Source organism: Miniopterus schreibersii (genome assembly GCF_964146895.1).
Source record: "Miniopterus schreibersii genome assembly, chromosome: 12".
NCBI lineage: Eukaryota > Metazoa > Chordata > Mammalia > Chiroptera > Miniopteridae > Miniopterus > Miniopterus schreibersii.
Window position 1 is genome coordinate 6815748 of NC_138112.1, and position 287585 is coordinate 7103332.

Sequence of the window (287585 nt, forward strand, 5' to 3'; positions counted from 1 at the left end):
GAGAGAGAGAAAGAGAGAGAGGGGAACATAGATGTGAGAGAGAAACATCAATCGGTTGCCTCCCAGGGACCGAGCCCTCAGCCGAGGTATGTGCCCTGCCTGGGAACTGAGCCCACAACGCTTTGGGACACAGGACTCCTCAGCGTCGGCCACATCAGTCCCTCCTCGGGGCCACGAGCAAGATTGTACCGTGCGGTCTGAGATCCAACCAGCTGTGCCACCCGGCCAGGGCTTCAGTTTTTCTTGAAGTTCACCACAGCCTGTGATTTCCCTCCTGGGTCTCCGCAGGGCCTGCTGGCAGTCCTGCTCTTGGCCCCACCTGCCCTATTCCTTTGCTGGCTTACTCGTGGTCACCTGTTAGAGCTCACTCACCTGCTGCTCCTCCATCAGAAAGTCTTTCCCAGGCTCCTCACCCCTGGCCCAAACGGGGGTAGGTGGGTTGCACAGGAAGGAAGGAAGGAAGGAAGGAAGGAAGGAAGGAAGGAAGGAAGGAAGGAAGGAAGGAAGGGAGGGAGGGAGGGAGGGAGGGAGGGAGGGAGGGAGGGAGGGAGGGAGGGAGGGAGGGAGGGAGGGAGGGAGGGAGGGAGGGGGGAGGGAGGGAGGGAGGGGAGGGAGGGAGGGAGGGAGGGGAGGGGGGGAGGGGGGGAGGGAGGGAGGAAATGACTCCTCTACCTCTTTTAGAATTGCTTGTTACACGTATATGTGAGGTTGGCCAGGATTTACACATACAACATTGCACACGTAGCTATTTACCAAGTGCATTCATGTTATATCTCTGGGGTCTCACGAACCCCGGGGAGAGGTGTTACTATTTCCATTTCAGAGTGGGGGAAGCTGAGGCTCAGAGATGCTGGTGGCCCACCTGAAGTCACAAGAACAAGTAGGCCATAGAGCCAAGGATCAAAACCCATGTCTCCAACAGCCAAGACTGTGTTCTCGGCATTTCATGGTGGTGTCTGCGTGTCAGCAGGGGTGAAGATGGGGGGGGGGGATGAAGGAGCACAGAAGCTGTGTGGCCCCAAACTGCCTAAATAGGAGGTCATGGGGGCTCCACTCTCTTCCCTCCATGCGGCCCAAGGAGCCCGCAAAACTCAGGGTGGCACAGCTTTGTTTCCTTGCCCAACTCTCTTCCCCAATCCTGAGCCATTAGAGGAATATATTGTAAACCTCTCTGAGATAAACGTCCCTATTTACCTGGCAATCATGTATAATAAAACTCTAAAACCATTTGCTGGTAAGCATCCTAAATAAAAGCAACTAAGTAGAGAGGAAATCAAATGAGGTGTCAGGATGACAGCTGGGCCTACCCCTGCGCCCACCCGGCTCCTTCGGAGGCCACTGCATCAGTCCCTCCTCTGGGCCACGAGGAAGACCATCCCATGCTGTCTGAGTGGTTGTCCAAGCTGGTCTCAGGGGCCGGCTGAGCCTCTCCAGCTTCTCAATAGTGAAGCCGCCTCCTGCAGGAAATGTGTCCTCCAAGGGCAGTGCGGAGACCCTCCTGTCCCCTGCCCTGTAGACTCTGGTCTCAAAGCCCCAACTCAGCACCAGATGGCCCCTGGGCCAGATCACGTTCTGAAGTAGTCCGGGGGCGGGGCAGGTGGCCTTAAGGCACAGGGAGGAAGTGAGGCCATCCAGGGGCAGGGCTGCAGGTGCTGGGCCCATTCTCTCCACTGCACACTCGAGCCCCTGCAGACAGCTCCTCCTGGCACGCCTACTTCTCAGCCTACTGTCTCTGGTCACGCTCATCGAGTAAGATGCACACATGCTCCTGGCCACTTTCAGCCTTTCACACAGGCTTCCAGAATATCAAGTCGCCCGTTACATAGATGAAGAAACTGAGTCTCAGACAGAAGCATGGTAACAAAGCCAGTTGTTGACAAGGTGAAGCCTAGGACTTGCCAACCCTGTGGTCAGGATACATTCCACCTGCAGGCCCCCTTCCAACAAGTGCCCCTGCTGTTAGCCCGACTCCCTCTGCTAGGCCCACGTTGGCACAACGCAGGCCAGTGCAGTAAGACAGAGACTCTGCCTGGGGTCAGCCGAGCCAGACTGCAGAGCGAGCTCGGTGGACTTCGCTGGGGCCCTCCCGTCTCTCCATCACCTTTCGCTCCCCTGGCCATTCCACGCCACCTCCTGGTGGCCTCACATGTCCCCTTCTTACCTGTTCTAGGATGTGGGGCTCCTCATACGGAGGTATAAATAAGGGTTAGCACTTAAAGGGTTACTCTTTCCAGCTCTGTATTTTAAATAGTCATAGTCTTAAGCAAAAGAAATAGAATCTAATGTTCAACTGCAACCATCTTATTTAACTAGGAAGAGGGATCTTTGGGGATGGAAGTGAGGTGCTGGGCCTTCCTGGTGCCCTGGAATCACACAAGGTAAGTAAACTCTGTCCCACCTGCGGGCAAGGTTAGTGTTAATTCTGTTCCCTGCCTGGTGTGATCCACAGGAAGAAACTGGGGCCACCTGGTGTTTTAATTGGAACAGGGGCACCAGCCAATCAGAATGGACGCCGGCCAGGAGCACCCAGGGGCGGTGCCCGCCTGGTCTGCAGCAGCTTGGCTGGCACTGTGGCGTTCTGGGCAGGCTCTCGACAGTTTCTTTCTGGCTCCCCATTTGTCTCTAGCCATCTATTTCTGGTACCTCTTTTGGTCTTTATGGAACTCATCTCTCACTTTTTCTACTTTCTTCTTCTTGGGGGCCCCACTGACTCTCTTGCTTCTTAGTCTCCACCTGCTTTGCCGTTTCTACATGAACCTCATGGAAAATTCTCGATTCAGAGAGGTGAATGAGCTTCTGGTGTCACGGAGATCCAAGGCAAACAGCACATCCTCGGGCCATTCCCCCCAAGCCCTGGAGACCAGGCAGATGCCCCAGGCATCTTCGTCAGCCATTTCCCCAGCTTCAAGCTGTTCTTGTCCGTAGTCGGTGGCAATGATCTCGAAAGGCTTGCAGGCCGAGAGGAGCTGTTAAATGGTGGACCCAGAGCCAATGCCAATCAGTTTTCTTCCCAGTCCCCGGCTTTAGAACAGGAACATTCTACATCGTCAGTACCCAAGCACGGCTCTGAGGTCCATCCTTCCCAAGGCTCCACTGTCTCCACCCCGTTTGGAGAGGCTTCGGGGAATAGACCACTTGGGATTGTCAAGTCCAGGATTAGGAGCCTGGCCTGCACGAACAGCCTTAGACACCACTTCGCACAGTCCCCAGCACTGAGGGTGGATCGTTTGGTGGCGGGGAGAGTTAGGAGCAGGAGAGCTCTTTGGGGAGGGGGACAATTAGTAGCAAGCCGGCTTTGTCGTTTCAACTTCAAGTGCCTGTGTGGAAGAGAAATCTGGTCACGTTCCTGAGGAGACTGGATTCTCTCTTCCAAGCACTCTCCCTTGAAGTGCCCCATGGCCCTCTGCGACCACCTGTAACGCTCCAAAGATCAACCAGCAAACATGGAACGAGAACCAGCGGTACGTCAGGGAACTTGCTTGGCAGTGTGGGGACTAAAGAGGAGGTAGAGGGCCTGCTTACAGAGTGCCTGGTCTCCCCTCCTGTCTTGCCTTCTCTCCAGCCAGGGAGAAACTGGGTTGGCACAAAATATCCATAACGTTTGAACGCTGGCAAGGGGCCTCCAAGGTAAAGAGCAAGGCAGCGAGGAGAGGAAACTGGTGGACCCAGGGGTCCTGACGAGCTGCCGAACTCAGCCTGCTCCTTTGGGTCTGGGCCCTGCTGCTATATTCTGTTATTCCTTGTTTGTTCGTGTTGTCTGTAGGATCTGGGGGCGGATCAATTGAGGTTGGCATCAAAAGTTTAAGAAAAGGTGATAGCAGAACACTTTTAATTGGGAAATTCTGGCTATTGGGTTATGTTTTCTTTTCCTGTGAAAATCACGAAAACATACCTATTATTTGATTTTTATGGTCCAGCCTGCCTAGCGTAGTTTCCCTCTGAGGCAAATCTGAGAGCCACCCACCCACAATGTTCTCATGGGCCACAGGGGTAATCAGGCCAAAGAACAAAGGCCACCCTGAATTTGAACCAAGGCTTCCTACGCTTCCTGATGCCCCCGCAGCTTCTTTTGCCAGCAGCAGGGAGAAGACAGGACCACTCAGGACCATCAAAGACCACAGCTCTTAGACTTTATGGCAGGAGAAACTCTAGGCCTCAGAAACTTTGAGGGTGTCTCACCATGTCTCCTCCATCAAGTGTCTCTGAAATCTTTCTGCCAGGCAGCTCCACACCCTCGGAAGGTCCGGAGTGCCTGCCAGTCATCAGGCCACCCTCCCCCAGCCCATCCTAATCTTGCCTCAGGGTTGCAGGAGACCAGCACCTGATTTAAAATTTATAATATGCATGGTCACCCTTCCTTCCACAAGCCTCCCCAACAGCCGAAGGAGACCAGCACCTGATTTAAAAGCGACATTGTAGTATTTTAACAGGAAACGGAGGAATTCATCACCCAAGGGGTTCTGACCCAGTTTGAAATGGTCCAGGTAGGCTGTGGACCACCTGACCGAGGGCAGGCACTATGGATTCCTGAAGAGCCCAGAGAGCAGGAGGGAGCAGGCGATCGTGTTCCCCGGGCCCCTCCCGGTGGTGCTCAGGCTTCATCATGCCCCTGCCTCAAGCACTTGGATGGAGACGAGCCACGGAAAGATGCCCCCGAGCTCTCCTCCCTCTGCCATTCACCTCACCTTGGCCACACTCACCTCCTCCCACCCACCTCTCCAGTTCCTCCTCCAGCAACAGTCACCACCCTCTACCCCCACCCCAGGGGCAGGCTTCTCAGGGGCTTTGGCTTGTGTAGAAGGGCTTCTGGTTTCTTCTCTCCACTATGTTGCATCCTCTTCTACAGTGGTTTTTCAAACTATTTAAAAAGCATGCCTAATTTTTATTTTTTAAAAACATATAAGAAGCCTTTAATTTCATGACCATAAACACTGTACTCTGATTGTTCACATACAGTATAAAATATTTACTCCACTAAATAAATAAGGCATTATTGCAAATGGCATTTAAAGCCCCCTCCTTGGCCGAGGCAGGGCTGCTCCTGAGATTCTGTGTGAGTCCCCAAGCACAGATATGCCCTGGGGGTGAGACGGGTAAAGCTTAGAGGAGCCACACTGGCTGAAACAGCCCCAAAGAGAGGCTGTGAAGCCTGTGGGGAAAGGTGAGGGTGGGCAGCTCCAGTCCAGGGGGAAGCAGAGGGGAGTGGGGCGGGACAGGCGGGGCCAGGAGAGGAGGGGAGGCTGCTGAGACCTGGAGCCCAGCCCTCCCCCTCCACCCAGCCGTGGGTAAGAGGAGTTGGGGTATCAGTTGGGGTGAGCAGAGCTTCCAAGCTCCTGGGTTAGGCAGTTTTGGAACCAGACCAATCACCACAGGAAAAGGAGATTTTGGCCACACTTAGCCCCATAACCAGCCATCTCAGGGGACCCAGTCATTGTGGATGTCACCCCCTAGACACCTACCGACATGGCAGAGCTGGGAATTGATTCCCTTCTATTTAGTTAAGTAAATAATCTAAATGTTTAAAGGCCTGTGTCCCTATGATGGAGACACAGGGCCAATAAGCCATGTCCTGATAAAACAGGGCTGAGGGAACCAGTGGAAAGGCAGTGCTGTGGGGCCAGCAGCGTCCCCTCTCCCCTCAGGAATCTGCCCCCCAAGTAATTGTCATACTTCCAAATCCCGTAGGAGAGTTTTACACTAGAGCAACATTGGGGTAACCTACAGGATATGGGAGCTTGGAGAGGGGAGACCTGGTGGCTGAGTTTACTTAGCTCCCCAAATACTTTCTCTTGGTGTTCTTGATCAGGACACTAGCTGTTACCCCGGATCCTGGGTAATCCCGCTAGGGTCCTGAATTCCAGTGCACGGTGCTAATCCAATATCCTGCCCTCTCTCCCTGTATAAGTCCAGGCGTAGGCCGGTTTGGAGTCAGCCACAGCCCTGGAGATGAGAGAGGCGGGAGAAGCCCAGTGCCCCGTCTGGGCAGCTATGTACCTTACCTCCACGAGGTGGCAGCAAAGAGCCACACCACTTGGCAGCAATAGAAATGGGGAGGCCGGCCCACAGCCCAGGAGCCTGAAGAGGGGGAGCTGGGACGCAGGGAGGCAGGCCTTCCCTCAGTGGGTGGGATGTGCTCTACACTGAGTGTTTGGCCAGGTAGTTCTTGTCAAATACCACCTGTGTAGCCAAGTGGCAACCAGACCCAGGTCTGCAGCTGACACCATACAGGCGACAGACTGGCCGAGCTGGACAGTGGAGCCCATCAACAGGGACAGGGCCACCTGGGACGGCAGGAAGGCACTGTCCAGGATTGTGAGGCCCAGGCAGACCCTCACCAGGCAGGCCCGGCCTGGACAGACCCTCACCTCCCCCATGAAGACATTGCAGGCAGAGGCCCGCAGAGCGTGGGTGCAGATGGGAGCACGCCACTGTCCCCAAGCACCAATGTGTCCACTGGGAAGGGGGATCCGGCCTTGGGGCCCAGTGGGAGGCTGGTCACCAGGATGTCCTCACTGCTGCCCTCGCCAGCATCTCCCCGGCGCTTGGGAGGGAACACATGTTCTCCTGGGGGTAGAGGGAGGCTGGCCTTAGGGCAGGATCTGCAGGGTGAGGGTGGCTGAGGCGGTCACAACAGCCACGCTGTGGGACAGGCAGGTGGTGCCAGCAGCCACAGGGAAAGCCGCCGCACCGGCCCGGGGGTGGAATGGCTGCACCAGCTGGTCCCTGACCAGAGGGAAGAGCAGGGAGGCCGCACACTGCACAAACAGCCCTGGCTGCCCATCGGACGCCTTCATCGCAGTCTCCGGGCCTTGGTGCCTGGCTCAGCCCTGGGCACACCTGGTATACAGCCCCTCGCCCACCAAATCTGTATGAAACAGAGTGAGGGTCATGAATGACACCCAGCTGCACAGCTCAGCCACAGAGTCGGTGCAGGTGCGCGGCAGGTGGAAGTAGAGCTGATGCAGCCGGGAAACAGGGTGCCAGGTGCCAGAAAGCCAGGCGGGTGCGACCCGGCTGGCAGTGGGGTGATCTGGAGGGGACTGACAACCCTTCCGCTGGGCTCAGCTGGGCCCAGTGTTGCTTTCCCGGCCACAAACAGTGTGGCTGCCACACAAGTGAGGGAGATGAGAGTGAGCAGGCCAAAGAGGCACTCTTCCTGGGTGGCCAGGTAGGGGTCAGGGCATTGCAGCCAATGGCAGGCAGAAGCCCAGGCAGGCCTCAAGACTGACCATGAAAGCAGCAACAGAGAAGGCCTGGCCACAGAGGTCTGGGTCCCAGAAGAGTCAGAAAGCAGGGCCTCTGGTGGAGCAGAGCATACCTGGTCACAGAAGTCCAGCAAGCCCCACTCCCAGGGTCAGCAGGCCAGCTCCAGGGGCCTGGTGTCCGGGCACAGCAGCCCCTCCAGCCTGCTGGCTCTCAGGATGAGGAAGAGTCTCAGCAGGACACCCAGGGACAGGGCTCAAGTGAAGGACTCCAGCGACCATAGCGCCCACACCAGAGGTCGCTGGCTGAGCCTAGGAGTGGGCCTGAGACCCGGCCCAGCACTGGACCGATGCCTGCAAGAAGGGCAAGTAGGATGAGCCAGAGGCTGGGGCCCCTAAGGGGCAGGGGAAGGTGAACCAACCTCCTTGAGAAAGATGGAAATGACCGTGACACTATCCCGGGGAGGACCGATCCTGTGCTGAGTACTGTGTTGGGTACTTCAGGGACTCTAATTTACTCCTCACAGCTAGAACCACTGATGCCCATTTTCTGATGGGGAAACTGAGGCATGGAGCAACTGATAAGTCATGCTTGTGTCGAGGCATAGGGCTAGGGAGGGCGGGAGGTAGGGTTTCAACAGATGGTCTGACTCCAGAGCCTGTCATCCTAATAGAGCCCCTTCTTCCTGGGAGTCGTACGACGCTGACCACCTGCCTTCAGTGGCTTTTGCAGAATTTCTCCACGTCAGCCCAGCCCCTGACCCACCGGTAAGCAAGAGCCCTGGCGGGGAGACCCTGACCTTACTACTCAGTAGCTAGGGCACACCCTGGCTAGGTCAGCTGACTTCTTACAGACTCCATTATCTCTGTGGACTAGACAACCTCAAAGGCCTGCTGCAAGCATTAGATGAGAAAATAGATAAAATTATAAGGGCTAGCCAAAGGGAAGGGCCATTTCTACAGTGTCTCCTATGAGCCAGTCAAGATGCAGGGGTCAGGGGCATAGTGGGGACCAGGGCATGTCCCTGTACTCTTTTCTTCCTCTTGGGACCCCTTCAGCCCAGAGTCACCCCCGTCCCTAGCCACACCAACCCAGCAGACAGCCACTTCTCCTTCCAAGGGGCTCTTCGGGCAGAGGCACTGTGGTCCTGTTCCCAGGTAGGATGGATCTGGAAGAGGAGGGCAGGAGGAGGCGGTGACTCACCCGGCACCATGGTCATGAACTTCTCCCCACACTTTCAGCTGCAGGGGCGGCACATAGGTGGTTCCTGTGGCCAGACACACCTCCAGGCCGGAGGTCAGCAGGTTGGCCCGCAGGAGCTGGGCTTTCAGATGCTGTAGCAGGCGGCTCACCCTCAGCCTCTGGACCACGGTGGGCCAGGCGGGCTGGGCTCCGACCCTGTCGCTCACTGCAGAGCCGCTACAGACCGCCTGGGACTCGGCCAGGAGCCCGTTTCTGCCAGCCCTCCATGCAGGCGCAGCTCCCAGCCCAGGCTCAGTGCTGCTGCTGTGGGTGCCTGGGGGAGGACACGTCACTCAGATCCCGGCTGAGACGAGGGGCTGTCGCCAGGGCCAGCACGGTCGGGCTTGGCTTCCTCTTGCTCTCATGCACGCCAGCCGGCTCCTTTAAATCTCCGGGTCACTCCCCTAATTTTTAGACTAAATCCCCTGTGAAGGCCCAGTATGCGTGAGGCATAGTAGGGTGGAGAGGCCTCGGTGAGCTTTTTATCTTCAGTGTTTTTGAACCACACCCCCTACCCCCCACACAACACCCTAGAATCTGCCCTGAACGGGTGTTGGTAATATTTCCTAAAACAGGGAAGGCAAGAAGAGGTTTGAGTTAAGGGGTAAGGAGGGCGAGAAGACGAGAAAAGACGGGTTCAGTTTGGAGCATCAGCCTGAGGCCCAAAGGTCTAACTCCTGGCTAGAGCTGGGGTGCAAGTCCAGAAGTCCCAGAGCTCGGAGCTAGAGCTGCGGATGTTGTGCCGCGAGTGTGCAGAAAATACTTGCTCTGTGACTGGACTGAATTTCTTCACGTCCCACTCCAACGGGTGGTTGACTTCCAACCTCCATCACCCAGCCTTTCTTCACCGGGCAGGCTGGCAGGAGCAGGCTGGAGGGTGGCCTACTTGGTGCCAGACGTGGGGGCGGGCACTGTCCGTGCTGCGGGCACCCACTGAGATTACATTGTATAATCCGGTTCATTATGTAATCACTGCTTAACAGGGGTTGCAACATCCCCTTTACTCAGCCTCCAGGCCTGCATCTCTCTCTGCCCTATTTCCACCCCCACTGGGAGCGAAGGAAACCCCTGTCCTGCTGCGCAGGGTGCCCCAGGCTGGGAAACAGCCACAGTCACAGTTCTGCTCTGGCCTGCACCGAGTCAGGGGATGTCCGCGGCCTCAACACTTTCTCCCCAAAACTCAGGGAAAGGGACAGGTTTCTTTCCTTTTTTATTTTTCAGTAGTAACCACTGAAGTTTCTTGGTGGCCACAATGCTTACACTGTAAGCAGCAAACACCCTTACGAGTCTGTCAGCAACCCGATCACCAAAAAGGGGCTCACCACGCAGCTGCCAGAGGAGAAGGAAGGAGAAGTTAACAGGCTTGTTTCTGGGGGTGGAAGAGAGAAATTAAAACAAAACCTAATGCACGAGGGCCCCACGGGCAGGAGCTGAACCAGAAGCCATGTTTACCCAGCAGCAACTGTGGGAAATGTACAAGGAAAATAGCTCTCTCCATTAATTTTCCTCTGTAGGTTAATTTTTTAAAAAATGTATATGGTTTTCATTTTCTAAAAATGCACATGCCTAAGGGGGAGGGAGAATGTTAAACACTTCATGCCCGGCAGATCTTGTTACTGAGAACCCTCCACTGCAGTGAGTCCCTCCAGCCCCACACATCACGAGTGCAGCAGGGTGTAAACAGCCCCCCACACGCACCCCCCACACGCACACACACGCACCCCCCACCCACACACACACACCCACCCACCCACGCACGCACACACGCACTGCCTCAGGGCCGGGAGGAATGAAGTTACAGGCCGCACGCCGCTGGGCCTCTGGAGGACTCGTCCAAATCGCTGCACAGGAGAGCAGCTGGCTCGGTCCCTTCGCTCTGGTCTCTGCCTTTACGAGACCAGGCCCTAACGCAGAGACTCACATCCATTTCACAAGCAGGAGGCACCTGTCTGAGGATGAGGGGAAGCAAAGCCCACGACGATGCCAAGAACAGCAGACGCTTGGGCCGGAGCTGTCTGTCGCAGGGAGGGGCCAAGGGGCCAAGGGGCCAAGGGGCCTGGGTTGAAGGGGGGATGGTGATTTGAATGGCTTAGAGTTCCCAAGAACAAGGGTAATACAGGGACAGGGAGTGATAATTTGGGAGGCAAGGAAAGGGCAATAAGAAAAAATATACATTTGGAACTTTTACTTTTTTTTTGCCTGTTTACACTGTCACTAAATATATCTCTGCACAGTCGCACGGCCTCGCCCAGGAAAGCCTCAGGCCACCAGCACACATGCTGTTTTCACTCACAAACAGCCCCTCACGTCAGCAGTGCAGCTCTGGGCTCCGCAAACATTTTTCACGCACACGTTTTGTATTTATTTATTTTTATTTATTTTTATCCTCACTTGAGGATATGTTTTTATTGATATTAGAGAGGAAGGGAAGGAGAGAGAGAGAAACATCAATGTGAGAGAGAAACATCAATTGGTTGTATCCCAAACATGCCCCGACTAGAAGTGGGACCAGCGACCTGGATGCCCTGACCCAGAATCGAGCCTGCGACCTTTCGGTGCACAGGACAATGCTCCGACTAACTGAGCCACCTGGCCAGGGCACACTTTTTGTTTCTAAACTTGAGTCAAAATAAACAGTATTCAAAATGTTATAAGAAATACACTTGTTTACACAAGGCAGGTTGTGGGAGGGCACTGGGCATTCTCCCCCTTTGGGTGGCCCCAGGAGGGGGGCTGGAGTCTCGCATATTGTATCTGTCTCCCCCCACCATGCTTCCCACCCCACCCCCCAAGAACCAGCAGCCCCTACTGAGGGCGCAGGTTTCTTATGCTCACATTTACCTAAATAAGAATGGAGAAGAATGTAATTAATAATATAAACTTTATTAATTTATATATTGCACTCTGTAATCAGAAAACAAAAGTAATGGCTTTTTAAAAACTACCCATGGGATATCCAAAAATTGACTGTATAAAAAAACACAGAGAAATTATAAAACTCCCCCAAAGTAAAAATAATATCAAATAGCAAACTCTGAACAAAATGCAATAAAATAGATATTGATTACAAAACCAGAAAACAAAAGCCTCTGCTACACAGAAATTTTAAGTAACCTCTTAAATACTTTTGGATCAATGAGAAAACCAAAACAAAATTTAAAAATCTACAGAAAAAAAAATCTCACAGATAAGAATCTATAAGACACAAATGCAGCAGAGGGAGATTTGTGATCTTAAATACTTACGTTCATAAACAGAAAGAATGTATGAAGCTTCCAAATCAAGAAGTTAATAAAGAACAACAAACACGTTTAAAGAAAGCCTAGGATGAAATTAGCGAGGACAGAAGCCAGCGTCAGCGCGTGAGAGCGTCGGGAGCACCGAGGCCAGGCCGGGTGGAGCGGCTGGGGTGCGGGAGAGGAAGGGCCACGCCCGCTGCGAGAGGGAGCGACGCTGGGCAGCGGCTAAACGCGGGCGGGACGAGCCTTAGCTGGAGAAACAGTAAAGGCTTTGACAGGACAGGAGAAGGCCCTGTGCCAATGCCAGGCAAGTTTATAGGAAGGAGTAGGAAGCGGAGAGTTCACAGCCGGAAATCGTGTTTTTCTGAAAGGAACGAGTAAGGAGCTACAGGTGTTGGAGGTCTGAGGCGAGAAGCAACAGCAAAGGGAAGGCAAAGACCAGGGAAATACAGAATTGTTAGGTATTTTCAAAGGCCCTGATGACCTGGTAGGAGTTCTGCCCAGGAGTTGGCTTTTCCCCAGCATGCTTAACAGTCTGGGTGCCGAAGCGAAGAGAGTGGATTGATGTGATGCTGGGGTTTTCCCGGGTGGGTGGGACACAAGGCAAACGGGCAAGAAAGGTAGAAGAGACAGCATCTGTTCTATTATTCAACATGCGTCCATTGAGCACCTAGTAGGTAAGGTAATGGTTTCACATTTAAGAGCATAGGCTCTGCAGCCAAACTGCCTAGATTCAAAACCTAGCTCCACCATTTATAGGTACACTTTGGACGTTATTTAATATATATGTTTTTTGCCTTAGTTTTTTATCTGGAACTCATGTGGATAACTTGCCCTCACAGACTTGCTGAGGGGATTAAATGAGTTAATTCAAAACAAGACTTTAGAACAGAAATTTCACTTATGGCCATTATGGAGTGACACATACTGGGATTGCTTCTCGCCGTGAACAACTGCAAAGCCTAGCAAATACCCTTCGCAGGTGTTGGCCAGCAGGCGGCGCACTGCAGCCTGAGAGAAGGAAACACGGGAAGCGAGCCGCGCTCCCTGGCTGCCTGCCTGGGGACAGCTTCCCGACCAGAGTGCAGGCACCGAGCCCAGGGCCAGGCCAGCGGTCCCCCGAGCTGAGGGAGCGAGGAGCGGAGCCTGGAGCTGCTAAGGCAAATGGAACGCGTGGGGCTGGCTGCCAGGGAGCAGGGAGTCTCATAGAGGGGACCCCAAAAGTCTCCGTGGGCGTGTATTCATTTGCTAGGGCTGCTGTAACAAAGTGCACAGACCGGGTGGCTTAAACGACAGAAGCATATTCTGGCACAGCCCTGGAGACTGGAAGTCTGAGATCAGGGGTCGACCGGGTGGTTTCTTCTGAGGCTTCGAGGGAGAGTCCCTCCCAGGCCTCTTCCCTGGCGTCTGGTGGATCGCTGTCAATCTTTGACATTCCTTTGCTTGTAGATGCATCACCTTGATCTCTCCCTTCACCCTCACATGCTTTCTCTCTGTGTGCATGGCTTTGTGTCCGATTTCCCCTTTTTGTAAGCACTGGAGTTATGTTGGCTTAGGCCAGCCTAATGACCATTTTGTAAATGCACGCTTTTTAGTAGCTCTAGAAACATTTTTAGGAAGGAGGGAATTCCACCTCATCCCAATTATTTAAGTGTAAATGCTTTTTTTTTTTTTTTTTAAGAGGTGAAATCATTTGCTGGTTGTTTATTTTTTGGTACAACCAGAAAATTGTGGGATACTGATATGGGAGGCTGTGATTGTCCTGGGTGTCAGCTTACTATTCATTAGATGGGGGTAGTTTTTATATCCTATAATATAAAACATACTAAATGGCAATTTGGAGTCAGTCGTGCATTTAATATGTCTTGAATGTTTTAAATTCTATCCCCAAGTTTTAGGTAGAACTGTTTTCTAAAGAAAACCACTCCTTGGTCTTGGCTCTCAGAATTTCGTGCGCTCTGTAACATCTTCGATGTGGTAGTCCCGTGTTCCTAGTAACTTTGGTAATGTGCTGTGAAAGACTGAAATTTGACTGTGTATTGTATATGATATTAAATTGTGAATTAGTGGGACTCTGATGTAACAGCATATCAACACTTGAAGATATTGATACTTGCTGCTGTATTAAGGAAAATTAGCCTCCAATTTTTTAAGCTGTAAAGTCACTGGAATAACTTTAGAAAAGAATCCTAGCTACATGAATTTTTAGATTTTTGGTATGTATGTTAAGAATTGTGTACAAATTGAAATGTCTGTACTTATCTTCAAAACAACCAATAAAATCCCAATTATGAAAGAACTTCTTGAAGCGCGTGCGTGCTCGCGCGCGCGCACACACACACGCGCACACACACTCACACACACACGAAAGACTAAAGGAAGCATTTCGGGCTAAAGAAAAATGATTCCTGATAGAAACTCAGACCTACAGGAAGGTCCAAGAGTCCTGGGAGGGCAGGTTCCAGGCTTTCTTACCTCAGTTAGCCTTTTCTCTCTCTGTGGCCTTATCTCATCTGTTAAGAAATTTTGTGTCCTGAGCCCCCCAGAGACCCAAGAGGGCCACAGGAAGAACGGAAGCCATGGGCCCAACCCAACCCTGACAGCTGACGTCACTTGTTTGCCTTCTTAGCAACTAATTTGGGAAAGTTTTCCTGGTGACATCAGAGAAAAAATCCAGCCCAGGTGAATCAGACAAACCCCTCTCCCAGCAGGATTTGCGGTTTTGATAAAGAATGATGTCAGAGAAGGAAGCTTTTCATGATCTTTTCAATCTGGAGCCAGAGGAAGCCGTGGGCGAAGGAAAGCTGTCCCGAAATATCCCAGAGCAGCGAGTGGTCTGATGGGGTCCAAGAAAACCACTGGGCTGCTGGAGCAAATATTAGAATTCCTATTTTTATTTACTGTTAAATCTTTAAAAAAATTATTTTAGTGTGTTTTATACTTAATATGGTAGTACATATGTATATAATGCATAAATGAACATCAGGCTACATGTTCAATATTGTAATGAAACATATACACAGACAAAACGGTGGGAGCTGACTGACCCCAAAGGAACTGTTACTCTGCTAGAAATGGCTTTACAGTTTTATCTTAGGACTCACACCACTGGTGTCTTCTGCAAGGTTCCTGATGTAGGTCTGTGGATTAGCTGCACCCTGATCATAAGGAAAGTTGTTTAAAAATATAGATTCCCAGGTACCATGCCCACAGGTTCTGATTTGAAAGTCTGGAATAGGAAACCAGATATTCAAGTGTTTTAGATTTGTTAAGAATAGTTTACTGATTTTTTAGAGAGCGAGGAAGGGAGAAGAGAGATACGTTGATGTGAGAGCACAACACCGACCCTGGGCCTCCTGCACGCCCCTTCCTGGGGATCAAATCCACACTCAGGGCATGTGCCCTGACTGGGAATCGAACCAGCAGCCTCTCGGTGCTCGGGACAACGCCCAGCCAACTGAGCCACGCCGCCAGGGCTCGAGTGTGTTTTTAGAGAAGCAGAATGACACTCTGCGAGCTGTGGGAACCATGGTAAGCACAGTGTATGGAATCGGCCTTCTCCTAACAAGCCCCAGAGGTAGCAAGAGAAAGAGGGAGTTTTGTGCAGAAGCGGGAGGGCTGTGCAGATGTTCCGCCCAGCTGGGGGAGGCTGGGCAAGCGAGGAAAACAAAAGAAAGAGTGAGCTGACGCCAGGGTTCCTTTTAGCTGTCCTAGCACAGGCCCCCTGGGCGGGAGCAGGCTCCTCCCACTGCTCTCCTGGCTCATGGGCCCCAGAGAGTCGGTGATGTCACCACCCTACCCACCTGAAGCACGGTCGACCAGGTGACTCTGCTCCACACGCTCTTTCAGACCGTCCCTTCCTTTCATCCCTGCTGCCCAGTCCCAGGCCCTCATCATCTCCCAGCCGAATGGTTCCAAGTGATCAGCCCTTCCTCCAACAGGCCAGCCACGCGGGGCGGACCCTTAGGAGAAACAGCGCATGCAGTGCGCGGACTCGGCCTGGCTCCCGGTTCAAACAGACCAGCCGGGAAAATCGGAGTAGGGCTGTGATGACACTAAGGGGTCCTTGTTTATTCTGGAAGGTGTATGAGAGCCGCTGAGGTCACGGAAAATTCATTTAAAAGTGCACCGATCGAAGTGTGGATGACACGGTGCCTGGGATTCCTTCAAAGTGCTTCGACAGAAACAGAAAAGAGAAATGAAAGGGGGGGAAGAAAGGAAGGGTGATGGGCGGAGCAAGCCGGGCAGGATCTTGAGAATGTCGTCAGGGTGATCGATGTGTGGGAGTTTATCATATGATTCTGCTTTTGTGTGTCCTTGTAATTTTTTGTTTCTAACAAAGAACCAAAACTGTGCCAGGCACGTGGTATTGTACAAGTTCTGACACATTGTCATAATGACCATGGAGTGAGTCACTGCCACCAAGACACAGGCAAAAAAGATCACAGGGTTGCCCTCACAGAAGCCCCACGTGGGGGAACGGGACAGAGACCGTGACAAGCACAGTTAAAAAGGAGAATGTCAGACGGTGGTAAATGCTGTGAAAACTCAAACCTGAGCTGGGTGGGCCAGGGGAGACCCGCTTGGGCAACGTTTGGGTGGAGGGGGCACCCAGGCAGGGGGTTAGGGACAGAGAGCTGTTGCCAGAGGGAGCAGCACATGCAAGGCCTGTCCGGCCTGGGAGCAGGTGCAAGGCGGAGGCCGGCGCAGAGGCCGGCGCAGAGGTAGAAGGAATGTGGAAGGAGATGGCTCAGAGAAGTAGACAGTGGCCACATTATTTAGGACATTTGCTGGCAGCAAGGAGCACTTGGCTAGAAAAATGGCAGGAATAGTACATTTAGGAAAACTCCTGCTTGCAATAACTTGAAAGGAAGACCAAGTATATACTGGGCCACAGCTCTAAGATAAACTGAGGAAAGAACCAGGATGTTACTGTAGGTTGGCTGTTCTCCAGCATCTGTAGCAAGATATTATTAGTAAGAGATGGGCCCTGGCTGGGTGACTCAGCTGGTTAGAGCATTGTCCTGTACACCAAGTGATGGCGGTTCAGGTCCTGGTCAGGGCACAAACCTGGGTTTAGGGTTTGATCCCTGGCCAAGGCATATACGGGAGGCAGCCAATCAATGTGTCTCTCACATCGATATTTCTCTCTCTCTTTCCCCCTTCCACTCTTTTTGAAAAGCAATGGAAAAAATATCCTCTGGTGAGAGTTAAAGAGAGAGAGAGAGGGAGAGAGAGATGAGTTCGGGGGGAAAGGACAAGTTTCCAAGAAGAAAAGAAAGAAAACAGGGGGAATCTAGAAATTTGTGTTTCCTGGATATAGGAAAGCTGACTGCTTCTGTGTCCTAAATGACAGGAAATAAGACGGAAAAAGGCTTCGGGCAGTAATGGCTCGTTATTAAAATTCTCTTACAAAGGGACGCAGTCCTCTGCAAGCATCCAGTTAAGAGTGTTGGCTGTCCCACCCAAGCTCTCTCAGATGGCCCAAGGTACCCAGCAGGAAGGGGAAAGGAGGCTTGGATTTGGGCAAGAAAAAACTGACAACAATAACAATAATAAAAGTAAGTTTGATAAGTGTATCTAGGAAGGAGCTTAAGCTTTGGTTACGAGCATGAGGAATGGATTGGAAGCATATAGGCCCAAAGGCTGTTTCAGAAGAAATGAGATTGTCAAAATACCCATGCACCTGGCCGAATAAAGCCTTGAGTTATTGGAGCCTAAAACCACGCTCGGTACCCCAAATGTGCCCAAGTGGGAATTGGGCTGGCGGTGAGAGCTGTGCAGGCCCACGGGAGGCCCAACCCCAGGGTCCACTCAGCTGTGGCCAGGACATATGACAATCAAGAAAGGATTCCCAGAGCCCGGCCGGGCGCGGCTCAGCGGTTAAACATTGACCTATGATCCAGGAGATTGGGGTTCGATTCCCGGTCAGGGCACATGCCCGGGTTGCAGGCTTGATCCGGGTGGGGGAGGCGTGCAGGAGGCAGCCAATCAATGACTCTCTCATCATTGATGTTTCCATCTCTCTCCCTCCCCCTCTCCCTTCCTCTCTCTGAAATCAATAAAGATATATTTTTTAAAAAGGAAAAAGAAAAAAAGAAACAATTCCCAGAGACTGGAGCCAGGGATCAGAGGACAACAGGCAAGGAATTCCTCCAAGGCAAAGAGTCTAAATAAAGAACTCTGCCCTGGCAGTGCAGCGGTCCCCACAAACACCCGAGTGCCATCGCGTAGACAAGGGCTTACATGTGCCCCATTCTCCCCATGGCCAAAGGGGGTTTTTCTTTAAAGGCAGCTGCAGTGGATTGGATAGCATTTCCACAAAATTCATGTGGGCTGTAAGCTCAGAATATGACCTTACTGGAAATGCAGACGTAATTAAGGTAAAGACTGAAATGAGATCATGGATTATGGTGGGCCCTTTGTAGATGAGTGTCCTTAAAAGGGACAGAAAACAATCCCGAGACACACAGAGAAGGCCGGGTGCCGCCATGGCAGGGCATGCCAGGAGCCACCGGGAGCGGGAGGAGGCAAGAAAAAATCCTTACCCAGGGTCTCTGGAGGGCGTGTGGCCCTCCCAACACCTTGGTTTGGGATTTCTGGCTTCCACAGCTGGGAAAGGACACATTTCTGTTTTAAGCCACCGAGCAGCGGTGATCGGTTTTGGCAGCCTTAGGCAACGATGCAGGGCGTCCTGCCTCCTCCAGCCTCTCCCACCAGTGCTGCACGATTCCCGCTCACCCGTGATCGTCAGACATCAGTCACTGGCCATACTTGACTGCAAGGAAAAGAATCTTAATTCATCCCAAGGGAGGAGAGGAAACGACTGCGGAAAACGTTTTGTGAAATGTGTCGACATCGCATAGCATGGGCTGTCGTCGCTCATTTTAGCCATTTACCCAGTGGACGGGGGAGGGTGCAGGCACCTTGCTTTTAGTTCACAGAGCTGACGGTGGGCGGAGGCTGCACCTCACCCAGAAGTCCTACATTTTGAAACAGATGCAATGACAGGGTAGAATTTTAGGTTAGTTTTCTTTGGGAGTGTGTTCTGTGTGCTGGAAGAATGTAAACAGGTATTTGGGGTCTAGAAGGACGGATTGTGGTGGAAACTGCTAGCTCCTTACCAAAAATCAATCTCTCCTTCCTCTGAACAGAGCTGGAATACATTTCCCAGCCTCCCTCGCAGTTAGGTGTGGCCATGTGTCTGGGTACAGTCCAATGGAAAGGAAGCAGGAAAGATCCATGTCATGACTGGGCCTGATTTTTAAAAAGCAGTCAAGCCCCCTGAGAACCCTCTCTCCCCTTTTTCTGGGGAGATAAAGGTGATGGCAAGGCCTTCGGGGATGGCACACCCACAGGATGCAGAGAGGAGCCACCTGCCAACCACAAACCTTCACCTCGGACAGTGAAAGGAGTGAGAAATAAACTTCCATTACATTCGAGCTCCTGCGTGTTTGGGGTCTGTTTGTTATAGCAGCTGGCATCATCCCGTGCGTCCAGTGGAAGAGGAAGGCGTGGAGGTGCGTGGACTAGGCTTCTGACAAGGGCATGTTAGGTTGGAAGTGCCTGGTAGACACTGAAATGTGTTAACTAAGCACTGAGTCTGAACTCGGGGGAAACTCAAGGCTGGAGTAAAAAATCGTGAGTCATCAGCTCATAGTAAAAGTGACAGAAGTAGATGAGACGCCAAAGGAGGAAGTCGGTAGGTGAGGTAAGAGGGTCACAGAAACATCCAGGGACAGTCTAAATAACACCCAAAACGCCAGCAGAGGACGATGAAGGAGCAGCCAGGGAGACGGAGCCGCAGTCAGTGCGCTCGACGCCGCCAGGAAGGGATTCCCAAAGGGGCCCGTTTCGCAGAAAGCTGCGGAGGGCTCAAGTGGGGTGAGGACAGCGAAGCCGCCGCTGCGTTTTGAGGACCCGGCCACTGCTGAGCTGGACAGGCCGGTTCCAATGGGCTAAGAGAGAGAAAGCTCAGGTCGGAAACTGCTGTAAGAGAAGTGGAGAGACGGGGTCTATACACAGCTCTTTCTAGAAGTTTGCTGTTCAAAGGAGGCTTTGGAAGGTAATTAAAGGGGGACGTGGGGCCAGGGAAAGTTTTGTTAAAACTGTTCGTACGCTGGCGGGAATAATGGGGCTGAGAGGGAGAAACACGCAGCAGAGGAGAGAAAAGCGGAGGAGCAAAGAGCTTGGAAAGACTTAGAGGATGAGACCCGGAGCCCAAGAGGAGTGGCGACCTTGATGGGACGGCGCACACGCAATTCATCAGACGCCTCTCGTGCCTGGGCCTCTTGGCGCCGGGATGGAGAAGGCCCGTGTCCTGAGGCAGGCGGACGCCGCGCGCTTCCTGCCGCTTCCTGCCCTTTGCTGTGCTCGAGGCCAGGGAGGGAATGCCGGCGTCCAGCCTGCTCTCAGCTGTGCCCTGGGCATACGGGAAAGGCCCAGTGCCCGTGCTTGGGTGGGACGCTAAGGAGGAAAGCTACTTGGAAGAGCTTTCTGAGAATAAGGTAACTATCAGTCAAGTCAAACTTCTGGGGTCCAGCCCCTCCCACCGCTCACCCCGCTCCTGCCATTTTGTGGCCTCCCTTCCCAAATGGGGTCTTACCACGGAAAGCCTTTCCCGGGCTCATCACATCTACCATCTGCATGCATTTCCCCTTTCTCACCGCCTGGAGCCCCCAGAAGCTCACTCTGAGCAGAAGACCATCCTGATCTAGGCAGAGGGGAAACCGGTGAAAAGCTGTTTTTTAAAGAAGTGCTAACAGGTGATACGGAGCCAGAGGTGTCCTTTGCTCTGAGGATCTTTAGAGTTGGTGAGAGTCAGAATCTTAGAAGCTCAGTGTTGAGAAGGTTCTTCCAAACCATTTAGTTGCATCCATTTGAGATGGCTGGAGGTGCCAAGAGGCAACGAGAGACGAAATGATCCATCCTAAGATCACTTCCAATCAAGCATTCCTTAGACCCAAATGCCCAAAGGACTGGATAGTCCACCGTCTCCCGGAGAACTCAGGTGTTAACCCTGAGACCAGGGCTGCAGCGGGTTGGGGACAGGCACTGGGCTCACTCACTGCACTAGAAGGGCAGTTCTATTTAGAGGCAGGAGCTGGTTTTAGCAACCTTCCACTGTGGCTTCTCTAGGCTCTCGGAAGGTTCCCAGGAGGTAAGAGTTGTGCTATGGCCTCGGGCCCCTGGGGTCACCTCTCAGGCCCTCAGTGAGCCAGGCTGGCACTTTGTGCAGCCCTTCCTCGGTGGGCCTGCTTCTCTCCCAGGGTAACACTTTGAAGAGCTGGGTTCCATCTGAGGCTGGTCTTCCCTCAGTAAGATCAGGAGGCCCCATGGATCCCTGGGTTGGGCCTGGCGGACGGCAGCTTCCAACCCAGGCTTTGGGGATGGGGGGAGTTGGATTTGACCAGTTAGTCAGTGGGGGGAAAGGTGGGAGAAAAGGGCCAGGATAGAAATATGGACCCAGGAGAATTTTTGGGAAGTCCAAATGAACTTTCTCCCACGTAGTTTAAGGCATTTCTTCTCTGGCATAAGTCTGGACCACATTCTCCCCTAACCCAGCCCCACCTGGTGTAGCAGGAACCAAAAGCAAGGACACACTTTCCCACTTTCCAGACCCAGCTGAGTGGCAGGAGCACCTGCAGCCAGAGCCCACTAGGTGACGACAGAGTCCCTGCGATGCCAGCAGAGGACCGGTCCACTCCAGACCCCCAGGTTCCTGGGTCCTGGCTATGGGGGCTCTTGCCCTGGAAATAAAGGTCTAGGCCACCAGCTCCCCTCCCAAGCCATCCCTGGGCCTGCCCTTCCATTTATAACCCATTTTTATAGCACCGTGGTGTTTAGCAAGCTGATTCTTGTGCCTTATATTTCAGTTGATTGTCCTGAGGGTAGAAGAGGCGGGCAGTGCTGTATCCCACTTTACAGTTGAGGAAATGGAACCTTAGATTCTGAGATGTAGTCAAGGTCACACAGTAAACGGCAGAGCTGACCTCAGACCAAGGTCATCTTGACTCTGAACCCCAGGTTCTTTCTGCCAGACCCCAACTGCGCCCCTTCCTTAGGGGTCGCCCAGCACAGCGGCCACCATGTAATTTCAAATCAAGGTAAAGCCTGGATGCTCGATCCCAGGGGTCCATACGCTGCACCCGTGATGGTGCCAATCTGGTCTTCAGAATGCTGCCACGGCTTCATGCAGGGCCCAGCTCTGCCAAGGGATGTGAGGGCACCAAGAGAAAGAGGCAGTGCCTGGTGTGGGCACAAGTGCGTCCCAGAATAAGAGAACAGGCAGGACACTATTGCCAGGAAGGGGAGGTGGGGGTGTGGCTAAGGCTTGACAGGTCTGCCCTGGGAAAGGCTCTGGCATCTGAATTTCCAGAAAATTCTGGGCAAGCAAGTGAACGAGGCAGACAAAGCTGGGACAGACAGGGCTTTCTCATGGCACAGAAGGGAAGCTATGAGAACATACAACTAAAAGGAGGCTGGCAGACCTGGGTGGGTGGGGGCCAGGAGAGGGGAGGGCATCTCCTTAGCAGGCAGCATGTGGAGCCGAAAGAAGAGCTGTTGGAATTAAAGGTCTCTTCTTCAAGTCTCACCTACAGCTCTAGAGTCCCAGCCTCAGTTTCCCCATCTGTGCAATGTGGCTGGTGCTTGCACCTCACAGGAGCTATGGGAGCTGCAGGGCAGCTACTGAGTGTGCACAGCTGGGTGCTCCTGGTGGTCGAGCTGTGCTGTGTGTCCCCTCTACTGAAGAGGCAGGAGCAGAGAAGGGGTCCCTCCCTTGAGTCTGGAGTATGTGTGGACAAAGGCAATGATTTTCTCATTTTTGTCTGGCCCCAGGACTCGGTGAGGGTGGCAGATTTGGGGGCTCTATGCCAGGCTGTGTCTCTGCACCCCAACTCCATGGGGAGATGCAGAGGAACGGGGTGCAGCCAGCCGGCACACAGTTGGGAGCAGCTGAAAGCAGCGGCTTTGCTATTAATGTAGTCGGTAAATAAATAAAGGAGGGCTTAAGCTTAGTGTACAGCAATCAGTTTAGAACTACAGGGTAATTAGCACGGCAGGGGGCTGCAGGGCTGCAGTCAGGTTGAAATGAGTGAGTTCACTTTCACTGAGGCACCCTGGAGAGCAGAAAACACAGCCCAGAGAGCAGCCCCCCTGCCAGCCCACGGGGGCCAAGGCCTAGGAGTGGGGATGGTGGGCCAAGAACTGCAGAGTGCCCTGGGGAACCACTGGGCATCTTGGCGGTGGACCAAGTGTCTACACACACACACACACACACACACACACACACACAAACCCCAGGCAGCGTCCTGTGCCGGCTGCTCCTCCCTTTGCACATGGCAAACACCTTCTAGGTGTCTCTATGAGCTGATGTGACATGTGGGGGAAGCAGAAGTGCCTCCGCTGTGGTCTCTGTACAGCTGAGGACATGCATGCATGGGTCTTGGGCGGCCACGTTTTACGCACAGGATTGTCCCGTTTCACCCATCCATGGCAACTGCGACCTCAGCCCAGGATGCTAATTGCCTCTCTCCTTCCCTCCTCCATCTCTTTCATTAATTTATTCATCAAAGATTTATTGGGTGTATGCCACATGCCAGATGGCATTAGGATCTGGAAACAGGAAGACATTCAAAATACAATTCTTGCCCACAAGAGGCTTAAAGTTGGGGTAAGGTAACAGCTAAGAAAGCAGATGATTGTGTGCACTACAGCAAATGGTACCACCGGGCTCTTGGAAGCCTCATGAAGGAGTTCGGATTTCATCCTGAGTAATGAGGAGCCACCAGGCCTTCAGTCAAAGGATTGACACGATGCTGTTTGCATTTTGGAAGATCCTTCTGGCTGCACAGAAGAAGCAAAGGCTGAAACGGGCTTGCAGAGCAGCTGGGGAGCCTGGTGGGGAGCCTGGCAATGTTGAGCTGGATGGGGAAGGCAGTGGCCTTGGACTTAGCGCCACATGCCCCTCTCCTCGCATCTTGCTCAGGCCTTCGGCAAGTCTCTGCTGGCTCCCAGCTTTTGGCAGAGGGGAGCCCATCAAAGTGGCTAGGAGAACTGTTAAGGCTGATGTGATGTGACCCAAGTGTCCACCTGAACCCAAGCAGCCTCGGCCAGAGGGACATTGTGCGTGGGGGTGGCTCCCACCTAATATCCTTGGAGACATGTTCAGGAGGAATGTGGCCCATCCCCCTGCTGCCTGACCCCTCGTCTGACCCCCGCAGCGTGCCCCTCTGGCAAGCCCTGTCCTGGAGGAGTTTGCCCGCTGCTGCGGGGCTGGGGCAGAGGGCAGCTGGGCCTGGGCTCCGGGGGAGGGAGGACCGAGGGGCCAGCAGCGTTCCCAGCCTGGCCCGGCCAGGGCCCCTTTCTCTCCATGAGATCATATCTGGGTCAAAGAGCATGTAAAGCAGGCGGACCCTGGCGGCCACACAAAGCCCATTCAGCCGGCCCCTATTCACGCACCTCCTCTCCCCCAGAGCCTGCACCGCAGCGACCCCAGCAGCGCCTAAGCCCCAGCTTTGATGTCCAAGAACAGAAAACGGCGATTAAATGTTGTTTTAAAGAGGGAGTGCTCACTGCCCTCCCATCTGTCAAGAGAAAGCTGAGGCCTGAGCTGGGAGGGGTGTGGGGGAGGGGAAAGGGACCGAGGAGGGGTGAGGCCTGGGGAAGCGCAGGCCAGAAGAAAGGGCTGGATGGACGGGTTGGAGGAACGGAGACAGAGGCCCAATGTGAAACCAAATATATTTTTGGCAAATGATTGCTACCAAAATAAGAAATATGGGGAGAGACAAAAGAAGGTGGGAGAGAGACACAAAAGCAAAAACACAACAAAACTCACAAGAGAAATAATGAGAAAGGAGTGCAGTGAGAGGAGAACGATTAGGTGAAACGAAAAGAGATGAAGGGAAGGGAAAGTGAGAGAGGCGCAGAGACAAGGAGAGAAGCACAGACAGAAAGGCCATTGGCTTGGCGGCTGGGAGAGCGCCCCGTGCTGTGTTCTTCCTGTGAGGGCATCCGGGGTGGCAAGGGTAGCTCCAGGCAGTTCTCACCTCAGGAGCCCCAAGGTCTCCCCCCCCCCCCCAAGACCCTGGTCCTCAGTCCCTGAAGGGCGAAGGGGCTGAAAGGCCACTCTTCCCGTCCGTGCCCAGAGCAGGCAGGTGAGGCAAAGAACCGGGTCTTCCTCCCAGGCCGCGGGGCCAGACGGTGCAGGGCGATGGCTCCCAGAGACCCCCAGGAATGCGGGCCAGGTGGGCCCCTGAGCCTGCACTGGTTTCCCACCCAAAGGGCCCTAGAGCCACCACCAGGCCAGGTGGGCCTGAGCACTGGTCTCCCACCCGAAGGGCCCTGCGCCATCACCGCTGTGTCTGGGTCTGAGTGAAGAGATGGGTTATTTTGGTCAGAGCAGGGCAGGGGCACTGAGCCAGCACATCTAGGACTGGGTGGAATTGGTCTCCCAGCTCCAGACCACCAGGGCAAAGCTCCCATCCCCAGTGAGGGGAAAGAGGCCTAGAAAGGAAACCTTGGCCCAGAGATGGAGAGGAGGAGGGAAGGAGTGGCACCCATGGAGGGGTGTGGGGATGCCCTACTTATTCCAATGGTAGTGATGCTGGGCTGGCACCCTCACCTCCCACCTGATCCTTTCCCCCTGGTCCAATCTCCTTTCTCCATGGGGCTTGGCTGCCACAGACCCAGGAGCCTTAAATTGGGTGGCAGCTTCTCGTGGAAAACTTTCTGAAGCCTGCTTAAGCTGAGAAGTAAAAAATGTCTCTATTAATAACGACCAGACAGAAGAGATCCTTGCCTCCAGAGTCCTGGGAAACCGAACCTAATTTGGTCTCAGGGGGATTGGATGCAAATTTTGACTCCTCTACTCACCAGCTGTGTGGTCCTGAGCCAGTAATTCACAAGCAAAGGGACTAACCGGAGTGTCAGCTCCCTGAGGGCAGGTGACCTGCTCTGCCCCAGCTGTGTTCCCAAGGCCTCCAGCAGAGCCTGGGCTAGGTGCCTGGCTGAAGGGAGATATGAGCCTGTGCCTACCTCATACATTGTACCAAGGATCCAATGACAGTACCGGAGTTAACACTATTTTTTAAAGCATTAGAAAGAGATGTCATGGAGTGAGCATGTACCTGGAAATAGGACACAAAAGTGGCGCATGAATAGGGTTGAACGTGTGGGGTCCAGAGGGCTCTCTTCCCCTCAGCAGACAGAAGCCTCAGCTCCTCTGTGCTCCCCACCCAGGAAAGGCAGAGAAGACAAACCAGTTTTTACAAACGTGGACACTTCAAGCCAGAGACAACTGAATTAACTTTATTCTCTTCTAACTGCAGATTCAAGGTATACAACTGAACATTGCTATTTTTCTTATGAGACTTATAAATAAAAATACAAAAAATGTTCACTACAAAAAAATCTACTGTTAGTAGGATGTAAAAAATATTCTCTTTGCTATAGAAGGCACAAACTTCACTTAGTGACACATGGAGAGAAAAAAACCTGCAGCAGTAAATTCATTTTTCTTTTTTTTTTTTCTTTTTAAATGTTGTCAGAACACTGAAATTACAAAGAAACGCATCAATCTACACGAAACGAAGGCAGAAGCAGAGCGCTCAACCAGGACCACAACCTTGAGGGGACGAGGGGACAAGGGACCGGCTTCAGGACGGGACAGATAGGACTGCAAGCACAACCTGGGGTCACCGGGCTGGGGCTGGGGCAGGGGCAGGAGGGGGCAACAGGGAGAGAAAAAGAGACAGAAAGCGGAAGAGATGAAATGCGAGGGGAGAGGAGGGACGAGAGGCAGAGAGAGAAGGAAGGAAAGGGGGGAGAGGGGAAGAGAGAGAGATTTGTACAAAAAAGTAACCAGTAAAATTGAAGAAACAAAATTGGGCAACCTCCTAAAATTAGGCTAAGAGGAGGTGCTGAGGTAGACATGAACTAGAACATCAATTAATTAAAAACACTATCTGTAACACAGAGCAATCGGACTGGCCACTTGTGCTGTCACGACAGGAGACGAGCCACAAAAACAAACAAACAACGAAACGGAACAAAATACCCAAACCAAAAGGCTTAGTTTTGCTTGGTCCAGCAGGGCTGCAGGGCCCTCAGTGCTATAATTTACATACATATATATATATCTTTATCTTTATATATAGGGGCCGGATGTCATGGTGCTCCACCACGGCGTCTTCACCTCACAGAGATCATGCATAACACTACGTGAACAAATGCTAGGACACACACCGGGAGGCAGGTACCCTGTCTGCAAAGCCGATGCCAAGGGCTCAGGGGGCGGGGCTGCTGGCTAACAGGCCTGTGGGGCCTGCACCCCCCTCACCACCCTCCTCCCGCCCCAACCTCCCTGGCCTGTCTCCCACCCCTCTCCTGGCCCCTCTGCCTTTTCCCTGCACCCATCAGTTTCACAGGGAAGGGCTAGTCTTGGTTTTGTTTTTTTTACCTCCTACTGAAATACCCAGGTAAGTGCCAGCCGCGAAGCTTCCAGAAGGAGGAAACAAGATGGGAGCAGAGAAAAAATGTAACAGGCCTAGGGAAAATGAACAAATGGTATCATCTTTTTCTGCTTCTCTGTCTTACATCCGGTGCCCCCAGCTTTCACTCTTGTAGGGCTGGCAGGGAACTGGCCACAGACCTGCCCCCTGCCACCCACTCCCCTGCAAGGAGGGAACCCAAAGGCCCTCTCCCTCCAGGACTCAACACCGGCAGCCGCTGCACCAACAGCATCCTGGAGGGTACCATACGCTTGTGAAAAATTGCAGCAGGTTTTTTTTTTCCTTTTTTTTTCTAAACATGGAAAACTGTTCAGGCACAAAGATTAAACAAGCCCACATTGCATCCCTGGATTGTACTGAATCACGGGGTCCCCCAGCCTCCCTGCCCACCCTGCACCCCAGGTCTACTTTCCTCACATCCGTGGCCTCCTCCAAAGCAGCCCAAAGCAGCAATGGTATTTACTATTTATATCTCTCTCTTGCTATATATATCTCTCTATATATATCTGTCTATCCTATATACACATAGGATTTTAATGCTTTGAATGAGTGAAGGAATGAATAGGGAAAGAGCATGAGTGAGGGGTCAATGTCACCAAAAGCATCAGGGACACACCTGCAGGAGCGAACACAGCTCCAGGGCAGGGACTAGGAGCAGCGTGGCCTCTGCAGACTGGAGACTCCGACTGCTGGATAAGGCCGCCGAGCGGGGGTCAGCAGCAGCACAGCTCAGGGCAGCAGGTGGCCCAGGCCCGGAGGCCGAGAGCAGAGGGAGAAAAGCCGCTCAGATCTCACTTGGGGGGAGAGCGGCTCCCAGCCCCCTGTATCCAGACACATCAAAGCCTCCAGGTCATTTCTGACCCTCGCCTTGGCAGGGTCGGGGCTCTCTGGTCTTGGTGAGTAGGAAGCTGAACGGAGGCGCGCTGGACTCCGTCCTGGTGTCCGAGGCTTCGGGGGGCAGGGGGGGAAGAAAGCGAGCACAGGTATAGAAGCCTCTGCCCAGCCTCCTTCAGAAACAGCGGCCGGGCCTCCCTCCCTGCCCCCTGCCTCCCTGCCGGACTCCCTGGGGACGGAGGGGGCAGACGGGTGCCGACTCGGTACCCTCCAGTGCTGCACCAGCAGACAACAATACTGCCCGACTTAACACACAACCGCACACAAACAGCACACGCGCGGACACACACACAGAGGGACATCTTGGTGGTGGTGGTAGTAGGCTTTTTTTTTTTTGTCTTTTTTTTTTTCCTATTCACATTACAAAAGGAAAGGGCAAGTTCTGTAGAACCGATGAAAGAACTAACAAACATTACAAAAATATTACAACTTGTAAAGATTAGCTCAACCCTCAGCTTTTATGAACAGGGAGGAGACCCAGGCTGCAGGGGAAGGCGGGAGAGCGAGAGGTGTCAGCTAGGTCTACGGAATAGTTTGATTTTTTTTTCCCTTCCCCACCAAAGCTGAATGACATCTTGCTGTTAAAATACTGTCTTCTGGGATTTACAGATCCCCTGAGGGCTGCCAGTCCCCCTTTCTTCCCAGACTGGGGGAGGGAGCCATAGTGCACAACGATTTCTTACAGACTGCTCCTCCCCCCAAAGATTCTACTCTTATTATAAACACCACAACTGCTCTAGTCACATACTTCAAGTTTAACTTTTTTTTCCTTTCCAAAGCACTAAGTCATTATTATAATTGCAAAATAGCATCCTCCCTATTTACCGTCCCCAATCAACAGTCCAGCGGCACAGTCCCCCCAGTTACTATACTCCCAACACACAACGTTTAAGGCCTTCAGATTTGGTGGGCAAGATTGCGGGGGAGGCAGGAGGCTGGGGCCGAGGGACAGGGGGGTGGTCACAGCAGCACCCATCCCTCCGACTTTCCTATACTCCTCACAACCCTTCTCCCCAGAACCGCTTCCCTAAACCACTTTTTTAAAACCTAAGATAAAAACGCAGCCACAACTTTCTCAGAAAGAGAAAGGAAAGAAAAAAAAAAAAACTTTTACAAATAAAGCATGAGATGAAACGGAGGGCCCATCCCACAGTGAACACAAACACTGCAAATGTGCTTTCCAAACTCCAGGGTGGGGAGGCTGGGAGGGGGCAGGGGGGAGCAGAGCAGCAGAGTGAGAGGCAGGAGGGGACAAAGGAACTGCACGAACATAAGAGGTAGCTTTCAGAAAAACAACGCCCCCACCCCGACACAACACAACCAAGACCGGCTCATCCCTCACCAGCCAGGAAAACAGACCCATTTTGGCAACGATAACGCACAGAGGTGGGGTCGCGCAGTCGGAAGGATCTGAGTAACACAGGCCCCCACGCTCAAAGGACCCAGAGAATTTTAAGAAAGGGGAGATCTTGTCTAGAGTGTTTTAGGCTGAACCGATGCTGGCTTGACCAGTTCATGCCCTGGGCAGAGCCAACAGTGACTCCAAGGACCCCAGTACCCACCCCATCCCCTCCACCCACCTTCTGCAGCCCCCAGCCCCCACAGTCAGACCCTGAGCACTCGATCCTTCTGTGCAGCTCCTTCCCGCTGGGAGGCTGGTCACTCAGGGATGGAGGGGCCTTGGCCAGCTGACGGGTATTAAACCAACTATTAATTTACACGAGAAACAGAAAAGAACTTCCTCCCCATTCTTCCAACCCCCAACCAAAAAAGCCATACAGGGGTTACAAAAGCTCATGAGGTCACAAAAACTGAGGTAATTCAAGTACAATGTGCTAACGGGAACCGGGGACACAGAAAAGAAGTAACACAAGGCCAAAGCGCTTTCAGCAAGTCCCCTCGGCCTGCTCCCTGGGGGTGGGGGGAGGTGGGCGGCTGCGAGCCAGGAATTCTGTGCCACTCTCTGGACCTGGGTTTTCCACTGAGCTCACCAGCTCTGGGGTGTTCAAGAGGTCAGCACCCTCCCCTGGCCAGCATCCTAACTCTGGGGCAGGTGTCCCCTTCCCCAGGGGGAGGGCACATCTGGGGGAGGACACCCACATCTTCCCCTTGGCCAGCAGCCCGCTCACGATTCCTTGTCCTAGGGACTGAACAAGGGGTGGTAGGGAATCATGTCTGTTTGCTTGGTGGGACCGTATGTATTTAGTTGTTTTTCCATCTGGGAAGCAAAAGCAGCTCAGCAGGAAATCTTGCTCAGGACAGGGCTTTCCAAGGGTGGGGTATTACACTTGTTTTGTGTTCTCAGAAACTAAGGGTGGGAGTGGGGATTGGGGTCAGACACAGCTTCCCCACTAGGGAGCTGGGGGTGGAGGGCTGGACACTCCCTGGACCTGGAGGACAGGAGTCAAGGGAAGGCAGGGACCAGAAGCTGGGGGAGGAGGGCTGGACACTCCCTGGACCTGGAGGACAGGAGTCAAGGGAAGGCAGGGACCAGGAGCTGGGGGAGGAGGGGTGGACACTCCCTGGACCTGGAGGACAGGAGTCAAGGGAAGGCAGGGACCAGGAGCTGGGGGAGGGGCAAGAGCCACGAGGCACCTGGAGACCACGAGGGGACACCCAGGTTGGCAGAGCAGAGGGAAGCACAGGTGAACCGAGTGATGGGAGGGGAGGAAGAGCCCTTCCCACCCCAATCTTCCCCCAGCAAACTAGAGCCAGTGACCCAGTCCCGCCCCACCACCCCCCGGTCGCCCCGCCTCCATCTTCTGAGGAGTCCTTGTGGATGGCAGGCAGAGACTGCTTGGCCCTGACCAGAAAACCCCTCACCTTCTTCCCAGCCTCCATTTCTGGACATAAAAAGGGTCTGAGCAGAACAAACCCCTCTCTACCCCCACCCAAGAAATCAGGCTAACCTCCAGCCAGGAGAGGAGGGATGGTGGCCCCAGGAAGGGGCAGTGGCCAGGCATCCCGGTCGCCTGGCGCCCCAGAGAAAATCCAACGCCAGACAGCTACCAGGGTTCCTTTTCTCCCTTTTTCCTTAGAGAGATGCATATATTTGCACAGTCCTTCCTCCACTTCACCCTGCTCTGACTCGCCTCTCGCTCCGCTCCCCCGCCCCTCCTGGCCCGGCTTCACACGTAGCACAGGTACAGGTACGTCTTCTCTATCCTCCAGTCGGGCGGGATCTCCTCGGGCTTGTGGCCCTTCATGTGCTTCTGCATGGAGGAGAGGCTGGGGCAGTACTCGGTGCAGATGGTGCACTGGTAGGGCGAGGCTCCGTTGTGCGTCCGAAGGTGCTTGATCATGGCCGAGTAGTCCCGGGAGCGCTGGTGGCACAGCTTGCACTCAAAGGGCTTCTCACCTGTGGAAGGACAGAGGGAGGGGCGGTGAGGGCCTCCAGTGGGACACGCTGGGCCCTCAGTCCACCCTGGGCTCTCTGGAGAATGTCCCTCCAGTTCACACTTTGCACCACAGTGGATACATCACCCGGTACAGCAGCCACCAGTCACACTCGGCGGCTGAGCGCCAGACACGTGCCAGTGCAACTGGGAACTACAGTCTTCATCGTATTTTGTGTAGCTAACTTAAACACCATGTGCACCTAGTGGCTGCGGTGCTGCAGCACAGCTCCAGGCCCTGGCCGTCCTCTGCTTCACTCTCCCAATGGCACAGACCCGACCCTTCCTGAGGAGGGACGTGGGCGTCTGGGGAAGGGGCAGGGAGGCCCGGAACTTCCTTGGGGATGGCCCTTCAGCAGTTCTTCCCAGGGGAGCAGGGCTATAGATGGCAGCGAGTAGGGGTGCGGTGAGATTGGGGGAACCTGTCCTTCAAACTTGATGCATCTGGGCTTGTTCCTCAGCATAGGCTCTCAGAAATTGCACTGGACCCTGCCTTCCCTCTGGGGCTGCAATGGGGGTTAGGGGGATAGAAAACCTGGCAGTGCACGGCCCCATGCTAGCTGGTACCTGAAGAGCCCCCTGGAGCTGGGCAGAGGGCGTGAGGGAACCTGTTTCGATACAGTAATTAACTGGCCAGCCATCTCGCTATCGATACTCCTCCATGCAGAGGCCCCAGCAAATAATGAAGTAATGAACAGCCAAAGTGATCTAACTATCGACCTGCTATTTACAATAGTCACTGCCAATGCATCTAATGATCCACCTGCCAGGTCACATCCCCGACAAGGGCTAAGGAAGCCCCAGGGCTCTGAGGAGTCCTGTGGGTCACTCTAGTTGTCAGGAACAAGCACCCCATCCTCTCCTTGTCGCTGATGCAAGAAAGCAGAGCTACGACAACACATATCCTCTGCTTACTGTTCCCTCTGCCCACCCCTCCCCGCCCACAGACGTCGCCTCCCCCCACCTCTGCAGAGACAGCTGTCTCCCCTTATCAGGGGAGGCTTCCCAGTTTGCCAGGCCACTACCTTCCACTGCGCTTATCCTCAGAGGAAGTCCTTCTGAGTATCTGCGTTCCCCCAGACAGTGGTGTACCGGTGATCAAATGTGTAACAACTGTTCCCCCCAAGCCTGGATCGGTAGCATTTGTTCATAGCCACCCTGTGACTAGTACCACCCTGGCCAATGCTAAGCAACCAAGGTGATGCCACTGAACTTGCAGCTGGGCAGAGATGTGCACAAGCAGGTGCAGTGCGGCCCCAACACTCCACTGCCCCCAGCTGGCAGTTCTGGGCATCAGGACCACTTCGGGTTTGCTCTGTCCTCAGACCCACGGTAAAACTATAGCTCACGTTTCTTTAACGTGAAGTCCCTTTGAAATGGTAAGACATTATACACAGAGGGGTTTATGAAATATATCTGCTCCTCTGATCTCAGAACCTAATTCTAACTTATGACTTCCCACCTCTCATCATAACCTAACTCAATGCTCTCTAATAATTCTTACTCTCCCTGTCAAGGAACATACTATCCTAACCTTCACTTTCAGCTAATTGGGGAAAGCTAATTCAGGATTAACAAACAGACATCACAAATAGCGTGACCTGGGAACTGCCGGTGTGGCTGCCTGGAGGGCTAGCCCGGGCTCATGGGGAGTGTGCTGCGGTTGATCAGCAGGGCTGCCTCGGCCTTGCAAGGAGGCAGAGGCACGCAGGTCAGCACACGGACCCTCAGCAGAACCTCTTCTACTCTTCGGTTCGGAGCTGGGCCCCTCGGGAGAGCCCTCCGTGCCCGCCCGCACCCAGCCTCCAGAGGCAGCCCGGGCGCTCTGCCCTCAGTACCTGTGTGCACCCTGTAGTGCGTCTCCAGCTGGTGCTTGAGGCTGAACTTCTTGCCGCACCCATTGCACTCGTAGGGCTTCTCACCCGTGTGGATGCGTTTGTGGCTCTTGAGTGTGCTCTCATCCCGGAAGCAGCTGCCACAGAACTCGCACTCGTAGGGGTGGTCGCCTGTGGGGACAGGGGCTGGTTCAGGCCTTGCCTACCCCTGCCCCCGTTTTAGGGGACAGCAGGGCACATTCAGTGCCTGCATTCACTACCGGCAAAGACGGCTGCAGGACCCCCGGCCTCTGCCGGCCCCGAGCATAAACAGGGAGCGTGTGCTCACACGTGTCCATACCTTACTGTGGCCCAGTGGTCATCCATGGGTCAAGGGCCAGTCTCAGAAAAAGAGCCCATTTGCTTCGGAGATGAACAGCCATCCCAGAAAGCAGCCCCCACAAGGGTAGAGCAGGCGCGGGTGGGGGCCTTGAGACCTTGCCCCTCAGCTTCTCATGCTACTCTCTTCCTTTCCACTAGGTCAGGGGCAAAAGCCACTCCAGCCTGACAACCCTGCCCTTAAAACAGCCCTCCAATTTTGGGGACAATGAGAACATTATTGCCAAAATGCCTTCTGCACTTTCCCTCCCCCACAGTTTCACATAGCTGTTCTCTCTGCCTGATTTCATCTCTCCCTGGTGAACTCCTAGTCATCCTTCAAGGCCCACTGCAAAAATCACCATTCGGAAGCTTCTCTTTAGTCCCCCAGGCAAAATGAGTTACATTTTCTTCTCTGAAAAAAAGTTCCATATTTTGTTCTTTTAGCAGCAGTAGTATAATTTTTATGACACCTTCTAATTAAAATGGCCCATTTTTGTTGAGTGCTCACTACTACACTAAGAACTTCACACGATCATATCACTGCAACAGATTACTATTATTCTCATTTTACAGATGAGAAAACTGAGATGCTTAGAGATGCTTAAACACGGTCCCCAAGGTCAAATAGCTAGTCAGTAGCTGAGTCGGGAGCCAGACTCCAGTCTGGTTCCAGAGCCTGGACACGGGCACTGTCCCAGATTGCTGACTGACATGCTTACTGTGGCCACTGGCATGCCCGCCATGCCTCTAAGGGGAAGCAAGTCAAGGTAAAAGGGAGCTCCATTCCTCCCTGCAGCCTCGGTATGTAACACGAGGACAATCCAGAGCAGGCACTCAGGAAAGGGGTGTATGAAACTCGGGGAGAGCCATGCCCGCCAGCCTCCTTTCTGCATATTCCAGTGTCCCCCGGAAGATGTGAGGTCGGGCTGGGGTGTGGGGGTTAACCAGTTTTCGTCTTGTACCCAAAGCGTGGGCTTTGGGGATGAAAGGTGAAGACTTGAGCTACTTATTTATTACAGGAGTGAAGGCACAGACAATAAAGATAGATTGATCACCCCAGACTTTGTTCATGAATATTTAAATATCGCTGATTCGTCTTGTCACTGTAATTACAATTTCTCTGGGCTGCGTCTCCCACAACCACAGTTTATGGTAAAGAATGGCCACTGTATTTCACTCGTCCCCCTGCAGATGTGCGGGCTGCCAACCGTGTAATGTCCCCTGCATTTCATACATTCTCTTCAGCTGCTGGAGGTTTAAGTCATCCACAATGACCTACGTTTCTTCATTATCCCCATGTCAAACTGCGCTCGTGCCTGGGCATAAATTGTCCTTCTCGTTATAGACTCGCATGCCTGTGCCTTCACTTCCTCTTTAAAATGATATTTTACTCTCTTCCCTCCCTCCCCTCCTCAGGCCGCTACCCCAGGCCCCCCCTCCTACAGGCAGGCCCCTGTACCCACATAAATTCTCATCTGTCCTGATGGCTCTGGAGGGTTTTTACGGCTCCGTGGGAGTGGGTGCTGGGGTCTGCCCACTGGCGGGCTCTCTCACAGGTGAAAGATTTTCGAGAAGCACAGGGGGGGGGTGGGAGCAATTCCACCGAACAGACCGATAGGGAAAGCTCAGGGAGCAGAGCTCCTCTCGAGACCAGTTCTCGCCAGTCTGTGGGGCACCGCCCCGGCTGAGCCTCATCCACGCAGATCTGGGGACGAACGGAGCCCTGGGTGAGCACCCGCCCGTCCTCTCACTGCCAGGGCCGTGCAGACGCCTGTCCCCAGCTGCCAGCCCCATCCAGCCCGAGGGGAGGGGAGGCCCATGTAGACCCCGGTCCTAATTAGCTGCGAGGTCAGTGTGTGCGCCTGTGCCCGAGTGCCACTCTCTATGTACGCAGCTGCACACACCCCGCCTGACATCCAACTGCCCCTCCTTACTGAATCAGCAATGATTACGACTTTAATCAAGGATTCAGAATCCTCATTAAGATATAAATAAATAAATAAAGCCAGGGCCACGTGAGACTTCAGCCAGAGCCGGTAATTAAAACGTACATCAGCAGCCCCCCGGCTGGGGGAACCGGTGGCTGCGCCTCTCCCCTCCAGAGGGGGCCCTAAGAGTTTAAAGACCAAAGGGTGGAGACAGAGAGGTTTGTTTGATCAGATTTTTATGAATTTAATTATGCAGCGGATCACGTGTTAAATGAGTTTAAATAGGAAATCTCCATAGTCAGCCAGGGAAAAGAGTAGAAAAACTTGGAACAAACACATACACACATACACACCCATGCGCGCACACACACTCACACACACGCACACACAAGGCTCTGGAAACATGGCAAGCACCTGGTCCAAAATCCTCACCCTGAGAGTTAATTGTGTCAGTGTTGCCATAATGTACACAAAACTGGCTGCAGAACTCAAAATCCAATTTGTGGTATGTTGATTAACTCTGTAGCCTCTTTAATGAGCTTGACATTAAGTGCAGGACAAACGAGACTAATTAGGGCCCCTCGGGCCTGCCCAGTGCACCTGTGACCCCAGTGGTCTGTCCTTACCTGCAGTTCCCCTGGCACTGGCCAGGCCTGGTGTCACCCTCACCACCCCAGCCCCATCTCATCGGCTCTTCAGGCCCCTCCATGCAGCACAGCTGAGACTTTATTCTATGACGAGCCGTGTGAATCAGGGATCCATCAATGCCAAGAGCGCGGCTGGACTAACTTACCAAACACAGCTGCCGATGCTAAACACCAGGCCCCAGAAGCAAATGGGCCAAGAACAACGGAATATTAATGAGGTATTGTGTGGGGTGTGCTCGGCCTGTATATGGCTGTGTGTACAGGGCCTCGCTGGCGTGGCAATCGATGGGCGTGTGTGTTGTGTGCACAGGCGGTGCTCATGTTCCATGTTTCCGAGATTAAATGCTTCCCTCAAACTATGTCTCCCTCCCCACAGATCTGGGCAAAGAATGACACAGAAGCATGTGACATTTGGACAGCTGAGCTCTTTGAAAGTGGCCCCAGCAGAGTAGGGCATATCCTGGGGAGACTTAGCAGGGCTGGATCATTCTAGTCACATGAAGCCAAGAGATTTGACCCACAGCATCCTCAGCAGTGGCTGAAGGTGACTGGCTTTCTTTGATAAGGCTGAATTTGGGGACTCAGTGCAGGAGGTGTTGACAGGAAGGTGCATACACCTGCAAAGGATGCTTACAAGGCACTACAGAGAAAGTCCCTGTCAGCATTCCTTCCTCCTTAGCCCTTCTTGACAGGCCCCACTCTTTGGGGACTCCCTGTCCTGTGCCAGCCATTCTAAAGAGTTCTCAGCAAAACTGGTGATGCTGAGGCCACGAGCTCCCCTGAACAGAGTGGCATCCAGAAGCGAGAGCCCAGGCAGGCTCCTTGGTGAGCATGCCCACTGTTGGCAGGACAGGCCACTCAGTCCATCATAAAGAAAGCCCCTCCCTTATTCAGCAGAGCCTGTCACCCACAAAAAGGCCTGACCTGCATACTTAATCCTGGAGCTGTGACAATACTCAAGAGTGAGGAGAGAAAGTGCCCAACCACCCCTGTCTGCCCACACAGTTTTTTTGTGTCGTCTCCAACAGACGCGAATGTACGCCCTGTCACAAACTAGATATAGAGTCTGCCTGCCTGTCTCGCTGGCCCTGACTCATCACTACCTCTCCCCCGAAACCCAGGACAAAACACACACAGCAGAGACACGTGCAGACTCAGGAAGGGGTCCTTTACCCATGTGTGGTCAGCAAGCATCCAATTTTGTCTTGGAGAAAGAAAAGAATTTAAGTCGCCCATCCCTTACGAGGGGATTGGGGGCAGCTGCAAGGAAGCAGATGCCTCTTGGCCCTCAGGGACCAAGTGTCCCTACCCCAAACCTAGAGGGTGGGGCCAGACCACCTGGTCTAGCCTCCCTGACTCACAACCCCTCTCCTCCCCCATCGTCTGGAACTGGCTAAGCCGAGACATTTCATGGCTGATCATTTACTCCCCTAAACAAGGTTAAGGCCCCAGTACAGAAAACGTGCTTCCATTATTGTGGAGCAATCAGAACCACCTCTGCAACATTCCCCTAAGAGCCCAAGGCTCCCTTCGGGAATGTGTGTCCACAGGGTGGGGGCCAGGGAGAATGAAGGGGTGTGTGGCAAAGAAAATTAGAGACCAAGCAGGTAGGTTTTCCTCAAAATGAGTTTTGGGCCCACCTGCCTCAGAATCCCTTGGGAATACTTATGAACAATGTTGAGTCTTGCATCCCACCCCATACGTACAAATCAAAGCTTCTGAGGGTGGGACCCAAGACTGGATCTCTAATGAGTACCCTCTGTTGAGCAGAGATGGAGACCTCAAGTTCCACAAGGTGGGGTGGGGAGAACTATCAGCATTTACCTGCCCCTGACCCAATCCTTGGGCAAAGAAGGGCTGAGGGCTAATGTAGCCCAGCACTTCCACCTTACGTTTTTGGAGGCAAATCCAGACATTGGTTCCCAGAGACCCTGATCCACCCATCACCTGGCTGGCCTACCTGTATGTGAGCGCAGGTGGCGCTTGAGGGCGGTGTGGCTGGGGAAGGTGCGGTTGCACTCGCTGCAGATGTAGCTGCGCACGCCCGCGTGGACCTCCATGTGCTGCTGGAGCGCACTCTGCGCCTGGAATCGCTTCCCGCACAGCAGACAGAAGACAGCCATGTCTGTGCCTGTGGGAGACAGAGCGGGAGAGCCTCAGGAGGCTGGAGCACAAGGCCATCTTCACTCACCAGGCAAGAGCAGAGCCGGCGTCAGGGCCGTGCCCCAAGCCCCACGCTCGGGCAAACCCAGAGGCGGCCCAGGATGTGCAATGGTGATGGAGCGCCCAGTATATGACCCAGTGGTGGGCAAAATCAACCCCCTTCCTGCCCCATGGAACCCACAGGCTGGTGGGAGAAAGAGAGGCATTCATGGAACACGTCGCAGCAGCAATGGGAGCCGGCGATCCTATGGAGTGCTAAAACGGCACCTGTCAGAGGGACTTTTCGGAGTCTGGGGCAGGCTGTGGGAAGTCAGGGTGGCCCCTGTGAGGTCAAGGGAGATGACATCTGCCAGCATTGTTCGAATGTCACTAATTTAAAATCACATCTCCAATACATAGGCTCTACACCCACCCCCTTCAGATAAGGAGCAAGGCGCAGAGAGATTGAGTAACTCGTCCAAAGTCCTGAAGACGGGCAGAGCCAGGGGGTATCCCGAGACCCGGAGGGCGTCCTCTCCTGGCGCTAGTTACATCAGTCTCGCTTCTTTCAACCACTGCTCCACTCATTGAAGCACGTGCCTTAAGGGTCCATTCATTCAACAAATATTATTTCAGTACCTTCTACAAGTAGGAGCCTCTTTTTGGCACTGGGGCTGTAACCATGGGAAACTATACAAAGTCCCTACTCTCCTCACAGATGTTCCCCAGCACACAAGTGGGGGGGGGAGCATTCCTGGAAGACAAAATAGTGGCTATGAACACTCCAGGCTGGAGAGATACATGTAGGTCAGAGGACCGGACAGAAGAACAGCACAGCTGGGAGGCAGGGAGAGGGCGGGGGGGGGGGGGGAGGGGGCAAAGCAGCAGGCAGGGCCAGGTCGTGGGGGGTCTTGAAAACCATATTAAGAGCTTTAGAGGTTTCATCCCAAGACCAAAGGGCAATTTTCAAAGGATTTTAAGCTAATGAGTAACATGAGATTTTCATTTAATTCAGTCCAGTCATTCTTGGACAGGCAGGTAGGTACCCATGGTACCCTCCAAAGACAGGCTGCCATTTCCTGTTGGTTCTGAGCCCCTGTCCAATGCTGCCCTGGGGCCACAGCCTCTCTGGGTGCAGCACCGCCCAAGGAAGCACCTAACCCCCATCTAGGTCCTAACTGGGTTAGTGCCCACTATTTTGGATTCTGTCTCCATTAGCATGTCAGCTCCCCTAGCAGGCCCAGCCACTGCTCACCTCCCTTTGCTGGCATCTGGGCAGTATTACCTGTGCTCAGGCCCATGGGAGGGTCAGAGCAGGAGAGGTAGGCATGCCTGGTATCTGTCACCCAGCTCAGAGGGGAGGAAGAGGCAGAGCTTTGGCTGCAGGGGTCGTAGTCTGCTCAGTGTGGAATTAGGGGCTCCTGGTGGAAAGTGGGGTGCAGAGAAGGATGGCATGAAGAGCCTGGCTGCCCTCTGGTCCACCAGTGGAGACAGCAAGTGGGAGGCCTGTTCTCCCGCCTCAGTCCCATTCATGGCTGGTCTGGGGATGGATTTGTGGGAAAGCAAGACCTCTCACTCCCCCTATTCCTCCACCCCTCACAGCCACCCGTGTAGACACTGAGAGATGAGGCGCCTGCAGCCATGTGCAATTCACGCTGCCAGCACCCAGGACCAGGCCAGGCCGAGCAGGGGGACAACAGGAGCGCAGGGCATTCTGCTCCTGGCCTCAGAGAAGAAGGGAAGGGAACTGATATAGGCACTGTCCTAGGTGCTTTATCTATGCTGTCATCTCATTTAAAACTTGCTATACTCTCCAAGGCAAGCATTCTCATCCCCCTTTTTACAAGTGGGAAAACAGAGAGATTAAGTAACTTGTCTAAGGTCACACAGTGAGAAAGAGGCAGAGTTGAGATTTTAAAATGCCTAGGTCAGTCTGGTGTCAGAAACCACAGGGCTGGGCCCATGCCTACCTCTGGATCTGCCATCTATCCGCCTGGGCTTCTCCCAGAAAAGCAAAGTAACACCCCAGCAAGCCAGGTCCAGCCAGCTGGTTCAGGAGCTCGCATGCACCCAGGGCTCACTCAGCAATACTCAGAGAACCTGTACTAGAGGAGCGGACTGGGGGCAGAGTCACAGGCATGGCTTGGCTCTCTGAAGGCTTCCAAACCCCTGGCAGTCAGCAAACTCTCTGGGAGATAGGGGCCACACAGCCCCACCTGATCGAGGGGCTGTCCACACCAAAGGGAGTGGGCTGTCCAGGCAGAAGCAGGCCAACACTGACGGTGAGTCCCCAGAGTCCAGTCCATCCTGGCCAACACATCCAGGGGTGGAGTCCATCTGCCACGTGCTCTCTGACAAACAGCCCTCGCTATTCCATCCAAGGGCCCTTAGCACCATCCCCCTCTCTGTCCCTAAGGTCACCCCACAGAGAACCTGGATTAAGCACAGCTTCAAATCAGTAGATGGAATGGGCTTCCTGGGTAAGCCATGCTCAGGCTTTTCCTCACGTATCACCTGAAATCTCTAGAATGGAAGGAGCCTGGGTCATAGGGAACATGAATGGCATTCTGGGTGGAACACCCTGAGCCTAAAAAGCCAGGCCCAGAGGAGCTCTGAGGGCTGGCACCACCTTGCAGGACAGACTAAGGCTCCTACAGCACTCTGTCCCCTTGGACTTCCCACTGTGCCTCCCTCCTTTTCAGGATGGCCTGAACCCACTCTGTGTCCAGTAAGCTGACTCAGTGAATATGACCAAGTGTAACACTGTGACCAGGGAGGTGCTGAGATCAACCAGAGAACTAGGGTCCCAGACCACTGGGGGACACCAATCCAACAACCAACCAGAGGACAGACAGGGTGACTTCAGGAGGCTTTGGAGAAGATTCCGAGAGGCTTTTCTCAATGGTTTTGGAAAATGAAGAGTCCCCACCAGGACTAGGAGGTGGGGAACCAGAGTCAGGTCAAGGAAACACCACAAGCAAATTTTGGAGCAGGAGGGGACCGAGAACAGGCCCTGAGGAGAGAGATATAAGTGGGGAAGGTTACTGGGGTTGGATCACAGAGGGCACTAGTCTGCCAGGTGGGACAGACTAGATTTCATTCTACAGGCAGTGCTGTGCCACGAAGGATGCGGGTGCTGGCATGGTCCTCCTGGTATGTGAGGGGCAGCCTGGGGACCAACAGCAGAGGCAGGTGGCTGGAAGCAGGGAGAGAGCTGATGGCTTTTGCGCCACCACTTAAGGAGGGTGGGAACCAGCAAGGACAGGAGTGAAAGAATGAAACCCGAGGAGGCAGCAGGGCAGGACCTGGGGCCCAGGCTCAAGTAGGTGGCACAGTGCACCTGAGGTCCCAGACGCCAGCTCTGTACCTTGGTGACAGGTTTTATGTTTATACAGCCACCAACTAGAAAGAAGGGCAGCCAAGTCCCTCCCATGGTCTCTCTCCCCTTCCTGGGACATCCAGCAAGGCTCAGGGCTCTCCTTGGCCACGATACACTGACACAGGCTCAGAGATGAAGACAAGGGGCCCCGAGGTCCGCATCCATTCTCCCCAGTCTTGTGCCTGGACACAAACAGCTGAAAGAATGGAAAACTATTTTTAAAGAAAAAAGGAAAGGGCAGGGGAGACGTGGACAAGGCCCAAGAAAAGCTATCAGTGCGTGCATGTTAAAAATCTCGAGGCTAGCTCCGAGTTATTAACCAATTTGCCTTCGTTTCTGCCTAGCTGATTGTCCGCATGTAAGATGACTCAGGGCAGATTCTATTACACTGGGAGATTAAGCAAATAAATGCTAGCTTTTGGAAACACATTAAAATGTGGGACTATGAAAATAAAATTATCTAGAAAATTGTATTAGCAATTCATTAGCTGCAATGAGATGTGCGGCAGGCAAGGGGATCCGGCAGCGTCAGAACACTGCTCCCGTCCACGCCGGATAACATGACACATGGGAGACAAAAGCAGCACAGGTATTCCGGCTCCGTCACACACTCCTCTCGTTCCCTCAGCAAGTCACTGCACTCCTCTGGGCCAGGGTATGCTCACCCCTGGACATACTGCCTGTGGCTGGTGAGAGCCCCAAATGAGATACCCATGTGAAAAGCTTTATCGCTATAAAGTGGTAGTGGAGCCAATGCCAGCCCAGAAGACACTTTGTCTGAATTAGAAAATCATGCCTCTTGCTCTGGGCAGACACAGATCCTCGCCGGGGTGCACAGCTCCGGCGAGGAAGCGGCCGGATTCCAGCTCCATTCCCTCAGCCGAGCATCCTCGTGCAGTGGACAACCTGGCTGTGGCTCACGGCAGCCTGTACAATACACAGCCTAAGTCGTTTTATCGACTCTGGGCTGCTTCTTCCAGGAGGCTGACCCTAGAGAAGGCATCTTGGCTGAGCTGCACCATTTAGTACTCAGTGCCAAGAACACCCTCCCGAGCCCTCACGATCACAGCATGTACGGCCTGCGTTGCATTTATTTTTGACATGAGGCTCTGCCTGCTAGGTTGCAAGCCCTAAAGCAGGAACTATTCTCTCTATCTTTAGAGAGCACAGGGCCTGGCAGAGAGTGGGCACTCAATGCCCGCCAGGTGCATTAAAGAGTAAGGAGCTGTGAGGTGATCACAAAGGGCAGAGGAGGGACCCGGGCAGGGAAGCACATACAGAAAGACAGACGGCTAGAGCTGAGAAAGCGCAGACCAAACGCAGCCATTACTGAGAGCTTCCAGCAAGACTCTCCTTGGAATAAGTAATGAAAGTGACCCACAGGCAGTGATCTTTGTGGGGTCCCTCATGTCTGTGTGGTAGGCTGGATAGGACTCCCCAGTTCTGGCTCCAAGTCTGAGCTCTGCTGCTCACAAGTGAAGACCCAGACCGTAGAGGGATCAGTTTTACCACCTCACACAGTGAAGCAGTTAGAAGACCCTGGTTCCGGCCCAGAGGGGCGTCCCCCTGGCTTCCTGACCCGGGGCCAGGCAGCTGCTGCCCTTGGCCTCCTTTCCTCATCTAGGAAACAATGCTCGTAACGACCCTGCCCTTTCCAACCCCAACTACACAGAGCTGTTATGAGGCAACCGACAAACGTTTTTGAGTCTGTAAATCCTATAAGTACGTTGTTTTCTATCAGTCTGTAAACTTCAATGTAATCGGATGCATAATTTAGCCTTGGCCCAAGGAACTATTTACCGGGTCAAAGAATAGGACTTCCTCTGCTCTTCTGAAGAAACAATGGGGCTTGGACTTAGGCTGGACTCCAAGGCGTCTGCCTGAAGGGCATGAGGAACCGGTGGCAGGTTGGATGGAGTGGTTCTAGGTCACGTGGGCAGGGTCCGTGCAGATACCTGGGGCCCTGTGTGCATCAATTCTATCTCTGGAGTTGGAGACCACCCCACCCTCCACTCCCATGGGCAGCACAGCCAGTGTTGGCTGCACGGCATGTGCGGCTCACACACTCCCAATTTACCATGAGTTTAATTTTAGCGAAAAGAGGGAAGAAAGCCAAGGCCAGGGTGGAACAGGAGGCAGGAGGGGTGACACAGACCCAGGGTATTTATTTCATCCAGGTGATGACTGGGTCTGAAATTAGGAGACACAAAACTCCTCATGTTTACACCTGTACCATTTCCATACCAATTAGCTCTTTAATAGAAAGGAAGGAGCAGGATCAGAGGGGCACACAGCTGGAGAAGATGCTCAGGTGCTACACCTTCTTGCAGCAAGGCTCTTATTATCTCCATCGATAAGCAGTTTCTTAATCAAAAGAATAGAGCAATCTAAATATACTCCGGCTTTTTTTGGTAAGCCGGCAGTGACAGCTACGTGTGCGTATGTCAGTGCATGTGCATGTGTCAGTGCATGTGCGTGTCCGTGCACGTGGGCCACGGATGGGCTTCTCACATCCGATTCCTCCCAACAAAGGAAGAGCTGCTTCCTCTGCCACCCAAGGAGCTTCTCCCCAGAGGAAGAAAATATCAAATTTAGGGGTGTGTAAAAACCTTGATTCACACTAGAACCATCTCCCACCCTCCCCTCCACCCCACCCCCAAGTCTTCCTCTGACTCCCAGATCACTCTTTTCTAGGGCACCATCTCCAGCCCTGGGCAGCCCCTGTAACCACACACCAAAACCGTCACTGAAACTGCCACCCCAACCTCCCATCATTGTTAAAGACCAGGTCGAGATGCATCATCCACTGTGCGGGAGAAAAGACAGACACAGACACAGACAAGCAGCCTGGGGCTGACTCACGCCGAAGGCAGGGAGGCTCTGGCTGCATCTCAAGAGGATGGGGAAGGCTAGAGGTGTGTGTGTGGGGGTGGGGGGGGCAGGAAGCAGACAAAAAGGAACCAACACCCAGCCCATGACACTGGCAGAGGTGCCTGCCCCCTCTGAACTCCCCCTGTGCCATCACCAAGAGCTCTCCCTCTGGTTTTCCTCTTGGGCATACGTTGCAGAACCATCTGGGACAAGCTCCTGAACTTCCTCAGAAAGCTAGCTACATGCACAGTAAGGGCCCAGCCTGCCCAGCCCAGGAAAGTGTCAGCCCGCTGGTCCCTGGAGTGACAGCTGCTAGAGTGCGAGACAAGTCCTGCTGTTTCCTTTACTGTCCCCTGCGCCTTTCCCAGGAGGGTAGAGAAGGCTGAGAAAACACCTTGGGAGGCCTGCCTCAACCAAATTAGCTGTAAACCTGTGCATGGATGCTTGTCTCCTGCATACAGTCACTTAGTCACTTACTGCTGGGCACTGCCGGGCACTTTTTAAAAAAATCCTCACCTGAGGATATGTTTTAGAGAGAAAGGGAGAGGGAGAGATAAACACCGACCAGTTGCCTCTCATACACACCCTGACCAGGGATCAAACCCACAACCTGGGTATGCGTCCTGACTGGGAATCGAACCCACGACCTTTACGGTGTACGGACAATGTTCCAACCAACTGAGCCACACCGGGCAGGGCTGCTGGGCACCTTTGTTGTTGTTGTTAATCCTTACTCTCACCCGAGGATAGTTCTTCCATTCATTTTTAGAGAGAGTAGAAAGGAGGTGGGGAGGAGGGAGAGAGCCATAGATTGGTTGCCTCCCACACACACCCAGACAGAGCTGGAGATTAAACCTGCAACCCAGGTACATGCCCTTGACTGCGAATCTAGCCCTCGACCCTTCTGTGCTGGAGCCGATGCGCTAACCACTGGACCACATGGGCCAGGGCCTGCTGGGCACTTTTAATCATGTGCTCAGTTACTATTTCCAAACCAAGCCAGGAGCTGAAAACTGAAACATTTAGCCTTCTTGTTGATTCTGGTTTCCTTACCCAACCCTCCCCTTACCCGTCTTTTCTTTCTTTCTTTCTTACCTGCTTAGAATCTTAGAAGGCACCTATACGTGTTTATATAAGCTTCCATTTCACAAGGGAGAGGGGGTGGGAATGTTAGTTTTCTATCCTCGGTCCAGGAAGCAGAGAATTCTTAATGAATAGCCAAAAAGGGGAGGAGCTGGAGCAGCTGATTCAAATTTGTTTTAAAACTAAGCCATGGATGGGTGTGTGATTACATGTCTCAAAGCACACACATGTAGGCACGTGTGTACACCCCCCCCCCCAGTCTCGTGGGGAATGTGAGCTCATCCTCGGGCAGCAGCTAGCAACGCTGGCTCCCAGAAAACTGTGTATTTGTTTAGCAGTGAGCTGCAGACACAAGTGCATTTCATTACTCGGCACCTCCAGCTACAGTAAACAAATTTGTCAGCTCACTAGCTCATTAAGGTGCACCCCGGACACGGGGGATTTATTGAGACCTGCACAATAAAAGTAACATGAATGGATTTGCTAATTTTGTCAATCACTCCAACAAACGAGCCAGGAGGGGAAGAAACTGGGGGAGGTGGACAAGAAAAGGGGTGGAAAATAAAGGGAAGGAGGTAAAAAGGGGAAGTTGAGTTTAGTTTGCGAGACAGTAAACGGTAAAGATGGAACCAGGTCTATGCTTTGCTCCCCAGTTCCATCTACTTCCAGCCAGGTCACCTTTTCTAGGGTGCATGATCCCCTGGAGGAAGGTTGCCAAGTGCAAACTCAACTACAAGATGCCAAACCTGGCTCCCTGGCAGGCCCACATGGATGGGACATGCTCCTGGACTCCTCCAGCTCTGCATGGGCGGTGGACTAAGGAATCGAGGATGGAAAGCCACACTAGAGAGCGGCAGGCTCCTCCGCACCAGGGGACACTAGCTGCCCCTCCTGAGACCTCCCATCCCTCAGACCCTCCCAGTCCAGCTCCTGGGCCCTCCCAGACACTCCAGAATGAATCCAAACTTCTACCACAAGAGCAAGGAGAGGAAAAGGGGAAGGAAAGGGAGCCTGTGTGCGTGCGTGTGCTGGAGGGGCTGGGGTGGGAAGTAAATCCCGGGAAGTATGCAGCCCTCTGGTCTGTAACTTTCAAAATGACAGCAGGACTGGGGCAAAGGTCACGGGGTCCAAGGCCTGAAGCACCTCCGCCAGCTGTGGCGGTGCAGCCTGGAGCCGCAGGACGCCCGCCGTGTAAATCAGCGGTAAGCAGCACCCGCTGAGGGCGAGGACAATGGGCCCGCGCGGGGCTGGGAGGCAGCACAATGGGGCCCGGCCAGTGCGCAGGCCCGGAACAAATGTGCCCTGGCACCACGGGGGGCCCCCATTTGTGAAACTAATTGGCCCACGATTGAAAAATTGGACCAACTTCAACAGGCCTGAGAGGCGAGGGGTGCCCTCAGCCACCCAACCTGGCCCAGTCCCAGGGGATCTGCAACAGCAGCTTCTCTCAGGTAGTGCCCTGGTGGCGGAGGAGCGGTGCCTTCGAGGTGAGGCCAGTCCGGGAGAAGGTGGCTGGGGTGGGGCTGGTGGGCACCCTGCCGTCTTGGGGGACCCACTTCTCCTCCCAAGATGGAGAAAAGAACTACCTTCCTCAGTTTCTCTACACTGCTTGTTCTGCAGGAGTGAAGTTCAAAGGAGACAGATAGTCACCTGTCTACCCTCTGGGTTCCCAAAGCCAAAGGGCTCTGCTTCCCTCATTTGGGGGAGGTGGGTTCCTTTCTCAGTCCTTCCCCCCCTGGCATGTGCTCAGCTCTGCCCACAGCTCTGGTGGGAGGCCTGCAGCTCTCTGCAAGGCTACGTGACAGCCGGACTTAAGGAATTAGGGTCCCTTGGTCTCTGACTCTTCTGGTCCTGGAGGCTTCTGGGCAAAGGACCCCTGAAGTGTGTGGTGGGCAGTCAGGATGGCGTGTGAAAGGCCAGGCCAGGATAACCATCCTGCTGCTGTCCTCTTCCCTGTCCTCTCCTGTGACCTTTCACTACAGGCCCCCAACTAAAGATGGAGCTAAGAGTGGAAAGCACTAGAGTCTTCAGCTGGAGACCTGTCTTAAGTCCTGGCTCAGTGATTAACTTGCTGTGCACTCTTGGGTAGGTTACTAAACCTCTCTGAGTCTGAGTTTCCTCACTGAAAAAATAAAGGTGGAAGTAAATAGTTCTTTTTTTTTTTAATATATTTTATTGATTTCAGAGAGAGGAAAGGAGAGAAGGAGATAGAAACACCAATGATGAGAGTCATTGATCGGCTGCCTCCTGCACGCCCCCTGCTGGGGATCCAGCCTGAAATCCAGCCATGTGCCCTAGACAGGGAATCGAACTCTAGTCGCCTGGATCCTAGGTCCACACTCAACCGCTGAGCCACGCCCGGCCGGGCGAAGTAAGTGGTTCTTAAAGGGTTTCCCAGACTCCAGCAATCAATGGTTCTCAGCCTACTGAAGAGAGGGCTGGAAGACTGAAAGGTCCTTTCTCCCATTGAGAAGTCTGCCTCAACAGCCTTCCTTTAGTTAAAGAGACTCGAGGCTTTAGTGAGAACCAGTGTCTTAGGCTCACAGAGGAACAGTTATAGGCAAGGCAAAGAAAAGATTGAACCTTGGCTGAGCATTTGCTAGGGGCCAGTCGGGTCTATCACTCTGAACCCTTCTCGGCAGCCCTGTGAGACAGAGGTTTTTAGGAAGATGAAGAAAGCAAGACTTGAGAGAACCTGCCATGCCCTTTCTCTCAAGGGACCAGAAGCTACCTGCCAGTGCCTCCAAAAACTGGCCATACACCCAGAAGGGCAATCCTTGAGTTTCTGGGTACCTGTTAACCTCTCTATGCTGGGGCAGGGCCTGGCTGGTGGGGATGGAGAGCAGTGTCTTTCTCTCCCATGTCCCCAACACTGGGGTGGCAGAAAAGACAACCAATGACCTGGCACAGAGGGTGAGCAGAGAATCAGACCCTCTGAATCCAGTGGTCTCAGGTCCTTAGCACAGTGCCTGGCGCATAGTAGGCACCTGCATTCTGAGCTGTGGGAGGGCACAGAGGGCCCCCCTGAAGATGAGACCCAACTTCCTTATGTGCACACTAAGTTGCCAGCAGGTCTCTTTCATCTCTGTACTGTGCACAGGCACTTTCTACAGACTCAAAGTCTCCAGTCCCAGGCACCCACAAAATCATCCCGAGGCCCCTAGGGAGGAACTAGGGCCCAGAAGAGGGGTCTTTTAGTGAAAACAATGAAACTGGGGTCTTATTTAAAATTTCCTGTAACCCTCAATGTGTTCCAGAGACTGTGAGGTGAAGGCAGAGGAGGCCACATAGAAGAGAAAGGACAGATAAGGAGAGACAGACAGAGGCAAGACAAAGACCTGGAGAGACAGGATGGGGTGGGGAGGGGGGCAGGATTGGGGGAGACAGAAATTCAAAATAAAATGAAATACTGATTGTTTCAGAGCCATTTAAATACCTGACAAACATTGGGCAATGAAAAGAAAAACTACCCCCTATAAATATAACAAAACCAAACCAAAAAAAGAGAGAAGGGCGTATTCATTTTACTGACATTTTAATGGTTCCTCTCCTTCCCCCCCAGAAGATGATTACGAATTAAGCAGCATTTAAATGCTTTTTACTGTCAACAATTAAAAGCAGGGCTGTGAGCCTGGGAGTGTGGTGGCCATTCATTCCCACGGTAACCAGGCTATCAGAGGCACCGCCAGGCCTTCCTACTGTACCGAGCAATGGCCAGACGGGGAAGAGTGTGTACACCCGTTAATTCTGCAGGATATTCAGAGCAAATTAAAATATAAAAAGCTCTCGCACAAAGGTTGATACCAAGAGTGAGAGCGGGTCAAGCTCCTGGAGTTAATGTCTTAGCAACAGCAGGGTTTAAGCAAAACCTGATCACACCTGTTTATGGGGAGAGAGCGAGACCGGGGAGGGCAGGAAGGGGGAGGTGGCTTTCCTGAGGACGGATGAAAGAAGAGTTAGAGTCCAAGAGCTCTAGGGTAGACCCCAGACCTCGAAACTGGCCAGGGAGGAAGGAGACACACCAGCTGCGCGCAATCCCGGGCTTCAACTGTGGGCACTAGTCCACCCACATCCACCCGTGTCCACCCCGCCCGTACCTACTCCACGGCCTTCCCTGTTGGACCACAGGCAGTAACCAGGCGACCTTAATGTCACTCTGCTCAGAGGAGAGGATTTCATTGTAGGGTGCACCAAAGGGACAAATTTCATTTTTCAGAAATCCAGTGTCTTTTTTCACTGTCCACACTCACGACCAGCTCAGGCCCAACCCCTGCCCACTCAGCCTGATACCACCAACCCGCACGTCTTTCTCGAAGGCTAACACCCAGCCTGCGCTTCGTCCCGGTAAATTTTATTGCTAGGACTTTCTTTTAGCCAACTTAATATGGATGCTAAGAACCCAAATCATCACAGGTACCTTTTAGAACAATGGAATAACGAAATCTCACCCCCAGGATAAAGGGGAGCAAAGAGAGGGACTCAAAAGGAAATGGAGTGGAGGGGGGTGCATATGGGATGTATGTAGCCACCAATTTCCTTCCCAGTTCTTCAGGGGGGAAGGTGGAAAGCAACAGAAGCTCGATGGCAGCCAGGTGGAGAGGGAGAGGCTGGGTTTAGAAGCAGCGGGTACATTTCTGTACCGTAAAGTTTAATATGCAGGAGGGACGACAGAGAAATAAAAGAGACACGTCCCCTTTAAAAGGAAATATAATTTACAGTGTGCAGCCAGGCGGCCCATAGTTTCAATCTCGTTTACTATAGAGAAAACTCTGCTAGCTGTTCTCTATCCCACAAATCCGATTTAATCAGACAAGCCAGCCAGCGTGGCTTGGAGTAAAAACGGATAATTAGTAAACAGAGAGCTACTCCAGTGCTTCATTGGCATTCGAGTTGGGCTACTGTGTCGCATTTAAAATGCAGTCTGATGAAGTTTACAAAATCAAACCATTTGTTACTCCTATTGAAGAGGCTTCAGGCCACTTGCAATTAAATTGGAATTAGTGCTCAGAATGAGACACAGCAAATTCATACTAAAAAGGGATCTGACTTTGAGACATTCGACTTCACTTCAACAGTTTTCTGTGCGAGCGTGTGGGTGGGTGTTACTCAAAGACTCCTCGCTCACCCCGACTCTGCAGGGCTCCCCGACTTGGTGAGCTTGGCCCCCGCAACCCTCCACTCTGGCTGTGGGGGATGAGGCAGCGGGGGAGGGGAGGGACAGCTGACGGGAGCCGGGCCCTGCATTCACACCAGGAAGACACTGTACTGGGGAGAATGTGTCCACAAAGGACCATATGGCTCCCTTCTGCATTGAGCCTTTGGACAAGGGGGTGGAAGAGGGGCGGAGAAGCTGCCAGAAGGCACACTTCCAGGGGGCACCGGCCCCGCCCACCTCAGACAGCAGGCTGGCGGCCAGGGGAGAATGGGAGCATCGTCCGCTGGCTGGGTCCCGGTGATGCTCCTGCCTTCCCTCCCTCAAGGCCTGGGACAGGGAGGGGCTCTGTCCCACGTCCTACCCCTCAGCACACTCCTGGCCCTGCGCACTGCCCGCCTAGCAGCAAAGGTGGCAGGCTCTGCCTTGCAGGACTGATTAACCTAGAGTCCACAAAACCTCCAACCTGTTCGGGGTTAGAATTCACAATGCTGGTGAACTTGAAGGGGAAAAATTACAGCTTTATTTTCACCGACCTCTGTCTAAGATTTAGCAGTTTCTTCAACAGGGAATGAAAGCAACCTGTACCGTGACCTGGTCATCGATATTTTCATACTGCATTGGAAATGTTGCAATTATCTCGAAATATTTATGCAAACCATAGATATTCGAGGAGCTTGTTAACAGGATAACAGAGAACCATATACATACTTATTATAGATAGTTTGTTTTTTTTAACCCTCACCCGAGGATATTTTTTCCACTGATTTTCAGAGGGAGGGGAGGGAGAAGAGAGAAACATTAATGTGGTTGCCTCCCGCACGTGCCCCAACCAGGGCCGGGGTCAAACCTGTTACCCAGGTACCGTGCCCTTGAGGGGGAATCAAACCTGAAACCCTTTGGTGCGCAGGCCTACGCTCTAACCACTGAGCCATGCCAGCCAGGGCTATTACAAATCATTTTAAAAAAAATATTTTGGTATCTGTATTTAAACTCTCTATTTATAATCACATGTACTTTATATATTCAGAGAAATTACTCTGAGGAGGAGCTCATAGGTTCCACCAGACTTCTCCAGGGGCCTCATGACACAACATGTTATAAATCCCTGGTCTAGGGGGCTGAGGAGAGAGAGAAGGGGGAGCTACTGTTTAATGGGTACAAAGTTAGGGAAGATAAAATTGTTCTGTGAATAGGTGGTGGTGACAATGATGTGACTGTACTTAATGCCACAGAACTATACTCTTAAAAATGGTTAAAATGGTAAATTCTACGTTATATATATTTTACCAAATTAGAAAGAAAAATCCCTTTGTCTGGACTGGTCAAAAGTTACTTGTACATCTCCAACCCCTCTACTGCCCAAAAGTATGTAGACTAAAATCTCATTTTATTCCTTCTCAACTTTTCCACCTACGGTGGAGCAGAACTGAAGGCTCAGGCTCCTAGGAAGCAGGGCTCTCCTTCGTGGGTCCTGGGAAGGACGCTGCAGGAGGTCCAGGCTCGTCTCAGGCCTGACACTGACTACCTTGAGCTAGTCACTTGGAGTTCAGCGGTTGTGGTCTCCTCCCCGTCAGAATGGAAGCCGCCCGAGAGCAGGGGCCTCATTTCTCTTACACACCTCTGTATCTCGTGGACCTGAAAGGTGTTTGATGAATACTTACTGGGTGGAGGGAAGCTTAAACAAGCACATGAAGGACTAAACAAAGGAACTTTCTCTCTCTAGACCTCAGTCTCGCCTGTGACATGAAGAGGCGAGTCTCTGTGATCCTTTAAAGCTCCCACAGCCGTCAGAAGGAGACAGTGGGTGGGTGTACACATAGGCAGGGGACAGGCCGCCTGAGAAATACTAAGGGTGGCGGGCCACAGTCCTCGGGCCCCAGGACTTTGCTGTGGACCTCAGGAGTGACCCTGCACTGGCTCACCAGGCCTCCTGCCCCGCCACCCGGAGGGGATATGCTGGCGGTGATGGTGGTAAGGGGGACGGCAGTGAATGCAGACCTGCTGAACAGCAGCAAGGAGAGGCAGCCACGGAGACCTGAGGAGGTTTCTACTAGGGGCAGGCGGCAAGCAGTGACTTCTAACACCTGGAAGGAGGAAACCTGCTACTCGAGGAGGGTGCAAGAGGGAGGAATTGGATGAAGGAAAAATAAAACCAGCACTTTGTCTACCAGCCTTTCCCACCTCCCCCAAATCTGAAACGACCCTCCTTGCAAGCGGGCTGCATTCCGGGCTCACCGACTCTGTGCCAGGGGAAGGCGGTGGCGCATCCGACAGGTGTGTGCCTGGGCCGAAAGGCCGCGTCAGGCGGGCGCGTGCCCCTCCCCTCCCACCCCCTCACACACACACACACACACGTGCACATGCACACACAGGTGCGCACACCCTTTACACTGAAAGAAACTCCGGGGAGAAACCCCAACCTCAGGCTCTGAAGAGGAAATGCAAAGCTAAATGTCACTTGGTGGTTTGGGTTCTTCTTTCCTCCCATGTGGGTTTGGTTTCCTAGGTACCTCCCCTTTCAGTTCCTCCTCTGAAGTTTCTGGGCCACTTCCTGACGGGACTGGAGCCAAGGCTGGTCCCAGAGCAGATAGGAAACCTTACGGCTCACCCTCTCGTGCCACATCCAGGCGCCCAGCACCCCAGCCACAAACAGCAGCCAGAGGAGACATCTCTGTCCTCTCCACCCAAAACTAGCATCGCTCGATTGCAGAATCTTCTGGTCCTGTTCTTCCTCTTCCAGTTACCTTCATTCCTCTCTCTGGGTGGCAGTACTTTCGGTTCCCTTGGACATAGTATTGGCGTCATAGCACCACTCACTTACTCATGCACTGAGCGTTTCTTGAATTCCAATTCTGCACAGGCGTCAAATGCCAAAGTTATGATCTAAGAAGACACTTCTTTCCCCCAAGAAGCTTACAGTCTAAAAAGTACGGAGCAATATGCCAGGACTTCGAAGTCATGCAAAACCTGGGTTCAAATCCTGGCTCTGGCTCTGCCATTTATTTACTGGCTATATAACTACATGCAAATTTCCTACTATCCCTGGTTTCTTCCTTTGTATTAGACATAATATCCATGAAGCAAGGTTGCTGGGAGGACTGGAGATAATACATGAAGTGTCTACCACAGTGCCATTTGGTAGGGAATAGAGAAATGGCAGCCACTAGAACAGCCATTCCCAACCTTTGTCATCTCATGGCACATAAACTAATTACTAAAATTCTGCGGCACACCAAAAAACTTGTTATATTTTTTGCAGATCTGACAAAAAACATAGGTGTAATTCTGACTCATTCACACCCGACGGCTACTGTGGTGCTGGCTGTTGTCATTTTTTAACTTGACAGTCTAAGGGAAAAGAGGTCAGTGCCCCTGACTAAACAGTCAGGTACTGCATGTTTTCCAAGCTCTTGTGGCACAGTAGCTGAGATCGCTGATTCGGGGGACTGGGTCAGCCGCGGGGGCAGGCATGTAAATACGTGGACTGCGGTATTTTAGCTTAGGCCCCACTGCAGGCGGTGCTTACGGAGAACACTCGGGCCTTTCACCACCTGTAAGAGCAGACCTCTAAAGTGCTAAATTCACACCTGCTTCCCACCCTTCAAGCTCTCCCATCCCGTGAGTCGCATGAGAACCGTTCTTGGATTTCCAAGCATCCCCAGCGGGCCTTCCTTTCCTTCCTTCTTTCTCTGTTCAGTCCGTACTCAAGGCCCGTGTTTCAACTACTAGCTGCCTCCTGCGGGGTCCTGAACCTTCTTTCCCATTCTTCTCCCAACGCACCCGCCCTGCCGAACCGACCTTGGGTCCGTGTGACCCGTCGCCTTCGCCTGGAGCCGCCCACGCCTGCAGCCTCTGGTCCCAAGCACAGGCCCCCCCCTCCACCCGCCACGGCCTCTTTCCTGCCGCTTCGTCCCACCAAGACCACAGCTATTTGCTCCGATAACCGACGGCGCCCGTGTCACTAAATCCAATGGTCGTTTCCAGTGTTCCTCTTAGGGGACTTCGCAAACAGCACTAGACCGATGGCAGCTTTTTCCTGTCTGCAGCTTCTCCGTCCAGCTTCCGCGACCCCGCGCTCTGGTCCCCTTACTTCCTCCAGCGACTCCATCTCCCCTGCGGGCTGTGGATGATCTGGAGGGGCAGAACATGTCGGGGTTCCTCTGAACTGTTCTAAGCTCTCTTCCCCTTCTACACCCTCCTGTTTTGTAAACTTGCCCACTTTCAGGGCTTCAAGGATCATTTGTATGTTGATGACTCCAAAACACATATTCAGCAAGTCTCTCTCTTCTGAATTCCAGACATAACTGTACATCCAAATGCCTCCTGGATCCCTCCTCGGAAGCATCACACACACCTCACTAGTGTAACAGCAAAACTGCTCATTGTCTTAGCAGCAGCAATGGAAAAGCTCTGCCTTTCCCCTTGTTTCCCACTTGGAAGAGCTCCACCATCACCCAAACGCCCAAGCCAGGAAAGGGGCCATCACCCTTGTTCCTTTCTCTCTCACTTCCCACGACAGGTCAATCACCAAATTTCTTCAGCCTCATAAATACCTTGATTGCTTCCCACTCCTTGTCCATCCCCACTGCAACTGCACAGCTTCAAGCTCCCACCTTTCCCTACCTGGGCCATGGCAATACTGCCCTAACTAATCTCCCTGCCTTCCGTTTAAACCCCTCCAGTCTATTCACAACCACAGAGTCAAAGTCGTTTTTCTAAAATATAATCTGAATTCACTCCCCTAAGACTTTTTACGGCTCCTCATTGCCCTCAGGAAAAAGACAGAACTAGTTAGAGTGGTTGTCAGGGGCCTTTCTCAGTAATGCCATTTGCCTCTCCAATCCCAGGTCTTGGCCCCTCCCCCACTCCCATTTTCAGTGCCATGAACTTAGCTGATTCTTTCCTAACTCCAGATGTTTACCAATGCTCACCTCAGCCCGCATCTTCCCTTTATTCCCCATGACCCCACCTTCTTTACTTAATAACTTTTTCTCATCCTTCAGATGACAACTTAGATGACGCCACCTCCAGGAAGGCCTCCCAATTCCCCACCCAAGGTGGAGGCCTTCATGCGTTCTCTTATAACATCTCACAGCTCAAACATAACAAGATTTATCCTGCATATGACTTCTTCACTTACTCGTGTGTCTCCCTCCGGCATAAGCCCCATGAGGAGAGGGGTTCTGTTTAGCTCAGCACTGTATTCCCAGAGTCTAATGTGCTACTAGGTACATAACGGGTATTCAATAAATATTTCCTGAATGGATAAATAAATAAATACATAAAATTTAACCTATTAATACCTCTGTGGCAGGTTATACTTCTAGAGCCCAAGACACTACCAACTCCAAGTAAACATACCTCTTTGCCCTCTCCAGCCCCCCCCCCCCCGGGCCTGTATGTTCCCATATCTTTAACACCCATGACCATTAGGTATGTACTCGTATCCACGTGCTTTAGAACCAGGGCCTGACTCTCCTGAGCTCAGTTTCTCCTCCCGACCTGGAAGTACTCATTCATGTGTGTATTCATGTGTGCAGAACTACCCAGACATGTCTTGATGATGGAGAGTAACCCACATCAATGGGAGAGCTTCAGAATGCGGTCACCAAACCTTACTCCACTGCCAGGCTGTGAGCAAGCACCTACAGTCTGGGACCTGAAGTCAAACCTGGCCACTGGCAGAGCAGGGACCCAAGGCTGCAGGTGCCTCTGGGGCACACTTCCTACTATTTTCTCTTCCAAGACCGTAGCAGGCCCCCAGCATTCCTGTAGTGCCTACTTTGGGATGACCACAGGCACAGAGGCTGGCCCCAGCGCCAGAACCCTCTATTCCTGGGGAACGGGCTCTCTAAAATCACACTCTTGGTGGGTGTTCAGCCCTTTTCAGATCATGATTATGTGTAATATACTATTCTGAGATTCGATTTCTACAGCAGATAGAAAACCCCTAAAACAGAGCTGCTAATGGAAATGCCAAAAGCCGTGTCACTAACATGCACATAAATTGTGTCCTCCAATACCATCCTGCTAGGGAAATAAAGACTGATTTTTCTTAAGGAGTTGAACAGGCTTTTGTAAGATTTGGGTCTGGTGTTGTTCTCAGCCCCGGCCAAATACCCCACCCAGTTCTTGTGGCTCTAGGGATGCACTGTCAGGGATGACTACAGTGCCAAGTGTCCTTGTAGGCAAATGTGACAAGACAGGCAGCCCCAGATGCACAGCTCTCAGGCAAAGGCGCCCTGTCCCTGCCCATATCCACGTAGGGTCCCCTCCTTTGTCCACACACCACGCTCGTTCCTACTTCCCGATTCCCCACCTCCCAAGTGCAAAGATGGTGTTTATTCAACCATCTGTATATGCTTCTTCCCTAACTACTTTTTAGGGGGGGAGCCGTGATTTTTCGAGGCTAGTACAGGGGCCACCGAGAATTAGAAAACACTGGTGGTACTCCCTGTTCGTTCTGGTCGGAGCAGCTGTGGATATTTTGTAGAGTGACTGCGGGATTTTGGCAGAAGTCAAGAAAGAAGTGAGGAATCTTCAAAATGTTCCTGTTTGAGCCCAGGTGGAAGCACTGTGGAGTTTCTGAAGCCTCTGGAATCAGTGTCAAACAAAGGTAAGCCAAAAAGACCCCGTCCTTCAAAAGACGCCTCCATCAGAATGGTGGCCACCACCCCTCCCCCACCTCCGACGTTGCACCAGCATTTTCCGTAGGGGACATCCGCTGCAACCCTGCACGGACAGCTTGTGCTCACGGACACTTTTCACAAATGAGTCCACTCTTAGTACCAATTTGTTATTCCTCCCCGGCTCCTCCACCCTCCAAACACTTCCCGAGCCATACACTCAGCCCCTCGCCCTCCCTCTCTCCCTCCTGTGTCACTCACTGCAGCTATTTGTCTGACACCATGCCTGTTGAGAGAAGACTGTGGTTTCCTACTAGTAACAGCTCAGCCAGAGAATGCTGAAGGCCACCTCTTCACCTGAGGGGCCTGGAGAACAGAGCACACAAGAAACGGCCTCGGATACGCCTGGAAAGGACAATCCGCAAAGCTCCCAACTGGGACACTAGCAGCCTTTGAGCCTTGGATCTTCCGAAATGCAGTGAGGGTGCCACAGTCCTTTGTTTAGTATGCACTTAATTTTGGAGAAATCAACTTATTTACTCTCTGAACAGGCAGGATCTGGCTTGATTCCTCTAAAGAAGCCCATTCTCCAAAGTATCAAGCCCCCAAGGATGGATCTGCAGTCATATCCACAGTCATATGCAGTCTGCACAGAAAGGACAGGGTGTTCATATAAATTAACATCTTCATAGAAAGAAAACTGTCTCTAGGGAGGCTCTGTTTGCTTTCTTATTTACTCAGTGAGTCTGATGGATCCTGTGAAGGAAAAGGAAACCATGTAGCATTTGGGCAGAGACTGCTTGGCAGGAGAGAGGCCTGATTCTTCTGCCACCTGGGGCCTCTGTGCACAGAGAGCATGGTGATAACTATATACGTATATATATCCTGCGTCCTGGGTATGCCTGCAAACCCGCAACCGGGGACACTGGGCAGCACTGGCCTAGGAAATGTTTATGAGAAAGCCCTGCACCCCAAACTGTCTAAGTGAAGGTGATGGTAGATGTCCCGACCCCATCTCATTCCTTATAACTGTCCCCAGGAGGGAATCATGCGAGGAATAGCTGGATTCTTCACTGATATAGTTATGTACTAATTAATTATTAGTTTAATTAATAAATGGGTTGCCCGGCTGGGCATGGCTCAGCAGTTGAGTGTTTGATCGGGGTTTGATTCCCGGTCAGGGCACATCCCGGGTTGTGGGATCAATCCCCAGTAGTGGGGAGTGCAGGAGGCAGCTGATCAATGACTCACTCATCATTGATGTTTCCATCTCTCTCTCTCCTTCTCCTTTCCTCTCTCTGAAATCAATAAAGATATATTAATAAATAAGTAAATAAATAAATAAATGGGTAGTTACCACAAGGCAATAAAAAATTAAAATGTTGCTAGAGCTGTCCTCTCATTTTTATTTCCTAGGCACCTTTACCAGCCAGCCACTGTGCTGCATGGGGACTGGGGATACACTGATGAGTCAGAGATATAGTCCCTGACCTCAGAGCTTCCCGTCCACCGAAGGCAACAAACGACTCTTGTAAGAATCTCAAGGCTGGAAGCTAAAGCAGAAGGGATCAGGTCCCTCACAGTATGAACTTTCATATACTCTCTGGAAGAATCAGAGGCTATAAAATGACATGTTTACACACACACACACACACACACACACACACGCATGCATGCATGCACACACGCACACCGTCCGGTTCCAATACACACAGCAGAGATATGAATGGCTGCTATTCAGGGCCAGGGCCTGGGCTATGTCATCATGGAACGGCAGGAAAGCAGTTGCTCCAGCCTCCTTGGACTGGAAGTCCGCTTCTGTCCAAGCTGATTTATTCCAGGACCATCTGGGCACAGAGGACAATGCTCTCCTATCTGAATGACCGGCCGTATTAGTCACACCCTCTTAACTCGACCCCTTCGTCCCCTAATCGTCACACTTTCCTTCATTCCCTTTGACGGAGGCCATGGACTGGCTCTCTTTTCTCACCTCTCCCTAGGCTGGAGAAGTTCGCCTGGGACAAAGAGCTCTGCCCTCATGCCTGTGGTCCAGCAGTCAAACTGGGACAGGCTGCATGAAAGGGACTTGCAGCCCCCAACCCTCCCCCCCCACCACCCTCACTCTCCTGGCTCTGGCTGCCCTGGTTGCCCTGGTTGGACATGGGGATAAACTCCCCCAACAATGCTCACCCCAGGCTTCCCAGGGCTTCCAGGCCCCAAGCGAGGGACTCGAGAGTTAGCTCAAGGCAGTTCATGTCCTAAGAGCTCTCCTTGAACTGGCCACACTCTACTCTGAGAAGCCACACACTCGCTGGCACCTCTGCAAATGGCTCCACAGTACCACCGCATCCCTACTCACACCTGCCTTAAACTGTCCTCTCGCTGTTTAACACAGGGAGCCTCACATCTATGCTACCTTTGAGCTACAGTTCCTCCAGAGCAGGGAAGAAGAATTAATTTCCACTTTTATCTCCCTCCCGGCCTAGTATATACCTAGGCCCAGTGCCACAACTTGATTTTGCAGTAGGAATGATGACCCAACACAGAAATCTGGACTCTCTGGCTGAAATAAAGACTAAGATCCTGCGTCATCCCACCCCCAGCCCCCTACCCAAAGCAAAGGCTGGGCTTTCTCGGGGCTGGGAAGGAGCAGCACCCGCTCAGACCCCACGTCCAGCATCAGGCACCTGCTCAGGAAATTCCTCTGTATAATTTCACTTGGATGCTACAAGTTGCTGCTTATGTTTGTGACCTGTTTTGCTGTTGCTTTGTTTTTAGTGCTTAACTACAAAGAGTGAAGAAAAAAGAGAATTCTGATTCGTGGGGATGTACCAATCTTCAACCCTTTCTTCCCCAATGGGGCTCCCAAGAGATGCACCCCTGTTGTCTCCACCATTCAAATGAGGTGGGTCTCAGTGCATCTGCGACTCTGCCCCAACCTACTGCGGGCACCCACGCACATGCACGCACACACACACACACACACACACGCACGCGCGCGCGCACACACACACACACACACACGCATGCGCGCGGCTTTCGCTTTATGTCTCGCCTCGTGCCAAGGCAGAATTGATGGTGATGAGCGAAGGAGATGGGAAAAAACTCAAGCGGACGATTAGCTGGGTTAGGTTTATGGCAACAGGCAGCAATCTCATTCATTTCATGTTTTGCAGAATATAAAAGCGCTACAACATTTTAATTTTAAATTCTTATCACTGAATTTACTGCTTTTCTCTCGCAATGATTTGTGTTGCTTTTTAATTTTTACAGTCTCTACAGAAGCCAGATGCTACTGCCTAAGGACAAAATAATAAAAGCCTACTGCAGTCATGAGTTACAGAACAAAAAGAAACAGGCAGCTGACAGAAGTTAATATCTCAATTTAACAGTGCTGCTTTGCTAATGATCCTTTGATATGTGTTTATTTAGAAAGGTCTGATCTTGACCTTGAAGGCAAACTCAACCACAAAGTCTTTATGAGAAGAGAAAAAGACTTTATTTATAGATTGGCTTTATGTCAATCACTCTGGCAGCTGGTCCCAAAATGCCAGGCCCCTGGAGGAGGGCGCAGAGAGAGGGTGGGGTGCATGTCCCAAATGAAGCCTTCGTATAGGGATTGGTGTGCAAGAGAGAAGGTGGAAGAAGGGGTTTTAGGGAAAGTGGAGTCCAAGTGGACAGGGCCCAGAGGCCTTGTTCTCTGCTTCCTTTGAATCAGAGAACTTATACTCCCTCCAGAAAAGAGGAGAGAACCAGCGTGATTAACCTGAGGAAAGAGACACACATGCAAAGGGCTGGTGCGTGAGGCAACAGGACCAGAATGAAGTCTCACCCACGTGTGTCTTCCAGGAGGGTTCTTCTCTAAGAACTTTCCAGAACTGCATGGATGACTGACCACCTAGTCCCCCAGAAGCAGGAAGTAGACCTGTGATCCCTGAGATGCCACCAGTTCTGAGACTGTTCCTTCTGCCTGTCAGCTTCGCCTCTCCCATCCCAGGCCATGGCCCTGCTCTAAGGAGGTCCCTGGGGTTTGAGACAGCCCAGAGCTGGGCCATCAGAGCACCTCCTCGCCCACCTGTCTGTGGGCATCTCTGCAGCAGGCCACACCATCAGGTTCTTCCAGAAAGAAGCCCTCTGCACCCCCCCATCTCTGCTGAACAGGGCCTTTTGCCCCCACAGTGTCTAACCTCTATGCTCCCACCTCCATCTGTCCCAGGTGAACTCTACTCTCATGGTCTCACTTTATGTCTCGCCTCGTGCCAAGACAGAATTGATGGTGACCACTCTAAGGCTAACACCACACCTCCAACCCAGACCGCTCTTCTGAGCCCCAAACCCATAAACCCAGGTGCCCCTGGATGTTCCACAGGCACCTTAAACTCAACGTGTCCAAACCCGAAACCACATCTTCCGCTCCCAGACCTGCTCCCATTCCCAGATCTTTGTCTCAGTTATTAACATGAACATCCACTCTGTCACCCAAGCTAGGTGCCTGGTGTCATCCCAGAGGCCCCGTCTCCTCCACACACCCTAACCTGGCTAATTTTTTATTGTCTAAATACTTTCCATACTTGTCCCTTCCTCCTCATTCCAGAAAGGCACTGCCTTGTCTAGGCCACCAGCATCCCTCACTAGGGTTCCTGCGAGAGGCGCCTGCACACAGCTCACCTCCCTCCAGCACAACCACCAGAGTGGCCTGTCGGAAACTGATCTGATCTTGTAACTTCCTTCCAAAGGCTTCTTAAGACTCATCACTATGGATGAAATCTAGGGTCCTTCCCATGGCCTCATAAGACCTCTGTGGTCTGGGCCCGCCTACCCCTCCAACCTCATCTGCCACACTTGACTCAGATAGGATGCTGAAGCCATCACCTCGGTTTCAAGCACACGGTTCTGCTTCTGCGCTTAGCTCTCCCTTCATTTTGGCTAATGTCCAGTTTGTCTTGAAAACCTCATGGTGTCTTCTCCATGAGGCCTTAGCTGTTCCCTGGGTATCTGCTGTGTCTTCTCCATGAGGCCTTAACTGTTCCCTGGGTATCTGCTGTATACTCTCTTCTTCCTCTGCGTTCCCACGTACCCTGTGCACAACCTCGCCATCGCCGCACCCAGTATTGTCCATCGTAATTGCCTGCTTACGCGTCTGTCTTCCCAACTCTGAGCTCCATGAATCAAGACACCAGGATTTATTCATCTTTGTACCCCGGATGCTTAGCACACAGTAGGCATGCAATGACTGTTGAATGAGTGAATGGCCAGCTGTCTTGGTTCTTCTGAAAGTAACAGGAGCGGGGGGGGGTCATTTAGTGACACGCCAGCTAGTGAGAATCTGGATTTGGGGTGTGGGAGGGGTTGCTTCTTATTTTCCTCCATCCCAGCCTTTCATAAGCTGGGGAAATGTGTGCTGCAGGCTGCCTTCAGTGCATATGTTTTTAGGCTGATAACACCAAGTTTTGTCAGGTTCCTCTGGGGCCCAAGTAGGCTTTTCCAGGCTAGTTGGGGTGCAAACCCTGCAAAAGTTCGCATCTCCAAATATGCCAGACTGGACCAGCTGTCATTCTCCATCCTTGTCACCCAGCCTCTCTGACCAAAGGTAATGGCCAAGTCAGAGCCCCTTCTGACCAATGCCAACTCATTAACCGGTAAGGGTGGGACAAGGGAGAGAAAGGCCCACCAGCCAGTCCGGCACAAGGCCAGCTGCAACGAGACTTGCATCAGGGCAACGAAAGTCTCAGCCTCGGCCAGCTCCGCGAGGAAGTAATCAGCACCCAATCAGGGACATTCTGCACTGTCCTCAGGCACCCATCCACCAAAGCTGCAGCCTTTACAGGCGCAGGCGTGCTCGAAGGAGGAGGAGCCTTGGGGAGAAAGGGAGAGGGGCATCGGCACCTCTTCTCTTCATTGCTCTGCAGCCCACGGAAAGGTTCACTCGGGGCTGCGGGGCCTGCTCTTAGCCGAGATAAACGGGAAGGCGATGACAAGTGGAAACCACAGCCTTGGCCTCCCTTCGCGGATGCTCCTACACCCCACCCTGCTGCTCTGCTCCAGGGCTTCCCTCTGCCCAAAGCCCTTCCACTCCCAGGTGCCACCACGGGTGGGTACTGGCCTTGAGTTCAGCCTCCTGCCTCTGACTTCCCAGACGAGCAGAATGGAATTGTATTCATGGATGATGCTTACATTTTATGGCCACCTGTTACTTTTAAAATCTGTAATCACAAAATCATTCAAATTCAACTTTTAAAAAATAAATGATGACAAAAATCTGTAAAAATGAAGGGCATAAGCATGTTTACACACTCAACAGCAGCAGCTCCAGAGAGGAAAGCTGCTTGGTCTCTTAAGAGCAGCCTTTCAACTCCGGAATTCTCACCAGCGTCTAACCTGAGCTCCTCCCTCTCTCTCCCTCCCCCCCCCCCCCCCAGCTCGCTGCCTCTTGTTGCAGGATGCGGTAAAAAGAGTTCTTGCTTCCATCCCCCCTCACATCTTTCTCCAAGTTCCTCTTCTCCCCAGCCCAGCTGGCAACGTGGAGGTGGAGTCCACGTCCTCCGCCAGAGACCGAAATGCGCAGCCACAGCCGCGGAAAGAGCCAGTCTGAGAGGTGCATTCTTGGCCACCGGGGTTGGCAGGCCAGGTGACCCTCCTCCATAATCCCCCAGGGTGAGGAGAGGGGGCTTTTGTCTTGCACCAGAGGAGACAGTGCGGAGGGAAGAACTAAACCCCGGGCCCCTGGGGAGGGAACAACATGGCAACTTTAAAACAGGTCCTTTTACTGCAGGCAGCCAGCTGAGGCCCAGACTGAGTTATGAGTCCTTTGTGCTAAACAACTACTAGTTATCAGGTAAGTCATAAAGGATCATTCATAAAATTAGATTCACCACTTGTTTTTACAGCACTCATTAAGGGACACAAAAGACTATTTTCAGCATTTTGGTGCTGAACTGTAAGTTCAATTAACTGGACACAGTTAACTTCATAGATCGAGAAATCTTTCTACCAAAGAGGCAACTCCTGACCACGAGTAGTAAACAAGAGGACATTCCCCCCGCCCCCTGGCACTCCAGGTCCCCATGCCAAGTGCACTGTCTCTGCAGCCCTCACTCACTTCTGCCTTTCTCCCCTTCACTTGTGCCTTTTCCTCTGCTTTGGGAAGGAAAACGGATTTTGAAGTTGGGGAAAAATAAAAGGCGTTGAAAACTTGGGCACGATACAGGCCCCCTCTTTAGCCTCAGTTTACCCTGGGGGTAATAACAGCCATAGGACCATTGCAAGGGTTAAATGCAACCTAAATTATATGCCTAGTGAGTACCGGACACCTGGTCAGCATGACATGAAAGGGAGATAGTTTCAACAACACTTTCCTAACATTTACATTCAGTTCAACCCCACCGCCCCACTAAATCCTTCCCAGTGCTTAAGCGGCATTTATGGAACACGTGTATCTGGTCCTGGGGTGGAGAGGGGAATGAGGCCTGTGTCCTTGCTGTGGCGTCCAGATGTGAGGCTCCACGCTGTCCCGTTCACATATCCCCCCTCTAAGTTCCTCCTCATGCACCGCCTAGGCCGCCATCTGACTGCACAGTGACCTTAGCTGGTCTCTGGTTGATTTACATGTGTCTGTATGTAGACACATACAGTGTCCCCAGCACACGTATGTTAGGATAGTGGGAGGAGACCACAATGTGAGCACTGACATCACAAAGCCTTGGGTTCCAGCCCAGCTCTCAACCTAAAGAGGCAGAGTTTAATGTAGTTTAAGTGCGAACTCGAATACAGATGGGCCACTTAGTACTGCTGTGTGACCTCAGGCAAGTTACTTGACTCCTCTGTGCCCATTTCATCCTCTGTAAAAGCAGGATAATAACAATATCTGCCTCATAGGGATTTTGTGTGGATTCAAGGAGATTAACGCTACCGATCATAAGAAATGTTCGATAAATATTAACTGCAACAATTATATATACTCCAGGGAAAGCTGTGCATCGTCCTTACCTGGAAATAGTTATGTTCACCTTGAGAAGCTGAGTCAGCACTGAGACAGACAAGCTCAGTAAAGCATGGGCACAGGGCATGGCACTTGGGAAATTCTGTGAGCGCTCAGCCCATGCTGGTCTCTCCTCTCATGAGCAAGAACCAGCTCTCACGCAGTTTTAGTACCTTCCTCACAGTGGTGCCCCATCAGTCCCAATTAGCATTCACTAATTTAGTTTGAATGGGAATGGAGGGAACAGAAAAGAATTAGGATTTCTAAAGCTATTCTTCAGGAGAGCATTCTTCGTAGTGTGTTGTGTGTGTGTGTGTGTGCGCGCGCGCGCGTGTTTTAAGTGGGGAAGGCAAGGAAGCCAAAATCAGGAATATGGGGAACATGAGTTTCATGTGACTCCTACAAATAACTGCTTCTAGGCAAATTATTTCTCTGCCTGGTTTCCATCACCGTTTGATAAGCTGAGAGCCATGGGCAGAGCACCCCATCAAGGTCTCACTTCATCACTATCCTGGGGCATCACCAGGCACGGAGGGACATGGGTGAGGTTTTCCAGGGCCAGTGGAGCAGCACTGAAGAATGAAGAGTCCTGGCCTGTCCCCTACCAGTGACCAGAGAGACGGCTCCCACTCAGCCACTCCTGAGCTGCAGCAGGAGGTAACCAAGTTAACTGTTCAGAATGACATCCTGATTCTCAGAGTGACACGGGTTTGGGCACAGGGTGCTGGCATTCCCTACCAAGAGAGGACTTGAAGCCCCCCTCTCTCTGCAGGCTGTGGAAGGGGGCACAGAGCAAGTCCCCCGGGACTCGTGAGCTAGGACTGCCTGCTCAGGGGCAGGGCAAATGAGCTGGGTGGTCCCTCAGGATGGTTCCCAAGTCTCAGATATCTTGGGCCTAAAACCAACAACAGTCACAGCATGTTTATCTTCATTTGCACCCTAACCTTGGGACACAACTCAGTGCGCAAGAGGGCGCCAGAAGGGTGGTCGGGAGGACAGACCCCAACACCCAACTATGCCACCAGCTGCTGCATGGCTCTGGGACAGTCTTTTCACCTGTGGAGGCACCGTTGCTTCACCCACAATAAGAGAGAGTTGGACCAGAGGGACCGAGGCCCCTTTCTAAAGGTTTACGGCCACACCAGAGGAAGGCGCCCTCTTTCCTTCCAGCTTCCCGAGCAGGGCAGCACTCAGACACCGGGTGGAAGGGGCTCCAGGGAACTTCGAGGATGCCTGGGGAGGGAGGGACTCAACAAAAACCCTTCCACTCTTTTTTTGAAAGGCACTCCCAGTTTCTTGGGACACAAAAGTATCTGTTAAGGTAAGTTAAACCTTCTCGAGATGAATTTTCCTTATACTTTTAATTAAAAGTTCTTTAGAATTTAAAGGACACTATTCAGAAAAGGTTGAAAAAAATTTCACTGACACGCCCCCCAGCCCTCCCCCTTTTCCCAAGGCAAAGAAAAAGCTGTTTTGTGCACGGCTCACCCGGCCCGCACTGTACAAAAGGAGGTGGACTGGCGGCAAGACACATGAGATGACCCCTTGACCCCGAACCGCTGACAAGTCCTCAATGGCATAAATACCAGATAATCAATCACATGCCAGGAGGGCGCGTCCCCCTGCCCTCGCCCTGGAGCGGGTTTATGAGAGATACACTGTAAATAGACACTGGCTTCTTAAGAGAGGCCCCGGCATTCCAGGGCCACCGTAATCCCGGCCGGCAGATCCCTGGCCATCTCGGTTTACAGCTTTCATCGCGAGCTTATAAAGCAGAGGCTCCCTCCCAGGCCCCTCTGCAAGCTGGGAAATGAAGCCAAGCGTTCCCCCCCCTTCCCACATCCAAGAGAAGACTCCAAGAATGACTGCAAACAGCCAGCCGAAGGAAGGAGCAGGGAATGGGACAGGGGACCAATAAAGCCCCGTGTGGTGGGGCCTTGTCGGATGAATGCATGTGGCAGGAGCCAACCGGACATGGAGAGGAGATGAGAAATCAACAATGATGACACTGATGACCACGATAACAAGAGTGGTAATAGTAGCTGATAGTTGCTAAGTGACTAAGTGCCATGTGCCATTCGAAGCACTTCATGTGTATCCTGTTATCAATTCTGGAAAAGAACTCTAAGAGGGAGGCTCTATTATTGTTATGCCCATTTTACAGATGAGGAAGCTTAGGCTCAGGTTTCAAATAATTTGCCAAAGGCCACAATGACTGAATGACATGGAGGATGGGACCTAAACCCAGGGAAATGACTTGGGTCCAGATACTCCTCACTCTGACCCCCAAGTCTACAGACTCCTGGCTGGAAGGAGATCAGTTCTTCAGATCAAACAGTACTTTTGGGTCACATAGCAGCTGGGTGGAAGGAGGCATTAAAGAAAGTTCTGATGAATGTGGGTCTATATAGCAATACAGCATCTGAAGAGAGTCCCATTTCCAAGACAGCCAAGAAACAGGCTGAGTCAGAAGAGAATCCTGAGCCCCACTGTACGCAAGTTCTGGTCTCTGCCCTCTGGCCCTCCTTGGTCCAGAGAGTTCTGACCGCAAGCACCAGGCCCGGTATCTCTAAGGCAACACTGTTCTTCTGGACCTTGGCTCTGGCTCCACAGAAGTTAACCAAGATCCTAAACCAGCCCTGGCAAACCGGGACGTGGGGGTAGGGAGAGGAAGACAAAGTTTCTTGGTAACTAATTTTGATAATGCTTTTGTGTCAGGGTCAAAGGTTAAATATGGCCACACTAATCCGCTTCTTCCAGAATTAAAACACAAGGGAGATTTTCTGTAGCTTAACAAGAGGGCTTTTTCTCATCACTGGGGAAAGAGTATCGACCAAGCCCACTGAATGGGGACGCCTGGCTGCGGAGCCACATTCTGGCGTTCATCTGGACAGAACACCCCAGCTCCCAGCTGGCTCGAGGTGAGTTATTTATTATTAGGGCTGAGGCAAAAGGAATGCAAAGTGGCACTTAAAAAATGTAAGAGTCCCTCTGTCACCCCTCACCGTCTTCTGAATAATGCTTCCTGAAATGCATTAGAAAAAGGAAGGGAGGGGAGAACGCTTGGAAGTCCCCACTGAGAAACCGTCGCTCACACACAACGTGTCAGGACAAACAATCCCCACATGTGTGTGTCAGGCTGGACTGCAAAGTGCTGCACTCATGGAAGGTCATTTGAGCTTCACTGCAGGCCCATTAGGTGAATGGAGTTTTTAACCCCATTCTACCAATGATAAGACTGAAATCCTAAAAGGGCAAGTGACCTGCCCAAAGTCTTGCTCCTAATAAGTAAGAGCACCAGGACTGGCAATCGTCTTTGTTCCTGTGACTGCAGGAGACGAAAGACAGGCCTCCTCCATGGAGACACATGGGGCTCCCAGGAAAACATGAGACCCACAACAAGCAGCTCAGAGGAACTCCAGACCAGAAATGTGTCTCCTGAACTCCTTTTCTGAAGCTGACCCCTGGGGAGGGAGTGCCTCTGAGCTGGCAGGTGAGAGAGGAGTGAACTCTGGGGAAGCTGCCTGGAGGGCCTGAGACTGAGAAGCCCCCCCTCCTGTCATCCCACTCTGACCAAGAGCTAACTTCCCTCCTCCCTCACCACCCCCCTCCTGGTTGGGGGAACAGTCACCACCCCAAGGCAGAGAGGAGAACTCCAGAGGGAGGCAGTTGCCTTGCAAGAAATGATTGTCCAAGTGTCAACAACCTGCTGCTTCCCAGAGCCTCAGGGTCAGAGGCCAGGATAGAGCACAATGGCTTTCTCGGCCTGAAGGGTCCAGGGAGAGGGGCCTCTGGGGGGTCTCCGGAATGCAGAGGCTCTGAGGCCAAGCACCGGAGTCTCCTGTCTTGCCCTTTTATACCCTTCCTCCCTCCACAAACCCAGGCACCACTAGCCTCAGAAACAGGAGTCCAAGAAAGGAAGGGGATTAGTAGCAGCCTACAAACACACACACACACACACGCAGACACACAAAGCTTTACTCTACAAGATGTGCTGGGCAAGTCATTCACTACCCCCACAAAATAAGTGTACCCCAAAGCAGGAGAGACGAAGGTGAGAAGAAAATTCCATTTGAGCGTCCCCTATGGCCTCCAGGCCTTCGCTGCCCACTGCCCCCATCCAGGGGGGGTCCTCCCCTCGCGTGCTCCCAGGCACGCTGCTGTCTGCAAGCGCCCTCTTCCCGTCTGCAAGCTGCTGGGGGGCAGGCAAGGCCGGCTATCTTCAGATGCTGGCACCTCTGCCCTCGGTTGGTGTTCAAAGGCCAGCTGATGCATGAGGAAGGGATGACGGTTTAGGGAATCGCTTCCTTCTGAAACTCCACACTGGAGGTTATGGGTGTGGAATCTGTCTCACTGTCCGACTCAGGCCACTTTCGTCAAACATCCTAGAATACCTCTCCTCCAAACCTCTGCCCATCATGTGATAAATACTTAATTACTGAATGGACCAGCCTGCTTCCCTGTTTATTTTCTTTGTAATTTAAGATATATTATATTGTGAAACCATCAACATAATCCAGTTTCAGAACATTTCTATCACCTCAAAAAGTTCCCTCATACCCCACTAGAGTCACTCCTCACTTCTGCCTCCAGCCCTAGGCAACCCCTCATCTGCTGTCTCTATTTTGGTCTTTTCTAGAAATTTTATATAAATGGAGTTACATAAATGAAAATATATATACATATACATATTTATTATAATGCTTTCATGCGGCATTCCTTGTATCTGCAGGGGAGAACAGGGCAGGTGAAACAGAGGAAGCCAAGGGAAGGGGAAGGCCTGCGAGAGCTGGGATGGGAGGTGGTGCAGAGAGCACAGGCTGGGGGCACTGGCATAGCCCCCAAGGATATCAAGAGATGTCACAATTATAACAATACCTTAAATGTGAATTGTGCTTTATACCTTACAAAGATGCTACTTCCTTCCTAGAACATTCTGGTCCTCACATCCACCTTTGAGGTCTAGAGAGAAAGTACGATGTTCTGATTTTTCAGGTAAGGAATCTGAGACTTGCAAACGTTGAGTGACTTGTCCAAGGCCACACAGCTGGCAAGTAAAGAGTAAAAGTCTGAATTGGGACGAGAGCAGATTCTACTTTCCTGCCTCCAAGCAGGAAGCTCCCTTTACTGCTTTTGGTTAAACACACAACAGATATTTACTGAGTGACACTTATTCTAACACAGACAAGGGCTCAGTGGTTTAGACCCTAAGTTATGAGCAGAGCAAGATGGCCATGCGCTCTAAGTGGGGTATGTCCATGGTGCAGGAGACCAAAAGGCAAACTGCTTTCTTGCTGCTTAGTTGGGGGAAGGATGTGACAGGGAAGGACACTGTCTTAGTCTGCTCAGGCTGCTGTAACAAAAGATCATGACTGGGTGGTTAACCAACAGACATTTATTTCTGACAAGTCTAGAGGCTGGAAGTCAGGGTGCCAGCATGGCTGGGTTCTTGGTGAGGGCTCTATTCTTGGCTTGCAGACAACCGTGTTCCAGCTGTGTCCTCGCATGGCAGAAAGAGAGAGCTCTAGGTCTTCCTTTTCTTATAAGGACACTAATCCAACCTTGGGGGCTCCACCCTCACAACCTCCTCTCAGCCTGCCCAAAGGCCCATACCTCCAAATATCATCACACTGGAGGGTAGGGCTTCAGCATGAATCTGTGGGGGAAGGGCACAAACATTCAGTCCATCAGTGACACAACTGAGCTAAGACTATGGCAGGTGGACAAGACACATGAGAGTGTGGGGTTAGGGGAAGACACACGGAGGAGAAACAGCAGCAGGGAAGGATGGGAAATTGTCCGTGGCTCTTTGTGAACACATTGTAGGGGGCGACAAAGATAAGGCCCGCCCCTCTGATTGTGACACACTTTCTGGGCCATGCAGTGGCCTCTGATGTCATCCCATCAGGAAGTTCTCACCTGGCTAGACGCTGGGATCTCCTGGGAGCTGTGAAAACACCACATGCATCTCGGCCTCACGCTGGATTTTGATTCACCTGGTTTGGGGTGGGAGCCCTTGCTTTTTTTTTTTTTTTTTTCAGCTTCCCCAAATGATTTTAATGTGCAGGTAGCGTAAGACAATGGGGATATTTTGAAGGGTAAGCACAGGAGAGGCAACATGGGTTGTGCATATGCGATGCCAGCAACATCCTTACTCAGAACACAGGGAATGAAGCCAAGCCCTAACCCGGCTGGGCCCACCGACCTGGCACCTACCTCTCCACAGCCCCTTGGTCTGAGGGAAATGAGGCGGGGATCAGAGACAATGGGCACTGCACGCCACCTTCCTGGGGTCTTAAATGTTATATAAACCTGTCACCTGGGGTCCTTTCCAGAGCCAGCTGCATTCAGACCAACAGGCTGCAGCCATCTAATGGCAGGTGCCTGGTGATCCGGCAAAGATGTCAGGTGGGGAGATGTGGGACCAGGGGATTCTGGCAGAAGGAAGGATTTCAGGCTGACAAAGGGGTGTGTCCCACGACAAACACTGCACTAAACCCACAGCACATGTTTGGTTGCCCTGTAGCACTAATTACCTTTTGAGATAACCTGAAGGCAGGATTTGGGTCTGATTTTTCTATTTTGCAAAATTTCAGCGTGTTTAGAGCAGCATGGCTGGTATACAAACGAGGTCTGAGGCAGTTGAAAGCGTCAGCACTGGGTGTGCTCTGGGCTCAAGCCTGCAGGGGCCTTCTCAAGGTGTACCCTGACTAATGGGTCACAAAGGAGGCCAAAAGGGACAGCAACTCCTACTCTGGGGATTTTCAGGAAATAGTAGGAGGGTTACTGTCTGGAAATGACTAGATTGTGGATATCCTGGGGGACAGGCAGCTGGTCAGAGACCAGAACTCCTGGGTTCTTGCTGTGTGACCTGGACAAACCACCGGACTTCACTGAGGCTCAGGGTCACCCTCCCTTTACCCTCTGCTCCAGCAGTGAAGTCTAGGAATCAGCCAACGTCAGAAGTCTAGACCCTGAATTATCCTTTCCCATTCTGAATATGCCCCAACAACCAGGCTCTGCTTTTGGAAGATGGATGAGGCAAGTCCTCTGAGTAGCAGCCAGGCCCTCCTAGCATCCAGGAGCATGTCATAGGGAGCCCAAAAGTATTCCAGGAGCAGGGAATGCAAGCTAGCGGGCCCGTCTTCTGGACCACCTCTCTGGAGATGGATCCCAAGTCACTGCAAAATAGAAAAACACTTGGCATTCATTCATTTGTCAAAAATCTCAAGTGTGCTTCCCAGAGGAGAGAAGTCCCAGGGACTCCAGGGCCCAAGGGGCAGCTTTCAGATGCAAAGTCTCCCCCTTTTCAATTCCTGTAACTAAAATGAATATGGAAAAGATAATTACCTTTAAAACATACTTAATACTCGAACACATTACCTCTACCTGCAGAAAAAGAATGCTATCTGATGGGATCTTCCCCATAAGCTTAATCAAATTGCTATCTTAAAACTCTCTGGAGTCCTGTGAAACAGTAATAGAAAATCCAGCAGAGGCTGGAAGCATTTTATATTTGTTTGGCGGAGGGGAATGAGCATCCCTCTGACAATGGGCACTTAGCGACAAAGTCATTTCCAATCTGTAATGGATCTTCTCCTAGTGGGGGCAGGGAACATTTTGTCTGACCCAAACCTGCAGACCCTCTGTCAGGTAACTTGTCCTAACGTTCAGAGAAGGAAATGCAAAAAGAAAGCCCTTTCCTAATACTTATCTGGGGCTCTGCTCCTGAAGGAGAGCTTCCTTGGTTGGGCCTGGGGCACTTAACATATGGAGATGCTTAACTTGCTACTTAACTGTGGGTTTTAACTTAATAAATAAATAGATATGCATATTTTCCTTGGGCTGCCCAGCCCCCAGGCAGTGCCATTTGTTAAGTTAGCAGAGGAGTTAAGTTACCTGCCCCGACCCTGCTAATGGCCAGTGGCCTCTTGCAAGGCTGGAGAAAACCAAAGGGAAACAGCTTTGAAGAAGATCGAATGAGGATTGTATATGTTCCCAGCACCTCAAGCTTTCCTAGAATGGCCAGGTAAACGGCTGCTTCTAACACACCTGGCCAGCCCAGCTTATCTGTGGACAGAAGCAGTGACAGGTAAGAGGTGGGCACATGCTGTATCTGTTAGTCACTGCTCCTGCCTGTGTCCCTGGAAGGTCCTTCCAACAGGAGGCCTGGTCGCCCACCAAAGAAAGCATGGAGGGCAAGGGGCATCCCAGTGCTCAAGTAAGGCACCGAGGCTTACAGAAAAAATGAACGGGGTAGGGAGGCTACTAGGAAACCATGAAAACACATCATCAAGGTACAGGTTTGTCGGCACACAAGGAACAGATTGCAAAGTGGCCCACACAGCGCGCCAGAGCCTCGGTTTCGTTTACGCGAAAACTAAAAAAGATGGTGGGACTACAGCGCACACATTTCTTTAGTTTACATGTATTTTCTAATTTCTCCACACTACACACACATTACTTGTGTCTTTTCTTAAAACCGTTCCATACTGACCCCGTACTGTCCGGTGCCGCCTTTGGCAAGCGCAGCTAGTCCCAGGCAAGAGGAGGGCCAGCGTCTTCCCGAGACCTCGGCAGAGGCAGCTCCCGTCGCCTCCTGGCTTTCGGACACCAGGGCCACGTGCTTCTCCCGTTGAGGGTCCTGACCTGACTCTCTTCCTTCCCAGTTCCCTGCTTCCTTCCCAGATTGGGGGGCCTGAGCCACTCTACTTCTTGCTGCCTTCTAGGAGCAGAGTGATTCCAAAGGCACCAAGGCCTCCTCAGTGGCTGACGGTCACCGGTGTATAAACTGTCACCTAACCAGAGCTGAGTCTGTGAAGACCAGCAACATACCTGGAGCCTGCTTTTCATTTTAGTTGAAATATAATTCACAAATCCATAAACTCCAACTGACGGTTTTGGATGTACTCACAAAGTTAAACACGCATCAGCAACACTCTCTAACTCCAGAACATTCTCATCACCCAAAAAAGAAACTCCACACGTTAGCTCTCCATTCTCCCCTCCCCTCAACCCCAGCAACTACGAACATGGGCATTTCTACACCGTTGCCTATTCTGAACATTTCACACCCATGGAATCACAGTACGTAGCCTTCTGTGCTCCGCTTCTTTCATGTTGGTGTCAACATGCATCACGCTGCAGTATGTGTCAGTACTGAGTTCCTTTTTATGGCTGAGTAATATTCCACTGTGTGGACAGACCACATTTTGCTTATCTGTCCATCAGTTGATGGACATTTCAATAGTTTCTATTTTTTTGTCTATTATGAACAATGCTTCTATGAGCATTCATATAAAAGTTTTTATGTGGAAGTACTTTTTTTAAAGAAAACTTATTTTTATCGATTTGGGAGAGAGAGAAACATCAATCGGTTGCCTCCTACACACCCCCTACTGGGGTTTGAGCCCACAACCTGGGCAGGTGCCCTGACCAGGAATTGAACCGGTGACCTCCGGGTGCATGGGACAATGCTTAACCAACTGAGCCACACTGGCCAGGGCTGGAAGTATGTTTTCAATTCTCTTGAATTGGAAATTGCTTTATAAAAATAAAATCTTGTTACTAGGTTGTCATGTGTCTCTCACATTAAAAAAAGGGTACAGGATATTTAACAATGGTTTAAAAAACCTGAGGCTTCCAACTACTTGGGTTCCTAACAACTGATCGTTGCCTGTCTTTGTTGCACCCCAATCTCACACACATACTTTTACTGCAAAGTAGTATTTTGTTGCAAAGTGTTATATTCCTCTGCCCCTCCACTCGGGCTCCCCAGTACCCCCACCCTTACCCCACGGGCCTCGCCAGTCCTGTTGATCCTCTAAGCAAGAATCTGAGCTGCGGCATATGAAATATTTAGGCTGCTTTTCTAAATATAAGCATTATTTAGCCTACAGTCTATAAAATATTTACATTGTTTGTCCCTCACGCCGCCTAAATATCTGCATTATTTACAGCACAATCATGGCAGCATGAACCCTTGTTTTCTGACTTGTTCATTTTTCCCTATTCCTCTGTGTCACTGGGGTGCATGAGCTGTGAGAAGCAATCAGTGAGTTCTCTTGCCCCAGTCGCGGAGCAGGCCCGGGGGATGCAGGAGAGAGCATGGTGTCCAAAGCCAGCCAGCCAGACCACAGTCACACCTGTCACCCCAGGGGACCAGGGGCTGTACACCACCGAATTTCTGGGGGGAAGTTTTGGAGGTCACGCTCAGTGACATTTATTTAGCTGCTCCCAGAATCCCCCACCCTGAGGAGTGGGAGCTCATTCCCATCTACCCCAGGCCTGTCACCCTTCCAGGTGTGAGCTCAGTCCTCACTGAGGTGTAATGACAATCTCTGCTACCCACTTCCTCTGTCAGGCCCTCAGTGAACTAACTAGGACAGCTGCTGTGACCCGTGAGCGCTGGCACGGGCACTGAGTTCTCCATCTAGCACTGATCTGCCCTAGCAGTGGGAAACTGAGGCACCTGCCAGTGTAACTGAGATTTTAACGTTTGATCTCTCTCAAAACCTATTTAGTTACACTTGTGGCCTTTTCTTTGAAGAAGTCCTTCTCCATAGAAAAATGAGACTCAAAGGTGATACTTTTCTTATTTATAGTATGACATTAACTTTTTAATTTATATATGATACATGCCTGTAAAAAATAATTATTATATAAGTAAAAGTAAATATTATTCAGAAGTAGATAAAGCAGAAAGTAAAACCCCTTTTGCTCTGTAATTCCATTTTCTAACGATAATTACTGTTAACAGATATAGAGCCTTACAAAATCTTACAGGATGGCTCCCACATTTTATATTAAACGGGATCACACTATAGAACCTGTTTTTTGCTAACCAGTTTTTATCACCCAAACACCGTGGACATCTTTCCAACTCAGGTACCATAATGCACAGATTCCTTTCCTGTGGGCATGTAGGTGGTTCTCAATGCTTTGTAATTACACGTAAGGTTGCAATCAGCATCATTAGGGGAAGCTAAAGAATTGGTTTTTGGTACCTGAAGGCCAAAGCTAGGGATGAAACAACTACTGAGGGTTTCTGAGCATCTGCCGCACCGGCCCAGGGGCTGGCCGGCCCCGGTTCGGCACAACTCTGCAGCTCACACCGTAACTCAGACTCCCCGGTGCAAGGTCAAGGCTGAAATCGACCGTCATATCTCCTGGTGATTTAACTCAGGAGAGGTTCCCCTTCCCCCTCCTCCTCCCCCTCCTCCTCCTGACACCCCCATCCCACCCCTACCCCCTTTGGTACCTCTACTTACCCTGCTTCTGTTTTGAATCTCTAAAATAATGTGACAAGTTAATGATAGCACAATTATCTAAATGTTTAACAGACATGTTATCTAAGTGAGTGGGACTGAGATTCCATCCCGCCGACAATAAACATCAATGGCGGAGCAGAAAGCGATAGGCAAATTATAGCAAACCCTGCAATTTCAATGCTATTAAATTTGGAGGAATAACAGCCTTGAGGCCTGTAAACTCGGAATAAAATAGGCCCTTGTGTTTGTCCAACTATTAAATCAAAATGCTACCAACATCCTAGAAAAAACAAGGCGATTTATGGCTTTTCAAGTTTCAGTTACACATTGGTTTTTATTAACTCCTTTCTGTCATCGGCAGCGGTGGTGTCGCGAGGGAGAGGGGAGGGCAGTCAGGGGAAAGTGGGAGCTGGAAGCAGCAGAGAAGGGAGAGCTCGGGGGCCCGGGCACGTGAGCGAGGAGAGCTGAGTGGGACCAGAGTAGGGCTGAGGGTGACAGTCGGGACTCTGGCTCAAGGACAGTGCTGAAAGGGAGGAGCAGCTCTGAACAGTAAGGACGACAGGTACCCCCCAAAGTCCCATCAGACTCACCACTGGGCCCCCAAACCTGGATCCCAGTCCTTCCCCTGGACGAGACGTGTTACTTAAGCCTCTCTGAGCCCGATTCCTCGCCAGCGGCCCAGGCAGTGAACCCGCCTTGGGAGGTGCGACGTGTGGGGCGTCTCTAACAGGCAGCAGTCTAGGCACAGGCCACGCTCCGAACAACACGCTCGGGATCTACTTCTATCATTCCCCTCAAAGTTCTAGAATAGGTTTTAAAAGGCAAAAGACCTTCATCTTTAATCCCTTCTTCGGACAGTGTGCACTTACATTTTTATTGACCAAGTTTCTAAATAAAGTGAAACAAATACTTAACTACTGAGGAGGGACAGAAACTGTAGACATTAAAAACAATGACAGAGGAGCCAGCACTGAAGGCCCGTGCCCTGCCTTCCAATCACCGGGCCAAGCACTGGACATGCACTACTTAACTCAGTCCTCACGACAATCATATAGTGCTGATCGTGGTTTACGAACGTGAAAACCGAGGCTGAGAAAAATGCAGACCACTGACACAAGATCAGGATCGCAGACTATGCCTGGAACCAAAAAACCCCCAAACAGTATTTCCCCCTAATTCCTACACCCAACATTTGAGAGGCAGATAAACAAAGTAATTTGTCCCAGGTCATAAAGCAAGCCTGTGACAGAGCCAGGATAAGAACTCAGTTCTCTCCTTTCTCCTGATTCGTCATTGTTCCCAAATGCCACACTACCCCCCCACAACAACACTGAGCATCCCTTCTGCCACGGTGGGTGGGTGGTGAAGGCTGGACCCGGTCAGCCCCGCTGGCTGCTGCACCTCTGTCCCAGGGCCCAGCATACACACCCGGCACAAAGCAGGAGCTCACGATGTCTACAACCTTTCCTAACAAAGCCTGCCTGGGGTCAAACCCCAAGACAGTCAACCACCACTGGCACCCAAAGCAGCAATGCTTCACATGAAAGCTACCGGGGTGAACCAGCAGAGCATAGAGGGCTTTTAGGACAGTGAAACCATTCTGCATGACACAACTATGGTGGATACGACACTAAACCGCAATGTAAACTGTAGACTTCGGGTGGTAAGGATGTGCCACTGTGGGTCATCGGTGTAACAAATGCGCCACGCCGGGGGTGGGGTGGGGTGTTGATGGTGGGGAGGCTGGGCACAAGTCAGGGCAGGGAGCATATGAGAACCCTGTCCTTTCTACTCAGTTTTAGGTTTACATGACAGCTCTAAAAAAATTAAGTTTATTAATTAAAAAAGTGCTGCCACTCCCCCAAAGGGCCCGGGAGCCACCAGGGTGAACAGCAGAGAAGAATGGCTTGTCTGGGCCAGCAGGTGACAGCTGGACTGTCCCTCCCTACTCCACAGCAAGCAGCTCCGACGGAGCCGGGCGCCCTGTGCTGGGAAATACAACTCTATATTAGGCATTCGACATGCCTCTGAGTAGCAGCATGAAGCGAGGTCGAGCCTAGGTCTCTGCTGGTGCACCGACTGTACCCACAGCAGCACATGACTCTCCCTCCCTCCCAAAGAGCCTCTGACGTCCTGTGGCCGCTCCAGGGCTCAAGCTTTCTCATGTTCGATTTCTTGGCACACCTTGTGAAATGCTATACAAATCACCCTTGATATTTAGAAAAGTCAAATGCTATTATGTTTTCAATGAGGAGGTCAACCGACCTGCATGGAGTCCACGTGTCTGCGTATGACCTTGTCCTCTCCACTACCCTCCAGCGTGGGCAGGGGCTCAAAGCTTCCCTACCTTTTCCACGTAAAGTCTTAAGTAGATTAACTTGTTTCTCATCACCTGGCCCCTCTCCATTCCCCAGCTCCTCTGGGGCCAGGCATCGGGAGGCTGACCTTGGGAGGAGGGGCCAGAACAGTTGCTGGCTTTCCTTCTGCTGTGGGACAGGGGCCAGCCACCCTGACGTGGTCACTCGATGCCCAGTGCTGCCCCTTGTGCCAGCTCTGGGCAGGAGAGGAGCAAAGCTGGCAGCCACCCTGAGGGAAAGAATGTTGCTGCTCCCCTTTAAGTCCCCTCCTGCCTGCTCCTCCTGCTGCTGCTCCCATGCTCACCAGCCACAGAAAGTCCTCCAAACAAGGACTTCACTTTCTACCCTGAAGTTTGGAATCAGAGACTGTCCCTGAAGCTTTTCTTACCATATTAACATTTCAGGAGTGAGAGAGGGGTAAACAGGTAGCAGACAACACCAAGGTGGGGGTACAGTTCTGCACCTTCCCGGGGAGTGGTCACACAGCTGCAGAGTGTGTGTGCCCGCGCGGGCCCTCACCACCTCTTCCTTCCAATGCTGCAGCAAGGAGCCTTCTAGCCTTCCTCACGGTGGAGATGCAGGACCCCGGGCAGGGCTCCCTCCAGCGCCTGCTCCCTGCCAGAGGGGCCAGCAGATCCCACAGCACAGCCCCTGCCCTCGCCGCCAGGCCAGGTATGTTGGCTGTTTCTGGTCTGCAGGATCCCCTTGCAGCCAACACAGAGAGGATGAGAACCGGCATCTCAACATTTGCATCTGCTTGAATGCTTCCTGTGTGACACAGGAATGTGGAAACTAAGCAACTTTTTCTAGGCCAGTAAAAGAAAGTCCTTATTTTGTAGTCAGGGTGGAGAGAACCTTGGACTGGAAGTAAGAACTCGTGGGGCCTAATTCTAGCTTGGCTTGTTTGTTCTTAACTGACCCCCTTTTCAAATATGGGCTTCTGAGCCCCAATTTCCTAGGCTGCTGAAGGGCAGAGTTGACTCCCTGGGTGTGCATACTGGGTTCAATGCCCAGGCCCCCACAGGGAGGGAAAAGAAGAGCATTACGACATGGGCTCGGGGGTGCAGGAGCCCGAGGCCCACTTTCTAGTTCCACCTTGGGCTGGTTTTCCTTAACCTGTCCAGGTCTCAGTTTTTTCTAGTGAAGGAGAGGGAGGAAAAAATGTCTAGGTTTTAGGCTGTACTGAGGCTTTAATAAATCATGACTCCCAAGTATCCATTAGAGTGTAGCTACTATACTCTCTGTTCCCAAATCAAGTCTACCCTACATGCTCATTTCCCTCACAACACTGTACCTTCAAAGAGGCAGGGCCCAAGTTTTGTTCACCATTAGGTATTGGGTTTACCAACCTCCTTGCACATAACAGGAACTTTAAAATTTAGGAAATAAGTGAATGAGAAATGACAAAATGAACTGGCTGCATAGACTACTCTGATGGGCAGCAAATCCAAGTCACTCACCTGGCAGGCCTGATGGGGCAGGTTAGGGGCTAGAGGAGAGAGCTGAACTACTTTGGAACAGGTCTAGAGATCCAGTTAACATAGAGTCCTGGGCCTCTAAGGCATCCCTGAAGCCTTAGCCCCCGAACTCTTCCTAGCCTCCAAACTCTTAACCCAGGAATGACCTTAGCCATCTGTGTCTGCCTCTTTTCCTCATCTGGGCATCAGGAGGGCCCTGAATACAGGAAGGAAGGAGATCAGAATGCCCGGGCTCCTGATGGCCACAGACATGGGCAGGACACCAGTGGAGACCTCCTGAGCCTTCAAGGGCACTGACAAATGAGGCCTCCTCTGAGCTGTGTGTCTGGAGGGTGGACACCTGCGTGGTGCTGTGCTGATCCCAGCTCCGTAGCAGGCCTGGCCTAGGTCCATGTGTCATTTGTGTAGGTGTTGGTAGGGGTGGTCCCCTGAGCTTTCAGGCACTAGGGCCTTAAACAAGAACCTGCTCTATGGGGTTGTTCCACATGTTAGCCCTTCATTCTGCCCCCACCTTCCCCAACTGCACAAAGATGGCTCCAGTGGCCGTCAGTTCTGTGGGCACATGGAAACGTCCCAGTCAGAGCAAGTCAGGGACCCTGGAAGACCCCACCATTCCTGTTCCTCCACCACCATTACCACCGACCAGGCCCTCACCTCTCCCTGCCCGGGTGGGGAATGGGTGGCCCCCATGGCTGCCGACGAATCCTGGTAATACTGTGAGGATCACCACCACTACCACTCACTGAGAGCTGACTCTGCATGAGGCCTACACTGGATGCTCTACATGAACTATCAGAGTAAATCGTCCCAATACCCCTTAAAGGACAGATGCCATCAATGCCCATGTGACAAAGAGGAAAACAAGGCTTAGAGAAGTTAAAACAACCTCCCTAAGATCATAAAGTTGAAAGTGATGGGCTAGCATTTGAAACTAGACAGCGTGGCACCAGATCCAAGGTTCTGGGTGTCACTATGCACCAAAAATCCTGAACTTTATACTCTGTCTTCAGGCTCACGGGTCCCTCTTCCCTGAAGCCTGCAAGACAAACCTGCTCTACCTATTAAGGCTCAACCTCATCCAGGAAGCAGAGCCCTCTAGAGACCATCCTACCCACTCCCTGGCCTTTGGGCAGGTCCACCCTCCCCAAGGACCTGTGTGCACATCTATCTGCCCCTCCTGCTCTGTAGGCTCCAGCCGGGCCCACCAGTACTGGCCCATCTCCCCACATTCAGACCACCGGAAGGCGCTGCTCTGAGTTCCCCACATATGGATTTAAAAAGTTGAAGGTTCCAACAAGTGACCCCCAATGCCTCCTCACTGAGCCCTCCTCCCTACCCCACAGGGCTGCTAAAGACTGACCCAACGCCCCCCCCCCAACCCCCACCCCAGTTCAGCTCAGCAGCCCAGGGATCTCCCCTGCCCTCTAATTCATGCCATCAGTCCCGCCTGTTGCCCCTAGGTCTGTTCAAGTCCCAAATGGGGATGTACAGTGGCTTAGACAACGTTATGATTTGTAAAAACCACTCCTAATTAGTTTGACTTTGAATAAAGAGGGTAATTATTTTTAAATTTATTAACTGCTGCCTGGCCAGAGAAGTTTCCAGATCAAATGACATGGAGAAGCTATTTCTGTTCAGTGATGCAGCAATTTATATTACTGATCGGTCATTAAAACCTCTGGCACAAACCCACTTGTGTTTCCTGAGCCAAGATAGTGTCCATGTGTCAAATTTCAAACCCAGAATATAAATTAAGCCATTAATGGTATTTATCAGTTTATCTGCACTTAAAGAACTACTTACTAATTTAAGACCTTCTTGATATAGAACCCAAGTGGTGCACTGGGCATGTGTGCGTGTGTGTATGTGTGCGCACACGCACCAGTGCGCGCATGTATGTGTGCCTTCTCACTTTTTATTTTACTGGAAAGTGTAAAAAACCTTCTGATGTGTAAATGAAGTAAAAGCATCGCGGGAGCTGCGTAGCTGTTAATTCCTCGCTGCTCTGCAACCCAAACATTTTGGAAGCAGCAGTGTTTTGCAATATGTATTTGTCATAATATAAAAGGTGTAAAGTGATCTCTGTTTATCTCCTCAGTGTCTTCGCTGTACCAAAACAGAAGACTGAAGTGTGGCAACAGAGCCCAAGCCCAGCCCAACCACAGTGTGGCCTCCCTGAGCCCCGGCGTGAGCCCACAAATTCTTGGAGGGAGGGGACAAGGTGGAGTCCAGCACCACGATAGAAATCCAGGCTAAGTGGGGTCAAAAGGGTCAGATGTGAAGATGACAGTCTTCTGGCTAAAATGGAACTGGAAATACTTTCTACTAAATTTACTTTCCAGGGTGAAGAATACCTGTACAACCCCACTGTGACCCACGGATGCAATGCTACATGTTGGCTCTGTGAAGTCCCCATATGGCGGCCTTGGGCATGGAACTGCCAGACCAGTCTGCTTCAGGGAAACTGTATCCTCTCAGGAGGCAGACGTGGGCATCAGGGTGTTGAGGATTCTTAATCAAACGGGCCACAGGGATCCAAAAGAGCCCTGCCAAATCAGGACCATGAGCCTAGTGGTCTCTGACATGCTCTCTTTAAACAGTAAGGCAACGTGCAGGCAGTGGGGAGTTGTGGAAGGAGCACTGGAGCTGGACTTGGATCAAGTCCCAGCTCTCCACTTCCTAGTGCGTGGCTTCTAGACATCCATTTTCTCATCTGTTAAATGGGTATAACACAGGAAAGTGTTTTATAAACTAAAGTGTCAGAAATACAAGGTGGCACTACCATTCCTTTACTGTCCCAGGGTCTCCATTCCTCCTCTTTTTCAGCGCTCTCTCTGCTCTCTTGTTGGCTCTCCAACAATGCCTGGCACATGGTGACTTTTCCCAGTCCAATACATTTAGTGTAACCTTCAGCATTCCCGGTAATTAGGCCTCTCCCTTCATCAGGGGGTCCCTTTTTGAGAACAGAGATGGCAAGTACATTTCCAGTTATGTTCTCCCAGTGATTAGAGAAGTCTGAGGCTCTGTCTGGGTTCCGCCTGAAACAGCGCTGAGAGTGACACACGAGCTCTGCCACGCGTGGGAAGAGCCACCTGGCTGCCCAGCCTGCCCGAGCATGAGGCTGCGGCTGTGCCTCTGCCCAGGAGCGCCCCGCTGGCGGCGCCTTTCTCAGGGAGGCCTTTCCCAAAGCTTCGCCTCTCAGCCTCCCTGGGATTCATCTGCTCCATTCCTCTCCTCTTCCTAGAGCTCCAGCTCTCAGCCTGGAGACACAGCGAGAGTACGGCTAGGTGCTGGCCCGCCCTGCGCTGTGGGATCGGCACTGTGCTCCTTCCGCAGGGGAGGGCCTGAAGGGCAGCAAGGATGAGTGACAAGTCACGGTCACTCACCCACCAGGTGGGGGAGTAGAGGCCCCACCCCCGGCTTCTGGCTCCAAATCCAGGCTCCTTCCAGTCACATCGGAAACACCCCTTTCAGGAAAGTGCTGACCATCACATCGGAAACACCCCTTTCAGGAAAGTGCTGACCGTTTGCTTTGAACTTCTCACTGACTTAATAAGTCCTAGAAAGTCACTGGTCCGAGGACACGTCCTGACTTTCAAAGCTGAATCAACACCCAAAATCTGAAAACAGGCTTGAAAGTCATTTTACCACTGAATTGTACACTTAAAAATGGTTAGAATGACGAATTTTATGTTACATATACTTTAAAACATGTTGATTTTTAATAATATTTTTATATATTATTGATTTTTAGAGAGAGAGAGGAAGGGAGACAGATACAGAGATAGAAACACTGATACGAGAGAAACATCATCGGTCGGCTGCCTCCTGCACGCCCCCTACTAGGGAGGGAGCCCGCAACCCCAGCATGTGTCCTGACCTGGGATCAACCTGTGACCTCCTGGTGCATGGGATGACACCGAACCACTGAGCCACACCAGCCAGGCTATGTTACATACATTTTAGTACAGTTTTAAAAATTAACAGAATAGTATACCAAAAACTACTGAACTGTACACTGTAAACAGGTGAACTGTATGGTATGTGAATTATATCTCGAGAAAGCTGCTTGGGGGTAGGGGGAAGAGCAGGGAGTGTGTCTGTGTTGATCACTGCCATGTCCCTAGTGAGTGCCAGGCACAAGAAGGTGCTCAGTAAGCGTGAGGGGTCTGCTTGTGAACAAAATGCCCCCTTACCACTCCCTCAGGGATGATGCCTCTCCCCTAGCCCTGGCTGAGTGGGCAGCTTGCTCCTGCTCCTGCAAGTTTAATATGGATGGACAGAATAAGCTGCTTGTCACGGCTGGCCCACAGCAGTCTCCCCGGCCCCAGAGTGGGGTTTCCAGAGTGGGGTTCTTGGTTCCATGTGGTCTAGAGACTGGCTGGGACCTTGGGAGGCCGGGCTCCTCCCCAGCCTTCAAGATAACCAGCTTTAGAACCCTGAACATGATCACCTGGCCAAGTCACTTTCCCTGTAACGGGGCTGGCAGGCGCTGACAGGAGTTAATAGTTCACCTGGAGGGCTCTCTCCTCCCACTGCCACGGGCCAGGGCAGCACCAGTCCAAAGCCCATGACACCAGTTCTAGGAGGCTTGTTTTCCACTAGGGAGAGACAGCTTTGTGAGGCGGAAAGACAAGGGAGTACTTAGGACAATAATTATAATAGCAGCAGCTCACTGGGCTTCCTTCTTCCACCCCTATCCCCTGTGATGGCCGAGCCCTGACTCCACAGATGACTGCCATCAGTTCCTCTTTCCCTATATGCGTCATTGCTTCTCAGAAGGGGACTCTAGTCATCACCCCTGAACCTGGGGCTGATCTGTGCTGCTTTGATCAATAAAATATGGCAGAAGCGATGGTGCGTGTTCCCAGCCCAGCTTTTAAGAGGCTGGCAGTTTCTTTCCTCACTCTTGGACCTGGAGCTATCATGAAGTCCAGGCCACTCTGCTGTAGAGAGGGCACTTGGAAGAGCACTGAGAGCTCACGAGGGACTGGGGAAGCCATTCCAGACACCAGCCCGGGCGAGTCTGCAGATGACTCTGGGCCAGACACCAGATTGCAACCCCAAGCGAGACCCCAGGTGAAAACTGCCCAAGTGAGTACAGTCAACCCACAGAACTGCCTGGGATAAAAGACACTATTGCTTCAATCAACTCTTGTACAGCAACTAACAACTGAAACACTCCTGTGGTCACTTAATCAACACAGGAGCCAGGGTGATCTTTCAAACACACAAATCAAGTCATGTCATACTCCATTCAAACCCTGTAATGAGCTACTTTCCCCCTTCTCTAAAGTGTGCAGCTTTAATGAGATATAATTCATTACCATACAATGTACAATTCATGCTTTTAACATACAGATAACCTTTGACCAGTGCAGGGATTAGGGGCACTGACCTCCCATGCAACTAAAGATCTGTGTATAACTTTTGACTCCCCAAAACATAGTTGTCCCTTAGTATCCATGGGGGATTTAGTTCCATAACCCCCCACAGATACCAAAATCCATGGATCCTCAAGTCCCCTGTATAAAATGGCGTAGATCAATGCATAGAGTCAGCCCTCCAAATCCACGGACTCCCTACCACAGATCAAAAACAATACAGGTATATTTATTGAAAACAATCAGCATGTAAGTGGATATGCACAGTTCAAATCCACGTAGTTAAGAGTGACTATATATAGTTCAATAGTTTCTAATATATTCAGAGTTGTGTAACCATCACCACAACCAATTTTAAAATATTTTCATCACTCAAAAATGAACCCCTGTACCTATTAGCATCACCCCCATTTTCCCCCAAACTCCCCAGCCCCTGGCTCTTTCTATTTACTTTCTGTCTCTATGGATTTGCTTCCTCTGGATGTTTCATATAAATGAAATCATACACCATGAGGCCTTCTGTGCCTGGCTTCTTTCACAGTGCATAATGTTTTTAAGGTTCATCTGTATTGTAGAATGTGTCAGCACTTCATTCCTTTTCATAGCTGAATACTATTCCACTGTATGGAGAAACTGCCTTTTGTTCATCCATTCATCAGTGGGGAGACACTCGGTTATCCCTACCTTTGGGCTACTGTTAATAATGCTGCTATAAACATTCACGTGCAAGTCTTTGTATAGATGTATGTTTTCATTTTTCTTGGGTACATACTTAAGAGTGGCACTGCTCTGTCACATGGTAACTCTGTTTAACTTTTTGAGGAACTGCCAGACTGTTTCCCAAAGTGGCTGCACCATTTTGCATTTCCATCAGCAGCGTGCGGGGGCTTTGATTTTGCACATCCTCGCCAACACCTCTCACTGCCTGTATTTTTATTGTAGCCACATCCTAACGGGTGTGAAGTAGTGCCTCATGGTGATTTTGACTTGTATTTCCTGATGGCTCACGATGTCAAGCGTCACTCCACATGCTCACTGTTTATTTTTGGAGAAATGTCTACCCAGATCCTTTGGCCATTTTTAAATTTTGGTTATCTGCATTTTATTATTGAGTCATAAGAGTTCTTTATATTTTATAACTACAAGTCCCTGATCAGATGTATCATTTGCAAATTTTGGGGAACTTTGTACCGCTCCCTCCCTTTAGGGCTGTGCTCGGATGTCACCCTTTCAGAGGCCTTCCCTGAGCATGTGACCTGAAACCCCGCTTTTCTCCCTATCACTCTCTACCCTTACCCTGCTGTGGTTAAGCACTTACCATCACCTGGCAGTACATTATCACGCTGATTTGCCTATACTCTCTCCCTATTTGAATCAGTTCCATGAGAAATGCTGTCTCGTATGTTACTACACCTTAAATCGTGCAACGGTGCTGGAACATTAGAGAAACTCAAACACTTATTAAACTAAATATACCTACCACTACGTATTGAATGCTTACTATGGGCCAAACACTCAGCAAAGCGCTTCAAATAAAATATCTTATTCACTCTGTGCTACGAGGTAGGTACTATTATTACTCCACTTCCTAATACATGAGGAAGCCCAAATTAAATTAAGAGAGTTTTAGTAACTTAACCACAGTGCTGCAAACAGTGAGCAGCAGAGCCAGGGTTAACCCCGGGCAGGCGGCCTGAGCTGTGCCCTCCCACCTTCACCACTCACTCGGGCAAGTCACGCTGTGGTCCTCTGAGCCCGGTTCCTCGTCTCTGACATGGGAGTCGCCTGCTGCCCTACAGTTTACTGAGAGACTGGCCAGATGAGGTCAGGGAACACCGAGAACAGGGCCTGGCACTGTGAGCATCGGGTGAGTGCGAGGTACACCCACGATGGTGACGCCGCCGATCACAATGACGAGACGCTGCTGGCGCTGAGAAACCAATGCTCTGAGGACAAATGACGCGATACTGTGCTTTGTTAATACTGTTCAGACGCACCCTGTGGACACATTGCTTTCTTTTAGACCATGACTCGACCCTCGCAGAGGGACCAGCCCACTGCGGCCACAGGAGGGTTTCAGAGTTAGTCACATGGGATATAAGAGCCTCCCTGACCCTTCGGAGGGAAGGGGATGCTTAGGCGACATTACAGACTTTCTAAGAGTAGTAGAAGCCTCTGTGAAGATGGGACCTCAGTGGCCTGTTAGACAGAGATCTTGGCCTAATCCAGGGTAACTATTCTTATGGGGCAAAGTCACAGCTGCCCAGCCAGCCCCAGGTGCAAGAGTAGCCGAATCTGGCACAGCCAGCCCCACTCACGGCTCCCAGGAGATGGATGACCGGTTATCACCTTGCTGAAACGGGGTGCCGCCGAGATACCTCATATGCACGTGCTGTCACACTGTGGAGGGCCTGGGATGGGAATCAAAGTCCACTCACCAGTGTGGGTCTGCCTGTGTGTCTCCAGGGCATCCTCCTTCGAGAACTGGGCGCCGCACTGGTCACAGACAAAGGCTTTGGCACCAGCTGAAAGAAAGAGGAGCAGTCATTTATGTCCAAGAGTGACATTCCATTAGGAAGTGGGGTGCTGGGCCAACACCGTGCAGGTGGACACTGGGGGAAGGGGGTGAACACCTATGAAGGGAGTCAGAGAGAATCCCTGGCCCCAGCAGCCGACCCAGATCAGACGCTCCAAGATGTGATTCCCCACCCAAATGAGCTCCAAGTTCCCCTATCTAGGCCCTCTCAGAGAGAAGGAGGAAAAACCCAAATAACCAAGACAATCAGAGCCGGGCTCCAGCTGAGACACCCCAGGAGGAAGGGGATTTTGGGGGGCTGGCTCCAGGTGAAGGATGAAAAGGAGTGAATGATACAACGAGGGAAACATGCTGTTGCCTAGATTATACTTCACGGGAAAACAAGAATTCCTGACATCCTCTGCTTGGATAAACCCCAACTCAGTGTCCAGAATTGAACCCCCAGTCCACCCAGCCATCGCCTACAGCTGACCATTTAAAAGATCCGAACGACTCCCTAGTGCCTTCAGGGTCAAGTCCAAACTCCTAGCGATGCTCACAAAGTGCTCTTGACGTGCTGAGCTTTCCCGCCTCTCTCTGTCCTCACTCGGCTCTCTCGTCCCCAGCCCTGCTGAGCTGCTCCGGTTCCCTGGACGAGCCGGACCCTTCCTCATTCATCGCAAGGTCTCCGCACATCCCTCTGTACCTCCTGTCTCTGGCATTCTTGCCCCGCTCCCTGTCCCCACGGTACAGCCTCAACTCATCATTTCCTCAGCAGCTGCCTTACCCTGTCCCACTGCCTGGGAGAGGGAGCCCTTCTTTTTGCTCCCACAGCACCCTGTAGGGTGCAGGTCAGAGCGGCACCATGCTCTCTTACAAACGCCTGTGGCCCAGCCTCCATCTCCCACACGCTGCAGGCTCCCAAGGGAGGGAGCGTGGGGAGCATGTCATCCCGTTATCGGCCTGATGCCCAGTGAGAACCTATTCCTGATCATATTTGTGGAATAAACTAACCAATTCAGTGCAATTCAATTTGGTAAACTTTATTTGCAAGGCTCAAAACGACAGTGTCATGTCAAGATAAACAGGACTTTTTACCGCTTGCGAATAGTCTTCAAGACTCTAACATGTTATCCAGGGAGCACTTTTGTAAGCCTTGACGGTTTTCTTTCAAATGTCTTCTAGATGCATCTCTCCCACTGCATGTCAATAATCACTGTCCCTACCCAAGCCCTTGCGATTGCTACACCACCAGCTGCCCTCTGATCCAACGAACAGATGCAGGCTCCTTAGAGGCCCTGGATTCCTCACACTTCCTTGCTCAAGAAGATACAATGGCTCACAGTGTGCCTGGATTCTAAATCCCTCTTCTTGGCTTCCGGGCCTTCCATAATCTGACCCAGTTAGCAGCCCAGCTCCGTAGGGAGTTGTCCTCATTGGCCCTCTGTGGGCACCACTCGACCCTCCCTGAGTCTCTGAGCTTCAGTAATGCTTGGTCTCATTCCTCTGTCTATTCCAGTCAAATTCTGTTTCCAAAACTGGAGTATGCATGCACCAAGCACCCCAGCCCTTCACTGCTTTGCCCTCCCCAATCAGTCATTGCATTTGTTCCTTTCAACATGTCTTAGCACTCCTGTAAGTGAGCCTGTGCTTTGGTTTTGCATCAAAGTTCATAGGAGACAGAATTACTTCTTATACATGTTGTAGTAGAAACAGTCTAGTGCTGTTTTCAAAGCATCTCAGATTTATTTCCTGAGGCTTCATCACACACTGCAGGATACATTATTTCATTTGACCCTAAAAACCTTTTAAAGCACACACTATTACTCCCCCCACTTAGCATATGAGAAAACTCAAGCTCAGATAGGTGAAGCAGCTTCCCAGTGTCCCACTGTGGGTAACAGCAGAGGTGGAGTCGAAGCCAGCAGCTGACATCAGAGCCTTTGCGCCTCACCCTTGTTCCCCTCAGCTTCCTGGGTTCCATCTGCAAAGATGCTTCATAGATAAGAAGGTGAGCTCTCAGCTTCCTTCTCCCAAATCAAAGGAGTGAAAATCCAAGGTACCCCTTGTATGCATCAAGGTTCTGTGTAAAATTCTACTTGGAAAAAATGGTTCCACTGCTCTTTGAAAGTTCAAAACCTTTGCCTTGGACTATCTGAGCACCCTTTAGGACTAGAACTCAGAATGTGAATTGTACCAATACAGTCTTAAATTAACACCAATAAACAGTTCTTGCCAGTGAAGGGTATAAGAGTCTCAGAGTAGATCTAGAATGTTGGGCCCTACGAGGGCACTGACCTTACTGAGCAGGATATACCTTTAGAAGGTGCTCATAAACATTTGTTGACTGACAAAACGAATGAGTGATAAAATGCACCAAGAAAGATATGAAACCACTTTTCCTTAGATGCTTTAAAAGCAAATACTCTCATTTGTTTTAGGTGCTGGAGTTGAATTCTGCCTGGAGGCAGGGAGGACAGCAGGATCCCTCTGGGTTTCCCTTCAAGCTGCAGGGCAACCCTGGGCCCAAGGACCTATGAGGGGGCTCACAGAGCTACGAAGAGAGCCAAGAAGCCTGGTGTCCACGCAGTCACCCTGTGTCATAAAGGTGGCATACAGGTGACAGTTATACTGGAAATGCAGCCTGAGCCTCAGAGCAGATGGGCAGAGTGGGAAGACTGGGGCGGGGGCGGCCCCAGCCCTTCACAAAGAGAAATTCCCCCAGACCCAAATCATTAGCCAGCAATGATTTTCCATGGATCTGTAAGGGATCGGATTTTAATTGTATTTCTCTTTTTGGTTCTATCAGTTCTCACGGCTCCCTATAGAAAAAAGGGAAGGGAGGCCTGAGGAGGGAAGTGGGGTCTAGAAAGAGGAGGGCCCCCCGGGAACAAGCCACCTTGTGGGGACTGCGATGGGGGCTGCGATGGGGCGAGGAGGCCGAGAGCTCCGCTTCAAAGGGATGTGGTAGGAGGGTTCCTAGAAGACAGCCATGGATGTGGCTGCCTCCGCGCTGCTGTGATGACCGAGGGGCAGAGAGGAAGGAAGGAGAGGGCAGGGAGGGCACCAAGGGCCGGATGTGTACCGAGCGCAGAGGAAGATGAAACAGATCAGCGCACGCGGTCGGGGCAAGGTCGCCGGCCTGGCCCGAGCCTCGCCACATCTGGCTGTCCTCAGTCCTCCCGCGTTGCCTGCCTTGCTGAAGTCACAAAACTGAGCTGAGTGCGTGGAAGTCCCTGTCCTCAGCCGCTCCAGTCAGAACCTTCCTCACACATGCACACCATGGGCGTCAGCTCCCATCCAGGAAGCCCCAGGACACCCCTCTCCAACTCCAGCCCCCCCCAGGGCGAGCCCAACAGCTAACGGGCAGTTCCAGGGCACAGACACAGCAGAGGGAGGCAGAACCCCTCTAACGCCTCTCCCAGGGAGGCTTGCGCCTTTAAATTGTCTCAGTAATGGCTGGCTCAGAGGCAGAAATGTTTGGCATCCCTGAAATTAAAAGTGATAAATTTCCTCGCCAAGCTTTGATCGATAATAGAGGCCTCATCTGTTAATCAATAAGACAGTCTCTGCCTGTTTACTGTGCATATGTTGTTCGCTGCTGCCTTCGGTATGATGTCAGGTTTGCATTCAAAACAACTCAAGTGTGTATAAACCACATGGCTATTCCCAAAATGCATTACGGTGACATCATTCAGCCACTGGTACATTTATAAAGCAGCGCTGCGAGGGGGTGCGGGGGGAAGGGGGTGCCAGTTAAACCCAGCAGGTGCATATGGACATGTCGGCAGCAGTGAGCCCCACAGTTTCCCAAAGCTCATCCTGGAGCGGGGAGAACTCCAGGGCACAGTTCAGGGATGGCCACCCCTCAGCATGTCCTCCCTATATACAGGGCATGTTTTCTGGGTGTCCATTAAATATATGCCAAAGGGGAACTGAAGCACATGAACAAGAGACAAATCCCTGTCCACAAGGGGCGTGCATTCCAGGGAGGAAAGCATATTTTTAAAAGTTAAACATTAAAAAGGTGGTGACAGTGATAAGAAGAGAAATAAATTAAGTGAAGGGGGATCGAGAGGGCCAGGGGTGCTGTTTTACATGGGGTGGTCAGAGAAGGCCTCACGTGAGCTGACACCAAGGACAAGCGGCACCACTATGCGGGAAAGCCCATTGCATGCAACGGCAGGGCAGGGGGCCGCTGGGAATGCAGTTGACTGGCAGAGCGAGAGACAGAGACAGAGACAGAGACAGAGACAGAGACAGAGACAGAGACAGAGACAGAGACAGAGACAGAGACAGGCGGGGTGGAAGGAGGGGGTGGGGTGGAGGGAGAGAGTAAATAGCAAAGGGAGAACCACAGGATGCAGTGGGCTAGACCTGGGCTCTCCTCCTGGCAATTACAGATCTTAGTGAACTAGAGGTGGTGACGGCAAGGTCCAGGTGGGCAGAGCTTGGTCCCGGGCCTGGCTCAGCCACACGCTGCTGTGGCATCACACACTTCGACGAACCTACTTCCCAGTCTGTACAATGGGATGACCACACCTGTTTGCCCTGCTCATGGTTGTTTAAGGATGGGAGAAGGTAATGGACACTGACAAACACACAACTCTGTTATGCCCCGAGCACTCTGCAGACCTAAGGTATCACTGCTGTTATTTCTACCTCACGAAGCAGCAGAGTGTGGTTAAGAGCTCAGATTCGGGTTGGATAGATCAGAGTTCAAATCAGCCAAGCTAATGACCCTCAGCAAGTGGCCTAATCTCAATGGACCTGTTGCTTCATCTAGGAAATGGGAACAGCAGGAGTAAGTAGTCCCTTAGAGGGTTGACAAGGTGGGTAAAGTGCTCGGCCCCCGTCTGAGGGCAGATACGCAGAACCAGGAGGGAGTAGCTCTCACAGCCAGTCAGGCTTGGGTCACGATTCCTTTGAAGAACTCCTCTGTGCAAAGCATGATTGATTTTACTGAAATTCGACGTACAGTTATTTGGGGGTCATTTATCTTATGCGAAGTAAGGCTCACATTTGTAAAGACATATTTCACTATAATCTTGCACACACACCTTGTCCCTCTGATTTGAAGGTGAGTGACTGTCTTGTTGAGAGAACAGGAATATCTGTCACAGGACCAGCCTGTCAGTATTGGCAGCTAGTCAGCACCCGGCTCTTACACCAGCCCAGCGAGCCCCAGAGCCTCATCCGCAGCCCTGAGCTGCTGGGCTCTGCTCCATCGTCCCCGCAGACCGCAAGCTCCACGAGAGCGGGCAACATCTGTCTTGCTCTCTCTGTCCCTCGTGCTCTGCTCCCTGCCGGACACGCAGACTATGTTCACTAAATGCCTGATAAACAAAGGTTTCCAGGTGCAGAACTGATCTGGGAAGGGGCCGTGGGCACTCAGGGCATTGCCAGGCTGTCCCCTAGGGGGTGGCAGAGTCCTTCTACTACACACTCTACTGGGTTCTCTACTGCCCTTTTTTCACAACTCAAGGCCCACAGCCTCTGGCTGGAACCCAGGCAATTGCGGGGAGAAGAAAGGAAAGGCTAGGAAGTGGGCTGGCTACCTCCTCTGGAGCAAGATCTCCCTTCATCAGCCCTCTGCTCCCTGCCCAGCTGCCCAGGACTCACACCCCTGCAGCAAAGAACCAACCCACCCTCCATATACTCAGGAGCCACCTGCCTAAGAAGCCCTCCCACAGCAAGAGTGGACCTCAACTGGCTGGCAGAGGTCTGCCAATTGACCCCCACTCCCAGCCCGGGCACTGAGTTTATCTGAGAGTCAGTGATACAGAGACAAACAGACAGCCCTGGCCGGGTGGCTCCGTTGGTTGAAGCGTGCACCAAAAGGCTGCAGGTTCGATTCCGGTCAGGGCACATACCTAGGTTGTGGGTTTGATTCCCAATCAGGGCATATGGGAGGCAAGCGATCGATGTTTCTCTCTCCCCCTCTCTCTCTTTTTCTCTCTAAAAAAATTAAAAAACATATCCTTGGGTGAGCATTAAAAAAAGAGACAGACAGACACCTTTGCCCCTGCTGGTCTCCCAGGGGTCCTGCAGGTGAGGGCTCAAGGACGTCTTAAGGGCTACACTGGGGGGAGCAGGCATTGCCTGTTCTGAATTTCCCAGACCTCTACTTCTCCCCTTCCTCCCCGACTTCCTGATGCTCCCAGAAAGCTAGGCAAGGGCTAGAGGAGAAAGGGGGTGCAAAGCAGGTGAAGAGAAAGGAGGCAGTTGCCTCAGCCCACATGGAGGCTAGAGCTGGTCTAAGGCCTCCTTGTGTGGCAGCCTGTTCGCTCTGAGCTCAGGATCATCCGACTCGCAGGAATCAATTGAGGGACATGCCAGGAAAGTGCTTTCAAAGCCCCGAAGCTTTCTCTAAACGGCCAGCAATCCAAGGACAACAGAGCTGAAATCCAGCAGAAGCAGAAGCGCCGGGCTCCCCGCAGCTGCCCTCCCCTCACCACCCCTGGCTTCTCCTTCTTGGCAAAGCACAGGGTCCTCCTACTTGCCCTCCCCACCAGAACCGGGCGGGGGTCCCAAGCATCTAGGAGGGGAGGAGAGGCTGAACGAGAGGCTGAAAGCAAGCAGATGTGGGCTGGTGTCTCTCTAAAGTAAATAAGGCAGAAGCCAATGAGAGAAGAAAAACATTCAACGCCCCTCCCTCTCCAAAATCTCTCCCACCCCCATGCTAATAAGAGGGGGCAGGAACCACTGGAAAAACACCCAGCCTTTGCCAGCATCTGATGTTGAGTAACGTGTCCTTTTTCTTTTAATTCCTTGAGATTTTAAAATAAACATCTTGAATGTTCTGATGAGATATGCATGCCTGCTTACATAAGGAAGTACAGAGTGTACCAAAACAGCAGACCCAAAAAAAGCGTAAGCTGTCAGAACAATGAGAACAGACGCGGGCATTTTCCAGCGGACCGCGGTGTACAGTTTTATTTACAGTACCTCTTATCAGACAGGGAACAGCGCGGGCTGCCAGCTCCAGAGGCCGGCACTGCCTGTTCTCTCGCTCGAGGAGAGGTGTGCTCCCCGAGAGCAGCTGGGAGGCACGCTCTCCCCAACACTTCTCCTCTGTCAACACGACAGACACTGATACGGACCCAGAGTTTTGTAAGGTGCGCACACTCAGGGGAGCGGGAAGAGGGAAGCAGCTGGGCAGATGTGGGCTGACCGGAAAACAACCAGCCCTGTCAACGGGCCCAGGACACTGACGACAACGAAGGGGGAGAAAGGTCTGCAGTCTGGCCTCTCTGCGGGACGGGAGGGTGAATGAACGAATGGGGCAGGGCCTCAATCAAACGGAGGACTGAGAAAGCCGCCGAACAGGCTCCCAGGCTGGGCACGGAGACGGGGGAGTAGCCGGAGGCTGCAGGGTTTCAGGTCTCTAGAATCGTTTTCCCATCAGTGGCCTGGTCAGAGGCTGGATGCCTCACATGTGGCGAAATGTCCATTCTGTAGACGATAAGCCCTAGGAATGGGTCAAAAGGCAACACCGAGGCAGCTCTAGTGTGAGAAGACATTTCTCATCCCACCTAATAAACCTCACTCCATCAGAAGGTTCTGTGCTGTCCTGGTGGCGTTGGCTTTCACTGGCACCCTGTGGTCCTCTTATGTCCCACAAGAAAACAGAGGTCCACCTTGTCCCTTGTTCCTGCCACTCAATTCTCAGCCCAGAGAGCCTTGGAAACTCCTTTGTTACCACTTTTAGCACCAGCAGTAACCCAATAGCCTTAGGAACACAGCCCCTGGCCAGTACAAACACTCACTCTACAGCTACACAGGAAGCTAGGACTCCTTCACGCAATCCAACCTGGGCTCAAGCCCTGGTTCTACCACTTCTAGCTACCACCCTGAGCAAGCTAATTCTCTTCTCTGGGCTTGTTTCTTTGCCTGTAGAAGTGGGCACACAGTAGGGACTTCACAGAGTTGAGTAATGATTAATTTCAATAGCACATGTAAAGTCCCTAACACCATGCCCAGCATATGATACTGCTAAGTGCCAGCTCTCATTAAGATCATTGTTACCTTACCTTCTCCCCCAATGTCAATGTCCAAGACCCATGCAGACATCAAATGTGTGCAAGAAGCATAGCATTTAAAACATTCTTACCACTGCTGGCAAAACACAGAGAGAAAAAGGAGGGAGGAGAGCCACCCACTCTGAGCCAGTCTTCTGCAGGTTTTCCCCAGGAACTGGGAGATAAAGCCAAACGATACTAATGACTGCCACCTCCAAGGAACTGTACACAAACCAGCAATGCATAAGTAAGGATGGGCAGGTCGCCCTGCCCTGGGACGAGATCAAAGAAATGGCACCTCTCCAGCCGCTCCCAACACTCCTGGCCAAGTTTTGATGGCATTATCACCCTACGGAGGTGAGTACAAACTTACCCGAGGTGAATTATTTTAAATAAAATACAAGTAGGACAGTGAATTTGCTGCAGTGAAAACAGCCTGGCCGGTGCGGCTCAGTTGGTTAGGTGTCGTCCCATGTACCAGGAGGCTGTCACCTTGATTCCCGATCAAGGCACATGCCCTGGTTTCGGGCTCGATCCCCAGTAGGGGGCTTGCAGGAGACAGTGATCGATGTTTCTCTCTCTTGAATGTTTCTATCTCTCTTTCCCTGCCTCTCTCTGAAACCAATAAAAACAACCTACAAATCTTCCTGAAGTCCAAGTACTGATTCGGAGCATCGCCTTAGCACTGCCTTTCACCTGTTTCTCCCCAGCCGCCTCTGTGACTGGCTAATCAGGGCATGGTGGTGACCAATGTGATGGCACAAACCCTCTCTCAACGGGAATGTGAGCCTGCTGTGACGGACTAGGCTGCCTCCAGACATGCTGGGCCAACTTGGGGATCTCCCCGAGGGGAAGCCCTCAGCGGCTTTGGGCTTCCTTGGCCACAGGTGGTACACCCTGACATCCACTTTGTAGCCTCCCTTGCCTTCTTAAAATGGGGTTATTAATCCCCAGACAGCTTAGACAAGAACCTATATGAAGCTCCTGGTACATACTAGGTGTCCGAATAGGTACTATGATTGTGAAAGAATTTCACTTCAACAAGTTGATAAGCTCCAGGAGGCCACCCTCCAGCCGGAGCCTTCAAGAACTCCAGCCCATAATACTCCTGGCCCCACAGTTCGGGGGGGGGGGGGTCCACCTGCAATGGATAAGTGGCCTGGAGAGGCAAGACCGTACTCTCAGGGCTCCTGTACATGGGTATTCAGCCGTTCTGGATGACAGAGGGGTCACTGTGACAGAAGGCGGGTGGGTAACTGGCTCATGGTGGGCTCTGTGGCCCAGGAGCACCAACCTTCCTGAAGCAACAAAGAGAAATAAACTCAGCACTCCGACTGCCCCTGTCCCAGCCGTGTGGCCTTGGGTGAGTCCCTTCATCTCTCCATCTGTAAATGACACGTTTAAGTTGGGACAACTCTAAAAGAGAAGGAAAGATGAATGGTGTTGTGTGAGAAGCTGGAAGCAGATGACAAAGACAGTAAATGTGGCTGTAAAGGAGCTCAGAGGCTCACAGCTTGGTAATGGGAAGGTGCTGACTGGGCCACTGGGGCTGCGCTCCCACTTCAGCCCGGGATTCCTTCTCAGGGGGAAGAGCCTGCTCTGTGGGGCAGGCAAAGTGGAACAGTGGGTCCAGATGCTGGGGGGACTCAGCCAGACGAGACAAGCTGAGCCTGTGAGCCTGAGGCAGAACTGACCCCTGAGTTCCAGGGAGCAGTGACAATCTCGGGTTTTCATAGCTTTGTTTTGTTTAAAAGAGATAGCACCACAGTCTTGGCATTTGCAAGGAGTCAAGTTAAAAGGCCAGAAAACCCCAGGGGGATTTCTGCCATGATTTAATGGGACATCCCCTCAACCCCTGGACATCAACAATTGTCTTCTTTCTAGTGTCCACTTGGGGGTTCTCAGATGAGAGGTTCAGATATAGTAGCCTCAAAGCTATTTGTTACCTGAGCCTTGGCCTCCTCTCCTTTCAACCCCACTTCCCCTGCTCCTTTCTCCCAAAGCACATTCAGAGTCATCTGTCCCAGGCCTTCACCTGAAATCTGGGGGGGATTCTCCAACATGCATCTCCCCAGGATAGGGTTCAGCAATACGGCCTGAACTATGGAGAAAGCAAAAGCAGGCCCCTCCCGGGGGGGATGGCCAGAATCAAAACCCCACCTGCCCACAAATTTCAAGCTAATGTCTGCCACTACCTGGCCCCTAACATCCCCAGCACACCTGCCAATTAAGTCTTCACTTGAGGTGTCTTCAGAGGGAAGGGAGCCAGCCCTCCTCAGCCCCATGTGCCTTCTGGTCCTCCCGCCCTTTCTCCCAAGCAGGAGCCTTCCTCCTCATTGCTCACTGACCAAAAGGTGTGCCACCTTCTCACAACACTGGGATCTCTTAGGGATCCCTATAGACACAATTCCCTTGTTCCGTCTCTTCCCAGAATCTCCTGCTCTCTCCCTACTCTGAGAATCTCTCTCCACTTCCACTTCCAATTATGTGTGTGTGTGCTTTGTTTTTAAGTTAAATTACCATAGGTGTTTCTTTTTTTTGCTTTTAAAATTTTTATTTTTCAATTAATTCAACATAATTTTATGTTAGTTTTAGGTGTACAGCATAGTGGTTAGACATTTATATAATTTACAAAGTGATCTCCCAGTTCTAGTACCCATATCCTATTTCAACAACTGACAAGAAGCAAAGCATTTCTGGGGTCTTCAATGCTATCACTGGGGTGATAACCACTGCACCAAAAAACTGAGAGTAGGGGTCTGCATACAGCTTACTGACTGTTCCTTTGGCTGTGAGCTGTATGAACCTGGCCGACAGGAGCACCGACAGCTCCACCACGAAGCCATGCCACAGCCCTCCCAGACTTCCAGGCCAGAGCAATCAAACCTCTCCGAGCCTCAGTTTCCTCACCTGCTAAAGAGGTAATGACACATTTCTCCTATCCCACAAGCGGGACTTTGAAGTTGCACAACTCCAGGGAGCAGCACTCACTCAGAAACGAGGCCATAGGTTGTCAGGAGGTTTAAATGAGGTGATGCACATGAAGGAGCCTAACAGTGGTAACTGACACTTGGCAACTGCACCCTAACTCTTCTGGTCCCAGGGTCCTAAGGGGTCCTGCAAAGGTTGCCCTGCAATGAGGATTGACGCTGCTGCTGCATAGATAGTAATAATAAGAATATTAACAATAACATGTATAAATGTTTATTATGAAATAAGAACTGTACTACTTTACATGCTATATGCTATTTAATTCTCCCATTAGTTCTAAGATTATCCTCATTTTATAGATGTGAAAATTGATGTTTGAAAGCTTAGTTCACGTGTCCAAGGTCTCACAGCCAGTGAGTGTCAACAATAAGAAATTAACTCAAACAGGTGGTAGTGTAGAAGCCCGGGGAATTAGAAGGGCCTTTAATTACATAAAAGGTTAAAGAGTACGAAGTTCATATTAAGGGGAGCAGGGAAAGGTCCCAAAGGCAGCACGCCCAAGTCCTCTGCTACTCTCCACACTCTGGCTCACTCCAGGGAGTGAGAAGATCCCTCCCACAAGTTCTGAGGCCACCCTCTTCAGTTCATACCCTCTTCTCTGAGCACTTCACTGTTAAGGACAACTCTCACCTCTTGGTCCAGAAATGTAACACCACTGTCCATCAGGGAAAGCCCGGACTAGAAGCCAGCAACAGGGTCTAGATCTGGCTCTGCTATGGACTCTGGTGTATTCTAAAATCCTGCTTTTTTGGCCTCCATTTATCCATCTGTAAACTGGCCATCATTTTCCTGGCCCCTTCCTACCACCTAAAGCTGTCATGGAGAGGAATGAGTTCCAGAACATAAAAGGAAAGGTACAACCTATCTTCAAAACTGACTTACAACACTTTCAACAACAGATAGATCATCCAGACAAAAGAATCAATAAGGAAATAGCAGATTCGAACATTATGGATGAAATGAACTTAACAGACATATACAGAACATTCTATCCAACCACAGCAGAATATACATTCTTCTCAAGCACACATGGAATATTTTCTAAGACAGACCACATGTTAGGCCACAAAACAAGTCTCAACAAATTCAAGAAGACCGAAATCATACCAAGTATCTTTTCTGACCATAATGGCATGAAACCAGAAATCAATAATAAGAGGAAAACTGGAAAATTCATAAATACATAGAAATTAAACAATGCTCTTATGGACAACCAATGAATCAAAAAAGAAATTAAAAGGGGAAATAAAGTTTCTTGAAACAAACAAAATTGGAAATGCAACATTGCAGAAGTTATGGGATGCAGCAAAAGCAGTTCTAAGAGCAAAATTTATAGCAATAAATGTCTACATTAAGAAGCAAGAAGGGTCCCAAATAAACAACCTAACTCTATGCCTTAAGGAATTAGAAAAAGAAAAACAAACCAAGCCCAAAGTCAGCAGATGAAAGGAAATAATAAACCTAGAGCAGAAATAAATTAAATATAGAATAGAAAAGATTAACCAAACTAAGAGTTGAGTCTTTGAACATAAACAAAATTGACAAACCCTTAGCTAGACTAACCAAGGAAAAAAGGGAGACAACCAAAGTCAACAAAATTATAAGTGAAAGAGGAGACATGACAACTGATACCACAGCAATACAAATGATCATAAGGGGGTACTATAAATAACTATACACCAACAAACTGGACCACTTAGAAGAAATGAAAAAAAAATCTTGGAAACATACAACTTGCCAAGACTGAATCAGGAAGAAATAGAAACTCTGAATAGAACAATTACTGGTAAGAAGATTGAATCAATAATCAAAAATCTCCCAATGAAGAAAAATCCAGGACCAGATGGTTACACTGGTGAATTTTACCAAACATTTAAAGAAAAATTAACATCAATTCTTCTCAAATTTCCAAAAATTTGAGGCGGAGGAAACATTCCCAAACTTATTTTACAAGGACACTATTCTGATACCGAAACCAGAAAAGGGCACTACTAGGAAAGAAACTACTGGCTAATATCCCTGATGAACACAGATGTAAAAAATCTCAACAAAATACTAACAAACTGAATTCAACAGAACATCAAAAGAATAATTCACCATCATCAAGTGAGATTTATTCCTGGGATACAAGGATGATTCAACATATGCAAATCAAACATCGTGATACATCACATTAATAAAATAAAGAATCATATGATCATCTTAATAGATACAGAAAAAGCATTTGACAAAAATCCATTCATGATGAAAACTCTTAATAAATTAGGCACAGGAAGAACATATCTTAACATAATAAAGACCATATAAGACAAGCCCAAACTAGTATTATATCAACAGTGAACGGCTGAAAGCTTTCCTTGTAAGATCAGAAACGAGACAAGGGCACCCTCTCATCATTCCTATTCAACATAGTACTAGAAGTCCTAGTTAGATCAATTAGGAAAGAAAAATAAAGGGTATTAGAAATGGAAAGGAAGAAGTAAAATTGTCTCTATTTGCAGACGACATGATTTTATATATAGGAAATCCTAAAGACAGAACCAAAAAATTAGTACATCTAATCAATAAATTCAGTAAAGTTGCAGTATACAAAATTAATATACTAAGATCAGTAGTGTTTCTATATACTAACAATAAATTATCTGAAAAAGAAATAAGTCAATGCCATTTGGCACAGCATCACAAACAATAAAATACTTAGGAATAAACTTTACCAAGGAGGTGAAAGATCTCTACTCAAAAAACTGTAAGGCATTGCTGAAAGAAATTGAACACACAAATAAACGAAAAGATATCCTGTGTTCATGGACTGGAAGAATTATATTGCTAAAATGTCAATATTGCCAAAAGCCATCTAGAGATTCAATGCAATCCCTATCAAGATTCCAAAGCAATTTTTACAGAAGTAGGAAAAAACATTGCTAAAATTTATATGGACCACAAAAGACCCCAAATAGCAAAAGAAATCCTGAAAAAGAACAAAACAGGAGGCATTACACTCCAAAAACAGACAAACAGATCAATGGAACAGAACTGGGAGCCCAAAAATACACCCAAGCATATACGGTCAATGAGGATTTGACAAGGGAGCCAAGAATACTCTACGGAGAAAAGACAGTCTCTTCAATAAATGATGCTGAGATCATTGGATATTCACATGTAAAAGAATGGAACTAGACCCCTATCTTACACCAGTCACACAAATTAACTCAAAATGGATTAAAGATAAATGTCAGACCTGAAACCATGAAACTACTGAAAGAAAACAGGAATAGAGCTCCTTGACATGGGCCTTGGAAATAATTTCTGGATATGAACCTAAGGCACAGACCAAAAAAATCATAAACAAACAGGTGGGACTACATCAAAACAAAAAGCTTCTGTACAGCAAAAGAAACCAGCAACAGCCCAGCTGGTATGGCTCAGCGGCTGAGTGTCGACCTAGGATCCCGGAGATTGCGGTTCGATTCCTGGTCAGGGCACATGCCCGGGCTGCAGGCCCGATACCCAGCCGGGGGCGTGCAGGAGGCAGCCGATCCATGACTTATCACTGATGTGTCTATCTCTCCCTCTCCCTCTCCCTTCCTCTCTCTGAAATCGATAAAGATATATTGAAAGAAGAAAGAAAGAAAGAAAGGAAGAAAGGAAGAAAGGAAGAAAGGAAGAAAGGAAGAAAGGAAGAAAGGAAGAAAGGAAGAAAGGAAGAAAGGAAGAAAGGAAGAAAGGAAGAAAGGAAGAAAGGAAGAAAGAAAGAAAGAAAGAAAGAAGAAAGAAACCAGAAACAAAGTGAAAAGCAACCCACAGAATGAAAAAATATATATTTGCAAACTATGTATCTGATAAAGGATTAATAGCTAAAATATATAAAGAACTCATACAACTCAACAGCAAAAAAACAACCCAATTTAAAAATGAGCGAAGGACCTAAACAGAAGTTTTTCCAAAGAAGATATAAGACCAGACCATAGAGTCAAGGATCCTTTGATCCTTGTTTTTATTTTTATTCTTATTAAAGAAATATTTCTGAAGCAAAATATGAGCTTTTTCTGCACGCGCACGCATGCGCATGCACGCGCGCGCACACACACACACACACACAGACTGACTTACAACAAAATCCCAATTAAGTATACCTTTCATGACTGATTCTCTTCCTGAGCATTTTCGTCTTCTAAGCAAGCAGGATAGTCTATCATAAAAACAATCAATTGTATTCACTGAAAGTAGAAAAAATGGACTCTCACTTTGATGAATGACAGGAAACTACAAGGACTGAAACAGACAAGGTTCTTGGTTGACCTTCAGTTAGCCAAGAAGTCCCTCTCTTCCACTCTCCTGGAGCAGCCTAGTCAATCAAGGGTTTACAGAGCAGATGCTCACGCTTGGCTCTGGGGGTCTCTTCCCCTCCCCACCTCCCTCTGTATGTGCCCCTTATAACTGGCCTTTACTCACCACCCAGATTGGACCCCTCCCCCCAAGAACAGCAAGTAAACCCAATTACTTTGGGGCTGAATATGTAAATTTTAGGCTGAGATGTCCATCCTAGGCTCCTGCACTGTCAGTTAAATTTAATACACACACACACACACACACACACACACCCCTTCTGGAGGTTTCTTCAAACCAAGGCAAAAGCAACCAATACGTTGCTTCCACTGATCCTCTAGTCTTGATAACAGCTGGGAAAGAGGCCCGTCACCTGGCTCGCCAGCACAACATCTACCAACTACCCCGTGTCAGACCCAGGGGACTCTGACCCTCCCTCCTCTCCTCAGTAGCACCTCAAGGCTGCTGGTCTCTCCTGGCCTGCTGTGGCTTTCTGAAAACAGAGCATTTCTATTTTTAGCCCTTCTCAGCCCAATAATGCTCCCCACACCCATTCAGCTTAATCACTTTATTGGGGACAAGCAGCAGGCTCTGCAGCCTGGGTGCTTCTGATGTTAGGAAGTAGTAAAATGTTCAAACTGGTTAAAAATGACACTCGTTGGCTTGCCTTTGGTGTTTCTGAAAGCTTAATTGTGGCTCAGGCTGTGGATCTAAAGAACCTTGCAGGTTTCAGGGTCTTTCTTTCTTACCCCCTGCACCATAATTGAGGTGTTACATTACAACTATGGCACTGACATTTTCAGGCTCAAAATTCAGGGGCATTAAGACTCCACACTTTTCCAAACAGAAATATTACCTGTCACGCTTAATGTCCAGTCTTAGCATGAACCATCCTCTCCTCAGAAAACAAAACAACGGATCTTTTCTGGCTGACCTCAAGAAACAGGCCTGGGTGGGGTCACTTTCCCACGTTAAGTATCGTTAAAGTACATCTGACAACTAAAATGACATCGGATTGCTGCCTGAAACAGGAAGGCTGGTTTGGTGTAATCACGGGACCTGAGAATTCAGCGTGTGCAGATAGTAGGCTATGGGCAGGTCTGCTGCACGCACCTCTGAGTCATGACTTCCAAGCTTCCAGGGGAGCGTCTGCAAGTGTGCAGTCTGTGCCTGGACACGGGTGGAAAGAAGTGGGCTGCCTGGAAAGGAATGGAGACAGCTCGGCCTCTAGGTGAAGACCAAGGGCTTCAGAGGCAGGCAAGCCCAACTCTACCTCTTCCTCGTTGGGTGATCTTGGCCAAGTAAACTCAGTTTCCTCAACTGTCAAATGGACACAACACTAATATCAACCTCAGAGAGGTCTTGTGGGAAATCAAATAAGTCCTGGGGTAAAGTGTTGGGCACCTTGTTGGCCCTCAGAGAATGTTAGCTGCTGCTATAGCTGCTGTCTCTGGTCTCCCTCCTGCTGTGGAAACCTTCTACAATCAAGTGCTGTCTCTGTCCCTTCAGCCCTGCACGAGACAGAAGAGGAATGTGCAGCTAGAATAGTTAACCATCGCCAGCTGCGTGCAGTCTTGGGATGTCCTGGGACATGGGGAGGGAGCTCCTATGGATGCAAAGTGGTTGATGGAGGCTGTCCCAAAATAGAAGCTCTGAGGGGATGACTGCTCAGGTCTCTTCCAGCTAAGCAGGCCACAGCGGGTCCTAGGCCTGCGAACTGCCCTGCACGAAGCTCCTCCACATGCCTGGCCGCGCCCTCTGGTCCCTTTCCCCATCCTAGGCAAAGTGCTCGCAGCACCTTCATAAACTTCCTGCTCTGTGGAAGACAGGGAGGACGCCTCATTAACTTTCCTAGCTAATTTTACAATTTAACCAAACACCGCACTCCCGCCTCGATGCAGCCAGCCTCTGACTGTGACAAACTTTTATAGTTGTGAGATGGAGGTAGAAGACGGTCTAGGCCAAAGATCGAAGGCAGAGTCTTGAAAATTAAAAGGAGGTGGAGGAGATAAAAAAATAAATAAAAGGGTCACCTTTTTTAAAAATGGCTCTACGTGTGTTGCAGAGCAGGATCCTAGGCTGCACAGGGCTGAGGAGTGGGGGAAGGAAGCTATGTGGGGCATGTGGTCAGAAAGATGGAGTGCTCCCTGACAATGACTCTTCCTGTCACCCCAGGGCCAGGGGCTATATCTGGAAGCACAGTTACACGCTGTCCTCAGAGGGGCATGATTCAATGCTAATGGGCAGTAGGCCAGAGGCCAGGCAGGGCCACCCAGAGGACACGTTGCCTTGGCAAGGCCCTCGGGCCCCTGCCAGAGGGAGCTGGAGCTGAGAGGCCCTGGCCCAGCCCACTTAGCCTAGGGCCTGCGATGGCAGGTTCAGGCTCCCACCTCCTGATTATATGATGCTGGCTGGGAGTGCTAGGTGGGTGGCATGTCTTTCACCAGAAAGAATCCCCTGGGATAGAAAGGCCTTGCTCTCAGCGTGTTGGTCAATAATGATGACACCAGCCTGTGAGTCTTCCTGCCCCCGGTCAGCTGTCCCCAGGCTTTCAAAGCCTGCACCTGTCTTTCTCCATCCTATGTTCCAGAGCATCTGACTCCGGACCCTAAATCTCAATCAATGCAAAAGTGGCCCAGCAGGGTTGTCCCAGATGGACCGGGTTGTTCCTATCAGGCCCCAACATTGGGACCAAGAGATCTGAGCCATTCAGGCAGAAATCCCTGATGGACAGCAGCCTCCTGAAAGGTCTAGTCTCTGGGCCTTTGTCTGTCCTGGGCTCGTATTAATGAGACAACTGAGGAAGACTCCAGCACATCCAGAGTTTCCGGGAGTCTCTCTGTACCTGGAGTTACCTTGTTACTGCAAACGACTGTGGCCCTGCGTAATTACTCCAGCAAAATGTTCCCTCAGCCGCCAATGAGCTCCCAGTGCTCCATTAGCTTGTAATAGTTGGTGAGAGCTGTGAAGGTTTCATCCAACTACCCAGAAGACTTCTTATTCCAACTACCTAATGAAAAGTTTAGGACTTGCTTTTTTTCTTTTCCTGGCAAGTGAAAGAATCCTAATGAAAGTGGGAGTTTAGGAGGAAGGAGAAGGGAGCATGTTAACTACAGGGGAAAAGTCTAGAAGTGTCATTGTCAGGTTGAATCCTGGAGAGTCCAGGAAGAGAGCCCCTAACTACAGAAGCACCCGCTCCTCCTGGTTTCCACCTATGGGAAGGGTTCCTTCATTAAAAGGCAGGTGTAGGGGGGCTCCATTCGTGTGGCCCAATAGCGTGGGCCGGGGCCCTGGGTGTATCAGCCTAGCACAGTCCTCCCTGCCCCTCCATTGCCCTCCAGGACAGCCAAGTCTCAGTCTTCAACCTCGCCAAGGCGCTTCCCTGGGCTCTGGGGAGCCCTGGGCACTCATGACATATCGTGGGGTTCATCCAGTCATGGATGAGAAAGGCATGATACTGGGGATCTACATCCAATTTTAAACCTTGCCTTCACATCTGTTTGTTTTGTGGACACCTCCAAGTGAAGGGATCAGCCGAAGCACCCTGTTCGTTTCTAAGGCAGTGTTTCCGAACCTGCAGGCCAAGGAGGGTCGTGACATCCCTGGAGCACTGAGGATTCTCATGGACGAGGCACGGGGCTCTGAGTGGGCAGAGGAGCAGGAGGAGGAGGGAAGAGATGACTGCCTGGCTGACTCTAGCTCAAAGAAGTCCGTGCTTCCTCTTGTCCAGGAAAGCAGGTCCCTTTCCTACCACGAAGCTCCATCTGGCCATTCCAGCAGGAAAGAGCCCATCAAAATCCCACGAAGCTCCTCAGGTCCTCATCACCCCCGTCCCAGCAAGTTTCTCCCTCTCTGCTGCACTCGCTCGTCCCCTTGTGAGGATGGTGAGCTCACCCTGCCTTGCATGACACTCCTCTCACTGGGGGCTCACATCACCTGCCAGACCACAGTCCCTTGCAGGTGAGGACCCCGAATGGCTGCAGCCCCTGCCTGTCCTGCCCAGCTTTGCCTGCCACTGGCCCTCTGCTTATAACTGCTAACTGATGAGTTCATTCATGGACAGTTTTCCCCCAAGAGAGCCACACGTAGTGACCCAGAATAGTCATCGAGGTCTCTCTGCTGCCCAACCTTCATCATCTGGTTCCCATCTGGTTGATGTTTCAGTCCCCAGAGAAGGCTCCAGCATCCCCAGCACATGCCTGGGGAAGATGCAGTTGTTGGAGAACAGACATATGAGCCTCATGCCAAGTGGTCCAGCTTCACTGGACAGCATCCACAAGGTCAGAAAGGTCGCAGTCTTCCTGATGTGTCATCATACTCCGAGACACTGGAAGTCTTAGGAGCTAGTGACAATCCAAGTAGACCAGCTCTCAGATTTCTGGGATGCGGCAGCACTGATCTGTGGCCCCTTTCCCTCTTGACTCAGCCTCACAAACAGCCCCCTCCCCCCAGAGCAGAGCACCCAGCAGGAGGGACCATGAGCAGCGATCTGGTCCTGCCCCTCCTCTCTCAGTGTGGGACCGTGGTGGGGAGCTGGAGTGGGGAAATGACACAGCCAAGCTCTTGCCAGGGTGAGAGGTCCAAAAACTCACCCATACACTCTTAAGCAAAGCTCCCAGAGCCATCCTACCCCAGCCCTACAGGCAGCTCGGGGAAGTGATGACCGAGACGTGGGCTGTAAGTGAGCACGTGACTCTGGAAGAGCAGGAGGGGCTAACAGGTTACGCACCTGCTCCGGTGGCCCAGGTGCAAGGACCTGAGCATTATCCAATGACTGTGCCGCCACCCCCCACCCCCGGGGACCCCCGGCGACAGGGCCTTCTCTGTTCTCCCTCTCTCAGCTCCCCAGTCTCTGAGAAACTAGTTATTGCTGCATATAGAAAAGCAAGCGTTCGGGCCAGGTAAGGGGGAGGGGGCGCAGAGAGCCCCGGCTATGAGCTTAGGGAAGTTCCTGCAACTCTCTAAGCCTAGTGACCCACCTACAAAATGAAATCAGCATATCTACCTTCTAGGGTCAATGTAAGATTCAGTTCGTTCAGATATGCAGAGTGCCGAACACCATTCCTGGAACACAGCAGGCATCCAGTAAATATAAGGGCACGACCCTAGCCCTGTGCAACCTGAGCCATTCATTTACTGCACAGACACTCACTGAGAGCCGCTGTGCTAGGCTGTGGGGATGCAGCAGAGCACATGCCACCAGCAAGGTCTTCTCATCCAGACTGCTGACTCCAGGGCTGCGAGGAAGCGGGGGAGCTGCGGGGCTGCGCCCTCCCGGGCGCCTGTCCACATATGCGGCCACTCGCCCATTAGTTTATTCAAAAAACGACTGAGTTACAACCACCTTGCAGGTTACTCTAGTAAGGGGGACTTGGGAGTAAATCACATGTTCTGAGGAAGCTTAGACCTGGTAGGCAAAAAATGACAAGTAAATAAATAGCTATGACACAGAGAAGGTGAGAGATGCCATAAGAGCAGGTAGATAAATGGCTGTGAGCAATCCGGTGGGGGCGGCCTGTCCCTCTGCCCAGGCGGCGCATCCTACAGCTCAGCGGCTGACTTTAAAAAGCGAAGAGAGGAGGGAGCGCCCGCTGGCTGGCACCGTCCCGGGCATGGGCAACGGGCAGGTCGACTTAGACCCGCTAGAGGCCCCTTGTCTGGCAAGTCCCAAAACTCGTGCCTTCTCCAGCTGGCTGGGTGGCTGGACAGAACCAAGCCTGCCCAAGTCCTACAGATCTGATAAAAGAACCCTGCCATTCACAAGGAGGGTCCACACCGGGAGGAAGTGGGGCTGGTGGGGCAGGGGAGGAGGGGCTGCGAAAAACAGGAAACGCCCCCAAAATACAAACGGGGCAACAAGCCAAGGAAACGTATGCATCGTAGTTGCTTTACTACCTAATTAATTCAGTAATTTCAAAAACAATTTTATTTATGTTCCATTTACCACATCAAAAGTAAAAAAAAAAAAAAAAAAATCCTACTGATGCTAAAATAATACCTCAAGGCATCTATTTATAATCAGTTTTTAAAAGGGGGTGAGGGTGAAAAAAAGCAGCCCTGGTTTCTATACAGTCTCTCCTGGGCAGACCACCAACCCTCAGAGAGGGAGAGAGAGCACAGCCAAGCCTCTCCGAGAGCCTTCCTGGCTGCTGAAAACCGAGCTTGTCAAAAAAAACAAATCCATAATGGCCCGAGGCTCCTCTCCAATCTATTTTCTGCTCAGCTGGTTTTAAATGAAGTTATTATGAGTCATTAAAACACCCGCAAGCCAGTGGAAGTCAGCCAATTACAATTTTAAATTTAGCCTGTTCTCTGCCCCATTCTCTTGTTTTCTTCCTTTGCCCACAGAATGCTGCTGCTGCTATGTCTTCCCTCCCTTCCTTTACCCAAAGTGGAAGAGACAGTTATGAAAATGCAGGGTGCTGCACGGAACACAGAATCATTCATGTGGAACTCAAATCATTAAATTAAAAAATGCAAAACTGCAGCCCCTCCAAAGTGAACCCACGTCCACCTCAGAGCACTGATTCCTCGGAAACTCCAGACTCAGCCCGTGAGGTCACGGGGCTATTTTTAAAATGAAAAGCTCTTCTGTGGGGTCCTGTTGAAAACATTCCCATCCATCACACAAAAACCAACATGTTCATGGTTGAATCCAAGAAGGGGAACCGCACCTCCAATACCCGAGAATTAATAACAAACAATGAAGCTGAAATTCAAAGGTAACTCGGGTTTTGCACTCAAGCATGAATGTCGGTGGAAGTCGCTAGATATGATGAGCTCATTTAGTTTTAAATCTTCAAGGTAATGGTCTGTGTGGGGCCATTACAGCAAAGGAACAATTCTGAGTATTTCATGTAAATGCGTCTTCACAATCTTTTCCTCATGCGTGCATATACCAACACGCACAAATACCAACTATCACATATACCAACGCGCATATACCAACGCACACGCACACGCACGCACGCGGCCGTCCCTCTTTTCTAGGAACATAAATCGCAGCTTTTCTGCACCTTCCAGGGAGTAAGTAGCATCCTTCCCAAAGAACTGTCCAATCCTGCTTCCTCCACTGACCCTAATTAACGGATGAGTCTGACACTGGAAGCTCCACAGAACAGGCCCACAGACGTCTACCTACACTTCCCATCACCTTCAAGACCCCTCGCTCTCATGGCTCCTCTCCAAGACACACACACACACACACACACGTGCCCCAGGAGAAGGCCAGTGCTCTGCCCCATCAGACACAACTCTACGGCCCCAGGGAAGCAGGAGAACCAAAGCCACAAACCCAGGCAAGTGGAGCACCTGGGAGAGGGGCGGATGTTGAGTCCTTTCATTGAGTCACTGAAGGTCAGTGTCGAGGCCCGGATGCTACCGTGTGTATCTATCCACCTGGTGGCTCTGGGGCAGATGGGACTTCAGGTCTATTTGTACGAACAGGCTTTGCTGAGACGAGTGTGTAAGATACAAAGAGACTTCCAGGTCCACTGTGACCAGCGGCAGTTACCCACAGGTGGGATGGCTTGTCCTGACCCTGGTAGAATGCAGACCTGTGAAAACAGCTGCCCCACACGCCAAGGGGAGGGTCCACGGAGCTGAGCAGGTGTCCCCAGGCTGGTTCACAAAGGCCTGTTTTCCCTGAAGGTAACAAAGTTGAAGCTCCTCCCTTACACTGGCCCATTCCCTAGCAGGGGCTCTAACACTTGATATTCATAATGTTTTTCTAAGAGAAGGCATCCAAATTGTGTAAGTCTCAAAGCCTACTGAATCCTGATCCGTCCCAAGCACAAACACTTTAGTAAAAGCGTATTCACTTATTCAACACAAACTTATCAAAGAAGCTCTGTGTGCCAGGCACCGTGCCAGGCCTGGAATGTGATGGTGAAGAAACCACGCAGTGCCAGCAGGCACCACTCAGGTGCTTGGTATAGAGCAAGCGCCAGCAAGATGTGATTTTTAGTAGCAAAGGCTGATCAGGACCTTGCAAACCTGAATCCTGCTCATCCACTTGCCTACACTCAGCTCGACTTCAGGAAACTAGGGACCCAGGAAAAATAGGAGCCAAGTCAAAGAGCCCTGCTCTGGTCCCCTAGAGGCAAGGGACAGGAGCACACAGGCTGCAGGTGCTGGATGCTCTCAGGGCATTCACTCAAGAGTCCTCCCCAGGACTTTTGGACCATGGTGACATTTTGTTCCCCATCCCAATCCCCACCCAACTTCCAAGCTAAAAACCTGTGAGGGGTGAGAGAGGGCGAGAAGACCAACCATGACAAATGGGGACAAAGACAGATGAAGACCTAAGAAGGAAGATGCAAAATGCGCAGGAGCGTAAGAGAAGGCCAAGGCCACTACGGACACAAGGGCAGGGACAAAGAGCTGGAGTGAGAAGACAGGAGAGACGAGCAAAGCTGAAAAATTAGCACCTGCCACCACAGAGCTCAGAGAGAGTGCTGAGCATGACAGCCCACGGACGGGGCGGCACGTGGGTGTGGCTGGATCTGGTCTCTGGGACACAGCCGTGGGCACTGGGACCCAGGCAGAACCTGGTTAGAAGGCCAGGGTACAAGGGCTGAGGGGAGAAGGCGACAACGGAGGACCAGCTTAAGAGTCCTGGTGAGGTACGTGTTTCGGAAGCAAAAGGAAGGGGGAAAGGCCCTGGAAATAAGGAAACGACACTGCCTTTGGGTGGGTCCCACACAAACATCGCCACCTACAGCCTCAGAAATAGTAAGAGCCAGCAAAGCAGCGCAGAACTTGGGGGGTGGGGGGTGGGAAGGGCCATGGAGAGGAAAAGAGAGGGGAATCAACAGCAGACACACAGGAGGCCCTGACATCCACTTCTCTAGAGCCAATCATTTCCTGATAAGAATGTCATCATCTAGCCCCACAAAATCATATGGTGGTATGAAAGGGGGTGGGTGGGGACAAACCGCTCTATTGTGGGATAGAAAAATCAGAGGGGGAGAGAGATACACACATACACAGAGAAACAGAGAGACAGACAGACAGACAGAGAGAGAAGAGCTTATTACATAATTTCCACTTTCTTCCCTCCACCCTTAAAGTAATGTTCTATCTGACAGGCTCCTCTCTGAGGGGGGAAAATGACAAATCCAATCCAAAATTCAACAGCCTGTGTTCTGTTCAGAGAGCACACAGTGTACTGTACAGCCCATAAAACTCCAAACAGCCTCCAGACACTGCCGCAATCGTCCTCCATCAAAACACTTTGTCTTGCATACAAAAATAAGATACAGCACTGAACAGAATACAAAATCAGCCCATTACAGTACAGGGAGACTGCTACTTAGCAACGAGGGGGCTCTAAAGCCTCGATGCTCTACAGGAAGCAAAATCTGTCGAGCCTGTTGGGCAAATGATAAACATTAGCAGTATTAAAAAACACAAGAGCCATGTAAATGGATAGACATAATGTGGAAACGAATTTATAGAATAAATTGGGACGGGGGACTTGAGTGTAGGGGAAAGGCTGGGATCCAGAGGGGTAGCTACAAAGAGCTTCCCAAACCCCTGCTAAGGCACCAAATGGAGGTATAGACATGTGTATTTGGGGGGTTATGTGAACCCCCTCTTCACACAGGGGCTGTAGGTGAAGGGGTAGGAGAGAAGTGGTGAAAACACTGTTTAATACAATGACCTACAATGAACTTTCCAAACTTTCCCTGTTCAGCTGGCCTGACATGAGTGAAATCTTCAGGCTGGGGGGTCCAGCACGAACCTCCAGCAGTGAGGCAGATGGAGGTGGGGGCTCCTCCTGCCCTGGGGTGGGCATTGCACCCAGCACCAGCACAGAAACTGTCACTCGCTGTAAACAAAATCCCTGGCCAAAAAAGAAAAGTTAAAAAAAATAAAAACCCAGACAACAAAACCAGAAACACCCCATCTGGGCTGGAAAAATCAGTGTATTTCATCAGGTAAAGGGGAAAACTACTCTGGCTGTGAATCAGCAGCAGGGGTTCGGATCCCAGCCAAAACAGGAGCTAAAAAGCAAAACCATAGTCTTCTGGTCTCCGTTTAGGTTCTGGAGGCAGAAAGCACGAAGGGGTGGGGGTGGGGGCGGGGGCCGTGAGCAAGGGGGGAGAGGGGGGAAGAAATGTATTTTTCATCAGCCAGTGTATAATTTATAAACAGCATTAAACAGTTTTTGTTTTCTTTCTCCTCTCCCGCGTATGGGCTTGGACAGCAGTCAAGCCTGCATTAATTTCTGCTCTGGGTACAGTGTGTTCTTGGAGGCACATCTGCAAGCGATCATAAACTCTCTGGAATGCTGGCAGAACATCCAGACCTGCCGGCAGGCCAGTGACGACACCGCTCTGGGAAAAAGTTCGGGAAGCGGGCCAAGCTCAGAGCAGGGAGGGGGAGACGGAGAAGTGTGTTCAACAGAGAGCCCAGCAAAGTGGCTTCTCTTCACTGTGCATCCTCTCTCCGCACCCCGGCACCCACGCCGACCAAAGGGAAGGCCGTGGGCCTCCGAGCCACACACATCTGATCTTCCCCATCACCCCCAAACGCCCCATCGTGCCCACCCTGAAGGCATGCTGGAGGAGTTAAAGGCCCTGAGGAAGGTTCCTCCTGGCTACCTCCTGGCTCTGCCCTGACGGCCGGAAGCTAAGCAGAAGGGAGCAGTGACGTTCACTGGAGAGGGGGAATGAAGTGACCATGGGTTCGGACCTGCTGGACAAACCCCCATCTCTTCCTCTTAGGAGATGCCTAATCCGGGAAAGGAGAGGTGACTGAGAGAAGGAAGCTGCAAGGTCGAGGGAGACTGCAGAGCCTGAGAGCCCTCTATGAATCCTAAGGCGCTTCTCCCAGCACTGGTGTGGGGGCCAGTTCATTTCCTCGCCCCAAAGTCACAGGGAATTTCCAGCTATTTTTCTTGCCCCCTTTCTTTGTCTTTGGGAAGAACCCTGAACCCCAACGCTAAGTGTTCCAAAAACAAGGAAAGAGGGAACAAGAACAATCCACAGATCTTCAACATCTCACAATTTTCTTCCTTTCTGTCCAATCAGGGCAGGGGAGAGCAATTTGGTTTTTGGCCCCAATCCCTCCAGCCCCTTCCTGCCAGATGGATGACCCAGGCCCCAGATGATAGGCCCTGGCCGCCCCATGCTGCTGCTGGAATCAGAAAATCATCAGCCAAACACCATATTCTTTCCCAGTGGCTCTGACTGTGGGGAAGAGGGTATTGGGGGAGATTTCATAAAAGCCGTGGCTCCTTCCAGTGCCCAGAGAAGAGCGTGCAGGGGACAGGCCTCTAACAGGACTGGGTTCTCAAAGGCAGGCTGGCTGTGTGTCCCTAACCAGTGCAAGAGGCACCAGCCTTTCTACACTCCAGCCATGCCCCCAGATGGACTTCCAATCATGCCATTTCTCCAAGGAGTCTTATAAATCTTATATCCCTGTCTAGTCTACATCAAAAAGCCCACAGTCTATTCCAGGGGGGTGGGAAGTGTTAATCCCTATTTAATCTTTCAGTGGCTTTCCAGTGATGCAGGTAAAACGCAAATCATTTTGCTACTCAAGGCCTTCCAGAATCCTGCCCTATCCCTCCCTTCTCCCACCAACACACAGCCCACACACCCCAGCTACATGCACATCACTATGGGTGCCCCGGGCTTCCCCTACAGTTCCTTTCAGAATCCCCCTCTCACCATCCATTGAAGTTCTGCCATCCTCTAGAACACCCGCCCCCTTCTGAATCCCTCCTAGAACTCTTTCTTGGTGCTCTGCACACTCTACCTTCTTTCCCACTGCTTTATAATCAAACATCTTTCCTACTGGACTTAAGCTCCTCGAGGGCAGGGATGCTGTGGCATTCTCCAGTGTAAAGGACACAGAGCCTGGAGCAGACTTAGCGCTTAGTCAATGTCCGCTGGCTCCAAAAATTAATGACACTCCCAGAATCAGGGCGGCCACAGAAACACGCAGATTTCTAAATAGTACACAGCCAAGTCAAAAACAGGGGTAAGCAGTTCCGTGTGTGCTCGTTCTAGTCCACCAGGATGCTAAGCCAGGCTGTGGGAAATACTACCCAGTAGGAAACCATACGCTGCTAGCAAATCACAGAACCAACTCGTGCCACCGCCCAAGGCTGTGGTTTCTGCATGGACTCCCCAGAGCTAGGAATCACCTAAGTGAGAGCAAGGAACGCCAGAGACAGCAGCCCACCCCTAAGGCTTCCACAAGCAGGGGGCAGCAGGGGCGGAGAAGGAGACTGCAGAGTGATCCTGGGACCCTGAGGGGCTGGGACTCCTTCCTGCTCACGGCCACAATCCCATACCCAAGGTTCATGCTGCAGAAGGGGCAGCTTTGCAAGGTATAGGGGGTGGTCACTCTTCTGGCCCCAGCCCCACTCCCAGTCCTCAGTGCCCCCTGGAGCCCCCAAGCTGCCTCTGAGAATGCGGGGCCTGGCCAGATCACTCTCATTAGGTAACGAGTTAGGTTAAAGTTGGTTAATTTAAACTTATTATTATCATCAGGTATATCTTATAAACACTTGATCAATTAACACACTCAAATAGAAACCAAAATTTCAATTAAACTGAACATTCACTACTACCATTTAGGGTCTCAGAAAAGAAAACAAGGAAGTTAGAGGAAGCAAAAGAAAAACTTGTCTCTAGGCAGAGCCTCCTACAGGGCAAACTTCTAATTAAACAAATTGTCAATTTCAACACAATGAAAACTGATTTAGGGATGTAAATTTAGTAGTTTAGTCACTGACAGACTCGTACAGGCCGATTTCTAGGATAAGGGAATGGAGAGAAGTGGAGAGAGAGGCGGAAAGGCTGGGAGGGATAACCAAGGGAGAGCGGTGTATCCTTCGTAAATAACAGCCCCGCAGAATTCAACGAGGCTGTTCTCAAGCATGGGAGAAACTCTCTCCTTGCCTCCTCCTTCACCCCACCCTTACCAGATTAGAAAAAAATTAATCGTGTATGATGACAAACTTGGCTCAGCACTCACTGTACACACTGTACCCACAAGGCTGGCTCCCAGCCAGGCCTGGCCCAGGGCCAGAGCTACAATAACAAACACAGGCCACGCTGGCCAAGGCGGGGTGGGGGCTGCGAGCACGCACAGCGAGGGAGGCGGCGAGGGAGCCAGCGCTGTTCGGCTCCGCTGAGCAGGAGACAACAACAGGAATGTGCCTGTGCAAGGGACAGCAACAACATTTAGGGGAGCCAGGAGCACCATGACCCCAACCCAGGTCCCAGATTCATTCCTCTGCGCCGGCCCCTTTTTAAAAACCAGTCCCCAGGGTTCCGGAGCAACTACTGTTCTTTTAGGCTCTTCTCTGCTGCCCCAACCCTTGAGAGATCGTCTGCAGAATGGGTCAGCACTACACACCCTTAGGGGACGTCCTTGCTGTCAGGTTCCTGCATGGAGCCTTCAACAAAGAGCAGTGAGAACATCTCCTCTAAAACATCACACAGTTCTGTTATCCAGCAGCTGGGGCAGGAGCCAGAAGATGTAAAACCCAGCTAGTGCTACCAGGATATGAGAGAAGACCTGGCACCACCACCAGCCCAGCCTCCAACCAACTGCCCACAATGCCAGGTCTCTCCAGGCCCAGGCCTTCCCTGTTTAATGGGGGGGAGGGGGGATAATTTAGGAAGTGGTCTAGCCTCACTAAGCCCTTGTTGCTATTTTATTTTCAAGACATCCTAGCACAGGGGGAAGAGGTCTGTGGGACAACAGAAAGAAGAAGCGGAAAATAGAAGTATCAGTGTAAGCAGGCTACGAGCTATCTGCAAGGGTGGATTAAGGCTCTCTTATGACCCATTACACTGTCCCCATCACTAAACCCTCCTTCACAAGAGCAGTGGCAAGTGTACTTCAGAGGGACAGGTCATTTGCACAATCAGACTTCGGGCAGGTGAGGAAAGGAACACCTAGGAAACAGGACCCAGCTCCCAGAGCTGCCAGGGCATCCCTGTGAGACCGTGAGGCCTTGCAGCAGACCTCAGTCAGGGGGTGCTGCAGTCACTCATCTTGTCTGAAGGGGGGTCTGGGCCCACCTGGAAGTATGTGAGCAGCTCGCCCCTTCTCTGCCGCTCCCTCGGCCCCACCAGCACTGCTGGAGTATGCTTCTCAGCGGAGACAACAGCTCACTCACACTCAGCCAGCGAGAGCCAGTGGCTGCCCCCCAGAGGACCCCTGGGAGGGAGACTAGAGATTCCCTGAGTTTGCCCATAGGTGTTCCAGGCTGCACTCGTTCATTCAACAGACATCTATAGACTCTACCAATGTACCAGGCAATGTGCTGCACGTAGTGAGGACAGACCTGTCTCCAAGCAGCTTGCAGCCTGTTAGAGGAGCAGAGGGAAGGCAGGTTTCCTATGCTGAGCACCTGTCATGCATCAGGGGCAGTGCCAAGTGTCTGCTGTGAGCCAGGTGAATACCCATCTTACAGATGGGGGCACGGAGGCTCACAGAGCAAGGTCACATGGTCAGGAGGTAGGTGCCCAAATTCCAACCCTGACTCCCATGAAAAAGAGATAAGGCAAGTCCACAAACAGCCATGACATAAAGAAGACTATGCCCAAAGACGCTACAAATAAGGAAATATGGACACCCAGAAGAAGGCATGACTGCTGCTATGAGCGGGGAGGTGTCAAGGGTGGTGCTGCAGAAGGGACCTCGGACCTGGGAGCACTGGGGCAGGCTATTCCCCAGAGGGCACGGGGTTTGCGTGTAGAGCAAACCCAGAAGTAGAAGAGCTGGCTTGAGCTCCGGACGCCGGGAGGACTGAGGAGAAAGGATCTGGCTGAGGGAGGGAGGGAGGGAGGGAGGGTGGGACGCTGCGACCACAGGCTGAAAGGGTATTCACTGCATGTAAGTGCCCAACGCCACGTAGTCAGAGACCACAGGGGCCTGGGGCAGGGAGCAGATGAAACAGAAGACCCACACCCTGCACTTGGTTGGGGGGGCTGGCCAGCCTTGTTGGCAGACAGCTCATGAAACCCCACACTGAACCCCAAACAGTGTAAAAAAGCTGAAGGGAAGCAAGAAGGCAGACGGTGCAAGTAATGAAAACAGAACAAAAGGAGTGCGTGAGTACCGAACAGATGCTGAGGGCAGGAACGCCCGGACTCGGTGCCGGCCAACGTGGGGCAGGTAGACCGGACCCCGGACGGTCAGTGGAGCCAGGTGTGGGATGAAAAGGCCAGATGGGAAGGGAGGAGGGAACAAAGACAGGCGGACGGGGCAGACATGCCAAGACAGACAGCCCCTTGGGCGCGGCTCGATCCCTGGATGTGGAAGAGGGAAGAATGGGAAGCGAGAGGGGTTAGGGCACCATAGGAAGGGCCATGAAAGCCAAGGACAGAGACAGAATGCAATGCAGTGCAGAGCCACAGGGGCTCTGCAGCAAGGCCCCGGCGAGCTGAAGCATTAAAACCACCAAGCAGCACTTACACAACTGTACAGGCGGTGGATGGAGTGAGGACAGGCTGCAGCCGGCCAGCCAGACCGGAAGCTCTGGAATACTGTGAAAGGGACACGCCCCAGGGTGACAACACCAACACGGGGCAGAGAGAGGAAGGTGGAAGCAGAAGCCATCGACATGCATTACATAGCAACTGTATGCCAGGGAGTGAGCTACAGATGCTTTACCATATATTCTGTCACCTAACACTAAGAAAAAAAATTATATGAGTTAGCAACACCTGCCCTTTTCAGATACGGAAAGTGGGGTTCAGAGGGCAGATCCGCCCAACGTCACACAGCACATATTACAGACAAGATGGAACCTTTATCTGCCCAACCCCAAAGCCCATGCTCACTTCACAAATGCTAACCTGCCTGGGGGTCCAGAAGCTGGAAGCCATCTGGGGAAAGACCCAGCAATGCTGACAGCTGACATGAGGGGAAAGTGAGACCCAATAAGAAGAGTCCCTTCCTCTCACCCAAAATGTGACGCAAACGCTGAAAGGAAGCGGGCAAGGAGGAAGAGTGCACAGGCCCTGGCAGGGAAGTGGGGTGGGGGGCAGGGCTCTACAACTGAAGCCAGGTGACCCCTGGGCCTCAGAGCAGCACCAGGAGGCCTGCTGTGTCCTTCCTTCCACCAAGAACACCCAGGCGCGCTGACGTCAAGGGCTGCTCCCCTTCTCACGTCTAGTGGGGCAGAGCAGCGTTGCCCAAACACGAGCAAAAATGCGGAGAGCCGCCTAGTCAACCCCACTAGAACTGGGTAAAATTAACTTGCAAAACACAGCACGGTGTAACTAGCTTTGTGTTCCAACCTTTCTATATCTATTTAATTAAAGGCTCCTGTATAATGTGAACCCAATAGTCAGATTCATTAGAGAGCGAGAACCTAATTCCACAACTGTTTTGCTAATGAAACCGCAGTCTGATTTGGAAGGTAGAGCACACCGTCAGGATGGACTTTCCGCTCCATGAGCATGGAGGGGGCACCCGGGGACAAGGCGGAGCAAGGCCCCCGCGGCAGTGGGGACATCCCTGTGGAGGTAAGAGGGCAGGAGGTGCTGCTTGTGCTCAGGGGGGCAGCCAAGGCACCCTTGCCTACCTGAATGAGCCAGTAAGTGCATTCTCAGTCGCAAACTATCCAGGAACCGCTTTCCGCAGAGCTCACACCCGTACGTCTTCATTCCGCTGTGCAGCTTCCTGTAGGGAAAGGAAAAGACAGGTTGGTGCTGCTCTGGCTGGACAGAAAACAGGCCTACCCCTGCCTGGGGGCTTTGCAGCTCTCCCTCTGGCAGGTGAACAGGAGGAAGGGACGTGGAGGGAGTGGGAGCTGGAGCTGGGCACTGACGGAGACATATCCCGGGATCCTCAGACTGCCTAAAGTGCCCCTTTTTCCTATGTACCCCTGCAAGGAAGCATCTATTCCTGGTTTTGTCCAGGGGCAAGAAGAACAGGGTACCTCCCACTGCTTCACTCACTGGCGCACGCGTGCGCGCACACACACACACACACACACACACAAAATCAGATCCAATTTCAGAGGGCAGAAGGAAGAAGCCCCAGGACAGTCAGACAGACATGATGCTCACGGTCAAACTGGCACAGACTGTGGCTCTGTCACAGCACTGCCCTTGCCGTACTGTGACTGCGGGTGCCCTGCTCCCCGCGAGAGGAGGGCCGTGCCTGCACCGTTACTCTCACGTCCCGGCTCCCACTCCAGTGGGACACAGCAGGCCCTGAACGAGCTTATTAATGAGTTGATGTCTTTATGGACACGAGAGGCTTCTCTCTCCGGCTTCCAGATGTTCTCAGAGCCACGGTGACTCCCCAACCCGCACACCCTTCCCCAGAGGCCCAGCTGTATGTCTTTCCTCCACTTCTTGATCCTACTTCACCTTCCAAATCCCCTAATGAGAACCCAGCCCTGACAGACAGAAAGAAAGGCTTCAAGAAACCAGGTAATAGTCTGTAACTGAAAGGTGAGAGCAGTCATTTTTGGTTTTCCAAAGTACTTTCACACATGGTATCTCACTGTATCATCACTGCAGTTCTGAGTGGTGGGTCTGACACATACGATCACCCCAGGAAGACAGAGGCCCTGTCAACAAGTGACCACAGGCCCAGCCAACAACAGTGCTCTGCCCTGCTCCCAAACCCAGGGCCTGTCCCACCAGACCCCACTGCTCAGTCAGGAGCCAGAAATGGAGCCAACAAGATGCAGGGAAGCAGGCAGGCCAGTGGGAGCTGAGCACTGGGAAGAGGGTCTGTGCACACAAGGCCGGGGCTCTAAGCAGAGCTCTGGCTGGCATGTGGGCTGTCTGGCCAGGAACACGGACTTTCCTCCCACCCGCACTCCTGTTCTCAGGTCCTTACATGCCTCCGCCAAATCCAGGATCCACCTCTATCCACCTCTGCACCTCCCCGACCACCTCCCCAGGGGCCTGGCCCTGAGGAACAGGGTGGGCAATGGCAGCCAAGGGCAGGAGCCAAGGGTGGTGGGGCAGGCAGGAGGGTACAAGGCCCCTAGAGACAACACTCTATTGCAATCAGAATGCTGATGTGTTAAGACCACAGTAAAAGGTTGGCGAGCTGCTGGTACTGACATTAGATAAACGTGGGAGGCGAGAGGGAGTGTTACACACTCAAGCCAGCAGCACCGAGATCTGGCCCTTAGGGCCCAGATCATGACAACTAAACTAAGCCACCCACTGCCATCACCTTCCAAATCTCATAGTGTGTCAAAACCAGGTGAGCCCCTAGGTGAGCCTCCTCAGCCCCAGTCTCTGGGCCACAGCGGCCTGAAGACATCATGTGGCGTCCAGTGTGCGTGGCACTGACAGCAGCCACGCCCAGTCCCAAAGCAGAGCTCTTTCTCAATCACGGCTTTGTTTGTTGGCTTTCCCTTTACCTCCTTGCCAAAGACAACAAATGATTTCTCAATCACTCACTCACACACACACACACACACACACACACACACCCTTGTCTGTGACACTGCAGTGCACCCCACCCCCGTGTTATCTTACTTCTGGCCACGATGATCCACCCCAATTGAGAAATAGTAACAGTACAGAACATTTTAACTGAACATTCTTGACTCTAAATGTATTTCACAATGCTGGGCACTGGGACATGTCTTAACAGCATTCTGGGCAAAGCGTGTTTCTGAAGACAGTAGCCTCCCCTTATCCATGAGGGATACGGCCCAAGGGATGCTGGAACCGCAGATAGTACCAAACCCTGCATAGATTATGTTTTTTCTCTATACATACTTAACTACGATAATGTTTAATTTATAAATTAAGCAAAGTAAGAGATTAACAACTAATAATAAAACAGAACAATTATAACAATATACTGTAATAAAAGTTATGTAAATGGGGTTTCTCCCTTTCAAAATATTTCACCATACTACCCTTCTACTCATGATGGTGTGAGATGACACATCCCTACGTGGTAAGATGAAGTGAGACCAACATTTCAACACAGCATTAGGCTGCTACTGACCTTCTGGAGATGCGTCAGAAGGAGGGTCACCTGCTTTACCTGCATCACCCAGCCATGACGATGTGAATAGTTGGATGCTGGGAGCAGACAATGCTGATGGCTGCGAAAATTCAGTATTTTAGGACCCTGGTTGATTGTGGGTACCCGAAACAGTGGATAAGGGGGAGACCGCTGTATGTACTCAGGCATATGAGTGTGTGTGCAGGCACATGAGAACGCACGTGCATAACCACGGAGTGTTCCTGTCACCTGCAGGCACGGCAGATACCTGATTTCCTAACAGACAGTCCAGAGAGGGGCAAAGCTCTATTCACACGTGGTTCAGCAAGTGAACCTCTTGCCCACATTCATGGTCAGGGCTGGTGGTTGGCAGTATATGAGTTTCAGTGTTATTTATTCTCACCCTTTTCTTCACTAGGGATTGCTTAGTTCCCAGGGGTGCCCACTCCTCAGGAGGTGCTGTCAGGAGGAGCAGGGGCACAAACACCGTTTGGATTTGTTTTCCTACAGGACTCTGAGGACCAGTCTCCAGGTTTCAGCAGCCACCACCAGGATAAACATGTGCCCGCGGACTCCCATCTCTTCTTCCTACGATTCCACACCAAGTTCTTCACCGAGATGAACACTTTCTGGGTAACCTCCCTGCCTTTTCTCTGGATGAGAGCGATTTGCCAGGCAGTTGGTGGAAACGGCTTGCTTGGCCAAGTGCACTGGTGTGGCGTGAAAGGTGACGCTCTAACCCTCTACCACAGAGGTGGCCGAGCACAGGGAAGGCCGCCTGGCGAGCAGCCAGAACACCTGGGCCCTTATCCTCACTCGGCCATTAACTTGCTTTATAACCCTGGACAAGTCATGCTGTCGTAATCTCTCTGTAGTTTTTCCACCTGTCAAGTGATGTAGGTAATATCTAAGGTTCTGGTCCCTTCTGGAGCCAAAATTTTATTTCTCAAAAGTCTTACCCATATCCTTGTACCTTGCCTCCAAGGGTACTATTTATTCTCTCTGAGCCATGTTTCCACTTGGGCAGTATCCCACGACACCCACGCAGTCAGACTAGGAGAGCCGAAGCAAAAAATTGACACCCAATCTCAGAAATAGGTTCATTTAAAAACATTCTAATACATGACCTGAGTCTCCTCCTTTCCTCACTTGTGGTCTATCTTTCAGTGAAAGAATCTTCCAGGACTCATCACCAAACTCTCTTCTGGTGCCATGCACTCCCCAGCCTTCAGAGACACAGGTGTTCTACCCTGTCCAATCCTTGGAATAAGGACACTGTTGCACCTGACCCACTAACTCAGTGCCCCACACAGGTTACCAGAGGCGTCCACGTGACCCCAGGAGTCCAAGAACCAAGGTCCTTCCCACGGCACAGAGCCCGGGTGAAGCACAGAGTCCAGGAGAGAACTACTCACAGGCCCGGTAGTTCGGTGGCGTCAAGCACGGGCCTGCTCCTACCTTTCATTCGTGTTCAGACAGCAAGGGAAGAAAGCGACAAAGCGGAGCCCTCCCCGGACTGACGGAAAAGGACTTGAGTGCGTTCGGGGGCCTGGCGACCAACAGGCTCTCTACGGCACAGTCTGCAGAACAGCCGCCGTGGAAGCAGAATTCCAATGGTTTTTGGAGTAAAGTGCGCATTTGTATGAGCTCACGGTCTGTCACTCTCCAGGCTACAACCTCCGCCGCCACGACCGCATTAGGCAACTGCAAAGCTCTTGGATTAAAATGGAAATTCTGTCCATCTCCTTCCGCCTTACCACACACGCTCATATTTTCCCAGCCTGGTCCTGTCTTTCCACAAGGTCTAACTGCTCCTGGCCATCCGAAGTCATCAGGGAAGGACAGCAGGGGACATTTCTGCACCTTTCTGAGTGGTTTTCACACTCCCCGCTCAAAGCAGCAGCAACATGGCTGAGCCCCGCTTTGCAAGTAACCCAGTTCCAGCGTGGCCCAAGCATCTCATTCCGCACTCCATGGAGGATCTCTCTCCCCCATACGTTCAGGTCCTTGCCATCCACTTTTGGGGAACAGGTTCAAGTTCTCCCCTACACCTAGCTCTACCCCATCGGGTAAAACTCACCTCGAATTTAACAGATTTCACTTCTGTTAAAAAAGACAGGGAAAAAATGAACCACTGACAGGTTTCTAGCTATTTGCTTGAGAGGACTGAATCATTATGAGAAATTAAGGCTAAGCAAGTCTTAACCTTTTAACATGTAACCAGAGAGAAAGACTGTTTCCTTCTCAGATTCTCAGCCACACAAATCTCACCAAGCTAGCAAGTCCACGCTCACCCAAACAGTTCTGGTACTATTGTGAGTCTGAAAACGTATAAAGATTTCATCCGCTTTAGCCTGCAAATGATGCAATGGCAGAATATAACATTAATATATAAACGGTACAATGTTTATTTTTCCTTTTCCTCATAGGCGTAGTTTGGAAGGAACTGGTCAATATTGCTGAAGAACTTCCTCTGTCTAAGGTGAGGTGTAGGCATCCCACCTCTCATCCTAACAATATTACAAGTACAAGAGCTTCGTGGGCAGCCTCCACGAGTGCTGCGCTCTGCCCTGTGGCCCCTGAGGTCCACACAGGGAACGCCAATGGCTCTTTCATCGCTGCAGAAAGCCTGAGCTTCAGAGCAATCTCTCGTCCCTGGGGGGTCAGCCTTCCCCTCTCCAGCCGACCTGGAACACATCAGCAGAGTAAGTGGCAGCAAGGAGAGACCCATCTTCCCCACCCACAGCCTCCGGGCACAGCTGACCCTACCAGCTGCTCCCTCGGGGATGCAGAAGATGCTCAGCCCACCTCTAGCTATTTGCTCAAGAGAACTGAAGCATTATGAGAAATCCAGGCTAAGCAAGTCTGAACCTTTTAACAAGTAACCAGAGAGACCAGGCCGGACCAGGGGGCAATGCTAGGAGAAAGGCGAGATTGACACCCAATCTCAGAAATAGGTTCATTTAAAAACATTCTAATACATGACCTGAGTCTCCTGCGAGAGGGGTTCAAGGCCCAGTACCGCCAATGTTCCACTTCCTCCCAAGTTCCTCTACCCAGAGACAACATAGTTAGAGCAGACCAGTGGTCAGGGGACAGACGTTTAGGGAGGAAAATTCGGTTCCAATAGCCCAAGGGCTTCGCTTCTTCACTCTCCTCCTGGGCCCTGAAGCTGTCTGACCTGTGAGCTGGGCTGTCAGACCAGCACTAGGAGTGGCCCCTGGAGAAAGCGAGCGGGAGGGAACTCCGCAGCTGGACCACCCAACTTTGAATGAGAAAAAATAAAAACAAAATGATAAGGCTTTGATAAGGTAATATTTTCCTTGTTCCCAGTTTCACTGACTCCATCCCCTGCACCAACATTCAGCTCAGGGCCTTCCAACTCGCTGCCTCCCTGGTCTGAGCGGCACCACATACAGAAGTGACCCCAATACCTGGGCTGTTGCTTTCTGATCCCATGACCATCAAAGTGGCCTCCGCAGGGCTTCAAGGGGGACTCAGAACAGACAAGGACAAGACAGGAGATTCCGAGGCTCAGATCCAAACCCAAGTCTAAATGACCCTCCTCTCTCAAAAGCCTGCTGCTGCTCATACGGGGACCCAGCCACCACACGACCCTCCTGCTCCTCTCCGAGCAGGACCTGGCCCAGTGGCACTGACCTGCTGGGGTCCCTCCACCGAGCTCTGCCTCTGAAAATGCTCTCAGTCTCAAAAGCAACTAATGACTCACAAACCCAGTGGGAAGAGAACCTGCCCCCGGCCTTGCTCACCTCTCCAAGCAGAAATAGAACTGAAAAAACGACCCAAGGACGTAGCAATCAGCTTACTCTTTCCCCCTAGAGCCAAGACCCTTACGTTCAAAAGGTACCTTCACTGCTATTTACCTTTAATTCAAATGACAAGAGGGAGGCCAAACAGTCAATGACACTAGTTAGGCCCAGTGTCATCTTCCTTATGTACTTTCTTGGAATATCAAGTCCACGATTCAGGACTTAGCCAATTACAAATTCTTTCAAACTATAAGCTCCTTGCAGACAGGAACCATGAATCTACTTCTGCCTCCCGACCCCTCAGCACAGGCGCAGGCAGAGCAGACACATTAGAGGCTACTGCGGGTGAACCCACTGTCAGCCTCCCCAGGACAAGGAGCTACCTGAGCCCTGAAGCCCTGCCCTGGGAGCGCCTGGAATCAGAGAGGCCTGCTTCCTCCGAGAAGAAAAAAGAAGGGATGGTTCTAATCTTGGCTACAGAATGGGTCACTCATTTTCTCAAGGCATAAGGGAAATTATCCTTTCACTCACTTTTTCGAATGTTGAGATTAGATAGTCATTTGACAAGCTGAGAATGCTTAGCTGGTATTACCACAAATTATCCTTCTAGCAATAGAGTTTGTTGCTCCCTGACTAGTCAATATTAATAAACATTACCGAATGCTTTTACAACACAATTTATTTTTTAATACAGCTCTTTATGTATGCCATAAAGTAAATATACCAATAAAAGGCAAGGATTTCAAACAATGGATTTAAAGTGCAACCAAGAACTAACAGAGTGGTGGGGGTTAACACCTTCCGCGCTGCAGGACTGGGGAGACAGAGCAAGTGCCCCGTGCTGGCACCCAAACAATGGAGCCATGGGAGATGGTGAGAATAGGAAGGAGGGCACACTTTCACAAGGATCACCTAGAGCAAAGGTGTGACACTGACTGAGACACTGGGCCGAGGGCAGGAGACGTGGTGTTCACTCCAGCTCTGTCAGTGACCACCCAATGACCTTGGTGAGACCACTCACCTCTCCTCTTAGGCTCTAACTCCACACCTTTGCAACACTGCAAGGGTTGAATCCAATGATTTCCTAGGTCCTTTCCAATCAGGTGCATGACCCAGCAAGGCCGTAGGGCTGACATGGGCCTATGGGAGCCGGACCAAAACCTCCTTCATGAAGGAGCCACACCAGAGTCATCCCCTCAACCTCTGTCACTGAGCCCAGAACAGGGGGGGACTCAGTGCATTTTTGTCAAATGAATGAATAAACATGCAAGGGAATCTGAAGAGAAAAATGTAGAGGTAAAAACACCTACCTCCTCTACACACACACACACACACACACCAGTATAAGAACAGTTGCCCCCATTGTCTCAAAGCAAAGGCCTCCTCGGGGTTTTCAGAAAGAAAGCCAGGCGTCCTGCCTTGGCCTGGGATCAAGGCCAACCTGGAGCTGACTGAAGAGTGGAAGGAGCTGTCCTGAGCTTTGAAAATATGAAGAAGGACAATGGCATTCCCCATGGCCATAACCACACCAAGTACAGTGCTTTCAGATAAGGCTGCCTGAGTGTGTTCAAATACGATGGCAGAGATGACAAAGGCGAGCTAATCTCCCTGCAGCAACTGCTCAAAGGATCTTCATGGCCAGTGAGCACCAGGAGGCCTGGGCTTCTGGCTGCTACAGAACTGGTCCTTTGTTTTAAAATACTGAGTTCTCCTAAGTCATTTATTTGAAATATCTCTATCAACAAATTTCACCAAGAACAAAAGTTTTTCATTTGCGCGCTGGGCTTTAGGATGATCTTATCGCACACAATCTCATACAGTCTCTTTCAACAAGGTTTTAGTGTGCTTATCTGCGAAGTTCCTGGTAGCCAAATATGATTGCAATGTTCTATTTATGCTCACTGGATTAGGGCGATGCTGCAAAACTGCACAAAAACCTGGCGGATGTAAGCAAGGTATTACAGCCTGGCCAGCTAAGATCGGAGCGAGAAGGATCAATACACACTTTTGCTATTTTCTTTCTTTCTTTCTTTCTCTCTCTTTTTTTAAAGAAACCAGAAAATTTGTGTTTTTAAAAAAGGGAAGGGGAAAAATAGTAAAATGCCTCAAGATTTATAGCTTCTCAGAGCTTTTTCCAAACCCAAAACAGAGCACCATGATGTCAGCCCAGGGAAACAAAAATAAATCCAAAATACTCTCCAGGCCCTACAAGGCTCTGGAAAAGAAATGAACGATGGCTATGGATAAGCGAGGGTTTTAGTTTCTCTCTCTCACACCTATACGAGGCATCAAACCAGCACAAATAGTCAATTTCTGAGAAAAGAGTTTTCAGAAAGCTGCAGATTCCTCCTTTACCTTCCTGTTTGCCTGGGTGTGAGGAGGAAACGTCATCTCCTGGTTGTTGGGGCTCATTTTTGCACGTTCTCACTTGAGCCAGGAAGCCCAAATGCTACCTTCACATCCCACGGCCAGCCAGGATCCTCAGACTGCTGAAAATAACAGGCTCGTTAAGGGCCTAAGAAGAGCGTCCCCGGGAACAAAGCCCTTCTGAAAATCTTCGCAATGCGCACTGCCTCACGCTCTGCCTCACTTCTGCCCCTGCACACTGGAAGTTAAACCACTTTTCCGTGAGGCTTCTGAGCTGTAGAGCCATCACCCCAAACATCAGTTATGAACAGAAAACAAGACGTTGGGCAGATTAACCTGCACAGCACCAAGTCACATCATGAAAGTTGCCATTTTAATGATAGAAAATGGCAAAAACCAAATAGAGATCCATTTCTTTGGTGTTTTTTTTCTTCTAGCAAAAATGCAAAAAATATATAAATTGAGTTAATGGAGGTTTATAATAATGATGTTAATATATTTATACATCACATGTGACTTTGAAAGGGCTTCCTGAGAACCATCTCAACCATCTTGTGGTTGGTGAAAAGTGCTGTCCCCATTTTACAGATGAGGAAAACTGAGACTAACTAACTTACTATCCCATGTAAACAGGTACAAGTCTCCCAACGTCTCAGCTCGGGATCCACATTCACATTTCCCCACCTGAGGAGAGACTATCCACTCTGCCCAATGTCCTCCCAGAGCCACCCCTAAAAGTTGCAGGAAAACGGCCAGCAAGAAAGGATATACTGAAAAAGAGAGAACACATGGAATCCCCCTGATCCCAACCAGAGAGAAGCAAAAACAGAGGAGCTAAGAAGACAGGTAAGCCGAATGATGGCACCCAGAGTCCACGGCCAGGCTGGGTTTCCAAGGGACTAGATAACCTCCTACAGGAGGGGCACACTGCCTCGACCCTGCTGCTATTTCCTTGCTATCTGTTAAGCCCCTACTGTGTGCCAGGCTCTGGGAAACTGAGACTGCACTTGAACCACAGTCCATCTAAGTAGGTTCTGCATCAACGCTATTCTCTATTATTGCACTTTACTAAATTTCCTTCTAGCACTTAATACAATTCATAGGTATACATGGGTTTTTTTACTAGTATTCTTTATCTCTCCTAGACTGCAATCTACATGAAGACAGAAACCATCTGCTGTACCCTCAGAGTCTGGAACAGTGTCTGGTACATAATAAGCATTCAGTACATATTTTTAAGTACCAGGTTTATTGAGATATTATCCACATACCATAAAAACCACCCTTTTGAAGTGTACCAGTCTGTGGTTTTTAGTTTATTCACAGAGCTGTGTAACCATCACAGCTATCTAATGTCAGAACATTTTCATCATCCTGCCATACCTATCAGCAGTCACTCCCCACTCTCTTTTCCCCGAGTCTCTGGCAACCACTAATCTAGCTCCTTCTATGGATTTGCCCATTCTGAACATTTTGTATAAATGCAGTCATACAATGTGTGGCCTTCTGTGTCTGCCTTCTCTCACTTAGCTCAATGTTTTCAAGGTTTATCCGTGTTGTAGCTTATATCAGTACTTCGTTCCTTTTTATTGTGAAATAATATTCCACTGTCTGGGTATACCACATTTAATTTATCCGCTCATCAGTCAATGGACATGTGGTTGCTTCTACCTTTTGGCAATTATGAATAGTGTGACTTTGAACATTTGTGTGCAAGTTTTATCTGTGGGCGTATGTTTTCACATCCCCTGGGTATATGCCCAGGAGTAGTTGCTGGGTCAGTGGTAACTCTGTATTTGACCTTTTAAGGAACTGCCAAGCTGTTTCCCAAGGCAGCTGCACCACTTTACATTCCCATCAGCAATGTTTGAGTGTTCTGATTGCTCCATACACTTTTGGACTAAATGAATAAATGAATGAAGATTCTGCTGCCGTAAAAGCCCACAGAGAAGGGGATAAATTTCCAAGGCTCCTCTGGTAAACTAGCATCTTCATCTGCAGACATGACATGCCACACTCGTGTTTAACAGAAACCCCAAGAAGGCTCTTTATATTTAGTTCATTCTAGAGAGAGAATCAAATGAAAAGTGAAGGCAGGAAAGTAAAACCCCAGACCACTCAAAGTGGGTACTACCTTCGCATGTGATTTCAAACCCCTCCCTCCACCCCATGTCCAGACTCAATAATTTAATAACACACACTCCTTAAATAGATTGAGTTGAAAAAATATGAGCTGGATCCCAGCTTAAGTGCAGCTGACTCTGATTTCGTCAGCAATGAGGGGAGCTTTATTTGACAGCCCTGCTGTCTACGACGGGAAGTTTGAAAATATATTTAATAATACTTAAAATAAAAACACACACACAAACAAAAATATCCCAGGCAAACTCTGGGAGAAGGACCCATGGAGCTGAGAACATGGGCCAGCCAAGAGCAAGGCTGGCTCCTTGTCCTGAGCTCATTCAAGTGGGAGGGTGTTGGGAGCAGGCTGCAGGGAGAAGCTGTGTTAGGGGTTCCCCAAACTCCTTTCCCCCCCTTTTCTTTCTTTGTATAAGAAGGCCACCGTATTCCTTTCTGCACAGACTCCTTCCAAAGAACAAACAAACAAAGGCTGGGACAGAGCAAGGCCCCTCGCAAGCTGCGGGTAATTAAAACGGCCTGTAAATGCCCCAGCAGAAAGCGCTTCAAAGAGCTGGCAATTCCAGCAATGGCCAGTCAAGGCTGTGTGGTGTAAAAATTACGAGCTTTCCCGACGGGGAGCTTTGAAAAGGACAAGGGTTGGTGGCAAAGGGAGGCCGAGCCACACAGGGGAGGCTTACAACTGGTGTCCACACCCGGCACTGGTGTACTGGGGCTGTGCGCATGTTTGTGTGTGTGTGTGTGTGGCACACAGGCGGGCAAGCGAAAAGGGACAGTGAGTGTGTTTGTGCGAGCACACATTTATCAACGCCCAGAGGCTCCGAGCGTGTGGGCATGGAGATAAAAGGAAGAACAAAATAAAAGCAACAAATATGCATCCTCTCCTCCCGCTGGGCCTGGTTTTCACGGGGAAAACGACCAGGCAGCTTGTGTCCCCTGCAGCTCCTAACTCGTAAGCCTGCGGAGCTGGCGGGCTCGGGGCACCTAACACCAGCTACTCCAGGCCCGGCCACAGCCCAGGCACAGGCCGCTCTCTGGATGTGCTGGGACTTTCCACCTCACAGACATACTTACCAACGACATGCCACAAGCTGTGTTACCTTAAAACAGAAGATGGAGAGAAAAAAGAGATTCTTAACCTTGACTTGGACTGCATTCGTTAACTCCTCCGTGCCCCCTGCGCCCCCAGTCCGTGGCACGGAGCTGATGCACAGAGGTGTCAGCACAGAGGTGGCAGTCTCAACACTAAACACCAACACCGATCACACGTCTTTTTAAGAAAAGCCTATCAGTGGTGTATTTTCTCTGTATTCTTTCTGAAGAGACCTAATGGCCACAAAGGGACAGTTCGCCAGACAGGAGGAGAGTCAATACCATCACTAGAGGCCTCCCCTGGTCCCTCCGCTCCAAAGCTGGGCTGTTTTAGCCCCATGGCATGTGTCTGCTAATGCACCGATGGCACCCAGGCTGCATCTGCCTGTCTGTCTCTCCAGCTCATGGAAAACTACCTGAGGACTGAGCGTTGCCTCATTTCTCTGCATTCTCGAGCCCAGCAGAGGCCGTGCCATCTGTGGGTGCTCAAGGCGTGCTGTGGGCGAGCACACAGGTGTGCGCCTCTCGGCCATGCTGCCGGTAACAAGTCAGGACTGGATGGGGGCCATACAGCGTCCTCCGGGGCCTGGTACCCTGCAGCTCCTCACCCTCACCAGGCAGCCGAAGGTTCACGGGCCCACAGGAGCCGCAGAGCCGGCGAGCAAGCCCAAGCTCGCCGGGCAGCAGGGGAACCACCGCTGGCCGCTGGCCGCTGGCTTTATTTCCCCGTAAACAAAATCCTGTTCTGCCTCCCTCGCAGCCGCACTCACTAACTCGTCCCTGACATCGCTGGCTTTAAGCCCGCACATAAAAATGTCCTTTACTATTTTTATTTAATGAGCTTTCATTTTCCTCCCCTTCTTTGTAAATGAGAAAGGAAAGCCCACCTCCTAATGGGGATGGGGAGAGGAAGCAAAGTGGGATCTTTCTGAAATGGGCCATAACTTCATGAAAAGCTTTCTCCTCGACAACACCCCTACCCACACCCACCCCTGTGCAAGCCTCCCATCCTCCTGCCCCTCCCTTCTCACATTCAAAACAAGATGCATGGATTTTAGACATTTGATTACTTTTAAGTATATATTTTCTCCTCAAATAGACTAAATACAATGGTTAGGAAATGTGACAGAAAACTATTCGGAGCCATTTATTGCCTTAATACCCACCTTTGTCCAACAGGCAGTTTTGACAACAGCGATAAATTCCAAATTTATGTCAACAGAGCATATGTTGAACACCTCATTTCTGAGCTAAAGCGGCATGCTGCCCTATAAATCACCGTTCTGTTTGAAATGAAAGTAGATTACAGGCCTGTGTTATTGAGCAGTTAGAGCTATAGTCATATAAATCAGAACTTTTAACTCTAGGCAATCCGTTGTGCAATTAACTAAAGGGTACTTTGTCATTTCAAGGCTTCTGCACAGGCTTGGCAGGGCTCAGAGCTACTGGCGAAGGGGGTGGGAAGGAAGGAAAAAGTTTTTAGGCTACAGGGAGGTTCTGACTGCAGCGTCCATCACACCCCACAATGCCTTACGGCCCAAGCAGCACCAGTGCCAGAGCCCGGACTGTACCCTGGCCAAGGCAAGCTCTTAATCAGTCTCGGCCACAGAGACAACATCACGCCAAGTACCTGCCACCCAGTCACCCCTGCAAGCGCAAGTGCCTTCTCCTCCATTAACGAGGCATTTCCTGAGCACCAGCCACATGCATAACATTGCTTCAGGTGCTAAGATGATGCCAGAGACACAGAGATAATAACAGTAATTCAAACAACAATATTAAGATGATGCTGAGAATGAAGAATTAGAAGAACAAACATGTACAAGACGTACTCAAGCACCACTATGTGCCAGGCACTGGGCCGTGCATTTGCATGCACTATCTCATCTAATCTTCAGAACAACTCTATGAGGCAGTTATTACTTTTATTTTTGTTTTGCTGAGGAAGACACTGAGGCACAAAGAAGTAAACAACTTGCACAAGGTCACAAAGCTTGTACGTGGCAGAGCCTGACACAAACTGAGTTAGTAGAAGAAAAGTTGAAGAATTCAGATTCTGATGCCAGCCCTGATTGCAAATTCCAGGTTACAATTTACTCGCCTTAACACGCAGGGGTTATCTAAACCTCAGTTTTCCCATCTATCAAGTGGGAAAATAATACTCTTATCTCGGAGGGTAGAAAAATGAGCTTGTGCAAGTAAAAAGCCAGCAAAAGGCTGAGAACAACTTGTCCCCTGGCCAGGTTATAACCCCCCGGTGAGAAAACAAAGCAAGCATCCTGAGAGAAGGATGTGGTCATGTGCCAAATGTCAACAAATAACCAACATACGGGTGCTCAGGAGCGGAGTAAACAGTGGGCGGGGCGGCTAGAGATGGCTTGGGGACATGGTGAGATTGAGCTGGTCCTTGCAGGGGCCTTGCATGCTTTGAGGAGCTGTAGCTACCTACCCATGTTAGGGAATAATGTAAATGGAAAGACCCTGGATAAGGGAGAGAGCTCCATGTGATGGAGGCATCACACAAGCTAAGACTTGCCCGTAGGAACGAGGCAAGTCATCCTAAATGAGCCTTTGGGAGATTGGCCTGGTTTATCCAGAGTGGGCAGGTGGAGGCGTGGGTGGGGGTAAGTCTGCAGGGGTCTTAGAACAGGCTGGACTATGGGGAGCCCTAAAACACAGTCTGACTTTGATCTCAGCACTGCTGTCAGTGAGTAGCTACTCGAATCCTCCCTGGAACAATGGAGCTGTCTGGGGGTGGAAGGCGCAGTGTGGGCAGGGACCATGGAAGGAGAAGTGCCCGAATTCTGCACTGTGGACATTCAAAGACAGTGTTAGGTCCATGTCCCAGAACCAAATGCCAACACAATATCCTTGCCATGCATCAGTAAGATGCTTGTGTTCCCCAAGAAGGTACCAGAAGAGAGAGGCTGAAACCAACCACCTATCTACCTGTCGCCTAGCACAGGTTCCTGGCTCCCTGGAGTATGAGACACCATGGCGGGAACTCGAAATGCTGCTTCTGTTTGCTACCTGGCAGCAACGTCCACCCAATTGAGTGGGCTGCCATCCACTAATGAGGGCACAAGTGGCAACAAGAACAGGAGGCGGAGAAGCGATGCCACGTCACTTCTTTCCCTTGGTCACCTGGAGCTGCGATGGGTGGGGAGCAGGGGAACCTGAGTCCCCTCTCTCATGAGTTTAGACAGGCTGAGAATCAATTAGGTATTTACCTGGCAAAGTGGACTACACAACAAAAGCAGAGGACAACAATGTCCCCCTAAATCTTGCCATCCAGTTGCAGAGAGAAGACAATACACAAAATCATATAAACCAGTTGCTACTCACACACTCAAATGTCAGCCCGGCCATAACCACCACACCCAGAGTCAGTGGGAAACAGAAACTCAGAGGCCTCCCTGGGGAGGGGCCTCAAGGCTGGGCTCACAGGCACCAAGGCTGTAGCAGGGAGAGGAGAGAAGACACTTCAGACGAGGGCGAAGCGGGCACGAGAGGAGCACTGTTACTGAGCGAGGGCAGCCGGCCCAGAGATGGGGAGCTGGAGCAGAGGCGAGCATTTGGAGCCACGTGAAATGACTGCAGAGCAGAGCGCCAGTGGGGAGAAAAGCAGGCACACAGGGCCCTCATAGGTGTGGGACGGAGGGAAGGCGACCTACGGGTCGCGGTGGTTCAAGAACAGAGGCTGGAATGTTCCCCTGACGCCCTCGATGCCCACCCTTCCTGTGGGACACGTGGCACTGAGGAACAGCTGGCCTTGGAGGTGGGCCAGACACTTGCTCCCCGGCCTCCTCCACACCTCCTGCTCACGGACAGGATTCCGTGACTCCTCAGAGGAATATCGGGGGCATGGGGCCTTCCTGCCACCCTCTGTGTTTGGTCACTGGCCAGGGTGCTCTGTCTTGCCTCGTCTCTGGATGCCAACAAGGCAAGGAAGTGCTGGACAGAAACCAGCACCTCCCCAAGAGTCGCCTTCTCTCACACACATGGCTGAGCGGCACGTGCCCACAGCACACCCCATCCATCACCATCTGGCTGAGCCAACTGCTGGCCTCTGAGAAAAATGGGGGGAAATAACACGTCTTAGAGATATTTGTTTTATGTCTAAAAAGTGGGGAGCAGAGAAAGTATCCAAGTTTAATTTAGAAAATCATTGAGGAACTATTATAGTAAAATGAGGCTTCCAGTTTCCAAATAAAGCTGAAACAATCCCACTGAACAAACGGGCAGAGCCGGCGAGTGAAGGCGCTATGGAGAGGAGCAGGAAGGAAGGAAGGAAGTGCGATAAAAATAACAACTGGGGGCAAAGAGTAAGTCGTGAGCTGCCAGGGGACTAAGGCAGCCCCCTCCCCCTGCAGGACAGAGGATCAGCTTAACCAGTGAGCAACGGGAAGTCCACAAATCGAAGTGACAGCCTGGAGAAGGCCTCCCTCAGTCTGCAGAAGCATGGTCCCCATGCTCCAGTGACCCCTTGTTCCCACACGTCCAGGGGCATTCACAATTTTCATCTTAAAAGTCTTCACAAAGCCACCTATGGAGGAGGGAGAGGCTGGCATCAACCTCATTTTGAGATGAAAACTGGGCAGGGAAACAGGTGAGGAACAGCTCCCCTAAGAGGATGGGAACAGGGGTGGTCATTCAGTTCACTCAAAGCTGACAAATAGTTATTACCTACTAAATGCCAGGCATAGTGTTAGCCACTGTGAAAAGGTTCAAAGAGTTGTAACACACAGACTATACCCTCAAGGACCTTAAAACTTAATAGGAAACACAAGACATATGCATGTAAAAGATTAAATGCCAGCGCAAGAACAACACGTGACAGCAAGGGACATGCGGGCTGTATGCTAGAAGAGCAGCACTGAAAGTTTTGAATTTAGATTTCAAGCAACCAAACAGAAAATAGCCCCTTGCCCATCCGAGGTTTACTGCTGTCTGGGAACACCACACCCACCTCCAAACCCCCAGGCCTCCCTACTGCGGCTCGTACATCCCTTCCCGGCTCCATTGCAACGGCTAAGTCTACCAAGCTGGAAATACTCATCCCTCCCCTCTGTCATACAGCCTATTTTTCTCTAAATGGCAGCCTCGAGGGTCAAACCCCATATCAGCCCTAAGAGTTGCCTCCTGTCCTCCTATGCCACCTGCTTTTCTTTCCAGCATGGGAACAGAGGATAGATGGGCGGGCATGTCTAGCTCCCAGGCACCCTCGCATCCTGGTATCTGGCAGGCTCCTCCCCAAAGGTCCTACAGACCACTCCTCACTCACCTCCTTCATGAGCCAGCCAGGAGGGTGATGCATACCTGAGTGTCCCCTCTGCACCTCTAACCAATGTAGAACACAGGGCTCACCGCACTCAGCACCAGAACAGAACAGTGTGCTCAGAGCAGCCAGGCAGGGCCTTTCCCCACACCACACTCACCAGGCGAGAGGGGGACCATCGGTGGAGTTCTTCACTGCACTGACGCACTGGTTTCTCCACAGAATCCACCCTTATTCTCTCTGCCCAAAGCCAGGGACATGGCCATCCTTCATGAATTAAACTGTGACACAGTGGGGCCTGTCCCTTCCAGAAGACACAATCTGATTCATGCATTAAATGTCTTGCTGGGAGCCTCCAGGCCTCTCTACGAATGGGCTGGATGGATCAGGAAGTGTCATGGTCTGCAAATCCTCGGGTCCAGCCATATAAATACTTGATTGCCAACTGAACATCCATATCGTGTCCCTGTGGTATACTCAGCACGTGTGCGGTCAAGTTCCTTCTCCAGCGAGGCTAGGAGGCAGGAAAAGTACCACACAGCCTTACCTTTCTAGGTTACTCCCCGCTCCCTTTTCTTCCCAAGACACCTGCATCCTGGAGAGGCCAGGAGAGCTGGGGAGAGGGGAGCAATAAGTGGGAGAGGAGCGGAAATGGCTTTTATAACTAACTGGCTGTTGGCTGTGACCTTAATAATGACAATGAGGGCTAGTTTCTCTTTTGGTAGAGAGATGAGAGCAGCAGATTTCAACGGTAGATAATGGTTGGTCTCCTGAACAACGTACCCCAAAGGTCTCCCTGCGTGCAAGAAGAGAAGACACAGATGCAGTTTCCATCAGTTTACCTTTCTAGGAATGAGAGACTGAGAGGGCCTGGGAGGTCCCTGGGCCTTCTGTGCATCCAGGAATAAGTGTCCTCAAGCATTACAGACAGAGCACCTAAAACACATATTCTAGGGGACCCCAAGAAAAGACGTGCCACAGAGAACACAGGGACCTCGTGGAGATCTAGGGGTAGGAGAAGAGGACAAGAGAGTGTATGGGACGTGTCACCTAGCAAAAAGAGCTGAATCACAAACCCCAGAGGCAGCATGACATGCCCCTCGAGGGGGCTGATGCCCTTCCATTAAAGCTACCTTGAATCTTAAAAATAAAACTGAAACGCCCAAGACAAATAATGTTGGTAGACACTACTCTCAGGTTCCAAGATAGGGAGTAAATCCTCCCAAACCAAACCCTTTGGGAGGTAATATTCTGCCTGGTGATTAGTTTCATGCATCTCTTTTGGGGAACTCTGGAAAAAAGATCTCTGTAACTACCACCACAATGCACCCCAGCCCCCAAACTGACAATACTAGACAGCAAGAACCTTAGAACATTCCAAAGCCAGCAGGGGGAAAAGCTCGCAGGTAGTCTGAAAATTGTAAGATCTTCCACAGACCACCTGAGCCCTCTAGGCCCATTTTCCCACCTATAAATGAGGATGTTCTTTCTGACTGGACAGCCTATGGACACATCTGTCATCTATGAACTCATGAGCCGCTCTCCCTTATGGGGACAAGACCCTATTTCCACAGTTGCTCTTGGGTGGCCCTAAAGACAGAGCACTCTTACCCTCCAAACAGTGGTAAATAACCTTTGCAAAATGTCAAGACAGTACTTGAAGGCTAATTGCTACTTTTAGGTCTTCCTGGGAGAATCTATTTATTTTTAAAACTTCACCCAGGTTGCTCACATAAAGAAGACAAGTTAAAGGGGACATCTATAATACTTTCAACAATAAAGATAAATTTTAAAATAATAATAATAATAAAGTAAAGTGATTATTAAAAAAAATAAAAGAAGACAAGAGGAGGACCTGAGCAAGGGAAGGCAGGGAATGACTTCAGAAGCCCAGACCTCACTCTCGCCTGGTCCAAGCCTACAATGCGGCTGTCTCCCAAGACAGAAGAATTTCAGCTGAATTCCCTGCAACCCTCTTCCCTCACTCAGCCAGAGCCCTGTCGTGAGATTCTGCACCCACAAAGTGAATTCACAGCACTGCAGAGAAGAGAGGAGCCACCCCACAGGAAGGGCCTGAAGTACAGGGAAGAGCACAGTGGCTTTCCTTTGAGCTACACCAGAAGCTGGGCGGGCTAAGGGTGGGCCTTGCTGTGTTTCCCAGGGAAGGGTAATAAGGGTCATTTCCTGCTCCTGAGAACAGAAAAAGGAAGAGCACTGGCTCCCATTTCCCCCCAGGACCAGCCATTCAGGTTTCTGCCACCTTGCTGTATTAGTTTCTTCTTGCTGCTGTAACAAATGACCACACATTTAAGCAGCTTAAAACAACACAGATGTATTATCTCACAGCTCTGTAGACAAGAAGTTCAGAGGGTCTCACTGGGCTAAAATAAAGGTGTGGGAGGTTCTGCGTGCCTTCCGGAGGGCCCAGGGGAGAATCTGTCCCCTGGCCTTTTCCAGCTTCTAGGGGCCGCTTCCTCCGTCTTTAAAGCCAGCGAGGTCAGACGGGTTTCTGCCCTCTCTCGGCTCCGCTGCTGCCAGGCTCCCAGCTCCGGTCTGACTGACGCTGACTCACCCTCCTCCCTCTTCCACATTTAAACACTGTGACCACATCAATTACACTAGACCCCCTGGATAACTCAGGTAATCTACCTTAAAGCCAGCTGGTTGGTAATCTTAATCCTCCTTTGCCAGTAACCTAACACAGTGACCGGTCCCAGGGGTTAGGCTGTGGGCATCTCGGGGGGCCACGGTGCTGCTTACACACTCGCTCACCATGCATCTTTAGGAGCAGGCTTTTCTGTCCTATCTTGTGCCTGACGCCCCGAGGCTGCCCCACCTTCCACCACGGTAGCCGCAAGGCTTTGCTAGTGTCACTTTCCAGATACCGAGTCACAGTTCTGTGAATTTCTGCAGCACTGGACTGTGTAGCTTGCACTGGCATGGTCCATGAACTATGTCCACCCGTGTGTGTGCACACGTGTGTGTATGTGCATGTGTACAGCCTTCACAGGGATGTGGTCTCAGCCCCGGACAGACGCAACTAGGGCATATATGTCTTTGAATTTTCCATGGGATCTGGCACAACTCTCTTTAGACACCAAGAGACAATACTGGTAGCTCATCTGACCCAAGGACAGTAATCCCATCTACAGCTTACGTGGGTCCCAGAATCAGGAACTTCCCGAATCTTAGCTTCACAATTGACCTGCGAGGTATTGATTTAAAAGCCCAGAGCAGTGCCTCTTGTACAGCAGGCACTTCGTAGAAAGTTTTCTCTCTTCTCTCTCTGGTTCCATTTCTTTGATCCATTTTCACTGTTTACTTCACAGATGGGGAGGGTGAGTTAGTACGAGTAAGGACCAGTAACGAAGCTTGGAGAGCACTGGAGGATTTTCAATTCTTCAAGCCTTGCCTATGTCCCACCCAACAACGTGGTGGTCAGAAGAACCCGAAATGTCAGCTGTGTTAGTGGCCCTAACTGTGTGGTCGATCCCAATATAAAACACTGCGCTTTATTCCTCCAGTGAGCCATCGGCTGATCCCGTTTCCATTTACTAAAAATAATAAATAACCCTTTCCTCACCTTGACAGCTGCAGGCATGTCTGGGCCTAAAAGCCTACAAAACCAAAACCTCGTCCTGCACCACCTACCACTCAGCCTGAAGACCAAAAAGTAGGAAAGGGAGCGGGCGGGCAGGCAGAGTAAGGCTCAGTACAGAGCTGCAGTGAGGAAATATGGCTCTATTTGGCCGTAACACAACCGAAGTTGGGAGATCAGAAAAAAGCCGCTAGAGGCTTGTAAATTACTTTTTCCCTGTACCTACCCTGACACCAAGACAAACACCAGAGGCAGAGTGGAAGCCAATACAGCCGGACTGTGGAGCTCCCAGAGTCCCCCTAAATGACGTGTGGAATCTGTATTCAGATTAGGTTACACATTTTTCACAGACCCACCCTTGCTAAGAAAAAACTGTCCTGAGCCTGTCAGGCACAGCCAGCTCTGCTCCCATATGTCTCAGAAGCCACACTTCAATGTCCGCCATCCTCTCCACACTGGGGCTCCTTGGGCACCAGTGAAAAGACCCAGGCCCCTGAGCCCACATCCACAGGGTGCCTCGGATTTTGCCAGCCTGTGAGGAGCTCTGAAGAGAGCCCCGTGAGCTAGATACCCGAGGCAGGATGTTCTCTGACACCATAATCTGGCCTGTGCTACTGCTGTAGTCATAACAGGTTTCTGAGTACCACCAGGCTGACCCAGCAGAGCCCGTGCCAGGATGGCGTCCTGCAGCCAGAGGAGTGATTTCCATGGATGCCGACCTGCCAGAAGACCCATTTCCTCTACTTAGAATCCTGGACCTCAGGCCAGGGCAGTGCTGTTGAGGCCCGCTTCCTGCCATACACATGGGGTCACTGCAAGGACCCCGTGAAAGGACCCAACGGGATCGCCTCAACTCTGCAGTTGCTCTGGGGAAGGCCAGCCTGATGCTCGGGCCACGACAGGGAAAAGCCCGACCAACAGGCTCTGCTGGCCCTCAGGCTCACCCACTGCTTTTTAAATTCCAAGATCAGGGAGGACTTTGAGAAGGTTAGGCCGTGTCCTCCAGTGGCTACTGGGCACTAAGCAAAGAAGGCCTGGCGGCAAATGCAGAAAGAGATCTTCAAACGGCCAACCCAGGGGGCATTCTGCCAGGACACCTCTCCCGGGGCTGACCAGCACCACAAGGTGCCAGGAGGGGTGGGGCGGACCTGGTGAGCAGCCAACTCCTCTTGTTCAGGGCATTAATTAGCTTGGAAACTGTATCCCATGCATTTTGTAAATGAACCCATTCACCATGAGAACATGGACACTTCAGCGAGGCAGGGCACCGGTGGATTTCTGTGAAGAAAGGAGAAACGGACAGGCACCGATCCGATTTTGGAGATATCTGGAAGGTTACCAGCCTATGAGTAGCTGCACTATAAAAAGAGTCAGACACTAAGTATTTCCTTTCCCATAAAATATTCATTGCCGCATGGCAGAGCCAAGAAGCCGAAACCTCAAGCATTTCTAACTTTGTGCTGCAGTAATAACAGAGCTTTATACGAACCTCTGATTGTATTTATACCAGGCTGTAAATACACTTCCACCTAAGAGAGAGGAGATACATCGAGCCCCCTCAGAGTCTGCACTGTAAGGAGAAAGACCCCAGGTTAACCCACAGCTCCATTTAGCATTTCAGCCAGAAAACAGCAGATGGAGTGATCATGATACCAGTTCTTAAAGGAACGCATGCGGAGAAGCTCTGGCTCCTCTCACGAACAATGCTTGGGATGCTATCAAAGCCTGGTTTGCAAATGGCACTGCTCTTGCTTAACAATGGACCATGTCTGGAGTGCATGATATTTACTCAGCTCTCTGCAATTTACAGAGTGCTTTCCCATCCCTGGATCCTGAAATCGAGCCTGCAGGGGGTGAGGGGTGGTGGATGCTGTTGTCCTTAGGAGGCTCAGAGAGGTTAACAACGTGTCCAAGGTCACACAGCCAGAAGGCAGCAGAGCCAGGCTGAGAACCTAGGCCATCTGACTCCACCTACAGTCCTCCTTCCCAGCAGCCACCTCTACTGATATACACTGTTAAGACAAAACTCTAAAATAAAACGTGAGCGATGAGCCATGCTTCGGCTGCACGGCTCCACCTTGCGTAACTGATTTGTGAGATGAGCCAGTCATGCAGGAACAGTTTTGTCTGTTTTTGTTTGTGTGAAACAATGAACCTAGAGGTTAGCATGGACTGGTAATCTGACATTCAACCAAGCACTGAATGTTCCCTAGCTGCTCCCATGCCTTCACCTGACAGACAGACATAGAGACTTCCTTTAACTAGGCTGGTTTACACAGTTCTAGACAGAAAAGGTGTAGGTTAATGAAATGTTGCCTAACAGATGCAGAGCATTTGACACTGAAGCTCCATGTGAGATTAATTTCACAGTAAAAGTTTTTCCTTTACTCTAATAAAGGAGGCCCTCCAGTCTTCCTAACGCCCCCCACACCAGTTAGATTCTGCTTAAAGGAGTGTTTTAGTCTGTGAATTCACTAACTGGCAGTGATGCCTTCAAAGAAGGGAAGTCAAAGATGCAGAGTGTGAAGCCTCCCCATGCCCTCAGGAGCACCACACTCATCACACCAAAACCAGGAGGGTTCCGCCACGGGCTCGCTCAGGGCCGTTCAAAACCAATGAAAGTGTCTACAGACTCTGGAAGCACTTGTAAGTGTGTCTATGCCAGTTCGTCTCTGACCTGCCATCAGCAGAATAAGCCTTGTTTCATCAGAAAGTTCTGCTGGAAACTCTGACAGTATAGTTTGGGTTACAAAGACAAAGAGGAAAGTCAGCTACAGCCCCCTCTGCGATTCCTTATTCTGCTTGGTTCAATTTAAAGCTACGGTGGCCCTAACCGTTTTTAATGGTTCTAAATGATTCAATGAATCTGGGCAGTCACTGGCGGGCCATCTGGGGACAGGCCTGCCTAGCTGCAAACTGGCAGGTTTCCCTATTTGTTCTGTGCAACAATAAATGTCAATGAATTAGAGGCTTCACTTACTCAGAACATTTCCAGCACCTGACTCTTAGGAAAAGCCAGACTAGTGAAAACAAACTATTTTGTGTGTAAGAATTTAGTAAAATTTTTTTGGACAGAAAATTTTAAAGATACGTCCTAAATTTTTATTTTTTTTAAATCTTAGCACTGCTGACGTTTTAGGCCAATAATGATCTATAATGGGGTGAAGCTGTCCTTGCTTGAGAACTACCTTTCTAGGGTAAACATTAGTTCAAGCCAGCTCAACACCTCCCATATGGCACGTGTGATTATTAGTGATAACCCAAATACTAGCCCTCATGTGCTGCAAGCTCATGAAATGTCCAAGGATTCAATTATTTCACTACCCAGTACTTAAATCACAAAAGCAGGAAAACATACTATTTCGTTTTGCAAAGCATTTCAGCAGAGCTTATAGCCAAAAAGATTTTCCAGTTAAGCCTTAGTAGGCCAGAAAATGTAATGAATCACCAAAGCTTCATCCTCAAATATTCCAGTTAACTGTGTTTTATTGCATGAGATACACATACATGCTCAGCATCACCTTAAGCTTTGCTTATTTAGCCCTATAAAAAGATTCAACTATCAGCTCACTTCTTGGGTCGAATAGAGGGCTGCATCTATTTTATTTGAGAGCAGTTGGGAGAGGGAATTGGGAAAGCAATTGCAGAGAAGAGAAAATGAAGTTTTGATCACCTCACTGGATACTGTCCCTGTGGTCGTCCAGAGCTCCCTAATAAAAGTCACTGCAAGCCTGGAGACTGTTGTCTAACTGCATCCACACCCAACCCACATACATGGTTCACATTGATCTTTATATGTGTGACTTACAAGCACACATGCCAACAAACATAGTTCACAATGATCTTTATATGTGTGCACTTGCAAGCACACAATCAACAAACATGGTTCACACTGATCTTTATATGTGTGCATTTGCAAGCACACACACGGACAAACGCCCACCCACTAATGCCGAAACATGAATTATAGCTGGTCAAGCACACTTCCCTGGCTCCCTTGGGCCAGTGCATCAGTCCTGGATTCGCAAATGCCTCATCTTAAAGAACCTGACAAATGAAAGTGGAAAGTGGCCAGAAGGAGGGTAAGAAGATCTCATGCAAATTCATCTCCACATCCAAGACCCTCCACACTGATGGGTGCACATGGCCTCCAATATGGCTTAAGAGTTTCTCGGCTCCTTCCAATGACAAGGTGGCCGGGGGTGTACAGATGCACATTCGTCCCTAAGAGCCAGGCAGTGGCTGGGATAGCACAGCCCTCTCTGAGGTTGGGTCACACCCTGGCGACATCTGTTCTTTCTTCCCAGAAAGAGGGGACGCCTACAAAGCAGAGGACTCTCTTACAAGCTAACAGGCAGAAACTTGTCCAAAGTGGAAAAAAACAAAGCCTGCTCCTCCCTAGGCGTCCTGACTCTCTCTAGGACTATCATTAAGAGACACTTGATTTCCATACACACCTTGCTTGTCCAAAGAAATCAATATGAAAATCAATTCATCCACTGATATATTTTATCAAGATACATGTGGCAATGCCACATTTCATTTACAGTGCCACACTCGGGGAAGCCAAGGTCACTGGATAGAAAGAGGCTACAGGCGGGAGCGGGGGGAGAAGCCTATGTTCTGGGCTGGCTGCAAATAGAAAAGTGAATGAAATAGGAACAGAGATAGAGCAGGGAGCCTGGGGATGCAGCAATTACTGTATGCAGGAGATGCAGCAGCGGTCCAGCTCGCCGGCTTGTTTAAACGTGAAATTGTTGGTAGGTTTAGAATCCTAACTATTTTTCTTCTGACCATGGAAAACAAAACAAAAAATGGCTGCACTAGTGTGCTGGTCGGTAGGATATAAAATAGTTTTAGCAGGAAATGAAGAGGGAGAAAGAAAGACGGGGTGGGGCGGAGCGGAAGGCAGGAGAGGCCAGCCAGGATCTGGCCAAGGCCCAGACAAAGAATAGAGGGGCACAGGCAGGAGGGCCAAGGGCCACGCACGGGGAGCAAGCGTGTGGCAGCAGGCAACCGGGAACTTCAACAGGCCTCAAGGGGGAAAATTGTGATATCTGCATGGCTGCAAAGGGGCATATTTTTAGTAAATTCGAAAGTGATTTGCCACACACAGCCCCATCCCGCTCGCGAGGGCTCTCCGCCGGCTCCGGTAGCCGCTCCGTGGATCAAATGTACTCAGTAATTGCAGAGTCATTGCTACCCTCTTACCTCTAAACAGAGCAGATTAAAATAGCATGAACAGCTATAATAACAGGTTTGGGATTCAGCCTTTTACAGCCAGAAAAATGCTTATGGAAATAAGGATTTTGCTGACTCTTTTCAAAGGGAAGGAGAGCGGAGTAGCCCCTGTAGCTGAGAGTGGCCTGTGTGGGCCTGGTGCAGCGCACCACCTCCCATTCAAGCCCAAGGCTAAAAAGTACAGGCTTCAGAACAGACTCTCAGGGGACCTGGCCCTCTCCTCCCGACCCACCCCCACACTGGGGCTTGTCCCATCCCCTCCTGCTCCAGGGCTCCAGGTGCCTACAGACTCTGTTAACCCCGGTGGTGTCTCAGCCTCCCCTTGGCTGCTCCAATGCCCCAATGAACAGAGATTGGGTAGGACAAGTGGCACAACAGGGAGCAGGTGACAGGCATGTGCCCACTTCCAGAGAAGGCAAACTGACTTCACTAGCTCAGATCCCTCCTACACCGGCCCAGGGTTCCACTGACCAGAACTCAAACCAGACGCTGCATGTCTCTGGGGCCCGAGCTTCACTTTCCAAGACCATGAGTGCCTCGGGAACACACCCACGGCTGGTGCCCATTCAGCGCTTGCTGTGGCCAGATGCTAATACAGGGTTTCTCAGCTTCCCCTCACCTACTCTTCCTCACATCCCCTAGGAGTTAGCTGCTGGTTTTACCCCTGAGTTTACAGGTGAGAAAACTAAGGGTCAGATGGTGAAGTAATCTGCCAGAGACTCTACGGCTAGAAAGTGGGAGTCAGGATTCAAACTCAGTCTTGTCTGATCCCAGATGCTGAGATTTTCCACCCATCCCACTGTGTTCATGTGGATGGCATCCTCCTTCTTCAGAACTATGGCCCAGCCACCTTCCACATGGCCTCTCAGAAGTGGCTGGGGTCCTGCTGATAAAGCAAAAGCAGGCTAAATCACTGTCCTTTCTCAGCTGAGAGAAGTCCCCAGACGAGGTGCTTCCGGGCGATGGTGCACCAGCACGAGGGACACGTTGACATTGCATCACTCAGGGGCATTGCCCCTCCAAGTCGCCAATCCTCTGGTATCCCCAGGCCTTCCTAAAGGAGCCAGAAGCCACTCAGCTCTAGTGGTTTCTCGCTGCTTGCTGTAGCCTTGGACAGTGCACTAAAGCCAGAAGCCAGATGGGATGGGAGTAAGGAGACTGAGCTGCCCAAGCGGGAAAGAAATTTTCCAAAGTCCTACTAAGTGAGAAAGGCTTACATCCGGCAGGCCGGACTCCCAGCCCTGTCCCCTTCCCATCAGATCTTGATTAACGTGCCTTGTGTAGCCAGTGCTGCAGTTGGGATGCTAGGATGGAGGGAGGACTTGCTTACTCTGGGCACCCTGTCTCCAGACTTCTGAGGAGACAGCTCCATCCTCAGACACATGCTGAGCTGCATTCTCTGGGTACAAGATTAATCACATAACCCCACCCAAAGCCCCGCTTCAGGGCTGCCAGGGGAGCACATGTGAAGTGACATCCGATGCAAGAGGCAGAGATCTGCGTGGTCACAGGCTGGCCACGTGGATGGCAGCTTCAGGCTTCCCGGCAGGAGCAGGCCCTTCTCTAAGCTCTCTGCCTCCCCAGCAGCCCCACAAGAACCCCGTTCCAGTCCTTCCCTCCTCTAACCCCTGACACAAGTCCTAGCTGAGAGCCCATCTGTCTCCACACTCAGGCACTCCTCCCTCCCACCCACAGGCTCCCGGAAGGCAGAGCATTCGCTGCAGCGGCTGAACAGGGTGTGTGCGTGTGCATGGTTAGGGGGTGGGTGAGTGCGGGCTTCACACCATTCCAGTGGTCCTCTAACTCCAGTGCACATTATAATGATCTGAGGAGCTCATTTAATACAATTACTGTTCCCACTCCAGGGCTTCTGATTCCAGACCATCGCTGTGGCCAAGGTTCTTTACCATGAGCCCTGTGGGTCAGCAGGTCACTTTGGGAACCCCTTGATCTGGACTGCAGAGAAGAGAAGAGCCATCTAGGATAGGGTTCTCATGAGAGGAGCTGCACCAGGAAGGCACATCCCACATGACAGGCTTTTAAAATACACATCACATATACATCCCAACCCACCCACCCCCACCTTCACCATTATCCTGAGACAGGGCCCTACCCTAAGGAGACACTGCTGTCACCAGGCTGTATGGCCCAAGGGCTCCTGGGGGAGGGGTGTGCGGGGAGCCAGGGAGCGCTACACAGCTGGAGGGGGGATTCAGGAGCCAGCATTCCCTGCTGCTGCTCGACTGGAAGGAGAAAGGACAGGTCCTGGCCTTCAGGACGTTCTTGTCCCAACTACGGGAGGTGAGGTTATTACACGGAACAATCCAGGAACACCACGGCTGGCCTCAAAATCAGTGTAATTTTGTGGAACAGAGATTCTGCTGTGGATTGGGAGGTGGAGAGATCAGGGTGGCAGGGTGACATCTCACAGGTACAAGGAGCTCACTGGGTCCTCGGGCCAGGAGCAGATCCCTGCCAAGTTCCTATAACCTGGGCCTCTGACTTCAGCTGAGGACATGCACAGGGCCTCCCTCCCAGTCATAAGGTCTCCAAGGACTTCCTTTCAGAACATCCTCCACAACCCAGCAATGTCTGACCACGGCCTCAGCTCCCACCTCACCGCTGGCGCTGCAGCCTAGTCCCCGGTCCCACCCGATGCCCACGCGGCCAGGCCTGCTCTCAATGTTCAACTCCCTCAAATCAGAGGTGAGGGGCGCCACTCCCTCCCCTGTCCCGGACCCCATTACCCAGCTCCTTCACGGCCAGTTTGCCTGGGACCATCCTCACAGGACCCAGCTGAGGAGGCTGGCCCAGACCGATGTCACACCCAGCGTCACCACCACCCCAACAATCTGGCACGTCCCCTCAGAGGGAAACGATGCCAGAAGGTGCAGGCTGCCGGAAAAACTCTGCGTAGGTAACAGAACAGGGTGAGGGATCGCAAGGCTCCTGTTTAGTGGCTTCTTTCTAGATATTTCAACAGGGAGCAGCAGATTCATCTCATTTTAAGACCAGCTGGGCCAGAGCTGGCGTTAGATAAAAGCACTATCCATGCCTGGGCCAAGGGGACAAATTCCAGTGAGAGATCAGAGAAGCAGAGTTCAGAGCCAGAAAGAGCCTTAAAATGGCAGAACCTTTGGGCACGGCTTGTTCCAGCCTTTCCATCCAGGAGTTCACATTTAGCAGGGGCTGGAGGCCCTGGGTATAACTGAGCACTCCACACAAACACACTCCAGTCCTTTCCTTTTGAGGACATATCAGTCCCAAGAGTTTGAGTGACAAACCCAGATCGCCAAAAGGCAACGGTAATTTTACCTCTCTGAGGGAAGGGCCACTTCGCTTGTTCTGTTCTGTTGCCACTCCATGGAAAACAGGTGCATTTGTGGGGTGAATTTCCTTGATGGAGCTTAGGTTTGATCCTGAAAGGCCTCGGCTAATGGTCCAAAGCAAAAAGGATCTGGGACAAGGTGCCCCTCCTACAACAAGCAGCACCCTGCACCCCCTCCCACCAGCCAGCCTGTCCCCGGGAGGGAAAACCAGAACAGTGGATGCGAGGAGCTCGCTGGTCTGGGGAGGACAACGGGAGGAGGACTTTCACCCCCTGTCCTGCAGCACCCCCTCCTCACAAAGGAAATGGATGTGCCTTCCGTAGCCTATTTTTTAACCAACCAATATTTATTAAATATCAATTATTCGTGGTATCCCAGTATCTATAGATCCCAGTGTCCAGCTACGCACATGGCTTAGTTCTCTCATTTTCTTTTTCTCTTTTATTCTATTCTTTTCAGCTTTATAAAGGCATAACTGACAAATATAACTGTAAGATACTTAAAGCGTGCATCGTGATGATTTGCTATACGTATACACTGTGAACGGGTCCCCCATCTAGTTAACACATCCATCACCTCACAAGCCCCCCTCCCTTCAATGAGGACATTTCAGTTCTATGCTCTTAGCAAATGTCAGTTCTGCAGCAGTGTCATCAACTGTAGTCACCACGTTATACTTTAGCCCCTCAGAACTTACTCATCTTATAGCTGAAAGCTGCACCCTTTTCCCAACCTCTCGCCCCTGGCAACCACTTTCCTACTCTCTGTGTGAGTTCTACAAGAGGTCCTAAGAGGAACGACAAAAATTGAAATACAAGTGACATCATGGGGAAGTGTGTCGGAACCCTGCCCGTGCCATCTGATAGTTATGTGACCTTCGGCACATGGCTCAGCTCAGGCCATGCCGCCTGTGTCTAAACAGAGAAGGAGAGGCCACCTGCCTGACCCCACAACAGGCTGCTAGAGGGTCAGGTCAGCTCGAGAAGAAACCCGGGGCAAATGGTAAAAACTGGCAAGCCCCAAGTTGGTAAAGATGGCATCAGAGTTCTTTGCCTGGCACAGACAGGCGAGTCAGCCACCGTGGTGCCCTCCTGCCCCCACGCGCTCGGCCTGCTCCTTCAGTGCTGGGCGGGCAGGGCGAGGAGTGGGCCCCGGTCACAGGCGAGCTCCCTGAGGACAGCAGATGGCCTCTCTCCTGCCCATGACCGTCCTCCACAGCCCCGGCTCTGCACTCGGTGGTCGTGGTCATTCCATTCCCGTGGCCCCAACAATGAGGATGAGTGAGAGGCTGGAACAGGTGTGCCCGCAGAGTCACTGAGGACAGAGATTTCCACCAGCCTGGCTTGGCTTAACTGTCTCCTCTGGTGCATGGCGCTCAGGTTTCAGGGAGGTGGCCAAGAGACGCAGGCTGGCCAGCGGCCGAAATGGTGAGGCCTCAGTGCCATGGCCCAAGGGGTTAACGTTTGAGTCCCTACCCCTCTCCCACCATCCCACTGCCAAGTGACTGGCCTAAGCCCAGAGCTCAGCGAGGGTGGGATTCCAGACCCCTCAGTCCAGACCTTGTTTGGTAGGAGGTTGGCAGAAGAGATGAAGGGAGATGCGAGGAGACAGCAGACGGTGGGAGAGGCCTCGGGGTAAACCTGAGAACGCTGCCGCAGACCATGGCCTTTTCAGCCAGCACAGCCCGAACACATCCACCGGAGACCACCTTCTCTCGGCCTCGGCTGTAAGCACTGCTGACACTGATGTATTAAAAAATAAAGGAGGCGGCTTGCTCCCACGAGTGACCCTGACCCCGCGGCGATGTGCCTCGCATGACACTCATGGTGACTGGAAAATTGAGCAAACGTGACATGGATGTGCTAAGAGTCACAGAATCAAGGTGGACATTTGCTCCCCATCACCCCCGACCATCTCCCCAAAGAAAAGTGACCTTAAACTGCTGAAACCCTGTGGAGATTATTCATGTTCTGATTCCTAATTCAGAAGTAACCCGTAGCTCATGGGGTCCACGTTTAAAAATATACCCATCATCTGATACATATACGCACACAGACACACACACACACGCTACACACAGCAGAGCCATGACCCCGTGCAGCGCATCGACAATGAGGTGGGTTCTGATCTGGCATGTGGCATTATCTTGGCACTGTGTTCAGCCTTCCCATCTTCTGGGGGCCCCTTTCAATCCACAGGACTCGAGGGTGAATCCCAGCAGCCATTTTATACTACAGGGCTCCTATGGACGGCAGTGTGTCCCCCCCCCCAAATTCATATGTTGAAGACTTAAGCCTCAGTGTGACTATATTTAGGAGGTAATTAAGGTTAAATAAGGTCATAAGGGTGATGTCCTGATACAACAGGATTAGTGTCCTTATAAGAAGGGATACCAGAGAGCCTATGTACCTGTACCCCTCACCCCCATTCCCACCCCCACTGCCCTGTGGGGACACAGCCAGAAGGCAGCCATCCGTAGGCCAGGAAGAGCTTTCCCCAGAGGCAGACCATACTGGGTATTGACCTTGGAATTTCCAATCTCCAGATCATGAGCAATGAATTCTGTCGTCGAAGCCATCCAGCCTGTGACACTTTGCTATGGCAGCCCAAGCTAAGAGAGGGCCCTCACCATAAAGCCTGCAATGGGTGACTGGCCCAGGGTGGGCACCTATGCAGGTTTCATCAGATACCTTCCCTTCGAGAACTTGGGACACATACAGGAAAAGTTCAATCAGTTCCTGTCACACGTAGCCCTGGAGGTCCTGGGGTTATCACTGTTAGACTCTGGTCTGCAGAGAGATGAAAATGAAACTAGATGCACAGACTGAAGCAAGCACGAGAAAAACAAAGAGTGCATTGCTTGAGTCTCTGACAGCTAGTTCTTGGTTCCCTTCACTCACCATGCCTGCCCTCGGGCTCCATGAAGCAGTCCCATATTATGACAACAAATCCTCTTGTTTAGCTAAAGCTGGCACAAATTGTTTTTTATTTTTAATTTACAACCAAAAGAGCCCTTAGTAATATGCATGAACATAGACTTTCAGATCTTTAAGAGCCAAGACAAGTGTCTTCTCCATGTTTATTTAACTGCCTTACCTGCCGCGATAAATGTCCACATTCTACAGAAACCTAAGTGATAAGCATCCATTGAACTGAAACCAATATGTGCATCTGCCAAAAAATGTTCCTTAAAAAACAGAAACTAAATACTGTCCAACTCAAGCTCCAGACAAAAATCAGTCTTAAACAAGTACCTGTTTGCTGGGCCACAGATCTTACACAGACTCGAGGATGCCATGTTTTCCCTCTTATGTGCCCCACATACAGGGCGTGGATTCCACACGTGAAGAATAAAAGGCCACTTCCATTTCTGATCCCGCCCTCTGCCAACCATGCCAGGCACACATCTGCTAGAATACACGGTTGCTATAGAAATCACCATTTTTGGAACAGGAAAACCCTGTGTCTATGAAGAATGCAGCCATCTCAGTCTTCAGTGAAATCTGTAAGCTTGGGGCTCAGGAAAGTGTCTTAGAGGACAGCCAGCAACTTGCAACGAAACTGACCAAGGATGGGGTCATAACACCTCACATCTCAGAGAATCGATCTTGACAGTCCAAAATGAAGAGCTGCTATCAGGAGCTAAGGTTTTGCTAGAGGACCCTCTCTTGGGAGCAAAGTCAAATTTGGAGACATCTGTGAAGTGTTATAAAACCGGCAGTATGACAGGGTGGGTGAAGGTTTGGGATCTGGGATCAGACAGTCCCGGTTTCAAATTCTGGCTGTATACTTAGAGGCTGTAGAACCCTGGGGAAGATACTTATCCATTCTGTGTCTGCTTCCTCATTTTCAAAATGGAAATAATAATAGCCGCTATTTCACAAGATTATTGCAAAGATTTGATGAGATAATGTACATAAGTGTTCAACGAATAACAGTAATGTACATAGTATCTTTATTTACTATCCACGGTGCTAGCAAGAATCAAGAACCACACATGGGAACAGAAAAGACAAAGCACAGAGCCATGGATTTCACCTTTGATCTGGTGAGGAATTAATCTCCCTTCTTACTGGCAGCCCAACCAAGGATAAGACCTCCGTTCTGGAGCCTGAGTAGGGCCGCTCATGTCCCAGGGCTCACACACTCAGAGGCTGTGGTGCTCTGGAGCCAGCTCGCACCACAGTGGGCACCTCCTCCCACCTCTGCCCTCAGTGGTTTCACATTCACAGTGAAGGGAGCTTGATGCCATGGAGGGAGCTTTATACATGGAAATTACTCAATGCTGCAAATCACGTTTTTACCCTGGACTTTGTTTGGTAGGCGGTTGGAGGAAGAGACAAAGGGAGAGATGCTAAGAGATGGGAGAAGGTAAGAGAACATCAATGGAAGAGTTTCCTCACCAAGAAAGTGGGGTCTGAACCACATTTTGTACCTAAGACTCCTTAGGATCCTAAGGTTTCTCTTAACATGGGTCAGGGAGGTTTCCCAGGACCCAAGAACTGCAACAGGCTACTCCGATTGGCCCTCTATTTTTTCCAACCTTTGAACTATGGAGATTGGCTCCCTGATGAGGCCCTGTCAGAGCAGGGGCCATCCTGGGCTAAGGCTACATGAGTTCCCAGAAGAGGGAAAGAAGAGTCCCGAGGGATCCGCAGATTCAGAGATGAAGGCCAATGAGGAGACAGCCACCCTAGGGTCCATGCTGGCCCTTCCCCTTTCCACTCCCAGCACCTCACCCCAATTCCAGACCAGTCACCATCACCATAATCTACAGACTCAGCGAAGACCCTCAAGGCCCTGGGGAGGCCCTGGCTCGGTTCCCAACAGGGCACTGCCGCCCTTTACAGCTTGTGACTGAGCTGAATACATGAAGCACCCAAGGAGACGCAGAGGGAGCAGGCAGAGGAACTCGGCCTCACGGGTCCCCGCGGCGAATACGGAGCCATGCGGGGCGACTGAAAAGAGGACGCCTCCCGCTCAGAAGACAGCGCTTGGGGATATAAAGGGAACTCCGCGTGCAAGGACAAGATGCAGAATGGACTGACGGAAGGACGATGGCACCAGACGGTGGGGGAAGGAGGCTTCAGGTGAATGAATGAAGCTGTAGGGAGCCTAAGGGAAGTGCAGCGGGCGGGACAGGCCTGGACGGGCTGGGACAGCCTCTTCTCCCTGCTCCCAGCCTGCTGGCCCGCATCCTGTCCCCTTCATCAGAAGGGCTGGGGTCCTGCGAGAACCTGGGACACGGAGTCCTGAGGGGTGGGGCGGGGGCCAGCAGGCTCTCTGGTCCCTGGGAAGACTCGCTGGCCTCAGGTGCCTCTGCATGCTGGGGTGCAGAGCCCCACCCTTCCTCTTACACTATTCCTCCTGGGAAGGCCCAAGAGGTTGCCCAGCTCATTCCTCCGCCTCCAAGGTCCTCCGACTGTGGCCACAGGACTCTGCCCCGCTTGTAATCATTAGAGAAAACTGGAAGGTTTCTTTGGATGAATTCCCCTCTAAAGAGAGGCGCTTCTCACACCAGAGTGAACCAGCCTGTGATAAGAGCCTTCTTCCCGAGCAGCACGCCGAGGCGATGGGGAAAGCTGGGGTGTCGGGGTCGAGATCCCCGCACCGCCACTTCCTGGCTGTGTGACACCAGGCAGGGCACTTTACCCTCTGAGCTTCAGTTTCTTATCTGTACTCCGCTTTAAGGATACTTATCACAAACCTGTTGTGATGACGAAATAAAACCCGGCTTTTAAGACCTAACACAAGGATAACATAACATAAGAGTTCATGAGACGAAAGTTGCTGCTCTGGTTGTGAAACCCACCCTCCCCATCACTGCAGAGACCCAGAAGCTTCCCATCTATCCAGGTGAGACCAGATGGGATTTCCCCGCACTGTGCTGTCCAACTCTGAACTGCTGGGCCCCACACACACACAGAGCACTTGTTGGTGTCACTTCTCTGGTGCCTCACAAGTTAAGGAACTTGTGTGCCATTCAGAAGAGCAATAGATGTCCGACTGAAGGGTACCTAATAGAAATCCTTCATAGGAAACCTTACATGAAAGTCCCGGGCTCCCAAAGGCGATGGTGGAGAGTCATCCGGTACACACACACACACACACACTTTCTCTCACATACTCACACATAGACACACATAGTCTCAACACTCTCATACACTCTTTCACATCTTACACTCCTCTCCCACGCACACATACAACACACACACATACACTCTCACTCATTCACTCACATACACCACGCCCTGAATTCTTCATCACAAAGGTCAACCTGGTATGTCAACTGAACTCCAAAAGTCACTGTTTGAGAGATGTGCACACCCAGACGCATTGCTGCTCCAACCCCGAGTCCGTTACTTTGAGATCAGTAAAACCATGACAGCCAGAACACTCTCATCACAGACACACTCCACCCGCCTTTTATTAGGAACATTCCTCTCTCCCTCACCCTCACTAGAGACTGAGTCTCTTTAGCCTAGTCTCCTTGGGGTGAGAGAGAAGAAATGGACTATGAAGCCAGAGGCCACGGTTCCAGTCACTTCAGTTCTCAGAGCCTAAGTTTCCTCAGGCCAGCTAACTGTGTGATCTACAGTTCTAAGATTCCACCCTATACATCTGAGAATTAGTCAAGACTCCAAAAAACAAACAAAAAAAAACCTTCCCCAAAACTCTAGGCCTGTTTTCTCCAGATCCAGTGGATTTTGTAAAGTAATCAAATATGCAATAGACTCAGAAACACACCTGGGGTCCTGTGATAAATTCACTTTTGTCTATACAGCCAAGGATTACAATTTCATCGACTCATGGTTTCATCCACACTAACTACAAAAGATTGACTAGGAGGCAAGGGATGAGCTCGTGGCCCGGGAATCCAGACCTAAGGAAAGTATCCATCTCTGCTCCCCAGATGTCAGCACACACATAAATAAAGACCTTTGATAAAAACAGTTTTCATTATTCAGGGGGCTCCAAAAAAACTTCTTTCTGCTATGGAATTAAGATACTTCTGATTCTTGTACACTCTAAAATGTCATCAAAAGTCAATGAACACAATGGAATGAGTAGACAGATAATTTCTGCTTGTCAAAATAGCTTTGACCCACTGCCAATACAGACTACCTCTATGCAGTTTTTCGAAGATCTCCTCAAACAGCATGTCCAAAACATAGATTTCTCTACCCAGAACTTCTTTCATATTTTATCTACCAGTTACCCAAGCTGAAACTCAGGAATCTCTCTCAACTTCTTCCTCATAACCCACCCAATCAGTGAGGCTTAACCATTTCACCCCCACAAGCTACCCCCTCACCTCCCTTGCTAGTGCCATAGTTAAACCGAATTATCTCTCACCCAAGCCCCTCAACAGGCTCCTAATTGCTGCCCCCGACTCCAGGCTGACTCCACATACCTGTCCTCAGTGCCACATTCAGAGCGTTCGTTCTAAAACATGCTTCCTATTATTTCACACACACCCCTGATGAAAATCTTTCAATATCTTGCCTCAAATGTACAAAATAAAATTTAGGTCTCTTTGCTGAGCAAGCAAAACCTTCCCAATAGGCTCAACATCGCCTCCGACTACCGCCTCTACCTACCTCTTCATACATCGAAAGCTCCAGTGAAACCAAAGGGCCTGCCATTCTCTTCTCCTTCTTCCCCTGGGCCTTTGCACATGCTGTTCCTTCCACCTGTAAATGCCTTTCCCTCTTGTCTAACCAGTGATCTTCTCTCATCTTTCAAAACCCTGCTCAGATGTCACTTTCTCAGCTAAGTCCTGTCTGCGGCCCCTGTCAAAGTGTGTCCAATCGCTGCTTCACCTCCCTTCTCTCTATACTATGCTTTTCATTTCACTGCCACTTTTATCATACTCCAATGTGCTGTAGTGTCTGTGGGTTTTCCTCCCCCTATTAGCTTATCAGATTCTTGGGGGCAAGGACAGCGTCTTTGGATTTCTGTATCCCCACTGTCTGGTATATAATAGGAATCAATAAATACTGTTGAACAGATAAGTCAGATATGATCATGCCTCTCTTGGAGCTCCCAATGCACTTTCTAATTGTCTTAGGGAACATGTTTTAGTCTGTCGTTCATTACAGCCATTTGTGTACTAGTACTAACCCCAAATTAAGAGCCAGGAAAAGAGCTGTGCCTCACCATTCGTTCCCAGCTGAGCCAAACACATCCAGTAGGTATTCAGTAAATATCTGATGAACTGAATAAAGTGATTTCAAAGCTACTCCCCAGTGGAGGTCTAGCTTTCAGACGCGTGCACACATGCGCACACACACGCATGCACACGCACGCACGCGCACTGCTCAATCACTCACTTAGGAGGCCCTGAGAGGTTTCCAAACACCCAAATATCTTCCGAGCTGAGGGTTACAGAAGGTCAGATTCCAACCCAAGAATGAGGAGAAGCTCAGCAAAGCCGCAGAGGAACGCTGTGCCATTTCAGGTCACTGGTTCCCAGGGATTAATGTCCCCATCACCCCTCGCTTCACCTAGAATGTCCATTGGACACATTTATACACACGCATCCATACACATTTCTTTCTTCCAGCATTTTCTGCCCCCCAGTTTCAGCAAACCTTGGGGCTGGGAGTCAGAAGTGAAAATTTTCTTGGCAAATAGAAAAAGAAGACCATGTTAAACCCATCTCCAGTGTCTGTTTTCAGTGGTTTCAGTCCCCTGTTGGGTGGACAGGTGAGGAGGGGATGAGGCATGCAGCCCACCGCTCTGGCCAAACCGTGAAGGGCAGCAGGGGAACGCCCGCGGGAGGCCAGGAGCCGCGTGGCGATCCCTCGCAGGGCAGCAGGCTGGGCCTGCCCCTCTGTCCTTCCCCCTCCCCTCCTCCAGGAAAGATAAATTAGCGGGCTGTCAGCAGAGGACAGCCAAAGCAGTTGTGTTTCTGTAAAGGGGCAGTGGAAGTGTCTTTGATTAATGAAACCTTAATACGCGGCTGTTAGACAACCTCTCCTCAGCCGCTCTGACGGAAGACAGATCCCTTTGGACAGGCTTTTAAAAGACGGGAGAAAGTCCTGGTGCACACGCACCACCCCACGGAGAGGAGGCGCGCTCCGCAGGCCCAGGGCCCGGGAGGAGGCGGCGTCGGGGCTCCTGCTCCGGGAATGGGAATGAGCGCGGCCTGCGCTGCTCCAGGACGAGGCCAGGGAGGAATGTGCGGGACCCACTGGCTCCCCTGGAAGAATGCGGGACTCTCGCCTGCTCACTAAAACCAACACCTGCCCATGTGCTAAGAGTCCTCTTGAAGTCCCAACAAAGGACATCAAAGCTGATGTTTGGAAGTTGAGATAACAAGAAAAGGGAGTAAAAAAAAAAAAAGAGTGGGGAGGGAAACACCACCAACAAAAAGTCTGTCTCACCTTTGACCTCTGGAGAGGCAACAGACCCCGAACACTTTAAATTGTGCTGGAGGAGGCACATTCTCCCTGCTCTGGTCACAGCCATATTTTATAAAAGAAAGAGCTCCTTTCTCTAGAAGGTCTCTCCCAGAGGTGGGAACACTTCCGTTCCTCAGGCGAATATAGAGAAATGAAATGGGCCTACAGGTTTGCAGCAATATGCCATCCTCCCACGACCCTCTCCCACCTCCCTGAACAAAAGAAGGAAAGAAGAGCCAAGGGACCTGAGTTCCTGAGCTCTCAGGACTAGAACATTCCAGGGAAGGGAAGGTTACCTATACCCTGACTTCCGCCCATGTCCTGAAAAGCAACATGTATTCTGTTCCTAGAAAGAACTCTGTTAAGAACTGAAGCAAACTTTTTAACAACCACGACAGCTTAAATATGCTCCCTCTAAAGCACTAAGGCTGGATCAGCAGCAAAGACACTGGTCAACCAGGTGGAGAAATAGTAAGAAATTTTTTAAATAGTTCAGCTACTTAAAAGGGTCTAAAAGTATTACAACAAACCACCCATATACACTGAAGCCCCCTGTGTGCCCCTCCCCAATCGGATTTCCCTGCCATCTCCCTCACCCCAAAGTAACTTCTCTCATCAACTTCTACCTCTAGTCTTCACCCATTGTTCTGCTTCAGCAAACACTTACTGGTCCCCCTACTTTGTGGCAGGTTATTGTTTTGAGAATCAGGGACACATTCTCCAGAAATCATCCCCAATTAGAATATCAGGTTATTCTAGACCCCTAAGAGAAGAAACCGAGTATTTCTACTTATTTCCTAAAAATACATCATGGAGACAGAAATAATACTATTTCTACTGAATCACCTGGAGTTTATAAGACAGCCCACGGGATGAGGTTTTCAGGAACAATTTTACCCCTGGCAGCCCTTATTTCCACTAGTAAGTCAGCACTGTAATAGAAAAATGGTGGGAGCCTACGTACTGAAACTTGACGAAGCTAGCCCAAACTGATTCAACAGCTTTGTGTTGAATGACTAACTGAACAATGAATAAATGGATTCACAAATGAAAGAAGAAATGTCAGGTTTCAGCTGAAGGTTGACTAGATGGCTAGATGGGGAACTTGTGGCTGCCTCCAATGACCTCAATAGAGTTGGTCTTGAAAAAGACGGCCCCACCCAGCATCATTTAGCAGGAGGAAATGAGAGGATGGGTAATCAAAACGGAACGAGGGGATTATGGGAGGGTCATTTACAGCACATCTGCATTTTTTTAAATCCCTTTCTCTGAACAAATCCCAAACTATGGAATACTTCACAAGAGCAAAGATCATGACTTATTTGTATTTGTGCTACATCATCTCACTCAAAGCAAAACACCTGTCAGGTGTTCAATAAGTGTCTGTTGAATAGGCGGCCACCACCTCACCTCCGGGAAAAGGTCATGATAAATGAGTTTTAGGTTGGAATAGCCTGAGATCCACACTAGCAGCTCTGGAATTCCTCCTTCGCTGGCTCTCTCCCCTTTGTTCCTCCCGAAACCCCAACCAGTTTCTAAGTCAGTGCCTCTAAGTGAACTTTATTTATGCAAAATACGTGCAGTGTTGGACTTCAAGGCCCCAAACACCTCTTCTGAAGAGGGAAATGGTCTCAGAAGAATGGGTAGAAAAAAGGGCTGAGTGAGAGTCGGTCTGTTTGGTATCCTGCCCATTCATAAATTACTACTGTACACTGACTGCTAAAGACAGCGCAGAACTCAGAGTAAGACAGAATGGCAAGGTCACTGCTCGCAAAGGGGGTGGTTAGGCACGCAGGAGCGCTTCTGCCGTGAGCTGGAAAGCTCTGAGAGCTGAAAACTAGGTGCATGGAAATGGAGATGGCTTTACGGAGTTTTCGTTTCACCTAGGTCTTAAAGACTGGGCAGGACTAGAGAAAGGACAGGCTGAGGCTGCCTTCTGAGGACAAATAACTCTTAGGGTAAGTCTCTTCAGAACAGGCAAATCTTTGTGCCGCAAGTACCTGCTAAAAACACCAGAACGATTCCCTTAGAGAAAAGGAACGGTCCTCAGAAGACAGTGGACTTCTTGACAGGGGGAAAAACAAATCAATCTTTTTTAACATCATTCATTTCTTCCTCTTCTCTCTCTTTTCTGAATACTTTTCCCAAATTCAAACTGTAAAACATGGCCATAAAAGGCTTTATACCATCCACACTACAGACATCACTGTGACATTTTAAAATTAAATAGGTTATAAAATATTATACGATAAAAAGAACCATAATCAAAATTGTAGGACAAATGAAGCCTGGGAAAAATACTTTCTATGCATTCAACAGGTAAAGGATTAACATTTCTGATTTATATAGAAAGAGAACCAAACAAACAAACAAACAAAAAAGTGTAAGGAAAAAAACAAAACTCCAACAGAAAAGCAGGCAAAATGTTTTATGTAGTCAAGTTATCCATCTTTTCCTCTATATACTTTGGGTTTTGTATATTACTTTTAAATATATGTATTACTTAAAATATATATTTCTCCCCAGACACACTGAAGAAAATACACCTGACAAGTGCTCACGAGAGATTCTTTCTTCATTGAAGGGGGTCTGGAACCTCAAAAGAGAAGAGAGAGGGTAAAAAGGGAAGGGGAAGAATGTGTCTCAACAGTAGCCAACGAAAACACTAGAGATAAATAAATTCAGCATCTGGCATCTGTGAGCCCTGAAAACCTAGACCACAGATTAAATTAATTAGGAAAACCACCCACAACAAACCAACAGCACCGGAGAGGGAGACGAAGGAGAAGGAAGGGCTGAGTGCTGTCAAAACAGAGGTGTCGGAACAGCGTGTGTAAAGTAACTCCCGGAGGAACTTCCAGGCCTTCGCGGGACACGGTGGTCTCTGTATCTCATTCATAATGTTGGCCTTGGCTGAGGTTCTAAACCACAAAAACATCTGTGCAGAAGGAAGCGAGTGATTTCAGTGAAATCATTCTGGAAACTTTTCACATATTTAGAGTCATTTCATGAGAGGACAATGCAGTTAATGTTACACGCCGAAGAACAGTCTGTGGTTAGCGCGCCCGCCAGTTTCTCTCTCTCTTTCCACTCCCTGCTGGTGTAGAAATGAAAGAGAGAGGGAAGGGGGTGGGGTGGGTCAGAGATGGAGACGGAGGAGATAAACAATTTAAGGAGCACAGCCAATTATATAGGTTGGTTTTAATTTTGAAACTAGTGCTTAAATACCAATGGTATTGCCTTTAGCTCTCTGGAAACTACAGTGTAATTAGGTTCACTCAACTTAACTTAAAACATGTCCAGTCATTAAATTTTTTCTTGATCCAGCCAAGTTATTACAATACACACACATACACACACACACACAGAGATCTCTAAGCCAAAAGTACATCAAGTCCCCAAGAAACAGCAAAAACATGTCATTGCTTTTCAGAAGCCATGCTCGTGTTTCATGACCTTCCTTAAAGAAAATGTTCTCACGATTAATTAATTTATGAATAGTCCTCCCCCCCCCCACATGCACAACAGGTTCCATGCAAATTCTTGAGCTTTTAAATTATACTGTTAATGAAAGCAAATAAAGGCAGTTAAAAGGCAATTTGCTCAATTGGTGTTAATATTTAAGCACAGCATGTGTAAAAACAAGATCACAGAATCCAGTTTTTACCAAGAAAACTTTAACCCAACTTCATTTCCAAAAGATCAGATGCATTACCAAGAATCTCTTTTTCCTCTGCCCTTCAGCATCAGGTAATGAGGCTTTCTATTAAGTAAATATTTCACATTAACCTTATCAGTTTCTAGCACTTAGAAATTCCAATCTATAAAATCAGATCAGCTTAATCATGTTTGGATTAGGTCCCGCATCCTGAAGGCAAACTGAATTGTTTACACCTCCCCTGTCCTTGGCACACTCGAGCACTGAGATTCCGAGATGTCAGGATAGGAAGATTCGTGCTGCCTCCCTGTCCCGTCGTCTTCCCTGTGCCCCACCCTCAGTCCTAGAACCCGCACCAGCGAAACCACACGCCAGTCTCGGCATCTCTGCCAATGCTTTTAAACCAGCTTCACACAAAAGCCCCAGGGACACAGTTTACTAGCCGGGCACAAGTAGTAGCTGTGGCTTTGCCTAGAGAACGTGCATCTGAACTGCCTACAAAACAAAACTACCCAGGGCAGATCGGCAGCGTGGAACTTCCCTCGGTGGCCTCGGATTACGGCTCTGGGGGGTATGCACACAGGTTGCTGCAGAAGACCACTTTATGCCCAGTCTTCCATCTTAGGGTCTGGGTGAAGTACCCAGGATCTCCCAGAAAGCCTGATCCCCTCAAAGCAGACAGCGAGGAAGGTCAGCCTCCCTGTGACACCAGGTCCTCACCAAGAGTCCTGAACACCCCCATTATCACGCACACACGCACAATTCTCCCACACACTTCAGATCCCGTCTCTGAGAGTCTAGTTCCCTCAAAACATAGTGTTTCGAAGTAGTTCAATTTTGACTGTGATGTTGAAGGTCCCCAGAGTACCTGAATTAGTAGGAACCCTCCAGAGGTCTTCACGGGGCCCACACCAGCACTATGCCAAGTCTTGGCTCTTCCTGAACACCTGAGTTTCCCTCTCTGCTTGCCCAACTGTTAAACTAAACCATGACTTCCATGCTTTCCCTCAATATTTCACACTGTCTAAGAGAACCAACAGGCTGCATTACACCAACTCCAGAAGACGCCCCGAGAACCCAGTGGGAGAACAGTCCCCTACCCCCAGCCTCCTTTCTGAATTCAATTGCTAAATCTCTCCCCTCCCCTCCATTTCTTTCCTCCCCTGCCCCCAACTCCATGCCCACTTACCCCCAAACCATTTCTATTTGATTAAGGGGACCAGCCTCAGCAAGGATGTTTACATTAGGCTCATTTCCGGGCCATAACCCGACCTAAGGGAACACATTCCTGATCAGAGCAATGGAAAACCTATGCAAAACATCTGGGCCTCTCTGTGCTCCCAACTCCGGCCTTAGGGAACCCCATCAACCTCCAGATCTCTCCAAGAGTAAGCAGCACCAGGGTGTGGGGCACAGGGCCTAGCTTCAAGGGTCCAGGATGGCAGGGAAAAGCTACAGTCATTTTCTGTCCAGCCAAAGATCTGGCTAAGCCAACAACGTCACATTGCAAGGCACCAAGAACAAGCCTCAGTCGCCACAGATTAGCTATTACTTCTGGAGAATCAGCATTCTCCAGGCTAGTCTGCAATGGAACAAAGTTCCTTAGACAACTGCTACATTCAAATGGAGAGCTACCAAAGGCCAACAGGTGTTCCAGCAGAAGAAGCAGACACCTCAATGATGGGAGGTGTCCCAAACGCTTCCCTTCCTCCACGTGGCTCCTTCCAAAGGCTCCTCTCCCAAGTGCCACGTCTCAGCTCAATTAAGTGTGCCATGGGCTAGGACCCCATATTCCCCACCTCCAGCTCCCAAGCGGGACTGACCCACTGAAGATGCAAATGCAGGAGGCAGGCATAACTGCAGTTTGGTGGAGCCAGTTCTGTCTGGGTACCTTTGTCCACCCATCCACACTGAAGCCAGCCTATCCCAGCATCCAGAGAAAACCCAAGACGGCATTAAGAGCAAAGGCTAAGCAATTAGACAGCCCTAGGTTTGATTTCCAGCTACGCAACATAAAAGCATGGGCTAAATATCAAACCTCTTTGAACTTCTCATGCGTCCAAATGAGGTTTTTCATCTCGAACACCAGGATGCCAAAGGCCTGTCTTGGGGATTGGATGAGGTAATGTGTCCCAACACTGAGCTCAGAGCCTGCACACCATAGGTGGTCCGCCCACGGGAACCACCTACCTACCCCCATGCCTAAAGAGATCCGCTACCACCATGTACCCTCATCAACTCCTACTGGCAATTCCCTAATAGCTCAGGTGTGGTTTAGGGGAGGAGGAAGGGAGAGGAGGGAGAAGAGCTCAGAGTTTCACCATGATGCTAAAGAGAACTCCTTCCAGACAGAAGACAGAGACATGGCTGCAGAGAGTCGCCAACGAGTACATGGACATCGATGCCACTCTGAAGTCAGATGCTGTGACCGACCACCTGTGCAATAACAGAAGCTGACTTAGCGATTCACACTGGGCTTTTTTTTAAAAGGGGGGGAAGAGGAGGAAGAAGATTCCTAAGGCTGGAGATGGCAGGCATACTAGCTCCTGCATGCAAGACTTGAGGGCCCCTTGCTAATGGCTGCAAATATTTAGTACACTCAGCTGCTCGCTGTGCCCCCTTTGCCAGGGCCTGGGGTCTCAAAGCTAAAGCTGGCACCAAAGGCCGTCTGGGGCTGCCGTCTTACACACAGAAGTTTAAGCAGCTCAATGAATGAACCCAGGAATTAGTGAATGACAAAGCTGCATGGTCCTCGTCGGCCTCTCCTCTCACAGGCAGCATTCAAAACCCTGGCAGTGTCTTCTACAATGAATGCTTCCCAAGTACAAGGGAATGACAATATTAATAAAGGTGACGGGTAGAAAGAGATCCCATTACCAGGAAGGCAGATTTAAAAAATCTAGTCCCACATCTCCAGCTATATTCTCTCTTCATTCCAGGTTAATTTGAAAATCTCTCTCCCCAGATAGAACAGAAAACAAAAAAAGTTGTACTGCACACTGTCCCCAAACTCCAGCCTCTCACTCCAGCTCTGTTCCTCTTGGGAAACATCTGCCTCCCAGGTCATTCCTACCAACACAGCATGGAATCGAGAGTATGCGCATGTACACGTCCACTTCACACAGCTGGCAGTGTTACACGCCCAGGCTCTCTCTTCCAACATTTCTAAAGATGTCAGTCATTTCTATACAATGATTTTTCCAGGATGGAAATTTTAGCACTGAGATGACTTTGGTAGGCTCAGAAATCATGCTCTTTGGAGAATAGACACGTGGGAGAGAGGATCCCTTTGAAGAGTGACCTGCACCGCAATACAGATAAACCCTTGGCCGAGCACTGGACTTGTTCACTCTGAACGACCGAGTGCTTCATTGCTAGGGAGGCCAGAGCCAGAGAAAGCAGAGTTAATGGAGAGAATTAAATCAGATCTTAGAGGAAAGTGTTTTATAGTGCATGCGGCAAGGTCTATAAAGCTCTTCCCAGGACACCATCAGAAAGAAAATAGGAGGGGCACACAAGCAGGCTTCCAGGCAGGTGCGTGAGTCACATGACTCCAGAGGTCCCTTGCAAGACCTGATCATAATCCACCAGAGAAGATCCAAGAAGGCACCAGGCTCACAGGCTAACAACTGCCTGGCAAGCAGATCTCATTCAGGCTACGACCCTCGCTGGCACTGACCTCCAGCAAGTCACTGGCCCCTCCGGGGCTCCATTCTTATTTCATCTCCAAAGTCAAAGTGATCACCAGAGTCCCTTCCACCGTAACGCACGTGAATATCCCTCTAAGTGAACTCTGGCCCCACCAGCCCACTGGGGAAGGTAAAACTTGTCGAAACAACCACACTTGCAAATCCCGTCGCTGGGAACTCGGCCCCGAGGGCTGGTATGAGGGGTAAAATGCTGGGCTCCCAGACCCTCCCACAGAGAGGCAGACAGACCAAAACATGAGGAACTCACAACGTTTCTGGGGGGGGATAAAATGCAATGAGAAAGAGCGAGATTCCTCTTCAGTCAGAAGCGAGAGGGTGCTGAAGCCATCAGCCCTCGGGCCAGGGCGTCAGGGCTTTGTTTTCTTTTTCATTTTCCTATAAATCCAACCTAATGATCTTTGTGTGTTTTTTTAAATCCTCACCTGAGGATATGTTTACTGATTTTGGAGAGAGAGGCAGAGAGAGAAAGACATCGATAGGTTGCCTCCCATATACACCCTGACGGGACTGAACCCGCAACCCGCGTATGCGCCTTGACCGCAAACGGAGCCCAGCACCTTACGGTGCACAGAAGGACCCTCCAAGCAACTGAGCCAGCCGGCCAGGGCATCGTGATCTTTCTAAAAAGCACAACAGGAGTAGGGGCCCTGTGACCTCACAAGAGGGAAGAGCTAGCCATGGAATAAGCCAAGGCAAAGGGACGAGCTCCTCCTCTTCACCGACGAGACTGAGGCTGTGTAGTACCCCGGGGAAAGCGGGGGGCAGGCGCCCCACCATACCAGCACTTTCCTCCCAACACCCCTCAGCTGCGAAAGGTTAATACGGAGTGGAGGGGTGGGGTGGGGTGGAGGAGGAGGAGTGAGGGGAAAGGAAAACATTATGCAATATTAGAATGCTACTTTTACTTTAAAAGCCATCATGTGTAAAGCATTAGTGTTTTTGAAATTGCATTCCTGAGTTAATTAAATGGACAATCTTTTATACATAAAAGTGAAAGAAAGCAATTAAAAGCTAAACGAAGAAAAACTGCCTTCCCCTGGTGATCTGGGCTACCCCAGTCGCTCTGTATTAACATAGAGCAAAGACAAGGATCCCCAGCACCACTGTCCAAATGTCTCTTTTATGGCACCCTCGGTGACAGTTTGAGAAGTATTTGTCTTCTAAGTTTACCGATGAGACTGTCAGGATAAGAGGAGGAGGGCAGCCAGAGGAGGGAAAAGCCTCATCTAAGCCCAGTTTATAAACAAACAAGGGAACCCACAGAGAAGCCAGATCCTTGCCTGAATGAAACCTAAACAGATACCACACCTCTTTTTTGTCACCTACACCAAAAACAGCCACACCCAGGGTTTCACCCTAGAGAATTAATTCCAAGTTTTGGGCTGTGCAGTCAGCCCCAGCTCAAAGGCTTGCTGTAAGAATCAGAGAAGAATATTCAGATTACAACAAGAGAAACCAAGATTAGTTATCAGGAGGAGCTTCCTAAATGTACTGCTATGTATACCAGATGTCAAAACACCACCTGGTCTAATTTTTTACAAATGTGTCTTCCCTAGACGGTGGATGGCTACAGGTGAAGTTGCTGGCTCACTTGGCAAAACAGGTCCAGAAGAGTCAAGTATGGCGGCCCATGTGACAACCAACCCAATCTCAGGGGCAACAGGAATGACAAACTCCCCTTCTGATGCCCAAACAGACTTAATCTTGTTACTCAAAGAGGCTGTGATTACTTGGTGTCCCTACAAGAATGTCCCAATAAGAGGCACCACCTTTCTCTTTGGTGTCAGCATGAATCAGTCCACGTCCATTTGACAGAATGGCTTTTCAACGGAGACACGATACAGACACTAGAATGAGGTTCTCTGTCGTGGAGGCCAAGTGGGCCGAATTCCACAGTGAGTTGCTCCCAGGGCCCAGGCCTCCTTGCTCCCAGGCCACACGATCTCCTACCTCTTGACTTCCAGGAGGTACAGCCGTTCAGTGAATCTGACAGTCATGCTCAGAGAGATTTCTGAGAATGCAGAGCAAACCACAACAAAACAGCACCAATCCACTCTCCCATCCCCGCTCACCCTCCACCCCAGCAACAGTGCTGACTGCTGGCTGTTTCAAGGACTCTTTTCTTTCTTTTTCTGCTTTGGGAAAGGAATAGGTAGGAAGAAAAAGCAAAGTAGGGATGGCCGGGCCCTGGAAGAGTAAGAAATGCTTAGATCTTGGGTGTGGACGTGAAGGCTGATGTCTTTCACCAGCTGTGTTCCTCCCAGCTAGTAGGCCGCGTCCGCAGGCCAGCCATGCCTGCACTTACTTACAAAGCCAGGATAAGCCACTCTCTATTTTGGTTCCATCATTTCTGCCTTCAAAGTAGGAACTCTTGTGGGGCTGAAAGTAGAACATGGTTAGCTGCCAGTTTTCTATGCATGTTCAACCTAGGATACGACAGAAAATCTAAACTCTACCTAATCCAAGGGCGTCCGTGTAGGAAAGAGCTCACATCGCTGCAGCCCAATCTGGTTCCAGCTCCCATCCCTACTCACCCTTGGCAAACAAGCTCAAACTGAGCACCTGGACCAAGATGCTGGTCTGAAAGCTGAGAAAGCTGAGAAAGGAGAAGAAACTGGTGTGGCTATCCCACAAATTCACTTATTCAGCCCACACACAAGAAAGAAGAGTTTGTTAAATTTCTCTTTGATTCCCTGGCCTCCACACCCACACACTGGTGTCAGGGAGGGGTGTTAAATAAGCCACCGAAACGAAGCCCTTTGTGCCACCCCACCACAGGCGCCCACACCTCCCTCTGAGATAGAAAGCCCAGCATCGTTTGCTCCAGCCAAACCCTCCCTCTGTTCTGAGTTCACCTCGGGCCCCTACGCTGGAAAGGAATTCAGGATAAGTTAAACGTTACCTCTATCTCTCCCCAGCATCTCCTAAGCCATCTGATAAGCGCTAGAGAAAACATCCTGTGTACTGAGGCTGAGATGCTGACACAGGCTGGGGGAGCACCAACGACAGAGGGGCCACGAGGAGTTAATCCCCGAGAGATAGGGGCCCACTCTTTGGAAAGTTCAGAGAAAGCAAAGAGAAGAAAGATTCCACGGACTGTTACATTTGGTTACCGAAACTCAAAGCAAGCAGAGCCTTCTATGTCCCAAATTTAAAAAAAAAACAAAACAACCAAAACCTCTTCAGTCCCAGCAGACGGTACATACTAAAAAAGAAATGAAAAAAATAAAGCGTTTAAGCAGAATGCTCAGCCACCCCGCAGGGCTGGTACGGCCCCGCCCACTGCGCCCATCAGAGCTGAGGGGGTGAGGGCGGCCCACCTTCCGAATCCCAGCCATTTTCTAACTGTCCTCCCTGCACAGTCTACTGCTCCCTCCTTCCTTCAACACAGGGCCTGGCCTGAAGGCAAGAGAAGGCCCTCAGTGACCTCCAGGCTCTCTCAGCAACTACCTTTTGGCCTCAGTAATTCCAGTGCTATGGCCTAGAGCAGGAATGATCATCGATGCGAGGAAGGGCCATTTCACAGATCTCCAGCTCCAGCGTCACCGGTACGGTAAGGTTTGATGGAATCAGGTCTTTTACTGTTCCCAGAAGCTGAGAGGAGTAAGACGTGATGGTTTGGAAGGGCCCCCGCATTTGATTGGATCTGTTAATAGGAGTGCATGAAATGAAAGAGCTCTGGCTGACTCTACTGTCCCAGGGCTACCATAAATGTCAGGGAGCATCAAAGGCTTCGAGCCCAAGAAGGGAGTTGCAGGAAAAGCTCCAGGACTGGCTTTTTTTCTAGAACTGCCCTAGGCTCTTCTGCCTGTAAAATCCTCCAGGTACCCAATAAATAATTAAATGACTGTTTACCTCTTACTCAGCCACACCTCAGGGACACGGGACCAACCACAGGCCTATGGCAAGAACCATCCCTCTTCCTGCATATGCCAAGATCGTCCCAGAAACAACAGTCCAAGCATTTCCCAATTGGTTCAGTTCCAGAAAGTACCCAGAAGAAGGGAAACTGAACACCTGAGTCCACCTTCTCCCCCTGACTACTCTCACTGCAGCTGTGAGGGACGAGCACAGTGACGATGAACAGCAAGCCTTTCTCCTGAACACCCCAGGGTGGCAAACTCACCACAGAGCCCGGACAGTCCACTCACAAAAGGCAGGAGTATATCAGGAGTAGCAGTTGAGCAGCCTCAGACCCCAGGGAGATTCAAACCCAGCCTTGGCTGCCAACCACACGCCAGCACCTACAGCCACATAAGAAAACCTTCCTTCCCAAAGGAGTTCTAAAGGACCTTTTCCTTGAAAGGGAAATTGCAACTGAGAGCAAATCTGCAGGGTGGCGCAGCTGTGACCGTGTCTCAAGAGGCCTCTGAGTGGGGACATCCGCCCACCATGGGTGCGCTCAGTGCCAACCCCAACATGCTCCTGAGACCCACACACATGTGGACAGACACCACCAAACCAAAGGAAGACATCCCTGCTGCTGAGGCCAAAGGCAAGGGGGACACGACCACCAGGGGCTTCTGGTCCAGGAAGCACCCCAATTTCGTAAGGAAGAGAAACGAAAAGCCACTGGTAAAACCCCGCCTGCCCCTCCCCATCAGGGTGCCACCAGCTCCTTTCACCCCACCATGATGTATATAAAAAGGAGCCTCAGACACACGAACGTATCTCCATTGTGTGCAGAGACATGAGAAACAAGAGAAATAAAAGCGGGTCCTGTTCTCTCAAGTAGAGAAAGGGGGATGCGGAAACTGATATTTATTGGCCACTATGATAACAGCAAAGAGATCTACATGTCTTTCACTCATTCACAATCGCCTTACAAGTGACTTCATATCAGCCCCGTTTTACAGGAGCCTCAGAATGTGTAAGCGACGTGTCTAAGACACACAATTCAAAAAGTGCCCAAGTTCTCAACTTAGGTTTATCCTGACTCCAAAATTCAGGAGCAGCTGAGCTCCTCCCCTCAGTCACTCAAGTTTCCGACAAGCCTCTCAAGTAAATCTGGTTAAACAGACAAATTAATCAGTCGAAGAAACATGCCTCTACGGCCTCCAAGAATGTCAATGTGAACTGGAGAGTACAGGAAGGGCTGGATCCTAACTGAGTGAATATTCTAAATCTCTCTACAGGAGGTAACTGTTCAAAATGAACAAAAACAAAAGAACCTTGAGATGCTGCTGACATGAATACCTCCCTATCCTGGGGGGTCCTTCAGGATTCCCACGTCAGCATTATGTTTTCTGAAAGCAGTAAATACCTGTTCCTTTGAGGTGAGGAATCTGACAGTCGTCATCTGGCCTCACTCTAAGTTGATAATTATCTCAGTCTTATAGGAGGTGAATAATTTTGTAAGGCCAGATGTGCCTGATCTCGCAAAAGGGTCTGTCCGAAAGGTCAGTCACTTCAGTTCTCAGTACTGCTTGATGAGAAAACTCCCCTGGAAAACTGAAATCACTAGAGGGGTCCTCGTTAAGTTTCATCTTTTTCTGTCTGTGGCTGAATAAACTCAAGAGGTAAGAGGCCAGCTCGTCAACGTCCACAAAGTGGCGCACTGTGCTATGACCACACTCCTGACGAGCAGGGTGAAATGAAAGCCTTGCTTGAATCAGTGTTGGTTTAAACACTTTTATCATTCAGCCAGGCCAGAACCACAGCATTAAGTAAATATAAAATATGCACTAGCCTCCTCAAAATAAGTCCACTGTCACGTCTACTACAGCATTGGGGAAGGAGTGCATGGGGTGGCAAAAACATGCTTCAACTTGAATTCCTGGATCAGGAACCTTTCGGTCAGCTGCAGAGACATAGCTTCAGTCCCCAGGATTTGGACTGGTGGAGCTTGGGTTTGGACTGGTGGAGCTGGACTCACCAAGCACTCCTCCAAGCCACCTCCATCCAATTTTGAGTGTCACCTTGGGTTGAACCAGAGCAGAGAGCGATGACTGGATAAGCCTCTCCCCATCATGTGGGAAAAAGAAAGGAAAGCAACACTTTGCCACTACTGATTAAGGAGAACCTGGCAATCTGGGTTAAAAAACACACAAACAAAAAATCAGGTCTCAATATATCAGTGTCATTAAGAGATCATCTCCCAGTTCCCAGGAATCCTAGTGCAGGGAGCCAGCACAGCTCAATAAGCGAGCTCATGTTTCCTTTAAACCTTTAGTTCACTTTCGGCAAAGCAAAGCAGAACTGAGTGTTTATGTGTAAGTCCATTTGACGCCATGGAACACCAACTAAGTGGGGATACAGCAGAACACTTCTTAGAAAAGTGCAGAAACACAAGGAGGGCATGTGCCCACCAACACAATGCAGCTTTTACACCCTGACACCCAAACGTGTTTGAAAATTTATTTCATGCCACTGAATCTCTAAGGCAGCAATTTTCAACCTTCTTCATCTCATGGCACACATAAACTAATTAATAAAATTCAGTAGCTACCAAAAAATATATTGTTTTTTGCCGATCTGACCAAAAAAAAAAGGGGGGGGGGTATGATTTTGGTTCATTCACATGGAACAGCTATTGTTCTATTGGCTGTTGTCATTTTTTTATTTGACAATCTAAGGGAAAGGAGGCCAGTGCCCCTCACTTAGTCAGGTATTGGACTTTTTAAAAATTCTTGTGGCACACCGGTTACAAATCACTGCTCTAAGGCGAGGAAAGAAGCTCTTTTCCAAAATGGACAGCCAAGGAAAGAAGACTGGACTGCCTCCCTGGTCTCTCCCAAGCTGACGGCCTCATCCCCACTCACCCTCCCACACACACTCACGCACTCTGTCTCACTCACTCCAGTTGACATTGCACAGCTCTAAAACCACCGAATCACCAGCAGGCTGGGTCCCAACACAATAGTATCATCCACTAGTTAAAATAAAACCCCACTGGAGACAGGTTAAAACTGCTTATTTACCAGCAGTGATAGCTATGTTTCTCGTTGCTTTTTGTTATTGTTGGAAAAGCCCTTATCAGGGAAGATCGGGAGTTTGGAGAGAATGGAACTGGTGGGAGCCAGGTACCTGGAGAAGAGATCAATCTAAACAACACCTCAACTTCCTTATTATAAGCTACACGCCTTCTTTTACTGGCCACATCATAAACATTGTAAAAAAGATTTACGATGTATGTTCAGAGTCTCGGAGCATCTACCTCCCCTCCTCAAAGGGAAAAAAAAAAAAACCAGGCTCTGAGACCACTGTTTAGAAGTACAATCTCATACTTGGAAAAACTACAATCAGTATCTGTTGTAGCACCTCTCTCTCCTCCAGTAAGATCATGGTTGTTTTAGGAGGGTACAAGCTTCTGAAATGCAGCCTTAACAAACAGAACATTGCTCAACTGTTCCAGAGGCAGGTGTCATAAACAAGCAGCCACATGGCAAACATATTGATTTCCCGGCCCTTATCTCACAGCAACCAGTGCTCAGTTACCAGGCTACTTTAATATGTAATTTACTGCAGGGAGAGGAGAGCAGGGCCCAGGGTGTCTGAAATATTTACTGGAGAATTCTGGAGGCTTCCCACAAGGGTGGCGACGTGCAAGCAAATAGGAAGAATTCTGGGCTGGAAACCACAAATGGTCATGAGCATTTCCAAAACTGTCCAACGAAAAGGCCGGACCCCCCTCTCTCCCCAGCCAAGAACTCGTAACTCTGGCAATGATCGCCAACTGTGTCTACGCTATGAAAAATCAGCTCACCACCGCCATTATTTAAATACAGATGTTTAATTTCTGACAAAACAGTACAAGGAAATTGCCTCCATCTATTTTGTGGGTTAAATCAGACTCTTCACTTACTTCTTGGCCCACCTGCCTCAAGATAAAAATAAAGAGGACCGGGGAAGTTAGAATTTCAAAAGCTCCTGTGCTGGTTTCTGCAGGACTCGTGAGAATGTTAAGAGTTTGCTTTTTTTTTTTTTTTGCTTTTTTAAAAAATTTAAGTCAGACTTTTTATATATCCCAAGCTGCAAAACACCAAAAGAGAGCCAACACTAATTAAAAGCAATCGATGTATAGCTACATTAAGTGGGAAAGAAGCTCTATGTCTGGCGTTAAAGGTTGTAGGTTTAAAATAGACCTAGAAATGCCAAAGTTAAGCTTTTCCGGATGGGCGCCAAGGCGCCCACACGCCTGGTACTATATATATGGTGAGCCCCATACCTGCAGATGCTGCCCATTAAACCCTCAGCAGCACAGAGCACGGCTGCTTGGGGCAATGCCACCACCCGGCAGAGGAAACTTCCAGCTCCAGGGCTGATATCTTCATCTTGAAATTCTAACTTATTTCAGCATAGATTTTCACTTTGAATTTCCTTAGGAGTTTTAAGTTTTTCATTTAAATAAAAACTAAGCTAAGAGGAAGGGAAGCAGCTCACAGAATCCCTGGCTATATCCAACACCAGGTGCCGGGGACACGGTGCACCACAGACGGTGAGCATGAAGCCTCCGAAACCTGACTGCACAGAGACCCAGTCAAAAACATAAACAGCTCTTCAATAATTTTCAGAAACTTTGCAAACCGACAATGAATTTCCTTCCTCACTGAAACCTCCTGGGCTGTAAAGTCATTTTTTAAATTATTTAAGTAGGAAAAAAAATCAGAGTGGAAGATTTTCCTTAGACTTCCTTCTGGGAAGAGGTCAACTAGACAAAACCTCAAGACCCCAAAAGGGGGAATCTTTTCTAGGATCTTACGAGTAGTAAAAGCACAGGGCCCCCACGGGCATCATACCACCCGAGAGGCAGCATCTGATGAAAATAACTTTACCTGGATGGTAACAGTAGTGAGGGTTAAAGGGCAATGCTAGGTCGATGACTGGTACTCAAGGTTACAGAGAGGTACTTGAGGTCTTTAATTTAGCAAAGGGGTGGTGTGTTTTTTTAACAGTATGATGTCCTAAGTACTTTCCAAGAAATCAGCCTCAAACAGGATCACAATTAACATAAAGTGGTAAAATAGACATAACATAAAGTGCTTAGTATTTTAACCATTTTTAAGTGTATGGTTCAGCGGCATTAGGTACATTCACACCATCTCAAACTGAAACTCCACACCCTACACACTGGCTCCCCGCTCCCCCTTATCTCCAGCCCCTGGTTACCCTGTTCTGCTCCCCGTCTCTATGAATTTGCTTCATATAAGCACAGGTGCCTCGCAGGAATGGGACCATACAATACTTACCCTTTCATGTCTGGCTTATTTCCCTCAGCATAACGCCTTCACGGTTCAACCATGCTGTAGCATGGGTCTGTGCCAGAATTTCATTCCTTTTTAAGGCTGATTAATATTCCATTCTATGTATTTACCACGTTTTTATCTATCCATTCATCCGTCAGTGGACATTTGGGTTGTTTCCACCTTTTTATTATTGTGAATGCTGCTGCTATGAACATGGGTGCACAAGTGAGTTATCTGATTAAGTCCCTACTTTCAATTCTTTGGGGTACATATCCAAAAGTGGCATTGCTCACAAAATATATTTGTGTTCCTTTAAAAGGAATCCATTGTTTGTGCTTTGGCATCCAACACCTTCATCAGACCCAAAAAAGACAGAAAGACAGAATTTGGTTGGAAATCTAATGTTTACAATGTTGCTGAGGCAGAAAGCCACACAGATTGTGCATATGTGGTCAGAGCAGTGCCCATGTGGGCTACCCCTGCCCTGCACTTCATATCTTGATCGGGAGAATTTTGAGTTCAATACCAGAAGTGGGCCTTGATAAAGGAAGTATTGGTAGGGTAGGGGATGCAGCTGAACGGCTTAATGACGATCTGAACAGGCCATTACTGCCTGGCAGCTTTGTGAGCCAACATGTTAAAAACACAGACATGTTTTTTGACGCGACCTTTAAACTTGCCGGGTCTCACTATACTGGGCAACAGGTGAAAACGAGTGGGCTGACGTTTTAGGACATGCGAGCATACAGAAGACCAGAGATCTGTTTCTCTACCTCCCAACAGCTTAATAACTTAAAATGCCAAGAGAGAAACTGCATGTATATCTTTAAGACAGGCATATTTAGGAGTTTATGTCTTACTGCAAATCAGAAATAACAGATAATCCACCCCCTCCAAATTTTAATGAAAACAGAGACCACATCAACTTTCCACCATCCAAAGCCTGGCAACATATACTCAGAAGTTCCACTGGAGATAAAAACTGAGACAAGAGAAAAGGCAATTTTAGGTTCCTCCCAGGCAAGTCTGCAGCTTTAATATAAAATGTCCCTGAGATGCTTAGACCATGAGGAATTTACTTTTTCATAGAATAAACTTTTCTTTTAAGCTCCTTTTTTTTTTTTTTTAAATATAGTGACTTCAGTAGATCTTTTGGAATTTACAAGATAAATACTGGTAATTTGATTCCTATCGTCTCTAAATCCAATTCTAAGCCAATTTTGTGTAAAGGACACTAATTATAGCCTACAGGGAGAGAAAAGGTAACCTATCAGAGAGAACACACTTGAAACATTTAAAAGGCTTCGGGACCCTGAAAGTTAAATAGATTTCAAATCTATTGGAGTAAGAATAATAATTAGTTAAATGGAAATTATTCTCAGGCCCTGGTCCACTTACCATGGGCACTTCGGAGTCTTGTCAACACAGTGTCCAAATGTGCTCAGGCTAAAGGGACCTCGAGTTCACTCTCATCCCCCGGGCCTAGGCCTAGAAGTTGCTTTAAAAAGACCCAGCCCTGGTGAGCAAAACTATGAGAAAAGGAAGGGTGGAGAGAATCGGCTCTTCTTGCAAAGGGCTGAATTCTGCCTTGTTAACGGGTCTCTTTCCCCCTGCCCCATATCTACAGAGAAGAAACCGGTTGCGTAAAATGCTGTGCTTTTTCCAAGCTAACCCCTAAAGACGGCAATGACGGTGAATGTGACGTGTGTGCATGTGCGCCTTGCCTTCACCACTCCTACCCCTTTCCGGTTGTTTTTCTTGGCCTTGGTCACAAGAGACAGTTATGCTAAAAGGATGCCATAAACTCCACCTGATGTTTCTGGCAGCTTTAGCGAGGGCGGAACGCGCGGAGAGGCCCCACTCCCGTAGTGTTGAGCCACAGTGGCCTACAGCCGGTGCAAGTGCTCTGGGGGGCTCTGGGCTCCTGGGAGCACACAGGCTGGTTGAGGGGGCAGCGAAACAGATGCCGGGAGGCCTTGGCCTTGGAAACCATCGCTCCCACCCGTAGACACTCAATGACCTGATGGCTCAAAACATCTCACCAGGCCCTGGCCAGGTGGCTAAGTCGGTTGCAACGTTGTCTGTACATCAAAAAGGTGGCAGGTTTGATTCCGAGTCAGGGTGCATACCCAGGTTCAGGTTCAATCCTCGGTCAGAACGTATGTAGGAGGCAACCGATTGATGTTTCTCACATTGATATCTCTCCTCGCTCTCAAAAAAAAAAAAAATCAATAAAATCTTAAAAAACAAAACATCAGAACAGCTTTCATTTCAGGACATCTCTAATCACTGTGTTCCTGACTGAGGGACAGGCAAGTCTGAAATCCAGCCCCATCCTGCTCACCAAGTCATGGGCTCTGGGAGGAGAGGTATCCTCCCACAAGAAGGGGTGCCTCTTCTGAGTGACACAAAAGTACCATATGGACCACTAGCAACCAGGCTTGAGCTCACACAGAAATTTTCAGAGCAGCAATGGCTCTCTATGGAGGCCACCTCCTCCTTCCCACTGTCTGCATGTCTAAGTTTCCCAATGACCCCAGAAGCCAGGTGTGCAAAAAGCCACAGCACTGCAATCCACGGGGTGGCCCAAGCCCTCACCAACGATGAGAGCAAACCTTTCCAAGTGGCTTGTACCAATATCCCAATATAGAAATGAACAAACCTCTCAGACTATCAATGGGCTCAGTTGGTTTTGTTTTACCAAAAAATCAAAAAAAAAATTTTTTAAGGACCTATATTAAAGACTTTAACCAGGAAAGGCTCAAAGTCTGAACCAGTGATGTCATCACCATTCCAAACACACAAATAGAGAAAGAGTCTTTTGACAATGCAAGGACCATCCAGAACCAATCCTTGCATATGACATACTGTCCCAAAGGCCTAGTGTGATGCCCGTTCTATAAACCATGTAGAAATGGACATGGGTTAAGTGGTAAAAATCAGGTTCTCCTACACCCTCAGAGAAACCTGGCAGCAGAGTAATCAGCGCTGGCTAAAAGGGAACACTTCCTTTCCTGTGTCTTCCCAATTCTTTTATGGGCTCTGGCTCTAGCTACTGGGCCAGGACACAGAAATGGCCTGAGATGAGTACAGGTAAAGAGAGTTCCTGAGGCTCTTTCTAATTCTGCACCATCCTTATTAGGATCTTTCACTCATGTCCTTCCAGGGGTCTCCTTCTACTTGTCCCACGGTTTATTAATGGCCTCTCTCGAAGATGGGCGAGGACAAGGGAGGGGGTTGCCCCTTAGGTAGGTAAGCATAAGGAGGAGGAGAGGGAAACCAGAGGACAAAAGCGGAAAGGAAGGCCATCCCCTCTGTAGCTGGGGGACAGCAACTCCCACCCGTGAGTTGTCCCCACAGCAACCACCCAGGGCTTCGAAATGGCCGCCAGTTCTCTAGCAGGATGGTCTGGAACGCAACCATTCTGTGCCACTGTTAGTCTGTGGTCCTGATCTTTGCTTCTAAAAATATGGTCTCAAAGATATAATTAAGGGGCAAAGAGAAAAACACGTGAGGCTTCAACACGCATCGGGACTCAGCTACTAGAAGTCAGCAAGTCAGTGAAGAATGCAGTTGGGTTCGTGAGAATTCACCAGTGTCGGGCAGGCACCACTGGTGTTCATCTTCTTTTAAAGGGCAATTTTGGGGTGTGGTATGGTACAGGAGTGTTTTCATACATACTACACCCGCAAACTTTAATCCTTTGAATGTCCCTCTGGAAAACTTCTCTCCCCTTTATCACATACTGCAGATCAAAGGGTGACAAGCACGAAGAACCCCAAAAGCCAGGGGAGGCTGGAAGGAAGATCAGGGTCACCACAAAGTGCAGTCCCCAGTGTGGCTCCTTAGACTCATCAAGGGGCCGGGGCCTGGTCAGGAGGAAAGGAAGGAACCCTGTGCAAGCCAATCCCAGGTGCTGTCTAACCGAATCCTCACAACCCTGTCTGTTTTAGAGGTGGGTGCTGTCACCAACACCACCCCATTTTAGAGATGGGCAAACTAAGGCTCAGAGAGGTAATACAGAGAGAGGAAGAAACAGGAAATGGCAGCTGTAAGAATCAAAGAGCTCAGAAGTTCATCGCTGGCCATGGAACTGTTCTTTGGAGAAAGGGGAATGAGGGAGGAGAGTGGGGGCCCCTCTGCTCTTTACCCCCAACCACAGCTCATGTGAGGACAGCAGCTGGACCATCAGGAGGAACATCAGGCAGAAAGGAATCGTTTGCTTCAACCAAATAAGAGGATCGAGACAGAGCACAAAGTTAGTTCTGAGGAGAAGCTTAGAGCTGTCCACACACATGCTCACAACCCTAGCAGCGGCCCTGCACTCTTGCCCTTTCTTCCACCCCGAGCCAAACTGCCAGTGACAAAAAGCCCCTTCAGTGCTCCGGGTGCCCCCACCTTTTGTAGCAAGTCCTGGAAGGCCTGAATGCACAAACACAGTGCCCTTTCACGGTAGCCTCTGGGGGCTCCTGTTTCACCAGGGCCGTGAAAGAGAGTACTGTAAATAAAAGAGGCCTGTGTGACCTGCCCCCCGGCCCCCCAGACCTCCCCTCCTCTACTGTAACAGAGCTGCTGGTCAACACAGCCCCAGCGGCGCTGCTCAGGCCCCCGGCCTGCGCTCACTGGGCACCACGGGGCAGGAAGACGAGAGGATACGGCCCTGGCTGATTTAGGGGTGACACTGAGGAGTGTATGGGCCTGGTCAGTCCCAAGGATTTTTAAGCATTTAAGCACTTTTATAAATGGTTCCAGGAAAACCGTCTCAGAACACCACTGCTGGACTGGTTTAGGAGAGGGGGGAGGGGAGGTCACTTGCTTTTGTTCTCTTGGTCCAGCCAACTGGACAAAAATGAGGAGGAGGGAGGTAGGCTGAGAGCCTGAAGCCCACCCTCGGTCACAGCCCCCAGACACTGTCCCAGCAAGGGGGAGAGGCAGGCAGGAGCTTCGTCACACTGGGTGTGGCCACATACTTTAAAAAAAAAAAAGGAAGGACTAGAAAGAAGGAAACATAAGATTGGAGGAAAGAAAAAAGGCACAAAAACGCAAAAGCAGCAACTCAGCTCACATACATGCAGAAAACATAGGCGAGACCCCCAGGTCTACTCAGCCGCCCACCATCCACTCAGCACCGACATTCACAGAAGTTGGGGTGCACAGTCTGTCAGCTGCTCTGCTGGGCTTTCAGGGTGGCAGGGAAAGACGGGAGAATATGGTGAAAGGTTCTTTATTGAATGCCCGTCGCCTGTCCTCTCTGCAGCCAGGTAGGAGGAGATACGGACATCTAACTACCCCATTACACCCGCAGTGATTCTCGCTAACACCACCTTAGGGCGGCCAGGGGGCAGGGGTAGGATGAAATCTGAAACTTGGAGGAGAAAACAAATAAGCAGAAACAACAAGGCCATGCACGTTTTTCTTAAATTTCCTACAAAGATAAAATGCTACAGAAACAATCTGAGAATTTGGTAGAGATAGTATCTCAGGAGAAAGGGCAGGGCAGCTGTGGGCACACCCCTCTCCTGGCCGGGAAAGCAGAAGTGGTCTCGGACCTCTCCAGAGTGGCCCACACGGCGTCCAAGAGAACAGAGTCCTTTGGTAAGTTTTAAATGAGTTTCCCAGGACTGAGGGACAAAATGGCTGGGTCTCTGAACCCCGATTGGGACCTTCTCACCTAAACAAGGCCTCAGCAACACAGACCCCAAAACTACCCCTTCACCCCCAGAAATTCCAGGCATTTCTGTGATGTGGGGTTGGTGGGGGAGCCTGGACGCTCTCTGGCTAAGCCAGGCATCCTTACTTTGCTTCCCAAGCCACCAACAGCATCCCAGGGCTAGCCAGACAAGGGCTCAACTCAGAGAAACCCAAGAGTTCAAGAGACCACTGCCTTCCCAACACCCTCCCTGCATTATTAGGCCCCTAGAAATAAAGCCTGACCCTCTGAGGCCTCAGACACCTGAGTAACAGGAATGGCCTCACCCCCCCCAGAAAACGCACCTCACTACTCAACCAGCCACAGCATATCCCGGCAGGAAAAAGAAGAGTTCATAGGGAACCACACTGAATGATCTGAAGAGCCACTATCACCCTGGGCCTCCGTTACTTGTCCATGAAATGGGCACGAGAATAATGATGCCACTTGTCTTGCCTGAAAGCTGCGAGTTGAACTAGATGACCTCCAAAGCTAAGATCTTGATTATAGGAACAATCTCAGCAGCAAACAAGAGCAGCCAAGTGACCCAGAATCTGCCACTTCCTGCCCTGAGGCTGGCTGGCTGCCCCAGGGAGGCCCCGAGCAGTTACAGACCCGCACCTGCCATCTGGATGCCTATGCCCTACGCACTGCAAACACACCGGGATTTACCTGCAATGTCTAAAGGCAGGAAAGGGGCGCAGCAGGCCTCTTGCCCCTCTCGTCTCCAGATCCAGCTCATACCTGCACCAGGTTCACAAGCCCTAGAGAACCCTTGCACTTTGCAAGCACAGATGCAAAAGGACAGCTGTCCAGTGGGTACCTGAGGACCGGAGCTATGTCTCATCCCCAATGCCTCCCCACCAGCTCATTCAGCAGCCTCTGCCTCCCTCTGTCCGAGCCCATGTTGGAAAGGGGAAGGTTTCTAGGGGCCTAGAGAGGGCAGATTCCCACACTGGGTCCTAAAGACCAGAGGCAGCTCTACAAGTCAACCACTGAACACATCATGGATCGTAATTACCCTGTGCTACCTGCCAGCTGGGGCACTGGGACAGAGAAAAGACAGGTCCCTGGCCTCAGAGAGCTTTGTCTCACAGAAGAATGGCATGGACATAAATCCAGTACTATAGCAACTGCACTAACCAAGCAGAAGTCCTTGTCCGAGTCCCACCCCTCAGGTTCTGCTTCTCGCAGGTCCCTTAATCACAGGAAAAACCGGCGGTGGAACCAGCACATGTTCGTCCCAGGAGCCGGGCAGCCCCTCTCAGCAGAGCTCTCCCTGATGGCTTTTCCTCAAGGACTGTTTCTCACTGGGACCTGTCCAGTAGGGTGGGTCCTGGGATGGGGGATGGAGGTGTGGGAAGGGGAAGGGGGACCCAGTTGCAGGGCTCCCGGTGCTTGGACCAGGGTAGCCTGCTCGCTGTCACCTGGTGGGTGAGCACAGTAAGGCACCGTGAACGGCCCCAGGCCACCTCCCTGCCCTCAGCATCCATACGCCCCCTGCCCTTCCCACCTGCCTGGCTTGGTCTTGCCATAAGAAAGTTGCCAATTAAAACAAATTTTCCACTGATCAACAAAAGCGAGAGAGAGAAAAGAATAAAGAAAAGCTCCACAGCAAAGGTGGTTCTGCTTTGACAATACCAAAGCCTGGACCTGCTTTTTGGGTCGACTGACTGTCGGCTCTGCCCTGGTGGTTACCACACTCAGAGACCCAGAAAGCCCAGCCCAACCCTCACAGCAGCACCGCTACCACTCAGGCAGCCTCGAGTCACTAAGCCAACACGACTGATGGGACAATCCAGGGCACCAAGCTGGACTCCGGAGGGGGGGCAGCAGAGGGAGGCGGCCACATAACTGAGCAGGACCCAGATCCTACCCACAAAAAACATAGTGTGTCGTAGGAAAGAAACGTACAGAAGCACCGATAATAAAAGATCAAGTTTTCTCTATATATCTTTCGACATGGGAGTTCAGAGGATGGACACACTAGTTCCGGTTGGAAGTAAAGAAGAGAAATGCATCAAGAAAGGCTTTGAGAAGGAGGGGTCGCTTCTGCTGGAGCTGGAAGCTCTGGCCTTGCTTCGATGAATGGAGAAGGACCTGGCAAGTGAAGGAAAGAGAGTTCAACTCAACAGCAACACGCTGAGCGGCCAGGTGCTGGACATGAACTAAAAGGTTGCAACACGGATGTGAAAAAAAAAACGGTCCCGTGCTTAAGGGTTGTACCTCCTAAGGCACGTGCTGAGAAAGGGAGCAGGAGCAGAAATGTAGCTGGAATCTAGGCTCCTCGATGCCTTTGAACAGCAAGCTGAGAACTTTCTACTTGACTCTCTAGAGCAGGTAACAGAGACCCACTGCAGCAACGTGATCAGAGCTGTGCTTCGGGAGGATGTGGTGAGAGCCACAGCCAGGGGCACTGCAGGAAGGCTGGTTAGGAGACCGGGACAGCCATCTGGTGACGTGAGAGTGAGGAAATAGGTCTGGAGAGGCAAATGGCGATGGGGAAGGCAAAGTAACACGTCCCACTGGGGCGTCCGGGTCTCGGGAGGAGGGCAAGGCCTCTGGCAGAGCATGAGGACACAGAAGAAGATTTGAGAGGGACAGTGTTGAACTCACTCGACCACGTTCCAGTTTCTGGCAGGACTGGTGTGCCCAGCAGGCAGCTAGAAAGGAATGTGTGCAACACAAGAAAGAAAGAAAGAAAACACTAGAGATAGAGATCTGGACGTCATCCAGAGAGGTCAGCACGGAAACCATGAGGCTGCCCAGAAAGAGACAGAGAGAACCGACAAGGACATCTTCCTAGGAAACAAGCTCACTGAAGGAATCAGGGTCATATTCAGCGTCAACTGACACGCTGATGACCCATCACCTTCCCTGTGAAGAAGAGAAACTACCAAGCATTTTGTAGATTAGGAAACAGACTGGGGGTCAAGGTGCATGCCACTCAGAAAGAGGCAGCTTCGGGATTCAAACCCAGACCCTGCAGAGCTCCACGTGCCAGATCACACTGCCTCTAGCAAGGGAGTTTCAGGAAACACGGGGGGGGGGGGGGATCAATGCTGGAGTCCAGGAGGGCACTGCTTTCTAGAACTAGGAGGTCACAAGCGACCTTTGAAAGAACGATGCTAACACAGTCACTCTGATGAAAACCATATTGCAATGAACTGAGGAGCTCCTGGGGGCAAATGAACCTCAAGTTCAAGGCTGGGGAGAGTAAATTTGTGAGCACCCACATATGCCTTTTAATAGTACTCACCTCATGGGTGGTTGTGAGGATGAAATGTGTTTACACAAGAGAAGTGCTTATAGTGAATGCTCAACTCACTATTATTTACTAAGCACCTACTATGTGTCGGACATGGCATCAGGTAGTGCAGGAGGAGGCATAAGGCACGACTGCTATGCTCACGGAGCCTGTGTTTTACCTAGGGAGACGAAACACAAGTTCCAACAGTTTAATAACAAGGTGGCAGGGCTTGTAATCAAATGACGCACACTACAGATGCTGCAGGGCACGGACATGGGCCAGAGTGCCAAGACAGGGGGGCCACGCTACCCAAAAGCAGCCTCACCTCAGTAGGTCTTGGAGGCTGGCTGGGACCAGGAGGCCAGGGAGAAGGGGAAAGACAATCCCAGTGGGGGCGGGGGTGGGGGTGGGGGTGAGGGTGAGGGTGGGGGTGAGGGTGAGGGTGAAGGTGGGTGAAAACAACAAAAGCGCTGTCATTCCAAATCTGCTCTCCTGGACCTGGCCTAACTCCTCAGAGGCCCAGGGTTGAGTTTGCACTGCTGCGTCATGTGTGCACAGGGAGAGCGTGAATGTGAGGAAGGACAGGTGTATGTGGAGTCTAATGTGTCCCCACTCAGTGTTGCTGGCTTCCCCCTAAGTGGAGCGGGCATTAGGATGGGGAGAAACTTCCAAAAAAGAGCAAGCACACAATCCATCCAGGCAACCTGCAAAGCTCTGTAGCACCCCCACCCACCCCCACCAAATACTTAGAGAAGGCTCAATGACAACCAAGAGGTGCAGCATTCTAAGCAACTGCACGGCCTTGCCGATCCCTTGTCACCCTCTAAAATCTCAGTTATCAAACTTCCAGCCAACTAAGCCTTGCAAATGCCCATACTGTTAGCATGGCATTCAAAGTGCTCCATGACCTGGCCCCAACTCACTTTTCCTGCCTGTAATCCCATGCCCAACCCTCCGCCCCCCCACACTGTGAGTGGGCCTCCCAACCCCATTCATACACTGCTATACACCTTAGCTCACTTCCTAGCTAGGAACAACAGTTCCTATTTCTACCTGTCTAGCCATCCTCCAAGGACTGGCCATCCTAGCCACCTTCTCCATGAAGCCCTCCTAAAGCTCCAGTCAGAAGCATTCAATTCCTCCCTGTGCACCCCCAGTACCTCACTTATATAACTGAGCATACAGTCTCATACATACACACAGCTATATGTAGGGGCTTTATTAATATCTCTGCACTGCCCACAGCACTTTGCAACTACCTAGCACATATTAGGTGCCAGTACATAGTTTCTGAACTGAATACCCATTGCTAAGGCCTCACTGTATTTGGGTGTTCTTCAAACTACAGGTGGCAATCCATTAGTGGGTCTTGATTAACATTTTTAAAGCCCTGGCTGGTGTCATTCAGTGGTTAGAGCATTGGCCTGAGCACCAAAGGGTCACTGGTTTGATTCCCCATCAAGGGCACGTTTTGGGTTTGCTCCCTGCCCCGGGTCAGGACATGTGCAGGAGGCAACCAGTCGATGTATCTCTCTCACATCAATGTTTCTCCCTCCCTTCCCCCTCCCTCCCTTCCACGCTCTGAAAAGCAATGGAAAAAATATCCTCAGGTAAGGATTAACAAAAACAAACAAACATTTTTAAGTAAAACAGGAGACAGACCAGAAGAGAAACTATCAGAGTCCACAGTATATACTAAAAATGAAGCGAGTTCACTGAACCTTTGCTTTGGGGGATATGTGTGAGCCCTGGGTTAGGATGAAAACACCCTGTTCACTGTGGGCCACAGGCTCCATTCTAAGATAGACCAGCAGATAGCAAGGAAAGTCATCAGAGGTTTCATCCCAAACATAACTTATGGAGAATTCCTGGGGGAGGCAGGGGGCCACTACATGCTCCACTCATTTGCCAACAACTCACAGCTTCAGAATGGGACCATCATGGAAGGGTTTTGAAATGTGGACCGGGGTCCTCACTCACTGATCATTCCAGCAAGTCCTCTAGACACGCTACCATGGCAGGAAGGCAGAGCTCCGTGGTTGGCTGACCACGGCAGGAAGGCACAGAGCTCCGTGGAAGGCCCTTTGTAACCAGCTTTATGACCAATGGGGATGTAGGAACCAACCCTTGGTTAACCTGAACACATGCCTGAGTTAATCTAAACATTGTATTTTAAACCCAGAAAGCAACATCCCTAGAAGATCCAAGGTAAGGAAAGCTACTCCCAGGATTGCTAACTTGGGGTCTCCCTCTGGGAAGGGCATCTGATCTGGGCTTGGCTGCACTGGGCTCTGGGGTGAGGCTCCCCTGCCTCACCTTCCTGACTCTGGTATCACTCCTTTCTACCACTCACCTCTCATCAACTCCTTCCCCCAACTGCTGCCCAAGAATTAGGCAGTCTGGCCCCAGATCTCTCAATTGGTTCCAAAGCTTCCCCTTCTGTCCCTAGCCAGTTTGGCTCAGTGGTTAGAGTGTCGGCCTGCAAACTGAAGGGTCTCGGGTTCCAATCCGGCCAAGGGCACACGAACCTCGGCTTCGGGTCGGCCCTGGTCGGGGCACATGCAGGAGGCAACCAATCGATGTGTGTCTCTCTTTCCCTCTCTCCCCCTTCCACTCTCTCTGAAAAGAAATGGGAAAAATATCCTCAGGTAAGGATTAAAAACAAAACAAAAAAGCCTCCCTCCTCAGGCTCTCTTATCCTTCTAAATAATGAATTTCCCAGCCCTAATTATGCAAAGAAGGGATGATATACATTTCTCTGTTGCTTTAAGTTACAGCTAGTCACCTCAAAAGAAGAGCAGCCTCTAGCTAAAGGGTCACATAAACTAAAATCAATATAAGCCACCGCCTCCCCAATCTTTTAAATCACTGCCTTTCCTCCCGACCATCCCTGAGCCACACCCCTGCCGCGGGCACGGAGCAACCTCCAGGCCTGCAAATGACCGACCATCCACTCTGGTAAATTTGAAGAATGACCACCTCCTGAGTCTTGTCATCCCCCCAGTTCCTTTCCCATTCGGGGGGGCGGGGGGGGGGCGCGTTGAGAATCACAGCAATATCTCGCAGCGATCAGAGAGCCAAGAACACGGAAAATAACATCAGAGCACACAATGGAAACAACAGAAAAGGCGTAGTACTCAGAAGACATTATTAATGTAAGTACAGCATTTTAAACAGTGGAGGTGAGAGTCTGATTCTTCTCCAGGTTGGTCAAACCTACCTGATTATGCCACTGCATGTAATCACCCTGATGTGATCCCATCCAACAGCGATATAGAATTTACATATCTGGAAGTATCTAAAAGAAGACTTTGAGAACTGTGCGGGGGACTGAAATCAGGAGAGGAGAAGCCACTGCCTAAATAGGGAATACATGTAGCTTCCTTACAAATATCTCCAGGGCTGTGGCCCAGAGGCTCTGTGACTAGAGAGCAGAAATGGGGGGGGGGCATTAAGAACTCTCGGGAAGCTTGGCCAGCGTGGCTCAGTGGTTGAGCATCTACCTATGATCCAGGAGATCAACGTTTGATTCCTGGTGAGGGCACATTCCAGGTTGTGGGCTCAATCCCCAGTAGGGGGTATGCAAGAGACAGCCAACCAATGACTCTCTCTCCCTCTCCCTCTCCCTCTCCCTCCCTCTCTCTGAAATCAATAAAAACATATTTTTAAAAAAAGAACTCTCAGGAAACAGAACTGGCTGCTCAGCAAACAGTAACACTCCTGTCCGGGGGGGGGGGGGGGGGTCCAAGCAGAGGCCAGGTGGCACAGAGCACATGACAGCCTCAGAATGGGGGTCAGCCACAAAAGTCCCCTCTAGTCCATCATCCATCACAACAGAGCAACACCAAAAGCCAGGGTACTGGTCCATCACCCCTCAAAGTGCTACAGCTCACCTATTCATTCTGAAAGGGCACAGGGGGACAGAAGGAAGGAAGGAAGAAGGTAAGCAAAGTACAACTTATTCTCTACGGCCACTCCCTGGGATATTAAAACGTTGGCATGGCGCTGACGTTCCAGGACAGGGACTTCTAGCCAAGACCCAGAGTCTCCAAAACCAACTTCTGAAAGCTGGCCTCTGGGGACCAGTGGGTGTCAAGCAGGGGAGAACGTCTCTACTTCCTCTGAATTTTAACTGACGTTCAGGAATTGTTTGGTTTATGTTGTTTTGGGTTATGGGTGGTAGTAGGTGCCAAGCGAGACTGTCCCCCTTTCAGCTTCTCTTTTTTAAGACAAAGAACAGAGAAAAACAAAACAACCCGACACCCGCAGCCCAAGCCTGCGTCTGCGCTGTGGGCGGCCAACATGAGTTTCCTTTATCCAACCACAAAAAGGCATCAGTGGAACCAGCGAGGGGCCCTGGAACGGCCTCGCCAAGCCAGGCCCGCCACTCCGTTGAGGTTAGCAGTTAACCAGGGGCCGGGAGCCACTCGGGCAAACAGCCCCGGCTCCCCGTTACACAACGCCGGCCTTATCTCGCCGCGCCACCTTCGGTTTGCAGGCATTGCGCAGCGCGAAGACCACAGCCCAGACCGGCCGGGCAGATAGCCGGCGCTCCGCTCGCTATCAGGGAGGCGAGGGGGCGTCCGGGACGGTTAGCCTCAATTCAGGCAGTCGCCTTTCTATTAAAAGAGAGTCAGAGGGCCGGGAAACGGTCCGGCTGGCCAGCTTCACCGTGTCACTTCCTTTGAACGTGATGTTGAAGCTTCCCGAGTCCACCTCCCTCTCAGAGGCCCTCCAACCAAGAAGAAATGGCCAGGGTCCACTTTGTGTCATTTCATCAAATCTTGGTAGCGTGCCAGGTGCAAGACCCAGCAAGAGGGGCTAGTGATCACTCCCCAAGTCTTCAGACAGACTCTGGGAGGAGGCAAGGCGCAGGGGCAGCAAGGCAGGCTCAGCGGACGCCGTCGATGTGGGGAGCTCAGATGTTACTCTTCAAACGCCTTCAAAGCCTCCCAACTGCCCCAGAATAAAGTCCAAAGACTAACGGCAACGACCTCATTCCAGGCACTGGGCAGGACATAATGACTGCACGCTATGAAATCCACTGTATGGAATCCTCGGGCTATCCCCACACAGTATCCCACAAAACCACCCCACTTCAGCATGAGGAAAGCTTGGTTCGTGGCCCTTTAGGCACATGGCCCAGATCGTGCAGTCCGCCGGTGGCAACGTGAGAATCTGCCCGTGGCTCTCCCGCTTCTCCACGCTGCCCTTTCTCCTCCTGGTCTGGCATTCGTGGCACCTCCCTCGGACCCCAGCCCACCATTCCAGTATCAATCATTCTCATTCCAGTCAAAGGAAGTTAAACTACCCGGGATCCCAGCCTTATCATAATTGCAATTTCATAGTTTTTGTAGCATTGCTAGCTAAATCTCTTTCCCCATTAGGAAACCCCATAGGGCAGAAGCTGTTTGTCTTGCTCATCACTGAATTTCCAGGGCCCAGCACACAGTGTTAACAAAATTTTTTAATTAAAAAGGAATTCCTCCAGGTGGAAGGCACTGCATCTCTGAATTTCCTTTTCTTTTTCTGTATATCTACCATAATCTTTCCACTTTCTGCTTTCTATCAGAGTTATCAACATACAAATACACATTCTAAGTATTTCTCTGTTCAAATTATGAATTCCACAAGGGCAAGTCCATGTTTTATTAATCTTTGTATCTTATGCCCCTTAATACAGTATATCGCCTATAAATCTAAGGACTCACTGCACATGCCTACTAAGGGCGAGCAGAAGGGTCGAAAGTCACTGTGCCCAAATCCACCCAGCACCCCTCACCCGAAGATCTGAAACTGCTCTCAAGTCAGGTTCCATCCCTACCCCCCTCCTTGGTGGAAGTGGGAAGCAGACCTGGGTGGCCACAGGCAAGTTTGTAAGGGTGGAATTGAAGTAGGCCGGGAATGAGAGGCATGGGCCCCAGTCCTGGTTTTGCCGCTGGCTTGCTGTGTGACCTTGGCAAATCACAGAGCCTCTCTGGACCTTCACTTATACCCCCTTAAACGAACATGTCAAAATAAACCATTTTATGGGCCCTTCCAGCTTTAACAATCTGTAGTTCTTGGTCACCCTGAGAACCACACGGGCAAAGCAGGTAGCAAACTATGAGCGCCCTCCTCAACAAACAGCAAGAAGAGGGACAGAAGGCACTTAGCTCCCCGCACACTGTTCCTCAACCCTCCAAAGCCCTGTTAGTGAGTAAGCCAGTTGGTCCCCCTCATTAGGAAGGATGACAACCATGATTTGAATATGGATCTGAAGTAAATGGAAGGGAGAAAGCAGATACTGAAATCGATTTTCAATAAATAACCTCCCTCTAGTTAAACCTGAACTCTTCCCACATACACACACTTTCACAGATCCAGTTTGGGAGCATTCAGATTAGCACAACCTGGCCTTAAATACTGTGCAAAACACATAGTAAGCATTTTGCTTTTATTTATGTCATCAATGGTTTCAATGGGGATGACTCACCCTTCCCTCTTTAACACTCTGTTCTCATATGGTTTACTATAAATAATTAGGAGACAGAGGAGAAAGGGGGAGCAGGGGGGAGAGAGAGGGAAAGAGATGGGAGGGAGAGAGACTCTGAGCAACTGAGCCCTGGGCCTCTGCACAGCCAGGTTACAAAACATCCAGGTCTGACAGACAATCCCAAGGTGACTCTGAGCTCAGCTGGCAGCCGGGTGGTGGTTTACCATCTAGAGGAAAGGCAAACCCCTCCTCTCCAGGAGTTCAGGGCAAGTGAGAAAAGGGGACTAATACACACTGAGGAGGAGCTCCTTCCATCTTCCAGAACCTTCCCAAGAGGTACAGGAGGAATTCAAACTCAGGCCACTGTGCCTCCCATGCCTACTCCCTTAGAGTCTACGTGTCAACACTCAATCCATTCTTTCCGACCCCGAGCTACATCTACTAGTGGTGGTCTAGATTTTTTTTTTAACAACAGAAATGCCCCTCAGGATCCAAACTCATAGGAGGCCAAACCACAAATGCAAAACCATCTCAGTAATAAGGAGTCTGCCCCGGGACTGGGCGATGGGTAGCAGCAACTCCTTCCAACCAGAGCAGCTGGAAAGCACCAGTCCCTTGGCCTTGCCCATCTCCCACCCAAGAAGTGAGGGCAACATCCCCCCGGGGCTGAGCTGACAAGTCCTCTGCACATTCTTTCCAGAATCTACCTTCAGAGTCAGACACGGTCATCAGATGTCATCACTCACTATATTCACCAGATTTGTCACCGAATTTTTTTGACCATTTCGAAAGGCCAAACCTACCCTCCCCCAAAGGCAAAAGAAAGTGGCCCAGACTTGGGAAAGGATACTGAAAGATTTCCAAAATGTCTGGGGCCACGGCCACGTCACAGGATAAAGTGATCCCTATTCGACACATAGGCGTTTCTAGAACAGCAGTGGCACTTCACAAACGAGGACCTTCATAGTCACAGTGCACTTATATTTCTCATCTGTTATCTCATCTGCTGGCTGCCAGTACAGGGTTAGTACTACTGTTAATTTAGCAGTGCCCAAAACAGAAGATTTCACCGGGTCCTTTCATAGTTTCTCCCCTGGGCCAAAATAACAGACTTCTAAGGGCCTGGTTCTAGAGCTCAATCGCGCCCGTTTACAAAGAGTCTTCATTGTCCTATGCACTTTATACATATTTTATTCCCTGGCCTCAGAACAAGGAAACAGGGGCTCAGAAAGGTTGAGGGCTCGTCCCGCGAGGCACAGTCAACTCCGGAGCCTGGTTTTTCACCCGGGATGCCTCCCTGAGGCCGGTGCTCTTCTTATCACTTCACACACTGTCCCTAGAAAACACCGCCGCCCAGAAAGCTCCTCCTGGAGTGAGGGGACCGCCTCCCAAGCCATTCCCGGCTGTCTTTACTATCTGCAGCATCTCCTGGACTTTGGGCTCGCCGTTTCAACTTCCCGGTAAGTCTGCCTCGGTAGATTGTCCTGCTCTAAATAGCACCCTCCGTGATCTGCAAACATTACAAGGACATCAAAACAAAGCTATCAGTTGTGTCCCTAGCTCGAGCAGCCAGTCCAAGCTCTTTTGTTTGCTTCCCAGGCAGCTTACTGCCCAGGTGACGGGGTCAGAAGTTGTCTCTCCACCTAGCCCCCTCCCGACCGGGCACGCCGCTCGAGGATGGGGAAGACCCACCCATTTCAGATGTCAGGTTTCCAACAACTTGTGGGAGTGAGAGAGGGTTAAGGGAGAAAAGGGCCGGAACTCAAGGAGCAAAGATTACCTACTTCCTTTCCCCTCTCGTATTAACAGGCCTCCGCAGCCCACTCGGAACCGCCCTGAGACTGCTCGTCCACGCGAAGGCGGAGAGGGGCAGGTGAGGGCAGGAAGCTGATAAGCTGCGATAAATGCAGCCGATGCGTTTTACACGATAGCTGCTTTCTTCCATCAGGTGCTTTCACACGGCTCCACCCCAATCTGCAACGGAGCCCCGTCTGCCCACCTGGTCCCTCCTTCCTAACTCCCCACCCCTCGCCCTGACCCCAACCGTTTATCTTTGCATATTGGAAAGCCGGCATTTATCAAGTAATCTACTCCTCATAGATTGTTAAACAGACCACAGGGGTTATCGGCCGAGCTGATACAGAAAGATAAACAGCAACCCCTATGCAAATAGCACCAAGAATGTGGGACTGGCCACAGGACAAAATCGGAGTTCAGGACATTTCGAATCTTAACACTTTTCCTCAGTTTCAACCCTGGAAACCCACAGGAACCTGGAGAAGATTCTCTGGGTAGACCGTCCTCTCCCTTTCTCACTCCGAGGGGAAGGTGTGTGTGCAGGGCCGACCTACTTTGCAAAGAAGAGCGGTGGCTTCTTGACTAATGTACCTCTTTTCTGTGACTACCAGCCTCTCCTTCTCGCAACAGCCATTTCATTTTTCTGGGACTTCAGGCCCACTGGAATGCGCTTTGTTCAGAAAGGGAGAGAAAGGTACTCTCCAAATTGAGAGTAGGGGTCAGAGGGCAGTGCTGAGAAAAGCCAAGGAAAACCAGGAGTTCTGGGCTCCGAGACACAGTCCGCGTGAGGGGGAGACGCCTCCTGCTCCTGGGCTCTGTGGATCTGCCTCTGCTCAGACAGAAGCAGGTCCAGGTGGCATCTTTTCAAACTCTTCTCATTATTTTAAGGGCAAAGTCACATCAAGAAGCAAGAGGTGAGTGGCTCCAAGTGACAAAAGAATTGCACCCAGAGGGACAGACAAGCTGCTTCTCACACCAGGCTGCAGGCTGAGGAGGGGAAACGGGGGAGTGACAGACTCCAGGGCTGATGAGAATGAAAGACTGAATGGAACAGGCTAATTTACACAGGAAGTAAGCACTTACCAGACCCTTCATCTCAACACACAAAACCCTCGGCCATATCTGGAAGCAATTACATCCAGTTAACATGATCTGCTCGCCACTAAAATTAACTGCAAACAGAAATATTTTTCACTTTTGCAACAGGGGATGCCAAGGTTTGGCCTCTCCCCTCCAACCACCCTCCCTGCCTCATTGAATCAACTGCTGGGGAATATTTAGCAGCTACTCAGCTCAAAAAACAAAAACCACTCTTGTAGCTGTCAGGACACAAAAAGTAAAATAGTGGATAATTATGAAGGGGGGAGAGGGGGGACGTGGCAATGAAGACCATCGTGCTAAAAATTGAGGGAAGGGGCCGGCGCACGGGCCTAAGGGGTCTGCGGCGCTCACACAAGTCCAGCCCTGGTTTTCCACACTCAACGTCATGGGAGGAAAAATGTTTTTAGAGTTACTTGATTTAGCAGCGGCTTCACGTTGTTTTTAGGTACCATCTCTATCCCTTCTGCCAAGGGGACGGGGGCGGGGGTATATAGGGAGGTAGACTCACAAATGTTAGCAGATCCTTAATTTAGCAGAGAATTTAAGGGACAACTGTCATGGTTGAGCTTTGCATTGAACATTTCCAAGCCCAACTCTACCAATGCCTCTGAAGCGGCTTCCACCTGCTATTTAACTAAGACGTGCGCAGTTTTCACGTGGACGATGAAGAACCCACTGGAAGGGAGGTGAGAAAGTGTGTGTGCCCTGAAATGGGCCCGTGTCTCATTCTCCAAAACTCCAGGTCCAGCTGCCCCGACGGGCTGCTCTTTTCCCTTTACACCCAACGCTGAAATCAGATGAGAATGCTTCCCCCCTTGAAATACTGCTGGAGATTCCATAAATACTGGTGACAGACGGGCAGGCTTGTTTTCAAGTTCCTGAAGGAGGCGTCATCTCCGCCCCGGTCCCCCCACAGGCCCATCTTTCTGGGCCACACTCTGCACGCTTCCCCCGAGTGTGCAGTTCACTCCTTTGTCACCAGAGGCCTTTAAAACGGCGGCAGCAACAGCGGCAAAAGTAACGCATCCATTTGCCAGACAACTCACAAACATCTCTCCTTAAAAAGAGTGGGGCAAAAGTTTCCCTCCAGAGTAAGGTCAAACACTGCTGTTCTCTGCAAAATTCACATTTAGAAACACTACTCGCAGGTCAAACAAAACAAAACAAAAAACACCTTAAGTAGCCTTTCTTTTAACAACTCCAAGGATATGATGAGGGGAAAAAAGGGTCTGGGTAAGTTAAACGAAAAAAGTGCTGTGCCATACTTGCCAATTTTTAAGATAAGTTTATGTGGAGAAAGAAACAGGCACATCCTCTCAAAGCTAGAACCTGACACCACTCAGCCTGGGCCGTGCATTCCGCACGCACCACCCCACGGACCACATCACAGCCACACCGTGAGGTCCCGGCTGTTAACTTCCTCTCGCGAGTGAGGAACGGGGTGCTTGGGGACCCTGCCACCCACACAGGGCTTCCAAGACGCAGGGAATGAACTCACACCCGGTTGGACCGTGGACGCAGTGCTTCCCAGCTTCCCATCACTCTGCCACCAACAACCCCAGAACAACTGGAAGCTGCAGGAATGCAGAAGCGAGCAGATAACCATCCCCCCAACGCCCCTGGCAGAGACGAGCCCCGTAAGCACGCGGAGGGGAGGACTCTCCCCGCCCAGGGCTCCGCGCCCACACCTGGGCACCTGGGCACGGACACGCCGAGCTCTGTCCACGCAGCCGCCCGGCATGGAAACGGTTAAGTGGCCCTCGGTAAATAAATCAAAAGTTCAAGGCTGCAACATACCACAGTGACTCCCTCTTTACATATGACGAGAACCAGAGAGGGGCTGAAATCCCAAGCATCCTGAGCGGGTCTCCCGGCCTGCACAGGTTACCCGCCAGGGTCAGGGCCGCGGACCTTTAGCGGCAACATTCATTTCCTGAACAGGACAAGTCCCCCTGACCATAAAGCTAATAGGAACTTCCTCGCACGGCCAGCTCCGGCTGACAGGGCTACTTGTCACTGGCCACGCAGGAGGAGAGCGCTGGTTCCCATTAGTGGATTATGATGCCAGGTGCTACTAATAAGGTACATCGGCAAGAAACAAGAGCCTGCTAAGTTGTCTCTCCAACTCTGGAAGTAATCAGGCCTGGGCTTCGGGCTCGGGGAGGGGCCGTGCGTAAAGAAAGGGGTGGGGGGAGTGGGCAGTTCAGCCAGAGTAGACCCCGGCAGCATCTAACCTGCTGAAGGGCTTAAATCAATACATTTCAAACACTCCCTCCACATTTCCCCGGCTACCATAAGAGACTCCCCCAAATTAACACTAATAATGTTTCGCCCAGCACTCCAGGCCTGATGGATCACCGAGGGCCATTACGGTAGGCCACATCTGCTTCTCACTATGGCGAGGAGAGCTGTGCCAACAGGCCTAATGACATTAAGATCACAACGCTCTGCTAATCCACTTAGAGACCAACGCCAGGCGAGGGTGACGGCTCACCGAGCGACTCCCTTGTCAGGCTGAGGTCACAGGAGAAGCGGGAAGCAGGGAGGCAGCCTCACATGAAGTCCCTGCTGTGTGCTTTATGTTACGTGGTACCGCATTTCATATGTTTAAAACCACGTTGAGAGGCCAGGCGCTGACCTCACTTCACAGGAGAGGAGCCTGACGTTCACACGGGTGAACCATCTGCCCAGTTCATAGCATAGTTCTCACGTTCAAAGTGGATCTAGCGTCAGTCTGTCAGTCTTCGTGCCTGGCACTACTTACTTGGGCCTGGTGGCACACAAGTTTTGTTCTTGGCCTGCCTGGTGGTGCTGGTTTGTTTGCGTGTTTGAGTCCTTACTTTACTTATTATATTGGGGGCGGGGGGGATGTAAATGGCCCTAAAGTAGGGAAAACTCTAAAAGCCACTTCAAACTGGCCCACATTTCTCCTCTTCGTCAAAATTTGTGTGACCAAGTCTAATAACCTGACCACTAATGCCTCGCTGTTTCAGGAAGTTCTTTCTCTTCTCTAACTTAGATTCTTCCTACTGCAAAGCTGAACACAGTCTCTTCCTGCTAAAGAAAATCACGCCTTGAGGACGGAGTCAAAAGCGAGCTAGGCATTTAGAATTAAGCAGGTTTTTGCAAGTTTTCAGCCGAAGTTTCTGTGCTGACAATAAAGTAGACCAGATTCCCTCCTTGCAGCTGCAGATAAGCCTCACGTAGGCAAAACCCAACCATGGTTTTCCCAGAATGAGCCGGCATAAGCAGCACACCGGGGCTTTTAAGGGGAAATGGTAGAAAGGGGAATTTCTGATTAGGCTGGCATGAAATTAACAGCATGGAATTTTTATTTTTGCAAGTGGGTTTCTTTTCCTCTCCCTTTTTGTTTGTTTCAGCACAAAAGGCCTGTATCGCAAGAAGCTGGTCTCCATGTCAGTAAGAGACGATGTAGTAGGTGCAGTGCTCCTTGGACCCCGCTGGCCCTGACCACCAAAGACCTGACCCCTTCGCGGTAAGCAGCGCTCTCACTCCTTTCCTCCTCGGCAGCCACCAGAGGAAACGAGGCCAGAGCAGGCCGGGCAGTGAGCCTCCTGGTCACCGGCTGCAGGGAATGGGAGCTGGTCCTTCTTACATTCCCCCTTCTCTTCTGATTCCACCAGGGGCCAAAGGTCCAAGCAGGACGTTGAGGAGAGAAGAGCGCACATGGAGCCAGAAGCCCCTGGTGCCGCCCTTTACTGTCCGACCAGAGACAAGTCCATTAACCTCTCGTGCTTCCCTCCACCCGTTTGGAAATGCAAAACTAACATCCACCTTACAGGTGGCTAGAGGGTTTGGGGAGAGTCTGACTATGGATGAGCTTGGCCCAGAACCTGGTATGTGTATCAAGCACTCAAAATGGCATTTGCGGAATCCACCCTTAGAAGGCTACTGCACTGGGGTCGGGAAAGGGAAGGAGCCCTGGACTGCCCAGCACCCACAAGCCCAGGCTTCCCTCAGCGGGTGGTGTTGCCACTCCTCATCTCTGCCTCAACCACAGCGACCTGCTTGCCTGGCCACGTGCTCAGGCCACAGGACACTGCATCCATGAGCTGCCTGGGTATCTGGAACTGGTAATGCTGGAGAGTGGCCCAGCTAAATTTAAATGAGAACTGGAATGACTCATCAGGCCTCAGGTCAATGGGACAAAGAGTACCCTGGCCATCAAGGTACAAGAGATCAGCTTCTGGGGGAAATGCCGGTCTCACTGTGTATCAGCCCCAAACAGCACCCAAGGCCGCAGTTCTTACGGTGCTGTGTGAACCAGCACCTCTGGGGAAAAGCAGGACCTGGACCAACACAAACACGTTTTTCACCTTGAACCACCAGTGTGCCCCACTCACAACAACGGCAATAAAAATACAGCAGCAAACACATACGGAGCACACAGCTTGTGGCACCATTCCTGGCACTTGACAAATATTTACTAAATAATCCTTGCAGCAGACCAAGTGAGTAAGTACTGTTATTATTTCCCATTTTATAAATGAGCAAGCAGGCACAGAGAGGTTAAGTAATGTAATCACAGTCACACAGCTGGCAAGTGGTGAAATTGGGATTCCCAGCCAAATAGTCTCATCTGCTCAAAATATACTTTTACTACTGTATGAAACGTGGGGTGGGATGAGGGGCAGTGGGGATGCCGTGGTAAATTTTTCTTTCTATCAGAATAGCTGCCATTGAGTCAGGGCTCTCATAGAATATGGCCAACACAGAACTTGACTAAGAAAACCTTTAGTTATCGTGGGAAATTCAGGAAGCCTCCACTGGACAAACTGAGACACGCCTGTATTCATTTAGCAAGACTCTGAAGTCTCACACTTGGGCTTTCAGTTGGACTTGTTTTAAAGTCATTAATTTAGAAAATTAAAGTGATTGGAATTGTTTTTTTCCTAAATTAAGAATTGTTTTTCTCCTGAATTAGCAACAAGTCAAAGAGTTGTGAATGGAGTTTAATTTTAACAGTTTAAGATACTCACTATCTTAAAGATTCATAAATAGTGTTCCTGGAACAAGCAGGAGGGAAAACAGAAAGCTCTGCGAACTAAAGCTGTCTTCCCCGCTCTCTCCCACCATAACAGCACCGTCTAATCAAAATGGAACTTCTCCCTGAGATGAAAGAGCATGCAACCTTCCTCCACGGAAAATAAAATAAATCATCTTCAAATTTTGGAAGAGTTCAGCCTAGATCCCGGATGACTGAGTGCCCCTAAGCAGGTTAAAGGATGTAAAAGTGACGTCTGAGCAGACAGACTCAAATCTAACTGGCCCCTTATTTTAGCTAGAGTCTGGATTCCAAAACAGAGCAAAATTCAATTAACCAAAAGGACTTCATGAGGATGAAAGTGGGTATACAAGTGATGAAAGAGGAACTTTTTAAAGAGCTCAACAATCCAGAAACAGTTTGTCCAAGTACCTAAGTTTACAAATAAAGAAATTAAAGCTTGGGATGAAAAAGAGACTGACAATGGTAACCAGAGCTTAAAAAAAGTTTAAAAAAGAACACAAAACAGTGCAGAGCTGGGCCTTGAGGCCTGGCCTCCACCACAGCTGCACATACCACAAAGCCTTATGCATCTTCCTATCTCTACAACCAGTGCCCTCTCCAAAAGACGGGATTTCCAGGAGCCCAGGAGTTTTCTTAAGTCATTCATCACCTCCAAAAGGATACTTCCTGGAAATAGAAATGGATTCAGAAAGGATTTGGGCAAATCTGTGAGTGACAGAACAGCCATAAATAGCTACTAAGAGAAGCTGGGCGCCACCTGACCTTTAGGATTGACGTCAAGGAAGATAGCTGTAGCCTCCTATGGTGGCATCTCAGGGACAGGGTTGGCAACTAAAGACTAGGTCAGATGGAGCTGAACCAAAATGGCAATGCACATGTTCTTATATGGCCTGGCGTGGAGCACCCAGGGCTGTGAATTAGGTAGGGCTGGTCCTATCCATTTATAGCTATGTGACCTTGGGCAAGTCATTTACTGGCTCCAGTGCTCATTTTCCTCATCTGTAAACTGAGGCTGCTAATGGCCCCTCAACCCCTTATCCAAAACCCTGGGGTGCTCAGAAATCCAAATTGTTCCAATTTTAGAACAATGAGGCTGATAGTGTTTGCTGGTCCCAGAGGAGTCTAGGAAGCACTCTGTAATCAAACACATTAATATTTTTGCAGCAAAACATATGAATATTCAAAATAGACAGGATAAATATAGCCTCACGTCAGATCAGGTTTTGCCACTAAATGAGTTTGCTGCAAACTTACGCAGAACCTATCAGCTTTCAGAGGTCCTCAGACTTCATAATCACAGGCATGGAATGAGGGGCCTGTCTCCCTTTGGAGAGGATGTGAGGTTAAGAGAGACAAAGTCACTAAAGATGCTTTGCAAAGGAGAAAGTGCTGCAACTGATACAAGGCATTAGTAACATTATTGCTGTTGCTACCATTACTCCACAGCATACTCTTTTCCGAACAACTTGCTTTGACCTCTCAGGTCCCTAAAGCTGGCAGAATGATTAAAAGGGACCAAGAGTTCCGGGCAACTTCTAAACTCTCAACATTGGCCAAAACCAAAGTCAATGGCTATTTGTCTGCTACATGGTCCACCACTAAAAATACAGCAGCTGGCCAAGAAAGACCTGAGAAAGACCAAGGCAAAGAACCAGGCAGAACTCTTTGACATCTCAGCTACATGGCTCAGGCGCCCTAGAGCTGGGCCGGGGAGCTGGCTGAGACCACTCCTTTTGGTTCCTGAGCATCCCTACAAGAACCAGGCAAGAGGTCCTACTCTGTGTGCAGGACACACACTGTAGCTGGTCTGAGGGCTTGTCTGTAGAAGATCCAGAGCTCCGAGGAGCCCTGACCTCACTCTGATCCTGCAACGCTGAATTCAGAGACATATTCTGGCCAGGGTGTACGAGCCTGGGGAGACTGGGGGCTATAACTGAGGACTGTGTTCACACTTAAGTCAACCATACAGTTTCCTGTCATCTTATCACATATGTATGCAACTCTGAGAAGGAGAAGGTACACCTGGCCCACTCGAGCAGGTCCCTAGAGCAGATACAGACAAGCCCACGTGCAGAACTGCTCCAGCCTTTCAGAGAGAGAAAGAGACTGCACCTAGAGAGAGTCCAGTCTTCCAGAAGCTTAACGTGACCCTCCCCACATCACCTTTCCTCCCTCAGTCATTATGGCTTATCATGTAGGCCTACTCGGGCAGGTTTTGGGGTTGAGCTAGCTCCTCCATCTGCCTGGAAATGCTGCTGATCAGGTCTTCTGATCAGGTCTTCTGACTGTGCTGACTTCCTTCTGGACCCTTTAGGTAAGTAAGTCTCATTTGACTTACTCAGGTAGTGTCTGTCTGGTCTTTCCATCAATTCGTGACTACACTTGACTCTGCCTTCACATCTCTCATGCACTGCAGGGGCCACAACTTCACCAAGTTTCACTCCAACTTTCTGTGATGCTAACGGGCTCCCTCCCAGCAGCCTGGGGCCAAGTCCTGAAGAAACCCACTGACAGGATTCCCTAGCAAGCTCTCTCTCCTGCATCACTGCCCAACACTCTCCCCTTCCTTCCTCTCTATGCCCTTTGCTCCCCAGTAACTGGAAGGTACTTAACCTTTACCAACACTCTAGGCTATGGGCTTAAAATAAAATGAAACCTGTAGCCTGCTATTTCATCATGTTCAGCACTGTTGTATTACAGCCAATTCCTGTCTCCTGACTTCAAAATCTCCCACTCTGATTGTTTTGTCTTGCCTCTGTTTTTTGTTTGTTTGTTTTTTTTTAAACCAGACACCAGGGGAATGCAGAGAGGGGCCCCTCAAAGGCCTCTGGGCTCCAAAGGCTCCTAGTCATGCTTGAGGAGGAGTCTTTCTTTCTTTCTTTCTTTCTTTCTTTCTTTCTTTCTTTCTTTACTATATCTTTATTGATTTCAGAGAGAGGAAAGGAGAGGAAGGGAGATAGAAACATCAATGATGAGATAGTCACTGATCGGCTGCCTCCTGCACGCCCCTGGCTGGGGATCGAGCCCGCAACCCCGGCATGTGCCCTGACTGGGAATCAAACCCCAATCGCCTGGATCCTAGGTTGATGCTCAACTGCTGAGCCATGCCCGGCGGGCTTGCCTCTGTTTTTACTGGTAGTTGGGATGTGGGGGGAGGAACAGAGGAAGCAGGAAATAGGGAAGGAGCACCTTAACCTAGGAGCTTTGAGAGAAAGGGAGAGGGGAAAGGCCTCCCACACAGTGCGTGTGATCTGGAGCCAAGGGGCTGTCAGTCTGAGGGCCGAGCGTGCGCAGGGACACGCGCAGGAACATTTCGTGACCTCCTTGATTTCTTTAGACCCTCACAGCTTTCCACCCACGGCACTGCCCAGGCTCTAGTTTCCTGGGCTGCAGCAGCTTACTTTCCACCCTCAGTCAAAGCACATTCTCCCTGTCAGCAGCCCACAGCGTGACACCGAGGATTCCAGCACCAGTGCCTCGCCATCACAAGTGCACAAGGACAGGGACATTGTGCCCGGCGCCCCACAGCCAGCACAACCCTGGCGGGAGGCAGCGCTGTGGGCGCTTACACGCTAGAACTCGGAGCCAGTGGGGGTTATGCAGACACCAGACCCAAAGCAGACGGGAACAGAAGGGTCAGTTCTTCACCCTCACAGTGACTGGGTGCCAGTCACAGCTCTAGGGATCTCCAGCTACTACTTCATTAACTCAGCACCACAGCCTGCCGACCACCTCCACGTTAAAAAGTATAACACAAGGCTCAGACAGGTTAGGGAGCTATCCCAAGCTCCAGTTTCACCCTTGCTCTGTGGGGTGTCACCCAGCCTCTCCCCAGAGGACCGAGGGTCCCACAGAACGGGAGCTTAGAACGCCTGGGAAGGTGCCAGCTTCTGTAGCACCCTCAGGTAAAGAGAGGCAACCAGGGCCTGAGGAGCCAGGAAAATATTCACTTTCCACCATAGCCCGCTTCTCAGGGTACACAGCTGAAATAATTCACATCCGGGGAAGATGATAGCCTACCTGGTCAAGTTTGAGGAGGGGGTTTCCTCTTTAGGAAAGTCTGAGCAAACACCCTGCCTCGGTCTACTTCTGAGCGGTACAAGCACCAAGACACACCTCACTGGCGGTTGTTTTTCGCACCCACCGGAAAAAAAAATCGGCTACAATTTAGCTCAGCAGCACTTTCCACGGGGTAAGTCACTCTCAGAGACACCGATTAAGTGCTGTCGGAACAGGTTCCGGCTCAGCGTGGGGTAATCAGACAAACCTCCAGGTGCCTCGCCTCCGCCCCACACCCTCGGGGTCACATCCCCTCCTATACTGAATGAGAAATGGAGGGATGGGCTAGACAGAGAGGGGTGCAAAAGTGGGAACCCCCCCAAACTCAGCCAAAGAGCAGGCAAGAGGGCACAGGAGCAAATATCATCACAATGACAACAGAAACTGGACTTCTCCACGCCACTCATCGGACCCAGGGGCTGGAGAGTAAAATGATCGGCATGTCGTTGTGACAGACGCAGGCAAACACCAAACCCACTCCTGGGTCCTCCGTATTCACTCTACCTCTGATGAGCAATTTTGAAAACCCTCTGGGCTACAGGCACCATCCCCTTCAGGACCGAGAGACTCTAAGAGGCAGCACAGTGGAAGGGGGTTAGGACCTGAACCTGAATCCAGCTCTGCCTCCTGCTTCCTCCTCTGTGGTCCTGGTAAAGGGTCCCTATCCTCCCACGTAAGAGAACCTCGCCTGCCTCGGAGGGTTGTTGCAACAAAAATGTGACTTCACGTCCAGCACTTACTGAACCAGGCGTGTCGTAGGAGCTCAGTGGATGGTTATTTCAGAGAAGGGAAAACAAGCCAGAGGAAGCCAATGCTGGCCTGAAGCGTTTAATTCAACGTGAGCAGAGATGGGATACGAGTAAGTCGCTGCAGGCTGCAAAACCAAGACTCTCGCGCTTCCCCCTTACATTTAAACCAACTCCTTCCCCTCTATATGTGTTTGCAGGAACGGAGAATGAGGAGGGGAGAGGAAGCCATGTTCCCGGTGATGAACGTTCACCAGGAATGACGCTGGGAACCTGCAGCTGCTCTCACGCCCTAAGCAGCATCTGGCCCCTCCCATCCTCCTGAGCCACACACACGGCCTCGGCCTTGGCAGAAACCACTGATGGGAGATCTGGGTACCTAAAGCCTGGCAACACCGCCAGATCCAGGCCATAGGAGACCTTCATCCTCAATCCCACTCACTCCCTCTTCTCCCTCCCTCCGCTTTATCAGTCACTCCAGGCAAGAGAGAAACAGATCCAGCAGCAGAATAAGCACATGGGAGCCCGAAGGCAGGAGGAGGAAAGAGCCTAGTAAGAAGCTGGGCCCAGGAGTCCCCCAATGCTTAGGAAAGACCCTAAGCCCTCACCACATGTGACAAGCATACCCCAGCCCCAGGGCTTAGAAAGAAGTGGTTTCTTACAAATAGCAGGGAAGACGGGGAGCCAGGCCCCAGGACTCGGGAGCAGCCAGGTATGAAGGCAGGCTGCCAGGGCCAGAAGTTTGTGCCGGGGTGTCAGGCGGGACTGGCGAGGGACCTACCTGTGCTGCTCCACAGCCTCATTGTCAGGAAGATCCACCCCACACACGCTGCACTGCTCCCCAAGGGTCCGGCTCTCCGACTTCATGCCCACAGCCAGCTCCCCCAGCTTGCTGAACAGCTCCCTCTGGATGAAGCCCTGCGGCAGCAGCCCCCCGTAGGTGCTGAAGTCCATGGAGACTGCCAGGGCGGGCTGCACGTGGAGGCCAGAGGACACCGAGGACGGCATGTTCAACACAGCGTCAGCCTTGTGGTTGGGCAACACGGAGTAGATGCCCAGATGTTTCTCCGCTGTGGGTGCCGGGTGCTCTGGTCGGCCTAGGGGACCCTGGCCAGCCTCAGCAGAGGTTGGCAGCTGCTCAGCACTCTCCTCACGCCCATAGTGCAGCTCCCTAGCACTGGTAATGACACTGCTCCGAGTTGGGGTCCCGGGTCCCTCTTTGCCCCTCTCCTCAACTTTGTCCCCCATCCCGCTCGAAATGCTGGACTCCACTGTCCCAGGGCTGTCCTGGCTGGGCACCTCATCCACCTGCATCATCTCTGTCTTCACCTCAGCCACCCCGGAGTGCCGCCCACCCCCAGCCAGAGTCGGTTCCTCGGGCCCTGCAGGCGGCTGAAGAGTTCCCTGCAGGAGGGACTGTCCTATGGTCATCAAACTGTCCACTGCAGCCTTCGTGGGACTCATGGCCGACAGACCAAATGAGGTGGAGACGGACGGGCTCTGGTCCGCCGCGGGACCAGGGAGGCTCTGCGCGGCCACACCGGCGTACCCGCTCTCCTCGCTGGAATGCTTCGAGATGAAGATGTTCTTCAGGTACCGAGCCTTGCGGTCCTCTTCTTCCTCCGCCCCACCGTCTGCCATGGTGGCCTCCGTGTCGTTGTCATCTGTGGCCTGGATGGTCTCCAGGATCTTCAGGCACTGCTCCTCCAGGTACTCGATCTCCAAGATCTCGGCCGCGTACAGCAGGTCATCCAGGTCCTCCGCCTTGGCCTGCAGCGTGGCCGTGTACGCGTACTCCAGAATCTGCTGGAAAGTCTTTGGCGAGAGGAAGTCCAGGGTATAGTGCTGGCTGTTGCGGTGGAACAGGATCTCGAACATCTTGCTGGTGCAGGCCAGCACGGTGCGGTGGGCATGGAACTCCTGGCTGTCCACCATGATGACCACGTCACACAGTGTCCCTGCCAGCCGCATCTGGTTGGCCTTGCACAGGAGCCCTGTGGGGTGGCTGGGGTTCTGCAGCTGGATCATGCCCATCTTCGTCAGATCCATGGTGCTCCCCGCGGCTTAGGCATGAGGCTCTCTTTCCTTCCTGGCTTTGCGTGGTGGGGCAGGGTCGGTTTCCTGGACCAGCAGAGAGGGCTAGAGGGGAGAAAGGGGGAAGGGGCAAAAGAGGTGAGAGAACAAAAGGTAAGTTAGTCAGTGTCCCTAAAAGTAAGAATTCAAACAATACAACACAGCACCCCGCCCTCATTCAGCCAGCAAGAGAAAATCCTGGAAGGGGGCCTCCTAAAAATCTAGGGGGTCTGCCTTTACAGATCGGCAAATGAGAGAAAAGACAAATTTCTGTCAAAACATACACCCAATTCACTGTTAGATGAAGGAAAATGAAAATTCGAGTGGAGCCTTCAGAGCCTTGGTCTTTCTGTAAGTCTAAGAGTGGGGGTAGTGGCCTTTGCAAGGCCAACATGTTATGAAGAGGTGCCCAGCACTTTCTAAAAATTAGTAAGAATTGAACCCTTTCCTTTAGTAAATTTAAGCCATCAATTTCACTCTCCTGTGCAGCAAACTTCATCTTCACAACAAAGTTCTTCTAAACCCTGCTTCACTGTGGTAGCCCCAGAAGTCAAGTCAAGCCTAGCTGGGGCTAGCAGCCTGCAATCTGGCCCATGGAAATCTATGGGCAAGGGGTCTCCTCCTCCAGGCCCAGTGTCCTCCTGGACCCCCCCTTTTAGGCATTAACAAGAACACACACATAACCCACACACTAGCTGGAGTCACTTTCACCCACAGGTGCCTCAAAATTATCATAAGCATGATCCCAAATCTGAACTGTATGTGTGTGTGTGTGTGTGCGTAAGCACATGTGCATTCACACCAACCAGAGAGGGAGAGCGAAGGCATGGGAGCACACTTATATCAGATGCCACACTTACCCCTGCCCACAAGTGCCCAGTGGACAGGAGGCTCTATAAAATGTAGGACAGGTCATGGACAACCTAAGAGAGATCATAAGAAATATGCACCCTTAAAGCCAGGAGTGTACAGCTAGGTACATGAACTCCAAGTGTGTCCCACAGGCTCCCAGGAGTGGGCAAGTCTTGTGACCGGAGCAGCAATTGATGCTGGGCATGGCTCGGAGGTGCCAGAAGTGATATTGGCACCAGCATCTATGGTGTGAGTTACAACCAGCATGAAGGAAAGACTGGGCTGGGAGACAAAGGCCTCTCCCAGAGCACGCTGTTCAGAGTCAATAACAGGGCTCTGGGGTTCCTGAATCCTTTAAAGACTGTTAGAAAGACTTCACAGGCCCAGTGCCCTCCCAGTCTCTGCCTTGCTGAGGCCAATACTGCAGTGAAATGAACTGGGAGCAAAGGGGAGCAAGGGTTCTCCCTCACTCTCCCAGCGCTACTTGCTTCTGCCCCCAGAAGTAGTCCTATGGGTTCCAGAGCCAAAATCTCATGCAGAAAGTGTTAACAGTGCCGCTAATCTAGACAGTTCCGCTGCCCACCCTGGGGTGGGGACTGAGGCCATCAAGGGTGGGACGGCCTTTCATCCTGCCTGTGCGCTTTTCCGCAGGCTACTTCGGGGTTTCTGAGAACTAGGAGGGAGCAATGGAAAGAATGGAAGCTGGGCTGCCCGAATTCCTGCCCAGAAACAAGCTCCTTGTGTCTAAGGGAAATCAGGGTCCCCCGCCGGGTCCGGCAGGCCCCGCGGCTCAGCGCGGGCGATCCTGACCGCCGGCGGCAGCGCGCGGCCCGCAGCGCGGGGGAGAGCCGGCGCTAACCCGCTGGAGCTCCGGGGATCGACCGCGCGCTCACACCCCCAGTTCCCAGCCACCCCCACAAGGGCCTGGAGACGACTTCGGCAAACTTGGAAAAGCAACTTTTCCCGGGGATCCAGACGACTGAAGGAAAGGGAGCCGGTCTAGGGAAGTGGAAAAGCGAAAGAGACCCGGACGAAAACCTGGAGTCCGGGCGGGCTGGGCGCCTGGGCGCGAGCAGCGAGGAGGACCCGCCCCGCCGCGAAGGGGAAACACAAAAGCCCCACCGAGAGTTGTGGGAAGAAAGGCAAGAAGGGATCGGCCGGCCCTCCCTCTCAGACCCAGGGCCGTGACCCCCGGGAGCGAAGGGCAGGATCCCCGGCCGCGAGCCGGCGCCGCCAGCAGCCGGCGTGCGGGGCCCGGGCACCGTGCGCGCGTCCCGGCAGCGGGCGAGTGAGTCCGCGCCCAGCGTGCCCGTGCGTCCCGCGGGTCCGCAGGCCAGCGAGACCGGCGCGTTTACAACGCCAGCGGGAGCGTTGCAGGGGCCGTGGGAGCGAGCCGCGGGCGCGCCGGGTGGGAAAGGCATCCCGAACGCATCAGGTGCAGAGCCCGGCACCCACCGAGCGCGGCCGGGAGCGCACGGCGAGTTCCGGCGTCACGGCCAGTCCCGCCGAGAGCCGAAGAGGACCCGGGGCCCTGGGGACCCTCCGGAGCTCCACCACGGCCGCACCTCACTCCTAAAAAGAGGGGATCAAGTCCAATCAAGAAAAAACGGCCCACCACGTTTTTCAAAGAAAAACAAAACCCAAACGAGTCCCAATCCTACTCCCCTCCGCCCCCCGATCCACTCCACGGATCTTCCGATTAAGCTTCCCAACCGGTCGGCATATAAACACACAAATAAACCACAAACCTATCTCGCGCCCGCGCACCGGTCAGCATACATAGGAGCACCCACCGCTCCCGGCTCCTCCGCCGGCCCGGCGGTACAAAGCCTCGTGATCCCCAACCCTCCGCTCGCGCCCTCAGTGCCCGCAGACCGCTCTGCCCCCGCCTCTCACCCCGACCGTGCCCAGGAGTGGAAGGGTCGGGGTGGCAGCTGCGCCCAAGCTGACAGCCGGGGCTCCCCCTCCTAGCCGACCCCCAACTGGTGGTGGCAACGGCTGCAGCAGCAGGAAGGGAACAAGCCGAATAAAATCAGGCACAAGCCCAGCAGCCGAGTGGCCGAAGCGAACGCGCCCCCTAGACCTCTCCAACCCCGGGGCGCCTCGGAGAGAGGCTTTCGCTGAGCGGTGCGCCCCTCCCCGACCCCCCACTCACCGCTGCCAAGACGGGAGCTGTGGGGTGGGTGTGCGTGCCTCGGGGGGGGGGGGTGCCAGTGTCGAGGAGGGGTGTTGCTGGAGAACTGTTGCTCTGGGTATCACGGCGGCAGCGGCGGCGTCGCCCGGCAGTTCGCAGTACCCGCTCTCATCGCCCTCAACTCCTCTCTGCTGTGAGGTTAGCAAATCACCACCGGCTTCGGCGCCTCCGCCGCGTCCCACGTCAACGCCGAGCCCCCTCCCCTGCGAGGCCCCGGCGCCTCTCCATCTTTAGTGCTGGCGGCGGAGCCGGGCTCCCTGCCCACAGCTGCCCCCCTTCCCTCCCCCCTCCCGCGCTGTCCCCGGGCTCAGCCCGTCCCCACCCCCCCACCTCCCCCGCGCTGGCCAGGCCGGCGCGCGCTCCCCGCCCCACCCCTTCCCTCCCGCGCGTCCCCTCCCTTCCCGGCGCGCCGCGCTCCGGGCTTCGCCTGACATCTAGCTGCTGCTGGGGCGCCGGCGGCCGCCGCTCCCCGGCCAAGCGGAGGGGAATGGAGCCCACGGGGAAGCGAGCCAGGGACTCGGAAGGCTTAGTGGGGGGGGCAGTGGAGATGAGGTGCGGGGAGCAGCCCCCACCTTCAAGCCCCAGGGTTTTCATTTCCACTGGACAGGGTTTTTTTTCCCTCTGCTGCTCCAGCAGCGGAGTTTTGTCCCGGGCTCCAATGTTCGCCCCAATTCAGTGCCTGTCATCTCGCCTTTCACTTTTGCTCCAGGCTCAGGGCTGCATCCCCCGTACCCCGAAGGTCGCTTTTAGAAGGTCGCTTTCCCAGCCCAAGCTCAGGCCTGGTGTGCCTCCCCGCTGCGCTGCGCCTCTGGGCGCTGAGCAACTGAATGGAGAGAAGTCTCCGGGCGCAGGATTCACCGGCCCAGAGGGTCCGCTGGGATCCATCGCTGGGGGTGGACCCCATTTCGGCTGTCGAGATCATTGGGGGCTGAGGTCGAAGCCTGAGAGAAACTTTTATCCCTCTCAGTCGTAAGTGTGACCTCGGCTTTGCCCCCCAATGTACCTGGTTGGAAACAGTTACCGAGAAGTGCGCCCTGCTCAGCTCAGTATTCGGGGAGCGGTGAAAGCTTGCAGCAGCCCCAGCCGCCCCGCCCCCCCAGTGCCTCCCCCTCTCAGCTGGCCGCTCCACTTTAGAGTGGAGATCACTAACCTCGGGGTAGAGCAACCAGAAGAAATCTGCCTACCTCCGCGGCCGAGGCCCCCTGGAGAGTCCCCTCTCCCTCCCCCCTTTCCCTGGAGCTTGGCGAAGGTAGGGGGCCAAAGAGGTGGGAAGCGCACTTCTGGGCGCAGACAGTGGCGGCCGACTACAGTTCAGGAGCCTGAGAGTGGGGTGGGGGTGGGGTGGGGTGGGGTGGGGTGGGGTGGAGAGCGCCATCCCTGGGTGTCGGCACAGCCAGCCCCCGAGGTCCTCGCAACGCGGGGTTTCAAGCAGGCAGGCAGTCCTGAGTCTCCACATTCTGTCCCTGTCGCGCGGGTGGGTCAGAGGTTTTCCGCAAGACTCACGTATAACAACATCCCGACGTGCGCCTCTGGCACTGCCCCAGACGGAGAGTCAGGCCCCAGGAACGGCAGGGTCACGGAAGGTGGCAGAAGCCAACCAGAGACAAAAATGCGCTTCCGGCTGGGAAGGCCGGAGGGCAGTTTACAAATAGGACCTGGTCTGGGTTCCCAGGAGCCGCTGACGGGGTAGCCCCAGGACAGGCTGTTCCACCCGGGCGAGCATCCTCCCGCCCCCTGCTCCCAGGGCGGGACCTGCGGGAGGCAGGAAAGAAGGCTGGACGGCAGAGGGCAGAGGAGCGCCCGAGAGCTGCGGTACCCCCGATGCGCGGGGAAGCCCAGCCCTGCGTGTTCCTTTTCATTAACAATAAAGAGCAATCCTATTACAGACGATTTTTCTAGCAAGGCCTACCCAGTCTGTAAGAGGAGAGGAATTTCAAGAAAGTTAAGAAAACTGGTCTGTGCCCAGCCTCTGTGGCTCAGCGGTTGACCATCACCTGGCATCCAGGAGATGGGCGTTGGATTCCGGGCAGGGCCCCATGCCGGGCTGGGGGCTTCATCCCCAGTGAGGGGCGAGCAGGAGGCAGCCGATCAGTGACTCTCTCATCACTGATGTTTCTCTCTCTCCCTCTCCCATCCTCTCTCTGAAATCAATAAAGATATGTTAAAAGAAAAAAAAAAGAGAGCGAACTGGTCTGCAAAGAGAGCAAGTGGGGAGAGACTCAGAGGAGGAGAAAGGACCCTCCTAAAGCTTCCCGGGGAAAGTGGAGAATCATTAGACTTGTTGCGGTTCTGCCTAGATGGTGCCCCTGAAGGTTGCTGCCTCCCGGTCCACGGCTACCGAAAGCCCCTCCCGAGTGCAGCAGCAGGAGCAGCACACAATTAGCCCTTGATCCTAATCCTGTTAATCCCCAAATCGGAGAAAGAGAGAATCTCTGGAAACAATGGGAGAGAGAGAACCACTCCTCCGTGGTCCGGGACTCCCCCACCTCCATGCCGTAGTCGCTCTACGTGAAAATCTCCCTTGCTTCATAAACTCTGCCCATTAAAAAGCCCGGCCCTTGTTAGTAAGTGTTAAAGACAGATTAATGTCTGAATTTAAGAGGTGGAGAAGGTAACGAAAAGGAGGAAGGCAGGCGAGGCTTCGGGCTGGGTGCCAGCGTTGGGCTCTGAGCGTTTCCACTTAGCGCCGAAGGCTGACTGCACAGCAGTTTGATAAGGTTTATTGGGCCCAGATAAAGCGGCGGCAGCTCCACCACCAAAACTGGCACCATTTATAGGCAGGGCGATGTCCTTGGGGCCCAGGAAAGCTGATGAGAATCCCCAGTTCAGAGATTTCATATGGCAGCACCTAAAAACAAGCAGGATGGAAAATTACAGCCCTTTTCTCTTTCTCTCCCTCTCGGTCTCTCCCCTCTCTGATTTGTAATTTCCTTTGCCTTTTTAAATTTTTTTATTGATTTCAGAGAGAGAGAAAGAAACATGGATCATGCCTGACCGGGGATCAAACCCCCAACCTGAGTATGTGCCCTGTCCAGGAATCAGACCTGCCGCTCCAACCAACTGAGCTACCCCAGCCAGGGCTTTCCTTTTTTTCTTGAAGGATATGGTAAGGGAAGCTGGGACATCAGTTCTGACAAGTCCTAAAAATAGAAGAGCCCTGAGTCTGGAGGGAGGTCATGCTGGAGACAGGGGAATGGATGAGTTGACCTTTGGGTGGAATTCCATTGCTAAATCTTCCTATTCCCTCATCTCCCCTTTTGTTCACACACCTCCCACCGGTAGCAGGCGGTCAGAGCTCAGTCTGTGGGAGAGGAGGGTGTACCAGGTCCAAGGGATCTTACAGGAAGGAGACAGTGGGAACCATAACTCATCCTGAGCACTGACCGTGAGTCTGAACACATTACCTCTGTCGTTTCATTTAATCCATACAACAGCCCTGTTAATGCGGGTCCTGTTATTTTCCCAGTTTCTGCAGAGGAGAAAACAGGTTGAAAGCCGTGAAGTGTGTTACCCAAGACCATAGAGCTAGGAAACATCAGAGCTGAGACTTAAAATCAGACCATTCTGACTGCAAAGCTCCTGACCCTAACCTCTAGGTTATACAGCCTCTTGGGTCTAACGGAATAGAAAGGGAAACAAGGCCTTTTACTGTTCCTTCTCTTACACACCGAGGCCTAGTTCTGTGCAGCAGAGGACCAAACATCGAATCAGGCTGTCCAGGTAAACAGGCCGACATCCTCCAGGATCTCTGCACTTTCCCTCCTTCCTCGAAGGCTCAGGCAGAAGTTGAGGAGGGAGTTTTGAATTACAATAAAACTTGGAAGGAAGCAGGTGCCCAGGAAGAAGGCTATAGTGGTATCTTGAGTATTGTGATTATTAATAGAATGTTGCAACTCATTTTATTCCATCTCATTTGGAAAATAGTTTTAAATGTTAAAGGTAAACTTTCTCATCGTGATACATAAATCAAGGACTCCTACGTTCGGGTAGAAGAAGCTACTTTGCATTTCCCCAAAACCTTGTGATGAGTGGGGAGTGGAGCATTTTGAGAAAGGTGCAGGCAGTGAAGCCCCTGAATGGAGAAAAGCAGACCCCACTGCAGGTGAGAACTCCAGGCTGCCAGTAGGGGATGCACCAGGCTGTCACAGGTGCTCTCAGATTCTCACCTCACTGGGAACCACGGGGAAGACACAGCAGCCTGGTGTGTCCTTTACTGATGGCAAAGGGTCTTACAGTGATTCAGTGTCATCATTGCAGGTACTGCTAGCTACATGCAGATGAGATTAAAAATTAGGATGAGTCGCCAGGCTGGTGCGGCTCACTGGTTGAGCATAGATTTATGAACCAGGAGGTCATGGTTCGACTTCCAGTTGGGGCGCCCGGGTAGTGAGCTTGGTCCCCAGTGGAGGGTGTGCCAGAGGAAGCTAATTAATGACTCTCATCACTGATGTTTCTATCTCCTCTCCCTTTCTCCCTTCCTCTCTCTGAAATAAATGAAAACATTTTTTTAAAAAAATTAGGCAGAGGCAAATATGCCCTCAGTGCATACAGTTGCTTGTATGCAAAATAAGACAATAATTAATAAATAGTATAAGAATAAACTGTTTTGCATACTCAGAACTATGAACCTACTTTTGCCCCAGCCTGTGTGTTGATAACTTTCTTTGGTTTACCTTTTTTTTAATGTTAATTCTTTTATGTCGCTTCCTTAGATGCCTCCTCCAAAAAACAAGAGGGGAAATAACCAAGTGACTTGTGGATTCTGGTTAGTTGAAGCCCAGAAAACCAAATAAGATGATTTCTTTGATTAGCAATTGCCATCTTTTCCCCCACTGGAGTTGTGGTTAGTGGCATTTACATACTTGGGCTCTTCTCCAGGTTCTAAGTGTACCCTTCCTCTCATCTTTAACGGAGACTTTTCAAAGGGAGTAGGAGAGAGGTTATTTCTTTTAGCCCCTGAAGCCTTGGGTTACTGAGACCTCCAGATCTTGCGATTGAGGAAGAGAAAGCTTTTTCTACTCTCTCTCCCCAGCATATTGCAAATGGTGTTGGGACCTAATGTTGTCAACTCAAATAGCAAATCTGAGTTGTTATTAGTGCAAAGATGCCCTGAAGGGGTAGGCAGTGTGGATGAAATCTGCGAGGATGTTCTGGGGAAGTGTGTTTATAATTATAATGGGATTTAATGTATACTGGGACCAGATGATGACAGCCATTTAAAAAAGAGATGCTTAATAAGAGAGGTCCCTTAATGACAGGCAGCAGGGCTCAGGTTATTATGGAAGAAACACAGTGTTTCACTGGGTGTCACAAACCACGTGCCAGGTTTTATGGGTTCCTAACAAAGCTTTGGGGTGAGACAGAGCAGCCATTGCTGTCAGCTGTTGGGCATGACGTCTTTGAAGGGGCATCTGCACAGGAGAGAAAGGCGTTTTCTCCCTTTGGATACACATAAGCACAAACACACAGGCCCTGGGCCAACACTGAGTCGTTTTTGGTGATTCCAGAAATCCGCTTTGTTCTGAGAAAGTCAACCTCAGTTTCAAAACTAAAATTTTGCAGCTGTCGAAGGGTGTGGTTTCTATAGAGTGTGTGTGAATTGAAGCGGCATGATCCCCCTCCAGGTCCCACAGCTAAATCATCAGGCATTGCGCTGAAAATGAACCCCCAGTTCCTCGTCAGAAAGGGGCTTTTCTAACCCTTTGGTGCTTCATTGTGGAGAGGCCAGGAAGTGGGGAAGTATGTAACATTTTCTTAGGCTGTTAAAACTTGAAATAGGTAACTGTTTAACTTGTGAGGTGCTTAAAGTTATAGATTTCAGTCCCTATGAGATTACAACAGGAGTGCTACAGTTTTGTACCAAGCCTGGAGTGACGTGCAGGAGGACTGTCACTGTCATTGGAGGTGCCACCAGGAGCACCACGGTCCAGAAAAACAACTCTTGTGTAAGTTGCACTATTCTGTTTCTCCCCTGGTGTGTGAGAAGTGTATGAAACTCATCCGTGGCTATTGTGCTGTCTGTTCACAAAGCTTATGATCAGTCTTAGTCTTTAAAGCAAAATATTTCATGTATCCTGACAAGGAGAAAAAACAAGAGGTGAGTGAAAACTGAACATCCAGTCGTACACTTTCCGAAGCTGAATTTCTGGAGAAATTCAAACAGAAGGGGCACACAGATGAAATGATTTTACTCAATGACAGGTAATTTAAACCAATTATATTAAATTATTATAGCAAAACAAACAGTGGTATCCTGTGGAGTGGAATTCAAAACTCGAGTGAATTTTTCAGCTAAAATGAAAGACTTCCTTGGAGTTACCCCTTGAGAAATCTCACTGCCTTTTTCTGTTAGGGCTGAGTCGGGTGGGGACGGGGCAGCCGCTGGGGCTCTGAGCCAGGCCTTCGACTCCGCCTTCCTTGTCTCTTTAGGAAGTCATTGTTGGGTCTTTGGTGGAACCTTCACCCCGTCCTCCAGTCAGAACTAATGTCTCCCTCCTCCCTAAGGCCTTTCTGGCTGTTTGAATGTTTATCACAGTGTTTACCACCATCTGCCTAGACCTGACTGAGGTCTGTGCATCCTGACCACCCTCCACTGGGGTTTCTGGAAGACAGTGTCTCGGTCGTGTTCAATTAGTATTCCCATTCCCAACCCTCCGTAGAGTACAATGAACTTTAATTTTAGATAAGTGATAAATAATGGTGCCTCGGTTTCTGAATGTCTTGGTGGACGAACATTTCGGTTTACAAACACCTTGAACCCAGAAGGAAACGCTTCGGTTTTCGATCCCGCCTCGGAAGTCAAACAGGCCACGCGGCTTCTGCTAAGGGCAAGGTCCTGAGGCCCAGCTGGCGGCTGTGGATCCCTCGGTTTTCCAATGTTTCAGAACTCGAAGGGCTGTCCAGAACAGAGTACGAAAACCAAGAGACCACTCTATACCTCTGATCTGAATGAGCTAATTGAATGAATGAGTGAACATACACCAAGCGTTGTAGAAATTCAGGAGAGGAGGTACCATTCTGTATCCCAACCTTTAGGGCAGAGTGTTTTGTAGCTATAGGTTTTTCACTGACCCTTGAAAAATCAATGGGATATAAATAAGGGTTGGGGATACTTGTTGAATTCAATTGTATACAGCTCCTTGAGGACATAACGTTCTGTTTCAATTTATGTCTCCTTCAGGGGCCTAGGGGCAAACTTTTCTCAATATTCTAGGAACATTAATAAATATTTATTAAATTGCATTGCATTAAAATGAATTGATTTGAATTGCACCGCTCATTACTCCCACAATGGCCTTGTACTCCCAATCCCAAGCAGGTATTGGTTAAGCAGGCCAGGGCTGAGAAGAGAGCATCTGATCTCCTGCTAAGGACACCAGTGGGTGTAGGACTGCTGACTGAACCCAGCACTAGCATCTGAGATATGCATGTATGTGCATAAGTACTGAGCCAATCGTTCTGCTATTACCAGATGTGGCAGAGGCTGGCCAGGTGTTCTGCACATGCCTTCCTGAGCGCACAGTGGATTACATTTCCAGTTTACCGTGCTTTAGGTGCCGGCCATGTGACTGAGTTCTAGCCAAGGCATGGACTGTGAGCAGAAGTCCAGCCTTCCCCTTCCAGGACCGGCCCACACAAACTCCCCCCTGGAATCCCCCATGCCCTCCTGTGACTTGACCCCATGAGCACATAGGAAGCTGAATGATGAAGATGGAACAACCAAGATGGAAAAATCCTGGATCCCTGATGACAACTCGGGTGGGAGCTGCCTGCCTACTAAGAACACCTATTGTGGATTTTATATAAATAAGAAATAAACCTTTGATGTGCTGCCAAGTAAAACACAGGACACCCAGTTGAATTTTAATTTTAGATAAATGATAAATAATTTTTTAGTATAAGTAATGTCCCAAATATTGCACAGAGCAGTTACACTAAAAAACCAAAGAAGGACCTGAAATCAAAATTTAAATTGGTCTTTTAAATAAATCTGGCTACCCTAGTTTTTAGCTATTATATATTTGGGGGTTTGTTTATTACAGGACCTAGCATTACCTTAATTATTAATATACTTTGTGTCATTCGACAGCAGCAGCAGGGATTCTGGCCTAGCCCAAGGGGCCTCCCCCAAGTCCTCTTGGCAGTTTGGTTACAGGTGGGGCAGGTCCACCTGGGGACTGGAGCGTCCTGTGTGGACAAGGCCAAGGGGGACACTGGGAAATATCCTAACAGTTTCTGTGAACCTGTTTTTCTCCAGCTGCCTCTTCCACTAGACTGTGAGCTCTGTGGGGACAGGATGACTGTGGGGTTACCTCTGTGTCACTCTACTTGGCACGTGGTAGAAGTTGAGAGTTCTTGTGTGCGGTGGGAAAGCAGGTAGGAAAGCATCATAATGTGGGTCTGTCCAAGACCTTTGGGAACAAGATTAGAGCCACCGAGAACACTGTCCAGCCAGTGACCGCATTTCCACTTCCCGCCTCCTCCCTCAGTGTCCAGCGCAGCATAAAGGCTCCAGTTTACTCACATGGGCCTGTGTTCAAATACTACCACCTCTTGCATCTTGGGCTGATTACTTGCACTCCCTGAGTTGCAGTGACCTCACCTGTGTTCTGGGGATAGTAAGGGTACCCACCTCACTAGACTTTCTAGGAAGGTGTGCAAGGAGCGCTTGGCCCGTGATAAAAGACCTGAAAATGTTAGCTATTCTTAGCAATGGTGTTAGGTAATCTTGTTTTCCACTCGCCTCCTACAAAATGCCTTATAACTATTGGGGGTAAGGTCTCGTGGTAAATTTTAAATATTTTTAAAAGAGTGAAAGGTGACCAGCGAGTATTGACGTAATCGTCGCTGTGAGCATCTGTGGGTGGCCTTAGGCTCCCACTCTCGTCCCCTTCACTGGGGGCAAGCAGGGAAACGCAGAACGAGGGGGCGAGTGCGGGGGTGGTGGTAATTTTCACCTCGTAGCGTGACGTGTTTATTAGTGTACATGCACGTTACGCGCAGCAGCCTGGTTTCCTTGCGTTAAATAGCAGTCATGCCCAACTGGCTCTCCATGTACCATTACTCCAAGTGATTGAGCCAATTTCTCCCTCTGCCATGAGCTTAAGTTGTAAACCTCTCAGCCAGATAGGGAGGCAGTGATGGGCTGCCTGTTGTGATTATTACTAACCTTTGGGGTTATGGTTACAAAACCAAGGGGTCTGTGGAGAAGCCCAGGATAAGGCAGGAGTGGACTGCGGACTCCCCACCACCCACCTCTGTCCAGGCGACATGTGTGTGTGCACTTTGGCCTTGCAGAGGGGCTCCAGCCCACCGGCCTGGGGTGAGTGATCCCTGTGTGGGGGAACGGTGGGAGGGTGGGTGTCCTCTGGTCCGTTTGGCTGGTGGCAGGAAGTGGAGGGTGGGAAAGCTGGAAACATTGGAAAAAGCTGGGTGCCTTGGTGCTCAGTAGCCATTTGCCAGCCGTAGTTTTTTCTCTTTTCCATATATTTATTAACCAGACCTTAAATTATCCAGTGGAAACGTGCAGGGACAGTGGCCGCCTCCCAGTTGCCAGCTAATTCACCCAGACCGTGTATATTTTGCATAAGATACAGGGGAACCAAGAGTCACAGAGGGCTGTAGGGCTGTTAGAAAGCGTACATGGGTCTCAAATCCAAATCTGTCAATTAATAGCAATGTAAAACGTGGCAGATTTCTTAACTCAAATCTTGACTTCCTCACCTATGTAATGAGGATACCTGAGGTCTCTGTAACCACAAAGAAGAAACTTGGCCATGATCCCACAGTTCCTAAGGGACAAAGCTGGGCTATAAACCTGTCAGCTTCCCAAACCTACCGCTTTCCTGGATACCCCTCTACTGCACCCCACATTTAGGGAAGCAGAAGGTGGCCATTAGGACTGGAGAGGAGGACCACACCTCCCAATCTGTGCTTTTTTTGTTTTTGTTTCTTAATGTTTTTATTGATTTTTTTTTTTTTTTTTTTTGAGAGAGAGAAGAAGGGAGAGGGGGAAAAAACATCAATGAAAGAAACATCGATTGGTTGCCTCCCACACGCACCCTGTCCGGGGACCAAACCGCAACCTGGGCATGTGCCCTGACCCAGTGCAGGGGACGCCTCTCAACCGAGCCACACCAGCCAGGGCCTAATCTGTGCCTTTTAAAGCCATCTCTTATACCCTGTGTGAAAGAAGCAAACAGGCTAAGATCGCATATGATTCTAGTGATACATATGTCAGGTTTCAGTTAAAAAAGAAGTCTCCCATTCCTTCACCCGTGTCTAAAATTAAAATGCCAAAAATGCTACCAGGAAGAGAAATGTGGTGAAAAGCAGGAAAGAAGATAAATCGACTGCAGAGCCTGGTGCAGGGGAGGGTTTCTCTGGTTTACTAAAGCCCTGTTCTCTAGGAGCTCCTGGTCACCGGAGGGAAAGCACTCAAATGAACTGTACAAATATTTGACTGTTAGGAGCTTTTTTCAAAGACTTAATATCCCATCTTCCCAGAAAGAGAATTTTCTTTCTATTGAGTTTACAGCCTATTGAGTGCCTTCAGTAACAAGAGAAAAAAAAAGGAATCATGTAGGATGGTAATTTTTTTCTCCCCCTACATCTCTTTGGAATGTTCTGGAATGTTTACCTATTGATTGAGTTTCTGCTAGGCAGATTGGAGAGAACATGGTGAAATTATAAAAACACTGGCTTTCTGGTCAGAAGACCTGGATTCAAGGCCAGCTCTGCCAACACTTCCTTTATAAATCCCCCCGCGAGCCACTCGGTCTCTCTGCTTCAGTGTTCTCTGCGTGGATGGAGATGCTACATGGGAAAGTTTCCAACCCCTTTAAAGTGCTTGCCCAGTTCTTTGAGAAGGGCCCTAAGACCCGTCTCCAGTGTCCTGTCTGGCCTTGAGCAAGTTACTTTCCCTCCTTAGGGCCCAGGTACCTTGTAGAAAACATGAAAATACTGGACTAGTTTTATGGCCAAGCCCACTCTAGCTTATGAAATTCTATAGTACCCTGTGAACTCTGTCAGATGCACCGGATTCAGCGTTAGCACCTTCGGGTTGAGAGAAGGTATGATGTGGGTGTGTTTAAAGTGGTCTCTTTGTCATAGCTTTAGCTTTGATTCCTATCGTGAGGGAGCTGAAGTGTTGGGAGCTCTCACCTCCACACAGGAGCAGGCAAACTGGAAGAAGAGAGTGATCAGGCTTCAGCTCGGGCAGGAAATGGCAAGGTGTTTGTCAGTGAGGGTGCTCTGTGGTTCTAGAAAGAAAAGGAAATATCAGCAGTGAAGCCATGGCCAGGTCATAGAGGAAGGAGTGGGGGATGGGGCATGGCAACTGTAGTTAGGGGAATGTTTAGCTGTGACCCAAATAAGGTGTCCTTGGTACAGAGGGGGGATGGAGAATTAGATACAGATACAGATATAGATAAGCTACTTTGAACCAGGTCTAGAAACACATTTGTTTCTCTCAAATCCTGTCCAAAATTATACACCTGACTCAAAGCAGATAACATAACTTAAGGTTGCTAGCTCCCACCTCAGGGCCTTTGCACTAGGTGTCTCCCTCCCAGCACCCATGCAAATCTCTCCTTCTATCACTCAATACACTTGTCTCCAAATTAAGATGTCAACTTGTAACAGCCTTTTCCCCAGAGAAATCCTGCAGCTGCCTTAGGTGAAGTTGCCTCCTGCCCCCAGGCCCTCTGGGGGAAATTGTTTCCTTTGTTTATGTAACTGCGCGTTTATTTCCTGCCTCCTCCCTGGAGCCTCCCCGGAGCTCCCCTCTAGTTAATGTAAGCTGCTTGCGGGCAGAGGGCTGGACTCTTTCTTTCCCTTTGTATCCAAAGCACCAGGACGTGCAATGTTTGCATGTAGTAGGCTCCTAGTAAATATTTGTTCAAGGAGTGAAAGAACAAAACAAGAAATGTGCTGTCTTTTCTTTTTTTTCTTCTCTCTCTCTCCAGGAAGATGTTTAAACAAACAGGCAGCCTGTTCTAGAGACTGAAGGATTTGAGCCCAAATAACGAACAAACAGGCTGCGAAGTGAGAGGAGTGTGCCCTTCCCCAGGCTCCCAGGTATGTGCTGATTGCGCTGCAGCTATTTTTACTGCTACTGCTTCCAAAAGAGACACCTCCTGCAGCATGACATCCTGCTCCCCGAGGGTGTGCTGGCCAATGCCAGGGCAGAACGGGCGACAGGGCCTGGAATTTGCACAGCACTGTGCCCAGTACTCACATCATTTTTACCGTTTTATAGACGAGGACACCCAAGCTCATAAAGAGTTAGCGCTTCGATCCAGGTCTGCCCACAGCTAGTGTTCTTGCCATTGCATTTAGGCATTCGACAAATGAACCAGGCATGCTGGCTCCTACGCCTGCGCCCCTTGGGCTGGTTAGCGGGGCAGGACTAGGGTGAGGCAGGTGAGGCACCCAGGGTGCAAACTCTGAGGAGCATCACCCTCTGGGCATCTGTCTGATTCTAAGAGTGGCGCCTTGTTAGTTAGACTTTGCGCTCTAGGCACCGCGCTTGCCTCACCTAGTCCTGCCCCGCTCACTGGAGCTTTCTGCAAATTTCTCCCATGTCATACGATACTTCATCTAGAAACACCAGCAAAATACCTAGAGAGCAGATGAGCAAGGGGAAGATTTGGCTCACTTTGCCTTCCTGCTTCTAGTCACCTTTTAGCAACCTTTCCTACAAATGGTCACTCCCCAGATGAGAACCCTTCCATGGTTCTCATGGCCTACACTTAAATAATAGCAGTAATAGTAATGACTAAAGTACTTGACATGGACTTTAAGACCTTTACAAGTTGGCACCATTCTGCCTCCCGACCGTTGCCAGGCTTCCACGGCTGTGCGTTCTGCCCTTTCCTGTCTGGGGCAAAGCCATTTACCCTCCAAAGTCTCATTCCAAGGTCACCCGTGCTCCAGATGGCTCAGGGACCGGAGCAAAGCTGATGAACTTAGCCCACCACTGGTGGCCAGATGGGTCGCGTGGTGTAAGAGTGTAGTGCTAGGCGGAGGGCCGAGACCGAGCGCTCCAGCCCGGCTGCCCAGGGCCCCTTCCCCACCCTCTCTGCACTGAAGGGGGGTAGGGGGGCACCTTCGGAACCCAGCCTGGGCAGTGCTAACTTTATAGCCCGGCTAAGTGTGACTCCAGCCTTTGAACTGACTGGTTTATATTTTCCTGTGACAATGTGGGTCCTGTTGTTGGTAATGAAATGAAACCAGCTTCCCAAGTACCCCGGGACCTCCGCACCCACCCGGGGCCTGTTCGTGGACTTCCTCCGTCAGCACCCAGGCTCCTACAGCCGCCAGGGTCAGGGAGCCGGAACCGGGTTGCAGCTTTAATAAGCGGGCTCTGCCTGCCCACCGTCCTCCTGGCTCTCCTCCTCTTGTTAAACCCATTTCCAAATGAGAAGGCTTAGGCCCAGCGAGTTACGTAATTAGCCTCAGGAGGGTTGGTGTCCAGGTCGGTCTGACAGGCTTCAGCTCCAACTATTTGGGAATCCCTGAACTAGTCACTTCACCGCCCTGCACCTGTGACAGAAATAAGAGGAGACTGTCCTGCTTAACTTTATAAGGATGGTTGCATAGCATAAGGAATTGAAGTGCCGTAGTGTTAGGAGTTATCTTCCTTAGATCTGAAACCCCATGAAATCTGGGAGAGGAGAGAAGTACATGAGACACTGGTCATTTTTTTTCATGAATGAAAATTATTTGTATGTGTCCTTGTTTTAATTTGACCTTGTATTTTCCATCTGGAGAGATTACCATCCTCCACATTCTAGGATCTTTGGGTTGTCTGTGGGACTTTATGCTCCTCAAAGATGGTTCTATTTGAGCCTCTGACTACTCGGCAATTAGGTAGGACAACTACATTATCCAAATTTTGCAGGCAGGAAAACTAAAATAAGAAGTGGCTATCAGGAGATTGCTCAGAGTGGGATCTCCTGACATCTGCTCTCTGGTCCTTTTGCATTCCTTCACTTTACGTTTCTATTGTGGGCACCAGGGCAAGTGACAGTGTTTATAGATGGGTAGGGCCAGGTGGGGTGGGGGGTAAGGAGCCACACCCAGTTTATCAGAATATTCATATGCCCCTCATTAAACATCACTTGTATAAAACTCTGTGAGATGTAAGCTGTGGTTAACTACTCGTCATAATGTGTGGTGTTGTCATTTAAATAAGTGGTTTTAAACATTTTAATTTTATCATTTTCTCTTTGTATTTTGGAGCCAATGCAGTTTTTCAAGCGTCAGGCAGTTTCTGAGACCTCTGTTGGCCCTGGTACTGTGCTTGGAAACATCCCTGGTCAGAGTAATGAGAGGCTTTACCTTCTCTTTAGTTTGAGGTGGAGCTTTGGAGCTTTGTCCAGACAGATCTGAGTTCAGATCCTATCTCTATCACTTAGCTCTGTGTCCTGGAAAATTGTTTAAATTTTCTGTCTCATCTGTAAAATGGAGAGAGTAATATATATGTGTGGCTACTTTTCAATGATGGTATAAGTGTTTATATAATGTGTATTAAGGTGCCTAGTCCACTGTCTGCAATGTTGTGTTAAGTGCTCAATAATTGAAGCTATTTTATTTTGTGTTTTCTTGTCTCCTCTAATCTAGTTGGACTCATGGAGACAACTCCCTGAAGGGTGACCTTTTATTTTGGTTAATCCTCACCTGAGGATATTTTTTCCATTGATTTTTAGAGAGAGTGGGAGGGTAGGAGGAGAGAGAGAGAGAGAGAGAGAGAGAGGGAGAGAGAGATTGATTGGTTGAAGCCTTTTGTGCTCAGGTTGACGCTCTAACCAATGAGCCACACCGGCCAGGGCAAGGGTGGCCTTTTTGACAGTGTCTTTGTGAGAAGGAAGAATGGTCTGTAGAATTCATTATTATCATGTCTCTTTGGAGTGGTTATGAAGAGGACAGTGGCCAGGTGAGTACCACGCTGGTGGTTGAACTTTAGGCCCTCAGACCCCTCTCTTCTCTGGTTGCCCTAAATCTTTCCTTCCACTAAAGGCCACACTAAGACCTGGAATCACATCCCCAAGATCCCCAAGTTCAGCCGACGAGTCAAGTCTGAGGATTTCCCATAATAGTCTCATACTGGGATAGGGTCCTGGCGGGTCCATTCTGCCCCAGCTGCTGGGGTTGGTAAGGAAACCAAGGAAAGGAGCAGCATAAAATAGGAGAAAAGAAAGCTGTGCTATGGAGAGAACCAGGCCAGGTGGAGCAGGAGATGAGAACCCTGATTCCTCTCTGCTGGAGCCATGACGATTCCCAGCATAACTTTTTAGGGGGACAAAAGGACAGAAGTCCCTATGGGTGCATCAAAAGCCATCCTGGCCTATCTCCCTGGGCTTCACACACGTGGTGAAGTGAGGCTGGGTAAAGAGCCCAGCCAGGAGATGAGGGGTGGGAATGGGGAGGGGAAGGCTAGTCCCCTGACCATTTGGAATCACCTGAGGCACTTGTCAAAAATGCATGTTCTTGACTGGGGGCTAAAATCCACCCAATCACTGTCTCTAGGGACTTGAGGTTCAGTAACCCACATTTTTCAACAAATTTCCCCAAAATGTTTTAGAGTTAAGTATGGGGGGGTGTCTTTGGGACGGACTATGGAAGGATCTGGAAGATTTTCTGTGTGTTGATTTTAAATACTATACAAATTAGATTCAAGATAATATTGCCAACAAACATTTTGGTTTGACAAATGTTTATTGCACACCTTCTACATGCCAGGAACTGATTCTTCCATCAAGCGGCCTGGCAGTTTGGAAGCAAAGGTGGGCTTTGTAAAGAGCAATCACAGACCGTGTGTGGGTGGCACTGGGAGCGAACTTGTGCAGTGTCCCAAGGGGTTTCCATGGCCGGAGCTGGAAACCGGGAGGAGAGCAAGGAGGCCTCAGCAGTTTTCATTTTTGAGGTTAACTATTGTCAATACCTGCTTTCATTTCTTTTAAGCTAAAATATAGGGGAGCCTCCTTTTTTCTACCCCTGACGTTATTCTTCTTGGAGATGATAAAAGACTGATCCACTGGCTCGCTTCTGTTTGTGCATCTGAAACTTGGGCTCTGCTGGGTTATGTGCTACATCTTAGCCAAAGTAAAGGAACCCTCTGCTTTACTCTTCTCCAGCCCAAATAGCAGCGAGTCAAAATAAACAACCCTTGAAATACAAACGCTGTCTTCTCCCACGGAAAAGGCAAAATATTTTTCTATTGATGTTGGCCCCCTAATTGCATTGCACTGTGTGTGCGCACCTTCAGCGCCGCACCCGCCTGTGTACAGAGCCTGGTAGTGCCCACGTGGGAAATGCTGGTGCAGAGAGGTGCTCGCTGCCACAGGCCCGGATTGTGGGATTTTATTGGGGGATACTTTTTAAAAATCACGTAAGTGAAGCTGACTGTGGCTCACAGGCCCGGATGCTGCCAGCAGGCCGCCTCTGCCCCCTCGAGGTGTCCCCTCTCAGCCCAGGGCCCAGTGGGGCCTGACCTCCACCCTCCAGGAGCCCAGCGGCTCTCTCCCCAGCTGGGCGGCCTCCGCCTGGGCCACTGCTGCCACTTCCTCCATGCCCTGCTGACCTCTAGTGGTCACAAAGCAGAACCGAACAGGACGCTGGGCCAGAGTGGGAAGCTAAGGCTCCTCTCCCGCTTCCGAGAGGTTTCCACCGTTGCTTTGCGTGTTTGAATCACCTGGGAGGTTGGAAAATACCCCTGGCCAGGCCCCACCACAGCCCGGTTAAATCAAAATCTCTGTCGGTGGGACCTCGGCATATTTTTTTTAAGCTCTCCACGTAATTCTAAAGTGCAGCCAGGATCCGGAGCCCTTGGTCACAATCAGGCCTTTGCTGGCTTCTAACGTGCGTGTGCCAGAGCAGACGGCAGTGACGACTGAGCGTCTGTCCTCAGGTGTACCCGAGTCCAGTGCCTGAGCACCGGTTTGAGCTTTCGGGCCCCATCCACCCACAGCCTGTCCCTGATACTGGTGTCTGACTATGGCGGGGGCCCTGTGCCTGGTCCGGAGCGCACATTACCGGACGATGTGTGTGGCTGCGTGGGGTGATGGCCACCGTGGAACTCATATCCTGTACTGAGAGCAACGGGCCCTGTCAGTATCTCTCTGTCCTTAAGAGTAGGAGGAGATGGTTGTGGCCTCTTTCCCGTTAGTACAGTTCACACTGTGTTCCTGGGAGGTTCTTCCTGTTGTCTCACCTCAGTTACCTCTCAAGAAGAGAAAAGTCTAGATTGAAAAAAATCCGTTTACCCGCCAGCTCGGGCTAAGTCCACCTGGGGCCGCAGTACCCGAGGCTGCCTGGAGGGGCTGCACGTCTCTTCCGGCTCCGCACTTCATCAGGCCCTCAAAGAACTGGGTTGGAAGGGAGAAGAGCCAACACCAGCACAATTAAATTAATTTCCAGCAGCTGCATGGGATTGAAATTACCCACTTCTCTCTGGTCTCTGTCTAATGTTCCTGAAAACAATCTCCTGATCCTCTCTTCCTCACAGTCACAGCTTTTGGTAAATTTACTCCTGATTGCTCTGCCCTTCCTCCCCCTAGGCTTGGCTGGAGGGCACAGCCCTGGAGAGACCGACCCCAGGTCCCAGGGGCTTCGCCCTCCCCTTCCCAGACTTGCCTGAGGAGCTGGGCAGGGGCCACAACAAGGGACAGCATGACCCTCAGGAGTGGGCCAGGCTGGGATGCCGCCTCAGCCCTCAGGGAGTTCCCAAGGGCAGTGGAGCCTTGCACACGCCATGCCTGTCCTTTCAGGGAGCAGAGGAAAGGCAATGCCATACTAGAAGGAGCACCAGACTTAGGGTCAAGGATGCGGCCCGAATGCCTGTGACCCCATTACCTAGCTGTCTCCTCTGTGAGCCTTGGTCTTGCCTTCTGTAAAACAGACAAGAGACTGTTCTTACAGGTCTTTGTGATGACTAAATGAGATAATACATAGAAATATATATATAACATGCAGATAGCTAGATAGAACCTGACCATGGTAGATGATCATACATAATATTAACAATTATAGTGATAGCTGGCACTTACTGAGTGCGCATTACAGAGCAATGGCTTACGCTTTTTACATGTATTTAGTCATCAGAGCAGTGCTCTGACATGAATCTTTTCATTTCCTCCCATTTACAAATGGGGAAACTGAGGTAAAGAAGTATTGGAAAAACATGTCCAAAGACACTGGCCCAAAGTGGGGGGCCTCGAAAGTGAAAAGTGAGCTCTGGAAATCTGATGACATGTCCTGGGAGAATTTATCACTTGGCTGTGCACATACATAGGCATAGTACTGGCTTGTGTCTGTGTCTGTGGTAACGAGTGTGTGTGCTTTTGCATATTGTCGCTGCATAACCTCAGGCCCTACATCTTCCTCCTAAAAGAGTTTCCCCAAGGGGGGCACCTTTTGGAGAAGGAAAGGGGAAAAACTAGCCTCTGCAACCAGTAGGAACAAACCAGCAGGAAGGGAAGCCAGGTGCCTTTGGACAGAGGGAGAGATTTCATTAGTCAGGAGCAATCCTACAAGGTGGGTACAGTTATGATCCCCATTTTACAGATGAAGACACTGAGGCACCTGCTAGGCCGACAGGGTGGGGCAGGGAGTCACCCACACCTCAAACTGTGAGCAGGCTCATGGGAGTGGGAAGGGACTCCCGGATTAACCTGGTTCTTTCTAGCGACCCCGGGGCCCAGCATTTTGATCATGAGGAGCAGCTCTCCCGGCTGCCCCGCTGTAGTCGGCTCGTCCCAGACTCATCGGCGGATTCCAGCAATGGGCCTGCTGCTTTCTGTGCTTTGCTGTAATTGACACGTAATGGAATTTGTTAAATTTCCAGCTCTCCTCTGAGGCTGCTCTGTTCCCTTCCTCACTGATCTGCTGAGTGGAGCTGGGGGACGGGAACTTGGATTAGGGACTTGCTTCCACCCTTTCCTGGCTGTATGACCGTGGCCACATCAACCCCTTCTCTGGTCATATCTAAGTCTCATCCAGTCAAACATTCTTCATGTATGATTCCAATCAGGTCACCCAGCCTGGCCCACCATGGTTGGGTGGGAGGTGGGGATGTGTGTGCAGGGGTGTCATTGCATTTATGACCCCTAGATGACAGACAAGGGTCTTCACAGCAGAGGAAGTGGTGTGTGAGCGGCAGCAGATGTCATCCTGGCACTGCCCCTGCCCACATGGCTTGATCTCGGGGCTAGAATCAGGATTGGGGCTGAGGCTGTGTGGTTATAGAGTTGGGAGTGGTCCACCCTCCCAAATGCCTCAAAGCGTCAAAGGAAATACCAGAGCAAAGAAAAGGGAAAGCCTAACAGGACACTTCCTAATCACAGCCGTCCCCTACATAGTACCCGCTACTGTCCTAGGCCCTTTTAGAGGCCAACTTATTTAGTCCTTGGAACAACCCTACAGGGTTGCTACTATTACAATCCCCATTTTATAGATGAAGACACTGAGCCTTTAAAAAAGTTACACAGCTATTACGGTAATTTACTTATTCAAAACTAGGAAGTCTAGTTCCAGTGTTTATCCTTTAACCATCACCTTATATTGCTTCCCAAGGAGCGTCTCCATCAGGCCTAAGAAGTCATTTGGGAGAAGGTGAGTCACAGCCTCCCTAGAACCTGCACTGGATAGTGCCCAGGCCGACCCTCCATTCAGAGCAGGTGAGGGGAGCCCCTCACAGCTGGAGGACCTGCTCACTGCACACTAAGAACTGGCAGAGAGCACCTCCTCTGTTTAATTTTTGCTTGTAGCCCCCAGAGATAGGCCCTGCACTCCCACAGCCAGGGAAGAAGGAACAGAGGGGTGCTTTGTCCTTTCAAGCGGCTTTCTCAGACTGGCCCTTCGAGGTCCATCTCTCCCATGCCGCTGAGGCCCTCACTTCCAGCTCTGGCCACCCCCATGCCCACCCTCCACAGTGGGACACTGGCAGGGCCTAGGAAGCACAATGTCTGCTCACCACAGGCGACACTGGCACATGCATGACTTCCCCGTGTCGTGTCTGCTGGAAACACCAGCTGAAGATAGAACTGGGCGATGAAGCCTGAGGCAGGATTCAAGCAGAGCAGGCAGCAGGCCCAGGTGGGACTGGCACAGACCCTGAGAGCAGGCGACTCGTGGGAGGATCCATGGGCGGCCCCCCACCGCAGCGTGCCCGGGGCTCGGGGGTGCTGGCTGTGGCCGGCCTCCTGCCGCAGGAGTGGAGAAGATGGGGAGACGAAAGAGGAGAGAGCCCCGGAGAGTGGAGAGGAAGCTGAGTGAAGTCCTAGCTGATGCAAAGAGTGACATAACCATTACGAGAGTAAATAAAACTCCCGTTTGTGTTATGCAAGTGCTATATTCTTTGAGTACTTCTGTCTTGAGGAATTTTTTATTTCGCATAGAAGAAAAATGTTTTCATATTCTCTCCCGCCGCTTAGGCCCAGAACCCAGTGAGGCCTTGTGCCCCCGAGAGCCATAATATTATTTGTTAACATTTTTATGATGCCAAATGGTCTGTAGGAGAATGGGCGCCATCCTTTAGCTGGGAAACCATATGGCACGACGAGTAATAAATAAGGTATTGTGATAGTTAATGAAGCTAATTGCCAGCAAAGGCTTTAGTACAGAGACTGTGCTGCTGAGAATTTAGCACCACATTAGGGATGCTGCCGAGCTCCCCTGACTTCTGAGGCTTAATTTAAGTTCTATATTGCAAACTCCAGAAAATAATTCCAAACCCTCCTGCTGGAAAAACAACCTGCTGGTAGACTGTGATTATACCGAATTACTAAAATCGCAATCAATTTTATACACACAGTTAACCCTTGCTAGGAAGGACTCCTGTCGAGGGGAGAGGAGGGGAGGGAAGAGGAGGGGAGGGGAGGGGAGGGCATCAAGATTTCAGCCCCTCTACCTGTGGCTCTGGACTGAGAAGGACAATGAGAGGCAGGTAAGGGATGGTGCCTGAAGAAAGGGACCAGAGCCAGGGGTGTGGTTCCACAAAGAGAGGAAGTAGGGGAGATGCTGATGGAAGACCTGGACATAGGTGTAGCCTGCTGGGCTTCCCTAGTCCTGCAGGGGCCCCTTCCCTGTGCAACAGGAAGACAGAGGGTCTGGGAGAGAAGGGTCTGTGCTCACCTATCACTCCAGCAACAGGAACTTCTGGCAGGGAAAGGAGCTGAGCCATGGCTGCTATTATTCCATAAGTCAAGGTTATTAACTAGAGAAGATCAAATCATGGCAGTCAAATAACCTTGCACTATGTAAAATGTAAATGTCGAACAGCTGCTGCTGAACTTTCTGTGGTGTCTGGAAGGTTCCCTGGGCGAGAAGAGCACACTGCAGTGAGGTGGAGAGGAGGCAGGGGAAAGGCCTTTCTTCCCTGCCCCTCTTTTTGGAGCTTGCAACAGGTCTTACTTGCCTCCAGCCCCAGTCAAGATGGAGCAGACTGGTCAGCTGCAGGAGAGAGTCCTCAGGGGCAGGTCAAGCTAGGCGTGGGAGGGAGCATACTCTGGGGATGTGGCCCTCCCGAGGAGGTGCGATCCCAGAGCTCGGCTTATCCCAGCCATGGTGCACTGTGATGTCCCAGGCTGTGGTGTGGGGAGCTCCAAAATATCCTTTTCAGAAAGAGATGGGAGCCACACTGGCTGGGGTTTACCCTCTTGCATTTAGAGAGGGGCAAGTGGAGCAGGGAGGAGTGGGTACTGGAAATATGGAATCTTCCTACAAGTCAAGAGACAGTGGAAGAAGCTTAGGCCTAAGAACTGCGAAAGCCAAAAATGGACAGAAGAATCCGGAAGGTCACTGAGACCAGGTAGGACACGGGGGTATAGAAGAGGGGTGTGGCCCAAGATGTGAGATCCTATCAGGGGCGACCACGTGTGGCCACATGGCTCCTTCCCAAAGAGCTCAGGACAAAGCACACTTTCTGCTGTGGACCAGGGTCCATTCAACAGCATCTGGAATCTCGGGTGGACTGTGGAGTCCCAGCAGGAGGGTGGCTAGAGACAGGCCTCATGAGCCCTGGCACTGGGACATTCTGTGGACACAGTGGGGTCCAAGGCTGGAGGTGGGATGGAAGATGAGACCTTTCTGTAGGTGTTAAGCTTTTGGAGTCAGGAAAACGGTCTGATCTTAACAGGCAGCCTACATACACTCAGGAACTCGAATGAGGTGGCTGTCGGAAGAGTAAACTCCACAGTGACCAGGAAAGGAAGCCCATCAGCCCCTTTGTCAGTCCAACCAGCCTGGTGGTTAGTGTGGGTGACAGCGCCTCCAGGTGGAGCTGGCAGGGTAGAGATCACCATGGTCTGCTAGAGATGCAAGGGGCCAACCTCACGTGCAGTCCCACTCCTGGTGCAGGCCCATCCCTGCTGCCCTGGGCTTGTCTCACAGCTGTGGTGCTCAGCCATGGCTGTGGTCCTGAACTGGACGCTGTCAGCTGCCTTGTCTCTGAGTCCTGCTCTGCAGCCCACTGATAGGAGAAGCTGAGACCAGAGGCTTCTCCAGCCCCTGCAGGGGAGGAGATAGAGCCACAGGACCCCACCGGCCCTCTCTAACTAACCCTGATGGAGCTTCAGAATCAACTGGGAAGCTTTTAAAACACCACAGATTCAGGGACCCAAACCCCGGAGGCTCTGATCCAGCAGATCCAAAGTGATCCTGATGCAGAACTGGATGGAGTAGAAGTCCCTTGGCGAGGTCCACACCCACTCTGCCCTCGCCCTCACTCTAACCCTCCCACTCAGCTCCAGACTGTGGAAGAAGAACTACCTACACTCACCCTGGCAAGCAATTGAGAGAACACAGGGTTTCTGCTTAAATTGCAAGTGAGCTGTAGAGGCCAAGGAAGGCATTCTGAACACCAGGGTGGTTAAGCCCCAGGTCAGGCACAGGTAAGGTTCTTGAATTTCCACCTCTGGCGGCCTTTCCAGAGTAGATAGATACACATCTGGAGGAGAGGGATGAGCCCAATGGCCACTAACTCTTTGGCTTTTGTAACACTGTGTAATGTGATAAGCACTTCCATATTTTGTAAGTGAGGAAAGTGAAGGCCAGGTCTGTGCATCTCAGGGGGATGGTGTAGGAACTGGCTGGAACTCAGGTGTCTTGACTCCAAGTATGTGTTCTTTCTTTCTTTTTTTCATTGATTTCAGAGAGAGGAAGGGAGAGGGAGAGAGAGAGATAGAAACATCAATGATGAGAGTCATTGATGGGCTGCCTCCTGCATGCCCCCTACTGGGGATGGAGCCCAAAACCCTGGCATGTGCCCTGACTGGGAATCAAACTGCTCAACCACTGAGCCACTCTGGCCTGGACAAGTATGTGCTCTTTCTAGAATACTTTGCTTCTCTTTGCTCCAAGTTGTGCATTCTGGACGCTGGGAAGATAAAACAAGCGTGAAAGAAAATCCAGGATTTGTGTTCATAGGTTGGACATGAGGGCCACGGAGGGACCCCTGAGGAGGTTTCCAGTTTGAGAGTGTAAGATGCTGCAGGCGCTTGTCATCTAGTTGGTGAGATTCTTACAAAACTGTAAAGCTATTTACTAAATATGCAAGTCAATGTGGCACAGAGGTCATGGAAGGAAGGGCCTCCTGGAAAGGGACTCAAAGCCATAGGACTTACTATGAATTGGGAGTTGATTCCCCAGCTCTGTGCTAAAGGCTCTGGAAAAAACAAGGAAGAAAAAAGGTATTGTGCCTGCCCACAGGGAGCTTTTAGTCAAGTTAGAGAAGCAACGTGCACAAGAAAAGCTTGGGGGTTCCTTCCAAAGCATGCAAGCAGCTGAGTCCTAGCTGTAGGACCAAGGTGCTGTGGCCTCCCAGTGAGCCCTCACTTCCTCTAGGCCCTGAGAAGTGGGGAAAGTTTGACCAAGTTGGACAAGATTCCTTGTGGCAAAGGGGGCTCACTGGGGATCCTGGGCAAAAAGTTTAAGGTCAGAGCATACTGAGGTGCAGCTGGACACAGGCTCCTGAGCTGGCCTTTCTATGCCATTGGGGCCTGTGGGCTGAGACCATGGCTTCGACGACCCCAGCTCTTTGCCTCCCAACAGAAGGTGGTGGGAACCCACTGCGGGCCCAGAGCCCTGTCAGACCCAGCAAGTGCTGAGATGAAGAGCACCTGGGTGTGGATTTAATACTATACACAAACATACTTTACAACCACGGAGAAGGCTTGCTACTCTACTGTTTTACAGCGACGCAGATCAAGTAAAAAGAAGAGTAAATAGAAGGGAAGATAATTATTTGATGGAGTTCTCTTAGAATATGCCACAGCGGGAAGTACAAAGGATACATGTTAGTGGAGAGACACAGCTATTCAAGCGTCAAACTAACCTATAAATTGTCAGAAGTGAGCTGGGAGGAAGGGATGAGAGACGTGGGTGCCTGTGACATCCTCAGCTCCGGGGTTCGCATCCCACCTTGCTGGCAGCGACTGCGCCGGCCCCAGCACAGCCCGCAGAAGGGAGACGCGCCTAATAAATGTCTCTGCAGAATTACGACTGTACTGCTACAGTAAAAGGATGGCGCCGTTCATCTCCGCGCCATCTGCCCAGGCTCATTTGTAGCTCCCGAGGCAGCCCACATGAACCCAGAGAGTTTGCAACTCCCCAACACTTGGAGTGTTTACTTCACAAGGATGCTGTGGGACTTAAAGTGCTCATTTTTTTTTTTTTTTCTTCTGGCTCTGGGTGGTCAGCAGGAGGGAAGCGGGAAGAGGCCTGCACCTGGACCTGCTGGTTGCATGAGCCACCCAAACTGTAACGTCAGACCACACTGGACCTTGGGGGGAGCCCAGGAGCCCGGAATCCTTCCCATGCAGGGGAAAAAGAACACAAGGCATCATTAGTTGTTCATTCATTCATTCATTCATTCATTCATTCATTCATTCATTCATTCATCTATTCCTCAAACCACATGGAGCACCTACCCTGTGCCAGGCACTGTGATGGGCAGTAGGGATAGATACCTGCAGAGCTTGCTTGCATTTCCTGCAGGCTGTTATTCAAATGTTATCTCCTCAGTGAGGCCTTCATGCCCCCATCTAAAATTGCAACAACCCCCTTTCATAGCAGACGCTGTCCTGCTCTGCCAGGATCCTCTCAGATCCCTTTGCCACTGTTGCGTGCACAGCCGCCGGGGGTGTGCTCACTCCCCACAGCCAGCACCTGTGTCTCTGTCAGGCTGTGGAACCTGCTTTGCTGGAAGTGCCTGGGGACGTATAACCATATAATCAGACTCCTATCCCACTGCGGTAACCCTCTACCAATGGCTGATGGAGACAAACTTGTCACCACCAGAGCGCCCTTGCCCCCCGTGACTACAACATTGTGATGTGTTTGGTATCGTTGAAACAAAATGTTGAGGAGGGGTGAGTAGTTATGACACTAGGACTGTGCAACTGCTGTATGCACAGGGTCTGTGGGTTTTTTAAGGGTTGATTGAGCTCAGTGGCAGCTGAGAGGTGGCACTGCTGGAAGTTGGAGGCTGAAACAGGCAAGGTATGGGTGTGGCGGATGGGGCCTCGGTCTCTGTGTGGACCTCAGTCCATTTCCCAGGCGCCAGGAAGACACAGGCTGCTCTGGCATCTCTTTAGTCTCAGCACAGAAGCGACCCCTCCCTGCTCTCCCCCCTGGGCTCCTCTGCCCACGTGGAGACCTCTCTCCTCTCCCCTCCTCTCTCGTCCACACTCAGCCCAAGAGCCTCCCCTTACACAGGACAGCCCGCCTGCCTGCCTGCCTGCAGGAGAAAGAAGCACTGCTCTCCCTGGATGTGCAGAAGCCCCTCTGAGCGTGCTGGGACCCAGTGAAACCACTGCTGCCGCTGGAGGGAGTTGGCACTGGAGACGGGCGGGATCTGATGAGGCTGGGCCGGGCTTCCTCAGGCGATGCAGCCACGGCCTCAGCCTGGGCCCGGCCTGATGGGGGCTGCGCGTGGAGAACGGACCAGCCGCAGCCGAGGCTGGAGGGGGGAAGCCCAGCGGGGCTGTGGGTAACCCAGGCGACTGCGTGTGGTGATGATGGTGTCACCCAGGAGCCTCGGAAGGAGCGGGGAGCTGACGGGTATTCGGGAAGTTGGATGAACAGGCTTGGTGCCTAATTATAGACACCCAGGCACCGTGGGGAGGAGAAACCTGGGAGGAGAGCAGATCCTTGTGGAAGGAGAATGGAGCACGGAGACCGAGACTGGGGAAGGGAAACAAGGGACAGAGGAGGGACAAGGGACATTAGCAGGATTATGGAAAGACACACAGAACCACAGAGACCGAAAGATGCAGCCAGGAGTCAACAAAACTCCTAGTGAGAATTCCTTCTTTTTTTTTTACTCTTCACCCGAGGATATTTTTTCCATTGGTTTTTAGAGAGTGGAAGGGAGGGAGAGAGGGGGAGAGACAGAGACAGAGAGGGAGAGAAACACAGATGTGAGAGAGACACATCGATTGGTTTCCTCCCCCACGTGCCCCGACCAGGGCAGGGGATCGAACCTGCAACCCAGGTACGTGCCCTTGATAGGGAATCCAACCCACAACCATTTGGTGCACGGGCCGATGCTCTGAGCACTGTGCCACAGCGGCCAGGGCAAGACTTCTTTCTTTTATTTATTTTTTATCTTATTATTTTGAACTGATTTTAGACTTACAGAAAAGTTGAAAAAATCGTATAGAGGATTCCCACATACCGCTCACCCAGCTTCCACTAATGTTAAAATTTTACATAACCACAGCCAAGTTATCGAAACCAGAACATTAACATTGGTACACTACTACTAACCGCATATAGGCTTTATGTCAATCTCACCAGTTTCCTAGGGAGGCCTGGAGAGGGAGAAGCACGAACACACGGAACCGGAGAGGGGAACCGGGGTTAGACAGCAGTGCCCAAGTCCCTGTCCCCAGAGAGAGTTTAGGGAGTTGCCCCATCAGAGGCTCGGGCGTGGACTACTTTAGGGACACATATTAGGTACCATACAGTAGGTGCCTCATAAGTGGCTATTTAATAAATAAATGGATTAAAGTGCTCTGGGCACAGAGCCAAAGTCTTTACATGAGCGTCGTACACAACCAACCATGCCTGTTTGAAGCTTCCACAGTGTCCAGGGCCCGTAGCTTCACCAGCAGCCGTTTTCAAGGGGCTTAAGGTGAAGGGCTGCTTCTAATGTCAGGTCCTCAGCTTCATCCCCCAGAGAAAGGCTCCTCTGTCAGTGCCCTTCACCAGGCCTTTCTCCTCAACGCTTCCCTTGGCACGGTCTTGGCAGCCAGGATCTAAAGCCAGCTCTTTCTGAATTTGTAAGTTAGGGGCTTAGGGGAAGTTTACTGCTGTCATGGAGAAAGAAAAGAGCCTCTTTACCCATCAGTGGGGTCCTGGACAACCTTGTCCCCTTAATTTGGAAGCCAGAAAGCTTAGGGAGGGGTGGACTGTCAATCACTAGAAAGTTCATTAGCTCACCCCTGCACCCCGCCCCCCCATCAGGCTTGGAGGGAAGCCAGCCGAGCAGAGAGCAGGTGTGTGAAATAGCGACCCACCCGGGGCCCACAAGGCCCCCTTCTCAGGCCAACTCCAAAAGCCCATAAAACTGCCCCAGGGCCCAGCCAGCCTGTTTCCATAACAATGACACTTTAAGTCTTTTTAACAAGACCCATTTCTCTAGCTCTTTGTTGCATTAAAGGGAACTAATCTGCCATTTTGTTCCCTCTTGACTTCCTTATTTTTACCCCCCAGTGACTGGGAAGACCTTAGTCTCTTGAAAGCTAAGGGCAGCCCTTAGGGGGCAGTGCCAGAGGACAGGGAATGCAAAACTTGGATCAGCAGCAGACAGCAGGGCAAAGCTGTCAGGTGGCCCCAGCACCAAAGGAACAGCGATTTCAGGCCAATATAGATTGCCACTGTTGGCCCTCCTAGTCCATTTGAGAATAGACTTGCTAACCTTTTCTTTCTTTTCTCTTTCTCCTCCCTCCTTCCCTCCCTCCCTCCTTTTCTTCTTTCCCTTTCCCTTCTTCCCTTCTTCCCTTCTTCCTCCCTCCCTTCCTCCCTCCCTCCCTCCCTCTCTCCCTCCCTCCCTCCCTCCTTTCTTTTCTTTCTCTTTCTTTTCTTTCTTTCTTTCTTTCTTTCTTTCTTTCTTTCTTTCTTTCTTTCTTTCTTTCTTTCTTTCTTTCTTTCTCTCTCTCTCTCTCTCTCTCTCTCTCTCTCTCTCTCTCTCTCTCTCTCTCTTTCTTTTTCTTCTTTCTCTGCAAGATTAGAGGAGGAAAGGGCCTAGGAACACCCATTAGTTAAAGGATATTTAGAGAAACTTAAATAAAACGACATCTCGCACACCTCCAGACACAAAGAGTGTGCCTTCTCATGCTAGTACATGATTCCCCTGTATATTTATAGATAATTCTGATCTATCTCTCAACCTTGTGGAGATGTGATGAAATAACAAACAAGAGGGAATTAAGGACCAGAAGAGATGCTTTTCAGATTTTCCACATTCCCATATCTGACCCCAGTCCCAAATAATCATAATTTGATCAACTTGCATCTTTTCCCCTAATACATGGGTAAGAAAGAGCTGGTTATATAGAAATAGACTGAATTCAGTTTAGCTTAGCTACAGTGCCCAACACATTGCTTGGCACATAATAGGTGCTCAAAAAACATGTTAACTGTAAGGTAGCTGAATGGATAAGAAAACAAAACCCACATATATGCTGTCTACAAGAGACCAACCTCAGAACAAAAGATACACACAAACTAAAAGTAAATAGATGGAAAAAGATATTTCATATAAATGAAAGCAAACAAACAAAAAGCTGGGGTACATTACTTATATCAGACAAAATGGACTTCAAAACAAAGGCTATAATAAGAGACAAATAAGGACACTACATAATGATAACGAAATCAATCCAATAAAAGGATATAACTCTTGTAAACATATATGCACCCAACATAGGAGCACCTGAGTATATAAAGCAAATCTTGATGGACGTAAAGGGAGAGATAGAAAGTAATACACTCATAGTAGGAAATTTTGACACCCCACTGACATCAATGGATAGATTTTCCAGACAGAAAATCAACAAGGAAACAGCAGCCTTAAATGACACACTAGAGCAGATGGATTTAATTGATATTTTCAGAGCATTTCACCCCAAAGCAACAGAATATACATTCTTATCAAGTGCACATGAACATTCCCTAGGATAGACCACATGTTAGAACACAAAACAAGTCAATAAATTCAAGAAGATTGAAATCATATCAAGTATCTCTGTGACCATCATGGTATGAAACTAGAAATCAATTACAAGAAAAAAAACTGAAAAACACACAGACACATGAAGGCTAAATAATATGTTACTAAGCAATGAATGGGTGAACAACAAGATCAGGGAAGAAACCAAAAGATACCTTGAGACAAATGAAAATGAAACACAATAACCCAAAATTTATGGAACAGAGCGAAAGCAATCCTAAGAGGGAAATTCATAGCAATACAGGTCTACTTTAAGAAGCAAGAAAACTCTCAAATAGCCCTTGTCAGTGTCACATAGTTGGTTGCTGGTTTGATTCTGGGTAAAGGAACATACCCAAGTTGTGGGTTCAGTCTCTGGTCGGGGTGCATATGGGAGGCAACCAATAGATGTTTTTCTCTCACATCAATGTTTCTCTCTCTCTCTCCCTCTCCCTCCTGTCTCTCTGAAATCAATATTTAGAAACTCAAATAAACAATCTAAACTTATAGCTAAAAGAACTAGAAAAAGAACAACAAAGCCCAAAGTAAGTAGAAGGAAGGAAATAATAAGGATCAGAGCACAAATAAAGAAATAGAGTCTAAAAAATACAAAAGATCAATGAATCCAAGAGCTGGTTCTTTGAAAAGATAAACAAAATCCATACATCTTTAAGCAGACTCATCAAGAATAAAAGAAAGAGGACCCAAATAAATAAAATTAGAAATGAAAGAAGAGAAATAACAGCTTACATCAAAGAAATACAAAGGGTTATAGGGAAATACTATGAACAGCTATATATCAACAACTTGGACAATTTGGATGAAATGAATAAATTCCTAGAAACATAAAATCTCCCCAAACTAAATCAAGAACAGAAAATCTGAAGAGACCGATTACAACTAATGAAATTGAAGCAGTAATCAAAAGGCTCCCAACAGCCTGGTCAGTGTGACTCAGTGGTTGAGAGTCTACCCATGAACCAGGAGGTCACGGTTCGATTTCCCATCAAGGCACATGCCTGGGTTTTGGGCTCAAACCCCAGTAGAGGACATGCAGAAGACAGCTAGCTGATCAATGACTCTCTCATCATTGATGTTTCTGTCTCTCTCCCTCTCCCTTCCTCTCTCTGAAATCAATAAAAACATATTTAAAAAAATAAATAAAAATAAAAATCAGCCCTATAAAAAAAAAAAAAAAAGACTCCAACAAACAAAAGTCCTGGACCAGAAGGCTTCACAGATGAATTTCACCAGACATTTAAAGAAGAATTAACACCTATGCTTCTCAAACTATTCCAAAAAATTCAAGAGGATGAAAGACTCACAACCTTATTTTACAAGGCCAGCATCATCTGAATTCCCAAACCAGATAAAGATACTACAAAAAAAGAAAATTCTAGGCCAATTTCCCTGACGAGTATAGATGCAAAAATCTTCAACAAAATATTAGCAGTTCATGAAAAAGATCATACACCATGATCAAGTAGTATTTATTCTTGGGATGCAACGTTGGTATATCTGCAAATTGATTCTGCAAATCAATTAATATGATACATCACATAAAAAAAATGAGGGATAGCCTGGCTGGCATGGCTCAGCAGTTGAGCACTGACCTATGATCCAGAAGATCACGGTTTGATTCATGGTCAAGGCACATGCCCAGGTTTCGGGCTCGATCCCCAGTGGGGGGCATGCGGGAGGCAGCCAATCAGTGACTCATCACTGATGTTCCTATCTCTCTCCCTCTCTCTGAAATCAATAAAGATATATTTTTTAAAAAGAGGGATAAAAATCATATGACCTATCAAGATATGCAGGAAAAAATTTGACAAAATCTAGCACCCATTTATAATAAAAACTCTGAGCAAAGTGGGAACAGAGGGATCATACCTCAACACAATAAAGGCCACATGTGACAAACCCACAGCCAACATCATATTCAACAGACAAAAAGTAAAAGTGTTTCCCTTAATATCAGGAACATGCCCAGACAGCGTGGCTCAGTGGTTGAGCGTCAACCTATGAACCAAGAGGTCATAGTCCGATTCCCAATCGGGGCACATGCCTGGGTTGTGGGCTCGATCCTCAGTAGGGGACATGTAGGAGGCAGCCGATCAATGACTCTCATCATTGATGTTTCTATCTCTTTCTCCCTCTCCTTTCCTTTCTCTGAAATCAATAAAAACATATTTTATAAAAAGCATGACAAGGATGTCCATTTTCACCATTCTTACTCAATGTAGTTCTGGAAGTGCTAGCCACAGCAATCAGACAAGAAGAAATAAAAGGGATCCAAATTGGAATGGAAGAAGTAAAACAGTCATTATTTGTAGATGACATGATACTGTATATAGAGAACCCTAAAGACTCCACCAAAAAACTACTAGAACTGATAAATGAATTCAGTAAAGTAGCAGGATATAAAATTAAAATTCATTATTGGTGGCATTTTTATACACCAATAATGAACTATTAGAAAGAGAAACTAAGAAAACAATCTCATTTATAATTACATAATAAAAAATAATAAGGTACCTAGGAATAAATTTAAGCGAGGAGGTAAGTGACCTGTACTCTGAAAATTATAAGACATGGAAGGAAGAAAGTGAAGATACAAATAAGTGGAAGCATATACTATGTTCATGGATAGGAAGAATTAACATTGTTCAATAGTCCATACTACTCAAAACAATCTATAGATTCAGTGTAATGCCTATCAAAATACCAATGACATATTTCACAGAACTAGAACAAATAATCCAAAAATGTATATGGAACCACAAAAGACCCTGAATAGCCTCAGCAATCCTGAGAAAGAAGAACAAAGTTCGAGGAATCATGCTATCTGATATCAAATTACACTACAAGGTCATAGTAATCAAAAAAGCATGGTGCTAGCATAAAAGCAGACATATAGATTAGTGGAACAGAATAGAGAACCCAGAAATAAACCCACGCTTATATGGTCAATTAATATTTGACAGAGAAGGCAAAAACATATGATGGGGTAAAGATAGTCTATTCAATAAATGGTGTTGAGAAAATTGGACAGATATGTGCAAAAAATGAAACAAGACCACCTTCTTACTCCCCACACAAGAATAAACTCAAAATGGATTAAAGACTTAAAATGTTAGGCTCAAAACCATAAAAATCCTAGAACAAAAACATAGGAAGCAAAATCTCAGACATTTCTTGTAGCCATATTTTTTTCTGATGTCAATCTCTTCAGGCAAGGGAAACAAAAGAAAAAATAAAATGGGACTACATCAAACTAAAAAGTTTTTGCACAGCAAAGGAAACCATCAACAAAATGAAAAGACAACCTACTGAATTGAATAAGATATTCACCAATGATACATCTGATAAGGGGTTAATATTAAAAATTTATAAAGAACTCAGACAACTTAACACCAGAAAAAACAAACAACCCAATTAAAACTGGGCAGAAGACCCGAACAGACACTTCTCCAAGGAAGACATTCATATGGCCAATAGAAAAATATTAGCTCAATATCACAAATCATCAGAAAAATGCAAATCAAAACCACAACAAGATATCACCTCACACCTGTCAGAGTGGCTACCATCAATAAATCAACAAACAAGTGTTGGCGAGGATGTGGAGAAAAGGGAACCTTAGCACACTGTTGATGGGCATGCAGATTGATGCAACCGCTATGGAAAATGGTGTTGAGTTTCCTCAAAAAATTAAAAATGGAACTGCCTTATGACCCAGTGATTCCACTTCTGAGAATTCAGCTGAAGAAACCCGAAACACTAATTCAAAAGAATATATCACAACTATGTTCACTGCAGTGTTATTTACAGTAGCCAAGATTTAGAAACAACCCACTTGCTTGTCAGTAGATGAGTGGATAAAAAAACTGTGGTACATTTACACAATGGGATACTACTTGGCTGTAAAAAAAGAAGGAAATCTTACCTTTTGCAACAGCGTGGATGGACCTAGAGGGTATTATGCTAAGTGGAATAAGTCAGAGAAAGACAAGTTCCATATTATTTCAGTTATATGCGGAATCTAATGAACAAAATAAACAAACAAGCAAAACAGAAACAGACTAATACAGAGAACAGATTGACGGCTGTCAGAGGGCATGGGGGTTGGCAGGGCTGTGTGGAAAAGGTGATGGCAATAAGCAAATTGGTAGTTGCAGAATAGCCACAGAGATATGGATTACAGCACGGGAAATACAGTCAATAATGTTGAGATAACGGGGTATGGGACCAGGTGAGTGCTTGGGGCAGCGGGGGGAGGGACCACTGTGTGGAGTGCATGGTTTTCCGGCCACTTTGCTGTGCATCTGGAACTGGTGTGGAATGACATTGAATGTAAACTGCTATTGAAAAAATATATGTGTTTACTGAATCAAGGAACAAGTGGTAGATACAGGGGGAGCCTTAATGGCTGGGTAATGCTGTGGAAAGAGCACTGGGATTAGAACAGGGTTCACACTCTGGACCTGCTCCTTCCCATGTGCCCTTGGGCAGGTTACTTGATCCTGTCGCCTCGGTTTTTCTCAGTAATAAAACCAATGATGAATAGCTCCGCTCTTTAGTGCTACTGTGAGAAGTAAACAGACTTGTGCTCCCTACATGGCAGCCTCTAGTGGCTACTTCTGTGATTGCTCTTGGGGGTTGGGAGCACTTCAGCTCACAGGTTATGGAGAATGTTAGAGAAGAGAACAGACCCTTATGTCCTGAGATTATTTGCAGGCAGCCCCTCACACAGGCAGAGGAGGACAGGTGAAGACTGCGGGCCCGAGCCTGCCTTGGATTCCAGGATCTGGACTCCCACTGTCTGTGGGAAGTACTTGCTTCCTAACATACCTCTGACGCCTGCTGAGGTGCGGTCTGGCCTCAGAATCCCTCACAGCCAGAGGCAAATGAGGGCACCCTCCTCCAGAGACTGCAAGTAAGGGCTCAGGCGCCAGGTCTACCCGGACCCTCCACCCTCCAGACCAGCAGCACTTGTGGGGCACCTTCTGTGTGACAAGGTGTGGTGCCGGGCACTTGCAAGTACCATAATCTCATCTAATGCAACAACCTTGCAAAAAGTTTTCTCCCCACTTTTCAGATGAAGAAGGTGAGTCTCAGACAAGGGAAGTGACTTCAGACAGTAGTTTGAAGCGTTTAGCGTGCACCAGCATCACCTACCTGGCTTGTTAAAACACACTGCTGGGCTTCTGCACAAGTCTCTGATCCCACAGGTCTGGGGCGGGACCTGATAACTGGCATTTCTGCAAGTTCCTAAGTGACAGGGACACTGCTGTTCAGGGCCCAGGCTTTTAGGACCACTGACTTCCAGAGTCGTGGCTAGGAAGTGGCAGGCCAGGGATTGCAACCCAAGCCTTCTGACCCCAATCTAGAGTCCTTTCCTGTGCACCTCAGCTGGCTCCCCTTTGCATAGTGCTTGGGTGGGGCCTTTATCAACACTCTGAAATCTCTCCACCTGGAAGTTAGGTAGACAGGCTGGGGTCATGTTAAATCTACAAGGCCCCTGGGAAATGGGCTAAAGTAAAAGCGAACACCAAGTGCTCTGGGCTCTAGCACAAAGGGAGAAAGTCCAGTCGGAAAGTCAGTCACTAGCTTGGCTCACTGACCCCTCAGCTTCGTTTACAGGGTGTTTTATGGGCAAGTTGTCAGTGCCAGCATCAGGGCGGGGGAGTGAGGGGCTCAGCCCTGCCAGAGTCAACAGCAGCCCGAGGAGGCGGGGAGGTACAGCTACTGTATTTACTTTTTAACCAAACTACTTCATTGGCTGAGGGAGTGGGAGAAGGGGGAGGAGGGCAAGCTGCAGAATGAGCTGTGAGAAGCTGGATTTCTCCCCGTTTGGGGCTCACTGGGATTCTGTCCATAGCAGCCCACTGGGACTCAATGTTGAATTTATGTCAACCCCAGTGTTTAATGGGTTTGAGGTCTTTGCCTCTTGGCTAGTGGGACCTAAGAGGCTGGGAACCCAGCTGCTCTCAGCACACATCTCACCATTTCTGAAGGCAGGGGCTGACTTTGACCTTTGTGGATCCTGAAATAGAAGCCAGAGCTGGCATGAAACACCATAAAGCCTCTTGGCAGCCACAGGTTGTCACCTAGTCTTCAGGCCTCATTCTAGCAGAGAATATACAAAAGGCCTCCTGCAGGCAAGGGTAGCCACCAGGTCTTCCCAGGGCCTTGTCAGCCTGAAATCCCAAGGATCTTGTTTCTTCTTGAACTTCATGCCCCAAAGGTAAAGGCAGGCATCATTGCCCCTGAGATCAGGGCATGTTCCAAATACCCATCCTTTTTTGCGCACTCTTTCCCTCCTAAGAGCCCTGGACAGGAATCCATCACTACTCTGCCTCAGAGCAATTGAAAACTGAGCAGTAGGACATGGGACTGAGGACATCGTACATGTAGAAAAAGGTAGTAATAATAATTATTGCTCTAACTCACTCAGGGGATACTAAGGGCTGGTCACTGTTTACTTATTCATTTCATCACCTCAATAACAGTGACTTGGGTACTGTTATCTCCACTTTGCAGAAGGGAACACTGAGGCACTGAGTGTTCAAATAACTTGGCCAAGACCACAGAGCTAGAGAGTAAGGGAGCCCGCATTTGAACTTGCTTGGTTTGACCTCCCTTTCATGCTGCAGCTCCGCCCCACCCCTCCCCCACCTAGGCTGGCTGAGGAACTCCCAGTCCCATGCCCTCCAGTTACGTGGTCATGGTTGCCTGTGTTCACGTGGCGTGTAGACATATGTTACTTTGCAGATAATGAAACGGCAGGGAGATGACAGTGGGAACAGAGAGCTCCAGGGGCTTGGGGCTTGACCCTGGAGACTAGGAATGGAGCAGAAAGCACCAGGACTTGGATTCAGAAGACCTGGCTCTTCAACCTGCTGCCTGAGTGACCATGGGCAGGTGCTAAATACTGAATGTCTGTGTTCTCCCTAAATTCATATGTTGAAGCCAAATTCTTAACATGCTGGTATTTGGAAAGTGGAGCATTTGGGAGGTGATTAGGTCATGAGGGTGGGTCCCTCAGGAATGGGATTAGTGCCCTTATAAGAAGAAACACAAGAGACATGATCTCTTTCTTGGCCATGTGAAGACACAGGGAGAAGGCAGCTATCTACAAGCCAGGAAATGGGCCCTCACAGACATTGGATCTGCTAGCACCTTGACTTCAGACTTCCCAACCTCCAGAACAGTGAGAAATAATGTGTTTTTTTTGTTTTGTTTAAGCCACCAGCTTATGGTAGTTTTGTGATAGCAGCCCCGAATGGACTAAGACAGCAAGTTATTGAATCCCTTTGGGTATCAGTTTCTTGATATATAACACGAGGATAACTCCATTATGGGCTGAATTGTATCCCCCCAAATTCATATGTTAAAGAGCTAGCCCCCTGTGCCTCAGACTGCAACTGTATTTGAAGATAGGGCCTTTAAAGAGGTAATTACAGTAAAACAAGGTCATATGGGTGGGCCCTAATCCAAGATGTCTGGGGTCCTTACAAGAAAAGATTAGGACCCAGACGTGCACAGAGGGAAGAGCACAGGAGAAGGTAGCCAGCCACCTGCAAGCCAAGGAGAGGTGTCAGAGAGGAGAACCCTGCTGACATCTGGAATTTGGACTTACAGCCTCCAGATGGTGAGAAGATAAATTTCTGTTTAGGCCACCCAATCTGTGGTGCTTTGTTGTGGCAGCCCTAGAAGACTAACACAGCCACCTGCAGAAAATATGTGAGAAACGATAGAGGGTAATATGCCACCTTCTGGCTCTTACCACAGAGAGTGGCATATAAAGGTCAGGAACTAGAATGGATTAGGTCGAACAAGAGAACAGAGAATGGAACCACCTTTGTCTGAAGGAATCAGGAGTGAGTAATGTGGGATCCTGTGAGAGGGGCAACCCAGGGACCAGGGGAGTGGGGGCTTGTTTCAGATGGAACTCAGGATTCCACTGGACCAACCAAAAAGGGCTTATTTTTCTAGGAGCAGAGAGGACTAATATGATGGCTTGGCTTCATTCATTCATTCATTTATTCAAGCAGCAGCTATTGAATATCTGCTCTGTTTGGGCACCCAGCCTGGACTCACAGCATCCAGAAAGGCTTCCAGGAGACAGTGACTCCTGAGATAAATCCTAAAAGATGAGTAAGACTGAGCCAGATGAAGAAGTAGGTGACAACTGTATGCCCACGTTAGGCCTGGGCTGAGAGAGATAACCAAGTGCAGATCCCACTTGGGTAAATCAAACAGGGTTTCCTTAATTACAGAGTAGGAGGGAACTCAGGACACATGGCAGACACCAATCACGTTCCCCAGGACAATGGTGAGGACTTCCGAATAGATGAGGGTCACATTAGATTTTTTTGGAAGCCTGTCTAGTTCTAGGCAAGGACCTATTTCTAGGCTTTATGGACATGAAGCTTAAACAGTTTGGAAGTGCCCCCTTTAAGAAAACTAATACAATTATGAATATATAATTAGGTACAAAGAAATATTTATTTAGAATGAAAAAAGAAATCAGAGCAAATTTCACATTTTAAAAAGCTAGTAAATACAGCCAACATCCATCTTTCCAGGGCATTGGAAGGGGCTTGTGCAGATGAGGGGCCCTGACGCCCAGCTTCCAGCACATTTGCTTCCGTTTGCAGATATAAACACATACCCACGATTAGACGTGAGGCCGGAGCTTACAGCACATGACCTACACAGCACTCTTGCCAGAGGCCCCTTACCTGGGCCAAGTGCATGGTCATCTCAGAGCACATAAGCTGCAGTGCACACACAGTGCAGTGAGGAGTAATCAGAACCCGATTCAGACTCTCCTTTGGAAGGGGCCAGTCCTAAAGAATTTTGTGTAGATGCTAAAGAGTTTTAGTTTTATAGAAGACAATGGGAACTCACTGAGGAAAGCTAAGTATGTGAAAGGCTTATTTAGATTATGCTCTGGGAAAACCACTCTCAAAGCAGTGTGGAAGGTCAAGGTGGCTTAGTAAGGTGGGGAGACCATTCAGGAGGCTGGAGAATCAAGTGCCAGGGCTGCCTGCTGGGAGATTAGAAGGGGAGCATCCCCCCCACTCTGGCTATGAGGCTGTCAGAGGTCATACAGCTGTTTACAGTGAGTTACCTCCGCTCTCAGAGCCCTGTTCTCAGGGCTCATAGCTGCCATCACCAGCTTCTGAGGGTTCCTCCAAGCCATCTGCCCTGCAGTCTGCACCTGGATCAGCAGCTAGACCACTGGCTCCCCCTTTGATCAGGAGCCCCAACAGCTGCTGCGAGAATTGCTTGGGGTCTCAGGAGCAGAACTGCCAGCTTGTTATTTAAGTAAGTAGTGCCAAATTGCTCTCCAAAATTTGCCTTACTCTCTGTGAGTGCTGGATAAGTTTCAGGCACTTCTCAGAGTTTGTGGTTATATTGTCATTTGTATGATTATTTGACTAATATCTGTAGCCTTCACTAAACTGTATGCTACCTCAGGGTAGAGACCTTGTCTATCAATTAGGACTTTATCCCTAGCACCTGACACAGGGCCTGGCATAGAGGAGACACAATAAATATTTATTGAATTAGTTAATGAGTAAAATACAGAGATAACTATGGATTGTGGCAAGACAGCATGCTGTGTCAGGGAATTACTGAGGTAAGGAAGAATACAGGTAGGTCTGCAGGGAAGGCTTTTTTGAGGAGGTGACATGAGCTATGAGAGAAAAGTAGAGAATGGACCATCCATATGGCGAATTGAGGGAAGAGCATTTCAGACTGAAGGACGTCATGTCAAAGGTCCTGAGGCAGGTAAAGTTTTGGCACATCATGGGAAGTGAATGAGGGATCTTAGTTGGGAAAGTAATACAATAAGTGGAAGCAAAGAGAACAGTTAGGAGGCTGTTGCAGATGGAAGATGGTGGTGGCTTGTACTTAGACGGTGGACTGTGGTGGGTTTGATATGCCTTTCAGAGCAGAAGACAGGGCAAGGTGGGTGATCAGGTGCAGGTCAGGACAAAAACACATAAATCAAAGCTGCCTCGGGCAGTTGTACACATGGTGGTACCATTTATTGGAAGAGAAAAACTGGGGAAGAAATTATTGACTACTGGAAGATCACAAAGATAGTCTATGTTTTCTTTTAAAAGCTTTATTGATTTATCTTTCACATTTAGATCTACTATCCGCATAGAATGGATGTTTGTGACCGATGTGAAGTAGGAGTCAAGATTCAATTTTTCCCCACATGGAACCCAGTGTGTTCAGAGCACCATCCTTTCACCAGTGCTGTGCAGTGCCATCTTTGTCATAAGCCAAGTACCTATATTTGTTTGAGCTTATTTCTGGACTTTCTCTTTTGTTCCATGGGTCTATATGTCTATGCATGCCTCTATTCCAGTCTGTCTTGATTGCTTTAATTATGCAAAAAGTCTTAATAACCAGTAATGTAAATCTTCCAATTTTGTTACTCTTCTTACAAGATTTTCTTGGCTTTTAGAATTTTTACATAAATGCATTAAAACAAAACAAGATAATAAAAAAAAATCGTAAGATTGTTATGGATTGAATTGTGTTCCCTCAAAAAAGATATATTGAAAACCTAACACCCAGTATCTCATAATGTGACCTTATTTGGAAACAGGGTCTTTGCAGATGTGATCAAGTTAAGATAAGGCCATACTAGAGAAGGGTAGGTTCTACTCCAATGACTGGTGTCCTTATAAGAGGAGGAGACACAGATACAGGGAGAAGGCCATGGGACTACAGAGGCAGAGACTGGAGATGCAGCTGCAAGCCAGGGAACAGCAAACACTGATGACCAGAAGGAGGGCAGAGGAAGAAAGGGTTCTCCCTGGCAGGTTCCAGAAGGAGCGTGACCCTGGGACACCTTGACTTCCAGCTTTTATCCCCCAGAACTGAGAGACAATACGTTCCTGTTGTGTTAAGCCACCCATTTTGTGGGATTTTATTACAGTAGCCCTAGGAAACTAATATAAAGATGTTTTAACAAAAAACCTTATTCCAATAAATTTGAAATTTTATTTTATTTTTTTAATTATTATTTTTTAATCCTCACCTGAGGATTCCCCCCCCTCCCCATTGCTTTTCAGAGAGAGTGGAAAGGAGAGAGAGAGAAACATCGATGTGAGAGAGACACATCGATTGGTTGCCTCCCACATGTCCCCCGACAGGGGCCGGGGATGGAGCCTGCAACTGAGGTACATGCCCTTGGCCAGAATTGAACCCGAGACCCTTCAGTCTGCGAGGCGACGCTCTAACCATGGAGCAAGATTGGCTAGGGCTAAATTTGAAATTTTAAATGAAATAGACAAATTCCTAGGACAATACAACTTACAAAATTAATACAAAAAGAAATTTGAAAAAATCCTTTATCTATTAAATAAATCAGATCTGTAATTATAAAACAAGCTGTCCACAGAGAAAACTACCCAGATGACTTCATCACTGGATTTTATCAAACTCTAAGAGACGCATTTTAAATGCTCAGTAATGTGAAGAAATGTTCGAGGCTAGAGTTACAATATCCTCGGCAAAAATGATGAGAGCTTACATTCTTTCAGTGAAAATGGGGATGGTAAGGAGAAGACAGATTCAAGAGCTAATAGGGAGAGAGGGAGAATCAGCAGAACTGGTGGACGTTCTACCCGCGAGAGGAAGACGACAGGATGACACCCGGGTCAGTCGTCGGGCACCCGAGTCAGCAGCTGTGACATTCACCAAAACCGAAAACATGAAGGTCTGATAGCTTGAAGGAGGGGGTTGACAGGGAATTGAAATTTGACAGGTTGAGTTTTGATGTTAAATACACGCTGGGTATGAAACTCCAGAGCGCGGCGTGGGGTGGGGTACAGGCTTAATAGTTAGGAGCCCACTGAGCAATATCTGAAGCTCTGAGCGTGGACCAGCTCTCCCAGGAAGGAGGGTGAGGTCAGCAGAGAAGAGGGGCCACGGAGGAACCCCGAGGAATATAAGACTCAATGCTTATCAGTCACAAAGCCATTGCACAGACTCTAAAAACACAGACGAAAAAGCCCCACCCAACTCTATTCAATGATAAAGGAAAACCGCTATTCCGTAGAAAGGTGGTCTCAGGGTGGGGCAGCTGCGGGCAGTGGGTAGGTCAGAAGGGGCCTGTACTCCTCTCCCAGGGCTGCATAACTAGGTCACACTCACCCGATGGCTTCAAACAACAGAAATGTCCTTCCTTACAGTGCTGGAGGGGGGAAGGCCGAAGCCAAGTTGTCAGCAGGGCCATGTGCCCCCCGCCCCGTAAGAGAGACCCCAGGCTCTGCCTCGCGGCCGGCTCCTTTCCGTGTGCCTCTCTGTTCAGTAGGATGCCAGTCATATTAGATTAGGGCCCATCCTACCCCGTTACGACCTTATTTTAACTAATTACATCTGCAACAACACATTTCCAAATACGGTTACATTCTGAGGCACTGGGGGCGAGGACTTCAATACATCTTTTTAGGGGACAGAATTCAGCCCACATGGACCCCTCCTGCTCTGCCCTTCTCCACCCGCCCACTTTTCTTTATGGTGCTCTCCCCACGGTCAAACCTGGCTCCAGGGGCCCCAGGCACCGCACCCGGCACAACAGTGTCTGTCAGCAGCAGAGGAATCATCTCTTCCCTGCATCTCTTTTGGAAGCACAGGGGCCTTTCCAAGACGCCCTTCCTCTGGGTTCTCATTAGTAAACACTTCACCGCATATGCACGCCTCATTCAATCACTGCGAAGGGGAGCAAGGCCACTTAGCACGACTGGCTCGGACCAGCGGTTCTCAAATTCGACATGCATTAGGATCAGCTGGGGAGCTAGTTAAAACCCAGGTTGCTGGGCTCCACTCCCAGAGCTTCCAGTGCAGTAGGTCTTGAGAGAGGTCTGAGAATTTGAATTTTTGATGAGCTAGTTCCCAGGCAGGGCTGAGGCTGCTGGTCCTGGGACCACACTTTGAGAACCGGTGGTTTAGACTGATCGGGATTCATCTCCGAGGACTGCACTCAACTCCTGGGAGATCCACTGCCACACAGAGGAGGGTGGATACCCAAAGTCAGGTCTTTGTCAGAAAGGAGCAAGGGGAGAAAACCGTTGGGCCTGCTACAGAATAGCCAAAGAACAGCCTGGAGGAGACTGAGGAGTGTGTCCAGACAGGCAGGAGAAAGTCAGAGGGAAGAGATGTCAAGCGAGTCTCGGAGGATGGATTCAGGGAGAGAGCGCTCCACACCGTCACTGTCACCAAGAGGGCCAGGAGGGTGAGCACTGAAATGTGACCATTGGTTTGGACAACCAGGAGGCCTTTATTGATCTTAGCAAGAACAGTTTTATCTGAAAACAAGACATGGGAACACTTACACAAAATAAAAGTTCCACATAAAGCACTGTCTGCTACTGATGCCAAGTGCTAGAGCAGTTCTTAGAGCTGGGACTGGTTTCCTGGAATCCAAATAACTAAGTGACAAGAAGCAGCAATGGGTTTTGATTTACTGCTAAGCAGTGAAATAAATTTACTGAGGCAGAACTCAGTGTTCTGAGCTCAAGTCCAAACACAGCCACATCCTGAGTCCTGAGTTACCGACAAAGGCTGTGACTGGGGGGGGAAAGGTTCACACATTTTTGTCTATTTGCTGATCCACACTCGGTCTCCACGTGTTCAGATATGTCTACTGACCCATCAGTTCCCACCTACTTCTATCTGTCTATGCACACTTATTGTCTAGTTTCACATATATACATAGTCAAGTCCAGATTCTGCCACTTGCTACTGGGATACCTCTCTTGGCCTCTGTTTCGCATCTGTGAAATAGAGATAAAATTGCACCTCTCATGAAGTTGTTGTGAGAGTTAAGTGAGATCATGTCTATAAATAAAAATGCGTATGTATGTCAGATAATTGTTATTATGACTACACATCCATTACTCTCTCTATACATAACATCATTGGCTAATTAGCAATTGATTCCCAAGTACAATTTTAAAAGTACATTTATTCTGTATGATTCCAACTATATGATATTTTGGGAAAGGCATAAACGATGGAGGCAGTAAAAAGACCAGTGGTTGCCAGGGGTTGGAGGAGTTTGGGGGATGGATGAATAGGTGGGACACAGAAGATTGTTAGGGCTGTGAAACTCCCCTGTAGGACACTATAATGGTGGATACATGTCACTGTACATTTGTCCAAACCCGTAGCATGTGCAACACGAAGGGTGAACCCTAATGCAGACTATGAACCCTGGGTGGTCGTGCTGTGCCAACGTAGGTCCATTGATTGTAACAAATACACAGCCTGGTGGGAGACTGATAATGGGGAGGCTGTGTGTGTGGGGGGGTGGGGGGTAGGGGCTATGTGGGAAATCTCTGTACTTTCCACTTAATTTTGCTATCAATCTAAAACTCTTCTAAAATAATAAAGTCTTTTTTAAAAAGTATATTTATAGCTATCAACTTATGCCCACCTACGTATGCTATGCCTAGAGACGCACAGATTTGCTTCTAGTGTTGCATGTAGACATAGGCGCAGCTATTCTACCAGTCTGGTCTTTCTAGCAGCTTTCTGCATAAATAACATGGAGGCCCGGGATTTCCATCCTTGACACTGATGCATACAACTCTCTCCTTATGTAAATGAGACGTGTGCTATTCCTGATCCGCTGAGAATCAGATGCCAATATGGGATTAAATGTGCAAGGATTTTATTAGGGGAGATGCCTGTGAGGGGAAGCTGGAGAGGGAGTCGGCGCAGGCTGAGAGCTATCAGATTGCTCTACAGGTCTGATTCCAGTGAGGAGGGAGGGAAGGGAGGTTGGGCAGAATCTTCCTAGATTGCAGCAGAGTGTAAGAAAGGTTTGGCAAGGCTGCTGGGGAGTCCTCAGGCAGTCAGCATCAGAGGAGTCCCCGTCTCCCAGGAGTGGGCCTCTCTTAGCATCCCTGCCACACCCAGTCACTGGCTGCAGGCAGCCCCCAGAAGGCATGGCCTCAGCGCAAACGCTGGGGGCTGCCCTGGCTTTCAGAGCAGCAGGCGGAGCCCTGATCACTTACCCTCAGGGTAGTAGGAGGTCCAGGGCAGTGCATCCTCATGGCCACCAAATCAGGTGCTATCCGTTTTTACATTTGATCCAAAGACTCTAGATTAAAAATATAGAAAATCAGCTTAAACTTGGAAAATTCACTTGGGGACAGAATTGCCTGTGATCCTTCTCGTTACTACGGCTGTTCGAGACAGACCTTCTGCTCAGAGAGGCCCTTAGGCTGGTGCCTCAGGAAGGCCTGGGCGTGGCTGCCCATGAACCTGGCTTGTGCTCTGCTCCAAGCACCCTCGGGGAGCTCTGGCTAAGCTTATTGCTGCTGCTTCCCAGCTACGTTCAGAGAGCCTTCTCTATCTAAGGATAGGAGAAGCCAGGCCACTCTTGGCCAGTGTCTACAAGGGTCCAAAACTCAGATCAGGCACAAGGTAGGTGGGGACCATCCCCTCCCGATTCCTCATTACATCTCCTTCTGCCTGGGGTCCATGACCTCTTTCTGGACAGGGCTGCTGGCTTAGCCCTGATCAGAGGACAGGGCACCGAGGATGGCCAACCAGTCCTGTGGCTCTGTGTGCCACCTTGTGTCCAAGGCGGAGATCATGGAGAGCCACAGTGGCCTAAGCCCAGCACTGTACAGATGAAGGTCTTATTTATATGGAAGATATAAATGCAGAGGGGACAATAAACTGCAAAGTATGAAGGTTTGCAGGAAGCGCTGTAAAGTTTTATATTCCTGAAAACTAGGGATAAAAGATATAACCATTTAAAGCAAAGTAGATAAAAGGGGCTTCCACACAATTGTAAAACAGCCTTATAATAGTTAATTGCTGGTTTCTTATTATAGCAGAGGGAGTCAAAACAGCCTTAAAAATACCCCTGGTCGGAAAATGAGAAGAGAGAGGACAGGAGGGGGTGACCTACCAGGGAGAGGGTTTGGGTACCTGTTCCCAAGAGGTCTTAGAATAGGGACCACGGTTATCGTGACAAGCCTCCCTGGCCCCAGTTCCGAGGGGCTGATCGCTGCCTGAGCCTATTCCCACTCACTGCCACAAAGACCTGAGTGACCGGGGACAAGTCATTTCACCCCCTTGGACCACAGCTGCTTCTTCTTTACAATGAAAGAGTGCACAGTGGTCTCCCGGTCCCTCCAGCTCCAATGCTGAGCCAACGCTGCTCATTCAGTGACTCCATGTTCCAGGCACTGGAAGGTGGCGGGAGGGAGGTTAAGACTGAGAACAGTGGAGAATCGGACACTGAGACAGCTGGTCGCGAGTCTGTGCAGAACGCGCAGAGCAGGGGTGTGTGACGTGTGACGTGCGCCCCAGAGAAGGAGGCACTCAGCACTCTCAGAGATGAAATCCAAGCTGGGTCCTGAAGGCTGGGTGGAAACTTGCCAGAACGACATGCTAGGTACAGGAACTACCTTGTGAAGGCTCATGACCAGAGCTTCCCGGGTGGCACTTGGGGTCCCTGTAAGCGGTGCCCCGGGTTGTACAGTGCATGGCCTGCGCAGCCCGACACAGCCACCCTGTCCACCTGGGCCCGGCGGCACACGGGGATGGGGATGGGACCTCAACCCGGCCTACAGCACAGTTCAGGGTTGGCCTTCTCACCCCACCCCCATTTCCCGCCTTATGGGGGCTACTGCTTAGATCTGACCAGGCCCCAGGGGGTTTCTGCTCTACTCCCAAACTGTGGGGAACCCCCAGGGCGTGCTCAGGAAGCCAGGGGTGCCCCCAGTCCATCTCTCCCCTTGGCAACACAATCGCATTTTCTTGTTACCTGCAGGGAAACCTCCGGGTCTATATGGGCTCCCTCCTCCACGAAAGGGATTACTACTGAAAAGCACACGTTTAAGACAGCAGTTTATTTGGGGACTCCCGGCCAATCCAGCCCCGTGTAGCCAGCTTTCAACCCCATGGGACATTTCCCTTCTGTTAGCAGTGACCCTCCACACCGCACTCCACCCCGTCCCATCCATCCCTTGTCCATCTCCCACTTCAGGGAGTCACCAGAGCCACGTCCTCCCTGTGATGGGGGGTGGCCCTTGAGCCCCGCCTGCCTGCCTTGACCTGCCCAGCGCTGCTTCCTGCTCCAGAAGCAGCTCATCCTTCTTCCTGGGGCCGGAGGGCAGAGGCCAAGCGGGCCCTCCACGTAGCTCTGCTGAGGACATGCGGTGTTTGACCTGCGACCCCACAGGAAATTCTTCTGACCTCTGACCTCTGAGGTGAAGCTCAGGAGGAATACCATGACCCCACCGTGGACAAAAGGCAGTGCTGAGGCCTCCCTTCCCCTCCCCCAGCCTGAGTTCTCTTGACTCTAGAATCTGTGGGCAGAAGCACCCTTGGCTTGATCAGCTGGGGTAGGAACTTGGTTGTGGGAGAGGCCAGGGGGACCCTAAAGAGGTAGGTAGGGTGGCCATAACCCTGCTTGTCTGGGACAGCCCCGGGCACAGCCTGCTGTTCGCGAGCAATTATTAACAGTGCCTTCATTTCCAGGACAGAAATGGTCTGGACTGGACAATAAATTGTATGGTCATCCAGCAAAAAGGGACTCACATAGAATCTACACCACCAGCCCTTCATTCAGCAGTAACAAGCCTCACCCCTGCACCAGGTAGGCATCCGGCCCTGGAGACAGAGCTGAGGAGGAAGCAGACAGGCCCTGCCCTGGAGCTCACGGTTCAGGCAGATTCAGCCCCAACGCAGTTATGGCACAGTGCCGAAGTTCTGGGTGGAAGTTATTTGTTTTCTCAAAGGATTTCAGAGAAGGTTCACTGAAGAAGTGACATCAGGAGCTTCAATGGCCCTGAAGCCCTCCTCAAGCTCAGCTGCCCCCCCCCCCCCATTCCCCAGTGCCCTTGGCTGCCCAGGTCTCTCTCTCATGCCAGCTCCATGCTCCCCGGCAAACAGGCAGTGTCAGTGAGAGCTGAGGAGTAGGTTAGAGAAAGGATCTCAGACAAGGTCTTCGTGGTAGACCTTTCCCCTCATTCATTCACTGATTTGCTCACTAAACGCGAAACATGGACTCTGTCAGGCACTGTGTGAGCAGTGAGTGGGCTGAGAAATACCTGCCTCTGGGAACTCACAGGCTGGGAGCCAGGACAAATGCTAAACAAATCATCCAACACTAAATAAATGAGTTAACAATTGTTGTGAGAGTAAAGAAATTGGGAGGGTGTTGAATGAGCACATACTGGGTGAGGCTCAAGGAGTAGGAGAAGCACTTCTCAGCTTCAGAAGAGTTTTTTGTTTTGTTTTTTAAATTGATTTTAAAGAGTGAGAAAGAAAGAGGGAGACAGAGAGAAACATCGATGTCAGAGAGAAACATGCTGTATTTGGGGACCGAACTCACAGCCTGGGTTTGTGCCCCAACCCAGAATCGAATGTGTGACCCTTCAGTGTATGGGACCAACTGAGTCACATCAACCAGGGTCCTTCAGAAGACTTTTGAGGAATGAGCTCCTTAGTGGGAACTTTAAGCCCAATGGCAAACCCAGATGGCAGATAGATTTGGGTTTCATTAGTGAGAACCAGAAAAAAGTCCTTGGGTGAGAAAGGCAGGACGGTCAATGTATCAGCAAAGAGCAAAGGGTGGAGCCCAGAGCTGCGCCTTGCTCCAGGACTAAGCGTCACCTGGATGGAAAGGCAGGGTTTCCTGGACCTTCCGCCGGGAAGTCCTCCGGGGGTTATCCTGTCCACCCTCCTGCCTGCACCACTGCCTCAGACAGATGGTGAGTCGGGGGAAGGGGCGGTGCCTCTGCCGGAGGCTTCTGAGGGAAGCGATTCGGCACCCCTGCTGCGTTAACACCTCTGGCCTCCAGAAGCCCTCACCACCGTCCAGCATCTCTCCCTTGAGGCGGATGAGCAGCCCCTGGGCATGGGGCAGGGGATGAGCAGAGAGACTGCCTCCAGCCCCATGCTACATCTCCTGCCAGGCTGGCCTCTTGGACTCATTGCCTCCAGGCTTCTGCTTTCATATCTCCCATCTCTTACGGTTATAAAGTAGCTCAGTATTCATCACCCTGACACTATTGCACAAATGGATGTTTCCTAACAGGAACTATTGCCTTATATAGTATTAATTAAATGGCTCTGAGATGGACCACATCTCAATTTTGCCATGCAGGGCCTGGGCAAGAAGCTTCTATATTTATGCATAAGAGCAATAATAAAACCCGTGGACCCTGAGAAAGAAGATGCATACTAAAGAGGGCTTCTGGTGGCTAACGGCTCCAATCAAAACAACACAACAGAGCCTAGCAGCCATTTCTACAAAGGGGCCTCTCATGCAAACTGCACTTCAGGAAGAAGCCTGCCCTGAGCTTCCAGCTCCTGCACTCACCAGCCTGCACTGTGTTCCTTGCCGCTGAGCCACCCCTTATAAAGGAGGTCCTGGAATCCTATTTTAACCAATAGGACTGAGGCTTTCCCCATCCAATCAGAGCTGAGCAGCTATCTCCCCCCCCATCAGCTTCTTCACCGAGCAACCAGAGCAGCTCTATTCTGACCAATCAGGACAGTACCTTTTTGGACCAAACAAACTGTGAGGATTTGGAGTCCTCATTTGCATGAGGATGGACCAGTCAAGGACCAGGGGAAGGGAATTCTGTCCATATAAGTCAGCTCTCCACTGGGTGTAAGAATGCACAGCTGGAGCTGAAACACCAAAGGTGCCCCTCTGGAGTAGAGCAGACCAGCATGGAACAAAGCAGAGCTGTTTAGCCAGAGAGGGGCCTGGCCTAGGCCACCTTGTCCCAGAGCTGCCTCACAGTGGTGCTGTTTTCACAGCTGTGCTCTATCATAATTGAGCTGTTTTGCATTGAATAAAGTTTCCTTCTTCACTGTGCACCAAATTGGGGGTTCCTGTTGGCCTTGAATTGGCATCAACCATTGATAAACCATATAGTTGAAATTTATCAAGCATTTACTTGTGTTGCTTCTCACAACATTCCCAAGTGTTTGGCACTGTTTCCATGCTCTGTGAATAAAAGTAAGAACTGTTATCGTATCTATTTTTTACAGATGAGGACATTGAGGCACAGAGAAGTTAAGCAACTTGCCCAAAAATCTCAGAACAGTAGGCAGAATGATGCCCCCCCGCTCAAAGTTATCCAATTCCTAATCCTGGAACTTGTGACTATTCCATTACAAGATCAAAGGAAGTTTGTAAATGTAACTAATTTAAGGATCTTGAGATGGGGACATTATTCTGATTATCTGAGTGGGCCCATTATAATCACAAAGGTCTTTATAAGGGAAAGAGAGACTCAGAAAAGTCAGAGGAGATGTGACAAAGCAGAAAAATCTGAAGGTATTACACTCCTGGCCTTGAAGATGGGGGAAGGGGTCATGAGCCAAGGAATGCAGACAGCCTCTAGAATCTGGAGAAGGCAAGGAACTTCCAGAAAGAACACAGCCCTGCCAGTCCATTTTGGACTTCTTACCTCAAGACCTATAACATAATAACTTTGTGTTTTAAGTTGGTAATTTGTTACAGCAGCAGTGAAATGAGTATGCACAGCTAGCATGTGACATCTGCAAAGTTGTGGGCGTTGCACTGGAATGGGTAGAAAAATCATGTTATTTAACTCCATTTGAAAGCAACTTCACCTCTTCAGTCCTTACCTGGGAGCCATCAGATGAATATCTCCCAGTGACCACCCTCCCTATCTAACCACTGCCCCCTGCTGGTCAGCACCTTACTCTCACCCTTCCTTTCTAAGGACCAGTGATGTCCGTCTCAGAGCCAGTGTGGGCTGAGCCGGAGTTGGGGACCTAGAGATGTGGGCAGAATTAAAGGCTCAGAGTCCTTCATGGGCCTGTATGCGTATGTATTTTGGGTAAAAGAGCTTCTTCACCCTAAGGCATCAGTATCTTCCTCGCATAAGCAGAAAGTAGAAAAGCAACTAAGTGTGTGGCTGGGGGTGGAGTCTATGCCTGAGCACATGAGCAAGAGGAGCAGTTGCTCAGGGACTAGTATGGGCACAGCTGTGTGATGGGGGAGGGGGCAGTGAGCCAGTCTCTGCCCAAAGCATGGCAACAGGGCACTGAGCGCTCTGGAACAGGATCCTTAGTGTTGGCCAAAAGATAGGGCTTCCCTGGAAGGACGGGGGCTTCAGAACCCCCTGGGGAGACATGGGGCCATATGGGGGGTAAAGGGGCAATAAAATATTTCATAAGGTCCCCTCCATAGAACTTCTGGACTTTGCTGCCACCCTGTGGACAGAATTGAGAAGGACAGGGCTGTGGCTGCCCTTGTCCCAAGATGCGCACCAATAGCGGAGTTCTCTTTGCAGACAGGGAGAGAGGAGGGGGAACTGCACAGGAGACGAGCAGCCGGGATAAGGCTCGGCCACAAGTTTTGCCAGCATCTGTGCACTTTTCTAGAGCAGGGACTCAAAGCTGTGGTTTTAGGAAAGAACTCTTTGCAGGAAGCTGAAAATACACAGGGGGCAGGGCGGGGCGGGGCGGGGAGGGGCAGTGATGGGAGAAAAAGTGACAGGCAGGCATGGGACGCAGAGGTCTGACTGAGTCCAGCCTGGCGGGGACAGGAGCTTTAGCCCCCACTAGCCTTACGGTGAGTGACCGGTTCACTTTGCCCTGCTCATACCTGAAATGGAGTCAGCAAGGATACAGGCCTCTCCTCCACTCTCCCCGGGACAGGCTCTCACCCAGTTGGAAGGCGACATGAGCAGACGGAGGGCAGGCGACAGCCGCTAGACATCTGCTCCGGCCTCTGATTCCCTGGGCTTCTGCCCCAACTGGGAGCACGATGCCCGCCACACGCCACACCCGTGAGCCAGGGACTGACGTGATAGCCCTTTGTCAGGTGAGAAGCGTAAGGCACAGAGTACTTAGCGCTCGCCCAGGGTTTCAGAGCTGGCAGGTGATGAGACAAAAGCCCAAGTGTTGGATAGTCTGCTCTTATGTGGCCCCTAATAAACGTGTTGCTCAAAGGAGTGAGAGTGGCCAAACTTCAGGGCTCCTAGCCCCGGGAGCCCTCCCAGTCCCCGTCTGATAGTGGGAATTGGGGCAAGTCTGCTCTCCAGCTGGTCTGCCCCTTCCCAGCCTAAACAAGGCCTCCCTGTAAAGGCTTCTGGGAGATGAGGTCCCGCTCCTGCCCTTTCAGAGTCGCAATCTAAGCACGTCAGGAACGTGAGTACCAGGAAGTTCTTCCTACAGTCTAACCTCCACGTCTCCTGCAGGCCGAGTCCATTTATAAAGCCTGTTAAACAAAATTTTGAACTTTCAAGGCCGAAAATCTTTTTAAAAGAAAGGCTTATTAGGCCATTGCTAGCAAAAGGATGTGGCCGCGGAGGAGAGGCAGGGGGAGGTGGCGAAGGCGACTTTCCCGCCGCCAGTGGGTCCCGGGGCATGGAGTCCGTGTCGCCAGCAGCTCGGCCAGGTAGGAAAGGTGGGTACATCGCCCGGAGTTTTGCGTGTTTATACATCAAGTAGAGGGAGAGAGACAAGCCTTTCTGAAAGGACTGGCATCGGTGCAGGACAGGGGACGGAGGAAGCTGCCGCGGCAGCTCTGGGCCAGCGCAGAGGCCAAGGAAGAGGGTGTGCTCTCGGGTAGGTGGAGGCAAGTCGGTAAGTTCACGTGTGAGTCGGAGGCAGAAGCTCCCGGGCCGGGAGGTGCCTGGCTAGTCTCTCTTTAGAATAATCCTGGAAATAGCCACCTGGAGGTTTATCCGCAGTTCCAGCGTCCGCTGAGGAGTGTGAGCGGCCTTTTGCCAGAGCTGGCCCCTAGCGGCGAGCAGGCTGTGCTCTGTCTCTTTCTCTCACGCTGGCCGCTGGGATTGTAATTTAGAACAGCTCAGAATTTTTTTATTTTTATTTTTGGTCAGGTCCCAGATAGAAGAGAGAGAGGATGTGGAAGCAGGCTTCTGTTCCAGAGAGGGGTATTCATGGTCTCTAAAACCAGGGTTTAATTCTCTAACCATGCCAGTCAGGGCTGGCCAATCACGGGCCTGAATGGGAGAGCTTAAATTATAGAGGACCAAGTTAGAGGAAAGAAAAAAGCGACAAACCCACCCAGCTCCCAGCCCCTGGTGCTGCAGCTGATAGGCAATTATCTGCTGTCTGCGAGCACTCTTGGCTCCCTTTCCTGCCTGCCGGGGTGGACAGCGTGGGCTGGGGGAGAAGGCCAGTGGGTTGGTGTCCGGTCAAGACAATTGTGTGGGGCCCGTCCGGACCCTACTCAACTTCTTCCCCCCTCCACTGCCCTCCAATCCGGGGAGGAGCTGCCCTCTCTCGCCCACCACCCCTCCCCCAACACTCGGAGGAGAGAGGAGTGATTAGCATGGGGCATTGTCCCCGGATAATGGGCCCCAGCTGCCGCTTGAAAGAAGAGACAAAGCTCCTGGCCGCTGCACACACATTATCCCCTCGTTAAATCTCTGTTATTAGATTAGATTCCAAATGTATTGATTTGGAGGCTGGAGGGAGATGGGGGAGGGAGGGAATCTGGCTGGGGAATGCTGAAACACCTCTCCACATGCTCTCCCCCCTCCTCCTGTTCTCTTGGGGAAATCTCCCGGAAGCCCATCTCCCGACTCTGAGCTCGGCTACACTGCTGCGACGGGCCCTGAGGTCACCGAGCGCAGAAGGGCGGCCTCCTGGGATGTGGGCTCGGGCCCCACAGCCTGGAGCGCTACAGAGGCCGGCACTCTCGAGACCTTTGACGGGATCTTTGGAGCAGAAGCGACAGGTTTTGGAAAGCGGGTAGATGGGAGAGGGAGCTGAGAACTGGGAGACTTCATAGGTGAATAGAAAGGAGGAGAGATGAGATAGAGAACCAACAAGCTTCTCAGGAGGAAGGAAGGAAGCAGATCCGGGAAATATAACCGTTGGGAGGGAGATTCTGGGCCTTTCCATGTCCCAGGAAGGGTAAAGGTCTCTGTGGGAGGAGTCCAAGGTCAATACTGATGACGAGAGTTAGTACACTGGGGGTTCCCTGGCCCTGGCCTCAGTTTCCCATCCCCAGGCAGTACAGCCTGGATGTGGATCAGTGAGCTGATTGGCTGTGGCTGGTGGAGCAGAAGATGTTACACATGGCAGCTCATTCCCGACGTGGTTAATTGGCTGCCACAGTGCTGGACTCTTTGCCCCAACGATTGTGGGCGAAGGATGGGGAGGGGGAGACGAGGAATCAATAGGTTGATTAGTGTCTTACCAGCTCTCTGGTTGGACACTTTGTCGATAGCCACCCAGTTACTGACCTGACCAGTGGAGCAGCGACAGGGCCAGACTGTCCAACTTTCTCCCTTAGGCCCGAGACCTGAGAATCATCAAGTAGCATGAGTGGCCCAGCAAGCCCAAGGCAGTGGGGCAGCTTTTCATCCCAAGACCAGGCTCCAAAGTATTGCTGCAGGGACCATCCTGAGATCATCAGGATCAGCAATCTCTACTCAGCATGAAGCAACAATTGTGAAGCGGGGCTTCTCTCCAGCCCCACAATCTCCTGCCTTTTGCTGGGAGACCCTGATACCCACCCACTGACAAAACAAAGATAAATATAAAATCCTTAGCTAATGCCAAAGCACATATGTCTGGGTGGAAGTAACAGATGAACTCTGGTGGCAGTTCTCCTTACGGGAGTTCTTGCTGCATGCTGGGGACCTGGGGAGAGAAACTGAACCAGACAAGCCTCCTTCCTCAGCCTCGAGGCTCTAGGCTCTTTCAGACATGAGGCCCCAAGGGCCCAAAGTTCTGCCCAGGATGGTCTGCTAACTAGAACTGCAGAGTTTGGGTCAAGGGAAGGTATAGCTTTAGGTGTTTCATACTGAATCTCTTCTAATTGGCCAGCCAGGAACAAATCATTCCAGATATGCCTTTGAGGCCCTTTCCCTTTAGCCTGGTATGCTCAGTCCCTGTCCACATGTCGTCCTCTGACACAGGGGAGGGGTGCTGCTGGAATGCGAAAGGGGGAAACAGAGCAAGCCTCAGGCAAACGTGGAGGACACTACGGTGATTGCTCTCGGTGGGTCTGGCACCCCTCTCCTCTGAATGCCTGTTAGGTGGATGGGGTGACAGCTGGGGTGCTGCTCAGCATGTCTTACACTCTGATGTGTGGGAGGGGGGCCAGAAGTAAGCAGTCAGATCAAAGGCCATGCTCCTGCCTCTGCCTCAGGCCTCCCTCGTGGTCCTGCCTGCTGGGGGAGGTGCCAGGGGCTGGCTGCTGAGAGTTCCCAAAGGGGATTAGAAAACAACAAAAACTCAAACTTGAGCTTTCTGTCTTTCAAACCCCAAACCAGCTGGTGCTGGCCGTGGTGCTGATGTTCTTATCTCAGCTGTAGGATCCTCACACAGGGAGGACTGTGGATCCTTCCAGCATCTTCCAGAGATCACAGAACTGAGTCCCCCCCCACCTCTCCACTGCTAAGTGTTTGTGGTCCTGACCTTCCCACTTTAAATCCCACCTTCTAGCGTTTCTTCGGAACAGCCTCTGTTTGGGTCACCACCCAATTCCTTGGGGGCAGGAAGCACCAAACAACCGAAACTGCAGATAATTCTCCAACCTCATTTTCACCAGTAACTTCAAACCTCTTCATCCACCCACCCAGCTCCTGACAAATGGTCGAGAAGAGAGGTTATGGATTTCTCGCCTTTTATTACCCCACCCCCACCATCTGATGAAACACGATGCTCAGGGAAGTGGTCACAGGTGAGTGAAGGAGACCCTAGTGTTGGGTAAACCCAATGCAGTTGTCAGGCCTGTGGAGTGGAGAGTTGGTTGGCCTTCAGCCTCAAAACAAGGCTGAGGGAAATGAGCAGAATTCCAAAGTGCCTTCCTTAGGGAGGTGCCAATGGGGAAACTGAGGCTTAATGCATAGATATATAGAGTGGAGTTGGGAGATGCATGGGTTTCTTCTGACCTAAGACAACATGTTTTAAAGCAATCGTGGGCATGTGAGGGCAGGGCAGGATGTAAGGGTCTCGAACACCAAGTTTTGGGGGGACAAGTTAGGGCCCTGTTCCGGGATTACTGGGGTAAACTGGCATTGGAAACAGGGGTGGGACTGTGTCTGTGTCTTGAGAACACCCCTAGCATCCCCTGGGCCCTGAAATCCCCCCCCCCATCCTGACCAGGACCTTCCCCCTGCTGGGCTGTGCTCATCAGGAGTACTGCCAGATGGACCAGAGTGTGACCAGGGTGACGCTGTAGGCCAGCACCGCCAGCAGGTAGATGCGGAAGAGCAGCCTGTCCAGCACGGAGCCCACGCGCAGCCAGTCCCGGGCCACCTCCCGGCTGTCCTCGCGCTTCTCCAGGAGGTGCCTGATGGAGGCCAGCTCCTGCAGCAGCCCCCGCACGGCCAGGGAGGCCTCCCGAGGCGGCGGGGGCGGGCTGCCTCTGCCCCTCAGGGTCTTGTCCAAGTCTCTGGGTCCTCCCAAGTGGCCGCAGTGGTTTCCCATGTCTAGAAGAAGGGGCAAAGCATTGTCAAGGGAGGGAGGCCCAGCCATATGGCCTGGACACTGTCCCTTATGTTTTTTTGGCCTGCAGAAATTTTTATTGTGAAAAATTTTAGACAGAAAGAGTATCTAGAATAACTTACATATTTGTGTACCCACCATCCAACTTAAGCAAATTAAGAAGTCCAGTACCGTTGAATATTCCTACGTACCCATTCTTAGTCACATCCTCTGTCCCTTCCCCAAGTCACTGACATCACGAATCTGGTGTTGATCCTTCCCGGGCACTTCTTTTTAACTCATGGGCTTTCATTAGCAATTTGATATTCGTTATTTCAGTTGAGCTTCACAACAGCTCCATGAAAGAGCAGAGTAGGATTCATTATTATCCACAGTTTTTGTATGAAGGTGCTAAAGCTCAGAGAGGTTAAGTGAGTAGCCTGTGGTCACACAGCTGGAGTGTCATTTAATAGTGAGGCCACCAAGGCCTAGACATCTGGACTCTGAGTCAGTCCACTGCTCTCTCCACTGGGTCATATTGCCCTCTCCATGGCTGTGAGTCCTTCTGCACCAGAAAACACACCTGCAGGTATGGCTGCCTTCGCCCGGTGGCAGTGAAATTAGGCATTAGGCTGATGCTGTAGCTCAGTGATTTTCAACTGCTGTGCCACAAGAATTTTTCAAATATGCAATACCTGACTATTTAGTCAGGGGCACTGACCTCTTTTCCCTTAGATTGTCATATAAAAGAATGACAACAGCCAACACAACAATAGCTGTTCAGTGTGAAGGAATCAAAATTATACCTATTTTTTTGTCAGATTGGGGAAAAATGTAATTTTTTTTGTGTGTCTTTTTGCTGTCCCCACAGAATTTTAGTGATTAATTTATATGTGGCATGAGATGAAAAAGGTTGAAAATTGCTGCTTTAGCTCATTAGCTCAGGTTGAGATGGTTTTAGGTTAATGAAGTATCTTCTGTAAAAGGCGTGGCCCTAGCCAGAGGGAGGACAGAGCAGTGGAGGGGGTGCAGTGATTAAAAACACCTGCTTAGAGTCAGATGGGCCTCATTTAAAACCACACTTTACCAGCTACTCGCTCTGTGACTTAAGGCAAGCTACTTGGCCCCTCTGTACCCCTGTTTTCTCATTTGAAAAATGAGGATGTGAATCCTATTGGGTCACCACCAGTATTACCAGTGATATGCACAGAAAATACTTTGCACGGGCCTGGCCCAAAATGCTCAAGATGTAAACCAACAAACCACCCATCACGACCACCAGCAAATGGTGGCTGTAACAACTCCACAGCAGCTACGAGCTCCACACTTAGTGTCCCTCTGCACCCCTGTCTTTCTGCCTCATAGGTATTTAAAATTCCAAGGGAGCCCAGCTGGGTGTGGCTCAGTGGTTGAGCGTCGACCCAGGATCCAGGCGATCGGGGTTCGATTCCCAGTCAGGGCACATGCCCGTGTTGCAGGCTCGATCCCCAGTCTGGGGCGTGCAGGAGGCAGCCGATCAATGACTCTCTCATCACTGATGTTTCTGTCTCTCTCTCTCCCCCTCTCCTTTCCTCTCTGAAATCAATAAAGATATATTAAAAAAAATTCCAAGGGACCTGGTCTTTGAGTTGATTCAAAGTTGTAGGAATTCTGGCTGCAGTAGTTAACCAAGTGTGACAAGGAGTCAGATAACTGCCTGAGGGGCATCTCTTGGCCCAGTTTGGGGTCCATCTCAGAGAGAAGCCACCCTCAGCCCAGAGGTCTCAGCTCCTGAAATGCTCAGCCTCTGGGACTCCTACCCCCTCTCTGTCCACACCCAAGCTGATGGGAGCACGTGCCGGTGCAGAAAGATGGACACTTGGGCTGCCCCCTCCCAGTGAACTTGTGCGGCGGTGCCAAGTGCAGGACCATGCCCAGTTCTCAGGCCCTGCGCAGGCTCTCTAGCATGGTGCATCCTCCAGAGACTCGCCACCGCACCCCTGCCTCCAGGCCAGGAGGGGCCCCTTCATATGGACTCCCCCTTTCCCTCTCACCTGAGCAATCGTCAGTCTTGGGGGCTTGGGGGGCGGCTGGGCGCCGGCGGGAAGTTGGCTGCTCCCCCAGGCACAGCAGCAGGGAGACCCTCTCAAGAACCAGGCTCCGCAGCCAGGCGGGCACTGGCCGCTGCAGGTCTTGCTTGTGCACCAGCCGCACGATGAGGATGGTCTCGGCCAAGCTGATCACCAGCAGCGCCATGCACACGACAAAGTAGACCCCTGTGCACCGGGACAGGGGGGGACACAGAGGAAGTGGGGGTCCGCTCCTGGTTCCTTGGCCACACCGAGCTCTCCCTAGGAGTGGGTCTTACCAATGAGGGGGGTGCCAATGGCGGTGGCCGGCAGCGTGTCGGACACAATGATCAGGAAGACGGAGTAGCCCAGGAGGAGTGTGATCTTGAAGGAGACCCTCTCGCCACTCTCCGGGGGCAGGTAGAAGCCCACAATGTCCATGACCATGAGGAAGATACTGGGCAGCAGCAGGCTGACCGCATAGAACAGGGGCCGCCGGCGGATGACCACCTGGGGCAGGAGAGGAGCTCTGGGGGAGGCCCTGTGCCCAGGAACCGCCACCCCGTTCTTGCCCCCCTCGTGTGGTAGAGCTTGCAGCCTGGATTGCCCAGAGGACACGGACAGACGCCACGTCCTGCCTCTGGACCCAGGCTGTGGTTGTTCGTGACAAGTGAGGGACAGTTCAGCTGTTGCCCCAACTAGCTCCTGAAGTTCCGGAATATGAGTGTGACCCTGGAGATGGGCAAGGGCCAAGGTGGCTCTTTCCCGTGTCTCCTTAGGGTACCTGGTGTGACGGCCTAGTGGTCTATTCGCCTTTTGCCCACACCCGCTCCCTGTCCACTCACGTAGAACTTCATTTCCGCGTAGCAGCTGCTGCTTTCCATACTGAACTCCCGAAACTGGGTCAGCACCCCCAGGAGCTCCCACTCGCCCTGGTTCATGAAGACGCTCTTGTCAAATTTCACCTTCTCCGGCAGGCGCCACAGGGAGATGTTGATGTCCTGGACTGGGGTTGGGGGGAGAAAGCCAGCCAGCGCTGGGGTGCATGCCAGGAGCACACAGACCCCGCGGCGGCGGGGCAGGGTGGCCGCGCCACAGGACTTCGCTGGATTCGGCTCCTCGGCTCCAGCCTCAGTTTCCTCAGCTATACAACGAGGCAACTGTGCACACTGTACCTGTCTGTACAGTGGGCTGGAGTGAGGCGAATGAAGTACTGAGCGAAACACACGGCAAAATGCAAAGAGCCAAACAAACCTTTTATTAGGAAGCTCCCCTCCCCCTTCACACACCTTCCTAGGTTCTCCTGTTGGAACTACCCACCCAGGAAATGAACAAAAGTCAATACTCTTCACCTTCGCCGGAGGAGAGCTGCCTGAACTAGGAAACAAGAAAACCCCCCGTGTACAGAGCAAGTGTTCAGCTTCCCTGTGTCTGTGCCAAGGAAAAACATACATGTGCACTAGAGGACAGGAGTGTCCACTGCAGCCAATGGTGGGAAAGACCGAGACGCCCATCAATCGGGAAAATGCTTAACTCTGATGATCCAACCACGGGGTGTCTACAGCCGTCAGAACTGAGGAGGGAGGTCTGCAGAGGCCCTAACTTGGAACATGTCCCAGACCTGTTGCTGAGTAAAGAATCAAGTAGCAGTAGCATCAGTGATACACTTATGTAAAAACCCTGTAATTTCCATGTACAGTCCATAGCTGTGCATGTATGTGTATATATGCAAAGGAGAGAGAAGGACCTGGAAGAACACACTACATGGAGCTTGTACTGCTGAAAGTCGGTTACTCCTGGGGAGTTGAAGAGTTTGGGAATGAGGGTGAAAGGTCAAAGATGATTTGCAATTCTGGGATTTTGTCAAGGAAGTTATGGGCTGATTTGTAATTTACAGAATTGCAATCAGAATGGAAGTGGAGGATGCCTTTTTGCAGTCGAGGGACACTCATGTCCCTAGGCCTCAGTGAGCACCTGGCGTTCACTACTCACTGTAAGTTTGTCAGCACCTTTCTCTGTGTGGGCACTGTGCTGGGCACTGTGCTGGGCACCTAAGGGTGGGACAGAAGTCATGCCCCTGCCCCCTCCTAGTTTATACCTGGTACAGGAGCACGCAGTGGACAAGTGCCTGCAAATGCAGTAGAAGCGGGAAGACGAACAGGAAGCTGCACGTTGGGCATTGGGGGTGCCTAGCCTGGAGGCTGACGGGGGTTCCCCAAAGAATCGACACTGAGGCTGTGATTCGAAGGTGAGCAGAGGAGTCGGCCAACCCAGCTGTGGTTGGGGGCAGGAGTGAGACAAGAAGGGAAGCAGGAGAGGAAGGAGGGGAGGGCAAGGTGGCCTAGGGGAGGACGCAGCATGTGATAGGGGGAAGGACGGCCACGGTGGGGCCTGGGAAGGAGGCAGCTGCTCTGGAGCAGATCTCAGGGGCTGTGCAGGAGGCGAAGCTGGCGGAATGGGCTGTGGGCCGGCCAGACTGCAGGGCCCTATGGGCCAGGTGAAGGATTTGGATTCTGTCCCAGGAGTGCTGGGAAGCCACTGAGGGGTTTAAGCAGATTTTCATTTTAATAAGATCTCTGTTTGCTGTGAGGAGCATGAATTGGAGGGGGACAGGAGTGAAGGAGGGGGACCGGCTAGGAGGCTACTGCAGAAACCTGGGCAGATCAGGGTGGCTTGGATTAGGGGGAGGGTGCATCAGTGGAGAGGAGAGGTGGTGGCTTTGAGACATCGAGTGCCAGCTCCTGTTAGTGATATTGGGAGAGAACTGACCCTACTGAGTGCCTGCAGTCAGTTTATACTGTCTGTCAGTCGGTATGATGACTGAGGGAGGCTCAGGGCGACCAGATTAATCATACTTGGAAGATAAGGAAACAGGCTCAGTGGCATTAAGGAAATAAACGGTAAGTAAGTTGGATAAGGGAGACTGCACCCAGGATGTGTGTGCTCCTCACTCAAGTGTCCCTGGCCCCCAACCTCCACCCCGCGTCCAAGCCCATCTACTCACTGGTGTGCAGCCAGCTGGTGAAGGTCAGGGAGCAGTTCTGCACGTCGAAGGGGAAGTTGTAGATGTCGAGGCTGCAGGCGGTCACCACCTGCAGGGGCTTGTAGTTCTGGACCTCGCCGTGATGCCGGACATACACGTACGGGATATCTGGAGACTTCCCCACGTCCACGCTGGCCAGGGAAGGGGCGTCAGTTTGGGGCTCAAGAAGCAGGTCAAGCCCTGGGAGTCTGAAGGTCTCTGAGCAGCCCAGCAGGGAGAGAAATTCCGAGGGGTCTAGGCAGCAGGGCCGTTCTGTCGGGACTCGGTTTTCCTAACCTTCGTGTCTATCTGAGGCTTCCTCACCTGCCGTTGTTGAGGCCACGTTCCCTGTGTTCCTGAATAAAGGCATTTCTCCTGCTTCCCCTGGCAGCCTAGCCACGAAAGGCAGGCAAGGATCCATGGGCCCCAAGAGCCACGGGCCCTAAGGAGCATGCCCAGTTGTCCCCACACTGCCACCCGCTGGGCGGGGCAGAGCTTAGCTCCCAGGACGACCTGCTGGGTGGCAATGGGCAGGCTTGGTGGGTTCTTTCCTGACTCGCGCCTCTCTTGGCTTCCTGCTGCTAGAAGTTCTGTGAAATGAGACGAATCATCGCTGGAGGAAAAGGAACTAGAAGATCATTGAGAAGAGGTGGGGCTAGGCAGAAAATACTTCATTCTGCTATCTTAGCGGATCTCTGGCCCCAGGGTCTTCCAAGTGACCACTGTGGCATGCAGTGGTCTAAGCCCAGGGTCCCGAGCCTGTGGCCTTCTGTGGAATGAGGCTGAGAGATGAGAAATCAGGACTACAGCTGCCTCACGGTTTAAACTGCAGATTCAGCCAGAAACTTGAATTTCCCCCAATCCCTCCAGCCTGAGCTATGCAGGGCACAAGGCTCTAGGCCGACTGCCTCTCATGAAAAACTGTGGGTGGCACTCCTGGAGCTGGGCCATGCAGTGGGTCCTGGGTGGAGGGTGACTGCCCCCCCTTCTCCTTCCACCTGTTACCCCCGCCATCTTCTCTGCACCAGCCTCCAGGCACTGGAGCTGAAAGGAACCTGAAGGATTCGGGGAAGGAATGTTGGCCGGGGCCAAAGAGACAGTGTCTGGCTACTGAGAGTAAAAGCGAGTGGGACCCACTTCAGGCTGAGGGTGCAACCTGTGGCTGGTCAGGCACACGTGAGACTTGAGAGGTGTGTGTCCCAGCTTCAAGTCCCCTTGAGGCCAGCACTTCATTCCTTTCAGTAACTTTATTGTCCCTTAAAAATGCAGCTGTCTGTCGTCTGGCTATTATAACAGTGTAAACTCAGTCACTGGCTTCTGTTCCCCAGGAAGAGGCCCTTGGATCAAGAAGCTCAGAGTTTCAACATTAAGCACAGGAAAAGAGGACTTTTATAAAGAAAAGAAATAGACAACAAGGACTGTGGGCCCAAGCTAATCTTACCCACAGCTCTGCATGTCTGGGTGGGGCATTGCAAACACAGCAGCTGTGGCCTTGTTGCCCAGCCCCCTCCCTGCCTTCCCCGCCCACAGCTACCTGGCCACCCGGCACCTATGACAGTACTCACAACTCGTTGATGAGAATGTCCGGGACCCAAATGCTGTCCGTGGGGATGGACAGCTTGGTGATGTTGTCAAAGTCCTCAGGGTTCCACTGGAGAAACTCATCTGTCCAGTACTAGAGAAGGAACAGGACGGGTCAGGGCGGGTGGAGCCGTCCCCAGGTCAGGCCAACTTCTCCACTCGGTGCCCAAGAGACAGGTGGGCATTTTCTTGGGGAAATCTGGGTGTCAGTGGCACCCACATCACTCAGCAGTACCTGAGTCTCCCCACCTCTGTACTCACGCACTCCCTACGTATAAACTCGACACAGACAGACACAGCCTCTCCCAGGGAAATCACTCCGTCATTTCTAATGTTTTGAGTCCCCTAGCCACCAACTGAAGGATCTCGAACAACAGCTTCTTGGGTCTTGGTCTGTATATATGTAAGTGGGGGTGACAGCATGCTCCTCACAGGGTGGGGATGGTTACTGTTGAGTTTTGATCAATGCATTCTCCACAATCCTGCCAGAATGACTGACCTAAAATACATACATATTTTAACATTCCACATGCTATTTGAAGACATGGGAAAAAGATGGGTCAGTGGGAATGGTCCCTGAGGACTGGCATTCTAAATATCGGGCGCTGTGCTTCAGAAGGTAATAGACTATATTATTACTGATAACTAGACAAAATGATGTGAACTAATTGCAAGCATGACTGGATTAAAATAAGACTATTTCAAATCACTAGAAAAAAACACAAAGAGAACACACACTGAAAAGGTTATAAAACAGAGTACAATGGATAATCTCACTTTTACAGAAACATAAAATGTAAATTCTACCCGATCACTCTCTTGATTCAAATGCTTCAGTGGCGCTTCATTGGCAATAGGATGAAGTTAAACCTCGTGGTCAGCAAAGGCCTGCACAGCCCGCCTCCTCCTACCTTCCTAGTCTCGGTTTTTCGTCCCCCCCATGCCTCTCTGTGGAGCCTGCCCTCCAGCCCCGTGGAATTAACACAGCTGGAAGCTCGGCATCTCCATGTGCCCTGCTCCCTCTCCCACACGGCAAGCTCTGTTCCTGACCCAGGCGAGTCTTACCCATCCTTCTAGACGTAACCGAGGCACCTGCCTACTCCATCTCCAGGAAGCCTATTCCTCCTTGGGCCCCTTCCCTTGAGGAGGGTGTGCTCTGTATGTGGGGATCTCTCTGAGGCAGAAAGGGAGCATTATGTCAGGAATCAGGATTTGGCTACTTCCTGTCCCCCAGTTCCTGTCCCAGGGTCTGCTTGTGGTGGAGTGTGTCCATGAGGAGTGGGAGAGATTTAATAGAGACCCATGTATGCCAAGCGTGTCCCCAGAGTCTCAGGTTTGACCTCTATGAACTGTCCTCATCTCCCTGACCCCAATTTAGTCACGTTGGTTTCTCCTCTATTCGGACACCTTTCCCACACACCCAGGAGCTACCAGAGCAGGACACACCTGAGGACAGCAGCCTCCCTTGTTTGCCTGCCCTCCCCCACCAGCTCCAAGCCAGAAATGCTGCTGAGGCCTCAGAGACTCCACACAGCAGTGCCTGACCTCACACAGCAGTGCCTGACCCCACACACCAGTGCCTGACCTCACACAGCAGTGCCTGACCCCACATACCAGTGCCTGACCTCACACAGCAGTGCCTGACCCCACATACCAGTGCCTGACCCACACACCAGTGCCTGACCTCACACAGCAGTGCCTGACCCCACATACCAGTGCCTGGCCCCACACACCAGTGCCTGACCTCACACAGCAGTGCCTGACCCACACACCAGTGCCTGGCCCCACACACCAGTGCCTGACCTCACACAGCAGTGCCTGACCTCACACAGCAGTGCCTGACCTCACACAGCAGTGCCTGACCCCACACACCAGTGCCTGACCCCACACACCAGTGCCTGACCCACACACCAGTGCCTGACCCCACACACCAGTGCCTGACCTCACACAGCAGTGCCTGACCTCACACAGCAGTGCCTGACCCCACACACCAGTGCCTGACCCCACACACCAGTGCCTGACCCACACACCAGTGCCTGACCCCACACACCAGTGCCTGACCTCACACAGCAGTGCCTGACCCCACACACCAGTGCCTGACCCCACACACCAGTGCCTGACCCACACACCAGTGCCTGACCCCACACACCAGTGCCTGACCTCACACAGCAGTGCCTGACCTCACACAGCAGTGCCTGACCCCACACACCAGTGCCTGACCCCACACACCAGTGCCTGACCCCACACACCAGTGCCTGACCTCACACAGCAGTGCCTGACCTCACACACCAGTGCCTGACCCCACATACCAGTGCCTGACCCCACACACCAGTGCCTGACCTCACACAGCAGTGCCTGACCCCACATACCAGTGCCTGACCCACACACCAGTGCCTGACCCACACACCAGTGCCTGACCCCACACACCAGTGCCTGACCTCACACAGCAGTGCCTGACCCCACACACCAGTGCCTGACCCACACACCAGTGCCTGACCCCACACACCAGTGCCTGACCCCACACACCAGTGCCTGACCCCACACACCAGTGCCTGACCCACACACCAGTGCCTGACCAATGCCAGTCAGAAGCTGGAAGGATGGGGAAATGGCTGAGGGTGTGAAGCCTAAGTGGATGGATTCATCTTGTTTCAATCACCCGACTTGGTTGTAGTCCAATCTTAATAGAAAGAAGACTTTCTAGCAATTGGAGCTGTTTGAAAGTGAAGTAGCTGCCACTGAGCTCCCAGCCACTGCGGGTGCTCGATCAAGGGGTCGGACACGCGCTCGCTGGGGTTCTGTGGGGAACTTCAGAGCCCAGAGTGGTTCCGGGGCTCTCTCCTCCCCTGACCCTTCAGTTTCCTGCCATTCCTGGTCCTGAGTTAGGGGAGCCCAGGCCTCTGCATCTCATGCTGAGTCTGCCCATGAACCTGCCCCCACCTTCCTGCACCAAGGCCCCTGAGGTTCCTGCCCCTCGAGGCGGAGAACCCCCTCCGGGAAGGCAGGTCCCGTCCCAGGAATGAGGTGGGGGTGAAGGGCGGGGCTGCTCACCTGCCGGTACCAGATGTAGGTGGTCAGCACCTGGTTCTTCTCGTCCTGCGAAAGGAAAGGGAGCTGGGCATAGGTGGCCCTGTGGGCTGGGGTCCGCCCTGCACACATGAACCCCAGAAGGTGCTGCTGCTCTGTGTCCCTACTTCCTTGGGAAGTGAGAGCGAAGAAAAGGGGCAAGGAGAAGGGGTCAGCCAGGAAAAGTCAGTCTTTTACTAGGTTGGGTCCAGAAAGAAATACAGTGATTTCTTAAACCATATATACATGTAAGTGTACATACCTTCAATTATTTTCTATTGTGTCATGCATATTATATGTCTATTATGCTATATATACTTTACATATATGATATACACACACAGGAGCTAATACAAGGCATATATAACAATATCATGTATATCTCTCCATATATCCATATATATCGCCTGTCCTAGTATGAAGTCAAGAGGTACAAAGCCAAGTACAGTGAAAAATTCATCACTCTCCCTTCCTCCTATCCAATTCCCAATTTCTCATCCCCAAAACAGCTACATGGACTGTGGTGGAGACTGAAGTCAGTCCCTGCCCCCCCTAACCCAGTACAATGCCCCAATGTCTGAATCTCAAAGTTGCCTTCTAGCTTATCTCTGCACAGTGTCCGACCTCCTGTCCTAAGCAGTGCTCCCCATCCTGCTACTGTCATTGATGAAGGAATCAATTAATTAATTGATTTGTGATGAACTCTTCAACAACCATCGAGTAGCACCTGCCACGTACCAGAGACCTGTGTGACACAGGGCATGGAGATGACTTGGGCAGTCTGATCCCTCACACAGCTCACACAGAAAGTGGTACCATGATACAGTGTGTGAGGAACCACCTGTGGGAATGGCTCGCTGACTGCAGGAGTGTGGGAGGGGCAGCCACACAGGTGACCCCAGTTTCCTGGCTTGGGCGGCTCTGCAGATGGTGGGTGCTACAGTTTCTCCTGAGCTGTGGTGCCAGACCACAGGTACTATGGGTACCTGAATGTCCATCACGTTGCCCAGGGGGTGACTTGGTTTTACATGGCCTCCCACCCAATCTGCCACCTCTGAGTTGGGGGCATATTGAGGCTGAGTGCTCACCACACTGAGGATGGCGTAGATGATGACGTCAATGGAGACGGTGGTTGGCTTCCTCCAGTCCCGCACAGGTCGCACGCCCTTCTTGTAGTTGGTCAGGAGGTGATCCGACAGCCTCCGCAGAGCGGGCCCAGAGGTGTTATGGGCCTGGGGGCCCCCTCTGCGCCTGGCTGGGAAGGAGAACAGTTCCAAATGGACATTGAGCCCTGGGTTGAAAGCTGTCAAAAGGAAAGTGTCCTCACCCGGCCAGCATGGCTCAGCGGTTGAGCATCAACCTATGATCCAAGAGATCTTGGTTTGATTACCAGTCAGGGCACATGCCCGGGTTCGGGCTCGGTCCCCAGTAGGTGACATGCAGGAGGCCGCCAATCAATGACTCTTTCATCACTGATGTTTCTATCTCTCTCCCTCTCCCTTCTTCTCCCTCCCTCTGAAATCATTAAAGATATATTATATATAAAAAAAGGAAAGTGTCCTCACCATCCCCACCTCACAAAACTTCCAGATACCCCCACAAGTGGAAATTTCCATTTTGTCTGCAGAGATTCCTGCCAAAATTCAAAGGTATACTCTCATAAAGGTAACTTACACATTCATTTACAGGAGAGAGGGAGCTGTGTTGTAAGACAAGGTGATACAAGACAGGTGAGGTCTGAAGTAGGCCAAGGACGGAGGAAGGTTGAGAGCAGACACCTGCCCAGAGGAGGTCAGCTTGTGGGGCCCTGGTTGAGGGGCTCTGGGGAAACAAAGGGGAGCTGTCCCTGGGTGTGATACTGGAAGGTGAGAGAGGTGCAAAAAAAAGTGGCTCCAAGTGCACAATTTCTAAGCCCAGAGGCCTGCATGAGGGTTTGCCTCAGTCAAGGTCAGATCTCAGTGTTCATATAGCTCATGGTCTCCTTGACCCCAGCCTGCAACTGACAAAGAAAGAAGGGTGGGTGTCCAGTGAAAACTGACATCTTCTCTCCCTCTTGCAAAACCCACCCACCTCCGTGTAACAAACTCCTGGGGGAGGGTTTGCCCAGTCCTTCACAGCGTTGCTCTGGGGGCAATTTGATGGGGTTAGGAAGACAGCAGATCTCAAGCTTGGCTTTCTCTAAAGAAGACGGCCTCTTCTCTCATCCTGTCCATCATGTGTGCAACCTGTACAGCAAATTGGTCCTACAGCTCCCCTTCCTGCCCCCACTCACCTACAGATTCCCCAGCCCTCTATCCCTGATAGACTTCCCAGCTTCTCTCAGGACAGAGAATCGAGGAGAGAGGAAAGGCAGGAGAGCATGCACTGAGTGTTTCCTTTGGAAGGACATCAGTTAACTTAGTACTCACTTCAGTCTTAGAATAGCCCATTGGGGTGGCTGTTGTGATAGCCTGTTTCACAGCTAAGAATTCTCAAGGCCCAGAAAGGTGAGCACTGGCCCTGCAGGTGGAGGAGCTGAGATTCAAACCCAGAGCCCCGAGTGTCTTCGCTATAGCAGCAACAACAGCCCAGATCCTGTTGTCTGGGATTCGGACCAGTTCGGAGAGAACCAGACTGGGCCCCGCAGGCCAGAGCAAAGGCCATTTCTGGGAGCGACAGAGCTCGTCCTCAGCCAGGGAAGCACAACACAGTCACCACTTGCAGCCAGGCCTGTTCGTCCTGCTGAACTTCCGCAGAGACAGCTCGCAGGGAGGAAAGCATCGCGCCCAGCCCCTGTCCAGCTTAATTGTACCCTGGCCCCAGCTCTGGAAGAGAGGAAAATCTTCCCAAACGGGGAATAAATATTGTCTGCAGCAGAAGGACACGGATCCTTTTGCAACTAAAGCACCCTGTATCCACATGCGAGGCAGGAAAAAGATGGGCGGGAATGCAGAGTGGGATTTGGTGTTATTGGAGTTGAACTCCTGAAGGAAACTCCAGGAAACAAAGGCCCAGAGAACCCATGCAATGAAACGGGTGAGGCTGAGGAAAGAGCACTATGTTAGCTTAGTCTCCATGCTGCTGACAAGAGGGGAATAAATTATTCCCCTCTCTGGACCACAGCATTCCTATTGATAACAAGAAGGGGCCTTGCAGCTGCCTTTTGGTGAGTTTGGGGGCAGGGCAAAGAGGAGAGGACCCCGCTCCAGTCCCTGTCGACGAGTGTCCCACACAACAGGCTGCTCCACACCCCTCTCAGCAAGCCCTGTTCTCACCCCGGCTCAACCTCAACCTCCCAGCTGGACCACAGTGCCTCAAAATGCTCGCAAGCTCATACGCGGTCAGATCCCCGACTTTCCTGCAGCCATACACACTCCAAACCCAACTCCCTCAACCCTGGGAGGAATCGAGCATCCCCTACGGCCCCTCCGTAGACGGCCAGTCAAGTCCTGCGCATTTTCCACCGCCACCTTACCTTCTCCCTGGGTCAGGAGCGTGGGCAGGAGCAGGGCCAGCAGCGCCTGCGGGACCCACTGCAGCATGGTGAGCTTCCCACGGTGTGGGTGCCTCAGAGGGGATAGCGTTCAGGGTGAGTCCAGCCCAGGGCCAGCCTATCTGCCCTCTGCCAGCCTCATGCCCCAGCCAGCCTGCCTCTCCTCTCCAGGCTGCTCCCTGCACCTCTGAGGCTGCAGCCTCGCACTGCCCGGGCCACCAGGGTTGGGGAGCTGCCAAGTTTTCCTCAAGCAATCCTTCAGCTGAATCGGGTTTCAGGGTGGGAGGGAGGGGAATGGAACCACTGAGAGGGGAGCCTGTCCGGCTGATGTCATTCAGCAAGGCTCAGTCCTCCTGTCCTACCAGGTGGCCTGACTGAGTTCCCCAAGGAATGGCTTGGGTGAGGGGCTGCAGGAGCCCCTGGAGCAAGGGTGCGGCCTGCCTGCTGGAGGCGCTCCAGGCAGCTGCCTTCATTTATGTGCCACGGTAAATACGTTTCCCAGCATTGGGCTGGGCTGGGTGGGGTGAGGCAGGAGGAGCTGGAGGACCATTCTCCTGCTCCACAGGGTGACACAGCGCCCCTAGCTAAGCAGGTGACCGGGCATGTCCGCAGACAGAAACAGGGGACCTGGAGTCACCAGGTGTCTGCCCTTTTGTTCTCATCCAAATATTCATATTTAAATATTCAAGAAGAAATATATATTTGTACTATACAATTATTTTCTATACTCTATAACTATTTTATGTGTCTTTATTACACAAAGTAAATATGCATAGTTAAAATATAATAGCAATACATGCTCAGTGTAGAAAAAAATGAAGAGAAAGTGAAATCATCCACAGGCTTACTTACAGCCCAGAGGCAGGCGCCGCTCACATTTTGGTGTATATTCTCTATAATTTCCTTCTGTGATATGTATGCAAGGAAGTAAATATACCATCGTATAACTTTGTGCCCTGCCCCACTTTTTGTTTACTATCACTTCATGGGCAGTCACAACACTTTTCTCTTAAATGTGGTTTTCTTGAAAGAAGTGTTTTTTCTTTCTATTTTTTGCGTGTGTGTTGTTTTTTTCTGTTTGCTTTTTGCTTTGATAAGTTAAATACACAAGTAGCTCTCCCTCATATACCCACTGTGTGACACCAAATTTGCTGTAAGTTTGTATGTGGAGGTGCCCCTCTCCCCCCCCTCCCCATGTGAGGAGATGTGGACTTTTCTCTCTGGAGCGTTTCAAGGTGAGATGCATCTGCACCAGAGTGCTGTCATGCTGGCTTCAATCTAGGGCATTTCATTCCTTTTAACTCCTTTTCAGTTGAATTTAAGGGCAGAATGGGCTGAGAACAATTGCAGGAAGAAAGCACTTTCTGAATTTTAGTTAAGAAAACCCCCACGAGGGCCAGAAGCAAGTCCTTTTTGGTTCTGCCTGGATTTCCCTCTTATTCATGCACATGTGAGGCCTGCACGTAGCATTACACCCTTCTCCGGGGCCCCTTCACATGGCCATTAGCCAGGGGGTGGCCTTGGATGGTCAGTCAAGTTCAAGGATCCTGGACTGCCCTTCTTTTAGGTCATGGGCTTCCTCACTGCACAACCCAGAAAAACAAGGGAAACCAGCTCCAAGGATTCCTTTTGGGGAAACGGAGATGAGGAGAAGTGGTAGGAAAGGAGAAAACAGGAGGCCCCAAACTCCTAGAGAACTTAGCCAAACCCCCTTCCCCGAAAGAAGGTACATAGACTCCAGGCTGGACAGCAGGACAAGGCAGGGCAGGGAGAGCGGGGGCTGCCTGCGGGCCTCCAGGCAGGCTCAGGCCTCGACGAGGCTCATTCTCAGAAGGGCCCTGTGGATTCCTAAACGCAGCCACGAGCCCAACATCGGAGGGGTGAACACAATTCTTGGGCTCACGCTCACTCACCTCTGTTGCCCCTAAATCGGCTGCGAATTCTAGAAGGCTTCCTCCTCTGTTCGTTTGCATGATGAAATCTGCATTATACCATCCATTGACGGGGTCCCTTCACATGGCAGTAACAAACCCACTTGGGGTTTCATTATAGATGTTTCATCATCAAAGAGCAAACAGACTCATAACCACTCCCCCCTCACACACACACACAGTAACCGCTGCCCCCAAATGCCCCCCTGGGTCTATGCAGGAGGCGCTCCCCCATCTCGCTCCAGGCCAAGGCGAGCGTGCCTGGGGCCCATCCCTTCCACAGAGCCGGCCATGCGGGGATAAAAGGCAAGAGGTATCGGCACTGAACCCGTCCTGGAAGGGGCAGTGCCAAAGCAGAAGGGAAAGGGGCTCAGGAACAGGAGGTAGAACTATAGGAAATGGATCTGAAGAGAAGGGGGAGAAGAAAAAGATAAAGGGAAATGAGAAAAGACGGGAATCTGGTAGGAAACCGAGGAGGAGGAGGGAGACAGGCGTGAAAAAGTCGAGAAGAGTGGGGGGAAGGCAAAAGCTGCGAGAGGGGCTGAGCCCCGGGATGGCCGGATGCGCCCGCTGTGCCCTACCCTGGGCATGAGGAGAGTGGGCTCCCACGCTGTGGAGTGCAGCGGCCCCCAGGGCACGTGCCAAGAGCCATCTGGGGCAGCACGCACGCCTGGACACCCTGTCCCACGGACCCTGAGCCCTTGTTCTGCACTGAGCTCCTGGGCCCTCTGGGACGAGCCAATTGTGTTAGGGAAGGAAGAAGATGTCTTTGGCACGGAGTGTGCATTAGAGATCAGCTACTTGGGTAACAGGATTAGAGCGAGCCCAGCAGGCCGCAGCCTCCCTGGGACGGTACGCCTGTGTGCCTCTGATGGAGCAGCAATCAAGTTTCCCCTGAAGAGATTTCCTATTAATGGATTTGATGGCACAACAAACAGGGAGGAGTTGGAGTTGTTGCCAGTGGCGGGGTGTAAATTGCCTCCAATGAAACTGTGGAGTCACTTTTGCCCCTTTTAAACAGGAATTAGTTCAAGGCCGTGATGAACTCCCCTTGGCCGGTGGGGATCAGGGAAAAGCAGAGGCAGGGCTAATTTGATTCCTGAGCTCTGGTTGCAGACGGCTGGGCTCCTCCCAGGGAGCAGAGGCAGACACGCAGATGGCAGCGATCCAGCGTGGGAAATGAAAAGCTCAGGACTGCAGGAGCCACAGGCCGGGGCCTCCCTTTGTGTCTAGCTGCTCCCAGCACCCTGGGAAGGAGGTCTGTACTTACACATGTGCCAAGAACTTTCCACACATCCATCCATAGCATTTTTCTTGCTCCCATTTTCCAGGTGAGAACACAGAGCCCAGAGAGCCTTCAGGACATGCCTCAGTTCCCACAGGTAGTTACGGACGGAGCTGAGAGCCTCTAGACTCCCGGCGCCAGCCTTTTCCATTACAGCTGTATTTCCCATCTTCTGCAGTAAATTTTTACTGGTCTGTAAAACTTTTACCACCAAAGAACCTGGCCTTTTAAAACCTATAAACTTACAAAAACTCTGTGATCCGTAGAAACATCTGGCCCCTCTAGGGGCCCACCTGCTAGGGAACAGCAGGGGGAGGTTTAAGGTTTGCCATCACCGTGCTAAATGGGCGATAAACCTACATCCTTCCCATCAGCTGGAGGAGAAGACTCCACTAAGTCCCACTGGACACCCAAGCTTGGACTTGCTCAGGGTCCATAAGAGAACCACCCTCCCTGCTCTGTGACTGCGTAGGAGGGACAGACAGGTGCAGCTTCCTCCTCTCAGTTCTGTGGACCCGACAGGTCTCAGCCTGGAAGTGGAAAGATTTCGGGGTTGGCTACCCATGTGGAACCCAGCAGGATGGGAAGATGCTTCATTCAGTTTTCCTACTACCCCTGCCAAAGAGACAGTGGTGGCCTTTATAGGGAGAAAGAGGAACAGCAATGTCCTCAACAGACATAGGGGGGCCTCTTCCCTCCTGTCTTTCTTTCCTGGCTATCCTGTCACATCCCATCATGACCTCTCCTCCATCAAGGCCCTGGTCCTGGAATGGCCCGGTTCTGCACCCACCCCGGCAGCACCTGCCATCCATCGAGCACATACTACATGCTGGACACTGTGCTAAGGTCGTCACCATATTTTATCTTGATTTCCTATAAAAAAGATATTATTATTCCCATGCTGCACAGAGGAAACCGAGGCACAGAGGAGTGAACCAACCTGTGGAGAATTGCACAGCTAACATGTGAAGGGTGTGGTATTAGGTCTTATGACCTGGAAGCCTGGGCTCTCACCCACCTGATTGCCCTGAATCCCAAGCACCCTCTTGAATGAGACCCAGGCTGATGGGACTCTGGCTCCGATCCTGGGAATGGCTGAGGCCTTTGTTCTTGCGTGATTGCTTTTGTTGAAGAACAGGCTCATTGTGTGTGCCCTACGTGAGCCTGCTAATTAAAGATATTTTTATTGAAAGCGTCATAAATAAGAATACACAATAACTGGGTGGACCATTAAGTTGAGTGTTTCCCCCCGTATGGAGTGCATTCAGGGGTGCTGTCCTCCACCATCCTGGTCCCAGCCAAGCCGGTTCCCACGTCAGCTGTGGGGCTTCACAGCGAACCTGGGACTGGTGACCTCTGCAGCCCCTCCTGGTAGAATGGCAGCAATGCTGGAGTCCTGGGGTGCAATGTTATTCTGCTGAGTCTAGGTGCATGGGGCGGGCTTCCTCAGAGGGAGTCATTTCTTGTCTCCTGTCACCTGGGGAAGAGGCCTTTTCTAGCCTTCTGACCAGAAGGATAAGATTGGGAAGTTAGCAGTGCAGGGGCGCTTCTCCCCTCTGTATTGACCCCAAAGGTCAAGTTGACCGAGAGGTTGTTTTGGGAGGTGCGTGTTCATGTTGCCACGGTCCACATGCAGACAGACAGGGAGAAGCAATGCTGAACCCACGCCAGGGCCTGGAAGCCGCGCTAACCTTCCAGGACTCCAGGAAACTCTTTCAGACTCGCGGACAGATTTGACAGGTCGCGGAGCACTGGGCACCCTGTGCCGCGAGAGGCATGTTTCAGTCTTTGCACACCCTCTGCTACGTCCCCTCTCTCTCCCTTAATATGTATTTATGTTCGAGTCTCCAGCCTTCATCTTCCACACTAAGGAGAGGCTGTTCCTGAGTAGACCAGCGTGGTGGCAGCAGCAACGGTCTGAGAGGGAGAAGCAGCCAAGCACAGTGCAAGCCAGGGGCCAGGCTGGGCTGCCCGGGCCCCTGTGCCTCTGCCTGCAGATCTTCGTGTTGTAAGCGTGGGGATTCGGGGGCCCGTTTTCATAAGGGAGGTGGTGACCCTCCATACAAGCCACAGGGAATCCCAGGAATGAGGAGGAGCAGAGCAGGCAGGGCCTTCGTTCCCCCACCTCTCCTCCTTTCTGGCACAGAGGGGTGCAGGCCTCACTCCAGTCCTTGCAGGTGCCCACGAAGGGATACTCCAGCCTCCTGAGAGTGTCTCCTCCTATAAGATGACACTGTCCCCACCACTCTCCCCAAATCTCCCTCAAATTCTAGCCTTTTCATCTCCTTGAGGGTGGAAACTCCTGTGCCCTGACCAACAGAGCCAACTCCAGGGTGGTGTCCAGCGCAGGTCACCCTGGAAAGTGCTTCTAGTGTTAACAAGCTGGCAGCAAGCGCGGGGCCTTATGGTGCTGGTGATGCGTCACTAGCCCATCCAGTTCACCCAAAGCTGGACCTGGGTGCAGAAAGTCACTGAGCTTAAATTTCTCTCTAATGCAAGAGAATGACGAAACTCAGGAAGGAAGGGGCCAGAGAGGCCATCTCATTCCTGGTGAGTGGCCATTAGTCCATCTGGCCACCCCAGAGCTGGACCTGGAACAGGCTTAAATTTCTCTCTTACTTGAATTCTAATTTCCGGAGACAAAAGGACTAGAAATTTCTTTCCATCCATCCCCTCACCCCCTTGCTTCTGGGAATATTAATGTCTTAATATATTTTATTAGAATTTTCTGAGAAATTTTCAAAGAAAGAAACCTCACAAGCCCCTTTGGGATTTCAAAACAAAGTTTCTTCTAATATCTAACTTTAAGTGCACTTGGTAAAATTTGAATCATTTCCTTTTATCCTGTGGAAACGCCTCCTATCTCCCGTCCATCCTCTCCATGGCCTGGGAGAGGCGACAAGCACGCAGTGGTCGTGTCTGGGCTCCTCGGGAGAGGGGGCGGAGGCGGAGACCAGCAGCGCTTCCCAGCCTCTGCTCGGCCGCGTGGCCCGCAGCGCGCTTGCAGGCCCGTCCTCGCTTTCCCTTTGAAACTCCAGGGTAGGTGAAGTTACCTCCATCTTATTGATGGACACCTATGATGCTGAAATGCTTAGTGGCTTGTCCGAGGTCGCTCAGCTAACAGGTGACCGAGCCTGGTTAGAAGCCTGAGCCAAGCAAGCGCAGCCCCCGTGGATACCTGACCCGGCCGCCTACCTGGTCCACGGGGGTAAGAGGTGAAGAGGAGAGAGCGGCAAACGTAATGGTCGCTGCCTCTGGGGGGTATAGGTATGGGGGACACAGTGTGGAGAGAGATTTATTTTATCTACCCAGTTTTGCCTTTAAATTTTGTAGCATGTAAACCTGTTATCTATGCAAAAAATTAAATCAATTTTAAAAAGCAGCAATGGGAAGAATGGAATACAAGCCAGTTCTAGTCCTGGTTCCATCAAAACCATCAGTGCGAACTTGGAAAACCAGTGAAACTGCCTGCCTCGGCCTCCTCACCTATCAGGAGGGAAAGGAAATGGCTCTGCCTACTAAGTTCACCTGCCTGCTGAACACAGGCCTTTTTTAAGAATACTATACGTCAGAAAGTATTAATCTGGTATGATATCAGCATCACTGAGCTCAATTTATATGTGTCCCTGCTCCCAGATATTCTGATATCTGCTCCCTCTCCCCCTTAATGCAGATAATTATAAAAACCATAATTCATGGTGTTATGGAAAAAACACAGATGCTGCCTTGAGCTCAAATCCCAGATGCTCAGCTTACTAGTTATATGATCCTGGTCAGATGCTTAAAGTAGCCCCTAGCCAGGTGGCTCAGTTGGTCAGAACATTGTCCCATACACTGAAAGGTCACGGGTTTGATTCCCTGTCAGGGCACATACCCAGGTTGTGGGTTTGATGCCCAGTCAGGGTGCATGCAGGAGGCAACCAACGGATGTTTCACTCTCACATCGGTGCTTCTCTCTCCCACTTCCTCTCTCTCTCAAATCAATTTTTTAAAAAGATGCTTAAAATAACTAACGTCAGTGTTCTCATGTGTAAATTGGGCCTAACCACACATCCCCACAGGTCATGGTGAGAATGAAATGATGGATGTAAAGCGGTAGCAGGCGCCCAGGAAGCAATACGTACTCCCGAGCCGCTAGTTTCCTTCCCATTACAAATAGGAGGGATCAAGAGAATTAATAATTTAATGAGGCGATGAGGCAATAGGTTGTGAACACTCTCAGACAGTGTTCAGGCAGCAATGAAAACCTGAAAGGGGTGACCCAGCGCAGCCTGGCACAGTGGCCCAAGGAGCTGGAAAGCGGGAGGGAGGAACTAAAGAGCAACAGCTCATCTGTGACTCCAGCGGATGTCACCTTTCGCAAATGTCACCTTCTCGGACCACCATATCTAAAATTATACCCAACACGCCCTGTGTTCCTCCACAGCATTTGTCACCATCTAACATACTACGTATTTTGTTTATTTATCTTGTTTATTGTCTGTTTCTCCCACTAGAAGGTAAGTTCCACCAAGGCAGGGATGATTTCCCCACTCAGCTTAATTGAGGTACAACCGACAAATAAAATTATATATATTTAAAGTGTACAGTGAGATGGTTTGATGTAAGGATATATTGCAACATGATTACTACAACCAAATGAATTAACATATCTGCCACCTCATATAGTTATCTTTGTGTGTGTGTGCACATGAGAGAGAATGCTGAAGATCTATTCTCCTAGCAAACTTCAGGTATACAGTGCAGCACTGTTAACTGTGATTGCCGTGCTGTGCCCTGGACCCTCAGAACTTACTCATCTTATAATTAAAAGTGTGTACGCTTCGACCAACATCATCCTGTTTCCTCCAGCTCCAGACAACCGCCATTCATTCTACTCTCTGCTCCTATGAGTTTCACTTTAAAAAAAGAAAAGGAATTTCCACATATAAGCCATACCATACAGTATTTGTCGTCCTCTGGCTTATTTCACTGAGTGTAATGCCCTTCAGGTTCGTCCTGTTGCAAATGTCAGGATTTCCCCTTTTTATGGCTGAGTAATGACTATTCCTATTTATACCTGTATCTACAGATGAAGCTATATCACATTTCCTTTGTCCGTTCATCCATGGACAGACTCCCTAGCTTGCATCCATATTTTGGCCACTGTGAAAACAGTGCTGCAGTAAACATGGGAGTGGAGATATCTCTTTGAGGTCCTCACTTTGTTTCCTTTAAATATGTGCCCAAATTTTGGCTTGCTGGGTCATAAGGTAGTTCTATTTTTAACTTTCTGGGGAACCTCCGTACTGTTTTCCATAATAGCTCTACCAATTTACATTGCTGTCAAGAGTGCAAAGGGTTCCCTTTTCTCCACTTTCTTGCCAATATTTATTTCTTCTCTTACTTATCATAGGCATCCTAGGTCTGAGGTGACATCTTGTGTGGTTTAGGCTTGCGTTCCTCTGGTGATTAGTGACGTTGAGCACGTTTTCATGTACCTGCTGCGCATTTGCATGCCTTCTTTGGAAAAATGTCTATTCAGGTCCTTTGCCCATTTTAAAATCAGATTATGTTTTGCTATTGAGCTTTGTGTTCATTATATAATTTATATATTAACCTCTTATCAGATATATGGTTTGCAAATATTTTCTCCCATTTCATAGGTTGCCTTTTCATCTTGTTGATGGTTTCCTTTGCTGGGCAGAAGCTTTCCAGTTTGATGTTGTCCCACTTGTTTATTTTTGCTTTGGTTGCCTGTGCTTTTGGTGTCATATCCAAAAGATTATTGCTCAGACCAATGTCAAGGTGCTTTTTCCCTATGTTTTCTTCTAGGAGTTTTATGGTTTCAGGTCTTACGTGTAAGCCCTTAATCCATTTTGAGTTAATGTTTGTGAATGGTTTAAGATAGGGGCCCAATTTCATTCTTTCACATGTAGATATCCAGTTTTCCCAACACCATTTATCTTACCTGTTTTGTTAGTTGTTGAATTCCCAGAACCTAGAAGAGTGTCTGTCACATAGTGGATGCTCAATAAATATATGTTGGGTGAATGAATGAGTAGCACTAGTTTAAGGAAAGAAAAGTGGGGGTATTTAGTGAAATCCACCTGTGCTCTGGAGCCCTCCTGGTTCCTCAGGGGCCTGGAACTGAGGTAGGAAGGGCCCCTCCAGCCCTGGAGCTGGATCCTTGGCTGCCTCCTCTGGTTCTGGGATGTACTCAGCAGACTGTCCTAGTCCTACTGCTGCCATAACTCTGATCTGCTGCTCAGTTGGCCACGGAGAGGCCTGTGCAATAATGCTTTCCTTGGAATGGGGAGCATTTGGATCCCCTGAGCTGTTGTTACCTGGAGAGAGCAAATGCTCTTGGACACAGAGCCTGTAGTGTTGTGTGAGTAGATGGAGAGATGGGACAATGTGGACAGGGCAGGCATGGGAGAAATCCCAACCCCATTCCCTGCAAGGGGCAGACGGTAAGCCCTCCCAGGAGTACTCAGCTAAGAAGCATTCTTTCTACACCACCCAGAGGAGAGGCAGGATCTACTGAGGAGGTCACATGGCCCTCCTGCTTCAGGGGCTGCTGTGTCACTCACCTCGGGGTTTATGGGAAAGCAATCTGTCCCTCAGCAAGGCCCTTGACACACCCCAGCAGAGAGCCTACTTTTGTATCAGTGTCATCTAGTTAGAGATATC

At 50.6% G+C, this 287585-nt stretch overlaps 2 protein-coding genes and 2 pseudogenes across 5 annotated transcripts in view; all 4 read right to left on the bottom strand.

Moving 5' to 3' along the window:
• The window catches only part of LOC308564927 (nicotinamide N-methyltransferase-like), a 5959-nt pseudogene extending 494 nt beyond the window's left edge, over positions 1-5465 (bottom strand). Inside the window, exons 1-4 of the transcript in view lie at positions 5460-5465; positions 4378-4517; positions 2873-3006; positions 1320-1602 (exon numbers count right to left, since the gene is read on the bottom strand). The product of the transcript in view is annotated as a nicotinamide N-methyltransferase-like (transcript). The remainder of the gene's footprint in view (positions 1-1319; positions 1603-2872; positions 3007-4377; positions 4518-5459) is intronic.
• Positions 5466-6135: 670 nt separating this feature from the next.
• On the bottom strand, positions 6136-9407 carry LOC308564928 (solute carrier family 45 member 3 pseudogene; annotated as a pseudogene). The gene is made up of 3 exons: positions 9332-9407; positions 8407-8719; positions 6136-7556 (listed from the first exon to the last, which is right to left on the bottom strand). The product of its transcript is annotated as a solute carrier family 45 member 3 pseudogene (transcript).
• Positions 9408-27488: 18081 nt separating this feature from the next.
• On the bottom strand, positions 27489-209119 carry ZBTB16 (zinc finger and BTB domain containing 16). Of its 2 annotated transcripts, none has more exons than XM_081153335.1 (7): positions 208798-209119; positions 204499-205856; positions 120393-120490; positions 88417-88503; positions 38216-38386; positions 33324-33491; positions 27489-31448 (listed from the first exon to the last, which is right to left on the bottom strand). In XM_081153335.1, exons 2-7 carry the CDS (start codon positions 205764-205766, stop codon positions 31219-31221), a joined length of 2022 nt encoding a protein of 673 aa, XP_081009461.1. In that variant the 5' UTR covers positions 205767-205856; positions 208798-209119; the 3' UTR covers positions 27489-31218. The 2 variants fall into 2 exon arrangements, with proteins under 2 accessions (XP_081009461.1, XP_081009462.1); XM_081153336.1 differs by lacking the exon at positions 208798-209119 and adding an exon at positions 208391-208747.
• Positions 209120-264214: 55095 nt separating this feature from the next.
• On the bottom strand, positions 264215-277746 carry HTR3A (5-hydroxytryptamine receptor 3A; the record flags this gene model as incomplete). Its single annotated transcript, XM_081154394.1, has 9 exons — positions 264215-264513; positions 266542-266763; positions 266856-267066; positions 267402-267562; positions 269561-269730; positions 271144-271253; positions 274211-274255; positions 275314-275480; positions 277680-277746. 9 exons carry the CDS (start codon positions 277744-277746, stop codon positions 264215-264217), a joined length of 1452 nt encoding a protein of 483 aa, XP_081010520.1.
• Between the last annotated feature and the right edge of the window lie 9839 nt (positions 277747-287585).

Excerpts from the sequence above, each read along its gene's own strand:
- ZBTB16 (XM_081153335.1), bottom strand. The coding sequence starts at position 205,766 with ATGGATCTGACGAAGATGGGCATGATCCAGCTGCAGAACCCCAGCCAC. Across the intron at positions 120,491-204,498 it reads GAGGCTGTGGAGCAGCACAG|GAAGCTGCACAGCGGAATGA; the intron begins GTAGGTCCCTCG and ends CTTTCCCTACAG. Across the intron at positions 33,492-38,215 it reads CCACCTGCGCTCACATACAG|GCGACCACCCCTACGAGTGC; the intron begins GTAGGCCAGCCA and ends CTGTCCCCACAG.